Source organism: Poecile atricapillus, chromosome 17 (assembly GCF_030490865.1).
Source record: "Poecile atricapillus isolate bPoeAtr1 chromosome 17, bPoeAtr1.hap1, whole genome shotgun sequence".
In the NCBI taxonomy this organism is placed as follows: domain Eukaryota; kingdom Metazoa; phylum Chordata; class Aves; order Passeriformes; family Paridae; genus Poecile; species Poecile atricapillus.
Window position 1 is genome coordinate 3,329,691 of NC_081265.1, and position 285,909 is coordinate 3,615,599.

The 285,909-nt window shown below is 40.7% G+C and overlaps 10 protein-coding genes and 1 non-coding gene across 28 annotated transcripts in view; 7 read left to right on the top strand and 4 right to left on the bottom strand.

Annotated features, from left to right (window-relative positions):
* Window positions 1-5,675: 5,675 nt before the first annotated feature.
* Window positions 5,676-14,386, bottom strand: PSMD12 (proteasome 26S subunit, non-ATPase 12). The gene is made up of 11 exons (XM_058852087.1): window positions 14,187-14,386; window positions 12,250-12,309; window positions 11,912-12,040; window positions 10,735-10,842; window positions 9,699-9,803; window positions 9,087-9,236; window positions 8,777-8,911; window positions 8,125-8,237; window positions 7,632-7,806; window positions 7,004-7,081; window positions 5,676-6,118 (listed from the first exon to the last, which is right to left on the bottom strand). Exons 1-11 carry the CDS (start codon window positions 14,292-14,294, stop codon window positions 5,909-5,911), a joined length of 1,371 nt encoding a protein of 456 aa, XP_058708070.1. The 5' UTR covers window positions 14,295-14,386; the 3' UTR covers window positions 5,676-5,908.
* A 4,621-nt stretch (window positions 14,387-19,007) lies between these two features.
* PITPNC1 (phosphatidylinositol transfer protein cytoplasmic 1) lies at window positions 19,008-92,431 on the top strand. The gene is made up of 10 exons (XM_058852224.1): window positions 19,008-19,611; window positions 55,823-55,971; window positions 58,195-58,283; window positions 58,722-58,729; window positions 67,670-67,741; window positions 76,738-76,833; window positions 85,005-85,160; window positions 85,878-85,941; window positions 89,053-89,171; window positions 91,999-92,431. The coding sequence occupies exons 1-10, from the start codon at window positions 19,564-19,566 to the stop codon at window positions 92,002-92,004; spliced, it is 807 nt and encodes a 268-aa protein (XP_058708207.1). The 5' UTR covers window positions 19,008-19,563; the 3' UTR covers window positions 92,005-92,431.
* A 5,055-nt stretch (window positions 92,432-97,486) lies between these two features.
* NOL11 (nucleolar protein 11) lies at window positions 97,487-109,020 on the top strand. Its single transcript, XM_058852555.1, has 18 exons — window positions 97,487-97,666; window positions 99,034-99,147; window positions 99,865-99,921; window positions 100,494-100,639; window positions 100,901-100,958; window positions 101,480-101,618; window positions 102,021-102,224; window positions 102,519-102,595; window positions 103,317-103,440; window positions 104,123-104,226; window positions 104,478-104,555; window positions 105,334-105,518; window positions 105,762-105,887; window positions 106,047-106,268; window positions 106,762-106,840; window positions 107,684-107,776; window positions 108,067-108,174; window positions 108,465-109,020. Exons 1-18 carry the CDS (start codon window positions 97,529-97,531, stop codon window positions 108,576-108,578), a joined length of 2,166 nt encoding a protein of 721 aa, XP_058708538.1. The 5' UTR covers window positions 97,487-97,528; the 3' UTR covers window positions 108,579-109,020.
* Window positions 109,021-112,277: 3,257 nt separating this feature from the next.
* On the top strand, window positions 112,278-165,046 carry BPTF (bromodomain PHD finger transcription factor). Of its 12 annotated transcripts, none has more exons than XM_058852205.1 (32): window positions 112,279-113,033; window positions 124,486-125,308; window positions 131,709-131,932; window positions 132,087-132,287; window positions 132,787-132,975; window positions 135,578-135,742; window positions 135,922-136,097; window positions 137,006-137,361; window positions 137,626-137,757; window positions 138,301-138,430; window positions 139,126-139,261; window positions 139,740-139,961; window positions 140,254-142,669; window positions 142,892-143,016; window positions 143,230-143,358; window positions 143,653-143,803; window positions 144,582-144,705; window positions 146,082-146,334; window positions 146,777-146,938; window positions 147,896-148,044; window positions 148,309-148,432; window positions 149,022-149,245; window positions 150,401-150,623; window positions 150,845-151,146; window positions 152,378-152,460; window positions 154,266-154,491; window positions 154,909-155,252; window positions 158,468-158,641; window positions 159,525-159,717; window positions 160,620-160,704; window positions 162,441-162,627; window positions 164,136-165,046. In XM_058852205.1, the coding sequence occupies exons 1-32, from the start codon at window positions 112,397-112,399 to the stop codon at window positions 164,170-164,172; spliced, it is 9,102 nt and encodes a 3,033-aa protein (XP_058708188.1). In that variant the 5' UTR covers window positions 112,279-112,396; the 3' UTR covers window positions 164,173-165,046. The 12 variants fall into 12 exon arrangements, with proteins under 12 accessions (XP_058708197.1, XP_058708188.1, XP_058708189.1 ...); XM_058852206.1 differs by having other exon boundaries at window positions 148,309-148,417; XM_058852209.1 differs by having other exon boundaries at window positions 144,582-144,624.
* Window positions 165,047-167,989: 2,943 nt separating this feature from the next.
* C17H17orf58 (chromosome 17 C17orf58 homolog) lies at window positions 167,990-174,104 on the bottom strand. Its single transcript, XM_058852426.1, has 5 exons — window positions 173,963-174,104; window positions 171,513-172,142; window positions 171,328-171,408; window positions 169,623-169,814; window positions 167,990-169,073 (listed from the first exon to the last, which is right to left on the bottom strand). The coding sequence occupies exons 1-5, from the start codon at window positions 174,012-174,014 to the stop codon at window positions 168,886-168,888; spliced, it is 1,143 nt and encodes a 380-aa protein (XP_058708409.1). The 5' UTR covers window positions 174,015-174,104; the 3' UTR covers window positions 167,990-168,885.
* A 1,941-nt stretch (window positions 174,105-176,045) lies between these two features.
* TRNAR-CCG (transfer RNA arginine (anticodon CCG)) lies at window positions 176,046-176,118 on the bottom strand. Its single transcript has one exon. It is a non-coding gene; the product is annotated as a tRNA-Arg (tRNA).
* A 385-nt stretch (window positions 176,119-176,503) lies between these two features.
* Window positions 176,504-184,272, top strand: KPNA2 (karyopherin subunit alpha 2). 3 transcript variants are annotated; one of them, XM_058852644.1, is made up of 11 exons: window positions 176,504-176,720; window positions 178,829-178,944; window positions 179,042-179,179; window positions 179,587-179,675; window positions 180,469-180,737; window positions 181,863-181,957; window positions 182,043-182,306; window positions 182,930-183,163; window positions 183,245-183,427; window positions 183,536-183,685; window positions 183,790-184,272. In XM_058852644.1, exons 2-11 carry the CDS (start codon window positions 178,870-178,872, stop codon window positions 183,880-183,882), a joined length of 1,590 nt encoding a protein of 529 aa, XP_058708627.1. In that variant the 5' UTR covers window positions 176,504-176,720; window positions 178,829-178,869; the 3' UTR covers window positions 183,883-184,272. The 3 variants fall into 3 exon arrangements, with proteins under 3 accessions (XP_058708627.1, XP_058708625.1, XP_058708626.1); XM_058852642.1 differs by lacking the exon at window positions 176,504-176,720 and adding an exon at window positions 178,075-178,123; XM_058852643.1 differs by lacking the exons at window positions 176,504-176,720; window positions 179,587-179,675 and adding an exon at window positions 178,166-178,515.
* Window positions 184,273-198,555: 14,283 nt separating this feature from the next.
* On the top strand, window positions 198,556-259,019 carry SMURF2 (SMAD specific E3 ubiquitin protein ligase 2). Its single transcript, XM_058852704.1, has 19 exons — window positions 198,556-198,961; window positions 226,748-226,786; window positions 228,348-228,456; window positions 235,162-235,295; window positions 235,470-235,535; window positions 239,127-239,211; window positions 240,493-240,576; window positions 241,675-241,877; window positions 242,049-242,133; window positions 244,216-244,374; window positions 248,179-248,389; window positions 249,828-249,931; window positions 250,848-250,962; window positions 251,390-251,568; window positions 251,997-252,134; window positions 252,360-252,480; window positions 253,817-254,018; window positions 254,998-255,073; window positions 255,346-259,019. Exons 1-19 carry the CDS (start codon window positions 198,910-198,912, stop codon window positions 255,443-255,445), a joined length of 2,262 nt encoding a protein of 753 aa, XP_058708687.1. The 5' UTR covers window positions 198,556-198,909; the 3' UTR covers window positions 255,446-259,019.
* Window positions 204,333-285,909, top strand: part of PECAM1 (platelet and endothelial cell adhesion molecule 1) — a 141,326-nt gene continuing 59,749 nt past the window's right edge. The window contains exon 1 of the mRNA XM_058852714.1: window positions 204,333-204,336. The gene's annotated coding sequence lies outside the window, so the exon portion shown is untranslated. The remainder of the gene's footprint in view (window positions 204,337-285,909) is intronic.
* CEP95 (centrosomal protein 95) lies at window positions 259,134-275,808 on the bottom strand. Of its 4 annotated transcripts, XM_058852701.1 has the most exons (23): window positions 275,775-275,808; window positions 274,479-274,607; window positions 273,419-273,526; window positions 272,913-273,023; window positions 271,814-271,922; window positions 271,270-271,379; window positions 270,335-270,442; window positions 269,665-269,864; window positions 269,179-269,248; window positions 268,484-268,575; window positions 267,259-267,380; window positions 266,819-266,951; window positions 266,537-266,651; window positions 265,604-265,767; window positions 265,234-265,326; window positions 264,706-264,856; window positions 263,454-263,614; window positions 262,956-263,030; window positions 262,322-262,474; window positions 261,171-261,317; window positions 261,010-261,081; window positions 260,757-260,937; window positions 259,134-259,268 (listed from the first exon to the last, which is right to left on the bottom strand). In XM_058852701.1, the coding sequence occupies exons 1-22, from the start codon at window positions 275,794-275,796 to the stop codon at window positions 260,764-260,766; spliced, it is 2,619 nt and encodes an 872-aa protein (XP_058708684.1). In that variant the 5' UTR covers window positions 275,797-275,808; the 3' UTR covers window positions 259,134-259,268; window positions 260,757-260,763. The 4 variants fall into 4 exon arrangements, with proteins under 4 accessions (XP_058708684.1, XP_058708685.1, XP_058708683.1 ...); XM_058852702.1 differs by lacking the exon at window positions 259,134-259,268 and having other exon boundaries at window positions 259,463-260,937; window positions 268,484-268,527; XM_058852700.1 differs by lacking the exon at window positions 259,134-259,268 and having other exon boundaries at window positions 259,463-260,937.
* DDX5 (DEAD-box helicase 5) overlaps window positions 279,053-285,909 on the top strand; it is a 7,404-nt gene continuing 547 nt past the window's right edge. Inside the window, exons 1-13 of one of the 2 annotated variants that reach the window (XM_058852717.1) lie at window positions 279,053-279,202; window positions 280,624-280,789; window positions 280,937-281,033; window positions 281,122-281,255; window positions 281,379-281,444; window positions 281,886-282,027; window positions 282,105-282,265; window positions 282,426-282,598; window positions 282,788-282,898; window positions 283,091-283,152; window positions 283,231-283,290; window positions 284,541-284,765; window positions 285,295-285,909. The exon at window positions 285,295-285,909 is cut by the window's right edge and continues 547 nt beyond it. In XM_058852717.1, the coding sequence (XP_058708700.1) occupies window positions 279,195-279,202; window positions 280,624-280,789; window positions 280,937-281,033; window positions 281,122-281,255; window positions 281,379-281,444; window positions 281,886-282,027; window positions 282,105-282,265; window positions 282,426-282,598; window positions 282,788-282,898; window positions 283,091-283,152; window positions 283,231-283,290; window positions 284,541-284,765; window positions 285,295-285,680 (1,791 nt within the window). In that variant the 5' untranslated portion in view covers window positions 279,053-279,194 and the 3' untranslated portion in view covers window positions 285,681-285,909. Of the gene's footprint in view, window positions 279,227-280,623; window positions 280,790-280,936; window positions 281,034-281,121; window positions 281,256-281,378; window positions 281,445-281,885; window positions 282,028-282,104; window positions 282,266-282,425; window positions 282,599-282,787; window positions 282,899-283,090; window positions 283,153-283,230; window positions 283,291-284,540; window positions 284,766-285,294 lie in introns of both variants that reach the window. The other variant, XM_058852716.1, reaches the window with a different exon arrangement.

Genomic DNA, 285,909 nt, shown 5'->3' on the forward strand with positions numbered 1-285,909 from the left:
AATAAGATCCAGATGATTTTAGTATTGGATCTTCCTGTATAATGTATTTACATTTATATTTAAATTTACGTCTAATGCCTCATAACTCTTTGAAGAATAACCACCAGCCAAGCCTCTGATGCATTACCACTGCAAGAAAATACTTGTGCCCAAGAAGGTTTTCAATATTCATCAGTAATGCATTTATAGAGAGAGCTCCTTGCAACAATGTAAATACAGGAGGAAATAAATCTAAATAAATCCTTTGCATTTACCGCCCCATTCTTAAGGCAGTCTAATTTTTAATTCAGCTTCATAACTAGTTGGGAGTGCAGTTGTGCTGTTGCAGAGGGGAGTGTGGGTGGTCCCAGCCTCAACCCAGGAGATGCCATTTCAGGATAAAACCCTCCTGTGCTCCTGAGCTCCTGTGAAGCTTGCCATAGGCAATTTCTGCTGTTCCTGCTGCCAGCCTGACACCTTCCCTAACGCTGTGACTTGTGTTTTCTGTGGGCACTGTGCAAGAACAGGGATCAAAGAAAGCTGAAACTGTGTTTAGGATCCAACTAACTTTGTGTCATTCAGTCCAGGTTGTTGAAATGGAGTTAGTCCTTTTACTTTTGAGGCTGGCTGTCTTTGGTTCCTAGTGAACTTTATCTTACTGGTCATTTTTTTCTGTTAGAAAATGCAAAGGTTTTCTTTAAAATAAATGATAATTAGAAAAAACAGTGGAAGATAAATTATCAATGTATGCATATTTTTAGATATAAACACAAATATCCTCTGAAGTTTAATTGGGAGAAGACAAATTTAGTTGGTTTATTTTTTACATAAGCTTTTTACAAGTCCATTTGTTCTGACAGTATTTTTTTTATAATGTGCTAAGAAAAAAACTGTGGCAGTGACTGAGTTATTGGAGGATCTGTTCAGTGACAGACCCCATTCTTACCACTCTCTGTCTCTGCTGATTTAAAGTTCCAGATTGGATGGAGCAAGAGGCACAGGCTGCTCTGAAAAGGTGGCAACTCTGCCCAGTAGGAACAGCCCAGAAAGGAGCTGGGGAAGACCATGGGAACACCAATGTATAAAACACAACATGGAGATGTGCTCTTGCATCCACTGCTTTTAATGATCTTGGTACTTTAACCCTTTTAGCTTCCATATGAAGGAGGTTTTAGTCTGTTTTGTGGACTGGTCAAGAGTATTGCATAAACCCTCAGTGGAGGTGCCAGAGGCTGGACAGGGAGCCAGCAGCTCTGGGATGGGGGTGGCTGCCAAGCACTGCCCTGTTCAAGCAGAGCCTGCAAGCTTGGAACAACTCTCCTGTTTCCATGTGCTGTCCCCTCTAAGCTCTTTCAAGGTCCTTGTTAGCAGATAGAAAGATGAAGACTGTTGGCCCAAAACAAATGGGGCTCCAAGGGCTCATTAACCTTGGAAATTCTGCTCAGCGTGAGAATCATAGCAACTAGCTTAAGGGATGAGATCCCAAATCCAAAGGGCCTCAAAAAACCCAAATTTTTACTAATTTACTTCTGTGGTAATACCCCAGGAGGCAGAGAATGGCCCAGGAACTGGTTAGAGATTACCTGGGAAGAAAGGGAAGAAATAGACTTCCTGTAGCTTTCACTGACATGTTTCAATACAGTATTAAAGGATAATTTAACAAAATAAGATTATTATTATATATTGTATCTTATTATTATAAGATTATTATATTCCTACTACTCTAAGAAGAACTCAATATCTATCTATCTATAGGAGACCTCTCTCTCTCGTTGATGTGTATTACCCCAGTGGAAGCTGCAGTTTTGCTTTCCAACCTCTGCTCTCGAACACAACCCCCCAGGATGAGCTGGCAAGCCAGGCTGTCACTGAGCACTGGGCAAGGCACAGAACCAGATGTGTTGCATGCTGACTATTGCCTTGCATTTCCAGAATTCTCCAGACTTCCTAAATTCCTGGAATCCAATGGAGTTTCATAGCATGAGGAGAGCTCGCAGAGCTAGACTTCTGCCCAAAGAGACCAGGAACAAGGGGTGACACAGAGTCTGGGGGGAGAAGAAAAGCAAGAGTGGATGTTGGAAATGTAAGAAATACCAAAAGTGTAATGGGGATGCATGAGAGAGTAACAAAGACAAGGAATTCCCACTCAGCATCATGAGACTTGACAGGATTCAGATCCTCAAAAGCCTAACAGTGATATTTCTGGAGACTCATTATAATGGTTAAAATTTTAAAAAAGTCTCCAATGAATGCAGCAATATCAAACTCAATTCCACTTGTACATTTTTTAGGATTTTGAAATCTTTCAAATCTAAAAATAGCAATTTCTTACTGGACGTTTAGAAAGCCCACCCTACCAGGGACCATGTGCACAAGGAATCCCTGTGCAGAAGCCCTAACACACCCTGTCTCCCTACTCTTCAGTCAGGATTCTCTAAATGATGCTGGCTTACAGGGCTTCCCCCTATTCTGTGAAGCTAGGAGCCATGCCCTGGTCCTTGGAGAATCCAGGCTCCTTGCCAAAACCAGGAGTTTGAAAACCTGGGGCCACTCAGGGCTTCTAGGCTCCCTGCCATGAAGCAGAGATCTGAGCAGAGCACGGCAAGGTGTGGCAGAGTTGGGAACTCTCAAACCCTCACTTGCTCCAGGCCTAATGGAGACTTGGTAGCCAAAAAGCCCTGGAGTCCTGGCTCGCCCATGAGCTGCACACTTGGAATCACAACTGCAGCTTGGTTTCTACATTTTCAAAACAAAACTATTCTAATTATTTGAAACTTACACTGCTACTTTTTTCTTTCTTTTCTGCTTTCACAGGAAATTCAGAAAATCAATTTCATTCTAAGCTCACTCCCATTTCTGGGAACTGGTATTTTGTGAATACAGAAAACTCCATTTTCAATCAGCTCCACTCATCATGTCTAACCGGAATGCAGGAAAAACCATTACAATTAACATGTAAGAGTAATAAGGACATAATAGAATACATTCAGCAGGGAATTGCCTCCCTGACCCTGCAAGCCCAACATCCCAGCAGGCTTCTCGAACAGATCATTCACCCCTGAGCAACAAAACAACAGGAGGCCTTTCTCAATGGAAGTGCCAGACAGATTGCAGCAACAGGAGCAATGTTTTTATTGTCTTAGCACACTGGACCTTTATAAATTTTTGAACTCCCTCAGAAGCAGCAATCATGGGAAAGTAACAGAAGTTAAGTGGTTTGGCCTCTGCCACAAACAAGGCAGTAGTAGACCAGGGATTAGATAGCAACAGTAGTTCTTACTCTTGGTAAACAATAAAGCAAACCCTTCCTAGGCAGCCATTAATGTCTGGTTATTAGGCTGAAGAGTAGCAAGTTTTGATTTTCCAGCATGAAAATTCCCCTGGAATTCCTCCAGAGTCCTCTAATGAACGGATGATCTCAACTTTAATCTTACTTCATAATTATCCAAGGGTAACATTTCAATGTGGACTGCTTAAAGCACATATAATTTCTAGAGTAAGTAATATTCAAACTAATTCATTTCTCCTTTGATCCACAAAATGAGAGCGTTGAGAAGCAACTAGCAACAAGGGGATGTTGAGGGTACACTCAGGAGATAGAAACTACAAGGGTCAGAGTAATGTGATGGTTTGATCCCACACTGTCAAGATCAAAAGATCTTCAGTCAGTGCATTTTTTTTTAAGCTGGTATGTCTTTATGCTGACCTTTGAATTGCTCATGGAGGAGTTATATCTGACATATACCCAAACTTTAGGCTAAATAGATTATCTTCCACTTACTTGGAGTTACCCTATAGCCTAATAATTCCAGAGTTTTGTTCTAAAACTTCTATTTATTTTTGTGATATATGGGGAGGGAAACCCTGAGGAATTCTTCTGGCAACAAGTACTCAGAAGTCTCACTCTGAGGACTGGGAAAGAGTCTGCCTTGGGCAGTATGTTCCAACCCAAAACTAAGGTATTCCAAATGCAAACAAAAATCTCTGTCAGATCAAAAGACAGAGAGCTTGATCATTGTCGATCTTTGGCACAAATACAGACCATAAAAATGACCCTTCATAATCCTTTTGAACTGACTTTTGAGGAGATACCTGAGCTGTTGAAAAAGAGTTCTTCCATGTTCCTTCTAACGCTGAGAGCAAAAGGTGGTTGTGAGAGGAGAAAAAACACTTCCTCTCTCCAACAAACTCAAGCTCTAATGCAGCCAAAGGCAGCAGAGAGGGATAGAGCCTGGACAGAGAGGGAGGAGAACCCACAAGAAACCCAGAAAGAAGAGCCAGGGAGTCACTGAAACATTCCACTCTAGGATAAGAAGGCAAAGAGGGTTGGCTGGGGAAACAGGTCCAACATATCTGGTAGAAGCATCAGACGCTTAAATGCTTGGGGTTTAAGATTCCAGACCAGACTGCAACTGGAAGGAAAATGCTTATGATAAGAACAGGGAGAGGCAAGTTCCCACTTCCCCTGATGACCCATTGTTCCCCTCTCTGGTAGCTCTTGCCTCAGTTTCCAGATGATATATTGTCTTTTAATCTACTTTGTCCATTGTTCTGACAGCAGCCAGTTTTGCTCATGCTACTGAAGCCTCCCAGTAGCCAGAACATCCCATGCTCAGAAATGGTCATAACAAGATTTTGAAGAGCTTGTACAGCTGGGATTGTAGTACATTTGAGGAAGTTAGATGGTAAACATTCTGTACATTCTGAATACTTGCTCCTCTTCCTTCCCTTACTGATAGTTCAGCTGCCTTTTTGTTGTTCAAATGCAGTGAGCAGGACTGGTAAGGCTTTGAAAGTTACAAGCTTTCCAAATTACATTCCCAAGTTTCCTATCAGCTATGTCCAGAATCTGCATTTCAAATGCAAATCACTGTTTACAAACTTCCATCTTTTCCTGTCCCTTCAGACTTCTCTCACTCAAAATCCCTGCTTGCAGTTTCCCAATTCCTGTGTATTCACATGAAAAGAGCATTAGCCTGAATGAAGCTCAGTGTGCTTGTAAAGAGATGAGATTTATATATGTCTCAATACATAATTTAAAATTAGAGTCTCTACTTAATTAATTATGACTGGAATGGTTATGGCTAGCATTAAAAATCATTCCAACTCAGAGCAAATTCAAAGACATTCCATTGATTCTTACTACACTATTTGTTCTACTATTTTACTTTCTTAAAAAAACAGATTGGGGGAAAAGTCCACAGCTTCCCTCCATTACAAGGAGGTTAAAGTAAATAATAGGGCATTATCTGCTCAGAATATAACACACTCATGATGAGAAGCAGCAGCTTCCTAGTACCTGCTTAGCTAACTGATTAATTGCTGCTGTAGCCCTTACAAACTGTAACAACAGGCAAAATAAATGACTTGCACCAATCAAAGATTTAGGTACTTACATATTGATTGCTCTGGCAGTTCAGAATTAATTAACAAATTCTAACTGTATTACCAAATCATAAGAAATAGCATTATTCTTAAACATAAACATTCAGAATTTTGTTAAAAAAAATACCTTGACATAACTTTACACTACTATCATTTTAAGTTACCTCTGTAAAACCCTTGGATTTTACTATTTACAGTATATACTCTCAATCACAGCTTCAAAAGTAGTCCTGTAATGAAGTAACCACACAATTACACGTTAGACAGATAAGGGTACACATTAAAAAATAGAAATCATGAGACTATTATTATACAGGCAATACAGTTTTATTCTGTTCTTTCACCAATTGTAGCAAAAACATTTAACAACTGAATGAATAATCAAGGGAACTTAATTGTCAACAGGAATTTCAGAATTATGTTCTAAATTTTAGACCAGGGAGGCTTGACAGGGAGAAAACAAACCATATACACACTTGTAATAATAGTCTCTATTATGAAGATTTAATGCCTTCTTTAAAAGCACTGAGATTATTGAGGCACCTTACTGCAGGTTATGGATCATCTCTTCTTTGGCAATGAGATGTGTGGTTTTGTTAACTAGGGCCATGAGGGAGTTGAGCTTGTGAGACCAGTCATTGAGTATATTGTTTGGGTCCTTAGGCCTCTGGAAATTGATAATTCCTGCCAGCCTGTCTACTTTAGCAAAGATGGTTTTGTTAACTACTAGGTTAGACAAGAACTCCTCCGATTCCTGTAAAGACAAACAGCACTAAGTCAAGAAAATAGCATTTTTACCTACAAAACACAAGAATTCCTCCCAAACAGCATGAAAGCACCAGGAACAAGATTTTCTTTATACACAGGTATATACAGCTGTAACAATTTTGTACATTAAAAAAATGCAAGATACTTTAATATTACACATGCTGGCAATGCAAGGTACTAGCACAAGCTATTAAAAAAAAAAAAAAACAACAAAAACCTTTTTGTTTTCAATTGACCTATATCTGATTATCTTTCATGAAATTAAAGTTTAATATATGACCCAAATAGACTTTTACACTTTGGAGTATTTGGCTACACAGATATCAGAGGAAGTCATGTGGCAAGCAAGGCTTGGGAAAAGCCCAGTAATTACCGACCTCTGTCAAATAGGGTTATTTCTGAGTTTGTGGGAAAAGCAGATTCCATGAAAAGGGTAAAGCTTTTCATTTACTCTCAAAATACCAGGTTGTGTCATTCTACTTGGAAAGCTCTTGAAAACACAAAAGAGGGGGGGCAGGAAGACACCTCCACCCTGCGTTCCCAAAGTGCCACCACCTATGAATACAGACATTTACAGGTGAAGGACCCTCTCCTCAGTCAGTTTTCATCACTCATTGACCAGAACCTTTGAACACTGAAACACCAGACCAGAAGCTTCAGCATTTACACAAGGCCTTAAAAATAAATGAACTTCTAAGAGCAGCTTTTGCCTTTTGGGCAACGTGCATTATGAAACTGAGTTTAAGATTTAATGAATATTTTTCTAACTCCCATAAAGGCAGAAAATTAAATCAAACAAGATGCTGAATACTCACATCTCTGGCACAAACACACCCCCTTATGAAAGAACGATAAGCAAAGCAAGACTTACATCAACAGACAGATCCAGGAGTTGTGCCATTCTCTTCATTGTAATTCTGGTATAATATTTAGCCATTATTCTAATATTCTGGAATAAAAGTGTTCAGAGTAGAGGGTTATGTGCAAAAAATAATTGAAGCAGGCTGCAAAAATATAAAAGTCCATGTTAAAAGCAGATTAGGAACTGTAGTACTCTAATGGCAGTCCAGCATGAGGGACATGAGAGAGGCTGTGAACAAACAGCTCTTTTGCTGGTGGAAGGTATAAAAGTCTCTACGTGATAAATTATTAAGAAAACAAATCAGCCTATTATGAACTTAATACAAAGCAAGACTTTCAGATTTATGCTTTACTGAAACAGGAATGTTAAATCTCATTTGAGTGCAATATGATCTTTTTGCTGTCAACCATATGTATGTGTATATATGTATATATGTGTGTATGCCAAATATACAAATACAATAAAGATATACAAGCAAATAAAATCCTGAAATACAACACAACAGAAAAGACACTTGACCTGCTGCTTTCTTTATTCGCTACTTTTTTTGTCTTTGTCATTAAAATATGGCAAGAAAAAGGCATTTTTAGCTGAAGCATGGAGTAAACAGCTACTGTTTATAGACACTGATACTTACATGTTCCACAACTCTGTTCTTTAAATCTTTCCATCTTTTTTCACCTTCCTCTGTACAGCCAAAAACATCTGTTGCAGGACTGTCAAGGGATCCTTCTCTCAACTCCTTCCCATATTCTTCAACTAGGGCACTCCACCTCATCAGCTCCATGGTGGTAAATAGTTTTAGGAGGTCTCTAAATGGTTTAGTACAGTTGGATTACAATCCTGTATCAGTAAGGCCTGGTTCTATTCTTTAAATAGATCAAAGGCATAATTTTAAATGTTTTATTCTTATTACCATAAATAATGGGGGCAGCTCAAGTCAGACTGTTTTTCTAACAAAGATCTTTCTCTTAAAAGAGATATTCATTTTCACACAGAACAACCATGACATTTTTGCAGTATTCTTAATGCAGCATTAAATTCAGAGTTGCTTACAGCAGACTCAGCATAACTTGCACTGTTAGAGACACGTTTTAATCTAAGAATTGGTTATTAGAAAGGATACTCACTTATACTTGGGGATTTCTTCTAGCTTTTTGTCACTACTAATTCTGTGCACCAAATCAGACTGTTCATTGTCATAAGGTGAAAGAATAACATAAAGAACAACGCTCTTCAGTGCCTGTTTAAGAGGAAAAAGTGTGGGTTTTTTTCCCATAATTAAAGGAATTGCCAAAACCGATACAGAGCTTAGAGTTTAATATATAAAAGATTTAAGCCCAGTGTATTAAGAAGTTATGGTGAAATTGATGTTATCGTTCAGAAATGAACTGTGGTACATTTAAATTGACACGGGATAACCAAAATTGTAGTATTTTGAATACGTGAAGAAAAAGAACTTTTCACATGAAAGACATCTGTACTGCACACACAACAGCACCACTGAGACCACACTTGCACAGCTGTTTATAATCCCTACACTTGTATGAAACAGTTGAGACATTCTCAGTTTCAAAGGTAATATAATGAAGATGTTGGCTATAAACATTTTTTTGAAATCAACTCTATCATATAATCTGTTTTCAACTAACCAATTTGTTAATACACCATTTAAATTAAAAACAGACTGATGAGCTATTTCATCCACTGTACACTGATGTGGTAAGAAATGGGTATTTGTCACATGGAAATACAGACATTTCACATGGAAAGTTTTTTTACCTGTTGCCACTTTTCACTTTCAGCCTGGATACAGGGAGTGTCATAAATGGCTCTGTAGTGCTTACAGATGGAGAGGTAGGAGCCTTCATGTTGATCCAGCTGGATCATTAGGTTGTAGTATTTCAACTTTAGTTTCTGAAACAGTGTCAAAAAGTCAAATTAACACAGCTCTATGACAGGTAAATGAAATTCAGCTGAACCCCAGAAAACAGAGGGATTTAAATAAATATACTTATACCTGAAGATTGAAGTCACATTAAAATTTGGGTGGGGGGAGGGAAAAAGAGTGAGAAATCCTCCAATTACTTACTTCTGTGTTTTCTTCTTGAAAAAATTTTGTATTAATTTTTTTGCTGATAATTTGAGTCCGAATATAGTCTTTTACAGCTAGACAGAGTCTCATCTGCTCCAAGATAAATTCTACACGTTCTTTCTTTTCCATTGAACCGTAGGTTTCCACCTGAAATGAAATGATAACTACTTAATGTTGGCAAAGCTGAATCAAGTGAAGTGTGTCACTTAGTGTGACTAGTGTCACCAAGTGTGGCAGTTAACTGTGCCAGAAGAGTGGGAGGTTGTCTGGAGGGGGAACACACCAAAACAAAACAGCAGAAGGAAAGCTGGAAATGGAATAAAGGTTATACCATTTTAATTATCGCCCCCACTTACACCAAAGAATCCACCAACACTACACTCAATGCACTAGGTAGAGAATTGAAATCTACTTTCTTAGTGGAAATATTCTATGTATCCCAACCATGAGATTAACAAAAGCAGTTAAAGCTGAACTGCAGTTTCACTAATAACAGTTCATCTCATTCCAGGCATTTCTGCAAACATATCTGATTCGGTTTCTAAACAATCTCAGAACAGTCAGAATTAATTGCTATTGCTGATGCAATTGTGAGTTCCAAGGCGTTACCTGCAACTCTTGCAGAATCGAGGCAGCCTCTTTCACCTCCCCGTTCTGTTCCTTTATTGTTGCAAGTGTCTTTGTCAGGCGAGCGCGTTCGATTTCCACGTATATCTGAGGGCAGAAAGAAGAGCTTAAATATTGGAATTCTCTAAAGAGGAGTGCAAACTCTGGGAACTCCCACTGGGAAATACACTTGACGCTGTCATCATATAACTACTGAATTTGTTGTATATCCATCCACTACACCAGCACTGTCCACAATATACACTGTTGAAATACAATGCATAACTGACATGCCAAACTTTTATGACCCAAATTAATCTAAAAAATAATGTCTACACTGACCTAGGACTCTTTAAACAAATACAAAGGGATATGCACTGTGAATAAAGTATTGCATACTTTGTCTGCTAGAATGTATCAAAACAGATGGGAAGTTACACTTTAATTAACTTTAATAACACAAACCATTTGAATTATTTCACTTAATCCTAACCAGACATTAATCAACAAGACTCAATTACTAATAATTTAGACTAACAGACAGAAGTCATAACATTGACACAAATTTGCGCAATTCAGAATTATTTCTTTTTTTAAAGCAAAAGGAACGCAATGTAAGTAACTCACTTGGTATCCCCTTCTGGTTATCATAACTATATGTAATACCTTTCTAAGTGCAGGAGAAATTAAATTAAACCTGCCCATTTCCCCAACAAATTCTAATACATAACATTTTAAAAAAGGGAAAAGGAAATGGCATTTTAGAATTTTGAAATTAATTACTAACTATATTAATAACACAACCAAATACCTACACCATAGGAACATGACCAGTGTTTCAACATATGATTTAAATATGGAAAACATCTGCAGTCTTTTGGAAGGAAATAAACTAGTTGGCTTCTCAGGGTACTTTAAAAATTAGTTTTAGTCTTAGCTGCACAAGATTAAAAAACTAATGCTAAGAAACTACACTTTTAAGGAAGGCAAACGTTTTTATTCTACCTTTTAGACACTGAGTCTTAAAACAAAACCTTACTTTTCCTTCTGTGACCATACGCAACGTGTCGATTAAGCGCAGTTTGACTGGTAAGTCTGTGATTTCTTCAACGTAAGTGCAGCACTGCTGGACCATTTTAGCAACTGCCTAGTATGAAAACAGGGGAAAAACATACTGTGGTTTTAGATTTCCCTAATGAATTCAAGCTGTAACACTCAGAGGTAAGTAATAAATAGTTTCACAGCACACTGAATATACTCATTTTAGCAAAAAGCACACAAGACACATCTCCTCTCTGATTCATGAAGATGTGTACAATGATGCTACAGACTGATGCTACAAGGCAAACATTATGCTTTCCTGTCATTTTTTTCATCCCAGTTTTTCTAGTTATTGAAAATAATCCATGCTATGCAGTTCTATTCTGAAAGCAACTCCTCTTCTACCAAATCCACAGGACTCAAATGGACTGCTAGAATTTCTCTGCTTGCCCTAAGACCTGTATGGCTGAATAGACTTGTACCTTCTCTTAACTGTATGCACTACCCTCTCTCCTTAGAACAGCTGTAGATCCCTCAGTAAGGGAAGGAAGAGGGAGGATTTCTTCTTCAGTGCCAAGCACAGGTATGGGAATGTGCACTTCTGGTAACAATGCTGACAAAGATGGTAAAATTATTATTATAATACCTACTTCAAAAAAAACCCAGAATTAAACTTCTAGAAATGTCTTCCTCAAGAAGGTCCTCAAAATTCAGCTGGATTGATCCACATCCTCAGCCACAGTCTGTGCATGCCAGAGAACTAAACTGTACTCCTACTTTTACATATACTAGTAATATTCTGCACACTAAAGGATAGGTAACCTTTTCCTTCCTAAAACAATGACGCCACTTAAATTACCTGATACTCAAACTGAACACACAGAGTGTAATAAACTTCACTCTTCCTTAAATGCAAGTGTTTTATGCCAAAGAATGTCAGTTTCAAAAGCAAGCATGCAAAGCACACATTTCATATGAGCACAATAAAATGCAGTAACTCTGTTTAATATACATCTGAACATGAATAATGAATATATCTACAATACACATTGCAGAAGAGTGCAAAGATGAAACACCATCTTTACACAGAAAGTCCCTACACACATGGAGGAACCAGATACGTAGTACAGCTCCAAAATACAGTTTTAATTTTTGTTTCAAATTATTAAATTCACCTGTTTTAACTGACTTCTTCTCTTTGATAGAAGAATAATATTTTCATTAAGAGCATCCCAGTCTTTAGCTTCGTAACACATTTTCACTATGGCAACTAAGATTCGGGATGTGGAGACCATGTCAGAAGCCTGTAACAAACCAAGAGGATGTCAGAGACAGGATAAACAACCTGCAGCCTTCCAGCACAAAGGGGAAAAAATCACTGTGTCTGGTCTTACTGATTTGCTTTTTAAAGTTTTTAAAGACTGATACTCCAAGGATACTCCAAGTCCCTTCACTTTAATCCAGTGGAACGTGAGGAGTGTTATACATCCCAGCATCACCACGCACTACTCACCGTCCGTGTTTGTTTTTCCAGGGAGAGAAGGTTTTCAATGACTTCTTGCAATCTTCCTTCCTAATAAGACAAGCAGTTTAAACTGAGAGTAGCTCAAATTCCCACACAAATAAAAATACAGGCTAGTCTGTACACTGATTTTTGATTTCTTTTCCTTAAAAAAAAATGTATGCATAGCATTTATGTTAAATACACAGTTCTACACAGAGATAAAACTGGGGAGGTACTAGTTTCATTTTCGCACAACACATGCTCTAAGTTGCTTGCCTGGGGAGAGAAACCTGGCAAGTTTCAGACAGGTTTGGTGAGCTCACGTTCACTGAGCTGCATGGAAAACTCATTTCTTCTCTGGCCAAAACAGAGTTTTCAGTGAGATCAGATATGCAATTAACTACCTTGCCCAAAAAAATTCTTCTCCTATTACTTTCACCCATATTCATATCATAATTACAGTGTATTATACAAAGCATTAACTACAAGCTTTACAGGCTAAGCATGGAATTATAATAGTTCTGGTTTTGGAGGGGTTTTGAGAACCATATTTGCCTTTGTTTAGAGGAGTGTAAAATACTACAATGTCCTTTTAGTCCTAAGTCACAAATCCTAGCAAATATCTAGTAAAAAAAAAGTTCATATGGGTGAGTTTGTAACAGCCCATGGCAATGGTAGGGCTGCAAAAAACAGTTAGAAACTAGGAACAAAAAAATTGTTAGAAAATAATAACAAACCAAAGAAAATGAAGTTTGTTTCTAAAACATTCCAGCTAAAATATTTTAGACTACGTACAATGGTTTCTCAGGGATGTGCTCTTACTGCCACAGAGTTTATATGTTTTGCAGAATGAAACATGGCCATAGTGTCCATTCCTTTGCAGAGCTGTACAACATGTGTGTTTTTCACAATGAGACATGTGGATCAAGCAGAGCATTTGCAGCATGTAAAGAGTCAGATGCCATCCTACTGGGACAACAAATGACAGCAGTAACAGGGAACCTGCGGCTGCCCCATCCCTGGAAGTCCAAGGCCAATTTGGACTAGTGGAAGGTGTCCCTGCCCAAGGCAGAGGCTGTAATGAGATGAACTTAAACCTCTTCCAACCCAAACCACTCTGTGATTCTATGGTTCTGTCATTTCTGAGATCTGAGTTGCATAAGAATCTCCAAGCCACAGAAGAACTTTTTTATAAAACACCGATGCTCCATCACTATAACCCCATGTGGAACACATCCTGCGGTCACCCAGGGCGTGTGCACAGACGTTGTTTACTGAGCCGAAAGAGGCAGAGACAGCCACAGAGCCCGCCCTGGTTCCCTGGGGCTCGCATGTAACCAAGTTAAAGGATGCTCAGCGCTGTCTGTCCAACCTGAGCCGGGACCTGTGATACGAAGGCAACTCTAGCGCATAGAGCCCCGGGATGAACAAGCAACTCCGCGGTGCAAAGCCAGCAGGGAAGAGCCACGGCCCTTGTGGTGGATTGGAGCCCTCTGGTTCCCTCACCCGCGAGGCTGCGCCCCGAAATCTCGTCCCGTCTCAAAATCACACAATAGGCTGAGCTGGACAGAACGCACAAAGGTCATCGAGTCCAACTCTTGGCCTCGGTTCTGCACAGGACATCCTAAGAATCCATGTGTCTGAGAGCGTTATCCAAATATTCCATGAGCTCTGGCAGGGACGGGGCCGTGACCACTGCCTCGGAAAGCAGTTTCAGTGCTCGGCCACGAACCTCCATCCTGCCCACCCTTCCACACAGCCCTGGAACGACGGAGCCGTCCACTCCTTCCCTTCCTCAGCACGGCACGGAGAGCCCGCGACCGGACCCGTCAACACCGCATCGGGGAGCAGGATGCGGCCGCGGGTCGCTCCGCGCCGCCTCCACGCGCGGCCTAGCGCGCCATGACTCAGCCCGTCCGTCCCGCCAGGCTCCTCTCCCGCTTCACCTGCGCCAGCCGCTCGCACTCGGGCAGCCTCTGGTCCACGGTCGCGCTGTAATCCACCTCCATTTTGACGATGCGGCCATCGGCCCGCTCCGCGCCGCCCTCCGCCATGTCCGCCCGCTCCACCGCCTCAGCGCTCACCGGAACCGGCCGGGCCCGCGCGCAGGCGCGCCGGGGGCAGCCCCGCCGAAGGGCCCCGCGCCGCGGCAAACAGGCACTGCCGTGGCCACCCCCGGCAGACTCAGGACCCGCAGGGGGGAGGTGCCACCTCTGAGGGGACCCGCCCCTCTGAGGGGACCGGCGTTGCGATCCGCCCTTCTGAGGCGATCTGCCCCTCAATCCGCCCCTCTGAGGGGACAGGGGTTGCGATCCGCCCTTCTGAGGCGATCTGGGCTTCTGAGGGGGTCTGCCCCTCAATCCGCCCCTCTGAGGGGACAGGGGTTGCGATCCGCCCTTCTGAGGCGATCTGGGCTTCTGAGGGGGTCTGTCCCTCAATCCGCCCCTCTCAGAGGATCCTCTCTCAACCTGCTCCTCTGAGTTTCCCCCCTCAATCCGCCCCTCTCAGGGGACCCGGCCTGCCATCTGCCCCTGTGAATGGATCTGCCCCTCAATCCGCCCCTCTGAGCCCCAGTCTGGCTGGGGGACTCCCCGGCACCCTGGAAGGGGAGCCGTGAGTTGGTGTCAGACGTGGCGGCGACATCTCCAGTGACATCCCCCAGTGACAAATCCAGGAGTTCAGTCGCGACCCCCAGAGTGCCCCTCAGTACGGCCGCGGGGCTCGGCACAGTTGCCACAGCCCCGGTGTTGCTCGGAGCTGGAAGGTGGTGAAGCAGGAGGAGAGGGGATTTGTGTTCCACACTTGGGGACAGCCGGGCCGTGTGGCCGCAGTGGAGCACGCTGGGTTCTGTAGCTGCTGATTTCACCTTGGGGATTTCACTGTATCTCCTTCAACCTTGAGTCTTTTCATCACCTGGCATTGCTGGAGAGGTGGGGGAAAGGTAGGACATAGCATGGTTTTTAAGAGCACAAGAATCCTGATCTAGACTGCGTTGCACCATCAATGCGTTTGATAAATTGTGAGATGTTGGTGCAACGCCTCGCATGCAGGTTGCCATCATCTCCCAACACAATTTCATATGCTACAGAAGTTTCATTCACTGGGGAAGTTCAGAAAAACTCCCTCATGTGTGCAAGCAAACACCTAAAATACGGAACACCCTGAATTAGAATCACAGAATGGTTTAGGTTGGAAGGGACACTGAGATTGTCCAGTTCCAACCACCTGCCATGGGAATCTTTGGATGTTATTTAGGATTTCCAGAAAGAGGAGGTTGCCATGAAATTACATTTTGGTTTGTGTTACTTTCAGATCATATTGTACACAGACCAACATGTTAATGTGGCAAAGGGGTATTTGGTGAGATAACTGGTTTAAATCTTTTGTTGACAGAATTAAAACTGAGTTCCTACATCTGCTGCACTGGTACAAATTCAGAGTAACTCAATTAAGTGAATTCAAAGCTCCAATACTGTATTTTGCAACTGTGTCTGATACGTGCCTTCCAATAGCATAGCACAGACCATGGGTTTTGAATCACTTTCCATTTGAACATAAACTTGATTTAAAAAGTCTAATAACAGAATTTATCCATTATAGTTTTTACTTAATTTCAGTTGATTTAAGTACTGAAAATATATGCAGGTATCACACAGAGCACATCAGTTGTTCTTCCCTAACTCTGTCCATTTACAAATTTTTACAGAGCTTTTATTTTTACAATTTCATTTTTTAGCTCATGGTAATATTAGTATATTTTTACAGGTGATGGATTGGGAGTGATGGCTTCCAGGGAGGTTAAAAGTCACATGCTAGTCTAATTGAACATAGTCCCATACACAGTAATTTGGTTCAGATGAGTGAAAGAAGAAAATAAATGCCTTCTGCAATTGTTGCTGTGAAAGAAGAAAATAAATGCCTTCTGCAATTGTTGTTTTCCTTTACCTGCATGGGTACGCTGGGAAATGAGGAGGCAGCTGTTGCCTGCGATATAGAATCCGAGTGGCTAAAAAAGAAACTAAATTCTTATTCAAAAGTCCTTAGTGAAACACCCAAAGAAACAGCTTGGCTCTTACTGTCTCTTACTTTGAAGCGACACTTTGCTGACACAAGTCCATCTGGAGTTCATACTCAGCATAATTTAACATTTGGGCTTTTTCCCCCCAGGTCAGAAATGAAAAATGAGTGAAAAATGTCTCATTTTCACAACAGAGCATTGAGAGCATGTTGCAGAGGTAAGACTAAAAAATTCTGCCGATTCATGGAAATCAAAACCCAAAAGCGAGGCAGGCATGCTTGGCAGATACTGGAACACATCTCCTGGGAAGCAGTTGGGAAGTGTGCTTTGGAAAACTCTGGTCACTCCCAGTGGGGAATTTTAAGGGGTATATCCTTGGGGTCACTGCTTTCCCCGTGTGCAATCAGCACAAGACAGCTGTGGTTTGGGGTGACCAGAGAATGTTTTGCTGCAGGTATGGGAATTAGTCTTGGTTTCCATTTTAAGCAGGTTCTTTATTTGACACACTGCTTTCTGCAGATCTGCTTTTTTTAATGTACACAGAGCTGTAAGGTTTGCTTCATGTTGCAATCACATTATAAGTGATAAACCAGTTTAAGTCTTTCTCCTGGTTTTATTGAAATCAGTGTCCTTGCCTATAGTTGGGTAGCATCAAGGCCCTACGCCAAGAAGTTCAGGTTCTTTTACAATGTCTTTCAGCAACCAGAAATATTGTTCCCAGTGGAAGAAACCACGAGAAAATCTCTCAAAACTGAAGAATGTTTTACATCTGAATTTGAATTGTCTCTCTATCTGTGGGTAATACCACAGAATCACAGAACAGTTATGGTTGAGAAGACTTCTAAAATCATCAAGTCCAACTGTCAGCCAAGCACCACCACTATGTTCATTACTAAACCATGTTTCCAGATGCCACATCCAAACATTTTTTGGACACTTCTGGGGATGGTGACTCTATCACCTCCCTAAACAGCCTGTTCCAATGCTTCATGACCCTGTGAAAAAATTTTTCCAATATCCAGTCTAAACCTCCCCTGGCACTGCTTGAGGCTATTTCCTCTCATCACTTGTTCCCTGGGAGCAGAGTCTGACAACCCCCCCACCCCCCGGCTGCCCCCTCTTGTCAGGGAGTTGTGGAGAGCCAAAAGGTTCCCCCTGAGCCTCCTTTTCTCCAGGCTCCAGCTCCCTCAGCCACCCCTGGTGCTCCAGACTTCCCCAGCTCCATTCCCTTTTCCGGACATGCTCCAACATCTCAATGTCCTTCCTGCAGTGAGATATCACAAGGTACTGCCTTGGTTTTGCTATTTTGCTTGGAATTCCAGGAACATACAGTACCAACATTGTGAATTACAGCCACGGTTTCCATATTTATAAATGGCTGTGTCAGATTTGAGACAGAGGTCTCATTAAACACATTGTTCATACCTCAGTTGAAAATCCAGACTGTTAATAGAGCTCTCAGGTTTTTTTATTTCTTTGTGTAGGTGTTTTCACTTCCCTGTGAAGGCAGGGATGTGAAATATTGTGCCATTATTGCAAGGGGCTGGCAAACAGACGCTGTTGGCTCCAGGAGATGGCACTGTGTCCTCTGGGCTGAGAATTGCTCTGAAATGTACATCCAGAACCAATGAAATTCTGAGGGGCTTTTGCTCTTTCTTGTTATGAAACACACATTTCATTGTAGACCTAAATTCCTCTTTAACTGTCCCAAATACAGTATTTCAAAGCTTTTATTTTCTTGCAAATAACTGGTATGTAAGTGCAGATGTATATTTTACCATTATCTGTGTCGTGCCTTGTGTTTTGCTCTTACAGTGCTTCTCTGCAATCCAGTGACTGGCTTTAAAGCCACTGGGAACACAGGAGAAACAGCAGGATGAGCATTTTAAACATGAAATGCTGACGTTGTGTAACAGTTCAGGGTTCCCAGGTAGTTTCAGAATTAGGTTCCTTTTCCTTAAGTTAGGTTCCTAACTTAACGAGTTATGGGTAAAAAACACAACCCCCAAGCATTTTACAAAACGATTTCACTAACAAATTCCTCACTAAAGGAGTAGGGGAGACCTCCTAAAACGGTTCTGCCTTTATAGTTCAGCTAGGAAAGGAGGCTTTTTTTCACTGAACTTTCTGCGTGTCATTTGAAAGTAAAAAAACTATATGAAAAAAAGGGGTTTATTTGTGCTGCAAAACGAGCTGGCTGATAGCAGAGGGCTGACCAGAAGGGAAATGGGTGAGGCCTCCACATCCTGCGTATGTCCGCACCGAGCGCACGCTGTCCTTTCCTTTCCTTTTGTACCAAGGAGGCGGGTGCGAGCTCGGGGCTCACGGGCTCGCTGCTCCTGCACGGGGGTGTAAATGCTTTGCAAGGTGCCTTGTCGCACGTAGGGTAATAAACTTCCAAAACCCGAGAAGTCTTCACGGCAGAATTATGTGAAATCGCGAATTCTTGGGGCTCAACGCTGCCGGTGTCCCCTTGCCAGGAGGCGCCGGCGAGCGCTGCCCGGAGCCCCGCGGCCCGGCCCCGTTGAACCCGCCCGAGCGGCGGCGGCCGCTGCCCCCCCGCCGGCCCCCTCCCTCCTTCCTGCCGCCCCGCTGATGTCAGCCGAGCCCCGCCGGGGCCGCCGCCGCTGCAGCCGCTCCGCTCCCGCGGAGTCCGCCCGTGAGCACCCCCGGCCGCGGCTGCGCCGGGGAACCCGCGGCCGCCCGCCCGCCCGAGCGCCGCGCTGCCCCCCCGTACCCCCCCGAGCCCAGCGGGAGCCGCGGCGGCCGCAGCCGCGTTGCGGCGGGGAGGTGGGAGCCGCGTTTGGCAGCCGGGGAAGGCAACGTTATAAAAAGCCTTTGTCTTGGGAATCGGCATCGCATCTCTCCTGCCGCCCGACGTGCTGCCGGCGGGGGCGAAAGCCACATTTTCGGCTCGTTTGTTCTTTTCGCCGCCCCAGGCATGTCTTGACACAGCCGCGAGAGAGCCCGGCGTTTCCATGCACTTCCGACGGATGTCTTCGGCTGGGGCGAGAGCGGTGGGGGTTTGAGACTTTGTAGTGTATCTCGGTGCGAGCGTCTGTGAGATTCCCATGATCGCAGTGTGAAGGAGGAAGAACTGGGAGAAAGAAGCGGTTGTGGTGGTTTCTCTTCTCGCTGGGTCAGCCTTCCTGGATGGTTGCATTACTGTCTTGGGGACACATTGTCAAGCGCGCACAGAGAAACAGGCTTGATTATTTCCCCCCGTGTTTGGTTTCCGTCGTGATCTCTGTGCAGAAATCACCACTTTTCTCCCAGTTCGCCGGTCCGCACTGAGCAGCAGGAATATGCTCATGAAGGAGTATCGGATCTGTATGCCTCTGACAGTTGAAGAGGTAAGATCCGCGCTCGTACCGGAGAGGCTGTTCCTTACCGAGCCTTTTCTCTTGCGAGGCGAATTGAGGTTATATTTGTTTTGCTGAATATTTTTTCTTCGTGTGATGAACTTAGTCGGAGATGACTTGTTAGAGAGGAATGTTTTTATTGGAAAATATAGGAATCCTGCAGGAACTTAGGTAACTTAAGTGTATCAAAAGCATTGTGTCGTCAAAATATTGATTATAAAGATTTTCCAACCAGACTTTTCAGAGGAATTTCATGCATATTTGCAAGGGAATGCTTTGTGGTGAAATTTCTATCTGATAAAGCGTTTGTCCAAAACCGAGATTCTAAACATATTTTACTTTTGCTTAAAATACCCTCGCAGCTGAACATGGCCTGAAACTCCAGCACAGGTAGGAAAGAGAGGTGATCATTTATTAGTAAAACTTTGTTGTCGTTTAAAGAAGTGATAGAAAGTCAAACAGCTATTTGTCGGTGTTCTGAACTCTGTGTTAGGAACATTATGTTTTTATTTATCAGACATCCCACCTGCTCACTGTTTTAATTAAGATACACGGAGTACATGTGCTCTGGAGTTACTGGAGCTCATGAAGTGTTTGCGGGTGCAATTAAGTGTCCAAAGGCCTGATGGCGTTTGGAAAGGAGATGGTGCTTTATGGTTTAGGGTCCTTCAAGTACAAAAAACCTCGGTGTTGTCTTATTTGGCCATTTCTGCTGCGGATTTGGCATCGCGGAGGTGAGCGAGCCCTCTCTGAGCGCGCATTTTGCACCGAGATGCGCGCAAAGTTCCGCTGGTCCCGCGGGCGGCAGCGGAGCCGCCAGGGGGCGCCGCGCCACGGCTCCGCTCCGGTCCCGCCACAGCCCCGCCACAGCCCCGCTCCGGCCCCGCCACAGCCCCGCTCCGGTCCCGCCACAGCCCCGCTCCGGTCCCGCCACGGCCCCGCCACAGCCCCGCTCCGGTCCTGCCACAGCCCCGCTCCGGTCCCGCCACAGCCCCGCTCCGGTCCCGCCACGGCCCCGCCACAGCCCCGCTCCGGTCCCGCCACAGCCCCGCTCCGGTCCCGCCACAGCCCCGCTCCGGTCCTGCCACGGCCCCGCCACAGCCCCGCTCCGGTCCCGCCACGGCCCCGCCACAGCCCCGCTCCGGTCCCGCCACGGCCCCGCCACAGCCCCGCTCCGGTCCTGCCATGGCCCCGCCACGGCCCCGCCACAGCCCCACTCCGGTCCTGCCATGGCCCCGCCACAGCCCCGCTCCGGTCCTGCCATGGCCCCGCCACAGCCCCGCTCCGGTCATGCCACGGCCCCGACACGGATCCCCTCCGGTCTCATCACGGCCCCGCTCCGGTCATGCCACGGCCCCGCTCCTGCCCCGCCGGAGGGTCCCGACCGAGGGTCCCGGGGTGAACACCCCAATTCACTCATTAATCCGCTAATTAGTGTACACATTTGTTCTTTGGCTCCATCCAGGGCAGTGCTTTGCCGCACAGTTTTATTTTTTGCACTATGAGTGCAGAAGTCCTCGCGGCTGTGACAGAGTCGTCGCCTCAATGGTCGTTTTGTCCGTATGTTCAGATTTGGCAAATTAACAGTTCTCTAAAACTCAGAATTGGAACTGCCAAATATTTACTTCAGGCTGCTCAGGAAATTCCTTCTGCTGGGAGCAGAAGCTAAAACCAGCTATGCATATACATATATACGAAGTTTTATATACATAAATATGAAGTATATACATGAAGTTAAATAGACATGGGTTTAATTCTAGCATGTTTCCATCCAAGTTATATCATATGCTGTGATATTGGATGGCATTATTCTTTTAATACATAATTTTCTTGGTTTATTGCATTACCCTAATGTAGACAACATTTTATCCAAGCCAGTTCCTGATGTCCTTAGACTACCACACTTAGTTAATAACAGTTCATTACATCATCAGAAGGGAGCAGATCTAATTTATTTGGAAACATTATTGTTAAATAAGATTTCCAGATGCAGAAAAGTTCAAAAATCTTCCAAAACAGGAATCATTGATTCATGATGATGCAGAAGGCAATGTTGGATATCATTTGTTCTCTAGAATGTTAACAGAATTAATAAAGATACTCGATATTGTCGTTTCTCTTATGTTGAATCATCCATTATTTAATCCAAGCACTGTGACTGAGATGCCTGAATGAGGAACCTAGAACATGTCTGATGTTTAGCATCAATTTAATTATTAATTATAAAATGAACCAGGACAAAACTTTGAAATTAGCAAATACCATATTTTTCCTTACAGTATTTGCATACTAAAGATGTCCCACACTGTATTTCTTATAGTGGTCCATCTTTGTGACATTTCTTACAGTCTTAGGAAGGTGGTGTTATCTTATTTTTACCCTCAGTTGCACATTAACTACCAACACAGTGATATTTTTTGCCGTCTCTGTAGAACAAGGTGCTACATTATGCAGTCGTCAGGAGAACATCATGAAGCAATGCTCACCCTTCAAAAGCCAAGAGTATTTTGGTTCTAAGAGGCCCAAACTGCGTTCTGCAGGGTGCAAAGTCACTCTGAAGTTCAGTGGGCTTTGAGGGAAAGGCAGTTTCCACAGGAGCTGCCTGGGTTGGGATGTTGGGCTCTGATATGCAGTGGCACTCGGGTACCTGACCCACATGGACACCACTGGCAGTTAAATACCCAAGAATTTTTGAGGTCCTGTCTCAACAGGTGTGGGAAAAATGCAGTTCTTTCTTATGCAACAGCATGGATTCCCTTTTTGTGCTGTTTTTCTTACATAGACTTAATAAACTCTGTTTTTTCTGTTGTTTGGATGTTCTGCCTTTCAGTCTGTGCACTTTATACGTACATCCAAAAGCACTTCCTTGAGCAGCTTTCTGTTTTTAGCACTGCCTTGCCAGTTATCCATCCATAGAAGCCTCACAACATGAATGAGAAATAACTGTGTCCTTAATTTGTGGTGTTGTCACCAACACCAGAGTGGTTTTCATATCATTCCTGTGAAAATAATCTGGCACAGGCAGGAAGATGAAGTGTTAGCCCTGTCAGCCAAGTACCTGTATCCAATCTTCTGTAGTCAGATTTTGTGTGTAATGTGAAAAAATGTGCAGTAAATTGTTGTGTCATGTCCAGCAAGTAACTGGAAGTCGTGACCTCACATGTAAATATCTGTGCATGCAGCAGTGTAGGAGTTCGTGCTGCTCTGGCTATTATGGCCTAAATTTATCTCTAGAGAAGAGTGAAAAACTGATAGGTGTCAGTGTAACAGCAGCACTGTCTCCAGGTTTGAAGAGTTCCTGGCACTGTTGTGGATAGGAAATTCCTTCATTAGCTACTGCAGATCCTGTTCCTGAGGCGTTCTTTCCTTGATGCCCTTATTAGATAAGATACCCAAATATTTATAGGACATTTGTTTATCTACCTGTCTGCTTGAAGGCCGAATGCTTTCTTGCAAAGAAAACAACTCCTAAGAAATGCTGTTTGCTACAGACTGAACTGTTGTGGTGTATTTTGAGCCAGGATACAGGAGTTGGAGATGCATATTTGTTCCTTGTCCATAAGCACTGCTAAAGATGGGTTATTCCAAGAGTTCTTTCTGAGGTGCAGTGACACCACACTACAGTTCCTATTCAAGGCTGAGACTTTCTCAGTAAATTGAATTTTTGGCAGCTGTTTAGGTCTGTTGTGTGTGCATAGTCACAAGCTGCCTGATCAGCTTTAAAATAATTTGATAAAGGAAGCACCATGTTACCTTCTAAGAAAAATAACAACATCTGCTGTAAGAACTTTGCAAATAAGGTCAGGATGGAACTGTTGGTTGACAAACCAACATGATTGCCAATGAGAAGTAATTTTTCACCTCATTTGTGGTACTTTTGGCAAATTCAATCAGTTTGTTAATACTGAGACCTTGTAAATTAGAAAAAGCCATTTCTTTACATTAGTATATAAAGCAAGTATAACCTGTTCCAGTAATTCCATGGGATGTTACCAGCCTTCATTCCAGCTGCAGTTAATAAATGAGCCTGCTGCTTGGTTATTTTTCCCCTTGCATTTTCATGTGTTAGTTCATTCTTACAAATAGCTTGTTACATCATATGAGAGAATATTATAATAGGCTGCATTGTGAGTTTTAAATATCATCAGTTAAAAAAACACATTCCTAAGCAATTGAAAAGAGCACCAAGCAATTGAAAAGAGTGGAGATGCTAAAAAGTTCTCAGGCTTGGAGCTCATTGTAATTAGAATTCCACAATTTTTCACATGAAGAATTGCATGGATTTGTGCTTTAGAGAAGCCTTTATCTGAAATGTAAACCAAATGTGATAGGTTAGTGTGGTAATGAACACTTCTGGGAAGAGGCAAAGTATAGTGAAATTCTTGATTTGTGAAGAAAGTGATTATTCTTTAGGGAAATAAATGGAAAGACATTTTTGCTGGATCCTGTTGAAAATTGAGTTGTTAGTTAGTTGTTATAAAATGCTATGGGTGATGTGAAGCTGGGTTGTGTAAATTTGAAAGCTGAACATCAAATAAACTACAGGAGTCATAGGGTTTTTTCCTTGGAAGCAGGAATGACCATTAAGGTTTCTGTTAGTTTTGAACTGTACGTGCATGGCCAGTACCTAAAGTCCTGACAGGTTTTTCTTTCCTTTGTTCTTTATTTCAACCAAGATTATCTCTCTGCTGAGGCTGGTGGAATCACTCCCACTCTGTGTTTTAAATAAAAGCTAAGTTGGATCTGTGGGGATCACTGCTTGCATGAGGTGTGGAGGAACAGCTGTATTGTCATGAATACAAACAAGCAGAGACCTGCAAAATGTCTGTAAATGCAGATCATGTTTTTCAACAAAAAGTCTTTTCAGCATTAACAAATTCTGGTTTTAGAGGTGTTATCCTTGCTGCTTTATAAAAATATCCATTGTTTAGTTCCTGTTTCAAACATTATGACTTCTCCCAGTGTGGATTATTTATGTAAAATTATTTCAACAACATCTGTGTAAACAGTATTTGTATCCTCTGAATCTTGTGTACGTTTCTTCTTTAAAAGATTTCATGGTCTCCCATTTTGTGTACAAAGGGTACATGTTATAACGTGTTTTATTCAGACAGATTTAAAGCTCATTGAAAGCATTTGAGAAAGGGTTGTTATGCCCTGAGAGTCAGCAGGTGTTACAATATTTGGACATGACTATATGTATGTAGTACAGCAAAGCCTTTGGTAGGGTATAAAGTGTAAAATAATTTTTTTCTCATGTACAGTGATCTGCTGCAGGGCAGACTACATCTACTTAGCTTGCAAACAGATAGATTAATTAATGGTCAACTGTGCCCATCTCCTTCACTTTCCAACTATAGCCACAGAACATATTTTCAGGAACATATAAATGTATGAAACACTTGTAAAAGCAGTATGTTGGTCATAAGCAAGAGGACTATAAACAAACTTAAGCTGAAGTCATCTTATCAAATCTAATTTATTTTAATTACTTGTAAATGAAATTATAGTTTGACTATGTCATGTCCATGACCTCTGCAGAAAACGTTTATCTGGCATTTTTGAGCTGAAGTTGTCTAGCAAAAACAGAGGCATATTGTGCAATTTTAGTTTAAGCTATCAACAGCTCTAATGCATCTCACCCCAATTCATTTACAATATACTGAATTGCTGTGAAACATGAAGGACCTTTTTCTGTAGTTAATCATTCTGCCAGGAGATGCCTTCTGAGAACAGCAGCAGCCTCACCTGCCTTTTGCAGTTAATACAGTGGAGGCACTGACACGTTTGTCTGAGGGGGATTCAGAGTTAATTATTGAGCTAGAAAACCTCTTTACATCATTCTGAGCATCTTTTTACCCTCTAAAAGAATTCCTTGTATATGTCTCTTGTCAGCAAAGGCGTTGGACGTGGTCTTTGGTGGGTGGTCATGTCTACTCTCCTCACAAGGCCTTTGCTACACACAGTGTGACCTTAAATTCACCTTAAATCTTATGGCCTGGGAAGAATCATTGTAACAGGTAACACCTATGAGACAGAACACCAGAAGTTAACTCTTAGCAATGAGGAAGAATAACTATTCAATTTTCTTTTGCTGCACGGTCTAGTTGCAAGAAGGAACAGATTTTAGCATGGGAAAAATAAACACCTTGCTTTGGTTTGGCCTTCTTACATTAGTTGTAGTCAGCTGTAAAAGTACATCAGTGCAGAGCAGATGTCAAACCTTCACTGATTTCCACTGAAAATAGAAATCCAAAAATATGCAGTTTTCTCCCTTACTCCTGTTTGCACATTTCAGTATAACTCTGTGAAAGAAACAAGACAATCTTTGTTTTGCAGACTTCAGTGTAAACCATTTAAAAAACCTTTCAGTGGAAAGGATTAGATACTACCCAAGGAACACCAGACTCTGACATATACACACACACACACACATATATATACATACATACATATATATAATATATAAAATACCACACATTTGATTTGAGGATTTTGTTAGCAAAGTACAGGCCCAGTTTTGCATTTCCCATAAAAGAAAATGCAGCCTGTTGGTGGTTTAGGACATTTTCTAGCTAAAGCACTCTGCAGAGCCTTGATGCTATCAAGAACTCCATGAGCTATGTTTGTTTTTGAAGCATAATGTAGGTTTGGAAACAAAACAGGGAAAGAAAAACACAGAATGTCAATACTGGCTTTTAAAACTTAGAGTTTTCTGTTTTTTTTTTATTTTGGGATGAACTTTGTCTTGCTGAGAACATGAGGTTCTTGTAAGAGTTGATGTTAATGTTGAATGATCAGCACTTCTGAAATTCTGACAACTTCTGTTTATGTACCTAATAATGAATGTGGATGTCTATATTGGTGTCTTGAAGTTTGATAGCTCTGATATGTTAAATACATTTTCCCATAGTCCAGTCTGATTTCTTCATACTTGTAAGGTTAGAAATAATATAACTATACCAATTTTCATGTGCTTGACTGTGTACGTTATAAAAAAGTTAGGTGATTAATAACTCTTAAAGTCTATAAAGCCCTTTAGATTAGAGGAAAACAAAGATTATATACTAAGGAGGAAAGGTTACAAATTATATTTTCCTTCATAAGTATTCATTTTAGTCTGATAGGCATTTGCATTGTTAAAATCTGTTAGAGATCACGTTCTTGGGTACAAAAGGCTGCCTAGTCATATAATGGAAAACCCATAGTTTATAACAATGATTCATTCACTAAATTCTTCTGTGTGACTGGTGAGCTGACAAATGTGTTCCCCAGGCTGTTCTTATAGAAGCGAGTCAGTTATGGATGCTAAAATCCACACAGGCTTTCCATTTTGGCTGTCCAACCTAACACACAAGCAACCATTTTATACTCTGAGGATGAGGATGGATATCACACACATGAAACCCTTGAATATTCTCAGTCATTGTGGGTAAGGAATAATCCTTCGTTTCCTTATTAATGGAAAACTTACTTGGAATGTTTTTTTTTTCCCACAGAGTTATAATTCTTGTTATATTTGTCTTTATTTGGTTCATAGAGCACCTATCATGACCAGCAGTAGATTTTGTGAGACTTTATACCAAAATAAAGCAAATAATGATATTTCATGCAAATTTGCTGTGAGAGCCCTCCAGTGCAGCCTGAAGAACTCTCTGTAGGAATATTGCGCAGGTATTTAAGTGTAATTGCCAGTGTCTGCAGGCATCTAAAAAGCAAGGAGAAAGGTGCTCCCCAGGAATATTGACTGTGTTTAAAAAGGAGTGAAGAAAAGGTAATTTAGATTTCAAGTTGGATTAACAGATGGATTTACAGTCTGTAGGTGGGAAAAACCAGACTTGAACTTCACCTGTGTTTATATATAATGCTTCTAGTCTGGGCTTAGTCTTGTTTATCTCCTTCTAAGTTCATCATTTCTTTCCAATTTTGGTTATACATGATCAGCCAATTTTGAACCCTTGGATATGTATCAAAATGCTATTTTTAATTTTCTAAAGTACAATGCAGGGTGCTAAATTGTAGGAATGACATTTTAATGGCTCTTCTTGGGGAAAAAAATATGCATCTTCCATCTTTTTCTTGTTTGTGGTTAGAAAATGCTGAAGCAGTTTTGGGTTCTATTGGTTTTGTACTTTTGCAGTTCCAAAGCTGGTTTTTCTGTGCACCCTCCAAACTCCAGCACATCCATAAGTGCAAGCACATTTAATTTAAAGCACCAGGAGTCATGTGAGTACAGAACATGAATGTTTGCAGATTTAGTAAAAGACTTGTTCATATGCTGTCCAGAAAAATCATGGTCTTTATTTAGGAGATTTTATGTGTCTGTTCTAAGATTAGTCTTGCCCAAGTGATTTAGGAATATTTAGGCTCAGTGGGAATTGTTTTCTGTGGGCATGCTGAGAATGCCTTATTTTCCATTTTATCACACGAAATGTCATCTTAGGTTTAATGTGTTGACGAATTAATGACTGTGTTCAGGGTTTTTTCTGTAAAAATATTATTACAATGCATGACAAAATAATTGTGTGATAATGACACTCCAGTGTGACACACACTGTTGCTCAAGTGCTTGATTAACAATCAGCCACTGACGACAAACACAACTAATTTTTGAATATATTTTCAGGCTTTTGCTCTCATTTTATATAAAAGTTATTGAAATAACCTTTTGTGCTAGTGGCAGCATCTTGCTTGAAAGGTTCCCAAAATACAAAAGTCTACCATGAACCAAAAAATTGTCTTTACCAGAAGGATAAAGACAATGATAATTCGATTGAAGTTCTTACTCATGCCAAGCTTGAATCTCTCAGGGTCATACATAGATGTTTTTAAATAATCTTACTAATTAGGTCCATTTGAACACTGGTCCTAGTATGTATAATCTTATCTTCTGAAAGATGCTTGACAAATTTATCCAGCTACTTCTCTGATTTTGTCAGGTTTTCTTCAAAAATGCAAATTAACTGACCTCTAAATAATATTTTCATTTAATAAATTAATTGTACAATGACTTGCAATAAGCCAAATTAAGCACATTAAATACATACATGATTACAGTCTTAAATAACTTGCCTACTTCTTTTATCCTATAGACTTGATTTAAAATTGATTTAAATCATCCTTCAGTGTGGGAGTTTTTGTTTTGCTTCACTCTGTGTGAACAGAAAAACACTCAGTGGAAATTAGACCACAGTAATACCAATGTATTGTATATTGTATAATGATACAGTATATATCAGCTGTCACTGATGTCAGAGAGACCAAGATTTCACCAAATATGTGTGATAAAACACAGCATATTTTTAGAACAGAAATGTTGAGGATTTAAATTCCATTTTAATTGCATGGTGTAAATCTGAAATAATTCCATTGACCAGGAGATCCATTATAGATTTTTATCAATCTGATCAGAAGTGGACTTTAACCAATGGCTGTAAACTAAAAGAAAATGTAAGTTTCTCAAAGCTGTTGTTCTGAGCAAGAAAGAGACCGAGCCGATGTCTCTAAGTCTTTATTATTCTTGCCTAACCTAAATAACATTATCACACGTTTAGATTAAGGCTCCAGATTTGTGTCAAACCTCTGTGATGTCTGTGAGCCAACATTAAGTGAAGTTCTTGCTGTCCTCACGCCACAGATTTCTCAGTTACCTCTTTGCTCTCAGTGTTCAGTCCTGATTTTATATTTTGATTTTCTTTCTCCCGTTTTTGAGCCCTTGGTCACTCTGAAGTGAGGAAGCCTCTCCAGCCCCAGGCGTGTGGCCAGCTGGCAAAAAGCTGCTGCTCTTGCTTGGCCTGGGCTTTGCAGGGAATAAGGAACTGCACAGCAGACTGGAACAATTGATAATTCAGCTCCCTCTTGAGTACTCGGCTCGGATTGAATCCCTGTATTCCCGCAGTTACCATGGATCTTTCTCCCAGAATGAAGCTGAAGAGAGCTCCAAAATTTCTCCGATGTCTTAGAGGGTTGCTAAGTTTATTTGCATTTCTAAACTGTTTGCTACTCGGTTAAACCCAGTATTTTTGCTTCTTTTTCTTTTTTTTTTCTTTTTTCCTTTTTTCTCCTCAGGGATGATTCAGTATAAAAACATGTTTGTCTATATTAAGGGGACTCTTTTATACATTTGGGATTTTTTTCCCCATTAACTTCAGTGGAAACAGAATAAAGCCTAAATGGGGATTTTGTTGTTTTTGTTAATTTGTTCTCCACTCTTCTGCTATAGCTTATTTTCTCCACTGTCTCTGCTTTTTTTCGTGTCTGAACTTGAACTCGCTTGGAGTCAAGTGATGCTGAACTTCTAAATCTGTTCTGAGGGAGTTTAAGATGAGGCAAACAGCATTTGAGTGGAAATGTTATGTCATAGTAACAAATGCCTATGGATTAGTTCGTTTATTTCCAGGACCTCATGGGCTATACATTGCTATTTATAATTTAACTTTCTCAAGCAGCCACGACTGTGTTTATGTTGCCATGGTGTTCCTTGCCATACTTGAGGGTGGATAGTAAATGCTATAATTGAAAATAGATACTCCCACTGAATTAAGGGTAACAGGTGGTAATGTTTTTATTTAATCATGCTGAAAGCATATTACAAGTTAAATGTAGATACCTCTACTCCTGCCTCCTTGCCAAGACATTTTCAGACATGCCAGTTTGTCTTCAGTCAGTGGCCAGGACTGGAGTAAACAACATGAGTGATTTGTCTTGTGACAGGCCAGGGAATGCCAGTGGCCATCAATAAGCATCCTCCACTTCAGCAGCAAGTGTTCTTCTGCAGGAGGGAAGGAGCTGCTCTGATGCCCGGGGCAGGTCTCTGTCTCATCCTTCCCCTGGGGACTGAACTCTGGGTAAAGCTCTGATTCCTGACCAGCATCTGAGGAGCAGCAATTGCTGTTTGCTCGTGATCTCCACACCTTAGCCCTTTACCTCATCTCAACTCTTCATTTCCTTCTGTATTCCACTGAGGTTTTCCACATTTTCCAAGACACATCCTACTATCACAACTATTCAAAGCATCCCCCTCTCATGACTGTAAGAATAGCTTTTGATTAAATTTTGTCAACCCAAATAGAATCAGTTAAATGGTGTATCTATAATACATCCTACATGAATCACATAATATATAAATATATGTTTTCACATGTGAATATGTGTATGTTTTTCCATTCTTCAGAGTAAAAAGACAGAATCACACAGATAATATCCTAAATTATTCTTAACATTTAGGTGGGGGGAAAAAGGTGTTGTAGATTTTTCTTCCCAAAATATTCTAAGATGTGAAGATTAAATAATTCAAAATAATTTCACGGTCTGTGTTTACTGCAAAGAGCCAGATGCCCAGGGGTATAAAGTAACCAGGTGCAAGTGCTGCAGTCAGGATAGCGTGAGCAGTGAAGTGCAGAGTGGAGCTTGCTGCCTGAGTTCTGCACAGCAGTCTCCTGTTGAGGATTTTTGTACCATTTTTAGAAGCAGCTGTCAGACTTCAGTCTTTATTAAGTTTGGCTAATTGGGTCCTCCAATTTTTCCTATAGCTATAGGATGTAAAATGAATTTTCAGAAGCAGGAGATGTGTGCATACACAGAGTTTCCTCTTTAACTCGTTTCAGGGTTGTCTCTTGTTTCTCCATTTTCCTTTCAGATTTTACCATTTTGTAAAGCAAAGCCAAGCAAAATAGTGTTTCATGGATGGTATGTTTTGTCATATTTTGGTTTTTAAGCTGGTTTACATTGGCTGGAAATGTTCATGTTATTTAAACCAGTGTCACTTGCTTTGTACACAAGACCAAGAGTCAGAGAGCCTTAAAGCTTTGCAAGGAGGTCCTTAAGGCCTTAAGCTCCCAGCAATTGCATTCCTTTCCATGGATTGTTATACTTAACATCTTTGTTTGCAGGCCTTTTCCACAATTTTGGAAGTTAGACTTGCAAATTAAGTGAGCTACTTTAGGCCTGTGTTATAGGTAGCACTTGATTGAGTTTATTGTTACAGAAAAGCTGAGGACATTCCCTAAGGCCACTCACAAACTTCCATGTAACAGTAAGTGTGCAATAAAGCATTAGGCTTTGAAGTATTCATGCATATTTAATGGTAAGGGAAGGAGAGAACTCAGCATTGCAGCCAATCCAATCCTTTGACAAGAACAGTGAGTTAAGGAAAAAAAAATTGCGTTTGTAAGATGTTTTTGATCAAAGGAAATAAAAAAGCATTGCTGAAGGTGATTAATGTAGATTAGTAGATCGTTTTAAGGACAATGTCTTGGATTCACAGGTCTAATGGAAATTCGTCTCCAGCTTGGGTTTTTCTTGGCCTTTCTGAGTTTTCCCAGTTGAGCTGTTCCTTCACCTGGTCTTTTTGGAGATGTAGGATCTTTGCTTTGTTTTGGTGCTGGTGCTGAGTTTGGAAGTCCCAGAGTCCTTGTGTACACCTGTGCCTCGGAGCTGCCTAAATCTCATCTAAATATATATTGACCTGGGAAATAAATACCTCACTCTTCTAACCAGTGTTAGCTGCGTGGGCACAAGAGCAAGAGCCTGGAGTGAAGCTGCTGCTTCAGCAAGGTCTTCATCAGCCACAAACCAGAATGTAGTCTTGAAGTTTATGAAGGCTTTGTGACTGTTTCATTTTGTTGAGTTTATATCAGGTTATTCCACACTTTTCTTGAGCAGTTATCTATGAATATTCATTCTTAACAGTCACGATTCTCTGTGTGAAATTGTAGCATGAATTTTTATCTTGGTGTTGATGGGTGGTTCCTGATACTCCCCCCTCCTGCACCAAGTGTTCATTTCTCTGGTATCTTGCTTTTTAAATACAGGTTACTCTGAAGTGAAAATGCTCTTGGTTTAAAACATTTTTACCCATTTTGTCAGTTAAAAGAAAAGAACTGAAAAGTAAGGGAACAAGGAAGGACACAGAATGCATTTTTCAGAGAAAGGAATTTAAGTAATAAGGTTTATAGTAATAGAATTCACTTGCTCCATCAGGTGACATTTAAAAATATTTTCCATTTTTTGAAAACTGGAAATATAAGGAAAACATGTAGGAAAAGAAATAGACTTGCTGATTAAATATTTTATCATGCAATCACTGACATAAAAATAATGACAGAGCTGTTGAGATACATTTTTGCCTGTCTTATCTTGCAAATCCTTCTTTTACTTTTGGACTTTTGACACCTTCCAGTCAGGAGTTTCAAAGCAACAGGGCTTTTAGCTCTATCAACATTTCATCACCCACTGATTTATGTGTGCAAATTGTTTGCATATGTCAGATTTAAACAAAAACTGTTTTGGAGGCACAGCAAACTTTTCAAGTTGACATATAAAGTTCACCTCAGAAAGCCAGCTGAAAATTTGTTTCTTTGTGTCCTTTCTGTAGCAAATTAGTGCACTGCATCTGCATTATGATATTCTAGAAAACAGGGAAAGAAAAATTATATCATAAAAGTCTAAAGCATGTAGTGCATCAGTAGACTATTTTTTGCTATTTCACATACCTGCATATTGATGCTAGTTTAGAGCAGTTTCTTAGGCTTCAAAGATGGATTATTTCTTCATATGTTGTATTTATACTGATGGAATAAAAAGTTACTGGTTTTTTTCCTGTTAAATCTTTAGCATTTTTTCTAAACTCAAAAAATATGCAAACTCTTCTGTGAAAGGTTTCTTGACAGAAGCCAGCGTTTCAGCATATCTGTCTAATGAAGCTGCTCAGGGAATGGCTGTCATGAAAATGCAAAGACCTGTGGGTGGCATAAAGCCATTCTGACATCCTGAATATGGGATCCTTTTCAGGCAGACTCTGAACAACTCCACAAATTAATCATTACCTTAAGATAGGATAGCACTGGGATGTGCATTGCATTTTCATAAGAATGAGAAATAACTCGGCCAGGATTGAAGGCTCATGTCCTGTATTCGCTGTATTCCTGCACTGCCAATAGGGGAGGTCTGGTTTCCTCTCAGCTGACCTTCTGAGATGTTTCTCTGTAATTTCACACTGCTCAGCCCTGTGGCCCAGCTGTACCTCTCTGTTTCAGAAGCAGGAGCAGGAGCAGAGCTGTGTGACACAAGGCTAACCAGCAGGAAACTGAGAGTTCTTTGGCTCCTCTGTGTGTAGAAGACCACAGTGAAGCCTAAGTTTTCATCCCTGAACTCTTCCATCTGCAGTGCTGAGGTGACCCTGTGGTGAATTTGGGCTAAAGAATTTTAAGCTGGTGTCCCAGGTGTTCATTCCCTCTAAGGTCAAGGAGATAAAGTTACTGAGCTTTTCATGTAATCAAGAGTTGCTCTCTGAGCCTTGCAGGCTGCAAGTGATCACTGTAACTGTATCCTCTGTATTCTCCCCTTTTTTCTCTTTGTACTCTCTGTAATATGCCTCCCACTCTCTCTTTTAAATCCTTTTTGTAGGAGGTTAATTTCAAAAATGTAGCTTTCCATCCTTGTTGGGTTCAAGTTATCTTAAGCTGCTGCAACCATTGTTAATGTTTAGATGTTGAGTGGAACACTTTCAGATCCAGCCCAAATTCCTCTGGGACTTAACTGGTACCCTCTCTTTCTCCAGTGTTAAAAATTATTTGTCTATTTATTTCACTTTTTATTGCACCTTGTAGACAGTGATTTGTCCATGCAAGGACCTTCCTTAAGGGAAATTTGTTTCTTTTAGGATATGGGGGAATGTGTCCTCAGGCACATCCTGTGACTCTTGGGGATGTCCTGTGCAGGGCTAAGAGTTGGACTTGATGGTCCTGGTGGGTCCCTTCCAGCCCAGCATATTCTGTGATTCTGTGGCCTTGGCCAAATGGACTTTTGATATTAAATTGCCCATTATCCACTGGATCTGCTCTGGCTGTGTACCTGCTGACCTCTTTAAACACAAATTAACACATGACTTCTCCTCACTGAAGCTGTCTTAAATTTCACTCTGTGTTTATGCATTCAAGCTGTGGTAGTCAAACATTTTTTTTTTTTATTTTTCTTGAGTAATAGGAACCACTCTCATATGCTCTTTCTCAATTTTCTGTTCAATACATTGAATAGATGATAGCAAATGAAAATCATGTGAAAAGCAAATTACTACAACTCCTGTCCTACTTGGTGAAAGTATAGAATTATAATTTAATGCCAACACAACATACTGAATTAATTGTAAATGCAAAGATTCAATCTTTAGAATACCAACTAAGATTTTTTTTTACCATGGCTATCTGCTTTACTGCATGTAAGCACAAAACTTCAAGAGAGGATTTTTGATTACTGTTTTTTCAATTCTTATTCCTTTAAATCATCAACTCTTTGGGGACTGTTTCTTAAAGAGAATCACAGAGGTAGCAATAATGCTAATAGGATTTTAGGTGGTTTATTAATATATTTTGCAAGTAATATTTATCAGTGCACCAGTATTTGCATATTATATTAGAAGTTGTTTTGCCAAGTGCTGGTTGGCAGGATGTCATGTTCCCTGGTTTCCATTTGGAGCTGTGAACTCTTCTGATTGTTCTATCTCAGAAAGGAGTTAACATTTGCTTTATTTTAGATCCTAGCTCTTGCAGGATGAACAGCATCTAAACTAACAGGGTCTTGTGCTCCAGGAGTAATTCCGCACTTTGTCACTGCCAGGAGCAAACACAGTTCTGCTGTTCTTTCATCACCACAGCCCTGGTTCATGCCCAGCAAACACAGAATTATCCGTCTTGAAAACAGAGATAAATTTCCATGTCCGTGTTTAACTTTGATTTGTAGTTACATTTTCGCTCTAACCTCCTCCCACTGACTGTAAATCAGTAAGTGAAAAGCATGCCACGTACACAATCTGCAGTCAAGCATTTGATATGCTTGTAATTAATTGACAGCATTCCTATACATGCTGGTCAGCAAGATTAATGCCCTTCTCAGGTCCACTTCTACACAGTGAAACCACTGGGAGTTTCTCTTCCTTTGCAGTAAGAATACAAAAATATGAACTTAAGAGAGGATTCATTGAATGAAGACACACAAACTGTGTGTGACATGCAAGACAATTCTGTCCTGAGCTGCACTCTGTAGAGCTCTGCTGGCTTTAGGTAAAGTGCTTTGTCTTACTCTCCCACAAAGTACCACAAGTAATTTTTGCATATGACATTCACATTTATGTGTTCTTTAAACTGTGCTACCAGAGGACCAAATTTTGTTAGAAAATTTAAACTGTTTCCTAGGGACTTCTAATAAAATTGTAAACCTGATGATTTGCTAAATGATACATAATATGGACAAAATGGCACAAGATGAAGAATGATTTTTTCTGCTTAGTAGATAGCTAGGAGGAATGAGCCTGGCTTGGTAAGCCAGTACCTTTTTCTGTTGTGGCATTTGTTGCTTTGCTGCCTCATCTTCTTCAGCAAGTGAGTTAACAGCCAAAAATCTTCTCATGTGGCCCCTTGTTCTAGAGCTACAAAATTACATTGTCCTCTGTTGATATCTGAAATCCTGTGTTTCTCAGGAGAAAGTGTGTTTTCCTCAGAAGAAAATTAAAACATCCCATGACTACAAGTTCAGGAATCCTGGCAGCTCCAGCTGTGCTCCACATTCATTTAGGAATGACTTCAGCATTGGGACCTCTTCATTTTGCTGTTCGTGCTCTCCTGTAGTGGCTGCAGTCCTGGAATTGATGGCCCGTGGAAGCTTTTGCTGCCAGGAATGGGGGAAATATGCAAATATAATAATCTTCTGAATCATCTTGTAGAAGGCATTGCTGTAGTCTGAGGCAGAATTATAAACCATCAAAACATGCAAATCACGTTTGTGTGAGTGACATAGTGAGGGTGTCCCTGTGCTTAAGTAGGGCATTACTCAAAATAGTACTATTCCAGCTTTCCATGGGAAAGTACTTTCTGTTCAGTGAGATGTTTTCTTTCTCTACCTAGTCATCAAAAACACCATCAATCCCATTTCCAGTGAGGCAAACTTCTGTGGAATGTGACATTCATTATTTCCCTTACTTGATAAGAGCTGTAGACCTAGATTTGCACAGAATGCAATGCATACTTTTTTAAAAAAAAAAAAAAAAATCTGCTTGAAAAAGGGCTTGTTCAGAAGAACTGGGCACCAAAAATTTGATTTTCTGGCTAGATGCAAGAGAGGTAAATTCACTCTTTCTGTAGTTTTCATGCACTTTAATGCAGAGAAGGAAATAGGAGTGAGTTTGTTGGAGTCATGATATAGAGTATATGGCTGGAAATAATTCAAAGGTAACCTCCTGCTGCTCTTGCTGTGTCTGTTGAAGAAAAGAACGTTATTACAGCAGACAACAGTCAGATGAAATTTCAGAATTGATATATTACATAAATAGAATATACTGTGCACATTATAATCATGCTACCAATTTAGTGAATGTTTTTGGTGGAATTAACAAGATAAATTAAAATCTACACAGGCTATAAGCATATTATTCACCCAGCTGCCTTCCTGGACCTCCAGCCTTGTTCTTCTTTCCTCTGCATGCATGGAATTTGTGCAGGCATCAAGAGTTTCATGCCAATGTATGAGGTGGCTGTCAAACAAGATCCAGTGAACAGAGGCAATGGCATTTTTCCCCCTCAGTATCCCAAAGTGTAATTGCACACAAATATATCATTGCTTATCTGGATCTAAACAGAAGCTTTAAAACCTCATAGAGCACAGGAATGGGTGTGTCATTTTTATGTTACTTTACATGGCTTCAGCTTGTATCCTGTAAACTAAAATGTTCTGGGCCTTGCTATTTATTTTTCCAGTTTCTATGAGCTTAACCATTTAGGATGATCCACCAGTTCGGTTTGAGGCACAAAATGGGGTGTATTCATGCAAGTCCTGGTGCATGTGTCCTGATGAACATCAAATTAATAGTTTGAGTCACGGAGGTTAAAAGGAATTTCAAGTGCTGCTTTAATGAGGACAGACAGGAACATCTTTTGATACCTTGTACTGAATTTAAGCAGTTGCCTATCTGATATACTTTATAGTGGTGCCCGCTCCGCTTCCATAATTATGGGCCTGTCAGCATTTCCATTACTAACCCCTATATTATAGCTGAAAATATCACTCCAGGATGAAGTTTTGTACAAAGCCTTTCAGCTGTGAACGAAGAAGCTTTCAAAATTAATTTTGCTGCTTCTCCAATTTAAAAAATGAAGTTTTGCTGTTGCTTGTTCAACTCTGTATTAATGTCTTGTTTTCAGAAAAAAAACCCCACAGGGTCAAAATGCTGATGTTTGTTTCCTGTAGTGTGAATATAACACATTGAAAAGATAAGAACTGAAAGCTGAATGCTTTTATTTAACCACAAAAAAAAAGCGCAAGCAGGAAAAAGTACATCTGCAAGCTGCCTCTCTGAGCTCAGAGCCACCTCACTTCATTTTCACCTGTCTGCAAAGATTTCAGTAGCCTCTGTCCTTTTGCACAGGTTCCGAAACAGCAGGGAAATTACAATTTTGGATTGTAACTAAATTGTAATTTTGTATTGTTAGACTGATTTAAAAGTTGTTATTTAAGAATTCAAGGGCACTTAGAATTAGGAGGTGTCAGAATCAATATTGCCCATATAGTTTTGGTTTGCCTGCTTTTTGAATATATTTTCCTTAAAACTGGCTCCTGAAAAGGCTGGGTGAGGGTGGTGTGAACACCATGTTTTCATGATATAATTTTTTTGTCTCTTTTTCCACTAAGTTATATCTCTGAAACTGGAACCAGTGTCTATACCATGGTATTGAGTGATGTTTATCACTAAAGTGTCTGAATGTTTACTAAATATTAATCAATTTATTTTCAATATTCTTTTGTAAATGAACAAGTTCTATAATTTTGCAGATGATGAAAGTCTGTATTGAGACAATAGGTGAAAATATTCACCTTTTTTTGAGTATTTAACACTTGGAGCTTGATTTTCCAGGGTGGAATTGGAAACACAGTTCTCATAGACTTTAGCAGCTGGCAATCTGGTAAATATTTAGCATTTCTCCAAATCAGATCTCTTGTGTTGAGTGGGGTACACAGATGATGAGGAACAAGAGAATAGCAATTGCTTGTGAAAAATTTGGGATTAAGTGATTTGCTTTGTGTTACCTCCATTGCTTAAATGTCATCATTCCTCATCCTCCTGCACCACGGCCAGGCCCTCGTGCTGGTGATGCCCAGAGGATTCGCACTCATGTGGAGGCTTCACTTCATGTGACCTTGAGCTGGCACTGTTTGCCCTTCCCAGAATGTTTTTCAGCACTTCAGCAAAAGGAGCAGAAGCCCTACGTAAAATCATCCACATTAGCATGCAACTGCCTTGACTAGGGAGCAAAAGTGGTACATGATTATTTAATTGTGCCAGTGTTTAGGTACCCAAGTGTATTTAGACCCAATCAGACAGCCATCCCTTTCTGTAGCTCCTGGCTTTACTAGCTGAGTAAGGTTTCCTTAAGCTTAGCTTTTGGTTGTAATTATCTTGCAAACTTCTGAGAAAATAAAGAGCTTGACTGTCATAGAATCACAAAAGGGTTTGGGTTGGAAAGGACCTTTAAAGGTCATCTGGTCCCACCCCTTGCCATGGGCAGGGCCATCATGTGATGTGTGATCATCCGGCCTCATGTGAGCTGCTGCTCTTATCACCAGTGCTGGGACCTTGGGATGCACTGCACAGGCTGCTGCACTTGAGATAATGGAAGTAATGGATAAAACAAGCATTTCGAATGTACACAGTGCCATATGATAGAAGAGAATAAGCAATAGAAAAAAACTGTGGTAAAGAACACGAGAAACATATATCCTAAATATAGTAGGATCTGTGAGAGTGTGCAGTAAGAACAGAGTATTTTGATAATTCTTCTGGAAAGCCCTAAAAAGCTTCTTTGAGAATATGGAGCTGTATTTGCAAAGACTTACATTTAAAGGTTTATATTTAGCCAAGGGATTTTCATGCATAAGTATTTATGCAAAGACTACATGTCTGTTGAATTTCAAGTCCCTTTCCTAGCTCCCTGTAGGCATAGGAGACTTCCAAAGAAAATGAAATTCTGACATTTATTTCCAATACAATGAATCATTTTTATTTAATAGTTGCTATTATTTTTACCAGCAACTGAAACATTCTGGAGCCATTTTCATTGTGGCTTTCTGAGCCTGGAGTAGACACAGTAAAACATCTTGCAACTAGAATTCAGTGGTATTTTTACCAGCAGAAGAATCTCTAGTAATGGCAGTTGTTAGCCAGTTAATGACTGGTCCTCTGTTACTTTCTCTGTTCATACTTGAGATAAAAATCTCTTCAATGTAAGTGGTTCAATTTTGTATTACTGCAACTGATAACACAAATTTTAAATACAATTCTGTTAACAGAAAAATACCACTATGTATTTACACAATACACTGCTTATGTCAGTGTTAAAATAAATAGTTAATGTTAACATAAACTTGTGTTTTACTTAACTGGCAATGACCTGCTGCAGTATCAACATCATTGTTAGCAATATAAACAGACAGCTAGTAAATACACAACACATGCAGTAAAGTGCCTTCATTGGAATTACTGTCAGAGCAAGACTGGATTAAGTCAAACTACCAGCTGCTTTTGATATTTCAGGCCAGATTCAGCAAGACAGTGGCTGTGATCAAGTCAAATACAGATCAGCAGGACATGAGAATGGTTATTTGGATTCAGCTACAAGCTCCTTTATCTTTTGTTCAAAAAAGAGCAGTAATAAAACAGAAGTTCTAGTTAAGAAAAGCTAAGAGGGAGCTAAGGGAATAGAGACAGTCCTGAGGGCAATATTGGGTTGGTTATCTCCACCTGGATTACCTGCAAACATTGGCCTGAGTGTTGGAAACAATCTCACCCTGGGAGCACAGAGCAGTTCAGCCAAACAAGTCAGCCCACACTGAGCTCACACTGCAGTCCATGTCTGTGTTATTTTTATTATTTTCATGTTATTTCACAGGTTAATTATTTGACAGCTCTTAAAACTCATCTTCTTTCAGCATCTTTTTCCTATAACCTTCAAAACCACATCTAATCTTTCATTTCAAGAAAATTTTGGGCAGTTACACTTCTTTGAGCTTCTCACTTAGTAACTACTCCTACAAATCTTTAGGCTGGTGATGTTCTCTGAGAGGCTATCTGAGGTGAATTTCTTCTATCTTTTACTGTATTTCTCAAAGGATAAAACAGCACACTTTCGTTCATCGTTTTGAATTCTTGCAAGGGCAATTTCAATTTTAGGAATTTCATTGAAGTTTTTGTGATGTATAGAAAATTATTTTGAGGATGATACCAAGTGGTAACTGCGAATTCATTTAATGTCACTTTTTCCTTCTGATGTCATTGGAAGAAAAAATGTCGCTCAAATGGCCTTAAGGAAACATTTGGTCTATGGATGAGTGGAGAGGCAAGCGAGTCTCTGCAAATTTCCCTTTGGGATTGCATTTCTAGACTTGAGAAAGTGAATATTGTGCTTCATTGTTACCCTAAATGTGTGTCCTCGCAAAGATGGGACAGTGACACCACAGTGACGTCTGCCAGTTACTCATGTGGCAAAGGTACTAAAATGCAGAAAACCTTTTGCATCATACTGACTTCACAGGCACTTCAGCTGCAAAGATGAAAGCATTCATTTTGTAAAGGTTGAGAGTTTTGTAATATGAATGTCACCAACAGATAGAAAAGGAAGGGAGAGAAAAGGAACTGAAAATGGAATGGCAAGGAATAGTGTAGTATTACAGCCCTGCAGGACTGCCTTTAACAGTCCTTTGAGTGGAAAACCAATGCTAGTTTGATCTTCCTGTTGTAATGAAATTACTGAATTATCCTTTCATGTCCACAGATAAAAAAAGAAAAAGAGAAACTTGATCATTCATAGGCATTTATTGATATGAATGACCTTTAGCCATCCTGGCTGTCTTTGTGTCAGAGAAGTCAGTTGTTGAATAGTTGAGGCTGTCAGGGCTTGGTGGCACAGTTGAGGACTGGAATAACTATATAAATAGCAAGCCTCAAATTCAAACCCTCTGGCTGTAGAAGAGCATGTTGTGTCTCTGCAGCACACATCAGGGCTGAGAGGAAAAATGGAAGGTCTATTTTTAAGAAAAAGAGCCTTCCCAAGTTAAGGCAGCTGCATGAGAGTTTGGATCTCCAGTTTGTGAGTGACTTTCAGGGAGTCCCCTGCAGTCAGTGTGTTCTGTACCAGTCGTTTTCTAAATTTTGTTAGGAGACCACCAAGAGCCAGCAGATTCATAATGCTGCATTGTCATCCTTGTTCTGTCCATCCTATTTTTTCCTATCCTATTTTGCCCATAAAAAAAGAAATAGAGGAAGATAGAAAACTGCCATGAGAGCTGGATCTGCTAGAAATATTACTTTGGGGTGATGCACATTTGCTCCACATGGAATTTTCTGGCCTTTGTGAAGGCAGCTTCAACAGGTCATGTACGAAATACTGTATGAACCCAAGGCTGAAACTCACACTTCATTTTCTCTCTTCCACATACTGTAATTCAGGTGCTAGAATACAAATCTTTTAATTGTTCTCAGTAGCTCAGGAAGAACTGGGCAATTCCTGTCGCTTTGACATTAGAGACAGAAATTCTCCAAGTTGTGAAAGAAGAGCCTTGAACCATCACTAAAACCAATTGAGTTGGTTTTACACACAGTTTGCCCTTTTGGAAACCCTGTTTGCTTGTTGGATCTAAGCTTTTGTATTCTCTGTTGATGGTCATTATGTGTTTGTTTGTTAGGAATTATTGGAAGAATGAGAAAATAAAGCAATAATCAGTCATGCTGGCCAGACTCTGTAGTTTTAATGTTGCTAAGTGCCATGGGAAAATGACATGAAAATGCTTGTCATCCAGCAGCCCTGATTACAACCTTGAGTCTTTCCTTGCCTTAAAAGAGCTTTGTTTACAACACTAACTTCTCTTCTGTGTTTAGGCCTCACTTCAAACACCTTAAATATTTTTCAATAGTAATTAAAGGTTTTGAAATTTAAATTTAAAGAAACAAGTTGAAAAATAAAGTTTTTTTTTATTTTTTCATTTCTACCCCCTTTTTGGAATTAAATATTATTTTTAAGAACACTGTGTTATCTGTTCTATTTTATTGTATACCTGGGGTGCGTTTTCTTTTTTAAAGTAACTTCATTTCTATGTTTAATTTTTTTTGTGTGAGTTATTGGTAACCCAGATTATATCAGGTGGCTGTTCATCTAACTCAGAATCATGACAAGAGAATGGGCACACAGCAGGTTTACTATAGAAGGTAGGAGTATAGGTCAGCTAGAGTATACAGAGGATAAAGAATGTAACAGATAGTAGAATATATACATGAACCTTGTGTGCATTGATGGATCCCACTGGGAATACCAGGATTCTTCCCACATATTGCCCTACATGCCAGCATTTGTGCTCGCAGCAAGATGACCACTTGGCTCCAACAGAAGTGACACTGTGAGCTTCCCACAGAGCCAAACTGGTGGCTGCCTCTTGGTGACAATTGTGACCAGCTGAGGCAGTAAATTGCTCATTACCATCCTTTCAATCAAAGAGTAGAATTAGATGCATTATTTTTGGGGGGTTTAACTAATTGTCTGTGGCCTGAATAGAAGAAAATATTACAGAAGCACTGCTTAGCCTGGCTGTCTGTGGTGGCTTTGCTAATCCAAGACTGGGATGTAGGTGTGTGAGATGCTGAGGATCAAGGAAGGTGTAGCTGAGGTATATCCCTGCTCTGCTGTTCCACTGTGTAGCTTTAATTTGTGTGTCTGAGGTGCTGGAGGCAGTTCAGCCGTGGCAGTGAGGAATTCAGAATGCCCAGATGGTTATCTGCCTCTCAGGAGAATCCTGCAGTCCATACACAGCACAAGGCAAAACAACCTCAAAAAAAAAAAATAGAGAGAAATAGAGAATTTAGGTGTCCAGGTTGGATAATTAACCATTAACATTCCTTATGTGTATTCATTCTGTGAATGAATGTGAGAGACAGAGGAATGGAATATTCTAAAGATTAACAAGTGGCTGGAAAGTGACAGTGTGGATCCTGCAGGAAAAGTTTGCCATGAGCTCCCACTAAAGCTGTTCCCTGAACTCTTTGCTAAAATCTTTCTAGTCAAGCTCCCAGGCCCAGCATGAAATACCAGATGTTAGAGGTTTCACTGTTTTGGTAACACCTATCAGGCAGTGTGACATCCTCTCCCTCTCTTCCCACCCCAAAAGTGTTCAAATACAGGAGAGAGATTTAAAACAAATCTGAGAAACTGGCCACAAAAGCACTCAATTTGTTAGTGAGGAAATTCTTCAACAGGCATTTACCCAATCTTTGATCTGTTGGAGATATCCCTGAGTATTCCCATTAAAGCATGGCATTATCTGGTTAACAAAGCTGAGAGTTCATAAAGTTTTTAGAATAAAAAAATTTGTCATGAAAATGTTTCACAGTCACAAGCCTGTAGAAATAGTAGAAACTATCTAAACCACCGTAAAAGCAATGTTATAACTTAGAAATAATGCAGATATGTACTGCTGTAAATGTTTGACTGAACCACATGCATTTAAAAGCATGTTAGACTGAAATTAAATTACTGACCAACCTGTGAGACCTGTTTGGGCATGGACATTTTTAGTGAGTTTCATTTATGTTTTAATATTTTCTTCCATCTTTTTCCTTAATTATATCTTTTTGTGTTTCCCAAGGAATAATTTACAGGCACATGCCATATGTCAAAGAATTCTCCAAGTTTGTCCAAATTCTTTATTTTTATGAAAAGTAATAGGGAAGGTCAAGCTGTGTTGCCATGCAACAAGTTTGTGGTCTTGCTGTCTGCTCTTTCTGCATGCTATAAAAAAATCAAAAATGTAGGAGATAAAGAGCTTTCATTGGGTTGCCATTGCTGCAGCAACCACTTCCTCTCTGAGTGTGAACCAATGACAGGAGCGTTTGGGGAGGAGAAGGCCCTGGGTGGCAGGAAAGGAAGCGATGATCTCTTTGTATTTTTAGACTCTGATGAGGAGAGGTTTTTGTTCAGCTTGTGTGTGTGTGTGGTTTTAGTTTGGGGTTTTGTCAATTATTGTAGTCTACAGTAGAATGCTTTAGATTAATTCTTTTTTTCCAAACCCAGCTTTTTACAGGGTGTGTGCACTTTGAGCTGCATGTTTTCCATTTCAAACATGTGTCTTAGACAGCAGATTCCAGCCTGGAGTTCTCACATAAACGATGCTCCCACGACTGTGTCAGAGCACTGTGCTGGTCTAAGAGACCGCAGGAAGAAAAGCAGGTTCTCTATACAGAATTCTTATCTATTTTTACATTTTGTTGTTAGGGCTTTCAGCTCTATTCCCTGGTGCTACTGTACACCATGAACTCTTATACCCAAAGGATCCGTTCCAAGTGACGCAGCTGGCTCTAACTAATGAGGAAGTGGTTAACTGGAGTAGGGAGTGCAGGAAAACTGTTTATTCACTTACGTACAAAGCTCTCTGCAGTCAACAGGAGAGGCTTTCCATTGGACTCAATAGGATCTGTTCCAGCTGAAGTGGCCTTTTGGAAACTTCTTTGTACTTGGAAGTTCCCAAAAGGGCAGAACAAGAAACAAAATTCTTGTGGCGGAAAGAAAGATATTCCCGCTTAGAGGTATTGAGAAACTGATTTATCTGTTGCTGGTGGTGTACAAGCTACTTCAGAAGGTGCACAGTCCAGCACAGAACCAGGAGCTGCTCATTCCTCTACTATCCCTGCTGATCATTACTTCTGGTTTCGGTATCCAGAGGGGTAAGGCAAGGATATCTATCCCTGAAGAGTTTTTTAGTTCCCTGGTGCATGGTCAAGGCTCCATTAGTCCCACTGGATTCTCTCAGATGCTGATATCTGCACTGATAAATTGCCAGTTGTATCTTACAGCCCCTGCATAATCAGAATGTAGGTATCTCTGTATAGCTTGAGAAACTATATCCCATTTTACCCAAGCATTATCACCCTCTCTAATCTTCCTAAGTATGATGAACCCATGTTCTGTGTTGGTTCAAATCTGCAGGTTGTAGTTTCCTGCACCTCCCTCTGCACTGTTTCCAGGTTCTGTCCCAGAGGAGATGCTGTGTTTGTGTAATGTTCTAGACTTCCCTTACAGAACACTAAAGCCAGATTAGCACTGGTGGAATGCCTAATGCTGTGGCCCCATCTGGCAAAAACATCTGGAGACCATACAGCTTCACATTCCTGGATTATGATAAAACTGAATTAAGCCTATAGAGTCCCTTGTCAGGAATTCTTTGCCTTCATCCTCCCTTTAGTCTACATGTGGTATTGAAAGAATGTCTGCTCTGGAAGCTTTTCAGTCAGGAATGTGGTCCTTCCTGGAAATTTTGCTTATACTTACGTAAGAGCTTCTGTTCTGTGTAGTGCTGGAAGGCAGCAATTCTGCTCAGCTGTACATTGTCAAAGAACTTGCATCTTCAAGGTGGAGAAGTTTGAAATGAAAGATTGTGTGCTCTAACTCTAGACAAACACATGAGCACCCTGACCCCTGCAGCGTGTGCAACCCAGGTGTCAAAGCTGCTTTTTGTTCTGCAGCAAAACCCAGGTTTCCTGCCCAAGAGTTTATTTGGCTGCAGTTTTGATTTTCCATAAGTCAGTAGCAGACAAAACTATTTCTCCCCTAAACGTGCTCCCAACATTTATTACAGATTCGTGCATGTAACACAGACATAAGTACAAAAGTACTAAGTTTCTATGGTAGTGATTCATTTCAGCACAGGGGGATTTTGTCACAGATATATGGAGTAAGTACTTAAATTGAAAACGTTTGTTCTAATTAACTAAAATGGAGAAATTATATCTTCTTTCAGTACTAGTTTTGAGACTTCAGTGTATCTCAAAAATATGGGGAGGAAAGTATGTCTTCATTTCCTTCTTATGCAATTGCTCTCATGTGCTTCCTTCCATCAGATGACTTCAGATAACCTTAATATTTTCATCATCCTGATCCCTGAGTTAGATGCAGAGATGCAGGAGTGACCTCGACTATTTACAGACACTGGATTCTTTATAACATTATTTTTATCTACAGGATGCAGGAATAAAACAAGTGCATTTTAAAAATTAAATGGAAGTCGGTTTTATTTTAGAAGATCAGAAAGTAGGATGAAAATGAAATGAAAGTAGGAAAATCAAATGAAATATTCTGGACTGTGAATATATTTTTATTTCACTGTAAGTAGCAAACAAAATTTCATTTTCTTCTGAATAAAATATCAGAAGGCAGATTGGATTTGTCTTGTTCAGCTTGTTACTACTAAGTACTAAATTCTGATGCTGTTTTATTCATTGTAGATTGTGCATACTAAGAAAGTTCTCGTTTTTTCATATTTATAAGCAGAATTATATTGCCTAAAATGTGTTGTAAGGAACTTGCTTGCCAAAAAATGTAATTGCAGAATTATTCCCTGCTGTGATTCTGACAAAGTTTATGGAATCCTTTGTAGTCTCTTTGGTGCTTCTAAACTCAAAGTTTACTCAGTTTTTTTTCTGAAACCACTGAATTCTCTGCACTTGAAAGTTGATGGCATTGGTGTGAGAGATTTTTTTAAGTCATAAAAATGAGTAATTACTGAAGAAGAGTAATTAGAGAAAAGGAGCCTGAGGGGAAGGAAGATCTACTTAAACATCAGGCAAATACCATTAGCCATGCAGAAAGAGAAAATAATTTCTAAAAGCACGAATAGATGCACACGTGTTTGGTTCACTTATAGTTAAAGATAAACCTAAGTCTCAAGTCTATTTCTGCACTTCATTGAATTTTGAAATGGTCAAAGGACATATGAAACTCTGAATACTCCCGGCTTAAACCAAACTGAATTAAAATAACTAAATTTTTTAAATCCTGCACTTCACAGAAGTCAACCTCCCTGTTCAAAGGCAGCTTTGCAGCCCAGCCCTTTGACACATTCCGTGGCTGGCTGGCCACAGCACATCCCAGCTCTGGCCAGCTGGAATGTGTTTAATATGCGTGGCACACGGGTTTCTTCTCCTCCCCCCAAAAAAATCCTGTTCCTTTTAATGGAAAAACAGGTAACAGCTTCTGCTGTCAGGTTTAATAGAGCAAGCTTTTCTATCACCATCACTGGTCCATGGAGAATGTTACGTTTCACTGTGAGTGAAATAGAGTCCTGTGCCACCCCATGTGCAGGGCTCGTGCCTGCTGCTGGAAGGAGATTGGTGACAGGGATCAAGAGGAATGCCCAAGTTTTTCCATTCTGACTTCTTGGAATATCTGAAATGGAAATAGTGTTTTCCTGGAATATCAGGAAAAGAGTTTATATCACTGAAAAACCTTTAGTAACCTCTACAAAAATTCTGTTGCAGTTTTACTTCATTTACTGCATTCTAAGTTAAAATTTTAAGATATTTACTGAACAGCTCCTTGAGCTTCAGGCTTTAAATTAGCAATGACCTCATGAATGAATTGTTGCAAACAAATAAAATATGCTTTTGCCTTAGAAAAAGCTTGAATAATGTTTGATAGTTATCAAACTGATTGTGCACTGTAAGGCAGAGTGAACTGCACGTGAAAAGCAGGAAGCTGGAACCAAGGCAGGGCATGTTTGCAGACAATCAGAGCAGGGCTGGGAAGATGTGGAGAGTGGTCAGTGTGCAGCACTGACTGTTTAAGATACACAGAAAGTCTCTTTTAGCCGTTCTTTATGTGCACAGAGGATTTTTGAGACAGCCTCCGGAAATGTATCTGCATTCCTTGCAGGAAATACATGGATAAATCTACATAATAGAATATCATCGGTATTTATGTACAAAGCACATAGTGTACGTGGTTGAAAAATGTAACCAGCTGACTCACTGTAAAATATTGTTAATAAAAACTGATTCTTAAAAATTGTATGAGCTTGTACACTCCAGATAAACAGCTGGCTTTTCTCAATAGCACAGCTGGTGTAGAAGCATAAAATGACTACAATTTGAACAGGACATGAGCTATATTTGGCAAAACCATTTGCATGAAAGCTGAACATTTGCAACTTAATTTTCATTTATTTTAATTTTCATTGTACACCTATTAACCAGAGACCTGATCCTATTGGTTTCAGTAGCACTTGTTTGGTTGTAAGGCACTACGTGCCAGGGTATTGTAAACTTAGAGCAGGCTATGTTTCTTCAGCTGGAAACAGCAGAGGAGGATACTGACTTTCAACATCCAGTGTGTCATTGCTGAACTGTCATTCACGGGAATTTAGGCAGATAAAGTATCTTAAGGATGTAATTTCTTCCTTGAAAATGCAAAGCAAACATGAAAGCAATAAGAATGGCACTTCACAGCATGCAAAAGTCAACTGTTCCCACTGCAACTGTTTGTTTGTGAGGCTACAAAAGCATGTTCCCATGAATTTGGGCAACAGTAAAGAATACTGCTGATGCAAGTCAGCAGATGTGTAGTGCTTTGTGATTCACAGATGCATGCAGGAATTAGTTGAAAGAAAAATTTCAAGCTCAACTGTAAACTCTGACTGGTCAGATTCTTTCTTTATTACTGCAGGGAGTGACATTTATACCATCAAATAATTTGCATGATTTGCTGGGGCCTCAAATCACAACAGTGAATTATGCTAAGATTTAGACTTTAGGACCTAGATGTTTGGTGTTATTCCTTGATTGATCCTTTGTATAGATAAAAACAGATTTGCTTTTGAGGACAATAATTTAGAAGTACACCTTTGCTCCTGGAGCCACTTTTTGTATTTGTGCCTCAGGAGCAGCCATTTAAAATACCAGTTCATAAAAACTTCTCTGCACTTCAGATGTTTCTACATGACAGAGAATGCAGTGCAAAGGTGCCTGGTTTGCTCTAAACATCTTAGCTTAGAAACAAGAGGTCAAAGAGTGTATTAGTGCAGATCCACACTGCTGTTTGGCCAGACTAAAGGAGATTTAGGGGCAGGTCAGCAGGCTGGGAATCTGCACAGCACTGCACTGGGCTGTAAGAACCACCCCTCTTCTGCCTTCTCTGTTTACTGTTCATGCTTTCCTTGCAGAATTTCCCAAGCAGTCAAACCCAGCAGGGTTTTCACAGGATCCTAGCCCACAATGTCATTATTTTACCAGGAAAATCACTATTTTAGAAATATAAACCACTACTTTTCACACTGGTAAATTGTGCTACGTAAGAGAGACTTCCAAGTTCAAATTTATATTGAGTTTATTTTCTTCCTGCTTTCTTTCCTGCCTCTCTAGGAAAAAAGGATTATTTCAGTGGCAAGTTTTCTTACTTTGCAGTGGTTACAAGTCTGACTGATTTCTCTCCATAGCAATGTCCTGCAGGAAAACCTTGGGCTGGTGATTATCAAGAGATACCCACCTCCATTGCTTGCAAAGTTGTGGCTCTGTGCCCCAACTGAAACCAAACCAAACCAAATTCCTAATTCCAAAATCAGCCAAGGAGAAACCAATGCAAACCCACCCATATATGAAAAATCAAATACCAGCACACTGCACATTCCTCTGTTCTTGTTAAAACCAATCTAGGAATGTTAATAACAAGGCAAACAAATCACTTTGTCAGAAGCTAGAGCTTGTGTCATGGAAAAGAGTTCCTGAAATTTCTTGTTAATAGACATGAATCATCACCTGCAGGAGTCTGGGGATCAGAGGGCACAGCCTCAGTGCTCCATCAGCCGGGGACCTGAGGGTTCCACTCCCACAGCCACACGAGCCTGAGGATGCATCAGGGTTCACCCATTCCAGATGAAATGATGTCTAATAGTATTAACATGAAGGATTTATGGCTAGTGAGGGAGATAAGAGAAACCACTTCACTTTAAGTAATTATCATTAAAAATGAAAAAGAAATTACAGGTGTGTCTTGTGGTAACAGCACTGCGCTGGAATCTAGATTGAGGCTAAATTCCCTGTTCTACCACAGACATCTTTTTTAAGGTTGATGTATTAATTTATGTTTCAATTAATCAAATATAAAATAAGGTTAATGCTTTCTTTGCCTGTGTTCAGTATCTAACTGGAAGCTTTTCTTATATATAGTAGTGTAGGGCTTAGGTCTTGATCAGGACCTGAAAATAATGCCCTCAACATCAAAACAAACACAATAGGAAACCTCAGTGTATCCTCCTAAACAAAGATATTTACTTAAGCAAGTACATTTCCAAACAATTTATTCCAGAGGTAAAATATCTCTGTAACACTGCTGGGAAGAGATTGCTGGGAGTGACAGGCTGTGCATGTTTGGACAAGTAACTTACCTGGGGATCATCATGTTTGTCTCGTGGTAGTCCTTTGAGGAATTATCAGCAATTGTTTTAAATAATTCAAAACATGGAAAAGTGATGAATAATATTCCTATTAGTCTTTTTAGTAAAAAAGAAATAATATTAAGTCCTGGAACACATTCACAAGGAGCATACAGCATCTTGCAAAGACTATGACTTGAAAATAAATCAGAAATGTACCAATCAATTTTAAGATTGTTTTCTGTGAATGAGACAGCATTCTATAAATCAGAATTCCATAATAAAATTGCTACTCTTTTGCCATAATCAATGCCCTTGGTTTCAGTGTAGCTGGACAGATATAACTGATGATGAAGCTGATTCATTGTATTTCCTTGCTAGAAATAAATCTTAACTAAATTGAGGTCAATGACAAAACAACTATTGCTATCAGTGGAGGCAGGGTTGAACCTACAGAGCTACCTTTGTGCATAAGAACAGATCTGATTCATTTTAGCTGTTGCTGCTCTTCTTCTTTTTTTCTGTTTTACCTTTGCAATTTTCTGAGAACAGGACTAGAAGCCACGGGTGTGTTTTAGTGTTTTAGAACCTGTGTGAGAGAAGTACTTTCCACTGTCAAAATGCAGCTCACCAAACAATTGTTACCTTGAGCAGGCAGAAAAGGCACTCAGTGTATTCCAGACTTCAGCTCCTCTCTGTGGGAAGGAGTTTCACTACTGGCTTAGAACAAAAAATGGAACGAATTGAAATGGCAGCACCATCCCTGATGGTTTAGTCTAGTTACAGAAAAGTAAACGTAGATGAAAGTGTTCAACCATTCTTTTGAATATGAGAATTATGTAAGACAAAGCCAGTGATAAATGTTACATTTTCTGTGAGCATTCAGATAAGAACTTCAAGGAGTCGTATGAAAATTTCAGATACGAGATCATTTTGGCATAATTTCTCCTTTGAAAGAGTTTTTTATATTCCACCTGAAGTTTGAAAGTTTGTACTATAAGACTTGCATTAAATCAAAACTTGAGCAATAGGCAGTCAGGTTGAAGAAAAATTCAGACATGTTTGTACAAAAATTTCTTGTGCAACTTCTGCTGGAGATGGTGGGAGCTCTACAAATGAAAGATGAGCGGGGTGGACCCTTTTTAAATTTTTTTAAATTTTTTTCTTTTTTTTTTTTCTCCCCCTGCTTTCTGAGGAATGAAAGTGCTTCTGGTCTCACTTATTATTTCAAACAAAATCAGATTGACCATCCTTATGCTGTTGTTAGCATGAACCTTGTTTCTTGTGTGACTGAATCCCAACAGCAAACACCATCTGCCTGTTGAAGGAGAAGGCGAGTCAGCACCAAGACAAAGTCTCACTCATTAGGCTTGGGAAACATCAGAGCTACTACCAAAGCTACACAGCAATACCCTTAAAAATCTCTAATTCCACATTCTATGCATTTGTTTATTGAACTTCTTGCTTTGCTATTGAATAAATTTTCCCCTGTTAAACTGAAGAATTTACCAAGGGTTTTTCTTCAGATCTAAATTCATATCAGGTGCCATTGTGTGAAATTTTACTGAATTCCTTGGAACAGTAATGGTCTTGGAAAATTACCTTACAGCTAAGAACACAGAAATTCAGATTGTGATAGAGCAAGATAAATAGTAGTGGCACATCAGTTTACCCTTGCAGGAATAATGTGTGTCAATTACTGTTGTTAAATGACTCTTAAGTGTTATTTTTCCACAATATCCAGAGGAATTAAGAAAAAGCTGTGACTTTTTATTCAGACATTTAAATTCCAGCAAGTTCTAAAAGACACATCTTTGCCTTGGATTTTTTTCATGTAAATAGAAACATACACTTGAAAAAATGCTATTTTATCTGAAATATCAGTTGTGCACGCTCTGATTTAGTAAAGTACTATTATTATTACCATAGTACTGTAGTACTATAGTACTGTTATTTAGTAAGTTAACATTTCTACTCTCTAATGATTTTAACATTTTGTGCAGCAGATATAAAGAAATTGATAGCACAGAAAAGAGCTAAGTTAGCTGCTTTAAAGTGTATGTACAAATGTTTCCTTTGCAGAATGCAGCTGCTTTCCAGCAGAACTGCCCAGCCACTTCAGTAGATATGAAAGGTCATAGAATGGGCTGGGTTGGAAGAGACCTCAAAGCTCATCTCATTCCAACCCCTGCCGTGGGCAGGGATGTCACTCCCTGGACCAGGCTGCTCAGGGCCCCATCCAAGCTGGCTTTGAAGGTGGATATTTCTACTGGAGCAGTGTCAGATCCATAGCTATGGGAAGCCATCACCTGCAGAAGGCGAGGAGCAGTGGGGTTCCTGCAGGAGAGCTGTCCAGCAGTGGTGCCTTCTGTTCCTTTCAGCATCTTCCAAGTGGGAGGCACCGTGCTGAGCAGCCTGGGTTACCTCCTGTGAGATCGTGGGTATGATTGGAACGTGTGTGGTTTTGAGCCTCAGCAGCAGAGAATCTTCCTTTAAGCACTGACTGTGCAGCATCTGGAAAGCAGCACTGACCCTCATCTGCAGAGTGTAATGGGCACAAGGCTTAGCTCCCTTAAACTTCTGCTCAGATTCATTTAGAGTCTTTGGGATTTGATATCTTGGAAGCATTTTATGGTGGGGTAGGTCCATGAAACAACAACAACCTCTGTTAACAAAACACAGTGTTGTGAGGGTATCTCTGGTTCATGATGCTGGAGCAAATGAAGACATCAGTACAACCCCACGGTTTGCTGTCAGTGTGAAAGTACATTCATCTTGGTATTTCTGAGCCAGCATTTCCAACAGAAACTGAGGTGTTTGTATTTGACCATTAAAACTGAGAGCAAAATTGCAAAGGACTACGTGAATGTAGGATATTGATATGTGCAATTATGAAACACTTACCAGAGGTGTCCATGGCAACTAAAATTCATAACTTTATGAGATAATAAAAAAACTCAATAGAGATCATGATCAAAATATTGACTTTCTGTCAAACTATAATTCCTCTCTCTACTCCTCATCTAACCTTTTCAAAGTCCACAGGATACAAATTACTGACCTCTTCCTTTCCATTAGAATATAAGGACCTTATCACCTTTCCTCTTTTCTGCTGTCCTTATCAGTCCACAGGCAGGAAGTCTGTGCTCCCAGGTGGTCTAATTGATACATATCTAATTAAAGGCAAAGCATTTTTTCTCAACTTGTATTCAGCTTCAAAGTGTGTTACTTTGATTTAAGAATTGAAGAGCAGTTTTATGTGCCTGAAAGTTATTCTTTTTCAAAGTGTACTAATTGATCAAATCAAATGTACTACAAATTTTGCCTTCCCTGTGCACCAATACATTCATTTTTGTTAGAGAAAAAGAGAAGACAATTTGTCGTGGATCTAGTTAAAAGCTATGTGTGAGGCTCTTCAGAGCCTTTGAGATTTGGACAAAATGTTCAAATATGATGAGATAGAGAAAAAGGATTCAGTAGAGACAAAGGTAGAGAAGTGGATTAGCAAGTAAAACAATGTTAGGATTTACTCTCTTAAGATGCAGGTTCCAAATTTCTTACCTTCTTGTGGCCTGTTGCTGTAAGGGAATAAATTTGGATTATGTAGAATTGAGAAATTAATATAGGGTACCCTCCATCCTCCTATTCCTTATAATTTTGTTTGGTAAGACTGTTTTGTTGCCAGTTGCTAATAAAGTTTGTGATGGTTTGGGGTTTTTTTCTGAGCTAATTGCTCTTTTTATTTGGGCATTTAAAGTATGAGATAGGATTGCTGTTTATAATATGCAATAACCACAAGAATCTCATCGAGTTTTCTGAGGTCAGACTGTCACAATGCTTTTGTTTGCTTATGCTGAGCTGGTCCTTGGCAGCTTGTGTGGTAGCTCAGCCATTCTCTAAATTAACAGGTTGTTCTTTGTATTTGAAGGGGGATTGATGTGATTGAAGTGATTAGCATGTATATGCCTAAACAAATTGCTCTGGGGGAGAGAGGGATCCAATCAAGAAATCAGGGTTCGTCCAAAGACAGTTTGTTGCAAGAACCCCGGTGTGTTCAAGAGTGTGCAAAGAACTTGAGAATAAAACTTCGGACCAGAAAATGAGCGGAAAAGTACAATTATACTCTCAAATCTTTGTTAATGAAAGTTCAAGGATGTATTTTTGTTAGATTTCTTTGGAGGCAAAAGCCCTGATGTAGATATGAGACATAATGAGAAAAAAATCAAGTGCAACAATTTATTTTTCTGTGATAGCAAAGTTGGGCCAATCCTCAGTGTTTGGCTTCCTAAGTTACTTGGGAGTCCGTAGAAAAATTATCATTAAATACTTAAATGCATTTTAATAATGAAAATATAATTTATTGATATTAATAATTAAATATAATTATTATTATATTTGTAATTATATCATTTATAATAATTATATATTATAATCATATATACAATAATATTATTTATGTTAATAATTTATTATAATTCTAATTTAATAATGCCAAGTCACTCAAACTTCTTTTTTCAAAGAACTTGGAGTCTACATGTTTTTTTCTTAAGAGCTGGTGCTCCTGTCTCTGTGGACCAGCCACAGTTATCCCAAATCTTATTTCAGGGTTTCATTGTGTTGGCAGGGCAGAGGAATCCTGCCAGAATCCCACAGAACTTTTAGAGTTCACCTGCTGGTTAAAGTCCCTTCACATTTCAGCATGTGGAAGCACTGGATTAACTGTTTACTGATTCTTAACTGATATACTTATAAAGTCTAATAATAGAGGACTGGCCTAATTCTTCACATTGGCTTTGTATGCACAAAGGCTTTGTTATTTTTTCCACAAGTGATGCCATGGACTTCATAAGATAATGGTTTTCACCTTCAAACTACCTTTTATTTACACATAGCAGTATCTCATTGACTAAGATTGGCTTTTGAATACATGTGCAACATAAAACTAATATACTTTGTTCTTGGTTTTGCCTTGCAGTACAGAATTGGACAGCTGTACATGATCAGCAAGCACAGCCATGAGCAGAGTGACCGAGGGGAGGGTGTGGAAGTGGTGCAGAATGAACCCTATGAAGATCCCAACCATGGCAATGGGCAGCTAACAGAAAAACGTGTCTATCTCAACAGGCAAGTGCTGTAAAACAGTAAAACAGTTGCAGTACTGTTGAAGTTTTGTGGAAGGATCAGGAGGTTTTCAGGCTGCTGTGGATTTTGTTGGGAGGCCAGGATGTCTCTAGAGGATTTCACTCAAGGAGACATCCATACAGGATGTGCTGGAAACTTCTCCTCTGCCTGCCTTGCTGAGGAACACGACTTCCACCAGCACAGTCGTCTCCCTCTTTTCTTCTTCCTGGGCCCACTGCCCTAACAAACTTTACTTTGCTCTGTTTTGATCTGAACTGATATCTCTTAAAGAAATTTGAGACTGAACTTCATCTGAAGGAGGAGAAATGAGGAAATAAAGAAAAGAAAAAAAAAGCTAATGTGATCCTCATACCTGTGCTGCTGAAATATAGAGATATTATCTTTTCTTTGAGTGGACCTTGGAAGAATTCATGTGTGTCTGTGGCTGGAACTTGCTAGCAGTTCTGAGTATAATCTGTGTTTTGCTCATAAAGTTATTTTTTTCAGGACATGCTGTACTGGTGAAGATAGGTAGACAGGTAAATATGCTAAAAACAACAATAACAAAAAAAAAATGCAAAATGAGCAGATGTATGTTTTCTAGTGTCAGTGTAACCTTAGTTATATTTAGAATTGTTTACTGCCTCTTCTCTCCTACTGGAGTAATGTTTTCAGAAGCTGAAAGTCTGCATCCTTTGGTATTTATAATTTAGGCATCAGAGTAAAGTTTAGCAGGGGTAAGGCGAGCAGTCATAAAACACTGACAGAGGCTGACAAAATAAACAGAAGATCTGTTACAGGGAAGTCTGTTATGCAGGATGTAAAATGCTGCTTAAAAGTCTGTACACAAGAAAGGTTTATGTAAAGAAAAGAATCCAGTTTTGAGCAATGTCATCAAAGAGCAAAAGTCAATGAACTTGGCTTTGAATCTGTAGATAATGTACTAACGTCTGCATTTTGCCTCTGGACAAATAAAATATTTATATGTAGCCAGATCATGGTTAAATAGGCCTTAATGATCCCAAATGTATTTTCTTCAGAAATTTGCTAATATGGAAAGTTAATTTACTTTCTGCACACAGTTATCTAAACAGAACTATTTCAAACATTTACACTTGGGAAATTGAGGTTTGGAAGCATCTCCTGCAGTTCAGTACAGATTCAGTCTTGGCCTGGGTGCTCTGCTCAATGCTTTGCCAGACCAACTCTATTTGAACTGAGTCCCCCAAGTACAGGGATATTTATGGTGTCCAAGGTCTGCTGTCCTTGAAATAACTAGTTCTGCATCTTTGTTCCTGGCAGCTTCAATATTTATAACTGAAGTTATTAAGAGAGGGTTGAAAGATGAATTATAGTGATCTTGCCTTTTTAAATGTTTCTTTGTTCATCAGTTTTTGGTACCCTCTGTGACCAGAGTGCTGGAAATGAGAGCCCCAAGAGCCATGCTAAAAAAATGCTGCCACCCTTCCATAGTATTATTCAATTACCCTTTAATGATCCATTCAAATGGTGTATCTGTGTCTTTGATTTCTGATTCTGCTGCCTTTGTACCACTGCACTGGTGAGTTTTCTTGACAGGATGAGCTCTGAGCTGTAACATCAGATCCATTCATTCTCTTCACTTTTGATATTTACTTTTCCCATCAGCAAAATGAGACTAATGCTGCCTACCAGCCTCACGAGGTGTTTTGAGTGATCTGTTAATTTTAATATAAAAGCTTCCTACTCAGGAGTTGGTGTTGGTAGTGTGGGAACAGCTGCGTGCCAGGTGAGCTGAGCATGAGGGCTTCAGTGCTGGCAGAGAATATGAAGGAAGAAAGAAGAATCTGTAAGAGATAATGGATTGGGGATTGAAGTGGACCGAAATCCCACATTTCCTCCTGACCTCTTGTTAGAGAGTGCCTCCCTGTGGCTGAGCACACGGTGCCAGCGTTACCCCTTGTTTGGCCTCACCTGTTGAGTGTGGCCAAAGGTTCCAGGCCATGAATTCCCAAAATGAGCAGCCTCAGTTCAGCCCACTCGAAGCTTGCTGCTCTGGCACCCATCTGCTCCCTCTGTGAGGGGAGCACAGCTGAGGCAGAAAGGGAAAATACTCCTGAGAAATCTGGGTGTTGCTGTATTCCCCAAACACCTCACAAATAATGGGCACATTTGGAAGTATCTTTATTTCTACAATACACATAAGTCATAATATATTCTAATTTTATATTTTCTTTTTACTTTCAGCAAACTGCCTAGCTGGGCTAGAGCAGTTGTTCCCAAAATATTTTATGTTACAGAGAAGGCCTGGAATTATTATCCTTACACAATCACAGGTAAGGAATGTGGCAGAAATGGTTGCTGTTTTGTGGTTTGGGGATAGTTTAGTTTATCTTCAGAAGCTCCAAGTTAAATATTGATCTACAAGCACCAGGTCTCTTTAACATCTCCTGTTAAACTGCATGTGCTTTTTCACCTTATATTTACTGGTATCAGGAAAGGAAGATTATAGACTAAGGATAGGTAAAAACTGGAGTGTTGGACCTATGCAAATTCTTGCAAAAAAACACCAGGTGCTTGGATTCTGTCTGACTTGTGTCCTTTATTGTCCCTTAGACTTCAGTCAAATATAAATCTGCAGACTATCTGACATATCATTTTTATTGTTAATGTGTACTTACTGTAAGGATCTTGCATGATTGTTTTATTTCATGTTTCTTTTTTTTTTCTTTTCCCTCTTTCTTTTTTTTTACAAATGGACAATTGGAAATCAGAATACACAGTAAGTCTTTCTTCCTCTTTTTATTCTAAAAATAGGAAAATTATGTAAAATATAGTAGTGGAATCCAGTCTGATTCCTTCTTAATATAACTTATTCATAATACATTCAATAGTGAAACTTTATTTTAGTTATTTTTTTAAGCTATTTAAAGGGAAATTTGAATTAATTCTAAGGGGATCCTATGATTTATTTTTCTATGTCACTTCAAAATAATTTGATACGTTTTTTACTTACTGGCTGTAAGAAAGAGAAGATTCTATGAAAAAGGCTGAGGCTTTTAAGGTTCCAGTTGTTACATGGAGACATGAGAACAGATTTTATTTTATTTATTGTTTTATTAACTTATAAAATGCTCATCTCTGGTATAGTATCTGGGAAACTGTACAATCTGTAGACAAAATTAAAGATAATCTGGGCACAGTGCCCAGAAAAATCTGCTATTCCCTCTTGCAGAGCTAAGTCAAAATATAGCACATAAATCATGAGAAAAATTGTTTAAATGTGCTGGCCTCAATAATAACAATAAATTTCCAGCAGCCTTTGGAAGGTAAGGAGGGGGTGGTGAGGAGGTTCCAGGTGAAGGGACCTTTCAGAAATTCCTGCTTTGATTTAGGTTGAACTTCTGACTGCAGTCAAAACATAATGCAGATGTTTCTCTTAATTCTGCAAGTGCTCACAATGTTTGTGCAGATTTTTTAAAAGCTCATAAAGCAAAAAGAGAAAAAAAATAGTGTGATAAAAAGAAAAAAATAAAGGCATTGAAAGGCAAAGATCTGAAAGCTGGAGACCAAGAGTTGAAACTGTGATGGCCAGGTTTGAAAATCCAAAGCAACAAAATGTGTTTTTCAATATGTGCTACAAATACTTAGAATATTCATTTGATTGTCAGAGGAAACCCGAAAGTCCCAGAATGGACAGTAGTGACAAGGGACAGATTCCCAGCTGGTTTTGCCAGACTTTCAGTAGGGTCTGTCAGAGTTCACATTAATTAAGGTTTACCTTTGATAGCACATTTAGTTTCAGGCTGGGAAGTTGACATTTGCTGTGTTGCACTGATATCTCTCCATGGTAAATTTTTTCTTTAACTGAAAGTAAATTTAAGTCTTTTAATGTGATTTTTTTTTTCTTTAACTGAAGGAGACAAGTGGGGATGATGCAAAGGGTGGTGGCAGACAGAAGTATGTATCTAAATTTGAAATGCAATACATTATTAAAACCAAACAGCAGTGCTGTACTCAGAGAATCTGAATCAGGAGGTGTTCCCTGTCTGATCTGGTGAAACAACACCTGGTGCAGGCTGGAGGAAGGTACAGCTACAGAAATGTTCAAGAGCATCAGCAGAAGTGATTGCAACGTTGAAGAGACATGTAAAGAAATATTAAATCAGTCCAGAAATGTAGAAGGTAGGCAAAGCAATCACTAAGTGACAGTGTAACTGCCTAGGGGAGCTGGGGACTAATTACTCACCATGGTGCAAGGAAACAGAACTAGAAATACTGGGAGGAGATGAGGGAAACTGTACTTCAGACAAAAATCTAAAATATGTATTAATGGAGCTGATGGGCTGTGAATTTTTCTTCATGGAAAACAGAGACGGAGCCTTTGCCTCAAACTGTTGAATCTAGAACAAAAATGTTAAACATCCCACTGGGAATAATTGCTATCCTTGCCTGGAATATTTCTCTAAATTTGATCTTCTGTATTCATTAGAGAATTCTGAAAGAAAGAATAAGCCCACAGACATGGCCAAAAATATGTAAGATAGCTTGGAAAGACTTTTCTTAAAGATTATAAATTCTCTCTGAAGGGTCTGTGGGACATGGTGAGAGTCAAATCATTTCAAGGAAAACTCGTTCTAAAGGCAGACCAATAATTGGATAAATAAAGCATAATCTTATCAAGTTGTACTGCTCTGTGGTATGTTCACACCTTATTAACCTTGTAAGCTCCACTCTAAATAAAGAGAAGGACCTTAAAGGCTCAGCATGTTATTTCAGTTTGTGTTAGTGATTTGGAAGAGGATGTGAACAGCAGAGTGAACCTTACTGACAGTCTTAAGATTTTTCAGTTGTAAAATATGAGAGCTGTTGAGAAATTGCATTCAAGCCCATACTCTGGCATTCAGAAATGCAGTATGGAATAATTTCATCAGTCTGGTTCTCCTGTGAATATTATGGAATTCATAAATACAACCTTCTTAAAGACTTGAAGTTAGGACTCCCAAGAAAAAATGCTTATCAGGCGTTGAAAAATAATTTTCAGAATATTGTTCTGTGCCATGGTTGTATAAAAAGCCAAGAGCGATTGGATGCATGAAAACAGCAATGGAAATTAGACTGTGGTGATGTTAGTCCTCTGTAATCTGGATCCAGTTATGATGGCATCTGCTTTAAGCAATGGTGTTTGTTGCACAGCAACCCCCTAAATTTGACAGCAAACACCACATCTGCTACAGGGTATTGACAACCATGTTAACAGCATGTAAAACAACTGACACGATTGAGATAATGAGTTTAACAGAACTATTGCACAAATGATGCTTTTGTGGGGTGTAATTTGTGCTGTAGGGTCACATCAGGAGAGCACACCTTGTTAAAGCTGCCATACAAAAGATTTCCTCTCTCTGGAAGATGACACATGGGGACTGTCCCAAGAAGTGCTGTATCAGAGCTGGAGCTAATCCTTGAAAGCTTCCTGCTGACATTGAGAGGGAGGAGGAAGTCAAAAAATACTGTCAAAGCTGAAGCCAAAGGAAGTCATCCAGATTTCAGGATTCTATTTAGGGAATAAAATATTCCTGTAAAGTTCAAAGTTTTAGTGGTTGGGGTGTTACTTCAGAACTGAATGTGAGAAGGCATCTTCAAGTTAGACACTGGAGCTGCTTTGGTTTTGATCTTGTCATTAGAAACCTGACAAGATATCTTGCTAAAATACACATTTAGGTTTTATCTACAAATCCATTTATATTGTGATTAGGTTGATATTAAGATAATTGACCTGGGATACCATATTTAGGATGCAGCAGAAGGGGAGCCCTATAGGAGTAACTCCAGTGGATTCCACTCCATAAGCAATTCCAGGGCTTGGGTATGGTCAGGTGCCTCCTGCCCAGCTACAGCCGCTCCTGGGGAATGGCTGCTGTGGCTGCTGGCTTTGGAGGGAATTCCTTTGCTGGTTAGGGGCCTTTTTCTCTTGGAGGATGGAGACAAGATGACTTGCAGCTCTCAACAATCCCTTGTGTGCCAGCTTATCGCAGCCTTTGCAAATATGTATCTTTAGTGGAAAATATTTATGCTGTTAGCAGTGGCAAGAACAACTGAATTTTCAGGAGGCTTTGTTATTTTTATTTCTGAGCTTGCCCAGCAAGATTAGAAATAATTAACTAGAAAGCAAACTATTGCAAACCAAACTAAAAAGAATTGCATAGAACTATGTTTCTTTACCTGCATTGGGATATTGTTAGAAAATAAACAGCACAAAGCAAATATCAATTCAACCTGCTCAAGTAATAGTGGAGAGTCTGGTGAACAAAAGAGGAGCCTCAAGCAAACAAATAATCAGATCATGAATGTTTGGTGACTAAACCATGGTACAAAATCTTCATGTGATCGAAGTACACTGAAAATGAGCCAAAGTTTAGCTCTCAAGCTGGAGTAGAAAATGGTTAGGAAAATTACAAAGATAATTTAAGCAAACTCCTCTGGGTTTGAAGGTGCAGTTCAAGTGTTTACCAGGGATCAGTTCAAATAGATTTGCCACCTGACCTGAATGGCTTTGGTGTTGTTAGCAATTTCAGTTCTGGGGCGGAAATTTTAAAACAGCTGGATAATTCTTTTGTGTATAATTTATGGACAATTGTTAGTTTCACAATTATATAGACAAAACAAGCAATAAAATGGCATTGTTTGCTCTGTACAAGGAGAAGAAGCATTCCTTCAACATGCCAGTGTCCCAAATTAACTTATGACTAGAATATAAATCCAGAATATTTATGAAAAACAGTTATGGAACAGAAAGCAAGAGACAACAATTCCTTTGGTGATTTATCACAATGACATTTATTCATCTACAGCAAATGACTGATTATAATACAAAATAAAATTATGTCATCTGGTATGTGTCAAGGCCCTAAAGTAAAAGTTGCTAAATGGTCCATTACTGACCTGCTGGTTTCTGATTTTTTTTGAGAACAGGCATGGTTTGTGCTTCACTTAGCTGCTGGTTTATCCATGAAGTAAATTATCTGGAAGGAATGTTTTTATATTGTTATTTTTATAATGAGATGACAAGGAAAACAGTTGTTTCAGATAAACATTGCTGTAGAGTTCTTTCCTGTGTTCTCTTTATCTGATTACCAGCCCTTGAAATTTGGATCTAACCCCTCACTCTTCAGTGCTGAAACTTTTCTGCAGTTTGAGGATTTGAAGAGTCTGCATCAAAAATGCAGCAGAATCTGTACTGCAGGATTAGAGCCTAATGCAAAGTTACTACCAGCATCCTCCCATCTTACCCCCATAACTCAGAAAACAGGCTCACTGGTGCCTTTGTCCTGGGAAAACACAGATTTATTTCCCTTAGATGTTCTAGCAAAAGGAAGGACCTCTGTATAAGAAAAAAATAATACCTATATTCTCATTTAATAGCTTAGTCCCATTGAAACAAGTAGCTCAAACTGCTTGGGTGAATTCCCCTTTTCCAGCACTGCCTTATTCCAAGGCAATCCAGCCCCCTCTCTGATGGATGGGACTGTCATTTCCACTTGTGCACGCTGCTTTTCACTTCCTTTCGTCTTCAATAAGCAGGTTACTGTTCCCATGTATCAAAGAAAGAGATCCTAAGGGAAGGCAAAGCCAGAGATAAGAGTTTTATAGCGGTTGGAGGCAACTTGTTAGTCATCGTTCCATCTCCAGGTTATTGTATACAATACAAACAGTGGTTTTCTTTCACGGCTTGTTTATGAGAGTTTTGCTCCCATGTTTATTTTCAAGCCCTGTTTTTTGCATTGTTCTTTCCCTTTCCACTCAACAGTACTTTTGTTTGCTGTTTGCCACCTTCCTGTGCTTATCTTGCTTTCCATATTCTCCTCCCTCTTAGTGAGTCACATCTTCCAAATGCCATCGCCCTGCCCAGCCCTTTCCGTCTATTCTCTTCCAGCCCTGTCACCGTGATTGATGCTGGTTTGTGCCTGGGTGACCTGATCACACAGCAGCTCTGGAGGCTCACATGCACAGCTGTCTGGAGCAATCTGAGGGGAGCCAGTAACTCCCCATTGTCCATTTTCCAAAAAAACATTGAATATTCCACCTCCCATCACGCCACAGTCCTACATCCCCTTTGTCGCTTACAGCAAAGTTGGGACTCCATTTCTCTTTCCCAGGTTCTTGATCTTCAATAAAGAAATGCTGTTGTTATCCCCTGAGTACAAAAATAGTGCCCAAAAATTTTGAATTTAAAGGATGTGATATATGAAAGTTACCCCATGGAAAAGATCTCATTTGCTTGAACACTCACCTCATAGCAGCAGTCACTGTGTTCTTTAGGGTCCATGGAGATTGCTCTCTAAAGAATCCAGTTCCACCTGTGTTGTCAAAATAATGCATATGTGACCATATTAAAAAAATGAGCAGTCTGAGAAGTGGTGGAAGATGAGAGAGAACATTTACATGAAATGTCTGCCTTGCTGGGGGTTTATGTTAAGATTTAGGGAAATATGCTTCTGCTGCTTAAAAAAAAAAAAGTGGGATTAATTTTTACTGTACAGAAATAACTGCCAAGGATTGTGGATTAATATTCACAAGGAGCAGGAGAGGTGAAGAGCAAGGATGAGGTCTCCAGCAGGTCTTTGAACATTCTGCAGGCAGGAACCACATGGAAGATAAAACCAGCTGCACCAGTATTGATGAACTGGCATCGCTCACACAGAGCAGGTTCCAGAGGGTGAAGAAACCTCTCAGACCAATAAATTTACTGACAACTCCAGTAATTCCCACAGCCACCTCAGGCATAATTACTACACCAAAGTTAATTTCACAGCCCTCTCCATTAAATGACTGTCACACACCCGTGTGTGTTTGACTGTCTCTTTAAGACTTTGGCAAGTGTTTTGGCACACTTCGGTTCTACCCTGTTCCTGTAAGTGTTGCTTATTGCTATGGCAACGCTAATCAATCATCATGCTAAAAATAGGCCTTTCGTTTTTCAAGAGGTTATATGTAGGGAATTGCAAACGCAACTGCAGGCTGTGCTTTCCATATGCTGCTTTCATTCCCTTCATTCGAACGTGGAAATGCCCCTGCTCACAGCTGGTAATTACTGGTACACTCCTGCTATTGCACTGGGTGCTCTCTTGAGCCTTCAACCTCTCCTGGTTCTTCCAAAATTGAGGTGCCAAATATAGAAAGTTTAGGGAAAAAAGCAAAAATCCATGAATATTCTCTTTACTTATTTTTGAGTGTCACAGGTGTGCTGGGTTATAGCAGTTTTTAAAAGATTTTATAAGACATCTAAAAAATCCAGAGATGACAATACCTAAGATGCCTCCTTTGAGAGCTTTACACAAAAACACCTTATCATTGAAGACACTGTGACTGAAGATTTTGAATTATTCCGTAGAATTTAAGTTTAATTTCAAGTTAAAGATTGAATTTGCCACTATTTCATTCCCAAGAGGACCCTTGCAAGCTGTAGAGGTGGTGAAACAGAGAACTGGAAACAGTGCCCTGTTCGTTCCTGTGTGTGCTGGGGATCGATCACCTCCAGGTCAGCACTGGAAGAACACAGGCCCCAGAGGAGGCAGAGCAGAAAGGGAGTGGTGCTCAGAAGAAAATAAGAATCTCCTGAAAGGTTTATTACCTACTATTCACTCCCCAGTTTGATTCTGACTGTTGCATAACAGTTTTAATCCCCAGTTAAGTAAATACATGGCCACTTGAGGGGAAAAATCCTAACTTTTTACACGATGAATAATAGTCTTTTGAATGATGCATAAACAGTTTTCTGGTTCTGCCAGAGCTCTCTGCCAGTTAGTCAGAGTGCAGCTGATGAATCATGAGACACATTCTGTGAAATGTTCAAAAATTTGGACCCTGCTAAGTGTTCCTGTAAGGCAGCGAGACCCCCCACAGCTGCTGGAGCAGTGGTTGCCAGCCAGTTGAGTTTCTGAGAGAGATTTTTGCGGTGGAGGACTTTCTGGTGAATTTGAATTTTCATTTGGGGTAACCCATGTTACCATTTATAATCTCAAATTAGGTTGTTACTGTTCTCTCCTTCATACTAAACACAGAGAGAGGCTGCCTGTGGGTGGCTTTAGAGAAAGTGGCTCTCTAATGAGGTGGCTTGAGGTAAATGGCACCATTCTTCTAAGCTATTCTAAGGATCCTTGGTCTTTCCTTAATGCTTCTTTTTAAAATACAAGGTTAGAAGATCTCTTGTTTTAATTAGAGTTTAGATTCTGGGTCACAGGAATCAACAAGTAGACTCAAGCAGTGGCTTGCTGAGTGACACATTTCGGTGTCATGACCTGACTGACTGCTGTCAACCTCTGGACAGTGATTGAAAATAGCAGGCACTTCTTTAATACCAAGGTAGAAGGGAAATCTGGCATTTGGCTTTATTCATAATTCCCTCTGAAACTGCAGATGTGCTTCAGATCAACAGCACGAATGGGGTTTTGCCTTCCATGGCACCAGAACCTTATTTTGAGGAATCTGTCTCACTTATTTTTTCAACAAGGATTGATTCTAGGTGTGCTTATTGGTAGTGGATCTCCTGTGGTCAGAAGACAGAACAGTGACTTGTTGGGTGATACCCATTGAAGGAGGGATGTATTTGCTGCAGTCTCTGAGGAGCTGCTTCTCATTTCAATTGTTGCACTATTCCTGACCTCCTAAATGCCCTCTTCCCTTACATCACCCTCAGAAGAACTCTCTGAACGTTTTCAAGTCTGAACTTGGACCAGCAGCAGTGTGAACACTGAGGCATCCAAACATCCTCATTGTATAACCTGTATGTACAGCCCATGAAAGAGTCATTTGCCATAGGGGATTAGTGATGCATCACACAAGGAACTGGCAGTTAATGCAAGGAAAGCCTTGGTGACTAACAGGAAAGATGCTGAACTGAGAGCTGGTTAGACAGCTGCTGTATCTGCTTATCTGAAAACTTACTTTGAAAAAAGAACTGTGAAATGATAAATAAAATATATTTGAAATATTTATTATGATGGGATTATGTTGCCTACTATTACAAATTCTAGTCTTCATAAGCCAACTAAGCTAAGCAATCCTCAGAAAATAAATTTATTTTCCCATGTAAATACAGAATATTAATCTTTAGAAGAAAAACATCAGTGTATTTTTTTTTGCATTATTATCTAAAGATTTATTTGGATTTAGTATAAAGGAATTTTCACAGGAGCTCATAATCCATCTTCCTATTTCATTAATAGGAAATTATGCTAAAATTCATTTCTCACTGAAAATTAAGAAAAAGCCCTCACATATGAAAGCATTTCTCTCTGTTTGGTCAGGACCTGCATCTGGTGAAGTGTCTTTGGGTTTTTCTATATGAGGGATAGACTGGTCTATGATGAGGGATGTCGAGTTGCTCTCAAGATCTTAGTGAGCTGAATTTCTAACAAGACATTCAGGACATTCACACTCCTGGGCATAGTGAGCATGAAAACCATTGCATCTAATTATTCCAGACTCTTTATACTGATATATTTATATCTTCATTATAATTTCCATCTTTTAGATAGAATCTCTGGATACCTCCAGATTCATCAAACCTTTCAGGTTTACGTTCTGTGAACATTTATTCTTTTTCTTGAAGTAATCTGAAAAAAATAGGAAAGGTGATACCAAAAGAGATGTACTGAATATGTCAGTTGATGAAGCAAGGAATATTTCTTGTATTAAACATACTTTTCTTTTGTTGCAGTGTTCGTTTTTGCCTAAATTCTCCATTCATATAGAGACAAAATATGAGGACAACAAAGGAAGCAATGACAGTGTAAGTATGACACCTTGTGCAAAAGTTGATTTAATCCTCTTTGTTAACCACAGTCTGTGTCTGGGGCCTGGAGGTCTCTCAGATTGGGAAAAAGGCCCCATCAAACTTGTGCCTTTGACCCTCTCTGGGTGTCCTGGTCCTGAGCAGCTGCAGAGGAGTTACCTCTGAAGTACCAGGAGATGAAAGATCTGTGTACACATCTTCCTTTCTGCCTCTTCTGTTCTATTCTGTTCTTCTCTAAACACGACATAATTTACATATATGAATTTAGTCGTGATTAACATTTAAGGAAAGTAAAGAAACTGGGGTTTTTTTGGTGAGCTTGTATTCTCCTTTCTGTGTTTCACATTATTATCTCTGAACAAAGGGAGTTGAATTCCAAGGAGGTGTCAGGAAGAACAAACAGGAAACTAAACAATGGTCAGAGATGAGAGATCTCAGTAAGCAGCTTGGGGAAACAATGGCTGTGTACTTAGGTGATGCTTTTGGCAATCACTTACCTGAAGTTAAAAATTTTCAGAGTTAGAGCTTAGAGATAAGAAGACAATTAACTATGTAAAATCCTCTTTAGAGGAAGGGTGGGAGTGAGTAACCAGCAGCTGCTGGTCAGAGAGGCTCAGGAGCAGAAGGCAGGAGGTCAGTCAGACTTTGCTGTGCAGAGAGCAAAGCAGTCATACACCTTTCAAAAAAAGATAATAACTTTCAATAAAGCCCAGCGTGTAAAGATTGAGCCCTTGGGTTCATACACAAATATGTGTCTCCCTGTTTCATTTTGATATGCATTGGCTGCAGACTATGGGAAGAAGTTCCTTGTAGGCATGAAATAAAGTTTAAATGTCTGGAAATTTGATCTGTAAAACAGAGAGATCCAATGATGGGGTGTTTGACCTCATTCTTGAGAAGGAAAAAGGGCAGTCAAGCAGATTTTAAGGGGTCTGAGCACAGCCTTCCAGTGTTTTGGGGTGTCCTTCCAGCAGCTTTGGTAAGAGGAAGGTGTTCTGTTCTCCAGGTGGGAGGTACATTTCCTTCAGCCCCCTGGGGCTGCCTGTTCATGAGGCTGACAGCTGTTGCACTGCTTATGGCAGAATAATTACATGTACAAGAACAAGGTGGAATTTGGAATAATGCTTTTGGCATGCAGACACTTTCCCACTGGGAACATGACAGGGATCATCTATTAACCACCAGATACCAACCACTCATAGCTGCTGCTACTCTAAGCCAGATCAGTGAGTGAATTAAAAAGAAGTGTATTGCATTACCAGCTAGATGAACATTGTGTAATTTATGCACTTTTTAATGTTCACTTCTGCTTTTTGGCAGCACTTAAATTCAGAGCAAGCCCACACCTTTGGTTTGGGGAGGGTGCAGACTAATTTTCTGCTGCATTATAATGTCAGCAGTGAGCAGACATGATCTGGGCTGCTGTCTGACAGAGGAAGAACTGAAGCTATTTAAGCACAGTGAATTCTTTCAGTGTGTCAGCTTGTGGCTAAAATACTGTGAATCAAGCCCTGAACAGTATCCAGCCAGGGAATTCAGATGAAAGTGGCACAGAGGTGGGATATTCCAGTGATGTAAATCAAAGAAACTCTATTCTGCTTGAATCCAGCTCTTCCAATGTCATTTTTACCAGAGTGCCAGCAGGGTAATATCATATTACCTTTCTAGTGCAGCACCTGAGTCACACACTAAGCCAGTGTTTGCCTAGATTAAGAGATTTCACTGACCCCTACTTGAACTGAGAAGAAAGAGCAGCTGAATTAGAGGGTTGCACTCCAGCCCTAATTCCCCTGATTTTGTAATTCTGAGAGCTGTGCTGTTCCCTGGTGTGAACACAATAAACCAATGGAAGATCTGCATTTTTATACTCCCCTGACTTTTATCTGGGACCACAGACATGACTGGTACAGCACTGAAATGCTGGAAGGTTCCTAAATATGGAGAGGCTTCTGTTAATCCAAACACTTTGGAACTAGGAGTCAACCTCATTTCCATTACTCAATGGGCAGGCTTAAACTTCACTTAAAAACTTGCAAAATGCATTTCTCCTTTGTGTCAGATGAGTTTAGATTAAATGTCATTGTTTGTCTGGGTAGAAAACAACAGGAAGCATAGCACCCATTCCTATAGATTTCCATAGATACACTCTATTTTCCTTCATTGCAACCATCAGCCTTGTCTGATGAAGAAATAATTAATCAAAAAATACTTCTGTAAATTTTGCAGTTGTAATGCAAAATAGACTGAATGAATATTAATGTTCCAGTAATGAAAGCAATAATACAAATCTGATTTTAACTCAGCTATTTCTCAATGTATTTTTTTAAATCATACAGGTTTTTTGAAATCTTTGCACTCTGATCTATTCTTCATTTCCATACTGTCCAATAAAGGAGATATTGATTGTGAAAAGCAATGCTTAGATATAAGGACTAATTCCACTGATCCATGGAAGAAAGCAATATAAATTGTCTTAGGTTCCTGTCATTTGGTAGGCTAGGATGTTATCAGAATTATTTTATTTAACATGTTGTGTTGTCTGGTATAATTCTACCTAATTATTGCAATATATCTTGATGAAAACTTCCTACTGATTTTTCTTCCCATTTGGCATGATAGAAGATAGTGGTGATACTAGTGAAATATAGTACATGCTCTGGAACATGATTTTCCTATGTCTCAGACTTCATTATCATTTTAAGATATTTTAAATGTGCTAAAGCATTCTTGTTCCAATCTGTTAAAGTTTGCAGTTGATTTGCACAAATATAAACACTGACAGAAAGAACAATGGACAATAAATGTCTTTATTTAACCTTGTGTAGTAGTGCAGAGCCATAAATCCACTGAGCTGTGATTTCAGTGCTCAGAGCAGCTGATTTTGATGTATCCCATGTAGATGTTCCATGGCAACTCTATTCTTAGAAAAACAGAGCCAGTGTTGGATGAACATGTGAGTACATCAAATATTGTCCCTGCTACCTTGCAGCTTTACAGCTTCATTAACACTGTCAGAAACTGGACCAGTGAGTCAGGCCAGTCAGTGTTTCCTCTTGCAGATCTTTTAAATTAAAGGTCAGCTTCTTAAAGAGAAATTTTACTTTTATTTTGAATTACAAAATGGAATTTTAAAAAATTATAATGATCTGTGAGATGTAAATGACACAGGAGTCATGAAAATATTGCTTCCCTTTGTATCCTGAGCTGCTTCCATTGCTCTGGTGGCATTGGGAATGCTGGGCAGGGGACAGTGCTGGTGCCTACAGCAAACAGCTTCAGTGGGCACAGACCAGTGTAAAAGGACACAGTAATCACACCCTTCTCCCAAAGGAAAATCAGCACTTTGGGAATTTGAGTATGGATAGATAAAGTCTGTATTCTGAATATTAAAAACATAAGGGACATCTGAGACATTTCTTACAGGTAGCTACTGAATGAAATGGTAGAAATCCAGGCAGGAGGGTGGGAGTTACTCCTTTTGTGCCAATAAATTGCATGTGTGCTTTCCATTAGAAGACTCTTTTTTATTTGGACAGGTATTTTCTTTCAACAGTCCATTGACTGGTCAGTATTTGTGTCACAAATCATTAATTTAGTCAAACTATCATCTCTCACTTCTCTCCCATCTCTTTTTCTTACTATTTCAGTGTGCACTACAGACACACATTTTGGGATTTTTTCCTTTTAGTGGGGAATGCACCAACTGTGTGTTACAATCAGCTGTGTTGATTCCAGGGACCCACCATATGGCTGAGTGGCTGCTGTAATCAATGCCCAGCCATGTCACACACGGCAGCGCTGTCCCTGCGTGTCACACTCCAGTACTCAGGAAAATGTCTGCAAAGCAGCTGAAGGCACAGGAAAGGCAGAGTGGGGACAGACACTGCTCAAGCAAATCACTGAATCATAGAGATGTTCAATTTTCCTATTTGTTGCACAAGGATCATTATGTTTGACTGATTTCTGTTGATTTGTTTTGGTTTGGTTTTTAGTCACAGAATTAATTGCTGCTGATATTTGGGCAGTGATTTTTTTTTTGCCATCTGATGGTGTCTGGGGAAAGCAAAGAAAGTACAGCTTGTCAAATAATTCAAAGGTTGTCAATAATGAAAATTCACTGTATGTAAAACTTCCAGTGCCTTGCTCTTTGTAGCATAACATTTTTCTCTGGAAAACTCAGTGGCTGGATCTTGATTATGAAACTAAAGTAAAATAAATTTTAGGTATGGCAGCTAACAAGAAAATCCATTTCTAGTATGGTTGACTTCAGGGTGTTTTTTTCTCTATTTTTGTCTCCTATCTTAGTAATGTGGAACTAGGTTGTAACAAACTTGAATATAGCACATGGAAATTAAATGTAAATTCACTATTTAAGGCAACTGCCATGAAACACTGATTTCAGCTGAAAAAGGATTCAGCTGTGCCCTGGTTTAGCCTCACTGCACCACAGGATCTCATTCTGGAAACTGTCAAAAGGATTGCTGGGCATCACTCAAAATATGGCAAAGTCAAATCAAGGGACACTTTTAGGATGATTTTATTTGCACCTGGACTTTTCCTGTACAATGGCACTGAGTATCCCATAATTTGCAATGAAAAAATCATGATTTTGTGATGCTCTTCCCCCCTCTAATAAGTCTGAAAAGATAAAGGCAAACAAGTGGAAAGGTTGGTCTGAAATTCCTCCTGAGGGAAGAGCTCTCTTTGTTGAACTGCAGATCGTATGTCCCAAGCACATATGGCTATCGCTGAACATATGACAAGGCCCACACTGACAGAGTGTGAACAAGTGATATGGTTGTGCCTCTACTTTTTGATTTTTCTAAATGAACTACTGAAGTTAGTCAGTAAATCTGGCACTTGAACTAGATGTGACTTAAAAAAACTAATCCAAGTAAATATTATAGATAGTCTATTGCGGTCTTGGAAGCACAGCTACTTTGACATAATTACATAAAAATCCAGTTCTCTGTCCAAGAAAGTACAAATCTTAATGAGATATTTTATAAGAGATGGAATAATAGGGAAGTCGTGACATGGAGATCAAATGGAGCAGGGAGCAAGGCTGCAGATAAATATGTAACAGATAAATATGTGGCACACAGGGATATTCCCAGCTAGTTCAGGGAGCCAAATTTTCTTTTTTCAAAGAGAGATTCAATCTTTTCCCATAGAAAAATCGCTCCCAATTATGTGTGTACACATAAATAGTTTTATCCCATGAACAGGTTTGAAATTGATCAATTCCTGTAATCTCTGCCCAAATAAATCTCAGAAGGAAATTAGGGAATTTGGAAGTAGCCGAGGTTGGAGCATGATTTACTGAGATGTTACACACTGAACAAACTCCATGGACTGAGTTCTGAGTCGGAGTTTTCCTTCAGGCAAATGAGAGCTCCAGTGGAGCAGGTGACAGAACCTTCTCAAGGTCTGCAGCAACACCCTGGGAAGCAGCCAGTGGCTCTGGCCCTGGCAATCTGCAGAGATGAGAATTTCAAGGTGGAGAGTATATTTTGTGCATTTTTCTAATGGAAGAAAATTACTATTCTTGCAGTCCTTACCACAATTACAGCCCTGCCATGAATTAACTGTCTCTTTACAGCCTTCTGACCACAAACTCCTCGTGTTTAGGCTGGAAAAAAAGGCATTTTGTAGTAATGACAGAGCCAAACACCTTTCCAACTGAAAATCCCTTGGATGGTTCCTTTGCTCTTGAAGATGGAAAACAAACATCACAAGAGAGAATCATGTATTATGAAACAAAGCCAAGCCAGAGGCACAGATGTGACCCTTGGAGTCCTGGAGGTGCAGATGAGTGAGGAGTTTGCCAGTGTGGATGGAATCAATGCATTCAGCAGAAACTGGCATTATGCTGTTTATAGCCAGTCCAGGTTAGCTGTGGAGATTGGCCATAAAAGTTACATTTTAAATTAACTACATCTGATTAAAATTGAAGCAGCAACTTAGCCAGAAAATAGAAGGAAAAAAAAGGGAAAAAAATAGGAAAAAATGCTTGAAGAAAAGAGGATATTAAATTTTCTATCATAACCTAACCTGACTTTCTGTTCTGACTGTGGCTGCCAGAAGAAGGGAAGTCACTAGCAAAGCATGTGCCAGGACATGTCCTTGTAGGGCAGAAGGGAAACAAAGGAATGAAATCTAAATTTCATCAGGACTTATATTTCTGCAGTATCCTGTATGAGCTGTCTTTCCTGAGGTTCTGGAATCACCTGCCTGGAGGTGTTTTGTGTACTTTCGGTTTCTGGTTGGTTGATTGGTTGGTTTGGACTTGGTTGGTTGGTTGTTTTGGGGGGGTTTTGGGTCTTTTGGGGTTTTTTTTGGTTTTTTTTAGTTTTCACCAAAAGAAACCACTGACAGTCATAAAGAAGACCCAGTTGAAACCTTTCTCCCACTTTCTGTCATTCTGTGGGTGATGTAGTCTAAATCATGCTGAGTTTTCATTCCTCTTAGGAAGGGGAAGTATATAAATGTTTGTTGTAAAAAAGCTGTCATGTTACTCCTCCCAAAGTAAAACCAAAACCCATGGCAAAAAGGCCACTTCAGTCAGAATGTTGCTTTTTGTTTTCCATTTGATTGTGTATTTTAATCTCAATTAATTTCTTGGCTTCCAAATGTAAAGCCTGTCCAGTTCTTTCCAATATAATATTTAATATTCTGTCTTTCTACATCATCTTCTTAAGGATACAGATTGTTCTCACCAATCAGTTTCTGCACATTTGCAAATACAGTTGCACAGATTGGGAGCCTTATGCTTCTTTTTGTGGCCTTTAATCTTTTCCTTTAAAACTTTTAAGTTTCTTTGGTCCCTTTGATCCCAACCACAATAAACCCATCCTCCCTACAGGCTTTCAGGCAATCCAAGATTCTGTGGCTAGGAGAGGCAATAAGAGAATTAGAGCTAAAATCAGTCTTGTTCTCTAATGACTTCTTATTTTCGACTGCTGATAGAATGAGAAGATTAAATCTCTAGCTGCAAATCTTGTGAGGACAATCTGAGAAAGGGAGAAGCATAAATGATTAGACAACAAGTTCTGCTGGCAAAGGGAAGTGAGAATGTCATTCAGCAAACTTCTGGAATAAAGGAAATGGTCAGAGACAGCCTCGGCAGCAAATAAGGCATCGTTGAAATGGTTGAAAAATTCCTCCTGGTTTTGACAGATTGGCAAAGGCATCTGTCATCCCCACTTCCATCACAGAATGTTAAAGAGAGAAAAGGAATTCAGAACTATTTTCATATGAGGTGAAATATGTGGATCAAGCCTGGGACAGAGCAGGGCACATTTCTTTGGCTAAGATACTGGGTAATAACCTCCATTAAAGTCCTTGCAAATGGGCAGAGATTTGCATGTGCTTGAATTTATGGGGCTTGTACCTAAACCATGGACAGATTCAAAGCTTCAGCTGACCTAGTAATGTCCATTTAAGTGCAATTTACATTATTTTAGAGAGATTATGGTGAAATACGTCTTGTTCTGGAAATAGTTCAACTGATTTCATCAGGGGCTGCTCTATGTTTCTGAATTTGTTTAGGAAGAAAGCAAGCGAGGAAGCTCATAGAAGGCGACCTGTATTCTATACCTAAACACAGAAGTGATTTACCTCAATGTACCCAATGCAGAGAAGGAGCACTATAGGAGAAGGGCTTCCCACTTCCAATTTGTTAAAATAATCAATATAATTTTTTGCATAACAACAATTGGAGAAGGATAATAATAGAAATAAAACCAGGTTGGAGTTTCTCAGTTCTTCTGCAGTTTGGGATGCACAAACATTTTACATCCAGCTCAGTGAGCATTCAGTGCTGCCTGTTTTATTCACTACCAAGACAAGCTAAAATTGTAGAGTAAAACTTCAGCTTTTCCTGTATTTGAAAGATGATTTCCTGAGCAATGTTCTTCCTACCAGCTGGTTCCTGTGTTCACCAGAGTCCATTGCTCTTCTTGAATGCTTTAAATGGGAAGCCCCAATGCTTTCAGAAATAATGAAGTAGCATTTCTGTTACTAAAGAGTTGCTGGCATTTTGTATTTTTAACTGTTCCTCTAGAATTTAATTAAATCAAGAGAGCATTCACTGCATATATTTTTTAAAAAAAATAAATATATTTTTGCTTCCTGGAAATGTCAGCTGTAGAACATTGTGCCCCAAAGGAGAAAGCACATTGTGAGCTTATTACTGATCCTGACAGTGGATGCACAAGTTCCCTGAATTTCATGGCACTAATTCATGGTAGCTTTTAGCTTGGTGCTGTTTCCAGGTCTCAGAATCATGAGGGAAATGTATTGCAGACACAGTGTAAGTCACATGGGTCACTGAGATGCCTAAATAATTAAATTATGGACACAGGCACAGAAGGATACTGCGCTGCAGCTGCAAATGACCTGGATTTTCAAAATATCTCCATCATTTGCCTTGCATAGAACAGGAGGCTTGCTGTCCCACACGTGGTCCTAAAGGATTGAAATGTGTGTGCATGGATGGGTTGGGGAAGTTTGCAGCTCCCACTGAGGCAGTTCAACCAAAATTCTTATTCTCAGTGTAACAAGAAGTCAGACTGACTGTTCCCAGCAAACATGTGCACACTGCTGTAGTCCTTAGAGGGTGAAAACATCCTGAGTCCAGAGAGTCAGGTTTTTTACACAGTGACAGACTCTAGTACAAAGATTGGAGAGCACAATAAAACCAATCCAAATTGTTGACTTTACTGTTTGTAATCAAAGTCTCCATTCCAAAAAAATCCAAGGAAGAACAGCAGTGGGAGCAGGAAGTGCTGAACACGATGTGAATGGTAGGGTGGAGAACGTGACAGTGTTCCTGCAAAAACTCAAGTATTTTACACAAAGCTGTTCAGGCACAAGCCTAAAATACATTCTGTTACATTACAAGGCATTTAAACTGCTTGTAACGGTTATTCCAGGTGGATTTTTTGAGGGTGTTGTTCTGTAACAGCCTTGAATTTCTTTAACTCTTGCAGATTTTTGACAAAGAAGCTAAAGATCTGGAGCGAGAAGTCTGCTTTATTGATATTGCCAGCGATGAGATTCCCGAGCGCTATTACAAGGAATCAGAGGTAAGAGGCAACTTGGCTGTGAAATGAGGTGAGGAAGGGAAGGTAAGAGGCTTTAGAATAGCCTGGATAGGAATCAGAACCATTTTATTTTTGTATAAAATCTTGCTGGTCAGTAATATTTCAAGAGCATTTGGTCAGAGGAGAAGCAGACAACAGCCTCTCTGTCTAGATTGCCTGACACTTTCTTTTGCAGATGATTCTTTGAAATGCTTTCCTATTCTTATCAGAACACATCCTGTACCAGACCTTTGGTATTCAGCTGAATTAGTCCAAACTAAAAAAGGCCTTTCCTTTGCATCATGAATCTCAGTGAAGAGTTTGCAGATCTGAGCACTTTTGAACACCCCTGCTGTCCTTACTTACATCCCACCCTGATCAGTGAGTCCTGCAAAGTGCTCAAGCCCAGCAAAGGACAGATGTGCTGCAGTGACAAGGGGCTGGTACACAATTGCTTGAAGGGAACAATGACACAAGACCAAGAAGGACTGAAGCACACTGCAGACTGCAGCAGATCTGCCAAAAAGCATCAATGGCAGCAGGCAGAGTCACTGTGAAAATTCCCTCGGAAATTGCTCCCATGTATATTTGATGGAGCACATCTCTGAAGAGCGTGCTTCTTCTAGGTCAATGCAATTCACTGTTTGAAATCAGCAGCCACCATGCAAATGAAGATGAGGTCTCAATGTTTTAATCTCAGAGTTGATAAATGATGGTTCACAACAAGCAGCTAGAGAGGAATGATCAGATCTATGCTCGCATTTAATTTTGGAGATATGATTTGCCTCTGGAGCCAAGTCTATATTCATAGCTGGCAGTGAGTATGGCAGCTGTTTAACTATCTAAAACAAGACTACATAATCATTTTTAGGATAGAAAGTGAGGACTTGCCAAGGAATATATTTCTATACTATAGGAGACATGATTTTCAGACTAAAAAAGTCGAGTACTTGTTATCTTCCATTTATATAGATCCTATTTTGAATGTTATGTACGGGTCATAAACCAAAACTGAGCCTACAGTAGAATGAAAAGTAATTTTATTACTTTCCTTAGATAATGAAACCCATCTGTTTAGTACCAAAAATTATATAACACCTCATGAAACAGCTTATTGGTCCCATCATCTTATCTGAGCTCCATGGCTTCTGGCTCCATTTAGGAATGAGCTGCTAATGGAATGGGTCAGCATTTGACTGTACTTTAAAGAAATCCTGTGAGGTTTTTCATCTCAAACTCTTTGCTTCAGAAATTGTAAACACAAAGGTGAAAACCAGTTTTGCAACTTTCCTGCTCATTTTATTAGCCAAGTATTAAGCATAATTTCCCTATGATTAATCTTCTGGTACAGAAGAACAGGCTCATCTTAAAGGAGAAAAGCATTTCAGGGTCTTTGTGTTGCTATTTCAAAGACAAATCTGAAGACCTGATTCCATGCAAAATGGAATTTTATATGGGTTTAAACAACAAAAATAGCCCAGCATCTGTTGTTTTTTTTCTGTACTGATGGGTGATTTTTCTGTTGACTATCAAATTCTGTTTCAGAATTCATACAGAGCAGTAAGAACACCTTTAGTATTTAACTGTGCACATGCCATAATTGATAGTGAATTAATAATAGTTGAAAATACTGGATCTTCCAAAATTTACAAACTATGGGGTTTTTATGTTACCATATGACAAACATGAAGCCAAATTTCCATTTCTGATGTGGCCTCTTACATAATTTAGAGACTATAAAAAGATTTTTAATGTTCATCAATGTAATTTCCGTCTCTTTTCAACCAGAACAGTAATTCTATGCAAATGAGAAAGGGTTTGTGTTTCCCAAATAGCAGTTTCAGATAAACCCAGTTAGTGTAAGCTTTTGAAAGGTATTTTAGTTGCACTAATAACAACAATTTGGCTGCTTTTAGATTATGTAATCTGAACTGATACTAAGTTTAAAGATTAAAAGTGAAGTGCAATCCTCAGGATTTAACAATTAGATCCCACAGGATAAATGTTCTGACTCCCATCCAAAAAGACCAATGAGAACAATTTTAACTTCAGGCATGTCAGTAATCTCTTCATTTCAGTGGCTCTTTCACAGGCTTAAAATAAAGCAAGTTCTTTATCAGGGTCAGCGTGTTTGGCAGCTTCTAGAAATAAGCTTTAATTTTCTGTATATCCTGACGAAAGCGCATTCCTCTTCAATTAAAAATATACTTCAGATTTAACAGCAAATGTCATTATTTAGCTGTAATACTGCATACTAGAGAGTGGTTTAAATAATTAAATGCCTTCACACACTACTTCCTCTGCATGCTCTGTGCTGGGACTTCTGAGCCTGATGGTAGAAGGACAAAGCCACTGTGTCCTCCCACCTATGATCTAAAAAGTAGTTTTTCAGTTGTCCTGACATGAATCCTAAAAACAGATTCCATTTTCATTTCCATAATAGTGATTCACACAAAAAAAGACAAAATGTATAAATAATCCTTGTATGTATAATATTCCATTTGAACTGAACAGCTCATTCTCACTGGTGCTGAGAGAGAAAATGTGTTCCACGAAAATGTCCTGGCTGAAGGGAAAATGATTGAATTCAATGTAGTGCGTATTTGCTTTTCTCTCCTTCTAAATATTAACTAAAATTGAAAAGTGAAGAATCCAGTTACCTGGAGGCTTAAGGAGAGCTGTTGCTTCATTGCAGGACACTTTAAGGGAACCTCTACAAGTAATACTGAGGGATGGCTTGAACAGAATCATCCAAGTGATTTGGATTCCTTTGAGGATGAAGGGCTTATCTGGCATTGAGGATTGAAATCACCAGGCAATAGAGAATCAGAAGACAGTTTTGTGAGCTATTACAAACACAGAGTCCAGTTCTATCGTGGGGCTGAGCTGATTTCTGCCTTTGTGGAAGGCTGGAGGAGGTGAAACTGCAGCAATTCAGGTATCCCAAAGGAGGTGACCTCCCTTTAACTCGATGACCATCTACAAACTCCATTGTGAAGTAGCCACATCTTAAATACAAGGCTTTTTTAGAAGCGTGGGTCTAATCCTTTATGTTCTAATAAGTTTAAATGTGAGGTTCCAAATGGAGAAAGGTTGATTCTAGATCCCAGCTAACAAGTTTGCCTGTTTGTCTGTAAGGAGCCACAGGTGTTTCTAAACCTGGATGTACATATTGCATTGAGTACAGAATTTTGTATTTCTGTCCAGAGAATGTACCAGCCAGGTAAGAGGGCTTGTACATCTTGTGAAGTCATTTCCTTGTGACTTTAGCATCAATGAATATGTATCACGAGCTATATAGACAGATATATTTGTCTGAAACATAGAAGAGAACAAAGCTTAGCTAAGATGAGGAGGGCCTCCAGTGAATCATTCATGAAATGAAACATTTACCGTAGCTGTGAGCTACTGAGCAAAATGTTCAGTGCAAACGTATTCAAGTTCTCAGAATTGACAATGTTTCATTTCCTGTTTATAACAAAGTAACAGAGAGCTGGACAAATGGAATAAACTTTTCAGGCTGCTTTTAAGCAGATTCCATGCAGCTGCTGCAGTTTTCTTCTTCCATTGCTGGCTTTTCTCCTTTAGCACAGCTGCTCTGTGATAGGTCCTCCTTAAGCCTGTCCAAGTGCTTTCTGAGTAAGAAAACCTCTGTCACAGCACTAAATGATGGTAGCTGAAATAATCCAGCTGCCTCAGCCCCCAAGTGAGTGTGGGCACTGTGTCAGCACAGGAGTTCAGTGAAGGATATGAAAAGTATGAACATTTCCTTTCTCTTACTCGCTTGGTGTGTGAGTTTACATAAAGGCTGGCTGGATTATCAAATTTTAACACCTCAGAACTGTTCCAATATTTGCAGTTCTTAAGTATTTAGCTGGATCTTCCAGAAAATACCCTTTAATGAAAATTCTTTTAAAAGTCCTTAAAAAATTACTCCACATAAATGTCTATGGTAGCATCTTTACATCAATAAATCTTTCCCGAGCCCTGGCTATGAAAGCTGAAATCCAAAACCTAGCAACTACAGCTGATGCTGATATGCCAGATGACAGGTATTAAACTCATGATTGGTTCTGAAATTCAAGATCAAACAAAATGGTCTTCAGCATAAAGAGGGAAAAATTATTGCACTTCAAAAGCACCATGATATTGCCATAGGAGTCTGAAAAAATTAATTCAGGCATGAAAACGAAGGAAGGATGTGTTTCAGGGACATCTGGGTACTTCCAGGGAGAGAACAGGATGCGTGGCACAAGCAGGGTGCACTTTCACCTCTGGCAGCAGCTTCAGCCTGGGGACCTTTGCCCGTGCTGGAATGGCCACACAAGCAGCAAGGGGAGACAGAAGGGTGCCAAGGCTGCCAAGGTGTCCCATGCAGGCTCCCAGCACACACAGGGAGGTGCTGCCAGCTCCAGGGTGCAGTGGCAGCTTCCAATCAGGCCTGGTACCGTGACAGAGATGAGGGCAAGTGTGCCAGGCAGATTTGGAGGTTTTCTGTAAACAACAAATTCATTTTATTATTTAACTCTGAGTACAAAGTAACAGCTCAGAATTAATTGTGAAGAGGCATTGCAACAACCCAGTGCTGTTTGCTTCCTGGAAAGGGCGTTGCCATTCCGTGTCCGATGCCCGTGACGTCCGTGAGGAAAGTTAAGTAAATAAATGCTAAATGGTAAATAATAGACTCCATCAATAACCACATTGACTCGTGGTCTAAGTAATAAACCCTGGGAGAGTGCTATGTTTGAATCCATATCCCACATACAGAGGCTTTTATTTCATTGTAATTTTACATTTTATTCTCAACTAAGACCAGCTCACGGGTTATGATGTTTCTGCTCTGTTGGCAGAAGTGCTATTTTTAAATCACTCTGCACCTGGCAATAATGTATTGCAAATACAGAGTAGGTTTTGCTCCTCTAGCAAAAGGATTTGCCAGATGGGCTTTCCTAATAAATTGTGTCTGATAAAAGGACAAGAAGGTTATTTAAACAAAAAGATTTTAGCTATGCCATTACATTTAAAACAGATTGAGGATTCTGTCAGTGGATAAATCAAGGGGAAAATAGTGAATAGACACAGTATTCTTTGGATGATGCCTTCTCTAGGAAGAAAGGCCTGGGTGTCTGAAAGCAAAAATAAGGAACACACAAAATTATTTATCTAAGTAGTAAAATGAAAGTGGGGATAGAGCAAAGTTCAGCTTGCCCAGTTTCTGGTCACAGGAGGAAAAGCTTCAAGTATGTGTGCCTTGAGTGCTGCTGAGAGAAGCAGTGCTGGTACCAATATAATTTCCACTTGCTTTTAATGGGAAATTATCAGCGCTGCTTCAGAATTCCAGGTTGTAAGTCTTACTGTGGCAACTTGAACCCATGAGTTAGGCACATAAAATCATTCTTGTCCAAGTTCTCATTAATTATAGTAGGCTTTGGATCAGGCATTGAAGAGCAAAAGATGAGCAGTCCTAGTCCCACCAAAGTCCCTCTGGCATGGCTATGGCCCATAGCAGAGGCCTGGGAAAGGTGTAAAAATACAGTGGTGAATGTAGAGATTCTTCCCCTAAAGGTTTCCTTGTATGATCCATAGCACAAACAATTGCTGAGACAGAATTTGTGTATTTCTAAAACAGTCATGATGTAGTTAAACATGTAATTTTTTAGCAGCTGGGTTAAAGCCCAGGGATATTAGTTTTCCTTACAACAGTTCACCTCTGTCAAACATTTGTGTCCTTTGAGTTGCTGGCCCAGACATTGAATTCTCAAGTTGACTTTGCCCAATGTCACAGTGTGCCTTACATCTCCCTACTTGGCTCTTGTGCCAACTCTTTGAGTCTCAGCTTCCTGAGCAAGCACTCAGCAAAGTCTTTAACACCTTGATCTTTCATACAGCAGGCTGGAAATCTGTTCCTCTGAGGTCTGGCTTCCATTCATCAGTCTGTAGTTTTATAGTATCAATATGTTAATGTTTCCAGAGAGGCAGGAATTTCCCTAAGAGCTGTTTGATGTGAGTTGCCTGAGCCACCCATCCTCAGCTGGCTCTTCCCATGGAGCTCTCCAGCCAATTTGTGATTAATCCTCATGTCCTTCAAGAAAAAGGGACAGGATTAAGGGATGCACAGGTGCCATTTCTGGCTGCTGTTAAGGGAATTTGCACCTGGGAGTTGTCATGGATCAGATGCATTGCAGTTGGTGGGTGATTTGCCAAGTTCAGAGTGATTCCCACTCTGTGTCCCCTTGTCTGCTGGGTTAAACTCACCAAACCAAACCAGACCCAACCCATAAAACTGAGCCAAGCAGTGATGCACGGCAGTTTTTCATTATTTCATTTTTGGTTAGAATTTCTTGATACTTGATACCGACTCAAATTGATTACATTAAATCTCTTTGGACTGCACTGAACTTATTCCATTATAGATCTGGTTATCTCTGAAGGATTGTAAAGTACAACACTCAGAATTATTAAAGTGTGTATCTGAAATGGTGAATCAAGGCAATGGCTCCATCACACCAGCACTGTGTGTTTGTGTAAAAAATAACAGACCCTGACTTACAGGAAACTATTTTCCTTTTTAGAGATTCTTATTTCACACTGGAATATTTTGCAGGCATATTTGAAATCATATTTCCTGCAATGATTTCTTTTTTTAAGGAACATCCAACTAGAATGTTACATCTTTCTGAATACTGTGTATTCTTCCCTTTTTTCTTTTTATTGGTATTATCATTATATTGATTGCTTCAGGCAATGATCAATTATTAAACAACTCTTTCAACCAGAAAATGTGTAGATCCATCTGTGCTTGAGCTTTGTTGGGTGAGAAGATTGGCAGCAGCCTGTGACCATGAGCTGTGCTGTACAGGGGGGTGTTGCTCTGATAAATGATGATGCTGAACTGTTTTTATGGTGATTTAACATTGAAACCTTATTATACTGTGAGCTCAAAGTCTCCCCTTTGCAAAGCCTGTGTCAGCAATAAAAGCAGTGACTTTCACAGGGAGGAAAGACTATCACCTCATTAGAACTTTGCAGAGAAGCCTTAATGGCAGAGCTTCAGTTTAGGATAAAGCCAGAAGTCAAGACATAACTAAACAGTAGGAAAAATGAATGCTGGTGATACATAAGCTTCATTGAATGAAGCAAAATGAAGATCAGACTAGTTATCATTTTTTGTGTTATTTTCTCCTGATTGTCATCCATTTAATGCATAATTTAAGCACTATTTAAGTACATGTTTAACTGCTTTTTTAACAAAGGATCTTCCCAGACCTCAGCACTGGGGAAAGAACACAGCTGAGCACTGCTGGTTACTCTTCAGGATGGATTTTAGAGGCTTCACTATGAATTTTCTGAAATGACATAATTTTCAAGTTCTGACAATCAGTGCTTAACCATAAATTATTTCTATTTACAAGATATAATTAGCAGGATTGGACATAAAGGGAAATAGAATTATACCAATATGGAAAATAGCACTTTCATAGATAAAACTGTATCTTGTACAGATGAAAGTAAATTTTACAAAAATTAACTAATGCCTTTAATGGTTTTATGAAATTATATTGTAATTTCAATGTTGTAGTTCCTTTGATTTCCCAGTTCCTGAAAGAGAAGCAGAATTTGGATTACTCAGTGTTTGCTCATAACTCAGTTATAACCAGAGATGGAAAAACTGCAGGAGTTTCCTACTTAGCTTAGGATGAACAAGTTCACTTAAAACTGAAAATGGCATTGTCAGGGTCAGTGTTGAAGTGTCAAAGCTCCAACTGGACACGATTTCAGGAGACAGGCACGGGTGGAAAGTACAAGCAGTTCACACCAAGGGGCAGTGGAAAAACAGGCTCTGAAGATGCCACTTTTTTTTTTTTTTTTCCCCAAAGGCCATAAATAACCCTTGGAATGCACTGAGCTGTAATGACTTGCAATAACAGATCTTCTTAAAGCAGAAAATGTCCTGGATGATATGATTGTCAATGCATCTCCAAGAATATGCTGCCATTGATTCACTGCCAGGCTTGGATTTTAGGATATCCTAGTGTATTTTAAAAGTCAATTTCTATTACTTTTTCATGATGTTTATTAGCATGTTTTTTGTCTTATCAAAACTTTTACTTCAGCAAACTGACAAACACAACTTCCCCTCCTGAATTTTCCTGTATGTTTTCTTTGTTTTGCAGGATCCCAAATACTTCAAGTCACAGAAAACTGGGAGAGGCCAATTGAAAGAAGGCTGGAGAGAGACCCATCAGCCAATTATGTGTTCCTACAAACTTGTGACTGTGAAATTTGAAGTCTGGGGACTTCAAACCAGAGTAGAGCAATTTGTACACAAGGTCAGTGAAACAGGAGCTGTTTCTTATCCTTCACATAAGCAGAACTCAAGCACTCCCAGGAATGTGGCTACGGCTGTGGAGAAGCCTGGGAGCTCGGCCCAGTCTGCTCAGACCTCTCACAAGGTCTGAAGGAGCTGGAGCAGAGCCCAGAGCTTCACTCTGGGTACAAACGTGACAAAGCCTGGAGCTGCTCAGGCCTAAGGTTGAGAAAAACTATCAACAACATTTTCTGTGCTGTGACCAATATATGAGCTGAAGCATTTCTGAGTTTACAGGAGTCCCATATACATAGCAAGTGAGGTGAAGAATTGTTTAGGAAGAGATAGTGGGAAAGTTTTCCAATCAGTCTATGAAAAAATCAGTTGATAAATTGCATAACTACAATGTGATACAACTTTTCATAGTATTGACCTTCTACATGTTTGAAAAACAGAAGGGAAAAGAAGAGATCCAGAATGTCTAACTGGCCAAAGATTAGTGGAATCTGTATTTCCAGATATGTCACATTCCCAAATGGATTCCCGTGCTAGTCAAAGCCATGATTCAGTGTTGGCAACAGACCCACTTGCAGTGGGAAGCTGGACTAGGAGCCTTTACAGCCAGCATGGCTCTTTAGACACAAAACTGTCAGAGGGTTTTTCACTTTGAATCCTGTTGAAAGACACAGATGAGATGTTTTGTTGCTGCTGAGGCCTTTAACCCTTTCCTTGTTTGCAGGTGGTCAGAGACATCCTCCTGATCGGTCACCGGCAGGCGTTTGCCTGGGTGGATGAGTGGTATGGTGAGTGTCCTCCAGAGCCAGCCCCTTTCAAAGGGCTGCTGCAAACCCTGAGACAATTGACAGCAGGTTTCCATTTGATTTCATGGATCATCAGGTCCTAGTCTGAGTTGTTAAGGGAGGAGATGGAACCATGTTAAAGATCATCTCCTTCCACCCCCTTCCCTGGGCAGAGACACCTTGGTTGCCCCAAGCCCCATCCAGCCTGGCCTTGGACACTTCCAGGGATGCTGGATTTAGGCAGCAGGCAGAACCCAGGGATGCCTTGCCATCCCAGCATGAAGTGGACCTGCACCAGTGCAGGAGTCATCTGTATGGAGAACCTCATGCAGGTTTGAAGAAAGCTTCTTCTTAAGGCTGCCTTAACTTGCAGCCATTTCCATACTGCAGACTCCTAAGGCCTCTGATCCAACACATTGCCAGCTTTTAAAGAAAGTTTTAAACTATTGATATGGATTGTTATGATTCCAAAAAGTGTTGGGAATGCATGAGCCAGCTGTGGGAATAGGGGCACTTCCAGCAGGACAAAGCAATCTGAATGGCAAACCAGCCAATCCCATTGTCTAGAAACAGCTCACTGGGTTTGTACCTTTTACATGCATTTTCTGTAAGACAGAATAATCACAGCTGTTCTTGAAACAGGTTCTGAGACAGGCCTGTAACGTATCATGGGAATCTGGCAATGGATTTAGAATGTTCATTTAGGCCCTCCTCAAGCTTCAGGAAACACCAATTTGGGCATTTGGTGGGTGAGGAACACCTCTGTCATCAGAGCTCAGAGCCATTGTGCATTGCTCAGGAACAGTCACTGCTGCAGACACATCTCAGAGGTGTCACAGCCCTGCACTGGAATTTAACCACGGGCTCGTTGTTTGGAAATGGAGAAAAAATTGCTTTTGAAATCACAGTGTTCTTATAAATTTAATACTGCATGAAAATCTTGTGCTGTAATGGTCATAAAAATACTGAAACTGCTAAAAATACCTTTTTCTATTGGAATAGCTGTAAACTAGTAAGAGAATTTTATATCCAGTGAGAGAATTCTTCAGAGCTATTTTATTTTTTTTATTTTAGATTTGTTTCTTATTTTACCTGAAATAGAGCAATCCATTCTTTTTCCTGTACCAAGTCAGGGAAACTGGTAACTTTAAATAAAACAGCCTGACTTCATGTAAAAATTGAGCCCATAAATTTGCTCCCAGTCTACCCAAAATATCCATGGAGTGAGAGATGGAGAATGTTACTGAGGAGTGAAGTGTCAGCTGCACTTTAGCAGAGTTCCTGATAATGACGACAAATGAATAGCCATGAAGTTAAACATACCAAATAGGTTTAGCTCAAAAATGCTTCACTGTAGATTTTCCCCTCCTAAGTCTGAAATCTCCCAATCAAAAATACTCTTTCCACAAATGAAATATTGTGATACACAATTATCTTGTGGATTTTTACTGTCAGAGTGAGGCTTTTTTACTAATTAATATAGTGTATTTTTAAGAGTTTAATTATCAGCCTAAGTACAAAATCTAAAAAAAAAATGGGCTTAATAAAATAGATAAAATAATCTAGCATCAAAATTATAATTTTTAAATGTCTATTAACCTCTTTTAAAATGAAAGTTTGAGAAAGACCTGGAGATGATGATAGCTAAACTGAATCAAATAATCAGTGTAATAAACAATGTGTTATGTTAATATCTGGTTGCTGTTGCTGATCCTGTAAGTATGAATGTGTTTTGTCATTTAATTTACTAAACTGTATTTAGCCTTATTATTAAGAAATTCTATTTTCTCAGTGTTACTTACTAATAAAGAGCATGTTCTCTGCTTGGCAAAGTGCATCCCAGCATGCTACTGACACGGCTTCTGAGCTTGTTTCTCATTCCAGATAACAGTAAAAGACTGAAAGAGTACGAGTTAGGGGTATTCCATGTTTCCTTTGGATCAAAATTTTAGACTGCATTTCTTTTTACTGATGAATTATGACACTGTGCTGCCACTACAACAGCTGAAGTTGTATCTTGCCTTAAAAGCTGCCTCGTAAAATGTAGCAGGAGCCTCCCAGCACAGAACAAGGAGTGGGGTGATACAAGAATTCCAAGATTCCAGTGGCACATTGTAAACTTGAGGAAAATGGCAGCCTCGAGAGCAGATCACAGTGCATGGCCAAAGGGGCACCCATTTGCCAGCAGACTGTGCTAATAAAATACTCTTCAGTGTGTTGAGTACAAAGTTGATGGCTGTTTTTACGAGGCTCTGAAGTTACCAAAGTAAAGAACAGACCAAACTCTCACTGCTCCTGTTCTGAGTCCTCACTCCCCAGTGGATTTATGGAAAGCATGGGAATACTCAGGAGAGTCAGAGGTCACTTTTTTGGATTCTTTATGTTTTTGCTGGAGTTGTGGTTGATGACAAATCCTGTTAAAGGTGTTTACCATTGCCTGGTGTTCCACAGCACCTGACAGGCTGTGCTGGGTGGACACCCCAGCCAGGCTGGGCAGTGCTCAGTGATCCTGCTGGGGGGATCAGCCTCATTTGTGGGATATTTCTAATTTTCATCATTCATTCAATTGCTCGAGGCCACACAACCATTAACATAGTCATTATTAATTCACTAACCAGTTTAATTGTTAGTTTCTGGAATCTAGACTGGTGGGGGTCTAACACTAAGGGTTTTGCTGGTTATGAGATGTCCAATGCAAAGTTAACAAAAACTCTTTTTGCAAGTGCTGGAAAGGTAAGTAAATATTTATAATATTTCTGTATCTATCCTTTATTCCAAAGGATCTTCTAAAATCTCTTTAGAAGATCTTGGCCTTTGCCAAGGCCTGCACTTCAGTACTTCCTGCCTACCTTACATTACACAGATACTCCTAAACAATTTCCACTCCTTCCTGTTCTCTGACTCCCTTTGACTTAACCTCACACCTTCCTTGGCTGACACAACTACCTTTATGAGGCAATTTTCATAAAGCTAGTTGCTCCTTGCTTTTTAAAAAATCCTTAGTTGGCTTCTGCTGAAAGACTTTGTGTTCCTAGAACCTTCTCCTTAGGGGGAAAAAAAAAAAAGTTTGCACTGAATCAATGGAAAATGCCAACAATTTTGGACTTTTTACAGATATGACTATGGATGATGTTCGAGAATACGAGAAAAATATGCATGAAAAAACCAACATTAAAGTTTGCAACCAACATTCATCTACTGTGGATGAAATAGAGAGCCATGCCAAAGCAAGAGTATGTCAATTTTTAAAACATATTGCCCATCCTCAGCCAATACACCTGCACAGACCAGAAAAGAGCAACCAATTGTCGATCAGTCCGTGGAATTTTGGGGAGATTTTGCTTCCATAAGAACAGAATCTTTCTCCATGAAGTGCAATCCTGCCTTTGGTTTGCACTGTAACCCTGCCAGTTAAGTAAGGGAGGGTGGGGTTGGGTTCATATACAGCTCCCTGGCTTCCAGGAAAACACAACACTCAAATTTCAGCTGGATGCATAAAGAGGAAGTTAAAGAGGATTTTTACTTTCTATTCTTTGAATAGTTAAAAAATGTAGGAGTTCACAGTGGTCCAGTCAAAAAGCCAAGAACATGGGGAGTGGAAAACTTCCATGGGACTCACAAAATTCTTTGTTTCACCAGGAAAAAAAATCTAATGAGTTATTCAATCTTTTCAAGGTAACTTTAATGTCACCACCATTGATTAGATACCAACAAGGTGGGAAGTATTTTCAGAAACATGTAACAGTGGTTTGTGGAAAAGGGCAGATTTCTCTGTAGGTTCTCTGGTTCAAATTCTGGAGATTTTATAAAGTACTTCATTACCTAATTTGGGCCCCACAAGTAGAGGCCTAAAATTAGAGATTGATACTCTCTGCGTATAGAGAAGATGCAGTGGCCTTTGCTCCTGAAATGTCATTTTTCCTTTATTTCTGCTAATGGTGCTGTGGAACTCAGTGCTGGCTTTAGTCATGCTGTCATTGTGGGGCAAGGCTTGAAGGGTTTCAAGTCTTTCCTTGGCTTTTGCTCAGTGCCAGCCGTCCCCAGCCTGAGGAGATCTTGTCTGTGTAGTCCCCAGGAAGGAAATTCTTGTGGTTGTGACACAGCAGCTTCACTGACATCAAGGTTACTCCTTAGTAAAGAATGAGTTCGGATTTTGGCTCTACACTTCAGGACTTGGTTCTGAATGAAGTCTGCCACCTGTAGTCTCCATGTGGAAAAATTGTCATTGAGGTCAGAACAGAAGTTGTTATTAATGAAAAGGGAAAAGTGAATCTGAGTCTTTCTAGCTCAGTTTAAGGACTCTTTCCTTGAGTGTACAATGCAAATATCACATATCACAGCAGAAGGAAATTAAAGCAAATATAAGCTAAAAAGTAGAAGTCAATTGAAGTGTTTAATGTCTGAATTGAAAATGAAGAGTCTTGGAGGCTCCACTCAGCAAGACTTCACTTCAAAGGACAGTGCACCAAGAAACCTTCCTGTTCCCTTCATTTGTCCAAGACAGCTTTTGGTTCACATCGTACAGAATTCCTCAATCAAAATCCTTGTGATTGCAGGGGGATTTGGGACACTTCAAGTGCAGAAATGCTCACCCACTGTCACAGGGTGTGAAACAAAGTGTAAATCAGCAAAACAGGTTCAAACCTTTCTCCAACACGAGTAGGTATAGTTCCCCTGGGACCATCTGTTTATTGCCAGCACTTCTGTCAGATCTGGAACAGGAGTCGCTCTCACTCCTGATCAGTGCCAGTGTGGGCTGGAAGGGTCCCTGCAATGTGGTGCAGGAGGAGCGAAGGCAGCCGGCACCATGCACGCTTTTGTCGATTTAATGTGATGTTGGAACACAACAAAAAGCTGCTTTGACATCCAAGGTTGCACATGTGTGCAGCTGGGATGGGCTAAAAAGCATCAGTGCCCTGAAGGACAGGGATTTTTCACATGTTTGGTAATTCCCCACTGCCAGTCCTGTGCTTCAGACACTCGAATATGCGAGACTTGATTGATTAAAAAACTGCTGGTTTTGTATTTCTAGGTTTTTGAGCTTTTGTGGCTCAAAGAATCTATAAATGGTCTAATGAAATACTTCAAATTTATGAATTTAACTTGACATTCAGCAAAAATCTTAACATTGCCTTCAGTTGGCTCGGTGGGCGTCTTGCAGGCGCTGCAGGCATGGAGCAGCAGGTTCCAGGAGAGCCTTGCTGATTTTCTGCTCAATTCCCCAGTTTGTAGCAGATGTCCTTCCTTCCCTGGGGATCGCACGGGAGCTTTTGCAGGGCTGGGATGGCGCTGCCCTCTTGTGGGACACCTCTGGCACCTCAGGACACGGCCCGGGCACCCGGCTCCCCATTCCCGAGGGGCTTTCATCATCATCGCTCGTTTGCCCGGAGCTGAGAGCAGGGGATTTGCCGCTTCCCACCGGGGTTTCAGTGCAGATTCCGGATGGAAAGTTGGGAAGCACGGCTTGGAATCTTGTGGCTCTGTCAAGTGAGAGGGAATCCTTTAGGCTTTATCAGTGGAAAAGCAAAACAAGCTCGGTCCTGTGCATGAAGCCGCAGCTATAAAGTCAATGGAAGGAGAGAGAATTTTCCATCCCTTGGTAATTACAGCAGGTGAACAAACCGTGACAACCCTTTGCCCACTTGGGCTCGTAATCTAAATGAAAAATTTAAAACCCCTTTCAGTTGTATTTTGTTTGGAGTTCTGAAAAATGCTGCCTGCTGACTGTATCTAAATGTACTCTTCAGTTGCCTGTGGAATAGCTGGATTTTCCCAGCAATTACTGAGGCAGCAATCTTTATTCAGTCAGACCCAGGTAGAGGAACCATTAGTACGTGATTAATGTACTTAAAAGTTTGTTTCTTTTACATTGTGCTCATTGTGCTCCAGTCAGTGCCTTACAATGGGGAGGCATTCATGTGGAGAATCACTTAATGAGATGCATGATAAGCAATCATTCCCTGATTTAGGATTTGGATGGAAGTAGTTTAACTGAGTTAATGAAATGATTATTTGAAATTATTCTAACATGCCTTTGTCTTTCGTTCCTTCTTATTGAAGACATGACAATGGATGAAGTCCGAGAGTTTGAACGAGCCACTCAGGAAGCTACCAACAAGAAGATTGGGATTTTCCCACCGGCAATATCTATCTCTAACATTTCCATGCCTTCCTCAACCCGCAGTGCTCCATCTAGTGCTCCATCAACTCCTCTCTCCACAGATGCTCCTGATTTCCTAACAGTTCCCAAAGATCGGCCTCGGAAAAAGTCTGCTCCAGAAACTCTCACTCTTCCAGATCCATCCAAAAAAACCTTTTAAATTAACCCTGCATGTTTCCTCCTGATAAGCCATGTCTGCCACAGCAAGAGTGACATAACTCAATTGCTACAAAGGTCGTGGTGGTTTGTTGGTTGGTTTTTTTGTTTGTTTCAAATAATCTTTCCGGTGTGGAAAGATGATTCCTTTCCTCAGACCTGATCCTTAAAACCTTCTGAAAAAGTGCATGCAAGAGAAAGTAGTTTATATATTCTTAAAGTAGTGTTTCAAGCCATATGGTGCATCTTACTTACATCAATGGAACAGTCTGAGGGGATGCTATAAACGAAAACCAATCTTTCTGTAGCAGTATTCTGCCTGCAAACCCTCATCTAGGTCACAGCATTTATAATTAGGAGTAGATATTAAGTAAATCTGCCAAGGACTTCTGAGGCAAATTAGTGCCAACTAGAATGCAGGGTTAACAGAAAAAAAAACCTCCCATTTTCTTCTTTTATAACCAATTTTAAAATCTTTCCCACTCTCAGGCTTCTCCTGTGTGTTCATTAACCTGTAACTCATTGTACTTGAACACCAACAGATCCACATTTCGCTTAATATGACTCAGGATTTGGGGCCTAAAACACAAAACACAAATATTTTCAAACCTAAAATATCACTGTATCAAAGCCCCAGTTGTAATTAATTATACTGACTTTGAGGCCATTGAACTATTTCTACCTTGCACAGAATTTGTAAAAGGAACCACCTATTTCTTGTAGATAATGTATTTTACTAGCTCTCCCCTGTCCTTTTGTGAGCTCAGAGTGTTGGTGTTCATCAGTGGTGTTCTGTGACATTGAGAAAAGCAGCTGAATTGTGCCAGTTAAGAAACAAAAGCAATGAATTCTATCTTTTCCTCACTGGAAGAAGAGTGGTAGTCAGGCTGGGAGACCTTGAATGTAAAGAGAAGAAAACAGGAGGCTCCTTTTTCTTCCTTGCCTCACATCTTTGGTAAACAGAACAATCAGACAGAGCTGGGTCCAGGCACTGCCTCGTTTGGGGAAGGGGGACAAAATCAGTCACTTCAAGAAGCAGAGAAATTGTGGGTGATGTTAAGGAGCCAGAAGTGTTCTTCCTGGTCTATGTGTGAAATCACTCTTCAATCTCAGGAATTCAATTGTAGACAAGGATGTTTCCCAGAGGGAAGTGTAGACAGTGGAAGAAGGAGAAAAATAAATTGCAGGAGTGGTCTCTTCCTTCCTTCCTCTTCAAAGCATGAACTGGGTGAGACCCTTTCCCTGCTGCCCCCGCTTTGGGGCACTTTGCTCTTTTCCACACAACTGCTGTTCCGTGGCTGCTGCAGTTCCTGTCTCTTGGTGACATCAATGAGCCACTGCTAAGTCCCAGGGAATGACAGCTCCTACCTGAATCATGTTCCCAGTGGAGGGATACTCTGTGCCACCACTGATGGTTCATGGATTGAGAAATAAAGAGACTTCTCCAGATCTGAGCTGGCACTGAATATTGAACACTCAGTTTGGGGGTGCCCAAGCCTGGGCACAGTGGCTGAAATGCACTGAGCTCCTCGCCGGCTGCAGCTGCAGCACAAGTTTTATGGAATGTGTGGTGTTTAGGGGGATGTTTTGGGAGCAGAAGTAATGCCACTGCCAACCTGCACTGAAACAAGTGTTCATTTGTCTGACAGTGAAAATCCTGCAGCCAGCAAAATCCAGGAGCTCTCTGTGAGTTTGCTGTGGTCTGACTTCCTGCATTCTCCCATGTCCCATCCATGCTTGGCTTTACTTTTCTTCCCAGAGCTGGTAATTCCAAGTCACTGGTGACCTGACAGTGATGCTGTTTTGTTTAAAAAGAAGTTGCAGTAATACTGAAAACAAAACTTCCCTATGTTGGTTTATGATTTCAGCTTAACAAGGGTGCACATTATGGAATCATAGGATCACGTGTAATGTTTTTATTGTCATTATTGATTTAGTATCAAGATTGGAACATTGGCAGCAAAGGGAAAGCATTGTTTGGTTGTTTTCTCATTGCCTGACTTTGGCCTATACCAAAATAGTTCAGATTTGCTCCACCTGAAAGTCTGTTTCGATGGATTTTTAATTTGTCTAAGACAAATTTGCTCAGCTCTATTCAGTGTCCTGGTGCTCACACGTGACTGTTTCTATTCACATTTTGGAATCTGGGTTTGACACAGATTATTAGACCACAGCAGTCCCACCTTTACTGGTGTTTAACTGATTGATTTCCAACACATTGATTGTGATACGAAGTCAGTTTGGGGATAAGTCATTTGTGAAAATCATTAGCCTACCTGAACAGGACAGGTTTGAATATCTGCATGGCAGAGATGTAAGAGAGAGACAGGATCCCCCTGCTGTGCCTGATTTCAGTGTCCCCACGCTGGACTCACCCCTGGCAGGGTCAGGAGCAGCCTCTGCCTGGCGCTGCTGCCCCATCAAGGCCAGTTCAAGGATCTGTAATGTGGCCCTGCTTTGGGTAAGAATACCCCAGGTTTTCGCTGATTGTGGAAGTACCCAGGGCTGAGTTCTGCCTTGCTTTACCCAGCAGTCATCACCCATCTGGTCAATATGATCTTTAAATGCCTTTTTCTGTTTGGTTGGCTGCTATTTAGGGTAAGACAGCTTTTTTCTTAGAATATTCCCAGCAGGCACACGAAATGAAATGAGAAGGAAGGTCTGAGTATTTCAGTGTAGCACCTTGAGGAGAAAGGGTTGTTTTCAGTACTGATTTTTCCCTTTCTGTTGTATTTTCAGACACATTTATTAGGATTAAAATAGAGAGTTTTGCAGGTGTTCCTCACTTTGTTTGCAAAAATAAATGTGTGATTATGTACTGAGTACAGCCTCAGAGCATGGTGAACACAGCCATGTTCCTCTTCTCTGCCACAGTGACAAGAATTCCATGATGCAGCTCTGCTAGGACTTGGCAAGGAATTTTTTATTAAGGAGAATACAGTTCAGAGCAAAAACCGTGATGAGTTTGTGCAGGTTTCTATAAAAACCTCCAGGCTTTGCTTGTACTTTTGTGTATTTTGGATAGAACAATCACTACAAAACAACTGGCAATTCAGTGCAGCTTCAGAAGGGTCAATCTCCTAAAAAATCAAAAAGGGAGGGATCCACAAAAGCTGTGAGGAGCAGCACATTCCTGAAACGCGTACCTAATGGGATTGCTTATGAATGTAATGGTTAATTTTGTAAAGGACTGGATAAATCCTATGGAAAGAAACTATTTGACTTTGTTCTTCGGCATTTTGATTATTCTGGAAGGTGATTTTGTGACATCTAGTAGCCAATTTGCATTAATTGCTGCTGTAGAGACTTTGAAACTGAAATATTTGTTCCTTGAATTTCAGTTTGTAACAAGACCGCTATACTTTGCTAAAACTGCTTTGAAGCTTGCTGCACTATAACTTCAAAACAATGTGTTATCCTTTGAAATAAGCCAAATGTATATGCTTTTTATGAATTAGTGAGTGCAGTAAGAGAGAATTCAAGCTCTTGTCAATAGGAGATTTTCTGTTGCCATTGTTTGGACTTGGTTTTCTATGTGTAAGTTAAAATTGCTAAATAAGTCTAACAATGTTTTGCTTTAAATGAACAGCATGGTCATTGAATTATGATCTCCTGTAGTTTTGTGGTGTCACTAAAACAGGTTTTATTGGTTTATTTCATTTCTGTGATAATTCCACATGATTCTGTTATGTCCAGTAATTAATTTCTTTTATTTAGAGCACTGATGGCAACATCAGGCAATGCATCACCACCATCAAAGAAGGACCAAGTCTTGATTTGCTCTGCACATTCGATAGTGCAAGGCTCAGCAGGAGAATTTGACTGTAATTTTTCTCATATCACTTAGTTTCTGGTTTTTTCCAAGTTATTTATTATTTTTAATATTGTATTTTTCGTTGCATTTTGTTGTAAATAAACTACCAACAACTATTCTTTACAACGGTGGCTGTTTTCTCTTACTGCATCTCTTCTAGGCAGGAACCTCCTCATTAACATGTACCATTGACATTTCTAGCCCAGCTCTGCAAGTCATTTCCTCAAAATTAAATAGCACAAAGAATTAGCTTTGTGAGGAAAATTTAAAGCACTTGCAGCCTCTCCTGGGTTTTGTTGTGCCCCAGCTCTGTAAAGGTTTTACCGGAGCAGGTGCCCCATCAGTCTGGCATTAGCCCATTCACTTGTAAATGACCATTTGCTTGACAAGGAAGTTTTTCAGTGGGGAATCTAATTCTTTATGCGGGGTTTGGCAGCTCAGTGTTGTACCAAATAACTGGAAAATACTGGAAAAGAGACCACTCGAAGCCTCTCGGGCTCGTCTCCAAGTCAGTTCATTTTAGCCAACAGAAATTTCCCTTGCACCACGATTCTTTACAAGATTTTACAGAGACTTTCTCCATAGAAACGAAGCTTTCCCTGCTCCAGAGGAACGGCAGCGCTCTTTCAGGAGGGAAAAGCTTCAGAGCAGCGTGGGACAGTGCAGGGGGAACAACGAGGGGACTGGAAAGGTTTTTAATTTGAAATCGCACGGCGCAAAGGGGACAGAGCCGGCGCAGCCCCGGGGATATCGCGGCAGCCGCTGGGTCAGTGTGCCCGGCCCTGGCACCGGAGCCGGCTGGGACGATCCCCCGGTGCCGCACGGAGCGGCCGCACGGCGGGGCCGCAGCCCGAGAGGCCGAACCCAGCGGGGCTGGGTCTGAGGGCGCCTCACAGCCCGGGGAGGCTCCACCGCCATCGCCGAGTGAATGAGCGCACACGTGACCGCCTCATTAGCATACACGTGACCGTCATTAGCGGAGACGTGACCACGCTCATTGGCGTGCACGTGACCCCTCATTAGCATAACCCTGACCCCTCATTAGCATACCCTGGCCCTACCAGCCGGGCCGTGGGAATGGCGGCGGGGGCGATGGGCAGAGTGCACGAAACGCCGCGGGGACACCTGAGAGAGGGCGATCCGCACGGAGCCCCGGCTGTGCCGCTTTGTGGCGCTGTTCTGACACTACCGTTACCCGCTTTCCTTAGCCTTTACAATACTTAGAGTTTCTAACACATGCGGAACGCGGCGTGCCCGCGCAGCCTCAGCCGCAGCCCGCTGAGGAGCCGCCCTGCGCGCTCGGGGGCAGGCGAGGCCCGGCCGGGCAGGGCCGCACGACAGCAGCGCGCGCTCCCTGTCGCGACAGCGCCGGGCCCGTCCCGACCCCGGCCGGCCCCGCCCCGGGTCACGCGGGGGCGCGCGCGCCGCGCCAACACTCGCGAGAGCCGGACCTGGCCAAAATGGCGGCGCTGTGCGAGAGCTTCACGCTGCGCGGACCGGGCCCCGGCGGCGGCGGTCCCGGGCTGTGCCTGGAGCCGGGCCCGGGCCGCGACCTCGTGCTGCTCACCGAGCGCGGCCGCGCCGCCACGCTCTTCAAGGTACCGCCCGCGCGTGCTCGGGGACGGCAGCGCCGCCCCGGCATGGGGGCTGTCCCGGGCAGGGCCGGGGCCGCGCTCCTTCCCCTATTCCCTCTCTCCCGGGCCGGGGCCGTTCTCTCCTGCCCGGGCCAGGCCCCGCTGTCCCCGGCCGCCGTCCCCGGCGGGACGCGGGACAGGGAACGGCCCCGGCCTGGGAGCGGCTCCGGCCCGGCCCGGCCATGCTCTGCCCCCTGCGCTCCCCGCTGCTCCCGCTCCCTCTGCTCGGGAACACGGGGCGGCTCGGACGCTCTTTCGCGGGTTCGTCCTTTTGCTGATATTCTCTTGTCCGTTCCCCGTCCCAAAAACACTTTCCTGAAGCCACAGGTACGTTTTCCCTACAGTGCCAGGTTCTGGGCTGTCAGCTCAGTGTCAGCTGCCGTCCTGCTGGCAGCAGGAAGACTTTAGTTTACAGCACCTGAAAATGAAAGTGTGTTCTGGTCTCTGTTATTCAGTAGACCATAATAAGAAACTTTAAGGCAAGTATTTGAGTTTCTGTGTTTAGTTGACTATCACATCCATGCGGGTATGGGTTTAAAGTGACAGAGAGTAGGTTTAGGTTAGATATTGGGAAGGAATTGTTCCCTGTGAGGGTAGACAGGCCCTGGATCCCTGGCAGTGCCCAAGGCTGGGTTGGACGGGGCTTGGAGCACCCTGGGACAGTGGAAGGTGTCCCTGCCATGGCAGGGGTGGGACTTGGTGATCTAAAGTCCTTTCCAACCCGGACCATTCCATGATCTAAGTGGGTTGATGATACAACCTCCTTTGGGTTGTTTATTCCCACTGCCAGGACCATAGGTGACAACACAACCGTGTTGTAAATACACCCAGTGTACTCCAGAGTGAGGAGAGGGGTTGGGTGTGAATCACACAGAACAGTTCAGACTGCAAAATCCACATGCTCTTGATGTCAATAACTCACCTTGAAATAGGAAGAGAAAAAATACAAGTCTGTGTATGATTTCATTAGTCAGTAAAAGCAAATTACACTAGTGGTCAAAGTAGTATCTGCCTCTTTGAAAAAGCCATGCCTTGTACCTGTGCTTCATGGCATAAGCCCTTCACACTCTTACAGGTCAAAGTTATTTCTTACATGAAAAGAAATCTAATTAATAGAGAGTTCTTTCCTGTTATTCTGAAATTGTTTGTGTTAGGGGTAGAAACATGAATGCTCAAGAGGAGTTTCTGAGAATAGCAGTTTCCATATTTTAATATTCTAATTCAGGTCAGATGTGGCTGCCTCACATTTACTTTCTGTCATGAGAGAAGTCCCCAAAGTGATCTTTCATATGTTACATTTTAACTGCAGTGTCTTTGTTCTGACTCTGTAGATTTCGGATCAGAAGCCCCTGGGCTGTTGGTCGGTTAAACATGGGCAGATTCTCACCTGTCCTGTCGTGTGCAACTTTGAAACCCACGAGTACATTGCAGTTCACGATGACAAGGTGAGAGCCTTCATCCTTCTTTAGAGGGAAAAAGGATTTGGTGGGTCCTCCTGAGGGAATGTAGGTAGGAAAAAGTCAGCAGTGTGAAATTTCTGGTTGAAAGAGTGGGGAGCCCTTGGCACACTGGTGACATGAGCAGCTTCTGTGCAGAGCACTGTGATCTGGCAGCCCTTTAAACACAGGAGATCCTCAGTGCCTCATGCATACAGTCCCTAAGGATGAGTTATTTCTTCTCTCGCAGCCTGGGTGACATTTACAGCTGCATGGTCATGGTACTGGAATGGTTACAATAGTTCACATCCCCATCTTTGTTTTTCTGCTTGTTTCACAGTTAAAAGTTTCTCTGTGCATGTGTAGCATTTACTTAGATCATGCTGAGCCTTTGGCTTTTCATTGTTGTTGATGAAATGTCACTCCTGGACTTGCATTGCTTGTGAAAATCAGGCCAGCTGTATCTCACCTGTCTCCATCACGCTGATCTATTTTCATTTGGAGTTCTGATGTGTCTTTTTCTTTATTATTTCCTGTCCTTTTTTTCCAATTCAGGATTTCTGAGCTTGGTTTTTATTCCTGCTGTTTCTGCTCCCCCCTGGGGCAGTTCACACTCAGGTCACTGTGAATACTCCCTGTGTGTTTTCCTCCTGTTGTCCTTGCTGGTATTTTGAGTGCTGAGAAGTTGTGTTACCGTTTTACCTAAAAATGATGCTTCTCTTAAAGGTTTTAAGAATTTGGAAGAATGAAGACATTAACTTGGACAAAGCCTTTAAAGCAACAGTAAGTCTCCTTCATGTGTTCTCTTCAATGTGTTTTGGATCCTGGTGGAGGGAAAACGTGCTCTAATTTTCATAGTATTGGCCATATTACATTCTAGCTTAACTTGAGCTTCATGATGTTGTGGAATGTTGCAAGGAATCCACTTGCACTGACTTTATCATCAGAGTATTTCTCTTAAAGTGATTGTTATGCCAAGGCCAGCATTTCTGAGGACTTCTTAAAGATGACGAATTGTGTTCAGTTACAGATTTCATGTTCTGGTTGAGGTGTTAAACATCACTTTGTGTATTGCTGTAGAGCAGTTGTGTGACTCCTGATCCTGTCATTTTTTTTTCTGGTGTGATTCAAGAATGTGATGCTCATCAGGACATTTTCCTGGCTTTTTGTTGAGTAGTGATTAGCATTATTTGTAGCATTTCAGTAAATCAGCAACTACTAGCTCTACGTTATTAAGAATCTTAAAGGTTCATCATTCTGTTAAAAGTTTATTGGAAAAAGGTAGAATCATGAATAAAGAACTCTGTGTTTAGGGTAGTGTAGCAGAGAACAGAGATTTGGTTTTGTTCTTGCAGCTCTCAGCAGATGTGTACAGGATCCATTCCCTGCCCCACGGGGGGCCGGTGGTGCTGTTCAGGGGAGGGGGGGTTCGGACGCTGGATGTGCTCTTGGAAGCCCCTCAGCAGGAGATTGAAAACGTCATCTCAGGTGAAGTCATCAGGTAAGTGATGCCACTTTGGGATGATTCTTGCTCAGAGCAATCGACTGTGATGATGAAAGTTGTTCCCTCTTTTGAGGAGATGGGGGGAAATCAAAGACCATGATCATGGGGCTGGGTATTTTCTTACAACACATTGTCTTTAAAATCTTGGAGTTATTTATAGAGATTTCCTAAAAATTAGAAGGTGCATGAGGAACAGTGATAGGACTTCATGTATAAACCTAGAATTTGGAGGATGTTCATCCTGCTTTCTGATTTTAGGTGGAGTGGAGCTTTTATGGAAGGCCAACAACCTGTCTTAATTTTCACTACTGAGAAAGTGAGTTAAATACTTTTTATTTTAAAAACTCTCATAGCAGGAGACCTGAGTGCTTTTTTCAAAATCCATCACTGGTTTAATTTGATTTTAACAGCTTTTAGTGGAGTCATTATCCTGATTTAGTCAATACAGCAGTTAAATGGAAGCTGTGTTGCATTCAGGGCTGAGAAGTCAGGCTGTCAGAGCTGCAGAGAACAATTAATAAGATGAAGTACAGTAGACATTGTGTGACTCTTCATCACTCATTGTGAAGAACTATTGAATAGGATGTATGTTTTTAAAAAAGGAATTATACATGAATCTGTCTTTATGCAAATGTTTCTTCCTACAAATCCATTTGTTGCATCAAATAAGAATTTTCTTTATTTGCAGACTGTTCCAAATTATTCTGTACATCCTATAGAAAACACAGTTTCCTAATTTTGCACAACATCCAAAGTTAAGCAGTACTTATATCTGAATTTCTGTTATATCTTCTTTGTGTAAATTAAGTGAAAATTTCTTTTCTTTTTTTATTTTAGGATGAGGATTTTTTTGTCTATATACAGAAACCTAAGCTGAGTAGTCTACACAAATACAAGCTTGAACAACAGGAATCAGCCAAGCCACTGTGTTTCACAGCACATATAACAAACCAAACTGTCACACTTCTGTGTTTGTGTAAGTTAAATTTGTTAATGGGTTGTGATAATGAAGCAAAGAATTGTATGAAAGGACATAAAATGTTCATATTTATGAATTGCTGTTTAATATTCTTAGTTTTCTAAACTTCCTTAAACAGCTACAAGTAGTAATTAAAGATTATTGGTACTTTAATGGTTGCAAAAGCAAATTGTTCCTACCTGTGATCACTACCCTGCAGGTCTCATTACACCTTCATTGCTGTACCTTTATTTTGCTTCTTTGGATCATAATAAGTTCTTTAATTATCCTGTATTAATTCTTCTTTCAGCATTCACTGGATATTGTTGGTTTTGGATGTCCTTTTGCCATATGATATCAAACAGTTTTTTTCCACAAAAAAAAACTGTAAAAGAGTGATTATTATTTTTCTTTTGGCAGATTCTAATGACTCTGTGTACCAGGTTCTGATACCTCTGCAGCAAGATACTGAAGAAGAGGAGGAAGAAGAAATTTTGTCCAAGTCACTACTACTAAACCTTTCAGTATCTGGAGCTGTTCTGAAAGGAACATCTTTAGTTGTCCTGGACAAAGACCACGTTGCAGTGTTGGGCAGTCTGGCTGTACCTGGGAAAGAACCCAGAGGTAACTTGAAAAATCAAATTAAGATGTTGTAAAATTTCCTTGGGCAAAGCAGTAGTTGGGAAAATTGTGCTGCCCCTCTTGTCCCAGCTTCTGGTTCAAATCTCTTCACTGGTAAACCAATTTTTGTTTGAATTGAGATTGAGCCTGACTGATGTAATTCTTAATGCTAAATACTGGTTGAGCTGTTTTGAAACAGTTATTTCTGTTTCCTCCAGCTTTTGTAACTGAAAGTAGCAAAGGCAAATGTAGCACTTTTGTTGCTTTTTGGTCTCAGCTATTTCTTACTTCCCTCAGAATGCCTGACCATATGGAATACAAAATTCCAGACGTTGCAAACCTCAAAGGAGCTGCCTCTGGGGACCAGCGGCCAGGTAAAGCTCAGCCATGGGTTTGAGATCCTTGAGCCTTGTGGATTTGACAACAGGGAAAGGAGTGTTGGGCTGCAGAGCTCTGCTGCTGCTGGAAGAGCAGTAATTGCAACTTCTGCAGCAAAATTAATACTGTTGATGAGTAGTTTCTGTCAGAATATTCATTGGGAGAATGGTGATCTGTAGGAATTTCTGTGATCATTTAGTACTTTGTCACTTCTCATTATCTCATGATAATGATTATTTGGTGTGAATAAAATCACTGAACACAAAACCCAGCAGTGTCTGTTCTGTTCAGGCAGTTTGCAGTTGAAGGCCTAAATGATTCTACGAATGCCTGAAAAGTATTTCAAGCTATTCAAGAGTCAGATAGGTAAAATGACACCTAATGAATAAATGCACTAGTGAACCAGAACAGCTGACTGCTTTTGTCTTAAAATTACACAAGAGGAAACTTAAAAAATGAAATTTTCAGTGCACTTACTGCCTTGGAGCAGCCACTGTATTTTAGGACATCCCTGGAAAAAGACTCAACACATTTAATTTCTGTATTTAAAATCAGCAGTTAATGAAGATTTGCTAACAAATGTTAAACCTACCAAAAATAATTTAAAATAATGTGATCACTGACTTCCAGTTGAAGTTTACAATAAGGAGTTACACATCAGTGAAGGAACTCACTTTTCTGCTCATCTCATTAATGATACATTTTAACATTTTGCAGTTGTGGTGTTATGAGGAAAAGTTTTTTCTAATTCATGGGAAAGTGCTGACTGTAATTATGTACAAGTGTGAAACATCCTCCTTGGCAGCTGCTGTGGGAAAGCTCAAGGACAATCAAACCCCTGGTAAGTTTTTTTTCATAATTACAGTGTTAAGATCTTGTAGAATCTTCATCAAAGGAAGATGTCTGAAATTGTATAAAAATTATTTTAACACAGTCCTAGAAAATTAACTGAATCTAAACAGCTTGAAGCAACTTCACACTGTACTGTGTTCTCAGCTGTTAAATTTACTGGTTCTGGGAACACCAAAGCACGCAAACATCTGAATTTATTATGGCTCCACTTAACCTGGGTTGTTATTTAATACTGGAATTACTGAGAACACTGGAATGCTGGTGATGAATACTTGAAAACAAAGCAAAGTGCTTTTTCCTGAAAAGTATTTCCAAAGAGTTTGTAAGTGGATAGGGCAATGTCAAACTTTAGTTTGTGAACTTCAGTTTAAAATTGTACTGTCATAATGGTTTTAGTTAAACACTGCATTGGTAAAACATCGCAAATAATACTCAGGATAAGTTGTGTAATAACTTAATTATCTTGCTCCCAGAGGCAAAATGGAAAAACAGTATAAAAAAGGTCATAAAATAACCTGCTGCTGAAATAAAATAGCAACTTTCTTGGCATAAAATCACTTGCATTATAGTTTAGAAAGTATCTGTTAGCATAAGAAGTTGATGCAATATTCATACTTCAATAAATGTGCTGTAAGTGTTATGTTCATGTAGTTTCATTTGTGTGTTCCCAGATGTGTCCTCGTTTGTGAACTGGAATACCCTGGAAGATGAAGAGCTGGTGGTTTCCTTTCAGTCCCAGAAGTCTGTAGCTCTGAAAGCAGAGTCCAGAATGAATGTGAGTTAGCATCAGGGTCATTTGAGGTTGTTGTTTGTCTTGTCTCTTCCCCATGCTGCTATTTTAGGTGTTGCAGTTGAAAGAAATTTCACTTCATCTGTTTCTGATTGTTTCTAACACTGTTTCTGGGATTGGAGTTAATAATCATAGTCTGGACAGCAAGTTGACACATGGAGTGTCCGGTAATCTTGCTTGAAATCCTTAAAATATTTTGGAGCTGAATAATAACTCTGTGTTTTTCTTTACCACAGTTAAGATCAAGAAGGAGCACTGTTCCTGAAGAACAGCCTAAGACCTTATCAGTTGGGCAGCTCTTACTAAATCTCAAAGTAAGTAACCCAAATATCCTTGAGCAGTGTTTAGACACTCTCAGAATATTCCAGCTGTCTCTTAAGCTGTTACCTCTTTCCATGTCCTCTTGCACATGGCAGGTTGACCAAGCTGCCTGGAACAGGTGAAGGATGATGATATTATTATTATTATTATTATCATTATCATTATTGTGCAAGAACAGCATTTGGGTGTGATGAAATTAAGTTTTGTCATAGGAGTGTGTTTTGAGAACAATACAGGGCTTATAACACCTTAGTTCTGGAAACTTGCACAAATTTGTTCATTTTTAATGACAGTCTTTTACTCTAAGTAAGGGAGGATATTTCATCTGAACTTTGCTTAAGTTCTGATTTATGGATTTAATTTTGTTGAAGGCATTTTAGCTGTAGGAAGTCAGAGGAATTGTCAGGAATTCCACTGCAAATACAGCAATAAGCTCTTTAGTTCGTTTCTAGAACTTGCTGCAAGTGCTGTGATAGGTCACACAGGAAGGGAGATTTATCTACAGTTCACCTGTGGCTGGACACGTTGGTATTGTCACTGATGTAACAGGTTGTGAATCCATGAGCAGTTACTGCTTACCTGAGTTCAGAGTGAGGAATTTCCTCATTTGGCTCTTTCATGTTGGAGAGAAACTATCCCATCAAAACACAGAGTAGTGAGGGATTTTTGTAAACTTTTGTAACTTGAATTTCAAAATAGGTCTGCTTCTACAGGGCAGTTCTCAAACATGTGCCTTGTACTTCTGATTTGCACAGTATTTGTCTGTTCCAGGATGCTTCTACTTATGTGTTGGAAACTGAATTGAAAAAACTGATGGCAAAAGCACCGACCCCAGATCTGCAAGCCACCATTGGCTATGTGGTCACTGCCCTTACAGACAGATGTAAAAGAAATCCAAAGTACTACCCTCGAAACTTCCTGCAGGAGATCGCTGAAACCCGGGACTTGTCCTACAGGTAGTGACTCTGCATTTTTTAAAGTGTAAGGAGAAGTCTTTAAAATTAAAAAAAAGTAGAAATTAAGTTCTTTATAAGCTGCTCTTGAATTATTAGGATTTAATACCAAAGGTGCTTATTTTCTGATGAAGTTGATGTTTTGCATAAAAATCTGTCTGGGGAGGAAGATTAGTACTATTACCTTAGTGGTCAGTGCAGTTCTTAGAGTGGACTGTGCAACCTATTAATTTAATATTCTTATAGTTTATGTCCAGATTTAATGGCTGTTGCTTTGGAGAAAAAAGATATGCATCTCTTACAAATCTGCCTAGAACGGTTTCCAGATATTCCCGAAGAAGTTACTTATGTTTGCCTGAAAACATTTTTAAGGTAATTTGAAATCAGACTTTCCTTTTTTCTCTTCACCAAATTTTAGTCTATTTTTGTTTTCATAATAAGCTTCAAAAATTTTGTTATGTATGTTGATGGCATTGCTGTTTTTAAAGCTAATAATTAAAAATGCTAAATGTCTGAAATTTTCTTCCACAGCATGAGTGAAGCCCATCTTCAAAAAATAGATGTAAATCTAGATTCTGTGATCTGTTACATTGATGTTGAATCGGACGATAAAGAATTTAAGACTGAAATTGTAGAAAATGGTTTCAGTGCAGAGATGGACCAAGACATGCGTGATACCAAAATCCCAAAGGAAAACCCGTCCAGGAGCGATGGTGAATCCTGCCCTGTTGGACTTCAGAAGGCAGCATTGCTGTATCCTCTGCGTGGTGAAGGGAAGCCAGAGCATTGCATGTGCTGTGGATGTTTATATTTGGTATTGCCAAAAGGCACATCCTCTGTTATTGCTGAAAGTTTCTGGGTTCTCATAAAGGTGGTTCCTACTTAGTAGAAAAACTGTTTAAAATAGAAATAGAAACATTTAGCTTTTAGCATGTATCTACACCAATTTAAACTTAGTTTTATTACACTTCTGCAATAATTTTTCTCTGCTTAAGAGAAAAGGTATCAGTGCTTTGGATATTTGCCTGTTAAAACACATCAGGGAATTACACCATTGCAGTGGACAGAACTGTTCGAGTTAAATCTATCATGATGGTTCAATTGCTGTAGATATTTCATGATAGAGATAAGATTCAGATAGAACTTCTCTCAAAAACCTGGAGAAATATTTTCTTTAGAATTAACTCTGGTTTGTAGAAACTGGTATTTTTTTCTGCAATGTTATTCCCTTAATAGCACTGCACAGAAATGCTGTTCTCCATTCAGCTTACACTGAAACATTTCTTTTGCCTCACTTGAAAAACCTTCCAGCTCGACAAGCTATTGTAAGTATTTTAACATTAAAAAGTGTAAAAACATTTATCATTTCATGGGGAAGGGAAGAGTGGTTTTTTATGATATGGGAATTTAACCATTCTTTCAGGAGTCTTAATAACAAACTAATGCATGAAAATGAAATTAGGATGCCTAATAAGATTTCATATTAAGCAATATCACATTTTTCCACATACTTATATACATACTTATATTTTCTTGATATTTGTAGTCCTTGCTTATTTTAGAAGACGTAAGAAACTCTTTATGACTCAGCATACCTGGAAAATGTTCATATTCTGTTAGCAAGTAATAATACCTTTGCTTGACATAGATGCTTTTTAAGAAAGGAAAAAGACACGGTAATTTAGTCGATTCTGTCAGAAACAGAAATTTAGAAAATATGAGAAACAAACTGTACAATCCCAAATGTAATACAAATCTAGATCCCCTCAGTTCAGGAAAAAACCCCACCAAATTCCCCCGCTTCTCAAAATCTGAAATGCAACTTCAAGAACTGAGTGTGTATATGAGTGGTTTTCCAGTGATTTTGGAAAAACCTCGCACATCAAAACAAAGCTGATCTTAGCTCTGACACATCTCCTAGAACAGTGATTACCCCTGAATGTAATTTACACTGAATATTGCTGAGAATTTTCAAACATCCAGCTATGGGTAGTGTGAGAGAACCATAAAACTTATTTATAATGTGTAGTATACTGGCATCTATGTTGCATTCAAAAACAAAAACTAAATTTTAAAAAATCCTTACAAATATTACCATGTGCAGGACAAAACCTCTTGGTCTATTAAATGTTTGTCCTTTACAAATGTTCTGACTTTTCTACTTTTAGCTATTTCTTAGGTATTTATATTACCTATATGTGAAATGCAGTGAAAAAGTTAACACCACTCTTCCTGGAATACGCTCTCCCACAATAAATCAGGTGAGCAGTGTTTCCTTCAGTTTCTGGGGTGTGTAACTTTGTGAGTAGTTGGCAATATCTAAACTCAACTGACTTCCACATTCATTTTACAAAGTACTGTCTGTCAGTGTAACCTGTATGAAGTCAGATGTAACACTTCAACAATCAAAACTTAAATATAACTTAAGATATGCCTGAAAATATAAACCCATGCATTTTGCATTAGAAGTTAAATGTCTCAGAGTTCAGCTTTTAAAGCCAAATGTTTCCAGACTGGGAAGTTTAAGTGTACATTTCTTGTTTGTCTTCAGATCATGGATTGGATGTGCCTGTTGCTTGATGCTCAATTCACTGTCATGGTGATGCTGCCAGAAGCAAAGGAGTTGCTTTCAAACCTGCATAAGTTTGTGAGAGCCCAGGTGAGTTGCATCTTCTGGGATAATTATTTGATTTTCAATTGGATTCAGAATATAAATGTTGAGAAGGAGACAGACAACAACAAATTATATAGTGAATCAAATAATGTGTGTCCTCTGTATGCTTCGTCCTGAGCATGAATTGCAGTTGCCTGTCTCATTTAGATTTCAAAAGCTGCTTTGTTTATTTAGTTTAAATATCTTAAACTGTGCAGAACCACAGATAGTTCCACAGTATGATAATATATGAAAAGAATTAAAATGTATTTTACTATAAATGTCTCTGTTTTCAGGTACGGTTCTACTCACAACTCAACAAGATTGAAGGAAGTTTGCGGGAATTACAAAGACTGAACCACCTGAGAGAATCTCAGACTTATTCCATTGAAGTTCTGGAAATCATTTGAATTTGAAATTCATTAACACATTTATTTTGTATTGATTCCTTTTATGACGAGGATGTATTAGCACTCCATATTGGGGCTGTCAAAAGTTGTTTTCTACATAGGAGGAGCTTGGTTACTCTGTAGTTACATGGGAATTGTAAGTTTGAACCTTGTGTATTAAAATCTTTTTGACTGGATGAGAAGCTGGATGTTTGCTTATATTTTCATGTAGAATTCCATTATGTGATCATGAGAACTTCCTAAAATACTACAATTCTTGGCTAAATATGAGATGGTTGTGGCAGAAGTGCTGGGGCCATAACTTGCTGTGTTGGGCTGTGTAACTTGTAAAGAGCTGCACACACAGTTAAAAGGCTTGAGTCACTTTGGAACATGACATGTTTCAGTTGTATTTGTACACTGTCAGTACCAAATGTATGTAGAAGTCTAAAAAAAAAAACAACCCTGCAGTGGCAGCTGAATATTTATACAGAGGGACTTCTTGGAACTGGTAGTAGTTGCTTTCAATATTTTTGACAAGAAAAGCTATCTTGAATTTAAAATAAGAACATTATCAGAATCAGTTGTTTTCTGTAAGCACTTTTTTAACTACTGAACACCTCAACTTAGTTAATGTGACCTATACTGCTTGAATTCTAGCATTTCCAAGTATATCTTAGATTGGTTTTGACTCTTAGAAATACAAAGCAATGAACTAAAGTTTTATATAAACAACATTCGTTGAAGATTTTACAGTTATCTGTTGAATTATTCTTGTGATGAGGCATTCACATAAAGCTGGCTTGTTACAAGATACTTGTGGGACTATTCATCTGGAATTGGGAAAAATGGGACAAAAGCATAATGCTGGATTTCTTGGAGTCAAGTATAAGATGGATTGTTGGGGACAAGATAATCAGTATATTTTCAAAACAGCAAATACAATGTTATTTTTATTTATTTTTACTAATGATGTGATTGAATATCAGTAGAATTCAGCATATCAGTATATTGATATACTTTAGTTTTCATCATCTAAATAAAACAGCAATTGGAACTACACTGAATTACCTCAGCAAAAGTCATGTAAGCTCTTCCTTCTTACACCTGACTTCCAGTCTGCTGCTGAGCTCTAGTGTAATGTTACTCAGCAGTGCTGTGGTCTTAGAAAACTGTTTGTGGAGCTGATTTGAGAGCTGAACACCTGAATGCTCTTCCTAACACAAGTTATGAAATAGTTTGGAGTGAAGGACTGGACAAAAGCATCTCAATAATTTGAGCAAGAGCATATACTCACTCCTGCTGAATGCCATCGAGCTGTAGGTTAAGTTCTTTCCCTTATCCTTGGAGAAAGGAACCCACCCAGACAACATCTTGGAACAACTGGGCTATTCATCTTCTCCAAAGTGCCTTGTGAAAGGAGGCTTTTTCTCCATCTGTCCTAAGGATGGAAGCAGGGTAGGGCCTCCACCCAAAAATTCCTCTTCCTGCTGTATTCAATTCACTTACAAATATGCTCATTTAACTCTACCAGCAGACTCCAAATAGGAACTCCAAGTTCCAAGTCAGTATGTTCTACTCTGAGTGGAATGGACAAATTTTGGGGTTGGGGTTGATTTCTCTGTACTGAGCTGTGTCTTGGAAAGGACTAATTTATATTCTGTCCTTGAAGGTAACATACCTCCCTGTGTGCCTATTTCTCCATCTATAAAAATGAAAATTATTAAGTCCTATTCATTAAGCACTTCCACATCACCAATTGATAAGGGATGCAATTAAGAGACCAGATACTCTGGTTCACAGTTCAGAAGCACATGATTCTCAGCACCTTTCATTACCACAAATACACAAAACCCACAGTATCTTGGAGGTGATAATGCTCTGACAATGCTGCAGGCTGTATGATTGGTGCAGTAGGTACACTAGGCACCTCTGCTAGATTCTCAGTGTATAGATGGCAGAATGCACAGGTGTATTTTCCCATGACACCAGAAGGAGATAATGGAAAAATGTGTGTCTGTGTATTTGTGTATTTAAAGAGTTACCACAATCCTCTGCAACCTTGTAAGAGGTAGCAAAAATCAGCCTGACATAAGCAATCTAAAGGTAACTTGGAAAGGTTCAGAATACAAATTGAGTAGAAAGGTGTAAATGGGGTTGGGCAATGTTGGCTGCTGCTGTGTGTATCATCCTGTGCTTAGACCAGGGCTTTGAGCCTGTGCAGCTGCAACACTGAATATAAAAGAGCTGCATATAAAAAGCTAGAGCTGGAGTGCAAATTGGGCTAAACCCTGCTGCCAGTGTTGTGTGCTTGATGCTGTGGCAGGTTTGTGGGTCTAGTGAAGTGCTCAGCCTGAGCAACAAGTTAATGAACAAAAGGACTTCAAAAATTCCTATTGAAGAATACAAATTAAATGACATATTGGACATGTTGCTGCCATGTTTGTGCCATGACCAGTGTTGGGTTTTACCTTGCTCAGAAGCAGGAGATTGAAAGAACATGCAAACAGACTGATTTTCCAATGGTAAGACTTCTGTCTCTCTGAAATCCTGAAGTTGTCTTGCTCTAGCAATGAAAAGGAAAGCTGGTTGTAAGAAATAGAAGATGTTTGTGTGCCTTGGGCTGGCTTTCAGTTTGTACTGCTTTTGCTTATGACATTGATACCCTGAATTCAAGTGGTGGCATTGGAAACCCAACTGTGCAAGTGTTTCTGTTGATTTTTAGCTCTTTGTGGGTTCTAGCAAATGAGACAACCAGAGAGAATACGAAGCAGACAGAGCCCATCTCTCTCCTAGTGCTCCAGAGAGCTGTGGAAACAGAGAACAGAGAAAATGGATGGACAAAACGGTGATGCTGGGCCCATATGTGATCTGTGTTTGCTTTACACGGGGGATGGCTGTGCAAGGGTGAGCTTTAAAAGGGGTTTAACAGGTAAGGAGTCAAAGCAAGGCCAGAGATGAGTGTCAGTGGTCAGGGGAGCTGCTTGATGCCGATGGCGGAGGGAAGCCTCTCCCGAGGGGACACCCGGGGTTCTGATTTGGGCAGGGAATGAAAACCCCCGTGGGGAGCCCCTGCCCGGGGCCCGGCGCGTACCTCGCTCAGAGCTGTTCCCGACGGGCCCGTGGGCTCCCTCGAGCTCTGGGAGAGATGCTGGCCACAGGCCCAGAGACTCTGCTGTGGGGAGAGGGTGAGTCCGGGGACAAGGCCGGCTGAGGGACCGGCGGTGTCGGGACCGTGAGCTAGGGCGGGGTGGGGGGGGCGCCGGGTGCCGGCAAAGGGGAAAGAGGCAAACGGAGCATAAAGGGGCGAGGAACGGTGCCGGTCCTCGCGGCCGGTGCCGGGTTCGGATTCGGGAAGGGGTCGGTGCCGGGATCGGGTTGGGGGTCGGTGCCGGGGCAGAATCCGGAGCCACTGTCGGTGCCTGGGGTCGATGCCGGTACCGGTGTCGGATCCGGTCCGGGTTTGGTGCCGGTGTCGGGTTCGGGGGTCGCGGGGCCGCCCCGTCGCGGCGGCTCCCTCACGGCAGCGACGGGCGCGCCCCCTGGCGGCGGCGGCGGGCGCGGCGGTCACGTGAGGCGCTCGGGGCCTGGTGCCGCTTCCCCCAGTCAGCGCGGAGCGGCCGAGGCGCAGGCGGGGAACAAGATGGCGGCCGGCGGCGATCCGGAGCGGGGCGCCGGCGATTCGCGTTGAGCCGCGGCCCGCTCGGCCCGGCCCCCCCCCCCGCCCCGGCCCCGCGCCCTCCGCGGGGCGCGGAGCTTGCCCGTAGCCGCCTGTCCGGACTCCGAGCGCCCTCCCGAGCCGCCCTTCCCCTCCCTTCCCCCTCGGCCAGCGCCCAGCGATGCGGGGCCGGCGCGGCAGGCCGCCCAAGCAGCAGCAGCCGGCGGCGGCCGCCGCTCCGGCGAGCTCCCCGGCCCCGGCGGGCCCCATCGGCGGGCTGCGCTCCCGGCAGCGCGGCAGCAGCCGCGGCAGGTGGGCGGCCGCGGCCCAGGCGGAGACGGCGGGGCCCAAGCAGAAGGGAGCCGGCGCTGCCCAGGCCTCGTCGCCCGCCGCCGCCTCGCCCAGGGGGGGCGGCAAGAGGAAGGCGGGCGGCGGCGGCAGCAGCACCCCCGGTGGGGGAGGCAGCGGCGGTAAGGGCAGGGGCAGGGCCGGGGCGGCAGGAGCAGGGGGAGGAGGAGGCGCAGGAGGCAGCTGCAACAGCCAAGGCAGGGCTGCCTCGTCCAGGAGGAGCATCAGCAAAGTGGTGTACGACGATCATGAGAGCGAGGAGGAGGAGGAGGAGAGCATGGTGTCCGAGGAGGAGGAGGAGGGAGACCCCGAGGATAACCAGGACTCCGAGGAAGAAGAGGAGGAGGAGATAATGGAGGAGGAGGACGACGACGACTCTGACTACCCCGAAGAGATGGAGGATGAAGACGATGCCAGTTATTGCACTGAGAGCAGCTTCAGGAGCCACAGCACCTACAGCAGCACCCCAGGTAGTGAGTCCGTGGGCGAACTCAAACAAGTCGAGGGCACCCCACATGCTCCCTCTAGGTTGGCAAATACGGTCCGCACTCCTATGCGAGGATGTGAGGGATGCGAGGATGTGCCCGCAAGCACTCCCAGGGAGAGGGGTATGCAAATAACCACTGGCAACCCCGGGGACGCGGGGAGCATTGGAAGATGCTCACAAACGCATGCACGGAGAGGAGCAGGGAGGGCGGGCGGCACTTGCTGGAAACAAGGGGATGCTTTACAAATATTCATGGGGAACCTGGTGACCGCAGAAATGCGCGATCCACCAGGACGTGTTGCAAACAATGTCAAAAGTGTTGTGGAGCATTCACTTTAAATTCAAAAATAAGGGAAACGAGAGGCATGCCTTGCAAAGAGGTCTTTTCAATTAAATACAGGAAAGGCTGGCTTGTGCTTGCAAATACAACTTCATGTTGAAAGGAAAGGAAGCACATGTAAGTTGAAGTGGCTTAAAAAACCAAAAAAACTGTAAACACCGAGAAATTTCAGGCTCTTGAGATCAGAGCTCTAACTGGATTCAGCATCTCCTGGCTTTAAGACAAAAGTAGCTTTCCAAGGAGGGAAATGAGGTGCATTGTTCAAAATGGAGATTGCATTGTTATAGTTTGGGGAAAAGTGCACAGGGCCTCATTGCAAGGATGTAAACCTAGTTTGAGTTCAACACAAAGATTAAAAGGTGGAGGTTGAGTCAGAGGTCTTGCATTTAAATACTACGTTTATCTTAAGATATGGCAACCTTTAAAACTCATGTTGAGGTTAAAATTCGTTAAGTATTATTGTGGGGTTTTTTTTAATTCTAGTGGGAAATTTGGGAAATTTTTAAGGCCTGCATTTCTGTTTGTCCTTAATTGGTTCATTCACCAAGCTTCAAAAATTCTTTTATTTAAACTTAAGCACTTTGTATTTATTTGAACTCATTCCAGAATGGAGTTCAAGCTTAGAATATTTTTATTTTTATTTTTTTTAATCTCTGAACCAGGAGAGTAGTTCAACTTACAGGTAACCTGTTATGATTTGGGCTATAGGATGGCAGACACTGCTGTTGTTCCAGTATTTGGCCAGTTTGGAAGGGGGGAGGAACAGGTTGTTAGTGTGAATGCATTGCATCTTAATTAAAAAAAGGAATGTAGTTCCGAGTAGTTAGCTGATGACTTTTCAAAAGGGGGAAGTTCTGGCTGCTAAATATGTAATTCGTTTTTATTTTGGTGAGTTAATGATATCAGCTCCTTCTGTGACTTCAAAGTAGTACTTTAAAAAGCTCTGTATGTTTGTCTATATATTTTTTAAAACTTATATCCATATGCTCCAGAACCTAAATGAATCAAAATAAGTACATATATTACTAAATTTATTCAGAGATAATTTTTAAAATGTTAGTTTACCTGTTGCAGGAATGTCCTGCAATCAAATTGAAATTTTTTGAATAAAGATTGAGATCTGGCTTCACAGAAGGAAAAAAGGTCTAAAATACTCTCTTGACTTTAAACTCTCCATTTTCTGCTTAGTTGCGATACCTTTCATTTTTATTACATTTTTGGGAGTGCTTATGTCAGGGAAATAATATTTTTATGATTTTAACTGGCTAGGTCTGGGTAATATTTTTTACATGAGCATCCAGGTTTAAAATGAGTTCTGCAGAGAATGGGTGTATGCCATTTTTCAAATGTGCTAAGAGTTTTGGCAAATCAGAAGATAGCTCTCTCTGCATTGTTGTACAAGCATAGACAGGTTTTATGTGGTATTTAGGTATATCAGAAACCATTTTGATAATTTATGTTTATTTCTAACTTGGTCACGATGACTTCAGTTAACTTTCTTAAATGCAAGTGTAAGCACTTTTATCCTTAGGTGCTTTTGCTCTCTACTGAGTTTTTGAGAGTTAAAACGTTTGTGTTGTTATTTTGGCAAGTCACTGGTGTTTCTCATTAGTTCAGTGTTTGCCTAAAGGTCTCCCTCCCTCCTTCCCTCTCTCTTCCAGCCACGCTCTTGCCCTTTTGCAAAGAAAGTACAAACTTTTCATTCAGGCAGCTCAGTCCGTGCCTCATCCTGGGCAAACACCTGCTTTGGGAGCGTGGCTGTGCAGGGGTGGCACTGATGGAAATCTCAGCCTTGTCATAATCCAGCAAGAGATGCCGGGCATCAGAGCAGCATTAACAGGCAGGGAAAGGTTTGTCTGTCATCAGGATCTCTGTGTCTGATAGGGGACAGTGCAGAGAGGGGGTCAGAGCAGGGCAGGAGTGCAGAGTTGTGTCTCCAGTGTTCCTTCAGGGGCTGCAGAGCTGTTGGACTCTGGGTGAGCCAGAGTTGGTCCTTAGCTGTGTTTAGATACGGGGGGGAGGCGGTTATTTCATATCTTTGTCTTTGAGCCAGCAAAGTGTAACACAGTGACAGAGTTCCTGTGCTGAGCTGGAGGGCTCAAAGGAGTGTCTCCTCCCTTTGCTTGAACTGGCTCCTGACAGAATTGTGCAGGTTTTTTACCCAGAAGAGAGGATGAGCATTCCTTCTCCCCTTACCTTCCCTCAGTCAGTGCAATCTGAGTTACAACCACTTCCAGGATGTGCTCTTAGGGGCTGAAGAGTGTTTGTGAGAGCAGAGTATTGAATAATTGCCATCCCAGTCAAACTCTCCTGCCAACCAAGCTTTTACACATAAATCACATCCCACTTAGACAGGGGTATGGACTTGCTATAGTTTTTTCTAACTTACGTTGAACAATGAATTAAAAGATCACAGAGCAATGTCTCTGGCCAAGAAAGCCTCAGGTTTTACGCTCTGATGGGGAGCTTGTGATTTATCTTGAACTTAGATGTAGGAGTACTTTCTACTATAATATGATAGTAAAATTAGTATTATTATAATATAAAATGATACTCTTAAACTATTTAAAGAAGCAGAATCTTAGATAAAATGTCTTTAATATACCACTTGGTCATGGTACAGTAAAAACATACTGTGTGAATAACATTTATTTCCTTTTATTCTGCTGGATTCACTTTTGGTAGAGGAATTTTGTGTGTCTAATGTCCCTTCCCTCTCACCCTTTTGCATCCCCAGAAGGTGGAGGAACTGTTGGGACAGGTATCCTGTATATACTTGCATCACTAAACCTTTTTGCCATTCCCTGTCCACTGTAATTTCTACTTGAGGCTTGTCACTGTTGCATTATAGTTACTGTTTTTCATATGTTGCAGAATTTTGAGAGAAGGGTTTAATCAGGATGCCTAGAAGTCCTTCATTTTTTGTTTATTGATTTTTTTCTTCATCAGAAAACTAGTTTTAGGAGGAGCTATACATCTAGTTTTCAGCTGAGATCATCATCAATCTGTCAAACAAATGCACAATACTGGAGTTGGGAAGACAAAATATTTATCTTAAAATACATTAAATAATACTTCTAGTTGTATTTTGCTTGTCTGAGCATTTGTGGGGGACTGACCATTGCTTCTGTTAACACGTTACTTCACAGCGTGCTTTTATCTTCAGAGTGAAAGAATTTAGCTGAGAATCAGGTGCTGCATTTTGTGTGTCTGTAGTAATTTTTATCTGAACATGTTTTCATGCTCTTGAAGAATTGTCTAAGTGGGCACACTGAGATACGATATTAAGATATACAGCTTATTTTGTCTGCCGTGGGGGAAGATTTACCAGCCTCCCAAACATCTTACCTGGGGTACCCCCTTCTCTAAATTAAACCTGGCATGCTTTTATTTTACCATTTAGTAATCTGCCCTTGATTTGTGCTCTAGAGGGAAGGATCACTAGTTCATCATGCCAGTCTTGAAAAATGTAGGAGACGATTTGTAACAAAGAAATTGTTAGAAGGCCAAAGGAGTAAATCTGAGGCTGATCCTGCTGCATTGACTTGTAAATTGGCAGCTTGTCTGAAGAGAGCTTTGCCAGTCATCCCAGAAGCTCTGAGCAGCAAATACCTCACTCACCCCTATCAAAGTATGTGTGTTGTAAAAGGCAATGTGCTGCCGATGACTGTATTGAGCAAACTTTTTTTGTAGATCTGCAGTAAAATTCTGTAAGTGCTCACTGTGTTGCATAGAACAGGTGTAAGGTGAATAAATACGGATTTTAGTAGATTTGGGCTGGCTCTCAGGGCTCGCTAACTTCTTAAATTAGTTACAATTTATCCTGAGTGTGTCCCAAGAAATTGTCTAACTGTTCCTGAGTATCTGTACCTGTGGTTTTGTTGGTTTTTTTTTCTTTTCCTGGGTTCTATGCACAAAAGGGTTGTGCCTCTGAGTCCTTCTCAGAATGATCTCACCTGCTGCTTGTCTTGCATTTGCATTAGTTATCCAAATGATAAAATGATTCCATAGAACATGGGTGGGTTTGTATTCCTGGCTCCTGAGGGGGTGCTAATGGCCATAATGTTGGGAAATTAAATTCTCAATGTAAAATCAGTCGATAACCCTAGTTTGATTTAAAAGTGTACTGCTGACAGGTGTGCAAACTGAAAAAATAAGCAGCCAAAAGTTTTAGTTTTAAAAGGACATAAAGACCTACTTTTGTACAAGGCAAGGCAGGAGTAAAACTTTACTTAGGAACATGTTTTGAGAATTTGTATGATGTGAATGCACTCAGGATCTACTCTAATAACCATTGATTTTTTCATTTATGTTTTAACTTCCAAAGCTTTTTTGGTGCTTGGAATGCCTAATTTTTAATGTTAGTTTAGTTTTTACATTTTTATGTTTTATTTATGGTTGATTTTTAATTTTCTCCAGACTAAATAAATAAATTTGGGTTAGGTGTGATTACTGCAGAGTATTACTCAAATTGGAGCTGCACCTACAAGTAGTTACAAATGCATCTTACTCGTTTAGAATTTTTTTTCTGGAAGAGAATGTTTGACTTGTGAATATTAGAAACATGATTATCATGTTGGCATTTTTAAAAGGGAAGAAAATGTTTGTAAAAGTCAAAGCCTTTAATTTCAGCCCATCCCAAGAAAAAGATTTAGATTTTTCTATTTTGGCACTGCTTTTCATAATATATTCTTATTTTATGTTAAACTCATTCATTTTACTGCTGTTTTTTCTTTGGTGGAAGCTGAGCAAATGTTCTCCCAAGAGGTTGACTTTTAATTAAAGAACCAGTTTGGATATTGCTGTGGCAAACATGCAGCTCTATCCAGTTTCTGCATTCTGCTGTGAAAGGAAGGAAAGAACAAAAAAAAAAAAGTTCCCTTACACATTTTTATCAACTGTTTCCAGTTTTCTCAGTGATATCTAACAAAAGCTCATGTGTTGCTGAACAGTCCCATTTGAAGCATGCCTGATGCAAAGCAATAATTTGGGACAGCAAGTGTGTGTTTATTAAAACCAAACCAAAATAGGAGGGTCTCAGGGAGTTTGAGGGCAGTAAAAAGGCAAAGTTTCCAGGAGGAAGGAAAATCTAGGAGAGGGCGTCTTCTCTAAGGAGTGCTCGTGCTCCCAGGACATCATATATAACTGCCAGCTGGTCTTTATGTTGAGAAGTTTTTGCAGTGACTCACAATCTGGAAAACAAAACCAGCCCAGTTCTACTTTACTAAAGATGGACTTTCATGTAAGAGTAGTGCGGTTTGACTTGGCTTGTAGAACTCAAAGCCAAAATTTAAATCTTTTTTTTGGGGAAAATTGAAAGTCTTTTCTGGGGTCAGTTAATGGAGTGTGACTGGAGGGGGGTGGGAGTTCGTTGTGTATTTTCCCCTTCCTGTGACAGATTGCTGAAGTATCTGAAACTCCTTGGTCTCTTTTCTTTCCCCAATGCTCCTACCAAGCTTATTCTCTCCATGGCAACTGTGAGCAGGAGCTCTGAGCTGGAGAGCCCAAGTGCTGAGAAATGATGAGGAAGGGAAAGTTCTCAGAGAAGTGAAATGATACCAGTTGTGAACTTTCAAATCAGGAGAGAGTGGAACCAGTGTTTGGTTTTTAGGTGAGACCAATGCAGCCACCACTCTGTTCCTTTTTAAACAAGACAGTAGTTCTGGCAGAATATTTGTTCTATAGGGCCTCCATCACCAGTCCAGTACCTGAAACATGTTGGGCTGAAAGGCTGTGTTTGCTGGAGGGGAGGAGTGTTTAATGTCAGGGAGACAAGGCAAAACTGGATTTGTGTGATTTTTGTTAGCCTACATGTGTATGGTGATTGTATTCAGCTAAAGCTGAAGAGCATGAAAGTCATATTTAGTTGTGATATATTCTTTCTGTATTCTGGACACTGATGTTAGTAGTTTATTCAGATACTCTGCATAAACCAGCAGATGTGTTGAAGATGGTTAAAATAGTTTTAAATTCTGTATTCTCCTGTGGTAAAGAGTAGATGTAACTTTTTCTTTTCTTCTTTCAGTCTGTAAATGAAAATGAAGACAAGGTGTTTGGCTCTTTTAAACTCTTTTTAATTTCTAAATTCTGAAAGGGTCAGCATTTGAACCAAATAGGTTGAGTAGATGCAAATAAAAAAGCAATGGTTTTTGGAGTAATTTCTGGATTTGGGTGTTCAGACTGTTCCTTAACTAACTTTGTTTTATTTCAAGTATCATTAGTGTGTTTGCTTAAATATTTGTAATATAAATTATTTTAGTAGATTATCCTAAGTGTAGACTATAATTATCAGTATCTATAATTAAATGCCATGGGAATAGAATTGTTTACTCTTTAATCTTAATTACAAGCAGCTCTTCAACTATAGCATTCAAAATAGGGACAGGTAACCACTGCAGACTGCTTCAGCACTTGGGAAAAGACAACCAGTGAAGGACTTGCCATTTAGAAGAAGCTTGTGCTAGATAGAAATGCAGTACTCAGACACTCCAGGGGATCTGGATCCTCTCAATATTACAGCTGTGGCAGCAGGAGGCTATTGGCAAATCAATTCTTTTCCACCAAATAAAGCTATGGAATTTGAGTGGTGTAGAAGTGGACATTTTCTGCCTTTGTATTGCCTCAAATTCAGAGGTGAAATTTGATTCAGAGGCTTAGTTAACATGCAGAAACTATCTCAGAAGTATCTAATTTGCATTAATAAAACTTGAGTATGTTTTGGGAAACTTCAGTGTGGGTAAATTGAGAGTAGATTTCTTGAATTTACAGTAGTCAAGTGAAAATTCAGTTTCAAGCCTAGTCAGTCAGGTGGTGATGCTTAAAGGAGAAGTAACCTGCCAGTGCACCTGCTCTGCAATCCTATTGATAGTTTTATTTTAAACAAAATAATACATACTGCAATTTCTGTTTGAAACAAAAATTCCCTGTGGGGGCCCAAATTACTGACAAATGACAAGAAGTTAAAAAAAAATAGGTTGTCAAATCCTAGTATCTCTAAAATAATTTAAACTAAAGTGTTTGAAGTGGCCAGAGTTCTTTGTTGGGCTGTGGGTTTTTGGTGTTTGCCACTGAATGTCCAATTTAAGTATTGGCCCACTTGCCTCATGAAAAAGAAGATTGTCCTTGAAAGTGAAGAGCTTGAATAATTGTATATGCTTATTGTAGGAAGACATTTTTCAGCATTTAAGGGATTTTTTTATTTTTTGTGTGTGTGTTTATGAGGCACAGTTGGGTAAACATGGACTGTGATCTTCAAAAACCCTCACACAGGAGGTGGAGCTGCTCCAAAGCACGGTGAGCTGTGTGGGTACTGAATAATCAGCAGTGAAGACAGGTTATCCACCTGACCAGTAAAACACCAACATTTCAGCTCAAAAAAGAGATTTGTAGCACTTTAATATCATTATATCATATTCCATTGACCTGCACTTTTAATTTCAGTTGAACAGCCACTTGTAATGCTTCAAGATTTATGAGCACCGTGCAGAGAATGTCCATCCTTTTCACTGGAGATTGTTAGACTGTTTGGTTTGTTGATTTGGGCTTTTGAGGGTTTTTTTAAAGGTGTCTGAGTGTTTCTTGAGATCACAGTAGATGTATTGGCCAGTAATGCATTTAAGCACAAATTGATTGGAATTTCTGAATTTCCAAATCATACTTTGTGACTCTCTTCTCAACTTCAAATTCTCTTCAGCCCCAGTAAAGAGAATGTTAACAACAAATTGAAAGTGAAATTGGAAAGAAAAAAAGCCAGCATAGAAAGGTTTTAAGTACTGTGCCATCAAGTCATTCAAGAAAAATACAGTTTCTTTCTAAAATATTCTGCATCTTTGAATACTTGGCTTTTTAAGCTCTGGAAACCAGTTTATATTTAGTTGAGAATTGGTCAGAGCAGTTCAGTGTGTGAAGAGAGAAATGATTTGAGCTCTTGAGCTGTGGTGTGTGGTTTCCAGTGTGGATGGGGAGTGTTGAGGTGCACAATATTGTAATGTGCTGCAACTGTGAGGCCTAACACAAATGAAGCACACATTTTGTAATGCAGTCTGCTTTTCCTATTATCTGTTTTATCATTACTTTTGAAATTTCTGGTTTTTATACCAAAACAAACATGAAAATATATAAATTGATTTAAGTAGGAGATGGTGTGACTAATGCAGCCACAGGGTTGCATTGTGCTTGCACCAAAGTACAATTCTTTATTATACTATTATGACACATTTATATCCTGATAACACATTTCTTCTTGATCTCTAGTTGTACCTTTGTAAGAGGAAGTGTTAGAGATTAACTTTTTCAGAATGTATTAGGAATTAATTGTTTTAAAGTTGTTTTTTTTTTTATTCCCCTATTAATTTCATGTGACCAATACACAAGTGACTGAAAGTTGCACCAGTAGATGTTTTGATTATATATTAGGAAACTTTTTTTGCTGAAGGGTTGTAAAGCACTGGAACAGGCTGCTCAGGAAACTGGTGTAGGTCATCCCTCCCTGGAGGTCTTCTGAAATGTGTGGATGTGGCACTTGAGGACATGGTGGTGGGGCTGAGATGGTTGGACTTGATCTTGAAAGTGTTTCCAGCCTTAATGATTCCATGATTCCATGGTTATCTCATATGAAAGAGACATCAGCAAAACTGGTATTTGGAGTCCATTTTTTTCCAGCAGTGGTCCTTCACTCTGGTTTATCTTTGTCTTGGGGGGGATTTTTTATTAATTCAGGTAAAGCAGGGTTAACATCCTTGCCACTCTCTTTCTTGAAGGGCTGTTTTATGGCTTTACTGTGTGACAGATAAATTTTTCTGATACAGAAGGACTCCTGGGTGATAGCTCTGCTGGCTTTTGTGGTACTTGGACTCTGTGAGGGCCATCAGTGATTTCAGAATATCTGTCCTGTGGTGTTGGTGGTGTCCTGCATGGCCAGCTAGGACTGCAGTGTGGAAGGAAGCTTCAGGACCCCAAAATAGTTTATTGTGTGAGCCTGTCTTCTTTTGCTTTGGAGTTTTTTAACTAAGCCAGCTGTGTCTTATGCATATATGATTTTGGATCATGGTGATAGAAAACTTGAGTTTAATCTAGAAAACACTTGTTTTGTGACTGGCTGTGAAACTCCTTTGTCTATGTGTGTGTTTGCCATGATCAAACATTTTCCACTGATTAGTGTAGAGGCATGTTGGAAGACAGTCATAGAAGCATTCCTTCATTTTCCACAGTCAGAACTCAAACTTCACTAAACTTGGAAAGTTATTTTAATCCACAGATGAGGTTGACCTGTTACTTCTGTAATGGAAACATCTTGCAGTTCATCTTCTGTATAGTTTGAGTGTGTAATTTGTTGTATAAAATTGCATTCTTTAACATTGGAAAGGGAAAGCTGTGTCTGCCGCCTTCTTGTCATACCAGTCTAAGGGTTGACTTATTTTTCTGGCATCATTTGTTGTGCATCAAGATATTTCATAGAGGTAGCTTTTCTTTCTGGTAGCTTCTCTTTTTTTCCCTTTTCAATGCATTAATATTTTAGTGATGGTGTTTCAGGTTCAGCAGGATCTGTCTTAGCAGGTTTTCTCCCACATTAGACTTATTTTCTGTATTTCTGGGAGTATCGAAGGGGGTAGGGTAGGTTGAACAAATGCCACAGAGAACCATTTCCATTTAATGGTAACATCCAAGCTGACTGGAACTCACTTTATCTTCATTTCCTTGAACCTTTTGGGGAGGTCTGTTATATGCAGAATTTGGTTAAGAAATTATGAAAGTGAATCTTAAAATTACAGACTATTGGTTGTGTCACTCTTCAGTGTCAGAACACACAAAGTTTAATACATGTCCCATTTTAATGAAGTGTGTGTGGGAAATGGCTGCTATGAATAGCTGCAGTTTTTCTTTGGATTTTCTCTGTGCATGAAATGCATCCTGCTGACACTTGTCTATGGACAATGGATAATTTTGAAATCTAGTTGTTGACCAGAATCTTAGTATGCTTAGTAAGAGGACCTAAAACCAGTTTTCATCTCAGTTCTTGGATTAAACCTAGATGATGGCTTATGAGATTTTCTCAATTTATTTTTTTCTATAAAGGGAAATAAGTTTAATGAGTGCATCTAAAACTTTTAACTGATAGCTGAGAAATAGTTGCATGTAGCTGTTTATTTTGATAGAAGATTAAAATATTTAATCTGTCAGGTAGTGTAATTTTCAAAAACTTCCTCTTTTGTTTTTCCTTCTGCCTGGCATCAAGGATAGTGGAATTCAAGGGAAGTGTAGTATCTTATCTGAATTGGCATCTGAGACTGAATTAATTACGTTCAATGTCTTTTCTATTAGGTAGTAAAACAGCTCTTTAGATTAGTTTTTACTGGTAAACTTTGTCCTTCCATAATTTTGCCTCCTCATTCTGTGGATATGACTCCTGTTTTATTGAAGTGTGAAGGTGGTGTGGGGTAGGTTTTTGTTTGTTTGTTTTGAGAAATTGAGAATTGTTGAAATGCTTTCATAAAACATCCCATTTACCTTCTGGTTTTGGTTTGTAGGTAGTCAGGAGAAATATTCTAGTTAGAAAGCAGTGGGCAACATGCTTTAGGTTCTCTTTTGTATTTTAATTTGGTTGAAATTGATGTCCTAAGACATCTGCTTAAAATGAGCTTTCCTGGATGCCCATGCTGGATAGGAGAATAACTTGCAATCATTTAATACAAAATATCTGTTTGGAGCCTGATGTTTCAGGTTTAAATTAGTCACGCTGAATAAAAATGAGAAAAAATTATTATTTTGGCTGCAGGAAATGTCTTTCTTTTTAAGTAGTTTAAACAATTACATTCCTAGATTTAGTTTTAAAGTTTCAGTAGATGTATATTGTACAGGAAATGTACAATACTCCTGTGTGTCTAAAGCAAAACTTCAAATATCTTGTGTTTTATTTTCATACTGTTAGTTAAAGTATAAGATGATTAGCTGAGTTAACACATTTATGTAACTGTGAAGCTTGTGAAGCCTTAATTTGCATTAGTTCAGAATGTTAACACAGTGATTGATGATAGATGTTTAAACACTTGTGTTGACCTGTGAACAGCAAAATTCTTACCGTTGTTTTTTATTCCAGGTAGGAGAAGACAAAGAGCACATCGTCCTCGTTCTCCAATATTAGAAGAAAAAGATATCCCACCCTTGGAGTTTCCTAAATCCTCAGAGGACTTAATGGTGCCTAGTGAGCATATAATGAATGTTATTGCCATCTATGAGGTACTAAGGAACTTTGGCACTGTTTTGCGCCTCTCTCCTTTTCGTTTTGAGGACTTCTGTGCTGCTCTGGTAAGTCAAGAGCAGTGCACACTTATGGCAGAGATGCATATAGTGCTGTTAAAAGCAGTTTTACGTGAAGAAGACACTTCAAATACTACCTTTGGACCTGCTGACCTCAAAGATAGCGTTAATTCCACTTTGTATTTCATAGATGGAATGACGTGGCCAGAGGTTCTGCGGGTATATTGTGAGAGTGACAAGGAATACCATCATGTTCTTCCTTACCAAGAGACAGAGGACTATCCTTATGGACCAGTAGAGAATAAAATCAAAGTTCTGCAGTTCTTAGTGGATCAGTTTCTTACCACAAACATTGCACGTGAGGAGTTAATGTCAGAAGGTGTTATTCAGTATGATGATCATTGTAGGGTTTGTCACAAACTTGGGGATTTGCTTTGCTGTGAGACTTGCTCGGCCGTGTACCACTTGGAGTGCGTGAAACCCCCTCTGGAGGAGGTGCCCGAAGACGAGTGGCAGTGTGAGGTCTGTGTGGCACATAAGGTACCTGGGGTGACTGACTGTGTGGCTGAAATCCAAAAAAACAAACCATATATCCGACACGAACCTATTGGATACGACAGGCATAGGCGGAAATACTGGTTCCTGAACAGGAGAATCATCATGTAAGTTAACTAATCATTGCATAATTTCTGTACAATAATATTGTGGTTTTAATACATCATGTAAATTGCTGTTGCCATCTTAAAATTGTTCTTTCTTTAGATAAGGCTATTGCTTGTTGTTTTGTAAGGAGATTACTAAAGACCATGTAAATAATCCATATTTATCCAAAATTAATATTCTTGTAATCTATACATAAAAACAGGGTCTCAGGCTTAATATTAATGTGCTGAAAACACATGAATGTGAGGAAAAGAAAGGGAATATTAATGACAGCTCCCTAGTTTTTTTATAAGTTACTGAAGATAAGTTTGATTCTTTTTATATCAGACGGTGTGTAGGACACTACTTGTGGTCTGCAACCTGCTTAAGCAGTGTTTGGTTGCCATATTCTGGTACTAGTTTGATGCTCTGACTTTGAAGCTGAAACTTTCAGAGATGCTCAAAGGGATTCACTAGAAATGCAGAAAATGTTGCATTGAACATTGTTCTGTAGTGCTAAGAAAGTCACCATAGCAAGTCATGCCTGTCTTCGAGGGAGGTACTGTGTGTGTTTCACACAATTACCTGGTACTGGTTGGTCTCAAGATACAAATGTACCTCAGAATATTAATAGGAATCAAACCATTGCTAGTGAGGGCATTGTGCCCTGGATTTTACCTGAAAAGTTGAATCTGAAATTAATTTTTCACAGGAAAAATGGCTAAAGATCGGTTTTCTCATCAAAGACTGTTCTTATCTAATTGTTCTCATAATGGAGGAGAAATAATACTTAAGTGAAATCAGTGCTATTGTTAAATTAGGAGAAATAGAGATTTTAGCAGAGCTCTGAAAACACAGAAACACAGTTTTCCATTCAGTGTTACAGAGAAAATAAACCACAGCTGGGTACCTTAACAGAATTTCATACAAAGCAGGTTATGGTGAATGTTAAGATAGTAGCCAGCGTGTTTAAAAAGGGACTGTGAGGTCTGCTGATGGTGTTACATCTTGCAAAGAAGACACTTCTAAGGGCTCATGGTATTCCTTTAAAATGTGGGGCTGTTTCTCTAGGGTATTGTCAGCTGATGCTTTAAGTATTAATTATCTCTGCTCTGTTTCCTGTGTTCTTCTTTCATATTTGTAAAAAAAGAGTCCATGTTTGATCTTTTTTAGTTTCTCTGGGTTATAAATGTCACAGTAGTGCCAAGTAACCTTTCAAAGGATGCAGGGAATCTTTTATACTCTTCTCCTTTTTTTCCTATATATATACTCCATGTTTATACTCAGTCACATGCTCCACAGTAAGGGGTGGATCATTCAGGTGGTTCACCAGGATGCAATGGGCACCTGAAGCTGTTGATATCCCAATTATTCCATTGCTTCATACAGAATTTCCTACCTTTTGTTTTCAGAAAATGTGGTGAAATTTTGATTTTCACAAAAAGTCTCATTGTGAAGGACACAGCTGGGATTATTTTTACTCTAGCTACTTGTGCTTAAATAATTTATGGTTTCCTCTGCTTTGTTTCTGTATCTTTCCCCTCAAAGTCTTCAGGAAAAGGCTGTTCTAAAGATGGGTTTGTCTTCACTGCTCTCCTGTACTGGCAGAGGTTTGGGAATTAATATTAAAAAATCCAGATCACTCAGGAGTTGATTTTGAGATAAATGGGCAGACTTTGTTTCCTCCCTCTATGTAGGCAGATAGATAATTATTTTTAACCAAACTTGATCTGTGAAACAATGTTTTTTCCCAGTGAAGTGGAGTATTTGATGTTCAGAAGGTTTTGATACAGGCAACACTTCAACATGTTTCAAATGAAAATGAATCATGCAGGTGCTTTGTGAGCCTTTGAAATCTGCACATGTGAGAGTTGTTTCTTTCTAGCACATTGGTAGTAATTTTAACTGCATTTAGAAGAGACATCTTCAAAAGCTAAATATATTGAGTTTTTTAAAAAACAATATTTTGCATTCCTTTCAGGTGTTCTGTGGGCAAATTATTTCATAAGGGGGCAAAAGTACTACACAACTTAATTCCAGGGAAATGTAACTTTAATAACTCACATAGATAGTAAACTCTGTAATTCCAGTTTTCAAATTCAGTGAACATTCTGTATTGCAAACACACCTTTTGCATTTATTTATTTATGCCTGATATCTTGGATGACTGAAGGGTAACTTAAGGGATAACTGCCAAATGTTAAAACCTGAGATCTGTGAAATTATATCATCATATCAACTTTATTAAAATGAATAGAATGTATTCTCCAATGCCATATGATCATATTTATCAGAGGAAACTAATAGATCTAAAAATAATCTGCACAAATACTGATTTGAAATCCTGCCCAGGAGGATTAGAGAACTGAAATCCTAAATTCTTGATGGTTTTGTTTCTCTAAAGGGTTTTTAGGGCTTTTTACTTCTTCTCCCCTCTCCCCCTTTAAATGTCATAAATCCAACCTACTGCTGGTTTCCATACCTTTTAAATGGTTTTGTAGACTTGTTTCCTAATACTTTTGTTTCCATCACTTGCCTTTTTTAAGCCAAACATTGTGGGTTTGTTTCTCTTTTCCACATCTTCTGTTCTGCAAAGATGGAAAAGTGGACACTGAAGTAATCTCCTCATGAGCAAATATCAACAAGATTAAAACAAAAAACAGGCCAAGAGCAAATTAATTCCTGACATTTTTGTTTCAAGCTGTTTACAAATTAAGGATGATGCCTCTGGGTCAATTGCATTTGTTTTACTTGTGAAGATTATTTCTGCAAGTTATTAACTCAGGAAATTTGGGACTTTGACTTGCATTGTCTTTGTAAACTACTGCAGTGTTTTAACAAGTTTATCTTTATAGAAATATCGAGATGCTTTGGATTTATCTATTATGTGTAGAAGATAATAAAATGCTGTTTGGCTTTCATTTTGATAGCAGAAATAGGACACACATTGTTATTCCTGAGTTGTATGGATCTTCCTCGACAGTCAAAAGCAGTTTCAGCTCTTTTTTCTGCAAGATTTGTCATGCTGTTTATGTTCTTAGGGGGTTCTCCTCTGTTTTCTCCAGTTAATTAACAAGGGTTTGGGTCTTAATTTGAATAGATTGCTTTAAACAATTTCCTGAATTCTTCAGTTTCCAACTGTATCATCATGGAATTCAGGAATCTGCTACTACTAATACTAAATATTTTGCTATCACCTTACTTGAAAGTTTTGAGTATCTTCTATGTTGCTTTTATCAGTCTTTAAACTTGTCTCTGCAGCCTGCCAGTGAATAGTTCCTGGCAGCCAAGGAAGCTGAAAGAGGTAGGAAATGCTCATGTGATTCTTTTCTCCCTCCTTGGCCTCACATATTGTGTATGACTCAGCTGAGTCCCCTGGAGTCTTTGCAGACCTGTCCAGCACCAGGCTGGCAAATCTGTCTGGACTGTCCGAGAAAACCATTGGGATCTGCTCCTTGTGCAGCCTTGCATCTTTCCATCTTTTTATGACAGCCCCCCTGATTTCTTCAGGGGGTAAAAGTCATGTCTCTTTATTAAACACAAAAAGATTTTCAGGGAAAGTTAGCTGGAATTATATAATTGTTAATTTAAGTCTTATCTAAGTTGGCCAAAATGGATTGCATGGAATGATTTCTGCTGTGCATGCCAAGTCTTCCCCTGGCACACATCTGAATCTTGGAAAGAAGTCTGGCCAGAGATGAGTTTGGTGTAAGCACGCAGACCAACAAATTTGTGCCGTTTCACATTGTGGTTTTTCAAGTGAAAACTCTTTAATTCCTGAAATTCTCTTGCTAAGGTTGTGATAGTCTTCAATTCAAAACAAACTTTATGCTCAAACCCTGACATAAATGAAGTAGAAGGCTATTAAAATATTCTTGGATAATCTCATTGTCTTTTTCTAGAATATTATCTGAGCAGTTCTTTAATGGGCAGGACTCAAATCACACATGGAAGGATTAGCTCCAGGTGCTTTCTGCAGAATACTCTCGGTGGTCTGATGTCTCAGCTCTGCACACTGAGCCTCGGGGTTTACTGGCCTGCAATACAGCAAACCTTTACTGGTGCTGGAGACATTTTCTTGAATTGTCCAGGGAAACTGAAAACAGCAGTTAATTGCTTTTCAGTTCAATGGAACCTTGCAAACCTAGAATAAAAAGCGCTGATGGGGAGGGAAAAGCCAGATGCTGCTTGAGATGTTCAGGTGACACACATACCCTGGCTGCATTAGTGCAGCTGGAGCAGTCTCAGGTTTGCTGAATGGGAGGGAGAAACATGAAAATAAGAAAACACTTGGATAATTACCATCAAAATAGAAGCAACATGTACAAGCTGCTTGTCTGACAGATGAATGCAGGCACAGCCTTTCCTCATGGAGAGATGAGAATGTATTGTCAGACTTGATCTCAAAGGTCTTTTCCAGCCAAAGTGACTCTCTGATTCTGTATGAAGCATTTATATTGTTGCATATCTAGGTCATATAAGAGGATGTATAAATGGCATTATCTCTCTAGCAAATAATCCTGTATCAGTTACAAGAGAGGGGCTCAGAATGAAAGGTTCAAGTTCCCTTTTTGGTCAGTTAAGAAATGGAGTAATAACAGCATCATATTCTACAGTCATGTTTGTCAGGAGCACAGCAGCCTTACAACTGCTGCTCTGCTGGGGTCTTGCACTTGCCATTTCCCTTGGATGCTTGCCAGGGAAAGCTCAGAAGGCACCCATTCTCTGTTCTTTTTAGCTAAGCATTTTATTTCATCCTTTTATTTCCTCTCACTGTGTAAAACTTTATTCTTGCATTCTCTTCTCCCCTTCCCTCTTGGTTTTTGGGTATTTGCCTTTATCTTACTCTTCTGTGGCTCTTGTTCACCACAAGTAATGAAAGTGCTGTCATCCCTATTGTTGTTAGTAAATAACTCTTGGTTTAGAGGAAACATGGTTTAAACAGTAATTTTCCTTTAGCATGGAACTTTACAGGCCTAGAATATTCCATAGAGCCAAATGATTGTCAGTGTTCAGCTATTAAATTTTGGTGTGCTGTGTGTGACAGTCTTCCTGAAATCAGCTGTTTTCTGAGAAAACTTGTCAAACTTAACAAGTTGGTGTGGTTAAAACTAATGGAATGTGGGCAGTTTAAAGGAATAAATGGTAAAGCAGAATTAGTTGCTTTTCATGAGCAAAGGCCTTTATGAAAGAGATGCAAGTTTCTTTGCCATACACCAGGTTTTATCATCAAAACCAAAAGTCTGTTTTGTAATAATGGTTGTGACAAGTTAGTAGTTGAATTTTGTGTAATATTGCCGTTATTAACTTCACAACTACCTTATTTCAATTGTGTTCTGTTTGAGTTGCAAATATTAATTGTTTCACAAGTACAGGGTGGGAGGCAGTAGATCAGCAGTGATCAAGTTGCCTTAAGGTTGTTTGTCTTTCTGAATCCCTGAGGCCAATTTGTGCCATTTTTAATGTATAATCCATGGGAAAGGAACCAGTAGAGAGGAACCTGCAACAAACCCCACAAGGGCAAACCTTTGAGATTTACAGTCAGCTTCCCATTGCTGTGAGAACTCTGGCTTAGGGTTCTCAGTGAGCCATGAGCCTGCAGTGCTGGGGTGCAAGTGCAGCAGTAATTTAGTTTCTTCACCCAGGTAAAGGCCAGGCTGGGCAATCAGTGGCACCCACATGGTGTGGGGAGCACTGGGATGTGCTGTGGAAATGCCAGCCTGGGTCTGGCTGCTGCTGCTCCACAGGATGGATCAATCCAAGCTGAAATCCAGCAGCTGCAGAAGCGCTTGGAGCATTCTCCCTGTGCTCTGCAGCCTCCAGGAGATCCTGTTACCTGGGATATTGATGGAGCTCCCTTGGGTCCATGGCCCTGCTGAGGTGCTGTTGGCACCAGTAAATCTGGCCTCATGGGGTCGTGGAGTACTGCAGATTAAAAATGTGGAAATCCCTTGATGTTTTCAAAGGGGTTGTATTATGACTCATCCCTTACTGGTGGATGCTGTAGGATGCCAATATAAAATATTTTATGAATGTGACATTCTATACTTTGAATTTTCTGTGTTTTTTTCTGAATACACTATCAGAAACTACCATTATGGTTTCTGGACTAAATTACTGGTTACAGAAATAGTAAATACAATGAGAATGCACCTTGTTGTCAAATTGGACAAACCAGTTTTAAGGAGACTTCAAAGCTTTCCTGAGGAAGTTGTCATGAGAACTGAGGGGATGAAGAAAGGGAAGGAAACAAGAAAGGAATATTGATATTAATAAACTGGGTGCATATGAGCAATGTGATTTGTTTATTCACACTCAGGTATTGACATTTTTGTAGTGCTCTGCAGAAAGCAGGCTGATAGCAAGTTTTGTCATTTATCCAGATATTTTAAAATCAATATTTTTTAAATACTGCTACAGAGAGGAAGATTCAGAAAGTGAGAAGGATAAGAAAATCTGGTACTACAGCACAAAGATCCAGCTGGCAGAGTTAATTGAATGCCTGGACAAGGATTACTGGGAAGCTGACCTATGCAAAACCCTGGACGAGATGCGTGAAGAAGTTCATCGGCACATGGATGTGACAGAAGACCTTACAAACAAAGCAAGGGGCAACAACAAGTCTTTCCTTTCTGCAGCAAATGGTAGGAATATTTTGTGTAATGGGGATAGATGCTGCACTTTGAATCAAATCTAGTTTATCTTACATCAGAAGCAGGATTAATGTCATGTTATTTGTGCTCCGTGGCTCTGTAGGTGGTTTGTTGTTTTGGGCTGACAGCATGCTTTATATTGTAGATGAAATTTTGGACATTATCAGAGCAAGAAAAGGAGAAATAGTGGAAGATAAAAACACAGGAGATGAGGAAGCAGAAAAGGCCAAAAGTGATGGTGATAATGACCAGACAGATGCTGAGAGAGACAAGGAAGAATCTGGAGACCAGGATAAAATTGAGGAAACACAAAGTGAGCAAGATGTGGAAAAAGAGAAAACAGAAGGTAAAGAAACTGACTGTGCTTTAACAGCTTAATTTAAGTGAAGTGAACCCCACATTTCTTTAAGTGTTAATGCGATACTTTCTTTGTATGATTCTCCAAGATCTTTCTGTAATAGCTGATATTTGTCAATTCCTTTGTGCTTGTATGTTGGAGTTGTTCTTGTTAAGTAATTTCACCAATTTTCCTACTTCCGTACAGCTGGCTCCTAGATACCCTGCCTTGAGGTACAGGTGGCGCTTACAGGTTGTGATCAACATGTTTTGTAGTAAGCCACATGACATAATTTTTAACTTTTTCCTACTCACAGTTGGTTTGTTCTTTGATTCTGAGACAATACTATCTCACAGCAAAAAAAAAAAAGGAAAGGAAAAAGCTTGCTATTTTCTAGCATTATCAAACAAACAAAGCTGCTGAAGTTGCTTTCTATGGATGATGCCAAATGACATCCTAAGGCATAATAAAGAACATCCCTAAAGTTTTGTTGTGCGTTTTACTATAGAGGCAACAGTCGTTGGGGATAAAAGTAACTCTGTGACCTCAAGCACTGATGACAACACCACAAATCCTTCTGCAGGAGAGAATAGTTGCTCTGAAGGGAAGGACGCAGTGGGGTGTCAGTCAGAAACCCTTGATAGCAACAACGTGGCAGAGAAGAAGGTGGCATCAGAGCTCCCTCTGGAACTCTCAGGTACAGAAGGCACTGTCACCAATGCCTCTGTAATTTGGGGAATCTGTTTTTCTCTCTGATTTGTCCACTAAAACCATTCCCAGTGTATATCACTCATGCTGTTTGCTTGCAGTGCCATCCTTTACTGCTACGTTGTCATTATTAACATTTCAAAGTTAATTTTCTTGCAACTAGTGCTTGAAATTTGTGGTCCTCCATGACATTAGCATTTGTTTTCATGCCTTCCAAAGATGACTATGGCTAAGCTTTTAATTTTCTATTTTCTGTTTATTTTATTTTTCCATAGTGATCCATAATGATTGTTAGCATCCTCTCAAAGTTTATTTCAAATCTAATTTGCTGCTGGCTTGTTTATTATTTTAACCTCTCATTTACTGTGTAAATCACTAACAAAGCGTTTTCATTCACATTTATAAACCATTGCACTGAAATGTCAAGATTAAAATTGTCATGCTGGAAGTTTTAAACAGATCTCAGAATTATAAGCACAAGCATTATTGTATCTTAACATGTTTTGTTCTGCCATGTCATTGACTCAAAGGTAATAATATATACTATTTTAAACCAGACAATCTTACTTTTGCTTTAGCAATAAGTGGGAGTTGATTAGGTGTAACATAAACTGAGTGTACTATTCTAGAATTACTTTATATTACATTTAGAATTATATTCTGTTACAGGATTTACTACATAACCAAATGTTGCTCTAAACAGCTGATCACCATTAAGATGATCAGGATTTTATTCTCAGTTCTTAAAAATCTAAACGTGTGATGTGAACATATTCAGTGTGTTATGTTTTAAAAACGGGTAGCAAACATTTTCTCTCCTACAGAAATTGTTCTCCATGCAGGCACAGTCTGCAGCTTTTCAACTTATGAAAGTCAATGCATCCCAACTTTGTAATAAACTTTCTGAACAGGAGGACAAAATGAAAGCTAAGATTAATCTGTAATCTGCAAGCCTCATAATACACTTTTTAAGTATAGAAAATGTCCTCATGTATGAGACAAAACCCGTGTATTTTAGATAAGTGAACAAATATTTTTGCCAGTTCTCCTATTTTTTATTCCCTTTTAAAGTTAAAATAACTGTAAAGGTTTAATGGAAAAGATACATATCCTGTGATTTTATTTCAGACACCTTTATGGGTTTGTATTTTATTTTAAAGATTCACTTATATATTTATTATTATTTATTATACTTTCACAAGCACTTTTCTCCTACCAAAGCTTCTACGTGAGTTGTAAATTAGTGGGCTCTTTTTTTGTAGGAAAGTATGCGTAGAGAGGGTTTTTCTTCGTGTCTAGTTCACTATAATCACAGTGATGTTTGTGTTCTTACTATGAAATATCAGTTTGATACTCTCAGAGAGAGAGAGAGAGATACTGAACCAGAATCAGTGAGGCAGTTACTCCCAAAAGAGAGGGGGAAATATGAGTAAAAAGCAGAGGTAGATGAGAATGTCTGTTAAATGCAATTTGGATATTAATGTTCAGTAAGAGTCCGGTTTGGGGGCTTCCACTCTCCTCCAAACAGCAGCCATGGAAACAAGTCCATTTTTCCTCATAATAAAAAGGGAAATGGATCAAGCAGTGGTGGTTTGTCACCCATTTGGCACAGTCAGAAGTCAAGATGCATTCAGGTTAGGGATCCTCTAAGAATTCCAGAATATTTACCTGATCCATCCTTCTGCTAGGAGTGAGTATTTCACAAAAACCAGGTTTCATTCTGTCACTTTTCTTAACAACACCAGAATCCCTGATGCTTTGGAAGAATTCTAGAAACAGACAGATCTTGTAGATTTTAAGCAGCTGAGCTGTCTCCCTTTGGCACTAAGCCCAGAAGACAATGCTGGGTTTGCTGTTTTGAGGGACTGGGGCTTGTTCCTACTGGGAGGTCAGAGGGATTCATTTCAAGGTAGCTGCAATTCAGCGATACTTAGTCAAAAATTCCTAGTGGGGCAGCACAACAGGTGGGGTGACAACAAAGTCCTCAGCTGCCAAGACACAATAATGAGGACAGCTGAGGACCAGGAACCCATCTGAAGCCACATCAAGACCCATCAGATCAGAAAGGGGCTGATGTTTTAAGTGGGTTGATATTTAGAGCAGTGCCAATGGAGCTGAAATCTGGGATTCCTGAGAATTAAGGTGTTGAGGAAGAGACAATCAAAGACCCAATGGAAAACAAGAGAAACTGAAAGGTGTACACTCTCAGGAACAGCTAAAGCACAAGAAAGTTAAAAGAGAGAAAATCAGATGCTTCAGGAAGACCAAATTTTATGAATTCTAAGTACAGAATGGTCTCAGGGTTATCGGTGTGTGCATCTATAGAAAGAAAATTGTCTCAGATGAGTTACAAATATATTTTAAACACAGGTATGAATTTCAGTTCTTCAGAGGTGTAGAAGTTGAAACTCCTTGAAACAGAACAAAAAATACTTTCATGGATATCGTGTTCTGAAGGGAATTAATATTTTATATGTGTTTCCCCCAGTCCAGCAAATCATGTTCATCTGCCTTTTTCTGATGAAAACTTTAAGAAGTTGCATTGATCCAATTCAAAAGAAAAAACTAAAACTGAAGTTGTTCTTTTGTAGAAGAAACTGGTCAGATGATCCCCAGCAGTGGCTCTGCTGCACCTCCACAGGCAGATGTTGAGAACAGCAGTGGCAGCGAGCTGGGCTCTGGCCAGAACGATTCCATTAAAACTCTTGATGATGCTGAAAATGCAGAGAAGGGATCCCAGGCTTCAGAGGACATAGGTAATAATAATAATAATGATGATGATATTAATAATAAGGATGATAAGGATAAAGACGTCTCCAACTTCCAATTTATGCCTCTTTTCACTAAACTTTCTGTTCTGTTAGTAACTTTTGTACATCAGTAGAAAACTTCCAATTCTTAAGTTTGTTTTAAAAGCCTTTTTATTCCTGGGCAGGAGAGAAATCCAATGGTGACAGAAGTGATTCTCCAGGTGCAGGGAAGGGCACGCCAGGCTCGACGCGGATGCTCACCAGATTGAGAAATCCAGATAGCAAACTGAGCCAGATGAAAAGTCAGCAGGTTGCTGCTGCAGCAAATGAAGCAAATAAGTTATATAAAGAAACCAGAGAGGTTTGTGCACATCTTTCCAATATCTTGGAAAACTTAAAGAACTATAAAAAAATGGTCTATAAAAATGGTAATTTCTTTAAATGGTACTAAACTTTACTTAAAAGTTTTTAAAAGTTATTTTTTTCAGGTAATGGAGGTTCTTTAAAGAAAAGGCAGTAATAATAAATTAGCAAATGGTGAAATTGTATATCACAGGAACCTCTTTTTCCCCTTCTCCTTTGCTCTTGCTCTCTTGGGTGCTCTCTACAAAGTGATATGACAGTGACTCAGTGCACTGATATAACTGTTTTCTATGACTGGGTTGTTTGTTGTTTTGATTCTGGTTTCTTTAAGTAGCCTGGTTTATCCAGGAAGGAACTGTTTGACTGTTGGGACTTTTTTGCAGTTGTCTCCATACTATTTGGTATATTAATTTTATTTTTGTTCACTGATTTTCCTTGTAAGTTAAAGTTTAGTGCATTTATTCACAAACAAATTAATTTAGTCGAGTGATGTTAGTGGAAGCCGTGTTTTCAAAGTGCAGGATATTTGTTTGCTAAGCTGCATGTCTGAATTCTGTAACGAGATGTTCACAGAGAGCTTACCTGAGTTTAGTGAAACTGCTTTCCCAAAGCTCTCTCCCTCCATAGGCACAATCAGAGCAGCAAAACAGGTTCCTGTTTGGTCTGAGGAGTCTAGATGGTAATTTTTTAATGTTAAAGTTGATCTGGAAATATCCTAACTCTGTAAACAGGCAGTGATGAAGTACATATGTTGGTGTATTATATAAACAGTTGTTTGCTTCTGCAAACTGGTACAGAGTATTTTTATTCTTTTATAGATAGACTTCAAGCCTAAATCATAAATAAGTAAATAGAACGAGTTATTTTACAAATTCACTGAAAAGTTTCCAATATTTCTTTCTTAAGGTTCTGGTGGTCAACTCTCAAGGTGAAGTGTCCCGAGTGAACACCAAGAAGGACATTGTGATTAAGGGAAATATCAACAACTATTTCAAACTGGGGCAGGAGGGGAAGTACCGTGTTTATCACAATCAATATGCCACCAATTCCTTCGCTTTGAACAAGCACCAGCACAGGGAGGACCACGACAAGAGGCGACATCTCTCACATAAATTCTGCCTGACTCCAGCTGGAGAGTTCAAGTGGAATGGGTCTGTACATGGCTCTAAAGTTCTCACCATATCTACCCTGAGGCTGACCATTATTCAGCTAGAAAACAATATCCCAGCATCGTTCCTTCACCCTAATTGGGCTTCCCACAGGTAAATGAATAAATGGAAATACTTATTCTTGTGTTTTACTTTGTGGTTTTGCTAGCAGTGTTACTTTGTTTTTTCAAATCTGTGATCTCCAAGCACTGTGCTTCACTATAATAAAACATCATCTGTGTTTATGATGGAGGCTAAAAGGTTTGTGTATTTGAGTATTACTACAGGAGTCTTTATCCTACCATTAAATCTTTTTAAAATGGCAAGCTATATTACTGCGTGTATATGTTTCAGATCATTCTCTTTTTTCCAATTTAGGTCTAACTGGATTAAGGCTGTTCAGATGTGCAGCAAACCCAGAGAATTTGCACTAGCACTGGCTATATTGGAGTGTGCAATCAAACCAGTTGTCATGCTTCCCATCTGGCGGGAATCCTTGGGGCATACGAGGTAGAATTAATAAATATTAAAGTATTGTTGAATATGAGAATTTTACTTTGGTTTGCAATTGCTAGTCCCTGTAAGCCTGTAAGAATTATGTTTAAATTGAGATAGTCATTCAGCACTTGAAGTGTATTTTCTCAAACAGAAACACTGAAAAACCATGACAATATTTTTTTATAGTGTCATTGCTCCTGCATTTGTTTTATCTGAGCCATGGTCTCAAAACTGCTAAAACTCTGGGAGAGTAGAAGAGCAAATTTCAACACTCTCAGTTCAGTGGAGTCTGGGGTTTTTTGTCTCTCATTTTGTCATAGGAACAGAAAACGGATGTGTCTGCTCTTCGACACAATTGCATCCAGCTGTGTTTGCCTCACTGAAATAGCAAAAAAAGTGATGTTCCTGTTACAAGTAATACCTAAAACCTGATAGTGGGCATTCCTCTTAACTTCAGATGTTTAAACTTATTCAGAGGAATATTATGTGCTGTTGACTTCTTATATTTACTTGCAAGATCCTGTACTTAAATGCACTTAAATCTGTATGGATTAGATTACGCAGAATGACAGCGATAGAAAGAGAAGAAAAGGAGAAAGTGAAAAAAAAAGAGAGAAAACAAGAAGAAGAAGAAACAATGCAGCAAGCTACATGGGTGAAATACACATTTCCTGTCAAACACCAGGTGAGGGTTTCTATTGTGGGAAGAGCAAAGGAAATGCAGAAACTGCTGATTTCTGACTTTTTCTGCTTTCATTTAAGCTTACAGTGTTCATGTCCTTGTGTTACTCCTACGTGGAAGTAGGAACCATGGCCATGTATTGAAACACATGATCTTGGTCTGAACTGAATTTGATCTGTGTCATGCTCTTATTGACACTGCCTGAGTGACAGATACTGGTCTGCAAATGCAGCCTTTCCTAGTGGAAGGTTCTAGGGGATTATTGGAATCTTGTCCCACTCCCTCTCCCCAAAACATCCAGCCTTAGGAAGGTTGTATAATATGATGGGAACTACCGTAGAAACCTCTTTATATCCTCCTACAGTAGATATTAACTACTTCTCTTGGAGTAGTTCTTTGCTCTACTCTTGTTATAACAAGCATGCAGGTTGATTCAAAAACTCCTATAATCTTTCAGCTTTTAGGTTAATACAGTTACATTAAAAAATGAGGCTTCTAGATATTACTGTGATAGATCAATTTAATTATCAGCAGATATATCTTCAGTTTTAGTACATTATTTCACAAATATACTTCAACTTGCTTGGAAAAGTGTACAAATGTGGAGTTTTTTTAAATTATTGTTGGGTTTCTAAATGTAAACATTAATAATGCAGCAAACAGCATCATTAATATTACTTTTTAAAAAATATTTACAGGTTTGGAAGCAAAAAGGAGAGGAATATAGAGTAACAGGATATGGCGGTTGGAGCTGGATTAGTAAAACCCATGTCCACAGGTTTATGCCCAAACTACCAGGAAATACTAATGCAAATTACAGAAAATTACTATCAAGTAAGTCTGCATTGCTTACACTTTTTTTAATTGCTAATTTTTAATTGATATTTCTTAAGGAGACTTTAGGAGTAATGTTCCAGCAAAGCTTTTGTGGATATAGGGTAATCTTGGTCAGTGTAGCCTGTTCAGTTGTCACAGATATTTTGTAGCTACATTAAATTGTTTCAATTTTGTTGTGTGTAATATTTGTGCATCTTTGTATAGCCCTATTTAAATTAAAGATAGATAAAAGTTATATAGAGCATCAAAACCAAAAAATAACATTTTAAATATTGAAATTAAATATTGAGGGGGTGTACATATATATATATTTTTTCAATAGTGCACTGTTTAATCTATGGTGTTAGCACTGGATGCTTAATTCTCTTTCTGAATTTCACTACTGGTGTGCAAATGAGGTAAACTAACATACATTCAAATGTGTCAAAGTACGAAAGATATTTTGGATAATTGAAATAATTTAATTTGTTAACAGCAAAGAGTGAAGATGAAAAATGCAACTTGGATAAACGAAAAGGTGCACCTAAGGTAAAAACAGAGAAAGACAGAGCAAAGGATTCTCGAGATCTGCAAGCAAAAGACAAAGCAGATGTTTCAGAAACCTTGGAGAAAGTAGAAGTAAAAGAAGAAAAGCTGCATGAAGACAAATTGGAAGTTGACACGATTTCTGAAAACTCAGATCATGCAAAAAATACAGGTGATAATCTTTTGTTATTGTGAAACTCCCATTATTGCATGAGTAAAAGCACAGAACCTCAGAAATAACTAGTGAAAACCTGTGTAACAGGTTTTGTCAAGACATCTAAAATGTCTCAGTTAAATGATTGCGTGTTATCCATTGTAGTAGTGTCTGAAGCTTTTGTTCCTTTTTTAATTGAAATCTATTAATATGCTAAAAGGTCCATTTATTTCTTAGTACTTAATGTAAAAATATAATTTGTATTCATTGTTGGGGAGCTCACTGACTCAGAGTTACTTCTTCTTCACAGTGGAAAAAGACATCGATGGTGAAAATGATAAAGTCATCAAGGAAGAACCTATGGATGTGGATGATGTGAAAATTGAATCCTCCATAAAAGATGAGGAAAGTCATTGTAAGCGGGATATAATCAATGTCAGTGAGGGATTTCATTTAAGGACTTGCTACAAAAGGAAAGTAAAATCATCAAAATTAGATGGACTTCTGGAGCGGCGAATAAAGCAGTTTACACTGGAAGAAAAACAGCGTCTAGAAAAGATTAAGCTGGAGGCTGGTGCTAAAACTGGGGGCATTCAATCTGTGAGCCCCCAGAAAAACACAGATGAGCTCCAAACGAGGAAAGGAAAAGAAGGAAGCCAGTTTGACTCTTCCTCCCAAGATCAAAGCTACATTTCAGGCAAGACCCAAGCCAAAGATATGGAGCAGGACTGTTTGCCCATCAGCAGTATCTCCTGTACCAAAACTGGGGATGAAGATGGACCTTCTTTGCCTTTGTCAAACAGGCTCTCAAAAGAGGGGCAGCTGCTGGATGAAGACTTCCCTCAATCCTCTGAAGGAGACAGCTTTGTTCAGAATGATGGCAGAGAAAACAACCCTGAACCTTCGACTGCTGATAAGTGTCAAGGACAAGAGGCTCTTGGAGACTCTGAGAGCTCTTTAGTGGATGGCTTGAAACAAACCAGTGCAGAAGGCCGAATCAAATGGGATGTTTCAGAAATAAATGAAAAACCCTTGAAACAAAAGCTACCTATTACCAGAGTGTCTCAGCGAGAGCTTGAAAACTTAGGGCCAGTGGTACCTGAAAGCAGCTGTAGAAGAGATGCTGTGGCCACTCTTGAAAAACCAGACTCAGAAGGGAATTCTGATCAGCAAAGCAAAGATGCAGAAAACAATTGTATGATAAAAAGCCATATGGAAACCATGTCCTCTCAAGAAAGTGAAATGGAGGAAGACATTTCTCCTGTAAAGACTGAAAGTAAATCTGAAAAGATTATATTTCACCAAAAATCAGCTAATAAAGATCTAGAATCATTTAAAACGGGGCTGATTTCTGAAAGAAACCTTGAAAGTCAATCTCTGGAGCACATGGATGGGGAAGATGATAATGAGGATTTACTGAGCTCTAAACTAACAGAGGCTAATGGTCAAAAGAAAGGTCAGGAACTGAAAGTGGAGACAGGTACCATGAACAAATATCTTGATCAGACAAATGTAAATACTGTTACTGACAAAAAGAATAATAAAGATGAAGAAACTGAGACAGAAAAAGAAAAATCATCATTTCAAATGAATGGGAAAGACAGTGACATTAAAGTATTATCAAATGATGGCTGCTTAGTGAAAAATACCTGTGAAGCAAAGGCAGGAGGTGATATCGAACCAAAAGTTAATAATTTTAATAAATCCATTCCAGAACATGAAATAAAACCATTGACTTTTAAGGAATCTTCAGTAAAACCATTCATGAATGGTGACATCATGGGAGAGGACACAAAGGATAAAAATAATGTGGACTCAAAGTCACGACTGCAGAGTTCACCTGAGTCTGAGTCTGGAGAGAGTCTTCAGGCAGTAGATGAAGTTTCCAAGTATGTGCAGAAAACTGAAGAAAATCAGCTTTCTCCTGCGAGATCTGCCAGTGTTGGCTCTGCTTCCCCGCCAACACAGCCTGTCTGTAAAGAAAATAACCTGAACAGTGAAACAGAATCTATGGAAACTGAAGCAATTGAGGAGAAGAAAGTTGCTCCATCGCCTGTAACCTCATGTGAGGAATCCAGCTTGAGCAGTCACTTTGCTGACCAGAATGGGGTACAGACGTATAAAATGGAAAATATTAATGGAGAAAGTAAAATAAAAACTGTTATTACTGAAGTGACTACCACAACCTCAACTGTGTCCACAGAGTCCAAAACGGTGTTCAAGGTTGCAGAGTCTGGAGCTGCCAGCGATGAGAAAACCACAGTTGTTTCCTCCACAGAAAACTGTGCCATCTCTACTGTCACCACTACCACCACTGTGACCAAGCTCACCACTCCAGCCACAGACACTAACTCTGATGTCATCTCTGTCCAGGAGCACAGTAAAACAGTGGTTACAACAACAGTCACCGATTCACTGACCACCCCAGAAGGCACATTGGTGACTTCCATGACTGTCAGCAAAGAATATTCCACAAAAGACAAAGTGAAGTTAATGAAATTTGCAAGACCCAAAAAAACTCGTTCTGGAACTGCCTTACCATCTTATAGGAAATTTGTTACGAAAAGCAGTAAGAAAAGCATATTTGTTTTACCCAATGATGACTTAAAAAAGCTGGCCAGGAGAGGAGGGATCAGAGAGGTTCCTTATTTCAATTACAATGCAAAGCCTGCCTTGGATATCTGGCCATATCCATCCCCAAGACCAACTTTTGGGATCACTTGGAGGTACATATTTCACATTTTTGAGAAAAAGTCTAGAATGTGATGAAATTAATTGATTTTTTAAAATACAAGTGATACACGTTTATTCCCAAATATGCAGATTTTGCTATTTGTTATTCAGTTTTCTATATTGTTCAGTAAAAGTAGAATGGAAAACCTTTGTCCTGTTGGTTTGGTTGGACATTTTAAGTTTATTTTAAAATACAATTTATATTCTGTCATTAGGTACCGACTCCAAACAGTCAAATCATTGGCTGGAGTGAGCCTGATGCTGAGGTTATTGTGGGCATGTCTCAAATGGGATGATATGGCAGCAAAAGCTCCACCTGGGGGAGGAACCACAAGAACAGGTATTGTTATTTTAAATTTCTGGTTTTCTTTGCAAAAGCTGTTGCTGTAAATTCTGAGTACTACACTCCCTCAAACCATTTCTATAAGGGCTTGCTGTCAGCTGTGGCATTTGAATTTTGTTTGTTGTTTCTTTGCCTTGACTATATTGGGTTGATTGGAGATTTAGCTTTATTTGTGTCTGTTATTAATGTACTGGGACTCATTTGTTGCAGAAACAACTGAAACTGAAATTACAACAACGGAAATAATCAAGCGGAGAGATGTTGGTCCGTATGGGATACGGTCAGAGTACTGTATAAGAAAAATCATATGTCCCATTGGTGTACCAGAGGCTCCAAAAGGTTGGTTTGTTTGTTTGTTTAGAGATTTTCCCCCCTCCCTGTAATCTAGAGAAATTAAGGTAACTGGATCTTTATGCTAATTCTGCCCATCAAGGGAGCAAATGGAGGTTGCCAAGAGCAATTAATTTACCTACCAGGAAACAAATGCTGCATTTAACAAATGGACATGATTTATCTGAAGCTGAAGGGCCTCCCTGTTTGTAAAATGGGACAAAACATTACTAAATCTTGGTTTACACTTCAATTTCGTTTTACAGCATAGCTTAATGTGTGTGTTTTGACTGTTCTCTAAAGAAACTCCAACACCCCAGAGGAAGGGACTGCGATCAAGTGCCCTCAGGCCGAAAAGGCCAGAAACCCCCAAGCAAACAGGCCCTGTTATAATGGAAACTTGGGTAGCAGAGGAGGAGTTGGAGCTGTGGGAGATCAGGGCATTTGCTGAAAGGTAAAGTGAGCTTTTAAAGAAGGTAGTCTTCATTTGTGTGATTGTTAAATAAAAGTTCCCCTAGAGAACACAAACATGGTCACTATGATCACTAGAAACACATCTGTATTGTATTTTTACTGGGCCTTTTAATACTGATAGTCAAGCTTAAAGTTACAAAGCTAAATTATTTGATGGTACCAAAATTAAGGTATACAGATATTTCAGATGTGTTAGAACTAATATTATATCAATTTTTCCATGCTTATGATCTAACCACTGTTAAATGCTAAAAGGTTATTACTGTAATGCATGGGAAGGCTGTAGGCTGTTTTTGGCATGACTTTGTACAGTATTTGTTAAATACTTTTATAATCCGAAGAAAATGACTGTGTACAAGTAAATTGAGCCTGAGAATACTCAAGTCATAAGATGCATATTTTCAGTATCATGTGCTTACAGTTGGAACAACGTTTTTGAGTCTCTTGGAAAGAATAATTTTAAATGTATGTTATTACATGGGTTCCTTGCAGTCTCAGATGTAATTATAAATTCCAGTTTTGATTAATTGTTTCCTGTAAGATGTTGCAGTAGTTTAGCATCAGGATATTTCAGTGATATTGCATGCAACTTCAGTAGTTTATTTTGAAATGTTTTTAAAGCCATGATCAGTTTTTCAGTGATCTTCTGTCTTGATGGTTGGTCTTATGAGAGCAGTTATACTGGATAAAACAAAATGCAGTTTGGTGGTTGGATTTTATGTGGTGGTGTAACTTACTTTTGGTTGTGTCTTTGGCAGGGTGGAGAAGGAAAAGGCACAGGCAGTTGAACAACAGGCTAAGGTTAGTGAACAGAAGAAGGCAGAGGAGTTCAAGGCCCAATTGGAGGCTCAGCTAAAACACCAACGTTTGGCTGCCCAGCAGGTGGGGAGCTGTTGGTCGTCCCAGCAGTCAGCAACTGCCCTGCTCACCACATGCATCACAGCCTGGGAAATGAAGTTATCCCTTGCTTATACCATTTCTCAAACAGTTCCAACTGCAGATTAAGCCATCAAACAATGCTGCTGCCACTGTATACATTTGTTATTTTGAAACAGGGTTAAAGCAAAGGTTTGTTCTGGATTGCCTGGTTTTCCCCCATGTCATTTGTAACACTTTAGAAAGGTTTAGTTTGTTTCCATTTTAAAGAAGGCTGGGAAGCACCCGTCTCCAGGTAAGATTCTCAGTGTTCTGTGTGTGATGGAAAGCTGTCTTGGAATACAGCTGACTTGGGAATACAACTGCATTTCATGCTTCACTCAAATTGAATCTTTTGATTTTATTCTATCTTAAGTTATCTGAGTTAAGCCCACTGATAATTTTATTTAAATACATGTAGATATGTATTTGTATTTATATTTAAATGTATGTAATTAAAATTAGGAAACCCGATGCCATGGTTGTATTTTACATGCATTATTAAGAACTGTGTGTTTTCTCAACTTACTCCTTTTTCATTTCATCTTCCCTGACAAAAACCCATTAGTAGTGAACAAGTGCTTCTGATTTGTGGGCACTACTGCAATATAGTGCTGGAATTTAAATTAGATAAATACAGAGATAATTCCAGTAACATGGGAAAAAAATTTAAGATTAGTTGACATTTTAGAAGAGCCTGCTGATATATCCCTTCACTAAGGGACTCTCTAGATTAAATATGCTTTTTCAACAGTTACAGCACAGAAGTTCACTGGGTAAGGTAAGGGATTTTGAACCTAATTTTTTCAAGCAGGCTGCAAACTGGATTTACATTTAAAAGAATATTTTTAAAAATTGCATTCTGAATGGTGAAATAGAATGATACAATCTGGTTTTTCTGTATTTGGCAGGATCTCAGTGCAGGAAGCTCTAAATTTAGGAATGCTAATAGTAAACTCTGTTAATGATGATGTACCAATTACTGACATAGATGCATGCACATGGTCAAAACCAAATATAGATGAATATTTTTTGAAGTTTTTTTAATCTTTATGATTAATCTGAGACAAATTAATATGTTGGGGAGGTTTTTTTAAAGTGAAGCATGCAGTGAAATTAGCATAAGCCAAGGATTTTCAAGTTGCTATAAGGGAAAATTTCTAGCTGTGTATTCTAAGCAGATCCGTAGTTCTGGAGGTCAAGGAGCCTATTCTTGAATCCCCTACAGTTTGAACTAAAATCCTGCCAGAGGCCTTTATTTCTCAATACTGGGTAGAGACAATGTTTATGTTGTAAAATCTGAAAATACTAATTATCTCTATATTCCATTTTTTTCTAAATAGAAGCGGCTGGAACAGCAGAAGCAGATCCCTGCAGGAGGTGTGGTCCCTGCAGCCACCACAGCCAGCAGCACTGCAACCACAGTCTCCACACCACAGAAAGTGGTGGTGGGCCCTCTGACAGGCCCCGTCCCCACCGGAACCAAAGTTGTGCTCACCACTAAAGTGGGGTCTCCAGCTACAGTAACATTCCAACAGAACAAGAATTTCCATCAAACTTTTGCTACTTGGGTTAAACAAGGCCAGTCTTCAACAGGTAAGGAATTATTCATCGTGGAAGGAACGTTGCTAGAGGTCATCCTGTGTATGCATCACATCCCATATACACATCACATCTTCTCCAGATATGCAGCATTATTACATTTCTGGTTATCTTTGCCTTTAACTCTTGCTATGCCAGAAGGACATTTCTGAGATTATACCTGTCTAGTGTGTCCTTGTTCTGACTTGCTAGAAAGTCTCATTTCTGCCCTGTCTCATTAATTACTGGCAGTTTTCATACTAGTAATCATTCATTAAAGCATTCTATGGTATAACATACTGTTTCCAGAAAAGAACCTTTAGCAAAGAAAGCATGACACATTAAAAAAAAAAAAAGTAAAAGTAATCCTGTAGTTTGCTGTTTCATACTTGAAAAACAGTCATTTCATTGACTAATTATTCTGCTCTAAACCTGCCTGTTCTGTGTGCCTCAATAGCCACTAGCACAGCTGCCACCTCAGCCACAACTATTGCCAGCACAGGGCAGACCTTCCAGCTCTCAGGCAGCCCAGTAACGATGGCAGGGAAAGTGATAACTAAGCTGCCACTCCCTGCAAACAGCAAGATTGTTGCCGTCAATGTGCCATCAACTCAAGGAGGTAGGGCAAGGGGAACTGAATAAAAACTGTATTCCAGCTTGCTGCTTAATTCTCCTTTGACACTATTTTCCCAGTGAAGTAAACTGTGACGTGAAGGGGGAAAAAATATTTTATATATATAAATAAATACAAGTTTCTACAGCTTGTTCCCCCTGTGTTGCATATTTGTGTCTGTAAGGGGAAAAGTGCAAGTTTTTTGACTATAAATTATTCTGCATTTCCTAGCACAAAATTAGGAGCTTTATTTTGAACAATGTGGAATGAAGCATGCTTTTTTTTTGGTTATCTAAATCAACAAAGCAACTTTCTTCACAAAAATATTAATGCCTACAGCTGCTCTTCACTGATGAGCAGGAGTTTGGCTTCAGACTAAGATTAGCATTTTTGATTCTTGCCTCAAGAAGAGGACTTAATGTTTTGAGATTTGTGAATGTATATTGAACAGAAAAGCTCAATTCTCTGTCTCCATGATATTTAGCATTGAGCAAATCACAAAGGCTGCAGATTTTGTATTGAAATTTCTTAGGTGACAGGAGAAGCATTGCCCATTTTCTTCAGCACTACAGTGTTGTAGGTGAAAGGTGTTTAAACTGCTCTCCTACATTTGAAATCAATCAGATTATAGCTTTTAATGTTTGTATAACACTAATTTGTGGCACTCTGTCAATGCAAGGACTTCTTTGCAGTTACCATCTAACTGATCTTTGTGAAGATTCACACTTTCCTTAATCTTTTCTAAAATACCTGTTTCTTAACTTAAAATGTAGTTGGACTATTGACAAAGTATAATGCTGCTTCTTTTTACAATATGACAAAGACTTTCCCAAGAAGTGTTGAAAGGCTCAAAGGTGTTCTAGAAATCTGGAGACTTGAGTTCTAAATGCCACCCTGGAGTTGCATTTACTTCTTTTGCTGGCCATTATGTCATTAATGAATTCTCAATTTTTCTTTAATTAGGTGTGGTTCAAGTTCAGCAAAAGGTATTGGGTATCATTCCATCAACTACAGGTGCAAGTCAAACCTTTACTTCATTCCAGCCAAGGACAGCAACTGTAACCATTAGGCCAAACACCACAGGGACATTAGGAACAACAAGCACTTCACAAGTAAGATGTTTTTCTGGTTATTTACTTCAAAAAAATGTGGATGCATAGACCTTAAGTTATTGGTGGATATTGAAAGTTCTGGCTAATCACTTTTCAATGTTTTTGGTTCGTCTCAGCAATGATGTGTATGGATCCTTTATTCTTAAGAGGTACAAGAGTTCCCTCCAGCTGGGAAAATTAAAACACATGTGGAAAAACATTCAGGGCACGTTCCAGGGGCTTTTTCCTCAAGTTTACAGGTGGTCTCCTCTTTGGTGTGCACAGGTAGTGCAGGGGACACCACTGCGCCCCGGGATGACAGTGATTCGGACACCACTGCAGCAGTCCACCCTTGGCAAGACCATCATTCGAACACCTGTAGTGGTGCAACAAGGTATTCTGCCAGCCAGTAGGTTCACTTTAATATTTAAATACCTAGTGTGAAGTCCATGGTTTGTTTCTTCATGAATTCCTTGTTGTGTCGTTGTGTCCCAATGCAAAAATCCCTTGTTTTGATGCTTGACTAATGCCTTTTTCAGCTTTTGGATATGTTTTTTGGAGACTTTTTCAATTTTATTCATCATTGACAGTGGGAAATGTAGTACTTAATTTTAAGTCCATTCATGGGGGGGGGGAGTGGGGGGGGGGGAGGAAGAACTAACACTAAAAAAAAGCTTAATAACAACTGAAAAACCCTAAAAACATATAGAGTAATTTTGCATTGAGAAAACCCTTTTTTGTATGTTTTTTTCTTAAAGAGAAGCTCAGTGTTTGAAGTACTCCATATCCATACAACCTTAGTTAAAATGGGAAATATTTTGCAGACATTTTTCAATCACACAAATGGTTTGTAAAGAAAATTTATGTGCAAACTGCAGTGTTTGTTTTGCCTATCTGATTACCATCACACCCCATTGCAATTTGTGACTTGGAGGTTTGCTGTGTTTATGGGTAAAAAGCTGAAAATGTATTTCTTAACTCAAATTTTTCTCTCACAGGTCAGACACAGCAAGTGGTGACTCAGATAATTAGGGGTCAACCTGTGTCAACAGCAGTTTCTAGTACCAGCACAGCTTCTTCCAGCACTGGGCAGAAAACCATCACGAGTTCTGCAACAGCCCCTCAACAAGTTCAGCCACAGACCCCAGCACCACCCCCTCGCCCTCAGCAGGGCCAGGTGAAGCTGACAATGGCCCAGCTCACCCAGCTCACACAAGGACAGGTAAAGCACTGGACAGCCCTGGGTGTGGAAACATGCTAACACCCATCCAGCCTTTACATTTCAGCAGGGTAGTGCCTCTGCCCTTAAAGTTATGTGTCTGGCTTCATTTAGGATGAACATTGGCATAATTACAGACTGAAAGCGGCTTAATCAGTAAATAAATATAATAAAGAGTAAATACAAAGTAAATAGTTTTAATAGCAAAGTTTTAACTCTTGCTTCCTGTTGTATTTCCCAGTAAGGTAACTGGCATCAGGAGTGTTCAGCAGCATGGAAAAAAAAATCTTTAATAGCAGTAAGGGACATCATTATTCTGTATGGCCTGTTTCATAGACATTCAGATCATAATTTTCATTACTTGTCTTCTGATTTGATGTGAAGATTTAGTTTTCATTCATGCTATCCAGAATCTCAGAGGAAAAGTTGCAGTATCTGTGAGCAGAGGAGGAGAAAGTTCTTACAACTTCTGCTCAGATCATGAAGGTCTGTTGGCAAAAAATAAGTTGTGAGTCAATTTTTGGGTAAAAATACATTTCTGTGAATTACCACAATATCTGTTCATCAAAGTATAAATAACCTATATAAATGATTGCAATGTTCAGACTGCAGGTTGTAAGATAAGGTTTTTTGTAGGTGGAACAAGACTTGGAGTTTAAGCTGAAGGGGAGGGTAGGTTTAGATTTGATACTGGGGGGAAGTTCTTCCCTGTGAGGGTGGTAAGGCCCTGGCACAGGGTGCCCAGAGAAGCTGTGGCTGCCCAGTCCCTGGAAGTGTCTGAGGCCAGGTTGAATGGGGCTTGGAGCACACTGGGATAGTGGAAGGTGTGGGTGGAGCTGGGTGAGCTTTAAGGTCCCTCCCAACCTAAACCATTCTGGGATTCTATGAGTTTCCACACCAAAGACTCAGAGTTTTTATGTTCTGTTCTGTGGGTTCACAAAATGTGTAACTCCAGCCCAGTCATCTGTTGGCAATAGAATTGTTGAAAGTGTCCTTGAGTATTTCATGATCTCAGATGGTAGTAATGGATTTTAGGAGTATGGTATGTGGTAAAAATATTGAATTCTGAAATCCACAGCCCTAACTGTTCTGATTTTCAGCAAAGTCTGTCTAAGAATTATATCACTAATACATGAATATTAACTTTTTCTTTTTTAGGGTGGCAGTCAAGGCTTAACTGTGGTAATTCAGGGACAAGGTCAAACTACTGGTCAGTTACAATTAATCCCTCAGGGTGTGACTGTAATACCTGGTCCAGGACAGCAGCTTATGCAAGCAGCTATGCCAAATGGTACAATTCAGAGATTTCTGTTCACCCCACTACCAGCAGCTGCTACTACAGCTAGCACAACTACAACCACCGTTTCTACTTCAACCTCGGGTAAGCATTGTTCTGTTCAGTAGAAAAGCAGCTTCAATTTCATTTGCATGGGAGTATTTATGCAGCTGGAGGTTGTCTGTTACTGCAGTAAATTTGTTGGAAGTGTATTGCAGAGTTGAGTTCCTGCATAGAGCTTTGCAGTAGTTCCAGAGGGTTTGGATTATCAAGGCTCATAGCCGTGCCATTTGCAATTAACAGACTGCTCGTTTGTGTGTTCACAGCTGCAGGGGAAGCGAAGCCGGCTCTGCAGGTGCCACCAGCACCGGCCGTGCCCGCGGGACAGGGCCAGCCCGGTTCGGCCGCGGCACAGCCCGCGGGGGCTCAGCCCCAGGGCGCTCAGCCCGAGGCCCCGAGCCAGCCCGAGGCTCCCGCTGACTCCGCGGCCCCCAGCGAAGCTCAGCCCTCCAAATCTCCGGCTCAGTCTCCAGCCCAGGCTCCGGGGCTCTCTCCAGCGCCAGGCCCGATGCAGCCGCTGCCCGCGGGCCTGCCCGCAGGCCAGGCCCAGGCTCAGCATCCAGCTCAGGTGCAAATTCCAGCCCAACAACCCAGTCCAGTGTGGCCCCACGTTCCCATACAAATTCCAGCTCACCTGCAGCAACCGCAGCCTCAGGTTCAGACCTCGGGCTCAACCCTTGCAAGCACTCAAAGTTTAAATCAGGTTCCTGTCCAATGCCCAGCTCATCCTCAGCTGCAACTTCAGCAGCCTCCAACAAGTGTAATTGCAGTGCCTCAGCTCCAGCAGCAAGTGGAAGTCCTTTCTCAGCAGCAGCCTCTTACTGTGGCTCAGATACGAGCCCAGCAGGGCAGCGTGCCCCAGATCAAGCTTCAGTTCCCTCTTGAGGTCCAGCACAGTAGCCCAGCGCAGGCTCAGCAGATTGCCAGTGTGGTGACAGTGCAAGCAGCTAGTGTGCAGGAGCAGCTGCACAGAGTTCAGCAGATCAGGGAGCAGCAGCAGAAGAAGCAGCAGCAACAGATAGAAATTAAACATGAGCACACCCTTCAGGCTTCTAATCAAAGTGAAATTATCCAGAAACAGGTAAAGTTAACAGAAGGAAATTAACGCTTAATGAATGAAAGATATCTAATTTGATGCCTGTTCTTGTTAACAGTGTTAATACATTTGATAGGCCTTTAATTTGACTCTTTCAAAGATGGTGCAGGATTGCTATTGGCAATTTAATGACATGTTCCAAGTTAATTCAGCACATCAAGTCACTTGTACCATGTTTGCATTCTTCTGTCACCTTGATTCAGCTTACCATTAGCTGCTGGGACAAGCCCATCTCTATTCTCAATTCAGGAAAGATAGGTTAGTGCTAGGAGAGCTGATGGACAGAACACACATGGAGTACTTTCAAAACCGAGGTTCCAAAGAGGTATCTGAAATGTGATGCTGTTGGATGGCTGCAGGGCTTAAAATACATATAATGGACTCTTAACCACTCTTAAAATAAAACAACCAATCACTGAGGAAATACAGTCAATTTACATTTAGTTCCTGGGTTCAAATTTGACATAATAAAATATTCTACTCTGGGGGGTGGTGATGGTGGTCTTTTTCAATGTCTTTTTCAATTTTCAAATAATTGGCTTACACAAGCACTTCTCCCCTGATAAAAATCAAAAAATCAGCTTTATTTTGTCACTCAGTGAAATAAGTGACTAAGTTAGGAAATGTCCTGGTTCTCCCCATAATACTGTGAAATACTGGCTAAGTTTTCATCTTTTATTTTGGATTCTGTATCATCCTACAGGTGGTTATGAAGCAGAATGCTGTCATAGAACATTTGAAACAGAAGAAGACACTGACTCCAGCTGAGAGGGAAGAAAATCAGAGGTGAATGTGCATCACAGTGCATCTGTAGATGTCAAATTTTTCATTTATTACATCTTTTAATGGTATCATAATGAAATGCTGGCATGTAAAAACTTGTTTAAGAAGTGTTGCTATTTAAAATTGGTTTGAGTAGCACTTAAAAGTAACTTTCATAATGATATTTATTTAATCTTATATAATCTCAATTTTATTTTGATAATACGTTTTTTAAGTAATGTTACATACTGTGTTTGAAGCTGGCCAGTTTTTAAGCTCAAGTAAAGGAGCATAGAATGGAGAATTAATGCTTCTGCTGCAAAAAAGCGCCTGGGTTTTGTTTGTCCTTTATCATGGCCATGTGTTTCCATTCTTGTCCCTGCACATCCCACTCTACAGAAGGAGCTGAAGAGTTGGAAGACAGATTGACAAACTGAGAGATTTTATGCTTGAAGCTGCTAAACAGAAATTTGGAGTGTTTGTCATTTGTCTTGGAATTATTTTGACTCCTTTTCACACATGCAATTGCTCCAATTAGATAATCACAAGTGTGTGTCAGATCCTAAGAAAAAGAAGAGTATGTTCTATAAAATTTTGATCATCAAATCACAGGCTCAGTTGATTACAACACTATCCCTGGGTGCCACTCCTTTACTGTTCACAGTTGCATAAAGAAAAAGATGTATTGGATATGCTCTTCATTTTGTGGTGTCAGACAGCCAAATAGGTGTTTCGACTGACAAAAGTCCAATTTGAGAGAAAGATGAAAAAAATAGTTCTAACTAGCTTGGTTCATGGTGCAGCTGCTTTTCCATCTCACTGATTTATTCTTCTTCAAAAATATGATATGGGGATCTTTAGTCTGAAAAAAACAGGCTAAACCAAGTGTATACAGTGCAGGTATACAGAGCAAACTAAACAAAATTGTATGGCCTGACAAATATTTATCTACATATTCTATTTGTCATCAAAATCCGCCTGTCTATCAAAGGACAAAATGTCTGATACCACAGAGTTGCCAGCAGCTGCTTGTCCTGGCCATTGCTATTCTGCTGTTTCCTCTCAGCTCAATGGGAGTTGTTTTTTATGGTCACTCTGGCAACGAGAAGCATTTGGTTTTCTAATGGTTTTAGAAAAGAATGGAGAAAGGAAAAGTAAATTCAGAAGAACCAAAATGCATTCATTTTCTAATTGAAATATAAAGCAAAATAAATAAAAGGTGCAAAATAAGTGAGCAGGAAAATAGATTTGTAGTTGAAGGCACAACAAGCAGACAAAAACTAATCTTGAGCTCTCATTAGTGGAGAAATTGGGAACCGTTTACAGTGAATTCTATACAGTGGAAAGTGTTTGTCTGTCCTTATGCCAAAACACAAAATCTTGGTAGTATTTAATGGTCACTGGAGCATAGAAGTATCTGGTTTTGAAGAAGTTACAGGCTTCCAGCTCACTTTTATCCTACATCAGAATAAAAATCCACCTCTTTCGAACAAATTGTGGAAACTGAATTGAGCGAAAATCTCTCTCATCCTACTAAAGCCAAAGCTTTGTTGGGAGTCGGATGGGGGAGGGGGAGGAACAATTAGTACTCAGATCATTTAAGTGAAATTGGGACTGGCCCTCTTGAGCCTAACAAGGGACTTGATCTCTCCCAGCAGTGCTCTAGTAAGTAACCAGGAGTGGAAGCACTGGGTGTTGCTAAATTTACCTTGTACATCTTAGAAAATACAATAATGAGCTTGCAGCGAGTGGAGAATTGATTCTGCATTCTCAACTGGGAATAAACAAGCAGCTCAGCACAATGTCCTTTTCCTTTATTCCTTCCCCAGAATGATTGTGTGCAACCAAGTGATGAAATATATTCTGGATAAGATAGACAAAGAAGAAAAACAGGCAGCTAAGAAACGGAAGCGAGAAGAGAGCGTGGAGCAGAAGCGGAGCAAACAGAACGCGACCAAGCTCTCAGCTCTGCTTTTCAAGCATAAAGAGCAGCTGAAAGCTGAAATACTGAAAAAAAGAGCACTTCTAGACAAAGATCTACAGATTGAAGTGCAGGTAAGGACAGAATCTCAAAGGCTAATTTAGTGTTAAGCTGGGGAGAACATTTCTATGTTAATCTTTGTTTGTTCAGTGTGATTTTAAGGAAATTTACAGGAAGAAGCTGTGGCTGTGGATTTCTGCAAAGCTACTCATATGACCTTTGAGGGCTTCTTGGTTTTCTTCTGGACTAAAATTACCTTCTTTCATGAAACAGCTTCTGATAAATTACAGCCAGTGGGCCATTGTAGCCCAAGAGTGTCATCCCTTAATATTATGTGAATTGTAGGTTCAGAACATGAAAATAATGCATATTTAAATGGATATAATTGTTTTCTTGTGGTTAAGTTTGGGGATTTTTGCCTAGATTTTAACCCTGTCTTGCAATTACCATATGAAGTGCTTTCCTCTATTTATTCATTTAATACACTTCAGGAGGAGCTAAAGAAAGATTTGGCTAAAATTAAGAAAGAAAAAGAAAGAGCCCAAGCAGCAGCTGCAGCAGCAGCAGCTGCAGCCGCCGCAGCCGCCGCCGCTGCCCCACCACCGCCGCCACCAGTGCCACCAGCACCGCCACAGCTGCCAGCAGCCAGTGTCACCTCCTCCTCCTCCACCACTGTCCCCGTGCCAGTCTCCTCCCAGAAGAGGAAACGAGAGGAGGAGAAAGATTCCTCGGCTTCCAAGTCCAAGAAAAAGAAAATGATTTCTACTACCTCAAAGGAAACGAAGAAGGACACAAAGCTTTACTGCATCTGTAAAACGCCTTACGACGAGTCCAAGTGAGTAGCAATGCCACAGCCCCTCCTGCATGTCCTTAGCTTTAGGTTTAGTGTCAGCTCTTAGCGCCAGGTAGTGCTAGAAGTGGAGCTAGTGGCAGGTTATTACAGGGATCACTGAGGTATAGAGAATCAAGTCTCTGTTTTCCACTAGCAGTTAGAAATATTAACATACTTGATTGATACTGTTACTGTGCGTGGTTTATATTTTACTCGTTTGCATGTCTCCATTGTGTGACCTTCCTGTCTCACATGCACATACTCTTTTCTTTTTTTCCCTCCGCTCTGTTACTCTTTCTTTTGCTGTTTTGCCTCTGCCTCAGAAGCAAGTGACAATTTGGTTTGAGCAATTTCTTGTGAAGAAGTAGCTGATGTTCTTCAGAAATAGTTTCGGTACTGTCTTCCGGTAAATGACTTTTTTTTGTGAGGCAGTACCCAGTAAAGCGGGCTCTGAGTCACTGGACTGCAGTTCACTTTGGACAATGTTTCAGGGAGAAATGGTTTCTCTACATTATTATTTGCATGCCAGGGTTGATCAAAATGAATATTTAAGCATTTGACAAAGTGAAAACTGCAGTTCTCTGTAGTTTGATTCTGACTGTGAATGAGGAAAAGTATTTACGCTCAGTACAGTGTTTGTGAAGAAATGGTGTAAGTGCTGGAGTGGAGAATCCAGTGGATTCCAGGGGACAGTGCTACGTGTGCCTGCTTAAGCTAGAGGTGACTAAGAGCAGTAGCTAGTAATGGTTAACATCTGAGAGTGTAGAGACGTATGTATGATAAATTTGACTTCAGACCAATTCCAAGAAAGTGACAATACCCAAAAGTATGAACCGGTACCACTTGATGGTACTTTAAGGGCTGCTAACAGGGAAACCATAGATCTGGAGTGGTGCAATCACTCCATGGGTCATGGTTCTTCATTACAAGTTTAGGGCCAGGACTAAGGGACCTCTTGAGGTTCCTTCAAGCCTTCTTTGGGTTTTAATTATGTCTTTTAACAAAGTTGAGATATTTGAGGTTTTTTTCACCTCGGTTTTGAGTAGCTTTGACTATTGTACTATGACTTCAGTGTGGGAAATGGGGCTGCTCCCTTGACTGCCAGTGCTGCAGGAAGAGCAGAATAATGCTCTGGCTGTTATGTCACTGTCACCTCTGAGGGGTGTCCCCAGCCTCACTTAACTTTGTGTTTGTGTCAAGTTTTCTGTCACCCAGTGTACTTAGGAGGAACCTGTTCTCTGGTTGTGATACCAGAGGTCTGTGTGTTACTGCATCTGGACTTAGTGAGTGAGCAAAGGGATTTGTTTGTCAGAAAATGTGTTGACTCAAGTGGTCATAGAGAGAATTTTGGTGACTTGAATTGAGAACTGTGCTTCAGTGCACTGAATAAAACTTCAAGAAAATGAAACGTTAATTACTCTGTAGTATCTTTAGCGGTATGATGGAGCTCTGCTGTTTGCTTTTAGTGAATTTTAAATTTGATGTTCCTACAAATGATGTCTGAACTGTTGAAGTACATAATCCTTTTGTTGTATGGAAAGGAATTAGTCGAGTTTTAAAACAGCTTTCTGAGAATCTTTTTGGTAATTTTTTCATATATATGTAGGCATTGGATCGTTCTCTTTGTGCTGGTGCCTCTTCTCTACTTCAGAAAAGATAGGTGTGCTACTTGAAAAGCCAAGTTGTGGTATTTTATGAATACCCTGTGTATTTTTTTTGATTTAGTAAAATCTTGTAAGTTGTTTAGTGCTGTGTATTTTATTGCAAATCTCTTACGTTTAGTTCTCATTCATGATACTCCAGGATTATAGGGATTTGTTGGTACTGTTTTCTTGGGTGGTCAGCAAGGATATCTTTTTAAGATTCCTATTTAGACTCCAATTTATTTGTTAAATCATAATGTGGCACCTGCTCCACATTCCAGTGGCAAGGTTTAGCATCTCCACCTGGATGCAAATGTGCTCCCACATCACCAGGAGCAGACACAGCCCCTCTTGGGAAGGGGCACACAGGCTGAGTTGCTGATCATTGTCAGAATCTATGTCTAGCCATTCTTTATGGAAACTGGGTGGTGTGATATTTATTTTAGGATTTGCCTGACTGAAAAACAAGAGAAAAGGCAGGGTCTGAGTGACCAGGATGTGTGCAGAGGCCCAGGAAATCAAAGGTGCTTCCTGTGGAACATGGGATAGCTACTGCCCTGTTGGTGCTGTGGCATCCCCAGGGTGTTGCCTGCAGGCTGGCAGGGTGGCAGGAGTCGCTACAGCTGCACCTGGCAGAGGTTTGGGGTCTCCAAAATCCAGGAGGATGGAGGTTCTGAGTCAGCTTGCTTTTGCTTAGGCAGAGAGAATGGATGTGAGCGTCGCCCATCTGGTTGTCACTGGTCATAGGTGTGTTCTGAGAGATCCATACACGAGTTACAAACATCCTGGCATAATATTTTACACTGTTGTCACATCATTCTGTGCAAGGTCCCATCCCCATGACTCTGTCCCTGGTTCCCTTCACTTTGTGTCATACCATACCTGGTTCTGTCACACAGCTGTGTCTGAGAGGAGACATTAGTCACTCAAATTCCACTTTGTTACAGTTTTAAGTAGTTCATTATCAGTTTTTCAGTGTACACCCCACCCCCCCCAAAAAAAACAAAACACCAAGATTTAAAATTTACAATCATACCCTGGCCCCATTTTCTTTCGTATCATTTTACACCAAGACGTACCTACACACTGCTTATTGCATGTTCTTGTAGTGTACTCGTAACTCCTAGTTGGTGTTTGCGCTTTGCTTTTGTTTTTTAAATTAACTGAGACCTACATTTTCAAACCTTAAGGAAATATTTCAGTGGCTTTTGAGCTGCAATTTTGAAAATGTAAACCTTTTCCTTTGGCCTTGTCTTTTTGTGCCTTTGACAGTTTTTCACACACACATTGAAGACAGTAGATTTTTAGCCCATAGCTTTGTCAAGGTCTGGTTACAAATTTTTATGTACATATTAATACCTGTGCATTTTGATGAATTTTCAAATTAAAATTGACACAAGTGACCTTACTGCCAGTCTAGCTGCTGCATGAGATGTTAGTTTGTAAGAATAGGGAGCAGGGAAGCTGAGACAGAAAGTAGCCCAGCATCAAGTGCATCAGAGAGAAATGCAGGGAAAAGTGCCATGCCATTTGAAATGACAATTACATTGTCATTTTCATTGTGAACACTTTTAGGTTCTATATTGGCTGTGATCTTTGTACTAACTGGTATCATGGAGAATGTGTTGGCATCACAGAAAAGGAGGCTAAGAAAATGGATGTGTACATCTGTAATGAGTGTAAACGGGCACAAGAGGGCAGCAGTGAGGAGTTGTACTGTATCTGCAGAACACCTTATGATGAGTCGCAGTGAGTTCGGATAAGAACTTCTTATTCCATGTCTAGGTAGCAAAACTGCTCTGACTGTGCTTTCCTGTTCCTTGCAAAGAGTAAAAAACGAGTTATTCTGCATATATTGTATTCATTCGTAGTACAAATTGCTTTCCAGTAATTGTCTCTCCCTCCCAAATGTTTCTGTTCAGTAAATGTTTAGGAAAAGTGAAGTTCCTCAGGGTGGTCAAAATGTATTGTGGTTTTTATTTTTAACAACAAACTACTAAAACACCATGAAGTTTAAATTGGGATTTATTTTCTTTTTTTATTTTCTTTAACAGAGGATGGTTAGAAAGACTAAAAGACAAATGCTGTATTTAGATTTTTTTTGTGCTTTAATCTGATCTTGCTGGAGAACATAATTTTAGTATGGGTGTATATGGTTGGTATGTGATTATATATGTGTGAATTATATACATCTTTTATTGTAAGGCTTTGTGTCATAGAATACTCGTCTGTATACACTTACAAGACTGAAGCTTCCGTATGAAAAGTGCTTGTATGGAGTGAAACAAGCCCTAGTTGTAGTCCAGTTTGTGCAAAATGCATCTTGAATTGGTTTGGATAATGGCTGGGTGAGACTTCTGGCTTTATACTGTTCCTTTCATCTCTAAAGCAGAGGAATTATTTTTGAAATCTTTGTTGCTTGAAAGTATAAAATTTAGGAACATGTTTTGACATAGTCTGTAAATACAAAAGCAGTTGGAGTAGAATTTGTCACTCTGAAATCTGACATTACCTCTTGTCTTTAATCTTGCCAAGTATCTGCTTGTGTGCAGGGGGTGGCAGGTTAATGTGTTTTAATGCAACCTGGATTTGAAATAGATTAAACCACTGACATTTGGTTTGGCTCTTGCAGATTTTACATTGGCTGTGACCGATGTCAGAACTGGTACCACGGGCGCTGCGTGGGCATCCTGCAGAGCGAGGCAGATCTCATTGATGAGTACGTGTGTCCCCAGTGCCAGTCCACAGAGGATGCCATGACTGTGCTCAGTCCACTCACAGATAAAGACTATGAAGGGTTGAGGAGGGTCCTGCGCTCCTTGCAGGTGAGGACAAGGGTGGCAGCACCAGGGGATGTGGCAGACCCAGTGGGTGTGGGAGGAAAGGGTGATTTCTCCTCATTAGCTCTGAGGCTAGAGGGAACAGCAAAGCTGTGCCACTGTGTCAGCTGAAAACTTGCTTGGCATTATTGTGCTGAGGAGTATTTACAATAATTAGTAAATCACTCTCCCTGAACGGGTGAAACTAAACAGTCCCTTCAGTAAAAGGCTTTTAAAGGAAGCAGATTTAGAATCCCAAAAGGGATTTAGAGCCCAGCTGCACAGGGTATGGAAGGTGCAGTGTTCTGTTCTCAGATCAGTTTTCTGTGGGTTGTGATCCACACTTCCTTACTTTGAGTGTTACCACATTTCAGGAGTGTTCTCTCAGGGGATCATTATCAGCATGTAAATGATTGCATCCTGATAATAAGAATCATGTACACTGTCTGATATTTCTGGTTTGTCTGTCACTCCCAAATAGGCTTTTTCTGCTACAACTATAAAGAATTTTTAAGAATTCTGGTAAAATTATGATAACAGAAATCCTGTAAGTAATATTTTGCATTGTCCTGTATTTTGCATACATTTATAAAAGCATATTAATTTCAGGGTACTTGAAAGCACTCTCAGTAAATTCATTCCATACTTTTCCATGTGGCCTGTTCAGCACAGTATCCTGTTATGTCTGAATTTCAGTTTCCTGTTTTGAAGCCTAACTGCTGGGTCACTGACATTTAAAACTTTACCCAGTGATCAGATGAGAACTGGTTCCTTTTTATGTAATGCTGCACTTCTTCCTGAAATTCAACTCCAGACCCCAACAGATAAAAGGATGAAAGTATTTACCTATTAGTAGTGTCTAATTTAACTTAATTTTATGTTTTCATTCTCTCCTGTTTCCCTGCCAGGCTCACAAGATGGCATGGCCGTTCCTAGAACCAGTAGACCCCAACGATGCACCAGATTATTATGGTGTCATCAAAGAACCAATGGGTAAGTGTTGGTGAGAACAGCCTGAGTGAGAGGGTTTGGACTTTGGAATAGCAAGTTAATTTTCTACTGACCAATTCCAGCAATATTTTACAAAATACACAGATTAGGCAGGTGAAACACTGTCATTTCTCATTGATATATTCAGAAGTTCAGGAGGGTTGTTTTATCTACTTCTAGGCTGACTTCTTCACCCTAAATACTGCCAGATTTACAGGTGAATGTGGAAGTCAGTGCAGCAGTAGGATAGAATTCATGTTTTTAAATTTCTTTATTTAAAGAGGACAGTTTTTTTCCATCTTTGTAATGAGCTCCTCCTCCAAAGATTGGGATATGTACTCCAGAGGCTGAGGAGGAGGTGATGCTATGGTAGTGTGACAGGTACCTTAAGATGGAGTTCAAAATTATCTTCATCTGACTTGATCACATAGTAAATTTTGTAATTTATCTTTAAAGCTGCAGGAACAAAAAGAGTTCAGATGTTGTTAATGTGGGCAAAGTGGAAGGGAAGATGCTGCAGCTTTCCTGTGTTTTACTCTGATCATCTTCGAGCTCACCAGTTAAATCTGGATAAGCACTTGGATGTGAAACCTCCTGGGAAAATCTACCTCCTGACAGAAATAGTGTTGGGAATGTTATTCCTTTCCTTCCAGTATTGAACCAATACCTTTTCAGATCTCTAAATGAGAGCCAGTGTGTCATTTGAGCTTTCTCACCTACTCCTTACTCATCCTAGAAATAGGAAAGTTCAGTTTAGTATTTTGGCAAAATGTTGTGGTATGTTAACTGAAAATATTTTGTTTAGGAATTGTGTCCTTTCCTGTTCCAAAGTTTTGGACTGTGCTGTTATGACAATGCTGAACAATTCCTATTTCATGATAGATGGATTAAAGTTTATAAGGAAAGCTCAAATAACAGTATTATTGATACATAATATTTTGTTGAGTAAACAAAAGTGCATTTAGCCCTTTCTGACTGAAGTAGGAGGAGAGGACATTTGTAATACAAGTAAATCTGAGTAAAATACACCAGGTAATCCGGACCCATCTGCAGTTGTTTGCACACATTCTGACATCACTGCTATTTCAAAATAAGCACCTTAAGGCATTTTCCAAGGGCAGATAATTGTTCTTCTGGCTAAAAGTGCCACTACACATTTACACAGCTATATTTATATTTATATTTGATGTTTTGTTCCTCTCCCTGTTTTTAATTGATATTTGCATTAAAGTAGGATGATTACTGTTCACATCACCATTTCTGTCTCCTTAATGTGTCTGCTCAGTAACAATGAGAGCTCTGACACTTTGCATGACCCTGCACTTGAAATCTTCCATCTGTGCCACGTGTAATGTGCACATGCCCATGAGAATTGATAGCTCATTCAAAGCAGGAATTAAAAGAATAATCAGGAGGTGATGGCTGTTACATGTACATGGTACCTGGATCCTTATTGTTGGACCTTCTTTTCCCTTCATTTCTTCAGAAAAAGCAGGGAGCTCCTTGCAAAGGTTTTCCCTGGTTATGGTGATTCTTGGATTTTATTGAATTTACCTGCACACAACATATTCATGCCTAAGTGTCTCTTCTGAGGGAGACTGCTGCTGTCACCAGTCACAACCAGCATTCCTGGAAAAGCCTCTAACCTGGATAATGCTTTGTTTCCCACAGGCTTGACAGTGTAGATTTCTGTTTAGGATGAAAGTCTCTCATTTAAATAATCTTTGGTTTCTTTAAAGACCTTGCTACCATGGAAGAAAGAATCTTGAAACGCTACTACAAAAAGGTCACGGAGTTTGTGGCAGACATGACCAAAATTTTTGATAACTGCCGTTACTACAATCCAAGTGACTCCCCTTTTTACCAGTGTGCAGAAGTTCTCGAGTCTTTCTTTGTACAGAAACTAAAAGGATTTAAGGCAAGCAGGTAAGCTGGAGTGTTCCTAACCACAGGTGTTTTGTTGGCCCCTGAAATCTCCTATCTAAGATTAATCTTGCATTCGCACAGGGATTTGCCGCTCTGTGTGATTTCCCGGAAAATTTTGTCAAAATTAAGGCTTAAATATGATTTTGTGAAGGTTACTTTGGAATGTTTTTTCAGAAGGAGTTGTTAAAAATTTGGGTGGTATCATAAATGTGCAAGATTTGAGTGATTCTTCAACTCTTTGCTGCAGAAAATTTATTATTTATTTCTGATCAAGACAAATACTGTGTCTGAGTTGTGCTGATGCTCTGCTCTGCAGTAAATACTTCTCATGCTAATAACAGACAATCCTGCTGTGAAGCTTATAAGCCAGTGAAAGAAATTAAAATATTTCAGTGTTACTCCTTCTCTCATCTTTTTATAATTTACTTTCTTTGAAATAGGGAAGTAAGGTTTAAAGTAGAGTATGGAAAATGAAATATAATTCAAAATTGACCTTTCAAAATTAAACTTTTATATTTATTTTTTTTCTGAGGAAGGGCTGATGTAAAATGTTTCCCTTAGGTAGACATTCCTGAAAGAGAATATGCATTTTCCTTTCCAGTTCAATACTGTCATAATGATTTTTGTCAGGTAGTTTTCAACCCATGTTTGTGTCACTGCCATTAGCTGGGTCCCCAGCACTCCCTGTGCTTGCACACTGATTTCATTGCTGCATCTTATTTGTTATTGTTTTTCATTTATACCATCCGTCTTCTTTCTTTTCTTGCAGATTGTGATATCTTTAGTCTGAACTTTTTAACTGGAATCAGAACTGGATGTTGGGGTCACTTTCTTTTATTGTACAATCCAATTACATTAAACTGCCCTAAAAATCCAGATCATTTGTCTAAAACATAAATGTTTTTGTTGCCAGCGGTCATACTGCTGAACATAACTGTATTAACAAAAAATTGTTCCGATCCTCAAATACTGTATTGAGAAAAATGAAAATTTCATCGTGGAAACCTTGTATTTTATTGTTTTAGTTTAAGTCACTAATAAAACTGTGAATGTCAAAGAGGAGTTTTGCTGAACTCTGCTTAGCAAAAATGTCATTTTAACATGCCTGTTCAGTTTTTTTTCTCTTAAGTTAATCCAAAGACTTATTGAATAAATTTAAGAAAAGTTGACCTTATTATAATAATTCACAACTAAAAATGTCTTTTTGATTTCCTTTTGAGGGACTACTATTATGTTAAATATGTGAGTAAAACTGATTTCAGGCATTTTGGAATATCCCAGTGACACACTGCATTTTACAAGTACTGAAATAATTGTATTCTGGAGGAGAAAACGAGTTTAAAATTCAGAGCAAGAACTATTATTTCTTCTGAAGGGTAAAAAAAAATAAATGAAAGCAACATGGTGGTAATTCCCTCATTGTGATTTATTTTTGGCAACACCTTGCAGCAACTGTGTTCTCCAAACTAAAAGGTGCTTAATTCTTCACTTTCTTCTGTATTCTGCAGGTCCCATAACAACAAACTGCAGTCTACAGCTTCTTAGAGTTCAGCGTGTTAACCAAACACACGAGCAAGGATCTGGTTGTCTGACAATTTTTAATTAAGGAACCAGATGTTTTTAGTCAGGTTATCCTGACAAGACTTGATGTAAACTGCGTTTTTATTGGTCACAACAAGTCAAATTATATTCTTGGCTTATTTTGTCCAAAGGACAAAGAAATAAAAATCAGCAGCACCACTTTCTTGTCAAGATCAAATTGTTGTACTATTGTGGCAGAAGCAGGAAAACTTTGTTTTGTTGAAGGAGAGAGAGAAAGAGAGCAAGAAAAAAGATACAGTAAATGGGGTCACGTTTAACTCCATGGAAATGCCACGTCTGTTCTTCAGTGAAGAAGCTGGTTTAAAGTCCACACAGAAAACTTTGACTGTATTTATTTATTGTTGCAAAAAAGACGCTTTTTTATTGCTGCCCTCATTTGTCAGCTAATTATTTTTTCTTATAAAATCCAGCCCCGGTTCCATGTAATCCATTCTGTATCTTAACATGATTCCTGTAGGTAAAAGTACAAGAAGACCTCTAGATGTCTTTTCTTTCTATGAAAGGAGCTGCTATGTACACATGTGCACACACACAGGACTGGGAATCAACAAGGAGTTTATCATTCATGGTAGATAAAAACAAGCTTGCATAAAAGTTGGGCTGAGTGGTCATGGACTACAGACTCTGTTGCCTTGAATATAACAAACAGTACAATTTGTCATTTACTCTGCACCAGACTGAACTGAGTAAAATCTATTTGAAGGTATCTTGTTTGTAAACATTTGTCAGATTCTAATTTTTTTTTCTTTTGTATTAAAATTCAAAATATGGATGTATATGAAACAAAATAAATGGAGATCATTGTTCTCCCCACAGCCGTAGGTGTGTTTGAGTGTGCGCTGCCACGTGTGTGAGACACTTTGGGGATCTGTGCAGGAGTGTAGGGATTGCAAGGAACAGGGGTGGGAATGGCCAGGGAGCAGGACCCGACCGCGTTCCAGCCCTGGTATCCCGACACAACATTCCCACAGTGGTGCCAAAAGGACTGCTGTAGCTGTGACAGGGCAGGAGGTGTTTGTGAGGTGTCCCTGCCCACCGGAGCTCGGTGATCTTTGCCAAGTGCACTGGCAATGTGGAGTACCACCTGTAATTGTATCCCTGGGAGGCTCCTGGGCTGCCTTCGTGTTTCCTGTGGGAGCAGCGCTGCCCTGAGGGATGAACTGGAGCCCGAGAAGATGCAAGTTGCAGATGAGGAGGCTTTTCTTTCGCTGTGTGTGACTGACTTGCTCTGGTACCTGTCTGTAGTTCCCAGCCCTGGTTTCTCTGCAGCTCCTCACCCACCTGACCAGCTTTTGCACTAACTCACAGTCAACTTCTGTTCTACAATGGTCTGGGATTTACCTGATTTATGGATAAGCTCCTTTTGGGTTTAACCTCACACCTTGCTATGCAAGAACCTCCTCCGTTATTTTTCTTAAAAAAGATGTTGCTACTGACCACCCTTTCTTACACTTCCAGCTCAGGTGTTCAGGTTCTTCTGGGGGGATTTTATCTACTAAAAACCCATGTGTTTTTGTACATACAAATGTTGTCATTTAACCTATCTGTGAAAATTACTAATTGTTCAGTGTGGAAACAATAATCCATTTATGCTTCTGAAAGTCAAAGAAGAGTAGTTGCATTTAGGTTATGTTGTCCTTTGACGTTTTAAAAAAATGCTGCATATTGTAAGCATTGTGTTTTAATGGGACAAGAAAAGAAATCTCACCTTTAACAGCACTGGGACATATCCTGCATCTCATCCCAACTTCTCAGCATTTCTGTACTATTTATTCATACCTAAATCCATATTGACATGATTTAAACCTTTCCTACCTGTAGGCAATAGATTGCTGTTTTTAACAAATTGTGGCAAACTGAAGAGTACTTTTTTGTACCTTATAGGACACATCATCCTAGACAAATAAAGTAATGTGTTTGACATGGATTCAGTGGTGTTTCTAATGAAACATTGATAATGTTATTGGATATAGGTCTTGGCTTTGCCAAATCATATGTAACTGTGAATCAGGTTGATTAGGGAAATAATCTGTACATGCAATTGAGTGCTGCTGATTATTCACCCAAGCCAAACCATTCTGTGATTCCATGAGAGCCTGTTTCAGTGTGTTCAGTTGCCATTGGGCAGGTCAGGCTACTTCTCTGGATTTAGTAGTGGTGATGTTTTATAGTTAAATGGTGTTACAGAAAATAAATCACTTGTAATTAATCCCCACCTGCCATCAAGCATAAAGTTCATAAGGTTTGTGATCTCTGCTCAATCCTTGTCCTCTTTGTATTTTATAAATTACTGCAAAAGTTGTTTTGAAATGGTCATATGTTGAAAGATAATGGTATGTGAGCTGTGCCAGCTTGATTTTCCTTTTCTCTCTCCTCAATTTTGAAGCAGTTATCCTCAATTTAGTTCATGCAGAAGTTAATGAAGATTTAAAGTACAGTAAGAAGTTTGGTTTACCCAAAAGGCTCAAATAAACCCCTGGACAGATGGGATGAGAACAGTTACTCTTTATACCCAGATTTCTGTGAGATGGTGGCAGAATTTTCCATACTTATCCTGCTGGAAAGGAAATTACTGACTGTGAGGTACCAAAATTACCATGACAGCTGTTGAATGTGAGTACCATCCAGTTCCCAGTGTGGTTATTGCTGGGAGGGTTTTGGAATAGAAAGTGCAAGACTGGAAATCCTCAATCAAGCAATTGTTTTTCAGGAGGTGTGTTTAGTATGTGATGAGCCTGGTTACAACAGCCCTGCTCCTGCTCCAGCCCAGTCTCAGTGCAGCTGTGGCAGACAGGGATTTGTTGCTCAGCTACTGTGGGAACATTTTAAGGAGGGACTTTCCAATCAAGAAGGGAAAGGTAAGAGGACTTAGTAACAGAGGAAAAGAACATGGGATAAATGACTTTTCAGGCTCCCAGAGCAACATCTGTATCTCCCAGTGTTTTGTGTCAGTTACAGACACTGAGCTCAGGATTGGGATGTCCTTAGCACTGGTGTCCTGTGCTTATCTCTTCCCAGACATGGTGGGTTTGTCCCCACACTTCCCTGGCTTGGAGCAGGATAGCTCTGGGCAGGGTATGCCTGGAGGAGTTGCTGCTTAGTCTCTGGACTTCCCCTGAAAATAGAAACAAAGAAACTCGAGATATACATGTAACCCTTCCTCCTTCTGTCCCTCCCAGTCACTCCAGAGCTTTGATACTTTGCCAGAACAGTCCTTCTGCCAAATCAAAACCCCCTCTGATTTTCTCAGGAAAATTCCATCAATCCATGCTGTTCTCCGTGCAGTCTTTCACATACCAAAAGCGAGACATGGCATTTTTTAGGTAGATTCATGCTATGAGTAAATTTCTGTACTCCAGTGAGAGCCTTTTGGGTGCCAAATACGGGATGTTTGCTCTTGGTATTGGCTCCATATCAAGAAATACTTGATGCAGCATAGCCCGTCCCATCCCCTGCTCCATGGCTTTCCAGTGGCACTAAATGAAGCTGCAGACGTGTGTGACAAGTACAGTGTGTCAGAACTACCTCCTTGCAAAAAAGAAAATGCATCTCTAGAAGCCACTGCTTCCTGCAGCAGGTCACATCACATCACTGTGTACATGGGGTTTTAAGCTGTATTGCATTTTTTACATTTCTTGATATAAATATGTATCAAATCCTCAGGCAGGTTGTTGCACAAGGAGATGCCGTTGTGCAGTATCATTACATAAGCTTTTTGGGTCTTCCAGAACCCAGAAGACAGTGAAAGCAGAACCTCATGAGCATTTTATTAGTTTCTTTTACAGACTTATTATCTGTGAATACTGACCGGGAACAACAAACATCTCAATTTCACCACATTAAAGGTATTAAAATACTGTATTTTTGATTTAAAAAGTAACTTTACTCTTGTGCAAGTACAAGCTTGGCAATATTTCTCCTGGGGAATGGCATTCAGCACAGCTCTGGGATGAAGTGCCCAGCCACACCCACTGTATGCAGCCCATGCTCATTTTGCATTCCCTGCGCTGTCACTTGTAAATGCAACTGGCCATTTGTGTTTTGCAGTTCTTGATTTGCTTTCAGTCAGTGTGTTCATATACTCAAATTATTACACTCTATTCTGTATGCTTTGTGTGAACATCCAGCTCTGCTGGAATAATGGTGTCATTTTCAAAAATACCATGGACATGGTTGAGGAGGCAAAAATAATACAAATGGTACTTAGTGGTGTTGGTTTCTCTGAAATCAAATGCATGTGATACTTTAGGCAGAACTGTGAAAGCACAGTGAACATCCTGTGTAGATAAAGTTGTGGTATCATATAATCTGTTCAAGGTAAAGGGTTCAAAGTGCAGTTTTTGTCTATTGAGGATGAAGCTGCCAGAATTTTGCATTACACTTACTACAGATTATTTGGGGCACACTGCAGCAGGGGAAGCAACAATAACCTGTGGCTCTGAAAGCAGCTGGAGCAAATTCAGGGCCAGTTAACATTCCCTAGACTGACTTCTGTGCTGAACCTCACCAAGGGTGCCTGCTCGAGGCACCCAGTGTTCGCTAAAGCACAAAAGCAGGTGTTGGATTGCGGTTCCAGACGGGAGCACTGCCCACAGCCAGGTGTGTTCTGGGGGTGGATCCCGCTGCTCCCACATCCTGGACGGAGCCCTCAGAGCCTTATGGACACTTGGAGCGCGCTGCCCTCACCCTGAGATCCCTTTTCCTGTTGAATCTCCTCACGTAGCTGCTGCTGCTCCCGACCCAGCCGTCCCCTGGCCGTAGCCGCCCGCCCAGGGCCGGCAGCAGCTCGGCGGGCACCTGCCGGCGCTTGTGGTAGATGTGCCCCATCACGATGTACCTGCTGCCTGCAACAACAAAAACAAAACAAACAGGGCTGCTGAGCCACAGGGAATGAATGGGAGGTCACTCTGAGGGCACCAGGGTTGGGAACAGATGTGAAGTTGTGCCTGTGGAAACATCCTGAGCATGGGGCTTCCACAGCAGCACCCTGAGCTCCGCTGGCACCTGGAGGTGGTGCTGGCATGAAACAATGATTTACTGTCTGGGGAAATGCTGGTATTTGATAAACTTGCACTTAAAAGGAAAACTGAATGACTTACAAAGACACCAGCTTAAGCTCTTGCTTGTATTGTTTTAGGAATCCTGAAAACTTGCCATCATTTTGGAACTGGACAGAACTAAGAAAGGGCTACGCTGGTACCTGACTTCCTCATGCAGTTGGTTCTCTTATGAAAGTTTTCAGAAACTTGGATGGAAAAAAGGCCACAACTTTGAGTAAATACTTTTCTTCCAAATTTTCCCAACAACCCAGGCTAAGCCTATTAAAGTAAGGCAGACTAAGATTGCAGTGCATGCAGAGGAATAGCAGAATGGATTTAGCTGGAATGATTTACCAAGTTTAAAGTCTGGGCATGGTTTACTGCAGTTTAAAGTATCCACAACCAGGATGTGAACTCGGAAGAAGGCGGCGTCTGGAGTGACATAGAGGCGACTCATCTTGTACAGTCCATCACTGTCTACCAAGAGGGTAATCCACTGGACTCCATTCCCCAGGCTTTCCAGGTTATAAACAATTCCATTCACTGCTGTTTTAAGGGAGAGGGAAAAATAGGATCAGATTTTAGATCGTGGCAATTTTCAGGGTATGTGTGAAGGCTGTCATTTAAAATGCTGTAAAGGAAGTGTCAGCAGGAATCCTTTGGCTCAGGAGTGGGCAGTAGGAATTGCTTCAAATAATCACATTTGGTGAAGTCATTGCCTGAAGTTTTGTTGCTTTGCAAACCTTCTGTTTTACTGGTTTGAGATATTTTTTAGTGAAGAAAGCAATGATTTAGTACCATTTTCTATCCTGATATATAAAAAGTGGGCATATTTACCTAATAAAGTAAAATTTTCAAATTTAAAACTTCCCAATGAAGTACAAAGCCAAGCTGGTTATGAAACACTTTGGCTTTTGAAATAAAAGGCCCTTGTCATACCAAGACACAACAGCACCAAGTAGATTGTGTTGGGAACTCAATCACTTCATGCTGTTCTCCCAGTTTCTGGCTCTGGCAAGCGCTGAGCTGAGTGCAGGGATGGGAAAACAGCACCATGTTAGTGGGGCTACTGCACCTGGTGTTACACCTGCCTCAGGGTGAGAACTCTGAGTCAGTCATTTAATTCTTTTATCTGCACTGTAAATGTAAAAACAGAAAAAGCGCTCTGATCACTGCCATGGAACATTGGCTCATCTGTTGCTCAGACTTTTTCCTACCTGTTCTTTCAATTTAGGAGCAGAGCTGTTCATTAAGGGCTAAAACACACAGAAGTCAGGTTGCTGTGAAGCCCACATTGGACAGGAATGTGTGAGAGTGGTAAAAACCAAAGCAGGACAGCATTTGTAGAAGGCACTTCCTGACTTCTCCATTTAGAGAAAACAGATGTCTCTTAACGTGTTTATGTTCTACAAATGGAAACATCTGTTACCACTGGGTTTGTATTTTCTTTATCTCTTAAAATACTGTGAGAAAAAATTGGTATCTGTTTCACAACTCTGTAAGCACAAGGCAGGATTTCAGTCAGAAAATGCTTGTCTTTAAGCAGTCTGTACAATAATACCAGGCTGCTTCGTGCCACCTTTAGTTACATCAATGTGAACACAAGGACTGAAGACACTGAATTCAAAGGAACTTCAAGAAGAATCCTCTCTAGAGACAGGATCACAGTCTTATTTCTGTTTGGTTCACCATTTTATTTTCATTTCAAACTTGAATCCCCCAAATCAAACTTGCTCTAAATAGGAAGAGATAAATAACCCAGCTGCAGTGTTTAATCTGAGAGTATCTAAAACAACTGGTCTTTTCAGTTCCATTGACCAGTCCCAAGGACACTGTTCCTCCAGGGGAAACAGAAGAAAGGACAGTACTAGCCCAAGGTGTAGGGAAAAGGCAATGTGTGTTTATGAAGAGCTGTGTTGGGTCCCTTTCAAATACGTGGTAATTATTTCACATACTTTCTTATATCTTAATCACCGTATTTCAAGAGTAGAAGTGCAGTATCAGTGACAAGTGGACAGAAAGTGCTCTGTCCCTGTGAGTTGAGGGAGACACCACCTACCAAACTCGCTGGCACAGAAAGCCTCCACTTCATCCCGCTCCTTCCTGCACTCTGTCAGACACATCTTCTCCTTGTCACCATCTACAACAGGAGCACAGCCTGAGGGACAGCAACGGGCCCTTTGGGGATCTCTCAGCCCATTGTGCCCGCCGCCTTTGGGAAGCTCTGGGCAGCCTGTCCCTTACCTTTCCTCAGCACGCCCAGGTACATCGAGCCGGGCGCCCAGCGGTTGGTGACCCAGGAAGGTTTGGGGATGCTCGTGAAGGGATCGGGGTGTTTGTGGGGGATTGCCTTCCCCGCTCGGTTGAGGCGGTGCAGCGTGTTAGGATCGTTTGACACCACTGCTGCAGAGTCTGGAGAAGGGTGAGCTCGCAGCAGGGCCGTCACCTTTGTGTGGGCGGGCTCGGTGCGCAGGCCGCGGGCCCACACGCTGTTGGCAGCCTGGGCCCGCCGCCGCTCCGTGTGGGGCCTGTTGGCCTGGCCGGCGTCCCTCGGGCCGGGAGCAGCGCCCTGGGCCGGGCTGCCCAGGACCAGGAGCCCTCCGTGCTGCCCGAGGTGCTTCCTCAGCCCTGTGCTGTTTTCCAGGGAAGGCTCCGCGCGTTTCTTCTTGTCGGAGGCGAGGGAGGGGATTCTCGGGGGCTTTGGCCGCTGCGGGTGGGCGGGAGGCATTCCCTGGAGCCGGCCTGCCCTGGGATTCCCGCTGGCACTGCCCGTGCCCTGCGCTGGAGCTTTCACCTCAACAGCAGCAGCTGCTGCTGAGCTAAAAACGTCTTTGCTGAGAGCCTGGCCGGGTTTCTCAGCATAGGGCAGGGATCCTACAGGCGAAAAAAAAAAAAAAAAAAAAAAAAAAAAAAAAAAAAGAGAGAGAGAAAACCGGTGTTTTAAGTCTTTTATTCCAAGTGCTTTAGAATGGGAATATTTGAGGCTCTAATCCATAAGTTAGGTCTTCAACAATAAGGCAAAAAAAATAATAAATAGCTCACTAGATGAAGCACAGTAAAGCTCCTCATTCCTCTACTCAGATATTGAACTTCCAGTACAGGGAATGCAGCTGTGTGAGCAAAACAGGAGATTTGCATTTTTACTTTATTATTGTTGCAAATTAAAAACAAACCCTTTTCTCAAACCTCTGAATCTCTAGGGAACATCTGAAAAAACAAGATTTCACGTTGCCATTTGGGATGCTTGTTTAAAAGACCATGACAGCAGAACTATTTGGTTTTCCCATCAATGGGATGCCTGTTGACAGTGTCATCCAAACTCTTCAGCAGCTTTGGAAAGGTCTTTATCCACAGTTTTGGATCTATGACTTGAGCATATAGTAGCAGTAATTAGGCTAGTGCTGCTGAGTAACAATTATTTCAAGGCTTTGCTTAATTTAAGAGAGCAAGGGTTGAGAAAGAGAAGAAGTGAAAAGTGAAGGAAAAAAATAATGGCACTGTTCACACAAGCTGGGCAGTCACCGACACTTTCATTTATACCTTCACTTTGACCTCTTGAACCTCACAAAGCAAAATGACCAAAATGTTTAGCCTGGCAGGAGAGAAATTTCCCCTGGCAGTCCATTTTCCTTTTCCTTTAGCCCTTCCCTGCATGTGTGGAGTGAGCCAGCAGAGTTTTCACACAGCTCACCCACACACAGCCTCTGTCTGCTGTTCACGGCCGTGGTTATTCTGTGTAGGAGGCTGATCCCAGCTCCTTGTGTGAAAAGAGAGATTTGACATACACAGATGAACAATATCCTGGTTTATCTCCTATAACTGACTCAACTGCTGACCTTGCCACTTCTCCCCCTGTGCTCTCACCAGCTGCTGTCATGGGAAAGATTCTCTGATATTTGGGCTGGCCACATGTAAAGTCAAAAGAATGTCCATGGAGAGAGGGGTGGAAGAAGTCCAAGCTGCTGAAAGCAGCAGGCAAGGGGGGTTTGGAGATGGTTCAGTGTGGAGCTGTGCCCTCTTGAACAGGTGTCTCAGACTTGGGTGTGTAAATAAACTCTTCTAGCACTTTATCACGCCTTCTCAGTCACGGATTGTATCAATAAATAGTTCATTTTTCTCTACTCAATCTGTTCAGGACCTTGAGGTTCTTCCTCCTGTACCAGCATATTCCTGTCTAGTTGTTGCAACCTAAGAAATATTACTGTAACATAACCAAATCCCAGTGGAACAGATGTAAATGCTATTTCTGTTCTGTCAGTGAGGCACTAAAACCCAAATAAATCCACTCAGAACAGCTTGCTGCAGGCACACAGGGCACACTGAACATATTAAAATCAGTCAGACACCTGGAGTTACAGGTGAAGAAGGCTAAAAGAGAAAGGTCACATAAAAATTATAAAAATCCCATGTGCAGAGCAAATCCAACTTCACCTGCCACTGGTGGCTGGCAGGACAGAGCAACAGCTCCCTGCCTGCTTCTGCCAGGTGCCTTTAATTCTTCTCAATGCTGGCAAATAAAATATTGCAATTTACATTCCCATCCCACAAAGACGTTGAAATGTTTCTTTTTTGAGCCCTTATTTGCTGAAAAGGCTGGGGGGCTGCTCGGGCAAGGGTTTGTAGGAATGTCTTCAGCCTCCCCTGATTCCCAAGGCAGACATGCCCCAGCCCCGCTCCGAAGGTAGCAGACTTACCAGAAGATGATCTAATGACAAAACAGAGGAGCCAGAACACTTGAGTTGTCATTTTGAAGTAAAGATTTTCCAGACTCAAAATGAACTGGAGTCTTTTATGCCCTTCCCCTGATTCATGCTAATGAGAGGCAGCCTGAGGGGAAACGGGAATCACTCGCTGGACAACCCACTGGAGCAAGACCAAGCTGCTGCCTCCACCAGCCCTGCCTGGGAGGAATGTGCTCCTTCCCATCGGGAACAACCCCCTGGCTGCATCACCTGTGTCCTGGCAATAACACACCCACACACGGTTTTGGCAGCAGATTTTTATTTGGGGGACAGTCTTGCCCTTCTATGGCACTTTGTAGGGGAAAAATCATAGGGAACAAGCCTGGTTTTCCTGGCAATGGAGAATTGTGTTCTGGAAGGGAACTGGGAGATTCTGGAACACACCAGAACCCTGGGATGCAGGGTCTGGAAAGGATGTGCATGACAATGGAACATAAATGGAGATTTCTGGCCACCTTCAGTGATACAGCTTCTAATCTCCTCTTTCAGTTTCAGGAACCAGTTTCAGTGATTCTTTTCAGACTGAAAAATGCAGTAGTGACTGTCCAGTCCAAGGGAAAGCTCTGCTGATCCCACACAGCTTTATTTTTAAATCTCTCTTAGCCATCATGAAGAACTCTGCAAATTTTCACAGACCAAGCCAACCCTGATTTGGATTACTGAATTAAGAAGGCTTATTTCTAAGTGACCTTATTGCTACACAAGATTTCCATCGTGACAGTTTAACTCACCAGCTGCTGCCGGGTGCTGTGGAAGCTGTTCTTGACTTTAAGGGACAATCATCAACTTAAAAACTCCATAAAGGCACTGAAAGGCTCCTGAAACCCACTCCTGACAGAAAATCTAACCTTCAGCAATGCCTGTGGCATGGGATTCAGTGTTGCTTAGTTTAACCAGTTTGTTTTGTCCTGCCTGAATTAAGCATTTAAATAGATTCCCAAAAGCTCAGGGCTTTGTCTCCAGCAGCGATGGGTGAAGATACATTGACATACAAATGACATTTCACCACATCTGTTAATCAAGGAGTTAAATTTCTACTGCAGCACTAACTAATCCTTGTTTTCCTCTTTTGTTTGAAATTTTATTTTAATTCCAGAACTATCCCAAGATATCTATTACAGGAATAGGAATGTAACTGAGGACGAGGGAGAGGAGGGCTCCTACACTGCTTTGGTGACCAGCAGGTACCTGCAGCAAGCAGGAAAAGCTGGAGTGTGAGTGCTTGGATGGATGGATGGATGGATGGATGGATGGATGGATGGATGGATGGATGGATGGATGATGGATGATGGATGGATGGATGGATGGATGGATGGATGGATGGATGGATGATGGATGGATGATGGATGGATGGATGGATGGATGATGGATGATGGATGGATGGATGGATGGATGGATGGATGGATGGATGATGGATGGATGGATGGATGGATGGATGGATGGATGGATGGATGATGGATGATGGATGGATGATGGATGGATGATGGAGGATGGATGGATGGATGGATGGATGGATGGATGGATGCTTGGATGCACATGTGAGTATCCCACAGACTTGTATTCCAAGGATTCTTCTGTTGAATTAGATGGTGGTCCAATTTAACCCTCATTCATGTATGGCTGTGTCTGCACTGTTTCCCCAGACTTTACCTGGACAGAATCTCCATGAACAGCACAGTAGTGGTGCTTGGAGTATTCCCAGCATTCCAGCAGCCCTGGGATGCTCAAGCAGCGGAGATGGAAAAGCTTTCTCAGTGGACCTGGGCAAAACAGGGACCGACAGTGCCGTAGCCACCTCCGGGGTGTTCCCGGCTGTGGCTCTCCCCAAGATCCCGGGAGGAGAGCAGGACCCACTCGCATGATCTCCGCGTGAAGGGCAGAGAGGGGGGCGACCCCAGGCCGGATGCGATGCCGGGCGAGCGATGGGGCTCGGAGGCCAGGCCCGGGGCGGCTGCGGGTAAAAGAGTCGGGGGTCCCGGATGGGGGGGTGGCCTTGCGGAGCCACCCGCGGCAACGCCACAAAATAAGCAGGGCGCGACCCAGATGGGACTCGAACCCACAATCCCCAGCTCCGGAGGCTGATGCCTTATCCATTAGGCCACTGGGTCACCCAGCAGAGCTTGCGCGCGCCGCCTAGTAAGAGCTCCGCCCGGCCGGTACCGGCTCCGCCCCCCGCGGGCCGTCACGTTCTCCCTGCTCGCGGCGGGCAGGCCCCGCCCGTCCCTCCTCGCACTCCATTGGTCGAGATGCCCCCAGGCCCCGCTCCTCAGCGCGTGCCCGCGGCCCCGCCCGCGCCTCAGAGCGGGTTCCCGCCCTCGGCGCGAGCGTGTCCCTGTCAGACCCGCGCGCGGCCGCTTGAGGGGACCTGCCCGGGGCCGCCGCACTGTCCCGGGGATCGCCCGCCCTCCTCTGCCCCATTACCTCACCCACAGCTTGGCCGCTGTCCTGCCCCAACTGCCCAGTCTCCCTCTACCTCTCTGTCGCTTAACTCTGCTGGTAAGAGCTTTCGGAGCTGTCACCTCCCTCACAGACCACACCGCCTACAGCAGCTCGCGCACACCCCCTCGGGGATCTCAGGCACTGCCAGCCCTCTCCCTGCCGTCAACACCCATCCCTGCGCCCCGATTTCACTGCTCCAGACCATGCACTGCCAGCGATTCATGGCCCAGTGGAATTGCTTCGTGCCAACCCTCCGATCCTTCAGGAGCAGGTGTTTTACCTCTACTTCTGCTTTAGAACTGCCTTTTTTTTCTGTATACTACTGTTAAGCTTCCGTTTGTTAGTAATGTGCTTTCTCTTCTCTTGGCTTCCCTGCTCTTGTTTTTGTGGGTGTTTTTGACAAAGCTCAGCACAGTACAAAGTAAGGCCCAAAACCAGCAATATGAGATGTCACTGGTAATTCCTCCTCCTCAGCAAACATCCTCCACACTTATGTGCACCTACAGATTGGTGTAAGTGGTTTAGTGTGATGGCTTAGCACACAGACATATCAATGTGCATACCTGACACTTCTCTGTGTTGTACCTTTATAGGTATCTGGATATGTCAGAGTTGCTGTCAGAGTTGTGTTTTCCCTACAGTTATATGGTTTGACTTATATCTCCTGTGAAAGTCAGTGTTCTTTTGTATTCCATCCCACATGAGCAGGCCAAACCCATTGGAAACAATCCCATCCCTTTTCAGGCCATGCCACAGGGGGAGGAATCCTTTTCTTTTGTTATTCTGTATGATTTAGTTTTCTGCCCCGATGGCTGTAGAACTGCTTTCAACTGCAATCTCATATTCCCTTTTCTTTGCATTTCCGTGCACCACATTTCTAGGACACAATAAGTGAGGCACAGAGCCATTGAATCATGGAATCACAAAATGGTTTGGGTTGGAAGGGACCTTAAAGCTGATCCATTTCCACTCCCTGCCACAGGCAGAGACACCTTCCACTGTCCCAGGTTGCTTGGAGCCCCATCCAGCCTGCCCTTGGACAATTCCAGGGATGGGGCAGCCACAGCTTCTCTGGGAACCTATTCCAGGGCCTCACCACCCTTCCACTAAAGAATTTTTTCCCAATATCCCATCTAAACACATTCTCTTTCGGTTTGAAGCCATTTCCCCTCATCCTATCACTACACGCTCTTGTCCCAGGGGAAGCCTGCGGTGCCCTACTAATTACTGAGGCAGAATCTGTGCTCTGCATGAGGGAATGGGTGTTTCTGCCCCAAATCGCTCAGAGCGACACCGCGCCATGGATACAATTCCCTCATTCCAATCCCCCTCTCTCGTCCCGGGATATCACCGCGCCCGGCCCCGTGCACTACAGCTCCCGGCGTGCCCCGCGCGGGTAATGCCAGCAAGCCTCTATGGGGCGGCGCGGAGCACGCCGGGAGCTGTAGTACCGGGCCTTGTGAGTACGTCACGTCCGACTGGCTCTTCCGGGAGGGTGTTTCCCGTCATCGTGAGCGGGGGCTGCTTTCAAACCGGCCAATCAGGAGGCTGCTTTGGCTCGAACGGGCCAATGGCAGGGCGCGGTCGCGGGAAATTTAAATGCCGCGTGGGGCAGCCGTGGGCAGTGGCAGCGTGTGGCAGCAGCGGAGCGACCGGCGGTGTTCCCCGGCCGAGGTGCGGGGATGGGACCGGGAGCTGGGTCTGGGGCGGTGGGGACGCGGCCCCTGCGCTGCCCTTTTGGAAAGGGCTATGCTCTGCCTGCAGTCCCTGCTGGGGCCTCTCTCCGGAGCCTCCCGCGTCTCCGCTGGCTGCACTGGGGCTGACAGGGTTGGTGTAGCCTAGCGCGGGTTGTCGCTCCGGAGGGGCTGTGGCCGAAGCGAAGCCAGTTCTTGTGCAGTGGGTCACTCTAGGGGTGGCTGAGGTGCAGGGGTTTTCTTCGTTACCCCTATAGCCGTTGTTATGTGCCGCTGGCTGTACCCGCCCTGGGGAACCTTCCCAGTGCGAGAGCTCGCTGTTTTCGTCCAAAGAGGTCGGGGTGGGGCTGAGTGGGATCCTGTGCAGCACAGGTATGTGACAGTGAAAACAGTATTTAAAAGCGTGTGTGTGTGTTGTCTGTAGAAAGGAGAATCTATCTTGCTCTTGAAAATAATAACAGATAGTATTTGGTTAAAAGCGTTTTAAAATTGTGTGACTGTGTCTTCTGCTTTTGATTCTAGAGCTTGTTGTAACAGTTAACTGTTTAAAGAGACAGCTGTTGATCAAGTCAGATGTTGTTGTAGTATTAATACAAGCAAGTGCCTCTCATTCTTGAGTGTGGATCCAATTTTTAAAATTTAACTTTTGTGGAGTAAACTTGCTGTTTCTTTGCTCTGTTTTCAGGCTTGTTTTTATCTGTCCCGCTCAAAAATCTAACAAGCAAGATGTCTACTAATGAGAATGCCAATACACCATCAGCTCGATTGAACAGATTCAAGAACAAAGGAAAGGACAGCACAGTGAGTGCTCTGGTCCAATTAGTACTTTAGCCAGCTATTGCCTCTTTAAATCTAAGTTTTGAAAGCCAAAAACTTACTCTGAGTGTTTATCCTCCAGGAAATGAGAAGGCGGCGCATTGAAGTCAATGTGGAGCTGAGAAAAGCTAAGAAAGATGATCAGATGCTTAAAAGAAGAAATGTGAGCACTTTACCAGATGATGCTACTTCTCCCCTTCAGGAAAATAGAGGCAACCAGGTAAGTGGGCACTCAGAACAGACATGTTTGGAGGGCCTTACAGTCCTGTAGCCAGGCCAGCATGAATCCCTCCTCCAAGACAGGACAGCACTACTACATCTGCATTAGCAGCTCAGGCCTGTGTTTTCACCTCTAATGGACACCACTCTTACACACAACTGGCTGCAGCTACATTTTAAATCTAGTGTAACTGATATGAAGCACTTAACTTATTGGTTAAAAAAACTTTCAGCAATTGAGATAATTATAGGTGAAGCTGATGAGGTTTTGAAATATCACATGGTGGTGGCACTAAGGGAAGCGGCTGTAAATTGGGGTCTATCCATGGTATTGTGTAAGAGCTCTTTGTGGTCAGGAATACATGTGACTCTCCCACTGAAGCACTCATGTAATATTTTTTTGTACAGGTTTTGTCACACTGGTCAGTTGAAGAAATAGTCAAAGGAGTTAATAGTAATAATATGGAGCTTCAGCTACAGGCTACTCAAGCTGCCAGGTAAGCAGTTTACAGGATACCAACTCAGGTCTGCAAGCCAATAACGAGGCAAGGTGAGAGAATTGATTTATGAGCCTAAATGGCTGCTTATGTCTTTCTTATCAGGCAGGATTTCAACAACCACCATCATACATACAATGTTGAGGTACCCATAACTTAGGCATAATTTATAGAAACCATGTGGCTTTTAAGTATTTAAAGTGCCTGAATATTTTAGTAGGAAGAAGTAATTTGCCCTAGTGCAAATTTAACAGTAGTCACCTTATATTCGAAGGAGTAATTATAGTTAACTCTTTGTTATAGCAAAGTAAGGTACCTTTTAAACTGCGTTAACACTTAGGTCTGATATGTATGAGTGTGGTGATCCACCTTAGAATAATGTGAACAGAAAGATGACTGGGGTTTGAACTCCCACAAGTTTTTCTCTTTCCAAATCTAAAGCATCCTTTAATATGCTTGCATATTGCTGCAGTGCTGCTTCTGGCAGTTATTAACCTCTCTCTGCTGAGAAGCCTCTAGCAGTTCAGATGTGTTATGACTCCTGCAGGTCTGCTTTACTTCAGAGTCTGAACAGAACCTCTCACATAGTGAAGACATGCCAAACCCACTGTTAACAGAGGCCTAGGAAGCCCGTGTTAACTTGTCTGCATTTCTCTTTCATGCTATATTGTGTTGCCTTTTCTGAATGCTAAAACAATGCTAAACTTTTTTTATATGGTGCTTTTAAGACTTGAATTTGTTGTTCAGATGTCTGCAGGCAAAAATAATGGTTCCTGTTTGCCTTGCTCCTTAGGAAACTCCTCTCAAGAGAGAAGCAACCCCCAATAGACAACATAATTCGGGCTGGTTTGATCCCGAAGTTTGTCTCGTTCCTGGGCAGAGCAGACTGCAGTCCCATCCAGTTTGAATCTGCCTGGGCACTCACCAACATCGCCTCTGGCACATCAGAGCAAACCAGGGCAGTGGTGGAAGGAGGAGCAATTCCAGCCTTCATTTCCCTGCTGGCCTCTCCACACACTCACATCAGTGAGCAGGCTGTGTGGGCCTTGGGGAATATTGCAGGTATGTCCATGGGCTGCACAGCTCTAGTTCAGACCTGTGTCCTTGTCTGAGGTGGGAGGACATCACTCCTGCTGTGTCATGCCCTGTGCTGAGCTGCTTGGGAGCTCTGCCCCAATGGCTTTCCAGTTATGACATGCCCTGCATTGCAGAGCAAGCTGCAGGAAACCCTTTGTCTTTAGACCTCTTGCAATGCCTGGCACAACCTGTGGGTTGTATTGTGGGCACTGCTTCCGGATTTCAGCTCAGGTTTGATGGCTCTCTAACCATGCTACAACACAAACCTTTTTCAGACATCTCAGTTTTTTTGTGACTCAGCAATGAGCTCTGCTCTGCGTGTTGACTAAAAGGGGGAAGGCAGGAGGGAAGCAGTGACTCAAATAATTGTGTATGTGATGGTCAATATTCCTTGCTTTAAAACAGCTGCTTGCTGATAAGTATAGTGGTACACTGAAGCTTCTCAAGCTTCTCTCAGGATTACTTGATATGCCAGTGTTGGATCCAGTCTTTAAAGAGTGGTCAAAATAAATAATATAGTTGTTAACTTGCTACAAGTTAAATATTGTACCTGCTGTATTAGAGTTTCCAATGGCCATGCCTTACAGAACAGTGAATCTTCACACAGAAAATTGTTTCAAAGCCTTTTTTATTGGGGTTTTCCTCAAAGTTTGTCCTTAGAGTTTTAAACTCAAATATAATAAATATTATAAATATAATATTTGTTATATCTTGCAATAGGATTCTCAGTCAATCATTCAGCTGATGATTACAATGCATTTCAAGTCCCATATTGTGGGGAAAGCTCTGTTCTAGTGTGGGGTTTAGATTTGTTTCAAAAGAAACACATAAAACCCTGCATGGTTATGAGCTCTTATGAAAAGCTGTATAGAAAACATACTACATTACCTCTTCTTCCAAGAAAAAAGGTGAAGCTCAGGGGCTTGACTGAACATGCTTGTCATGTGACTTAACCATGGCAGTAGTCCTTTTGTCCTCCTGTTTCTTCTTAATTTATCCAGCCCTTCTTAAGGAGTAGAGGAATTAATCCTCTTAACACACAGTGGTTCTGTGTACATGTGTCCCTTTCTTTCTGGTTGTCACCTGGCTTTTTTTCTTGTTTTTTTCCAGGGGATGGTTCTGCCTACAGAGACCTGGTTATTAAATATGGTGCAATCGAGCCACTGCTGAGTCTCCTGGCTGTTCCTGACCTCTCTTCCCTGGCTGTAAGTGTCCAGAGAGATTCAAGTTACAATTACTGAGTTAGAACCTAGCTAAGCTATTGGTAACCATTTATTTCCACCATTGCAGTCTGGATATTTACGCAATGTTACATGGACCCTCTCAAACCTGTGTCGCAATAAGAATCCTGCACCTCCCATAGATGCCATCCAGCAGATCCTTCCAACCCTTGTCCGGCTCCTGCACCACGATGACCCTGAAGTGTTGGCAGACACATGCTGGGCAATTTCCTACCTCACAGACGGTTCCAATGACAGGATAGAAGTTGTTGTGAAAACTGGATTGGTGCCACAGCTTGTGAGACTCCTAGGATACAGTGAACTGCCAATAATGGTAAGTGGTTGGATGTTGCAGGCTGCTGTTGCTTGATTTGAATCATGGCTAGAACTGCAGTTAGGTAGGAGTAGTCCATGGAACTGAATGGCTCTTTTCATACATGAGTCAGGTGCCTGTTCTAATTTTTGTGGAGTGAGACATCAGTTTCTCTCCTGCCTGGGTGCTGTGCCACACGAGACAGACTGCTGCTGGTAATGACTAACAAGCTGCTTTATATAATCATTGTATTTACCTTACAGGCCAGCACAACAGTCAACATTCACTAAAGCTTGCCTTTAAATTGCTGTTGCAGAGCCAAATTCTAGGGACAGTGTTCACAAGTGTGAACACTATAATTAGAGCATAATAAAACTGCATTAGTGTTTAGCAGGTAGTTTCCCTAAGCTCTGTCATGGGTGGTTGTTTGCAGACTGGCCTTGAAAGGTGTGCAGTCTCTGTATGCAGACATTAGCATCTGCCTGTGGAATGCTAACGAGGAGCCCAAACCCCATTGTACATAGCAGGTCATGCTGTTAACTGGGAAGGTTAGAGTGGATGGCCATCAAGTATAGCTGTGTTTGCTATAATCTAATCAGGTTTTGAACAACTTTCCTAGAGTATTCTATTCATCTTTGTTTCAGACTCCTTCACTAAGAGCCATAGGAAATATTGTCACTGGTACTGATGAGCAAACACAGATTGTTATTGACTCGGGAGCACTGGCTGTCTTTCCAAGTCTCCTTTCTCATCATAAAAACAACATTCAGAAAGAAGCAGCCTGGACAATGTCCAACATCACTGCTGGGCGTCAGGATCAGATCCAGCGAGTTGTAGACCACGGTCTTGTGCCTTATCTCATTGGTATTCTGAGGAAGGTAAACAAAGTCTATATTTACTATGCTGAGCCTTTTCCTATTACTATTCTGTGTTCAAACACTCTGCTTTTACCTTCACAGGGGGATTTCAAATCTCAGAAGGAAGCTGTGTGGGCTGTGACAAACTATACGAGTGGTGGAACAATTGACCAGATTGTGTACCTTGTTCAGGCTGGTGTTCTTGAACCCCTACTGAATCTTCTCTCAACTAAAGACAGCAAAACTGTACTTGTTATTCTGGATGCAGTTTCCAACATTTTCTTGGTATGTGGATGCAGTATACTTGATTATTGTCTGTGTTGTTGCTAATGGCTCTCCAGTAGCTGCTGCCATATATCTTTCCTGAGGTTATTCCATGCTTTTCTGTTGCAGGCTGCTGAGAAGATTAATGAGACTGAAAAGCTTTGCCTCATGATTGAAGAGTGTGGGGGTCTAGACAGAATTGAAGCTCTCCAGTCACATGAAAATGAACAAGTGTACAGAGCCTCATCCACCATTATTGAGAAATATTTCTCAGCAGAAGTAAGTGGCTTCAGGGGGTCTTTTCTACTTTTTTCTATTCCAGCACTGACTACTAGATTCAAATGCTACTGCTATTTCAACATTCTTCTTTTCTTTCCTTCTAGGAGGAGGAAGACCAAAATGTTGTACCAGACTCAACTGCTGACAGCTACACTTTCCAAATCCAGGACAGTACCCCAAATTCTTTTAACTTCTAGATCTTGCACATACTGCAACCACCTACAAGTGGTTTAGCAGGCACAAATGACTGCCACCTCTTTGTCTTAATGGAGTTCCTCTTGCCTTTACTGGTTTTTGTGTCCTGTAGCACTTTGTCCAACTGAAACATACTTGAACAGTTCAAATTCATATGTCTGTGAATTTCTAAATGTAAACCTCATTCTTTGAGATACACTTGTAAATACTTCCTGTTTCTGTCCTTGTCTGGGGGAAGAATGCACGTGAGTAACTTGGGCCTCTCACAAAGCATTGAGCCACTGCTCTGCAGGCTCCCCCATAACCTCTTACCTTCTACGTGGCCTGTTGCAGTAATAAATAAATACTGAACAGGCTTTTAAGGGAAGACTTACTTGAAGCTCAATAAAGTGTTATCAGTACATCAAGTTGAACTGTGTCAACTTGCTCTCTTAAAAGCTGACTGATGGGGTAAGTAAACTTAGTTAAAAAATAGATAATGGCATGAAACAGGTCTAAACCATGAGAGACCCAGTGCTGAAGAGGTGGATTTAAAACAGCTTGGTCACCCCAAGCTCTGGTTTCTGCATACAGCAGCCTTCTGTTACAGGACCAAGGAACTTCCTATAGAAATCTGATTCATCTTACCCTGTGCATAACTGAGCTAAACTAGCTTCAGCCTCTTGGAGAAATATTTAAAGAATATTAGTGCTACTTAACTGTAAGTAATAGTTTGGAGGAGAGGTAAGTACAGTAGTTAACCAGTTCTAAAGGTACCTGAACATGTATAGGATTAGAGCATAGGAAATGCTTTGAAGCAGTTGCCTGCCTTAGCAAAAATTAAGGCTTTGTCCTGGAATCTGCAGTCCCTTTATTTCTAAAGTCATTACTTACAGGAACCCATTTTATCCCTCAAAGGGGTTGTGCAGGGTGGGGTTTGGAGGAGAAAGAGTATTGAGTGGAGAGAAAGAACTGTAGTTCTGTTTTCCAGCCTTTTGGAAAAACTTGGATTGAGCTATTTAACTTAAACCTCCCAGGAGTCAAATGTGCTGGAATAACTATATTGTCTCAGCTCACTGAGTGTCTCTAGCTCTAATGATGGTACAGGAGGGGTCAGAATTCAGGACTAATGTTTCATAAACATGACTTAATTGGACCACAGCATGTCACTTTTATTAATAAAAGGTAGGGGGAGAAATTCTGATATGTAGGCAATTCTCCCAGAGTTCCTATTGGCTTTGTTTCCACTCTTATGGGTGGAGGGGAATAAAAAACTCAAGGCAGTACAAAACAAATAACCCCTTTATTATTCTGCTAGGTGAATCTGATAGAATAATCTGCTTTTGTCTCCTGTATTAGTCAACTTTTGTGTGCTTCCAAGTTTATTTTAAAGTGCAGATGCGTAGAAAAGTGGATTTGGGTGTAACTCTTTGGCAATCCATGGAAGATCAGGTGTGCTTCATGAAGAATTCACTCTTGTGTGCTGCTAACAAAGATCTCTTTAAATGGGCTATTGCTAATGTAGATGATGTCACTCTTGCTTTTATTAGTGTGGGGTAGGTCTGCTGCTCCCAATCCCACACTTGCTGGCAAATGGTTCCTTCACTGAGTGGAGTCCGGTGATGACATCCATCCTGGGACCTCTCTGGAGTTTGGGTATTGCTGGTTTGTGATAAAGTTACAAAGGGCAGCGATAATTTGTCTGTATCTATAGTCCTACACGTTATACATCTTGTTAGCAACAATACTGTTTTGTGCAGAGCAATGTCTGTGAGTCACTGCCATAATGATTGTCCTGCTGGGCTATTGAAGCTGTGGGAGTTCCTGCATCCAGCTCAGAACCTGGTCCTGGTGACACATTGCTGTCACTGATGTATCAGCAGGGGTTGCAGATTTTACCTGTCATGAAGGAGACTAGGCTTGTAAAAAACACAAATCACACCATTCTGAACTGATTTATGATGACCTTCCTACTTTGGCCTGTCCCAATTTAACTGTTTAACTCCAAAAAAGCTGTGGCATGTACTAAGCCTTTCTTTGGGTGTCTCTGAGAGACTGAACTGTACCTGTGATCTGTTCCCAGCCCTGCCTGCCCCTGGACCGAAGGGTGAGGCTGCAGGTGGCACCCAGGGCCTGTGGAAGCAGCTGTGGGCAGTGCCAAAAGCAGAACAATGTCACCACAGCTCCCCTGGGCCCAGTCTGGTACTGTAAACCTGTGCACAGGGGAAAGGACAACCTGCCTTGCAATGCTGGAGCCTTTACTTTTCTGAGGGGGAAAAGTAACCAAACAGGGCTTTTATGCACCTGTAGTGAAGCCTCCTGTGTCCTTTGCTCTGTTGTCAAACCTCCACCCTTGACCTAAAAGCATCAGTTAGAAAATCACGATTTTCTGTGTGACCATAGTGAATGGAAAGAATTAACCTCTATAAAGGCAATTATTCAAAGCCAGCTTTAATGAAGGAGTCGTTCCTTCCCCAGATTTGCTGTCTGGTGGTCCGTAGGGGCAGAGCCGTGCTGCCCGGGCTCAGAATCCCGGGTTTTGTACCGCTGTAGAGCAGCGCAGGGGCCGGCAGAGGGCGGTGCCGGAGGTGGGATAATCCCACCGGCTACACTTAGCTGGGATCTGCTCCATTTTCCCGATAAAACACCAAGCTACAGCTTTGGGGAACTCTGTGTGGTCACACAGAACATCTGTGTGCTAACTCGCAAGTGTTTAGCCAGGTTAAATATCGAATTTAAGATGCAACCTTTCAGAAGCCCCTTTAAAATTAAAGTACTGTTACTTCAAATCACAACTCCTTTAATTGCTCTTCAACATATGCAAGTAACTTGTCTTTTGTGTCTCTGTAAATAGTAAATTTAATAATTAGTAAATAGCAGAACACTTGTTCAATAGTATTATCCTTATTTCTTTTTTTCTGTATTACTTGTTTCAGTTTTATGCAATATATTGAGTTAATAATAGAATGCTGCAAAATCTTCAGATGTCTGACAGCTCAGTGGCTTAATAATTAACTTTCTGGGGCCTGAGACTTTGTTTTGATCCAAGAAAAATGTGTTCAGCCTATCCATCAGTGAGCCCTGTTGGCAGCATGTATTTCCACAAGCAACAATCTACAATGATTATGAGTAAGTGACTGGGGTGAGTCACTCCTTATTCTAAGAAAATGCAAACTATTTCTGAGGTTAGGATCACAGTCACCCATGAGACTGCGTCTCTAGCTTTGAAAAAGTGGTAGGAGCAAAAAGCAAGAAGCGAATTGTTATTGCTCCTGGTTTTTAGTTTGTTTGGTTTGGTTTTGGCAGGGGGGATTTTTTTATTTTTTTTTTTAATGCATGGCCCAGTCAGATTTAAGAGCTTGTCCTCTTTATTTGTCAAATGCCTCATTCAGGACAAGGGCTGGAATCAATGTCTGGTGGCCTGTGTGTCAGTCTGCCAACTCCTCTATGGAGAGCAACAATAACAGACCCCTGCTGACATCAACTGGCTTGGAATGCAGTTGTTGCTAATGCTATTTTATCTGTGGAGTGATGGCAAGATTGCAGTCTGAGATCTCAGCAAACGTAACTGCCTCTGAAATTCTGATGGCAGCAGATGCTCTCTGGCTGATTGTTCCATTTGCTGTTCCCTGGTGTGCCAGGCTCTGGAAGGAGAGCTGGGACTTTGCAGTCCTGCAGTTCAGTAGTGTGTCTCTTCACTTTCCCCTGCAGAAAAAACTGCTTAAACTGTGGGAAAGTTAGAAATGGTTAAATTGGTAGAAATCTATTTTTTCTTTTCCTGTGAATTAGACTGAAATACTCTCTTAAGCAAAGCTGCTTCCTGCTACTCTATCCAGAATGATTTAAATTGCACAGAACCACAGTGGTGTATCAGCAGCAAGAAGCAGCTGTAGTTCTTCAGGAAAAGGAATTCACTACCCAATAATATTTCACAGATCTCTTCTGTTTCTAAATCTATTTTACAGCAGAGCAAACTGAGACACGAGAAAGTTATCCACAGACATTCAGAAAGTTGCTGGCAGAATTCACCTGGAGCCTGGGAATCCTGATGTCTGTCCCTGTAGTTAACCCATGGCACCTCTGGTCACAGTTATCCTTTTGCTGAATATAGGATTATCCCAGGAGTATTGAATCTCTGTTGTGATAAGGTATGATGTAGATTCAAGTACAGGTCTAAACTTTAGAAAGTGTGAAAATTAGGGAAGAGGTACTGTTAGTCAAAACAGAAGCAATTAATGAAGGTTAATTGTGTTTAGTTATATTTGACCCATGGAGGAAAATGCTAGGACTTTCACTTAAAATCTAACAGGAAACACATTAACCCTTTGGCCTTCAGAGGGATGTTAGGAAAAAAGACTAAGAGGGAATTAGGGGACCCCCTCCTTAGGCTGGGAGGGGTGCACCCCCTGAAACTGGAAATTTCATGAAAATCCATTCACAAGAACACTCCTGCTCCAAGTGTGCAGTTGTCTGTTGCGTTTGTAAAACACTTCCTTCTCACTGATCCAGGGAATGGCACTGACACGAGGCGGGCAGAGACTCAGCCTGTGGAGAGCTGAGGGAGAATTGATTTGCTGTGAGTTTCGTAGCACTTCCTATGGATTAAGGGTCACTGGATTCCAGTCCTGTTCCTGACTGCAGAGCACTGTCTGTCTCAGACTGGCTCCAGGAAATGGACGCTCTTCCGCAGAAGCCAGAAGATTTCGTGGAAGGGCCGTGGCCCCTTTCCAGGTTGCAGTTCACCCACTGCCCTGGGGACTGTCATTAGTGGGAGGGAAGTGGAGATTTAAAGGGATGAGGAGGGGAGAGAAAAAAGAAAGTAGAATGGAGAAAAATCCTGTTAATTCTTACCAAGCACAACTTGCTTGACCACATTAAAATGTTGTGCTGATCAAATGAATAAAACAATGAGCCAGCTCCAGAAGTGATGTGTAAATCACATATCAGGAACAGAGTTTCAATTGACTGGCACACTGAAAGCAAAATCAATGGCACTGCCTTCACTGTGGGGGAGTTTGGATCACAACTATGAGTTCAACAAAAGAGGCAGTGTAATGAGGAATCATTCTCCTTTATTTAATTTCTTTCTCAATTTGCATTGCAATGTGAAATGAAAATCATGGGGTCATCTTTTGAAGGCCTGATTTATTTATTTTTGTATATCTGTATAAATCATAGGGTCGTACATACCTTTATATATTTATATATATATGAAATAGTGGAAAGCTGCCTAATTTTTTCTCTGTAACAGATTGCTTTGTGTGTAGCTTCACAGTGGTAAAATAGCTGTACCACCAGGAGTATTAATAATGCTCTGTGGGCATATGGAAGATCGGAGGTACAAAGTTATCAGAAAATCTTCAGTAATCTCCAAAGCATATTTCCACCATCCCAATCACTTCATTTTTACACACTATATGAAACAGATGTAAAAATAGCTCTTTCATCAGTGGCTTGCTACACATATTTGGGCTGTAGAGGCTCAGTTCTGTTCGAAGCAATACTGTGAAATCATGTGTAGAATGTGCTGTTAATCAGAAGCAGCAATTTAATGTTACGTATCCATCTCTCCTCCTGCCTCCAGCTCCCCTTCCCAATTCTGAGCAGGAAACGACACTTGGATGGAGCTCAGCACACTGACTTTCTGGATAGACTCTCTAGGAATGAGGAGGGACTTGAATTCTCTCCATATGTCATTTCCTTTCCCCTAATGGCTAAAAAAACCCCATTGCTGCAGTTCATATAACTTAGAGAGAACATTACCAATCTAGGGAAATAAGGGCAGGGGGATGGGAGAAGCAGGACAGCCACATTCCACTTCTGAAGAACTGCTTTGCAAACTTGATTTGAATAGAGCAGGAATTTTTCTGTGTACAAGAACTGTTTTACGTAGTTCCTTAAACTGAAGCTATTACCCCATCTGTAGTTAAGTGTATATCAACACCTGCAGTCTGGGGCCAGACAGGGATTAGGGAAGGAAAATGTAAGCAGAGGGGGAGTGGTAAAAACTCTGCAAGATGTAAACTAACTCAGAAAGGAAAAACAGAGGGGATTGAGGGAAACTGACAATGGAGACATAATTTTTAATAGACACAATTTTAATAGTAAGTGATCCTAGAAATTACTTAAGAAAAGTCATATTAGCCCACTCCTGTAGCTTTCATCCAAACTGTCTTTAAAAAATTTTCTGTTCAGTACAACTAAGAGCATATGCAGATAGCCTACCCTGCTGCAGAATAGAAAATTGGATCTGCTGTATTGCACAGTGGATTTGCAGCTGTCAACAAAATTCAGTGTGCTGTAGCTACAAACAAAAAAAAAAACCAAAAAACCCAGGAATAAACATGACATAAAAAACCCCAACAAAAACCATTTTAACTAAAAGGTAAGCTTACTTCCTCATAGCCAGCCCATTCTGTATTAGACAAAAATTGGAACATAATGTCTTTCTAGCAACATAATCCAAATGTTTTTTAAGTTTGTAGCAACCAAAATGTGCAGTGCTTTGCAGGACAAATGAGAGATGACATTTGCTCAAAAAATCCTGAATTTTGCAGTCAGTGAATGAGAACATGTGCACAAAAGGGCTGGATGTGTCTGTTTGCAGGGTGATTATATCTGACTGAAGAGCCAAGCCCTCCCATCTTTCATTAGACACATTGCCTAATTAGACATGTTGCCCCTGAATTCTAGTGCTAAAAAGAAAAGGAGAAAACCATCTTTCCTCCAGTTCTATTTTAAAGGGTTTCAAGAGTAGAATAAAGGAATGATTCAAGACATATGGTGACAGATTTTGCTTTAGGTTACTTTTAGCGCTTCACTAGACCCACTAACCTACTTAAATACCTGTGCTGTTCTTATCTGGCATAAAACCTTGCTTTGTAACTTTTAAAATGAAATATTTTAGAGGTATTTTTAGAGATAACTGTATCTTAAATCCTCTCAAATTGATTTCACAGTGGACTTCAGGGTGATTCTGTTAAAAGAAAGCACAAAAGAAGCCAGTACAGCCTGTGGATAGGTTAGGTATTTCTGCAGTTCAGAAGGTTTTAAGAATAGGATTTCTTTTTAAAAAGAGGGATTGTTAGGTTATTGAACCTGCAAATGCTTTTGTGTCATGACTGAGCTAATTTATGGATTTAGTCTTCACATACCATGTTTATAAATGTCTCCAGACTTCAAGTAAGACAAAGCAGAGTTTTGCCAAAGCTGGACAGCCCAGGCTCCTTTCAGCAATTCCCAGAACTGTGAGTAGATGTGGTTTGCACAGCCTGAGACACCTAATCTGACTCTTAGTGCCTGCTTCCCTATGGCAGAAAATAATCATCCCATGGGGTTAAGGCTTTGTGAGCTATTTTTGGGTTTGAACCTTGCACATTCAGCTACCTGTAGGACTGCACAATATTGGTATAACTTGATGCATTTCCTGGAATTAATCTTGTCTCTAGAATGGAGCTCTTTGGAAGTGAGTGAGACACATGGAAAAACTTCCACTTGCTTGAAGAAACAGAGATAATCAGAACTATGAGGTGGGGGCTGTTTTAAGTGGCTTACACTGTCCCAAGATGCTCTCCTTGCCAACATGAGAGGAGTCTGCTGCCAGTCTCTTGCCCTTCTGTAGCTGCCTTTGTGTCTAACAGCCATAGTCCCTGCAACAGGTTAGAATGGGATAACTTGCTCCTCTTAAACCTCTTCATAAGCTCTGACACGTGGAATTCTGTACAGCTTGGAACGTTAATATCTGGATATTTGGATAAGTCATGATGGCAAGTAAGAAGTGGCTAATTAGGCCAAGTTATTAAGGCTTATCAGACAATGTTGCAGGGCTTTTGGAGAGCCAGGAAAGCTTCTGTGCTTGCCGTGGCTGCATGGCTGGAAGATTCATCACAGAACATTTGTTACTTCTTCCAAAGCATTAAGCAGAGGTTGTGGTGCAAGCTGGGTGTTACCTGGACAGACCAAGGATGACTTAACAAGGCAACCACCTGCCAGTGCATCACTGCTGATCACCAGTGGCTGAGGGTGAGTTTGTAGCAGCAGGGCTGAGTCAGCTCCTGGCATCCCTGGCAGTGGCACTCTGCTCTCAGCATCACTGCCATAATTACAACTCAGAGATTTGCAATATAGGAGATTGTACAGCTCACCTTTTGAGATGACAAGGTAATTATCTCAAATTGTTGCTGAGTTACAGGGAATACAAAACATTGGAGAAGGTTTGATATTCCTTTAGTGGCTAAATAATGTGGCTTGGTCAAGACAGTGCTGTATATCAACTCTTTAAATACTTAATTGAGCTGAGATTCTTCCTCAAAACACTTCATTTGTCTGAGCTCTGGGACAATACACACTGTGTCAGGTTAAATCAGATACTATCTGCAGACAGATGTTGCAGCACAATAGCAAACTAAGTTCTTGATGCATGTCACTCAGAGGAGACTGCTTCCAACTTCCAACTTGTCTTGTTCTGTTAGGTCTTCTAGGAACCTGGTTTGTATCAGCCAGGGAAATCTAAAGATGGGATTCTACAGTTGCCTCATTCACAACACAACACAAGAAAGATGCACAGAGCAGTTGCACAAGGGAATGTAGTTTTTCAGGAAACCTCTGTAATTTTGGTTGGAATATTTAGGATGTAGCTCTCAAAGCACTTGACAAAGCCAGTTGTCCAGGAGTCTGGAGAAGAAATTGTGTTATTGATTGTGTCCTATGCCAAAATAAGTAGAAATCATGGAAGAATATTAAAGGAAATTTAATAGATTAAAGGTCTTATTTTAATAAATTAAATTTATTAAATTTTAATAAATTAAAGGTCTTCAGACCTTTTTTTGGCCCAAGACTTTGGAGGCTGATTTTGTACATCAAGTCAACAGTCTCATTAATTTTGAATCAAGACAAGTCAGGGAATGTATTTTAAGCCTAAGACATCACTGTGCTTGAAGACTGAAGCTGGGCTCTGCCCTGTGTGCTAGGCTCTTAAAATTCTGTGCAGCACCTGCCCCTGGGTTCTGAGCTGTGAGACACATGCTGCAGAAGAGAACAGGGGTGACATGAGCTGGACAAGGGGCTGGGCTGGCACATGAGTGTCACCTCCAGCCTTTTGCCCAGGCATGGTTTGCATGGTTTTTCATGACAGACTTACCCCTCTCAGAAAGTGGATTTCAGGCTCTGTCTAGAAGTAAAATGCAACACATCTATTTATTCCATGTTCAATGCCTGTGTCTAAAATCTCCCTTTTCTTCTTTTGCTAAAGTCACGTTAGGATAGTGCTGTCCTGCAGGACATGATGAGGAAATAACGTGGCTAGAGAACTGCATGGAATATCTGTGCATCAGTTACTAATCTGTTCTGGATGGATGGGCTTAGAAGTTATCTTAGTGACTAACCACTGGAAAATCCTGTGATATGGAAGCTCATGCATTTTTTTTGTAGCCACAGCTGCAGTCATTTCCCTTCAGAGACACATCATTTCCCCAAGACACATCCTGTCTCAGAGGGCCACGGTGTCTCTGCTCCAAGCTGCTGTCCCCTTTCGCAGTAGCCAGTGCATGGGTGGAGATTTCCTTCCTAGTTTCTTCTCCTGAAAAGCTTCATCTCCAGCTCCAGCTTGAGAAATGGATTGATTCTTGACCTCTTGCATAAACATTGTCTCTGCATGCCAAAGGGAGCCTTAGTGAGAACCAGAGCCCCTGTCTAGACATGTTTCTTCATCCCAGAGCTCTGATAGGTTTGTCCTCCACTGCTGGGTTAACTCTCTTTGTCTCAGAGCAGCAACAGAGACAGGGTAAAACCAGATATTTAAGCATGTGCATCTCAATGCTTTAATGTAGTTTGTTCCATTCAGCAGCAACACAAATAATCCTCCAGTCTGATAATCTTCATTATCTGCAGAGGGAAAAAAGGAATCTTGTACAAAGTGAAATTTTCTGTTCCTCATCTTCATTCCTGAAATGCAGAAGCGTTTTCTACATGACTGCAGTAGGGTTTGCTCCTTTAGCACAGAAGAGCAGCAGGGAAGGTAACAGAAAGCCTCATGGAGGACAGAATTCTATTCAGGAACAGGACAAAAAATGTGATGGATCTGCAATGAATTCAGGAAGTACTTTAGCTACAGTAAGAAGTTATGATTGGCATAGGGAAGGTTTAGAAGAAAAACCTGTGCCAAAGAGGCAGACCAGGAGAACAATGCCCTTTGCAAGTAAAGGTGTTGATGAATGCTGTGAAAGGGTATGAGTTAATCAGGCAAATTAATAAAGAGACAGAGAAAACTGCTGGTAGGAACATTCATCATTCTTCACAATTTCATTTTTCTAAATTTTTTTTCCCACATTAACAGAGCTTTACAAAAAAAAACCAAAAAACACCAAAACCAATGTGATAAGAAAGGGAACAGACTTTCATAAATATTTAAAATGCATCTCTTTCTATATTAAATTAAACTTTATAAATTTAAAAAAAATTTGGGGTTGCCTAGGTGTAATCTGCTATCTAAAGGTGTAAACTTTATCTCTCAGAACTACACCATTAGATGGCAAAACAGGCATTTAGCTTTATCAGCTGCACATACAATGGAAATACATCACAGAGAAAGAAGAAATGAAGGTGTAATTCTCTACTGATCAACTCATCTTTAGCTCCATGATCTCTAGGGGTGGTGTCTATAATTCAACCATGTCAGGCTCTGGGAAATTTACTAAATGATGACTAGTAGAAGTAAATACAACCTAGATAATTTAAAATATCTTTATTTTTAAAAATCGTCTCAGGAAAACAGTTTTAACTTTTTGACTCACAAAACCATCATAATAAGGGAAGAGCTCTCTTGCTTTCTTGATATCATTACAGAAGCTGGGGAAGAATGTGATATAATACCAGCCAGCTCTCATTACTGCTGAAAGAATGTGCTGTGATTAAACCTATATACAGAAAGAAATTCAGTGTAATTCTTAAATGTTGATTTGTTTTGAACACATTCCACATGCCAGAGAATGAGTTTCCAGTATACTCTTACCATTTCTAAAGATGGGGAGGACCTCACCTCTGAAAAATTAACTACAACCATCCTCCTCTGAAAATGAACACCACTTGGTTAAAGATGTTTATACACATCTCCCAGTGTCCAGAACCACTAAATCCTTTGAGATCTATCTGTGAAAGCAAAACTTTCTCCTTCTTCCTCTTGGTAAATTCAAGAAATCAAAGCCCTTTTTTGTGCAGCCATGGAACAGAAGCAAATTTTATATTTCTAAGTACTTCTTCAAAAATTTCACTCATATGACACTAATCCCAGTGATGTGATATCATAATGATACCAGCTATTACATTATTTTCTCCTTGTCAACAACCCTGTTCGTGTCCTAAAGATACCTGACCTTGCCCCTTCTCTACATATTTCCACCAATCCTTTAGAGAGTGGCTCAGCTGTGAAGCTCCGACTGAAGAAGGCTGGACTGAATTCCCAAGTCCAGCGGCAAGGCTGTCATCCAAAATGATCTGCAGGGTGATGCAAGGCACTCCTGTCCCTGTGGATCCCAGTGAGCTCATCTTGAAAGGATGTGTTGTTCAGTGATAACAGCCTGCAGTGGAGTATGGGGCTCTTGTCAGCAGCTCTGATGATATTTGCTTGTCCCTCTCACAGGATCAGCCCTGCACAGATCCTGAGATCATCTCTCCTGAGATGGAACTGCATGAAGACACAATTTACTGCAAACTCTTGGCTTCTGAAACTGAAAGCAGGACCATCGAGACATCAGTTCTGTTAATCTGAGAATACTTTGAGCACTTGGGGGATAGTGGTGGCTCAAGAACCTCTGGATCATAACATTCTGGTGGGATTCCTTGGTTGGGAAAGCAGCACTTTCAACCATCAGGGACTGTCAGCATCTTTGGTCCCCTACACTGCTGAAGTTCCTGGTGCTCTGCCAGGCTTTCCTTCATCTGCTGCTTGCAGATCTTGCACTGGTCCCTCATGGAGCTGATCAGCTTAAATCCTGCCTGACAATTTTACTCAGTGAAGGGGAACAGTGAGTGAAAAATCCTCATTTCCCAACGGAATTGGGAGATAGGACACAAACACCTGTGGGACACCTAAGGCACAGCCCTTGTGCCCCTGGGAAAAGAGCGAAGGGAGGGAGCAGCACTTGGCATCTGGTGCCTCTGTGTCTGAGGGCAGCCTGACCCAGGTCATCCTCCCCACCTTAGGCACGAGAGCACCTGATCCTGACCTAACTGGGACCCAGCCCTGCCAGGCTGATGGGAGCTGGAGCCCCTCTTTCCCCCGCTATTAAACACACACTTGCTCTATAGGTCTGCCCCATGTGTCACTGATGTATTTGGGATGTACTTGTAAAAGTGCTCAAGTAATTTTGGTTTAAAAATTAAGTAAATAAAATCATTATGGCACATATTAAAGAAAAATGCACAGCAGTAGCAGACAGTACATTTCATATGCTGACCCAAATGCACAGACTGTCAGTTAATGCTCTAACACCTGCAATATATCAGTGTTTTCACTGAAAGGTGAGCAGCATATCCAAAAATCTTAGAAAAACATATATAGTTCAGCAAGTTGCTTTCTGAAAAGCAGTTTGAAACCAAGCATGCTTCATGACCTTTAAAAAACACTTTTAATGAAAGCATTAAAATGTTCATATAACTACTGAACAATGAAATACTGTATTTAATCCCAATGGGTTTTTTAAAATATTGGCATTTCAATTAATGTCTGACACACTAGTTATCCATTAGAAAAGGATCATGTAGAAAGAATTCTATGTTTAATATAACATTAAACACTTCTGTCAAATTATATCAGAATTATTGAATGTTGGGTCCAAAGCGCACTGCAAGACCCCAGAAATGAATAACCATCATGTTAGGAAATAATCTAGAAATATGTTAAGTATGTGAAAAGTAGTTTTATATTTTTGTTTTTCTTTTCAGTTTAGCAGTGGCCAGGTAATGTTGCAATATTTGCAAACCATCAGTCATTTGCTTTATATATTTGGTTTGAGAAAAAGAATAATGACCTTTGTGAATTTGTAACAATTGGAACTTTAATAGTATGACTTTCAATTACAAATGTTGATTTTTTTCTTTTAATGCAGTAATCAGGACATCTGGAATGTCTTTGGGGTGTGTATGAATTTTCCTGATCATTACAAAGTAACTTTTAACTATTTCAGTTCAATACAAAGCCATAAATCAATAGATACATTGTATCCATATTTTGTACTAAATGCTGTTTAGACTTTGTTTCAAATTCTCTTGTTTTGAAGTGAAGCACTGAACCAATGCTTTTTCTTCTGCTCTGCCTGTGCTGGGAAGGAGGCTGGTGTCTAACATTTGCTAATTTTGTGTTAAACAGTGATGGCACAGGGGACAGGCACAGCCATCTCCACCTGGAGGAACCCACGTACAGTGTAGGAGTCACATTTTATGGAAGGAAAGCTTTGAGAATCACATTGCACTTCCAAGGCCTTCAGTGGAAAAAAAAAAATCAGTTGCATGCCCCAGGTTTGAATTAATGAGGCCCAAGCTCTGAGCTCTGTCAGGATGGGACCACTCCAGACTTGCTTACAGCTCAGCTCCATGCAACTGCAGAACCTGCTGGGCTGTGCAGAAGCCACATGATGAACCCAGTGAAGAACAGGTCATCTTCTCATCCCATGCTGGGGTCCTGATCCATAGCTGGATCTCATCTCTGACTACCCACGTGATAATAGTTCACAGGTTACCTCAGCAGGAAGAAGCCAGAGCAGTGACATGACCGAACGAGCAAAGTATTAGTAAGGTTGTTAATAAGAGTACGTGTGTGATGTATTAGCTCAGACTTTTAAAGTAACCTTGACTGTGGCAACCTTTGTAGCTTTTCTGGGGGGTTTTCTCATCCTTGAGGCCCCTCTGACCCTGCAGAAAGCTGCCCATGACTTTGATGGAGCTCCCTTCATGAGAAATGTGTTGCAGAGCTGGGAAAACTCTGGAAAGGGTCACCTTTCCCACAGGGTGGGAATTAAATTAGGCCGCATGGCGTAGATGCAAAGCTTTTTTTTTTTATTATTATTTTAATTATTAGTCTGTGAATGGCAGTTCACAGAACCCAACTGCTGATTTCTACACAGTGCAGATAAGAACCAAATTGGTCCAAAGTTTAATGGTTTCCAGGGCTGGTCGGTCACACCCTGTCCATGGGGAATACTGTCCTGGATCAGCAGCACTCCTGCGTGCAACCACACATTTCAGCCTGGCTCTGAATTCTCCTGCCATGTCTTTTCCCATTTGCACCCTCGATTTTCCCATCCTAACTCTCCACACAACTTCTCTGTCATCCTCTCCTCTCTACCTTGGCCATTCACCCACGTTCTTACTGATCTCCAGTTCTCCTCAGGCCATGGCCATTGCCCTCATCGTTCAGAATGCCCAGATTCTCTCAGGACAGGGCCATTCCCCCCATCCTTCCCGATCCCCAGCTCTCCCGAGACACGGCCATTCCAATCCTTCCCGATCCCCAGCTCTCCCGAGACATGGCCATTCCAATCCTTCCCGATCCCCAGCTCTCCCGAGACATGGCCATTCACCCCGGCCTCCCCGGCCCGGAGCGCCCCGGCCGCCACCTGACGCCGCGTCCCCTCAGGCTCCCGGGCCGACCCGAGGCGGGGCGCGGGGGGCGGGCAGGGCCTCCCCGGGGCAGGAGGGAGGGACGGAGGGAGAGGAGAGGAGAGGAAACGAGAGGAGAGGAACCGAAGAGAGGAACCGAGCAGAGCCGAGCCCAGCCCGCCGCCAGACCGTCCGTGCGTGCGGCTCCGTGCCGGCTTTGTTGTGCTCGGGCTCGGGCCCGGGCCCGGGGGCGGGGAAGCGGAGGGAAGCGGGGAAGGCTCCGCTCCTCCTCCGCGGCCCCGGCCCCGCTCATGGCGACGCTGGGCACATCCGGGCCTCTCCTCCTTCTCCTCCTCCTCCTCCGGCGGCCGCCGCTGCCCTGAGCGCCCGGCCCGGCTCCATTCGCGCCTCCCCCGAGCCCTTGGCGGAGCAGCGGCGGGGGAGCCCCGGCCGGGGCCATGTCCAACCCGGGGGCCCGGCGGAACGGGCCCGTCAAGCTGCGGCTGACAGGTGAGGCTGGGCCGGGGGCGCGGGGCTCGCCGGGCGGGGGGCGGGAGCGGCTCCTCCGGGTGTCGTTGAGATTGAACCTGGGGCTGGAGCGGCCCCTCAGGCCTCGCAGGGAAGGGGAGGGCGAGGTTTCCCTCCCCTCGGTTCCCCTCGGCCCCCGGCTCGGCGTGTCCGGGCTCTGCCGCCTGCCCGGCCCGGGCCCCTCAGCCGCCTGGGCGAACTTCAGCCACCGCACCCCAACTTTGATGTTTATTTTCCCTTCGTCTTCTCGGTGTAAACTCGAAAGAAACTGTCACGCTCTTTGTTTTGATATCTTTGTTTGTTTCTTCTTGTTGTTTCGTTGGGGTTTTTAAGCGATTTCTTCAGCTAGGACTGTTGAGCTCTGGAGAGGCTCCCCAGGGCAGTGGTCACAGCCCCAAGGCTGCCAGAGCTCAGGAAGTCTTTGGACACCATTCTCAGGGACAGGGAGGGATTTTGGGGTGTCCTGTGCGGGGCCAAGAATTGGACTCGATCATCCTGGTGGGTCCCTTCCAACTCCGCATATTCCATGATTCTATGATTGTTCAGAGTTCTAGGGTGAAGTGCCTTGTGCTGCCCTCCTCCAGAAGACCACTTGACCTCTGATATTTTAAAATACCATAAAAACGTTCACCTGCATGCTGGGAAGGAAAAGAATTTGGTCTTAAATACTTAAAACTATGCCCTTTCCATATAAAATCCCAGGTAAATAGGTTTAGAGGAAAAAAATATTGAAAATTCTGCTGAAGCTTTCTTTGAAAAAATACAGGACACTTGGAACTAGCTTTTTTCTTTAAAGTAAAGTCCTGCAGCACATAAATGATACTGTGTGTCCTGTAGCATCAGTACAGGAAGGTAAACGGTTAGAAAAGAACAGCTTTACACTGTAAATACTCATCTCAACATATATATAAGCAGCTTGAGAAGTAAATATTTTTTAAAATGTTAAAAGAGTTCTTATACTTTAGGTGCATGAGAAATATCTCCAGTTTAATGCCTAATAAAGAGAGGTGCTTTCATACTGATTTTTCCAATCAGTACAATATACTGATGTTATTTTTACAGAAAAAGTAAAATGTATCTGCTTATGTTTTACTCTGGAAATACTCGGACTAGTTTTGTATTGTAGTTTTCATGGAGATTTGTGGGTATCTCTATATTACACTTGGAAATAAAACTCCCAAAATGAGCATAGCTGGGACTGCTGCATGGAACAGTGCTGCCTTGTTTTTACCGAGTGTTTTGTAGCTTTCTCTTCAGGTTATTGCTGTATTGATGCAGTGCTTTAATGCTTTCTTTCCCTGAGCAGTGAATGCTCACACTTGCCTATCTTTGAAACATTAAAAATGGTCAGTAGCCTTATTTAAAAGTATGGAAAATACTGTCTAGGGAGTTGTCTTTCTCAACTCTGTATTCTGTGTTCAAATTTGTTTCATATTTTATTTTTATTGAGGATTAAGCATATAATGAAACTGTGCCTGTGACAGTGTCAGTGTGTTGAGGGGAGTGTGATTGTGACCAGAACCAGGCTGTGGTTTTACACACTGTGATCAGCCCCCAAATGAAGCAGGTACAACTCTAAGAAATGCTTCTGTTTTTTGGTTTTTTGTCATATTGTATTTTAGGAAGGGAATGTGCAGAGCATGGGATGAAGGCAAAATTGTCATTTTAGGGCTGTTCCAGGGCTAGCAGCTCTGGCAGGCACTGAGTACCAGTTCTGTTATTGGAAACTTATAGGAAACATTGGCCTGTTTCTGCAGTTGAAAAGCTTGAGGTATTTTCTGCTTTAGCTAATGGGCAGTTGTTTCACTTAAGGTCATTTGTTGTAAGGAAGCTCTACATGTTTAAGGAGAACAATGAATCTTATTAATTCAGCTAACATGTTGTCAGTTCTTGCCTAAGAATACTTTTAAGTGTTCTGTGTGGTTTTGATTGGAAAAGCAGTTTGAGGGCTCTTGAGTTCTGAAACTGCTTGGAATTAAAAGAATCTGTATATCCAGTGTTTTTAAAAGTTTATTCTCAAACTGACAAATGCTATTTAATCTTAATTTTCTTTGGCTCTATGAAACTAGCAGTCTTCTGTTTTGGCTTGAATGTTTCTGGGATTAATTCTGCAATCATTGTTCAACACTTATCTTTTCTGTTCATTATCTCTAAATTAGATGGTATAGATTAAAAAAAAATTGATTTCAAGAACTGGATTCAATTAGCAGTTTTTCAGGACATAAACATTAAAGGTTTAGATGGAAAACATTGTTTTGACTGACTGGATAAATGACAGGGTAATGTTTGATGTGAGTCCAAGAACTGATCTGGAGCTAGTGCCCAACTTCTCAGTCCATCTTGAGGAGCCAAATAAAATATTTAACCTAGGCCTCATTTTGCAAAAAGGTTGACTCTTTGTTGGGACCTTAAGAAAGTTCTGAGAAATGTTTGGCATACCTTTACACTAAGTGTTTAACAGTTTATTTAGGTCTGGGTTCCACAACAGAGACAAACCACAGCGGTGGCATACCTCTAGTAAGTTTTTATTTAGTTTACAGTGCATCTGTGTTATATGTTTCTTATAAAAGGTTATTCTTTTGCTCCAAGGTGTAGCTATTTGTTTTAAATACCACTTGAGTCTTTAGTGATATGTATGTTGATACAATTCACATAATCTTGGGCTAAAAAATGTCTGGATAATTGTTAAAATCTACGTGCCATGGCTTCTCTTGATATTTCTAGCAGGAAGCGTAAATCCTTGTTTCTGATTAAAATATAGGCAGTGTAATTTAAATTAGCTGAAGTCTAGGACTGCACTGGTCTTCTGCAATATTTATCTTAGCAGCTTGTAATAATGTCCAAGGAAGTGTAAGGAAAATTTCTTTGACTCTCAAAGTTTAACACCATTTGATCTGGTCCTATCCTGAGTACATCCGAGTTCTACAAAAGCTGCAAGTGCAGTCATCCCCCTCCATTCCTAGTGTGATTTTTCTCAGTGATGTGTTGAATATGCAGATTTGTAAATACACTGCACTGTCAATCAGAACACGCTATGATTTCTTCCACCCCTGTGTTGAATTGTGTTGTTCTTTCATTCTTCAGAAAACTGAGAAGTGACCATTGTTTTCAGTAAATATTTTATGTCCTAATATGTGAATTGTCTAGTGTCAAAATAGCTACATTTGGCTTCTTTCACTTAGGAGATCAATGACAGCTCTCTGAAGCCCACAAGGCTGTTTTGATCAAGGAGTCACTTTCTAAAATCAGTTTGAAGTCTACAAAACTCTGTGAGCACTAGAATATACTGAGTAAAGGTTCAGTGCAGAAGTTTATTTAGTTCATGTGTTGCAGGTAGTGTTTGTCTCAGAATTGTTAACAAGTAAAGATACTTCCATAGCCACCAAGTACAGTTACATTGGGCTGGAAAAAGTGGTAATAAATATCCCACGGATAAAACTGGAATGAGCTGGAAGGGTTTTGCTGGTGCAGAATCAAACGTAGGCCTGAAGAGTTGTTAGATTTGTTTTTCCTCCTTACTGCTTCCAGCTTTCCTGCAGGGTTTGGTGATTAGGGAAATAAAAGCACTGGGTGTTGTGTTGTGGAAAAGGGATCAGCATCTCATGTGCTCTCTTCTCTCTTGCTGCTTTACTGTCTGTTTAGCCCTCACAGTGCAAAGGTGGGACTGTACTGTGAAGTTACAGTGTTGAAGGAGAAAGTGCTGCTGTTTTACCAGACCATAGAAACTCTGGTTGTAATGCTAATAATATTTCTTGTGAAACATACTTAATATTTAGAAAAAGCTGGGCTATTCCTGAGCTTTGTAAAACAATGTGGAATGTTCAAACCTCTTTTTTGCAGTGGATAAATCTAAGTGTTAAATAAATCCAGTTGAAGACAGTGGTTTACCTGAAGCCTAAATTTTCCATCAGTGGTGGTGGAAGCAGGACTGAAGTTTATGGATAGCAGAGCCTCACTGTGGGACATCTGATTAATCAATTGATAAAGTAGCTCCCTATATTTTTGTGTAGCAAGGCAGTGGTTTTATAGTTGACTGAAACTATAGTGCCATTTTAGGTCAGTTTAAAATCTGAGTGCTGTTTCTTTTTTCTCTTTGTAGTCCCTGGCTTCACTTTTTGGGCCCTCCCTTGTGTTGACTCCAGCAAGTGTGTAGCTATGGGATGAGCTGAAAGCTAATCCTACCAGGAAAAAAAAAATGCTTATTTGTGTTGAAGAAGAGAGATGCAGAGAAGCTGCAAAGGGGGCAGGACTGCCTCTCCTACCAGCAGCCTGTAGTTAGATAGGCTTTGGTCAACAATAAAACAATGGGGTTCCTTCATGTAAGGTATATTTGACTTAAGTACTAGTTTTTGTAAGCCATGTGTCATTAAGAAATCCGAATCAATAAATTACATAGTAGGTGGATTAAACTGGTGCAGTCATAACAAAGTCAATAGACATGTGTAATCAGATGTACAGGGACTGATGGCTGCTTGGCCCTCAATATTTTCATCAAAGTACGAAGTGTGTGTGTAAATATATGCTTTCTTCTATACACAGTATATAGTTATAGATATTTATATACATATAAATCAGTTGTGGATCATACAGATGCCAAAGAATTGTAATAAACAACTGAGCAGCTGTATGGAGCAGTTTCAGCTGTTTGTTTCTATGAGTTAAAGTTTTATTCATCTGGGTGTAAAATTAGATAACTGTGTTCAAGGGTACATAATGGGGTGTCATGGCAAGGAAAACAAAGACCAGGAAGGATTTGGGGGAGGAAGTTGTAGTAGGAAAAGTTATATGGGGGCTTCAATTAAAAGATTGAAATTCAGTTAAAGAAAACCCCACTATTCACCTGTGGCTGTACAATCAGGAGAGCATCACATAGAAGAAAGAAGGGGATTTACATGTGTAGGTAACATATGGGGCATGTGTGGGAGACATACGGGAAATCTGCAGGCAGTCCTAATGGTAATGTTTAAAAAAAATTAAAGCTATCGCTGGGAAAAAAATAAAAGAAATCCTGGGGGTGGAATGTTAGCAAGTAATGTTTAGAATTGTAGTTTTCAGTGAAGTTTAAAGAGTTTACACTGTTCCGTAATGTCTGTCTGCATAGCTGAACAAAGCTGAGAAACTCATCTAGTGGTGACAAATTATATTCTGTTTTCTTTGTTAATCACACTGAAAAATCTGATCAGACCCCAGATGAAAACATTTTGTCTTTGTGTCTGTAAGGTGAATGGGTAGATCCCTGAGAGAAGACAGCTTTTAATGTTTTGTTCTGGTTTATCTCCTGGCCTTTGAAGTGCTTCCTTGCTTTGCCATCTTACTTAGAGTGACATCTCACCACTGGGCCAGACCTTTCTTGCAGTGTTTAAAAAAGGGTGGATGATTTCTCTGGGTGTCTTCCCTGCTCTCCTCACAACAATGATGTGAGCTGGCTTCTGACTTGGCTGAGTGGCACGAGTGCATTACTGCACAGGCTGTTATGTGCTCGCTTTAATATATAAAATGTAAATGCTCATCACATGTGCAGGGCTGAGATCATTCCAGTGACTCCTGAGAGCTGGGAAAGATTCACCTCAGTGATGTCAGTGCATGGAAAAGGAGCTGCCCTGTGTGTCTGCTGTTAGCAAAGCACCTCCTGTTTGGGGATGAGGATCAAAATCTTGAGGAACATTTGTCAGTAATATATTTGAGGAAGAAAATTGTTGACTTTTTCTTGCTGCTTCATCTTTAAGTACTTCCAATGAAAGCACAGATAAGATTGCTTGTAACCTTAAAGAAATCTTCATCTGTCGATAACAAAGCTCAGGACAAAACTGGCTAAGCATAATCATCTGAGTTTAAGGGGGAGACTGATACAGGATAGAGAATAGACATGCTCAAGATCATAAAAAGGATAAACCAAGTGAAGCTGGGATTTAGATCCACTATCTTTTGACTTTCTGCCCATGAACATTGTTTCTTTTGAGCTTAAATCCATAGAAATGATGGCTCTGTTTTGGGCCTTCTGAGACTATGCAGTTGGGGTGATTTGTGTTCAGTTATCTCTCATAGATATGCCATATTTGTGTTGCACTATCAGCTGTATTTTAGCATCCTACAGACTCTTGGGAATTGCTTTTTTTCCACTTCAAAATACTTTTGCTATTGCTCAGGCAGATCAGACCAGGAGGGCTGATATCCCCAGAAGTGAGTAACAGGTATTGCTTTTGATTAAATGTTACTCACACTTTCAAATTCTGAAAATGAAAGAAAAAGTAGCAGTATGTGAGTTTCTGTGGCTGTATCCTGTTGGTAATTTTGTGGAACGACTCTTGGCCAGTGCTTATTTAACCCAAGTTACAAGGTTTGTTTTCTTGGAGGAAGAGAGAGTCACTCCATGGCTGTGGGATTGTCAGTGGAGCAGCTTCAATGTTTCCTTTCTGTAACCAATTCATTTGACTTGTTTCAAATATGCAGAGAATGTCCAGGCTGTGTAATTTACAGGTCACAGTAAAACTGTGTAACCAGATTGTGCCATTCGTGCTTAAATCAGTGTGTGTGGTGCCATCTTGCCACAAACATCAGTGACAATGCCATAGTAAAGCTTTCCAACCCACAGCATCAGTTTTTGAGATGTACATGTCCCTCTGCTCCATCCTGTGCTTTCAGATGGAGTGGGCTGAGGAATACATCCACATTAAGGTTCATCTCTTGTCATCCCCCTTTTTCTCTGGGGGTAGAGGACTGTGGTGAATTGATGTGTAAATGAGTGGTGGCTTCAGGCAGGTTCACAGAGCCACAGGCTCTTGGTGGCATTTTCATTCTGCCTTCACCCAGATTTGAACATTACTGATGGAGTTAAATGGAGTAATAACTAATTATATCTGTCATGATGCTTCTTTTTAACATGCTTAACCATTTGATTTGGAGTTTATATATAGATGCATACATAAATTCAATTATAGATGCAGTTGTGCTTGTATTTAATTGGAGGTGGAATCTGTGTTGGTAATACTTAGAGGCATTTTCTGAACTTGGGTCAACTTGAAGATTTTTTCCTGAGACAGATAAAGTCCAGGCTGTACATGTCTAAAATGATAGGTAAAGCTCCTGCTTTGTGCATGTTGTAGGACATGAGGAAAGTAGATGGAGTGTACTTACTAATTTGTTGTTTCATTTTAGTAAAAGGCAATCTAGTAAATGCAGGTATTTTTTATGCAAAAAGTGTAAAATGTACTAAAATTAATTTTATTACTGGTAAGGGCAGAAAGATGTGTCTGTGTTAGATATTTATGGACATGGCTGGTTAAAAAAAAATTAAAATAAAAATCCTTAAGCATGCAAAGGAATTTAACATGTCTGAATAAAATTCATAGAATTGCATTCATGCTTAAATGCCTGGGATTAGAAATTCATGGCATTAATTGTACCAAGCATAATTGTACCAATACTCAAGGACTGAGGTATCCTTATGAAAAATACTCCTTCAATTCAACTCTTAACAGAAAATGTTCACCTTATTCTGAAATTATTTATTTATAGTATCTATAAATATTTCTTTTCAGAGAAGAAGTTCTTCCCATTATTTTCCCTGGTGGATTATAAAATAGTTTATAGCTCTGTATAGGAGACTGTGTGCAGGATTAGATGAGTAATAGCATTGTGCTTAGTTGTAGTAATATTTAGGTGTTGTCTTTTTTGTTTAGCAGCAAAGTTCTTCTGTCTTAATTTATAAAGGGTGGCATCAGGTGTGATATAAGAAACTTCATAGGATACAGCTGGTGGTGTCATTCAGAGGCAAAAGGGGACATTTGTAAGAGGTGAAACAGGACAGAGTGGGGTACAGTTGTTCAAGAGCTGACACAGGGACTGTAAGTTTCCCAGGGTTTGTGTCACTTTATAGTGGAAGCAGAAAACAAATTTGAGTTCCTGTGCTTGGGCAAAAATGTGAAGAAATGTACATGTCATGTTGCTGAGTTCAGCACTGAGCCAGGCTGCAATGGTTCAATGATTGCACTGTCAGTGTGGAAATCTGAAGATACTGAAGATTTCTCTTTATCCTGAAAATGCAAATATATATATTTTAAAGGACACAAAATACCCATTGCTAAATACTTCATTTAAATAGATGTGAGCAACCTCATCCTCACATCTTCTGGAGAGCACTTGCTCAGCAGTACCAAGTATGAAATGAAAAATTATTGCTTTCTTTAAGCCTGAGTGCACAGTGTATGACACAAATTGCCCAGTCTTAAAGAAGGGCATAATGCATGATAAAGCAGAAATTTTCTAGGTCTTTTATTTAGAGGATTGTAGTAGAAAGTTCAAAAATGTTTCATACAGTTCTTGCAGAAGGTTCTTGTTAATTGAAGCTTGTGAACAATGATAAAAAATTTTGTGCCATTTTTCATAATTTCCAGTGGGTTGTGTATGTGGCATTTCTAAATGTCTAACTAGCAATTCTGGATGCTTGGTAAAGTGCAGAGTGTTGGTGAACTGAATCTTCAAATGTATATATGTGAGATATCTATATATAGATATATCACACAGTTATAATAAACTCTTGGTCAAGGATGTTGGAATGGAGAAAAACTGCTGTTGTCCTCTGTTCAAGTTTATTAATGCTGCTGCACAGGGGAAGTGCCCCTGGTTTCTTAGAGAAGCAAAGGCTGTCTGTAAATTCCAGGTGCTATGCAATAATTCCCATTTGCCTTAAATAGTTGGATATCAGCTTTTTGTTTAAAAGTTAAAGGGCTTAAATCTTTGTGATTGTACTGATGTGAGGGGGGAAAGATTTATCTTGAAGTTTTGCTGTCATGTACCACTGTGGCCCTTTTGTGAACATCCTTCATATCTGGGATTTCTTCTTAAGAACTGGGTTGAAAGATGATTTAAAATGTTGGCTTCTGCTTTCTTCTGCAGCAGGAAAAGAGAAGGTCTTTAAGGAAAAAATGACTTAGAGTAATTTTCAGTAGTACGTGCGTTGTGCCTGGCTTTTCATAAAATATTTGTGTTGTCTTCTCTCCCTTCCTCAAGCAGTTCCCACAGATCACAGTGTTCTCTCAGTAGCTGTTATGAGGGGGGTAAAAGGAGGTTAAAAGTTCTGTAGTCCCATCTACAAGGATTGACAGTAAAGTTCTTGGTTCCTCTCCCTAACAGCAATTCTGCCTGGGGGGAGAGCCTATATATTTATATTTGTCTGTGTCTCACTTGCTTCTGTGGCCAGGGGATCATGAAGAAATTTCTGTTCATTTGTGAGATGTGAATGTGGCATAGTGAATACGTGCCTCGGATTTCCTCATTACAATATTTATCATTTTTCCTGAAAGTTTCTTTCCTCTGGTGAATTGTTCATCCTGTAGAATCAGTCAGCTATTTCCTGTGTATCAGCATAATGTAACTTCATCTACACTGGACAGGACTTTGGACCAATTCAAAAACTATATTTTTCATAAGTTTACTGAAATTTAGTAACCTCACTCTCCACATTTCATCAGTTCTTTGCAGTGTGGTCCATGCCTGGAGATGCACTTGTCCTGCTCCCACCCTGTGTCACTTCAGGGGAGTGACAGTAAATGCACAGGAAAATTGTCCCTGGTCACCCTGACCCTTGGATTGCTCCTTTGTCCTTCATCCCTCAGAGGACTGGGAGCTCTGGGGCTTGCACTTGCTTCTTCTTTGTATCATTTGAACATGGAATTGCTTTGTCTGTCTGAACATCTTGGCCTTTTACTTGCCATCAGTGGAATTTATAACTCTGGCTGAACTTGGAATACTGAGCTGGAGCTAATAATGCCAGCTCCAGTTAGCGCTTCCATTATCAGACACTGCTCAGTGCTGTTAGCAGCCGGCTAACACAGACATTTTTCATGCTGAGGAGCTAAATCAGACCAAATTTATTTTGGGAAGATTCTGCTAAACTTCAACTAGTTTCAAAAAGGATTAAAAATACATTGCACATCATCTAGAAATGCTTTGTTCTTGTGAATCCTTTATTCTGGGGCAGAAGCGCTGTCAAACAGGGACATGGCAGGTGTGGCTGTATCAGCCAGGTAAAGCTTGGTGCAGGTTTAGTGAGGAGCTGAGCTCTGCCTCTTAATGCTGAACTTGGTGAGCTCCTGGTGTGAAGTCAGGCACTCCATGGAATACACAGGGCACAAAAGCTGCATGAGAGTGGAGAAGGGACTGACCTGGAACAAGGAGCTGTCTGGGAAACAGGTGGAGTCTGATTTTGGCAGGACGAGGCACTGGTTGGTACCTGGACTCTGGTGCTGCAGCACTGAACTTTTGTGACCCAGGGTCACAGAGGCAGCCCAGAGTCTCCTGTTCCAGACCTTGCCTTTGTAACCAGGGAATGCTGTTGCTGCACATGTGATGTTCTGTTGGTGATCTGTTTTATTGTGAAGAAGGGGTTATCTACAACAGAGGGGCTTTATGAAAACTCAAGATGCATAACATGCAAAGAATGTGAGTGGTTACAGTTGGAAAGAGGCCAGAAGTTTAAAAACAAACAGGAAAAAAACACCCACCCCAAAATTTCTCCCATCTGTTCCTTTGCTCCACATGTTCATCACCTTGATACTATATTGAAGAAATAGGGAATTGAGGGCTGGCTTCTGAGTGGCCATGATTCAGAACATAATTCTAAAAAGGCTTGCAGATAAGATCAGGGTTACTCCTTATGTGTAGAACAAAAGGAATTCTTCAGCTTTTAGCTAACCTGAGAAGTGTTTTTTAAAAGACCTTTGGTTCTAAGAATATCTTGGTCACTTCATTAATGCTAATATTTTCTTGCTTTAAAAGGGTGAGAAAACTTGCTGTTAATTATAATTGAATTATGTAGTTTTTAAGTTTCCGTGGCTCATTTACACGCCATATTTTCACAAAGGTTCTGGAATTACAATTAATGCAACTCCAGAAGTGACAAGTTTTCTGAGAAGTGTTATCTGCTGTTGATGAGTTCATTGCATGAAAGATTTTGGCTTCTTTAGTTAGTCAATGTTAATATGTTAAATATCAAGCAAACAGAGAAAGCTACAAGCTATGACAATCATCATTTGTACACTGTGATAGATCTTGCATTCTTTGTTAATATTTCTCTAGAGAAGAGGACAGTCCTTTCATTTTAGTTTGTCCCCACTAGATTTGCACCAGAGCATCTTCCAGTGTCAGGGGGTTGATTTAGTACATCCTGCTCTGTTTACACTGAGTTGCTTGTGTTGTGAAACAACTTTGATCTTCACTCTCTGCGTGTATGAAACACACACAAAGGAGACTGTAAAAGAATTTGACCAGAAATTACCTGTACTGGGTAGGTGTATCTCCAGCAAGAGACAGCCAGATGTGCAATTTGAAGTTTCTTGTAGAGGTCTGTGTAGACAGAGTGGGAAGTTTTGGGTGCATTCAGATGAATGGTTAATTTTTATTTTTTTTTTTAGAGAATGAAAAATGAATGAACTGAAACAATGTGAAACTGCAAGGTTTCATTTTAAGTAAACTTAATATTGTCTAACTATGAAGAAAAATGAGGTTTTCAGACTGTTTTCATGTTTTACAGTTATTTGTTGATGCATAACAGTGCTTCTCTTTTCTCCCAATGTTTGACACTAGGCTGAAACAAGTCCTCTCCTATGGGACTTCTTTTCCAAAAACTGCTCATTTTCACACTTCTTTGAGCTTTGGACAATTATAAAGTTATTAAATGCATGATTTTGTTCAGCTGATCCCCTTTATCATGATTTAAGGTCAGTGTCTTGTCTGCTTTCCAGAAAGATGTTCAAGATCTGTTTCATTTTTAGATATACAGTACATGCATCACTTTCTGCTAAAATAAATATCTATTTATCAACTTAATAGAAGAATAGTTAAATTTGAGAGTTTAGGTGGGTCTTTGTTGTTCTAAGATCATTAAATCTCTAAAAAATAGAGTATCATTTCCATCAGATGTGGTGTTAACTGCATTTCATAAAATTACCTTTTTCCAGCAAGTTGTTTTGTTATTTGCACACATATGCACGTTTAGTGGTTTGTTTTTATTCTAAGGGCATGCTCTCTTCATTGTATTTGGCTAGGATTTGGGTTTTTTTTACATTTTACTTGAAGTATTTACAATATAGTTATTTTTGTTATAGTGAACCATTTTATTGTTTCAGAAGTGGATGAATCATATATTCTGGGTTATTTTTTCCTGACAAATATTTTTCTTTAATGGTTCCTCAGGGCTAGCTTAAGTTGTACAGATGAATAATACTTGAAATACAGTATCTGATTCATCATTTCAAATGTTACAATGAAAAACCTTGTGAAACTATATATATCTATATATACACACATCATACACACACATACAGATCTTTTGACTTGCAAGAACATCAGCTTTCCATGGGCCTGTGTAGCTGTTGCAAGGCACTGAAGTAATTCTGCTTCTTGAGTCTGTGGTTAGCTCTTACTTCACTCCATTTCCTAAAATCCCAAGATTTTGTTCTCTTTCCCAGGTTTCTCTCCTCTGCCCCAGCTGGAAGAACACGTGCTGTGTTCCCTTTGCAAGGGTAGGGTGTTTGCAGTGGAGTGTTGGATGGATTTTATCAGGAGGGAGAGGGTCAGAGGGGATCCTCTGCTACTCTACGAGGCAAATACAATGAAATTTAATTTTGGTAACAGGTATAGCAGAAGGTAACCACAAGGTGGTGTGGAACCTGCTCATGATAAATGGTCTTTGCATGTTGAATCACAGTTTCTGTCTGGCCTTTCAAATCAGTCCCAAGTGGAAGAGTCCAGGTGTGTTTCCTTGACTGCTCAGCATGAATTCAGCAGCCAGATTTGAATGATAGAGATGAGTAAGTGGTTCCACAGCCCCCTGAGAACGCAAGTGAGCAGTGTCAATACTCCATATTTTTTGTTAGCTGAGTGTGCATTCTCATATTTTTCTTTATTATACTGAGGTTTAAAACATTTAGAAGAGTAAGAGTATCAAAAGGGCATCTAATATGTGGGCATGTCTTTCTGTGTGTGAAACCTGTAAAAAGCAGGCCTGATTTTTAATGCATTTGTGTAACTGATTTATGTAACTTGGAATGTAAAGTATTAAGTTCTGGTAGATTTTGTTTAGGTATAAAAATATCATACATAAGTTGTTTTTTCATACATTTCCCAGATTCACTATGGGGAGGTTAAAAAAAAGTCAACAAAACACCAAACCACAAAAAAAAACCCTAAACAACAAAACCCACCCAACTCTCCCCGTATTTTCTCTGTTGCTGCTACCTGAGTTTCTGTCTGCACAAATATTTATAAGCTGCAAGTAATGCACTTTCTTTTGCATGCACAATGCTCTGGGGAAAATGAGGAAATGTTTTAGTATGTGTAAGGGGTTTAATACTTTGTTTTGCTCTGATTTATCTTTCAAAGAGCTGTGGAGGCCTGCCTAAAAAACTAGAATACACTCCCTGTGAGCTTATGTTACCTTTGTTTAAAACAGTCAAACCTCTACTGCTGGAACTCCAAAATTCATGGCCAGAATGACTAGAACAGTAAAAATTACTTCAAAAAAATGTGGTTATTGGATAAACTGATATGAGCCCAGCTGCTGAGAATAAATTGATTTTGCTGTTGCTTTAAATCTGTGATGTGTTGGTATTTTGGCAGAGTAAGAAAAACAAGGATATTAGAAAGTAATTTACTGCCCTGGGATTAGTGAGGAGTGTTGTATTTCTGTGACTGGGGCAGGACGGGCTGGTGGAGATGTGTCTGATAAACAGGACGAGGTCTAGTCTGACAGCTGGCAACAATAGCTTTTGCTCAAAGTCAGGTGTACTAAATTAGCAAATCTATTACAAGGCTACAGGAGAAATCTCACAGAAGACAAGCCTTGTAGGCAGAAGTGCTGCCAAATGGGAAATGATTCATCGTCTCTGAATGGGATGAGCACTGAGCAGAAGCAGTTTAAACCTCAGACTGCTTTGGCTCATAAACCACCAAATATGCGATTAACACTTTATCTTCTCCAATCCCGTGGTTTTTATTGTCTCCTGAAGAACAATCTGTATTTAGCAGCAATATCTGTGAGACTCGTTTGTTTCTTCTAATCTCTGTTTTGTAAGTTTGAATGTGTTTAGGTATTTTTTTGATTTTTAGCTAAATGACAAAATGTGTGTGCACCCTAAATAACATTCCTGTCCTGTGACCCTTCAGCAGCAGCACCTTTTAGTGAGGATAGTTACATCCAGGAGTGCAGGCACAACTCCCTGAACTGACTTGGTGTACTTTATTTGTTTATATTTAGTGAAAATACATGATTAGCTGAAGACGTAGTTCAATGTAGAATGCTGGTTCCAAGGAATTTTGATTTTTAGTGTTTTAAAAACTTGCATCACTGTAACATTAACAGTGCCATTCATAATCTACAATGCTGAAAGATGAGCAGGAAACATATCTGTGAATTCTTAAATTTAGTTAATGCAGAAAGGATGTACAGTTTACAAAGTTGGATGGAGCAATGTAAAAGGGAAAAAGCCTATGCCCTCTTTGTCTCCATATAACTGATCAGAGTTTTAATATATCTCTGGTCTTATTTTAGTATAAATTATCATATTGGCTCTAAGATACATAAATGATAGAGAAACTAAAGGAATTAGGTCATTGGAAGGTGTTCAGTATTAAATAATTGAGATGTCAGAAGGCAGTTGTGAGAGGAAACAACATTGTACTTGGAAAGTAAATACATTTGTTCAGCAAATAATTATATTTGGGTGCCCTGGGATAGCACTCAATTAGCAGTTGAGATGTCCAAAGAGTAGTGTGTCTAGGAAATGCATGTAAAGATTCCTCTAGAAAACTGGGTCTGCTCTTACCTTGCTTGTACAGCCATGTAAGAAATGGTAAAAATCAGAAATTACTCGCTATAACATTTTGTGAGCAGAACTGCAAAAGGTTAAGGATTCCTAGAGTAAAAGGCTGCAAGGAAATTAGGGTTGTCTATTTCTGTGTCCCCTCAAAATCCTCATCATGTCCACTCAGACTGTTTGAAGTTCATAACTGGTGTTTGAGGTCCATGAAAATACTTGGATGCTCCTTGCACTTGGAAGCTGTTCTGCCTTCTGTAATGAAATGTTCTTGAACTTGTTGGGAATATTGTCCTGGTTTTTTATCCATTTGCTGTACTGCTAGGAGTGTTGATAATACAGTGTTACTTTTTGCATTCATTTAATCACCTTACTTACACATCTTTTTCCAGTCTCAGCTCCTCCCTGTTATCTTTCTTAATCTTCACTCTACCCTGCTTAATATCTTCTACTCTGTGTTCTTCTTTCTCAAAAAAAATCTTGTATTTTTACTTCTTGAGCATTGCATCTTCCCAAAAGATTTCTGAAGTTGTAGTTTAAATTGCATGGCAGTGGTTTTTAGGCAAGATCCTTTATTTCCATGTATCAGTGAGCTATTTCATTTAAACCTCTTAGTGTTCTGTTTCTTTAAATTCCCTTTTATATTATTTCTTACAATACTATATAAATTGTACTGATTTGACTAAATAATTTAAGCAACTTGTGTAAAGCCAAAGTAAAACAAAACCACGGCTTTATTGTAAATTGCTTTACTTCAATTGAAATAAATAAGATCGCTCATTCAGTTTTGATAGAGAGCTCATCTCTCTTCAACAGCAGCAGATTTTTAAGCTGTTTGGATTTTTTCTGTAGGACACATGTTTAAACAGAGAAACCAAACGGAATCTGTCCATATTAAAGGACTGCAATAACTGAATCAGTTTATAAATGGTATAGGCTAATGGTGCAATAATCTCTTGGAGATGAGGCTTCATGGGTGTGTGATGGGGGATAAGACTGGACTGAGGTACATGAAAATTTTAATGATGTTTGAATGGTGACATTGTCTTGGTTTTCCATCTGTGCTGCCTTTAAGCAGCTGGAGTTTTCCTGGCTTAGATGATGTATTTCTGCATGTACAGACAGAATTCCATCATCAGAGGCATGACCAGCTAAAGGTGTGTGTGTATAGTCCACACACCTTCCTGCTGACCCTGTTTGATTTTTGACAGAAGCCAAACTGTCAATTTCCAGAGAGAGAGGGGCAACTTTCCAGAGCTGAGAGCTTTTCACTAGAACCAGTTCTCAAAAAAAAGTGAATATAGGGTTATTGTGCTTGAATATTTCAACTGCACTAAATAAGAAAAAAACAGGATCCACATATTATCAAGGAGACAGAATGTCTGGGGTTGTGGATATTGATGATAATGCAGGAGGATATAAGAGTATATTACTCATCTGTATTGCCCCATATAATATCATGTCAGTACATCAGGTGTAGTAATAAAACAAAATTGTGCTGAACTAGGGGTTTAGATTAAGGGCAGATGCTTAATTAATGATTTTTGCTAGTGATAGTATCAAAATCATGACCCTCTTGAACTCTTTAACATTGTTATACTTATTAGAGGATTATTTTTTATAAATAATTAAATATATATTTGAAATGCCAGAATTCTTTTTTTCACCCTAATAAAAGTTGTTTCCTTTTCTCATGAGTTAGGAACTATTTCTTAAAAAGCATCTGACAATCCTTTTGGTAGTACTGATAAAATCAATATGTACAGCATTTTGCTGGAGTGGCATGGGAATTACTTGTGAAGGGTAAATTATGTCTGTGCTTTTTTTTGGTTTTTTTTCCTGGTTCTTTTCCTTTCTCCTCTTCCCAGAAAAGCCCCAGCAGTTGTGGTGTTCCCCAAGGATGGTGTCTGCAGCAGAGACAGAGTTTTGAGACTTCCTGTTTAAATCACACGTGTGGCCATGTCCTGACAGCGCTGGCAGCAGAGCCTGGAACGCTGCTGGGATCCACAATCCCTGACAGGCAGGAGTCTGACTTAGCTGCAGGTGCCTCTTGTCTGAGCCATTTTAAAATTCAGGGCAATTTTGTCCGGTTGGTAATTAGATCATGAATTTCTTTTGTTGTTGCCTCTACTACAGCTCATTCAGAGGGTGGAGAGTTTTACTGCAGTGAAACAAATCCAAGGGCTCTGCTTCTTGCTGGCGTGTTTGTCAGAGGTGCATGAAATACATCAGGCAGAGCTATCATTTATTTCTCCTGATAGATTTTCCCCCCTGCTCCTGTTCCTATCAAAACAAGCTGAGAAATAGATGGGTGAATTTCCATGCTACTTTTTCTATTTACCCATCAGAGGAAAGATCCTGTGCTCCCTTAAGTATTTTACAAGTTGATAATTTTGGATTAATTGCTTCTGTTTTGGTTAAAAATTAACTGCTGGGATTGTAAAGAATTCTTTAAGGACTGAGGTAAGTTTTTTAGCACAACTTTAAGAGATTGAGATGAGTGACCCCCTTTTCTTTGCCTGAGCTCTTAAAAACTATTTTATTCCAGTATTTCTTGGATAATTGAATTAGAGTTTACTTCACTCACCCTTGCATATAAAAACCACCTCTGCAGTTTGAGATTAGCTAATCTTGGTAATGTTACTCTAAAGTTGTTTTTTTTATGGACTATTTTTTTAATATTGAGGGAGAGTAAGAAATAATCGAGACTGTTACAGCAAATATGACAGCAAAGCTGCAGGATTCTTTAATCTTTTTAGTGCATTTCTGTTTCCCACCCTGATATTGTTTACTGGAATACAATTTTCTACTTGTCACCAATATGAGAAACAGAAGGAATAACTTTGAAATTGGTCTGAAAATTGATCTTCGCTGACTTTTTCCTTTGAAGTATTCTAATGGCTGTTAATTTAAAACTGTGTTGTTCCCCTCACCCAAGGTGACAGCACAGTTTTGAGTCTCTGTAAGTAGTGTCTGTCCAACAGCTCCACAGTACAGTAGTGGTTGGATTTTCAGATGTTGAAAAATGGGTGAGATGGGATGGTTAGGCCATTTTGGAGGAGGGTGGAGAAGAGAAATGGAATTTATGGTGTATGAAAGTTATGCATTAGAAACATCCTGGCTGGTCTGAGAGGCTCCATCCATACTAAACCAGGAAATGCAGATATTCCCAATAGCCTTTGTTTTCTTAAAGTTTCCCATGTGTTACTTCTCCTTTCTTACTGACCTGTGGCTGAAGCCCTAATTTACACAGAGGCCTGATAAGCATGATTTATTTTGTATTATTCAGCTTTAATTTACACATTTGGTATATAGCTAAAAAAAAAAAAAGAGAACCAAACCCAATTTTTTTTATATCTACTTACTTAACTTGAATTAGCATGAATCTCCACGAGAGAGACTTGTAAACCCTCCTGGTAGAGTTTGCAGTGCCTGGGGAGGGCTGCTATCTTCATTGCAAAAGTGGCAGCATAATTTCTTTCCTTTACCTCTTGAGAGGCATATCAAATAAACTGGACACATGAATAGGGTGGGTGACGTGTGTGGCAGCGAGCCCATCGCTGAATGAATCTAGGAAACATGAATGCATGAGCTGCTCAAAGGAAGAATTCAATGGTCTGGGGGGGGTTTTGTGTTTTGTTTTACTTTTGGCTTGGAGTGGAGTAAGGGAGGAGAAGTGGAAAAGGAAGCCTTTTGTTTACAGTGAAACAATGCTGTGAAGTAGACATCGTGATGTAAAAACAGGAGTCTAAACATGGCAAATCTGGGCAGGCTCCATCTGGCCGTGGCCACGACTCACTCAGCCGTCCCCTGCACAGACTGCTGGAGTCTGGAGTCGCTGTCGTGTCGTCCTTCCCTTACGGGAATTTAAAATAGCCTTGGAGACTCTCTCCCAGAATTTTATTATTGCATGAGATGAATGATTTATTGGCTTAACTGTTTCTATCCGGTGATGCATTGCATCTTTGTTCTCTCTCATAAATGTGTGATGTTTTCATTTGGAATTTTAAACTCCACGAGTTACACTGTGTGCAAGTTATATGGGTCTGGAATTCTAAATCTAGTCACAGCACAGCCTATTCTTGTGGAGAACTTAATTTGTTGAACAGATAATGCACTGGTTTTGTGTTAGCTTCTGGCATCTTTTGCAGTAGTTTAAATTATATTTGATTATTAGGGCATTTGTCACTTCTGGTTATGCATATTGCAGGTTATTGTTTGTTTAGTCCCACAGGAAAAAATCTGATTTGTTGAGACACAGGTTTCTAACTGACAATGCTTATAATGTATGTGATCCTTGGAAATGGGTTTCACTTTACATATAGTATATTAAGGATTTAGCATCTGGCTTGTGTAGAAGCTGAGCTTACAGAAATGTGTTTATGGGAAAATTTAGAATTGTAACAATTAGTAAAGGAAATTCCTTTTAAAAGTGCTTTTCTAGTACTATGTTTATACTAATGCATATTTTAATCGAGTTTATTTTAAAGCTGTCTACCTTGTGTTTGGACATCAGTCTATCAGTGATGCTTTTATATGTCATTTAGAATATTTTTCTGCAACCTAACATATTAGTATTAAATAGCACTTTAAAAATCCATTAGTACTTTTGAATTGTTCTAATGCCTATTCTTAGTAACTGACAAAATTGGTACATGATTCTAAGTTTGCATTCAATTTAAATGAGGTTTATAAGTCTCTAAGAGAATTGGAAATTAATTTCCTACCAGTATAAGCTGTAGATGTGCTGTGAGGCAGCTGTGCCTGTTGAAGATGTCACTGTCCTTTCCCAGTTGCCTGGGTTCCTATTGGGAGAAGAAGGGATTGTGTGATGCAGCTCCTAATTCACATCAGGAAAAAATACCCAGGTGCAGTGGTTCCAGAGCGGCTCCAGAGCGGCTCTAGAGCGGGGAACAGTTCCAGAATGGTTCTGGAGCAGGGAACTGTTCCAGAGCGGGGAACAGCTCTAGAACGGTTCTAGAGCGGGGAACGGTTCTAGGTCGATCTAGAACGGTTCTAGGTCGATCTAGAACGGTTCTAGAGCAGTCTAGAACGGTTCTAGGTCAGCTCTAGAACGGTTCTAGAGCAGTCTAGAACGGTTCTAGGTCAGGTCTAGAACGGTTCTAGGTCAGGTCTAGAACGGTTCTAGGTCGATCTAGAACGGTTCTAGGTCAGCTCTAGAACGGTTCTAGAGCAGTCTAGAACGGTTCTAGGTAGATCTAGAACGGTTCTAGAGCAGTCTAGAACGGTTCTAGGTCAGCTCTAGAACGGTTCTAGAGCAGTCTAGAACGGTTCTAGGTCAGCTCTAGAACGGTTCTAGAGCGGGGAACTGTTCTGGAGCGGTTCCGGAGCCAGGGAACGGTTCCAGAGCCAGGGAACGGTTCCAGAGCCGGGGAATGGTTCCTGCAGCTGCCTGTGCTCTCCTGATGTCCAGGCCATCAGTGCAGGCTGAGGCCAAAGGTTCTGGTGCAGAAAACTGGGGGGAAAAAAAATGAAAGAAAACCAAACCAAAACAACCCAAGTCTGGAAGGGATGGTGTTTGGGGTGTACCTGGCTGCTTGCCCTGCAGCTCTTCCTGCTGCAGAGCCAGGGATCCAGGGATGGGGGAGCGGGATTGCCTTGGATCTCATCGAGCAGAGCGTGTCTGAAATCAGCATCAGCCTGTGCAGCGTCCTTGGGTGAACTGGGCTTCCATGTGCTGGCATATGGCACCTGCAGCTCCATGTGCTGCCTCCCTGGGCCCGGGACAGGTGGAGTTTGGAGTCTTAATTTGGGTGATGTTGATACAATGAAGTACTGGGGAAAATAACAATCCTACAGTTCTGTGTGTGTGTACATGTACTGACTCTAGGTTAGAACTGTTCTGAATTTCTGCTGCTTTGTGAGACCCTGAAGGAGCAGCTGTCCATAAGTAAAACAGAGCAGCCTGGAAGTAATTGTGTGTGTACTTGTAAGAGAAGTGCTTTTTTGTGTTTTAGTACTGCATTTCTGAGTGTGCTTTGGGAAATGGAAAAGCTGAATGTTTAAGAGGATTGTATCTCTAAAAATCCAAAGGGTGTTAGCTGGTTATGTTGGAATACTGATGGCAAAATCTGCTTTTTAACTTTATTTTATTTTTAATAAAATAAATTTCTGGAGCTGCAAAACAGGCAGGAGGAAAAATTATATGTCTGCATTAAAATTAAAACATTGGGGGTGCATTTTGTTTTATGGAGTGAACTTCTCCAGCACAACTGCAGGAAGGGCAACCTGGCTGATCCTCTGCTCTGCAGCCATGTGCTTCTGCCACTTCCTTTGCCACAGGTTTGCAGATGGCGTGACTGCAGGATAAGTCTGTGCAGCTCTAGGAGCCAACAGTGAACTAATCCGTCTCCCCAGAAGGTTCATTTTCTGTTAAGCCAGTTCAGCTTCCTGCCCTACCTTGTATCGCTGTGCTGGCTGGACCTGCTTTGAGGGAGGAACAGCTGCAGCCCCCTGTACTGTGGGGTGCAACATGAAACCTTCCAGCGTGCTCCGATCACCCATCCTGCTCAGAATAATGGTCAGCTGCTGTGTTCTGACCCATTTCATGCTGCAAGACCTTGACTCCAAACCCCTTTGTACCTGTAAAATACAGTATTTGCTAGGTTTACCTGCCTTTGTGTGCCCCTTCTTGACAGCAATCAATGGCAATCTTCAAAAATGCAGGAATTTCATTAAGTGACAGTAAACTCTTAGTTTTACGGTCATGTTCTGTCACATTTTGTTCATCTGCAGAGAAAGCACCTTTCAAAGGAAATGGAACCTTAAGAAAAAAATTCCTTGGAGAGATTAACTGTAAAATAAAACTTCATGTGAATAGTTGGGGTAAACAATTTTATTTCAAAATCTTAATTAAGGAGGTTATTACCTCAACAGCTGTATTTGCAAAATCCATACGGTGTTATTTACAGCTCTTTGTTCAATAAACAGTTGAAGACCTCCTGTTTTATATTTTCCCATGTGGGAATTCAGGCAGGTCCAAGGAGGGAATGCAAGCAGGAAAATATAAGTTTCTTGTGAGTGTGCCAACAATGGAAGAAACCAGCAGGAATCTGTTTAAAAATGTTTAAAGCATTGAGCCATCCTGCTGGAACCTGTGCGTGGTGTGCTGCCTGTCACAAATGACTTTTCTGAAAGAAACAAGTGCATTTGCAAAGAGTTTTGTACAATGTGGAGAAAAGTACATCATGTCAGCTTTAGGTTCAAACACCCGAGCAATTTCTGGGTCCCAGGGGCAGCCGTGAAGGCGAGGAGGGGCGTGAGTGTGGCTTCATTTGCCTTCCTCTCTCTCCCTCCCCCAAGCAGGCTCATTCCAATCAGCAGTGTAATTGGAATGCAACCACAGTCTGGAGGAGGAAGGGGAATTTTTGGCAAGGAGAGGGAGAGCAGTTGGGAGCTTTATTCAGATTAAAGCATAGACGACCATTCATTATCAGTACAACACACATTAGCAACAGCATAGCATTGTGTTTCTACAGCTGGGACTTATTTTGGTGATTGTATTGCCCTGCGTAGAACATGCAAACAACTGGGATCTGATCACAAAACCCAACGCTAATGGCTTTCAGTAAAAGATGGTGTTTCTGTAGGGGTAGAAAGACTTGTCTTCAAAATGAGCCATTGTGGTAAAAATTGATAGGCAGCCTGTCGCTCTCCTGTGTGTTACATATGTTCTTGAACAAGCGCTTTTTCTGAGAGAAAAACCCTTGGGGAAAGAGAAAACCAACAGGAATGATAATGTGAAAACTGTTGGTTGGATTCAGAAGGCTGAACTTGTTCTTCTGTGGTGATGACACGTGGAAAGCCAGAAGATTACAAAACATAATCTTAGCTTTGGACCAAGTGCTTTCCTCCCCATAACCTCAGGGCTGTCTGTTGACACAGTGTGGGTTCTTCTGGATGGCTGGCATGGGATGGAGGGGCTTTTACTGAGCCATGTATATAGACTTAAATGTGTTGATTGTGTTTCCTTCTGCAGTTGGTGTGCTCAGTTCCATGGACATTCATGATTATTTTTATTTTCTTACCTGTCTTCCTTGATCTTTCTTTGATAGTATTGGTGTGTCTCAAATATACACATTTAAAAACTACTTAAAGAAAATGTCTTAAGCAATATTATTGTTAACATAGGAATTAAAAAATATGTATTTGTGAAATGATCATCTACAGCTGTAGCCCTGAGGTGTTTGTACCTCATGCTGCTGGGTATAAACACATTTAAACCTTGTCATTTGTCATAAATCAAGAAGTGATACAGTGTACAAACTGACAGTGTACAAACATGCAGGTAATGTAACACTAAAACCTACTTGTGAAGTAAAGTAGTGGTGATCCTGTTTTTCACAAGTGAATGTGGTGAACAAATTAGCTACAAACAGTTTGATATTGGCTGGAAATACCCATGAGGGTTGAATACACAGCCCTTAAATGTCCGGGTTCCTTGAATTCGCATAACACTTTCTTTCCTTCTAATGTTGCTTCCTCAGCACTCATTCTGGTGTTACCCAGCCTTTGGAGGTGAATAGATCATTGAAGACTCTAAGCTCATGTCTGAGAGATGGTGATTCTGTGAAATCTCATAGAACTTCATCCTTTTTAACTTGTTTTCATCACAAGTTTCCTATGCTGGAGCTCCCTTTCCACTTCATAGGCTTCATATTCTTCCTCCCTCTAACTGTGGAGACCTGATGTTACTGATATACTTATTATTCTGAAATAAACATACTTTTTAATACTTCTAAAACAGTGGTAATATATAACATAGAATACCTTCCCTAACAACAGCTTGATGTCATTGAAGGTTTGATTTTTCTGTAAAAATGGTTCCAAAGTAAGCAGCAGTTGTAACAAGAGTTTTTCAGTAACTAGCAAAAAGAATAAACAGAGTTCAGAAAATGAGAGGAAAATATTTATCTTTCTATAAAATTGACCTTTTCAACAGCCATAGTTCCATTCAATTTTTATGTGAGTTCAACCAAACATTCACCCCCTCTATAACTGCATGTAAATTTTAATAGCTAATACATAGATTGCAGGGGTTTGGGGATACTAACTATTTTGCATTTGCTTATAATAGTTAAATTATTTTTCAGTAAACCCTTCTTTGTCAGCCACAGGAGTAATAAATCAGAAAAAGGAAATTGGCAAATGTGATTCACTTAATTCCTATTTTTGAATATTTGTGGACTGTGTAGCAAAGCTGTCATAGAAGGAGACTGGGTAGCTTATGACATTATGCTCTTTTCATGTTTCTGTGAGCAGACCTGAGTAGCATATGTTAGAATGAGATCATAAAGCATGATAAAAAAAAATTTAATGTATGTATGCTATGTAAAATTGATGTGCTGTTTGTCTTGGCACATATATATTGGAATATTAATGTTCTCTTCTGTAGACTACCCAGGAAGTCTGTAATAAACAGAAACATAGCTATCCATTGACTCACTGATACTCTGTCATGAATACTTTATCTACACGTGTGCTAGAAGCCATTAATGTCATTTGATGATGCACTTATGGTACAACACACCCCCTTCTTTTTTTTTCAGTATATCCAGGTCAGAATATCCAGTCGTTGGTTTGCATTCGAGTTCCAGTGCAAGTTTAAATAGCTTAAACTTTTTGTTTCAAAATAATTGTAACAAAAAGTGCCTTAAAACAAGCACATCCTAATAATAAATAACCTTTTGCAGTGCCCTTGTACCTCAGGAGGATCCATTAGTGGTGGGGCTGTGTAGGTCTGATAACAATGAGCGTTGGGTCCAGGATCATCAGCACTTTAACTTGGCTTTGTTAAGGGAAAGAAATCTCCCTCTAGTTCTTTCTGATTTTTGAGTCTTTAGCTTAAATTGAACCTGGGATAGAGGACTCAAAGATAATTAAGTCCCGTGAGTTTTGTGAGAATCATTGCCTGGATAAAGAGGAGACCCTGGCAGTGACCTGAAGTGAGAGGAAAAAGCTGCAGCAGATCCTGCGCTGCCGGACCACGGGAGAGCCTGCGTGGGAGAGGGTCTGTCTGAATGCCCAGTGGGAAAAACCTCAGCCACAGCCTTCAGTCAACCGTGAAACATAAATCCATAGGAAACCAAACTTCCTTAGCTTTTATTCTCAAGGAACTATTAATCAGCTGGTTATCAGAATATTCAGAACAGGTTTTAATACATTGTTGAAACTGTTAGAAAAGTGGAGCATAAACTCTGGTACTTTTCCCACCAGTGGGAAAAGTTTTGTCCAAAAAAAGTCCTGAGATAGATGAGAGCTGTGTGTGTGGAAGAAGGTTGTTTTACTTTGAGTTGAGCTGATGCTCCTGGGAGCTGGGCTTTTTCACCTGGAAATACCTGGCAGAGAGGGTGTTGTTAGTGGAAGCTTTCTCAGCATCTCTCCTGTTTTGTTAACCTGACAAAGCCAGAGCGGGTTGACATCTGACTTGCCTTAAATGTGGTTACTAGAGAGGGAAAAGTTGAGCCAAAAATATTAGTTTGTTCACTCATGGCTAATTGTTGGGGAAGCAGTTATTAGTCTGTGTGCTCTGCGTGTGCCCAGTCTTATAAAAATGAGATTTCAGTTAAATTGCATTGGCAGGCTTGCTTTATTTTTGAAAAGAAGTGTTTGTAATTAAAGTTACAATTTCTCTCACAAGAATAGTTGAACCTCTTTTATCTTGGACATTATACAGTTTCAGGAGCACCCTGTGTGGCTGTGCTGTAGATGAATTTTGACTTAACTATTGGATTTTAAGCCCTCAGCTTGACTTGACACTTCCCATTACTAGTAATGGGTAAAACTGTGACAATAATTGTATCTCTTTTTAGGTACTTTAAAATGTTGCCATCTGTATAAGCATCTATTTTACTTGAAGCTTTTCACCACTGGATGAAAGGTGGCTGGTGAGCAATAACCTATTGCAGTTCTTGGGCAGACAATGTCTGTTATGTTATCACTCATCTGGGGATATTCTTGATGTAATAAAACCTTCAGGAGCTGCAAAAGCAGTTTTCTATTACCTCTTTTTTTTTTCAAATGCCTTTAGGTTGTTCTCAATGTTCTGGATAGAGTACACTAGATTGTTGGGCACATGGAAGCCTTTAGTAACTGTGGATTTTTATTACACCATCCAAAGAACTTTATTTGATTTGTGGAGCAGCAATGTGACAGTCTCTTTCCTATAAGTACTTGAATGCTGGGTATCAGAAATACCTGAAACATTTGACTCTTTATTAGTGTTTTATTACTGCTGACTGTTCAGATTGAAATTATTGGGTGAAAATCCCTTAAATAGAGCTCTTCTTTAGGACTACTAGCATGTCTTTGAATGGACAGAAATTATAATTATTACTTTTATCATCTTTAGAAAACCCCAGCAGCTACCAGCGTGGAGCCAGGGTAACAGTGTTGTTAGCAGCCCCTTGTATCAAACTACTGTGCTGAAATTTTCCTGGGAACTTTTATGTCCCTTTTCTATGGAATAGGTGGGTGTGAGAGGGTTGTTCTGTGACTCCCTGTAGCCACTGATAGGCATTTCCTTGAGTTTTATGGGGGACCAGAACTCCTCAGACCGGAGCAGAGTTGTGGCCAGATTTTACAATGCTGAATTCCAGTGGAAAGCAGCTTCATTAAAATCAGCATCTTTATGAATGTAAAAATTGGGAAAACACGAATTCCATTATTTAGACTGTCCAGGATGGGTGCTTCTCTGCACTGGCTGTGGAGATCTCGGTGGGAGTGCTCGTGGATTGCCTCTGCTTGCTTTAATTCAGGCAGAAATTGGGGATCAGGAGCCCTGCAGGATCAGTGGGAGGGTATTCTGGAGGGGAAAGGATAACCAATGGTGTTTGGTTTTAGGTGGTGCCTTCGGGATGTGATTATTGGATGCACTTTTCTCTCTTTGCATTTCCTGGCAGTAATAAATATTGGCGATCTCATAGGAAAAATATCCAAGGGAATCATATAGTGAGGAATCTCCTGCAGCATCAGGTTCCAACCAACTCTTCCCACTCTCCCCCTTCTTTTTTTTTTTTTTTTTTTATTACTAGCTGTGGGAATTCATGCTTTTTCTCAATCCCCAAGAATCCTTTTGTATTATCAGTAAATATTTTAATGTTTCACAGGGGAATCTAATATTTCCTGCTTACTAAACCTGTGATAATAGATAAGCATAGTAGTTGAGCAGTGGTGCAGTTTGTGAAGAGAAGTCTTCATTGTGTACCTTGGCACCTTTATATGAAATTTGTCCCTTTTGACCTTTTATTTATTTATTTGTTTATTTCAGTTTATTCTCATAGGAGATTGTTTTCCCCTGGGTATTTTTAGTTGACAAATGCAAATGTTCCTTCCTTTTAATTTAAACAAACAAACAAAAAAAGCCTGAAACAATTATCAGCTGCTACAAATAAAAGATATCTTTGGAACCATCAAAACTCTGGCTTTAGAAGTTAGTGTGCTCCACCCAAATGCTTTTCAGGTAAAACCTTTTATTTATTACCATGTAGGATAACAGAAAAGCCTTGGCTGCCTAATGTTCTAATTTTTTATGATCAAGGAAGCTTTTGCTGGGCTGTAGAACTGCGCATAAGCCCCTGCTTGTGTTCCAGCACTAATTATGGTGAACTAGCCAGGAGTGCTCCAGGTCCCTCTCTAGTGAACTCACAGTTGGCAAAACAGTTGAGGGGGAAATAAAAAGGGTGAAACTATTGCCTGAGGAAACCACCACCATCCCACTTCCACTGTAATCTGCCTACAAATTGCTAAAAAATGGCATTTCCAGCTCAGCTTTCAGGAATTAATCTGCACAACAATATAAGTGATGAAGGAGCACAGTTCATTCATCTTCGTTTTATTTTAAGCAGGATTTTCTGAATTACTGGGCAGGTAAAATAACTTTTATTTTAAAGTTGGCAATCAGTAACTTAATTTTGTATTTCTGTTTTTCTTGCAGTACTGTGTGCAAAAAACTTGGTGAAAAAGGATTTTTTCCGTAAGTAGCTGTTTTGGTTTTATACATTTATTTATAGATGGAATAAATATTGTGCAAGTTCTATAGTCCAATGTTTGCATATGATCATTATATTAAGATATTTGCAGTAATGGGGGCGAAGGCTTTGATCTTTTATTTCAAGGCTTCTGTTTTTGTCTTAGGTGACACTCATCACAGAATCATAATAATAATTAGAACACTGACACACTCTCTCTGTTTTTATGGGAGTGGGAAATAAATTTACCCATTCAGTCAAATTACATGTTTTTCAAATTCAGTGTCATATATTTATTAAGTTGTTTTTCACACAAGAACTTTTTGTGAAGCAAACAGATGTGCTTCTTCATTAGTAATAACCACCTTATAACAGCGACATACTCTGAAATTATATTTTAATTAATTTAAATAATGTTTTGAAAGAAGTGCTAAGAAGTAGATGAAGGAGCCAGAAAGGAATGCCATTGTCTGTGTCCTGCATGCACAGATGCCATCTGGGAGCAGGAGAAATTCAGAAGAGCAACCTGAACTTTGGAAAGAAATTGAAGAGGCAATGATCCAGAATTATACTGTGATTTGAGATACTTCTAAAACATTTCTTATATCCGAATTTCTGTATTGATTGCAAGTTCTTGGGTGTTTAACAGTTTGATCATGCTTGAAAAACCCACTCAGGATCTGCAGTGTGTGATGCTGAAGCACAGATGTCCCAAGGTTCCCACTCTTTTGTCCCCACGTGCTTTCTGTGACACTTGTTCCGAGCCCTCTGCTGCCTGACCAGCTCTGGCTGAGTCACCTGAGGAAGTGCAGCTGGGACAAAATTGCACCTCAGCAAATGTGATGAATGTTTCCCCACCTTGGTTCCTCCAGCTGACTCACAGCACTCGAGGAGGGGAGGAATGAATGAGTGTGAGAGGAAAAGAGGAGGACTTGGGGCATCGGTGGTGGGACCATCCCTTGGTGTCAGTTCAGCAGGAGGTGCTGATCGTGGGCTGCTCTGCTCCTGCTGCTTTTCCACCCCTGGATCTGGAGTTGAGCACCATCTTTACACTGATTTTTGGTGTTCAGATGAACCTGTGCTCAGTGTTTCTGAGGTACTGAGCTGGCAGCAAATGGAGCACAAAGCCAGCAGTACACCAAGCGGAAGGAAAGGAAGAATAACCTATTATAGGCAATTCTCTGTTACACCAATATCAGTCAAAATAATAATTGTGATTGAACTTAAACATAAAAAGAATGTAACTCTGTTTTCTCTGCCTTTGGCCTCTTTGTGTACTGAGAATTTACTCAAACCTGAATTAGGAGGATTAAGGTGTTTAGATTTTTTTTCCCAATGTGTTTGACTTACACAACATTTTCTTAGCCCGTATCAGTGAAATAAATTCCTAATTTACCCATTTCCTGTGCTTAACACATCATGTTATTCCCATTCATTAAGTAGGGGTCTCATTTGTGAATAAAAGGCAAATCTTCAAATGAAGGATGAAGTAACTGAACAATGATAAGGGATTTCAAAGCATCCTGATCACTTAGAAGGTTTTTTTTTTTCTTTTCCTCCTCTTAGGACTTCCTGATCCCTTTGCTAAGGTTGTGGTGGATGGATCTGGCCAGTGCCATTCTACAGATACTGTGAAGAATACACTTGATCCCAAATGGAATCAGCATTATGACCTGTAGGTGGTAACAGTGGTAACCAAAGGTTTGAAGTGAAGTCCTCTAAATTACACAGACAATGTCAGATGTTCATTATCCTGTCCTATGTATGGCTTGGAAAGTATCCTGGAGTTTATTAGTTTGAGTGAAAAGTACATGTAGCAAAATTCCACTTTCTCATTTACCTCAAAATTTAAACACTGCACTTGTTTTTCTTGTGCTGATGTCTGCAGCATGCTTACATGGACTTACAGCATTGTTTTATTGTGTTATTTTCATGTTAACACTTGTGTAAAATGAAGCCAGTAATTGACAATATTTTCCTCAAACTGCTCTTCTCTTGATGCAATTTTTGTCTGTTGTGGTGCTACAGTATATTTTTCTCTGTGTGCTTTTTGTTTAATTTTCTCTTCTTTCTGTCATTTTCTGTCCCAAATGTTGTTCTCACTGAATTATTATTATCACCACTTGAGCACCTTTTGGTGCTTTTGAACAGTAGAATCGGTATGGCACATATATGTCATGGTTTTCCTCTCTTCCTAAAGCATAGAATATTTCTGTATAATATAAGTTATTAAAGCTTTGATTTTTATGTAGGTCTCTGTGCATGCTTTATTTTCCTTGTCTTTTATTCTTTATCTTTTTCCTTGGGATGAAAGATGAGGAAGAGAAATGAACTGTTTTGCATCATTGTATTCTCCTGTTCTGATCTCTGACGTTTCCCCCATGGCTCCATTCCCTGTCCTATATTATTAGAAACTGTTTGAGCATATTTATGTTAACCTTGGCCATCACCAAACCTGCAGCAAATCTGGTGTTGCTACACAGACAATTTCTTGTCCCTCTTTTTTCCAGTGAGGGAAAGCAACTTGATGAGTCTCACAGCAGAATATGGAAGGCCTGGTTTAAAGTCATGTATCTACTCCTTATTTGAATATCCAAGAGTAAATATGTGAAGTAATTGTTCATAATGTGTTAGTGCAGGGTACAGAACATTTTCTTCACTGCTTAACAAAGTATTGTGGCAGTTTAGTGAAATAATAATAATATTATAGTTTTATTATCCAAACCCAGTTCAAGCTTAGATTCTGCATGTGAGACTGTAATTTGTATTCACTAGAGAAACGGATACAAAGCAAGTTTTAAGCTCATGTATAGCAACAGCTCGCTTTTCTATTCAAAGTATTTTAAGATCATTTGTTTTTTTAATGGTACTAAATCTATTAAAATATTGATTTGTACAGAATGGAGGTTTCAGACCTTTGCCTTTCCATGTCCTCTCCAAGGATCAGAGTAGAGCTAAGGAGAAATCCCTGAAATCGAGCACAGACTTTGATTATTTTTTAGTTAGATGGGTCTGTTAATGGGCATTAATGCACAGCTTTCCAGGGATAGAAGGTGGAAAGTGCTGCCAGCATGGCTGAGTGCAAATCCTTCTGTAACTGTACCAAATTCTTTGTGGAAGTCACTGGTTCCCTGTGACTGTCCCAGTTCTGGCCAGTTTGAAGTGCTGTGGAACAGTGGAGTTGTCTGGAGTGGCTGTAAAGGATTCTCTGGGCTGATGATTTGATTCCCTTCTGGAGAAAAGGAGCAAAGGACATGGGAAATGAGGGATGATGCTGATATGCAGCAAGAGTAATGGAAAAACACTGTAAAATCTTTAGAAAAAATTCCTTTCTGGTTATAACTTTTAAGAAAGGATAATGAGTAGGTATTTTTAGGTTGTTTTATAGAACAAGCCATGGTTGTATCTGGATACTGTATTGTCTTTCCAAGGCTGTGATTGCAATCCACAACATATTACGAAAAGCAGAGAGAAAAAGGGGGGTTCTGGCAGAATGTTTTGCTTGATCAGATTTGAAGCATCTCTTGCTGGATTGTCCAAAGGAATTTAGACCTTTGGGAAAAGATTTTTTGTGGATGGTGGTTTGGTTTTTTCTTGTTCGGAGAAGAAGTTCCCTTAATAGATTTTGTTGAATTAGTGTATTATTTTCAATATAAAATCTTGTCCTCTAGTGAAAACTTTCTTTGATTCTGGCTGTTGAATTCTCTGATGACAGAAGTATATCCAGTATTTCTAATTCAAAGTAAAATTTCATGTTATGTCAGGCCTTGTTATTAGAAAAGAATCCTTTCTCTCTCCAGATTTTCTTCATAATAATTTAACTCCTTTAACAGTCTCACCTGTTATTCCTTACTCTAGGGAAATGTATTTCTATTTATAAACATCAGTCACATTATCTTCACTTCCTATTTAAAACAGCAGTAAAAGATTAAATCTTTTTGTTACAACAACTCACTACCTGGCTATTATTATAAGGTAATTTTTTACTTTATAATATACTCAATGTCAGGTCTCAGCTTTTCATCTGCACCAGATATTAAGATAATTTTTTCATGTATCATATGATGGCAGATGCAAATGGCACAGTCAGATGGAGCTGTTATAATGTATTTATGCAGTAATGTCTGAATTAAGTTGCTAATTCCAAGAGAATTTTGTGATTTGCTAACCTGATTCAGCATAAGTAGATGTTCTGTTATATAAGAATTTCAGAAGGACTTTTGCAGTGTTATAAAGAGCGAAAAGGGGTTGGTTTCTGCCTTATGTTGTTCTTAGTTCAGATCTTAGTGTGAAAAGGAAGTGGTTGAATTAGCTGCTTGATTCTTCAGCCTAGATGGGTGTGTGTGTAGAGAGGGGGAATCTGGGAGACTTTCCAGAAATAAATTGCCAAATAGTTGCTGTCTGGATGTAGTTTAATGTCAGTAAAATACCATGCTTGCCCTGGATGTATTCCCCTTCCTTATTTTCAGTCTTGTTTGTGTTTTCCCTATTGTTCAGGCCTTTCCCCAGAGCTTTTGAATAACCAGACTCGACACATTTACAGACTTCTTGCACTCACAGCTAAACTACCTAAACCAGCAGTTCAGGAACTTAAATCCCTTTTTTCTCTTCCTTCCTCTTTTTTCCCTCCTGTGGTAGCCTGAGCTCTCCTACATTGCCTGTCCAGTCTGCCCCAGCCTCCCCCAGAGCCCTTAAGGCACAGCAGGTCACATCACCTCCTTCTCTCTGAAAGGTGTTTGCAGTGTGATCTCCACCAAAACCTGCTTCTGGTCCCAGCTTTAGTCTGTGCCCTTCAAATCCTCTCCCCCAGGGTCCCACGTGGACTCTTCTCCTTTGTGATCTCTCTCTAATGGAACCTCACTCAACTCCCACAAATAACTCCTCCTCCTCTTCCCAAAATCTCCTCTCTGCAGGTTCTGGTGCTCTTTGGTGCCTTCCCATCCTCAGGCTGCTGCACTGCCCTGGCAGAATCACTTTTCTCCCCCAGTCCTCTGACTCTATTTTGTGTAGTTCATGCTAAGGATCCTGGATTTTTCTCAGGGAGAGAAGGCAGCAGCTCTGCCTAGTGCTGCTTTAGACAATCCTATCCTAGATTAGCTCCTAAAGAGCCATCAAACAGCTCTGTGCAGCTGCTTTTCCTTCTCCACGTGGTGCTTGAGGCTCGTTGGATGAAGCTGATGATGCCCTTTGCAGCAGCCAGTGAGTACCACATGTCCCTGCTCCGTTCCTGCCTCATTCCTGCCTCAGCCACAGCCCCTGGCAGGTCCTGCTCACCCTCCCAGAGGCTCAAATACCCTTCAGATGCTGCAGAGATGAGCAGTGTCAGGAAGGAAGTGAATGAAGATGGGAGAGAAAAAATTGGGGTGCTATTTTTCATTCTGTCTCCTCACACTTCTCCCCAGTCTGGAAGTAGCTGGTAGCTCAAAGCAGAACAATGAGATTATATTAGAAAAAAAGTCAGAAATGGGAAAATGGAGAAACAAACCAAGTAATTCATCCAGGTCATAAAAACAGTCTGTGTGACAGCATGGATTAGAAATAGAGAATTCCTGGCTTCCAAACCTGAGTTCATACCTCGTGATGCTGCATTTTTCTCTCCTTCTGGAGGGAGTATGTCTGGCTTGTGATCAGGAAGAGGTGTGTTTTTTCAGGAATATTTTTTTCCACTTTCTTCATTCTACATTTCTCCAGTGAGGTGAACTCTTCAGGGAAAGTGTACGTAATACCATGGGGATGAAAAGTCACTCGATACCAAACCTTCCCCAGTGGTAGACAAAATAATGATTGTCCCCGTGTTTTAAATTTTTATTTAAATAATTTAGAGGTTTCTAGTAAGGCATGAATTTGATTTTTTTTTTTCGTAGAAGTGCTAAGAGTAAGGAAATTAAAATTTCTGAATATGCAGTACTTAACCAGAGCCCTAATTTTAAAGGTTTACAGAATATGTAAGTCAACAAAATGTCTATGCAATTGAATTTCTATGTTTCCACTTTATTAATACTAATCCCATTATCACTGTTGAAGTACTGAAGCTGTGGAATAGATATTGCTGATAGGATAGAGGAAAAAAATAAATACAAGCTCCAAGAACTTTAATTATGAGGAGGGAGAGAGAGTCATCCAACAAACTGGGGGGGGGTTGTGGTTTTTTGTTTCTGGTTTGGTTTGTTGCACTTTATTTTTTGGAACATTCCTTTTTAATAAAAAGTAAAATTCCTAGCTCAGGCTTTTATGTTGGAACTTTATTGCCAGATGATGTAAAACAAATGTAACTTATCCACCAAATGAATTGGAAATGTCAGCTTGTCCTACTGTCACTCTCTAAATACAACCATGGGTTTTTATGCCTGAAATGATGCAGAAATGTAGATGAAACATTTTGCTGTAAAGCCAACTAGACATTACTTAACTATTTATTTTCTTCCTTTATTAAAAAAATAGACATTTTTATTTGGAAAAATGCAGCTTGTCTTGCTTATTTCCTTTAAAAGTGTGAACCAGCCCAGGTTTTTGGGTGCAAAAATCAAGAGTAGATTGTAGTGGAATGTGGAGTCCTCACCTGTTGGTGTGGATGGTGAATGTTCCTCCCAACCCTGAGAACCTCACCCTGAAACATGACAGGAATTCTTGGAAACTGTGTTGTGTATTCAGCTGTTCTACATATTATTCAAACTGTTCTGTTATGAAATTGTGTTTAACCATATATCTTTGACTTTTTTAAAGCAACAAGGAAAACTGGAAAATTCAAGACAGGTCATGATAAGTCTTTATTTTTAAGTGCACCTAAATTGTTCTCATAAGAATTTATTTTAAGTACATAAAGCTTTGTAGACTGCAACTATGCACGTGATTACCCATCTTCATCTCGTTTCTTTCTGCAAAATTGGCATTGTCAAGGTTGTAAGGCCAAAAATCTGACCTATGTCGTACAATCAGTTTACTATTAAAAAACTTGGGGGCTTTTTTATGTGAAGTTTGTGTTTTGTTTGGGTTTGTTTGTTCTTGTTTTTGTGTAAATGTGCAGTGGTTACTTTAAATCATGAGGCTTTTCTGTCTTCTACTTCTTGGGTCAGTTGCTGTCTGCAGGTGGGAAAAATAAGTTGTAAAAGTTCTGCTTTTTGGAAAAGGAAAAATGGAAGAAGTGCTAACCTGATCACAGCTGTAATTTTAAGCCATGCCAGTTAGTTCAATTATTTGGTTTGCCAGCCTTGACAGTATCATTTCTATCTTTATGAAAATATTAAGATGTTTAAAAGCCAATAAAGTCACGGTCAATGAGGAGATGTATTTAGACATTGGTTGATCAGTTTTCATTCAAAAACAAACAAAAAGGAAGCACTTGGAACTAAACTAAGGCCAGAATTTGTGGTCTGGGAAGAGAGAACTACAAGCAGTTCTTGGGATCTAAGCCATAGTTACAAATTCGTTTCCCTCAACTTGAAACAGCCATAATAATTGTGTATTGGCAATCACCGGTTTATCTTGAGTGTTTTGAAATTGTGCTCTGAAAGTTTTGAAAACAAAAACGAGCTCACAAAGTAATTGCCTCTGAAGAACAAAGCTTCAAATGAAAAAAGCAGAAGTAAAACAGCTTACAGTGTCCGGGTTTCCCCAAGGCAGTGAACACAGATCCAGGTTTTGCCGAGCATGTCTGTGGGAATGCCGCGAGGAGAGTCCCGGAGTGAGCAGGGGCAGGAGGGGAACGTGGCACATCCCACGTGTGGACTGCTTGTCATGGCTGTAGTGTGTAATGTATGTCTGGGACATACATTACTGAGGGTAAATCAGCCTCCTGGGGCTCCTGGGGCTCGGGTAACTGCAGCTGTGTGATGGCTTGGCCTGACAGTCCTGGGTGCTGGGCAGCACCTGCAGAGGGTCCCTGCATTCCTGGTGCTTGGAGGAGCAGCCCCAAAGAGCTCCCGGCTCCTGTCCGGCATTGGGGCCGCTGTCCCTGCTCCCGCTGCCCCCAGACTGGAACTGCTGGGATGCCACGAGCATTGTTCCCCCTTGGGACAGGCTGGGCTGGGGCATGGGGCTGAGCATGTTTGTGGCTGCTTGGAGAGCTGTGGTGCAGGGCCAGCCCACAGCCTGCCCGTGTTGCTGTTTGAACAGATTTGGGTTGGTTCACGTGAATGCCTCCTTCCAGAATCAGGCTTTTAGAGCAGTTTGTATTCAAGTGAGCTCCTCCATGAGACATGCTTCCATTGAAGTACAATGCACATCTTACCTGCAGATGACTTGCTCTCTCTTGCCATTACAGTGTGTGTTAAATTTTTAATGTAGCAGTTGATGATCTTTTTTCCCCCAAGGTGATTTCTGACGCATCGTCAAAGTGTTCAGTAAGTGCCACTGACAGTATTGTTTGTTCCACGTTTTTCAGATATATTGGGAAGTCGGATTCAATAACAATCAGCGTGTGGAATCACAAGAAAATTCATAAAAAGCAGGGAGCTGGTTTTCTGGGTTGTGTTAGACTTCTTTCAAACGCAATCAACCGCCTTAAAGACACTGGTTGTAAGTAAGCTGAGGACTAATTTCTTCTCTTTCAGCCCAAGCTTGCATGCACAGGCTTTTGAAGAATGACAGTTAATTGGTTTTTTTAAAGCTTGTATGTACCAGGTGGTTTAGTAGTTTGTGATGGCATTTTGTTTTGTTGTATGATTTACACTTTGTGCCCTCATTTTGTAGATCAGAGGTTGGATCTGTGCAAGCTTGGGCCAAATGACAACGATACTGTTAGAGGACAGATAGTAGGTGAGTAAAGGTTTTTATCTTTTAGTTCTCTTTTTATCTTTAGTTTCTGTAGTAGCTATAGAAATCCTCTTTTAGCTGTCAGTTTTCTATATTGAATTCTCCTGTCTACTGCCAGAGCCATTTGGACCTCAGGCTAGAATTATGTGGGTAGAGAATTTAAAAAAACCCCAAAGAAAACCCCAAACCAAAATACTGTAATAAATGTTGGGGCAAATAAGACCGTAGATAATAAAAAAAGTTCAGAAAGTTTTTAATTTCACTGTGAAGAATGGTGGCAGTTTGAATGTGAACTCTCTGAAAAACTGACTACAAAATTCTTGGCCATTGAGAGCTTCAGCAAGGCTCTGCTTCCTTTAGGTTTTGGGGAAAACCTAAAAAGCATTTTGCTTACAAGCAAGTAAAATTGCTGTCTGGGATGACTTGGTCAATTAATTTTGTGTTTTCATGGCTTATTAACAAGTCTGTCACCAATCTCAGTAACTGTGCTTTGTTATTCTGTGAATTCGTGAACTTAAAAAAAATTCAGAATTAATAAGAAGCTGGCAAATTGAAAAGCAAGTATCCTCAAAACTTCATAAACACTCTCTTTTTGGTGCATTCTCAGTTCTTTGTGAAGGTTGTATTTCTAATAGGTTGTGTAAATCAAAAGTTGGTCAGGATAAGGAAGTTCTTAATTTATACGGCAAGATGTTAATGAAAATATTTGGACATGAGGGAAAGAAAAGTGAATTGCTATGCTCAGTTTTATGTTCAATTCCTAGTTGAAATTGTATCCAAACAGCACTGAAATATCAGCAAATAAGAAGTGTGTTTGTTTGCCCTCCCTCAGAGTGCTCTGTTGAATAACACCTGTGACTTTACCTCTCTGTGTTGCTTTAACTGTCTGTCTCCATCTGATCTGAGAGTGCTTGCATTAAGATCAGGGTGTGGTGGCACAGGAGAGTCAAATGATGGTAGAAATTGTCAGTACATTGCCAACTCTTCAGGCTGTTCTTGATTAAATTTTCTCTACATAAGCTTGCATAGAAGAGTAAAGGATGAATCAGTCACTTCTCTGGGGTGTGTTTTGTTGTGGGTTTGGTTTGCTTGCTGGCTTTGCTTCAGTGTGCTGGTCCCCTGAGCATCCCAGTGTGTGTGCAGCTCTGTTTGTGGGTGCCTTTGGAGAGCAGGCTGGGCTGGGTGCACAGGAGAGCAGGTTCAGGGTGTGCTGGGAGCAGGGAGCTCCATTCTGCTCACACCACAGAGCAGGGACTGTGCTCTCATGCTGCCCTCCAGAGTATGAACTCACATCCTGGGCAGCATCACTGGGGAATGCTGCCATTTGTTACAGGGGAAAAAAAACCAACACAAAAACCACTCCCCAAAGCAAAAAGGTCGGGGAGGCTTGTGGCAAATCCACTGCAGTGTGCAATGACAAAGAGAGAACTGCTCAGGGAGAAGTCAGAACTAGTCAGCAGTGTGGCACAGCCCGGGCTGCCAGGCTGGCTCTAGCTGATGTGCCCATGAGAAGTGCCAGAGCAGCACTGGCTCCCCTGGGATGCTGCTGGGACTGCCCTTGAACACCAGAAACTGCTGGACTGTGCACTGAACCTACAAAAATACACCTTGTCATGTTACAGCAGAGACCCAGAGCAAATCTGTGTGTTCTGTTTTCTGTTGGTATCATCAGAAAGGTCAGTTTACTTAGTCATGGTTCTGTTTTAATTTAATGCATCCTTGGTAAGATTCCAGAGACTCCTGTCTTTTTTATTTAAGTTGTCATTATTAATCTTCTTATATTTTAATCTTTCTTTGCTAATGAAACTTTATTGAGTGGATGAATGAGCCTGAGTAAAACCAGGTAATTCCACTACAGCAGTTAGTCGAGAAATCTGGATTAAAAATAAGTAAAAACACAGAATAAATTATAAATATAATCACAGTTCTTCCAATTATAAACTCTTAAATTAAGAGACCACACAAGATTGGAAACTGATTTTAAAATGTAATTGATGCCTTCAGCAGGTGATAATCTTGCAAACCAAGTATACAGTGGGTATGCCTTGGTACAGGAATCAAGGGGATCTTTACCTTAAATCCTTGGGTTGTCTTCAAAGAGAGGAAGAAAAGGAAGCATTTTCAGCAGTGGATACAGGAGCACCTGAATTGTGACTCAATCTTGCAGCTCTTCTGTGCCACCACTTTATTTCTGATGTGGCAGTGCAGAAAAAAATGAGCCTTTACTTATTACAAAATGAAGCCATGCACAAATTTTTGTCCTCACGTAGGCAAAGAGGAGGTAATTGCCTTTGTTTATGTTAATTTCTGTCCTAATTTCTGTCCCTGTGTTTTGCTTGCCAAACCTTGCCTACCTGCAGTGGTGTGAATTTGTAGAGCGTGGGGTTGTGACAGGATAAATACATCATGTGAGATCTTGTTTTGGTTGAATTTAAAGGTGTCTTTCCCTCTAAAGTTGTTTTGTAATTTAGTGTTCATGGAAGATTAGGGGATAATATGGATTAGGAATGCAGCAGGTATTCCAGGGCTCCCTGGTCTGTTGAGTTCTAAGGTTCAAAACATGTTGTTGTCAAAAATTTGGGTTCTCAGGCAAAATCTGATAGTTCTGCTCCAACTTTTTAAACTTTCTGATCTTTACAAAATTTTGGTTGCATCCAGGTTAAGGTCTGTAAGATCATTTCACTGCATATAAATAGGACTTGAGGACAGTTGTACAGAGGTACATTAATGCCACCTCAATAAATGTGGGCCACAGCACGTATTTAGCTTTTAAAGCAATTGTTTTATTGTTAAAGGCATAACAAAACATCAAAAAACACCCCAGCCCTACAGGAACACAAGTGTCATAAATTATCAGATTGGACACTTGCAAACTGTGATATTGGGAACAAAAGCAGCCTAAAAAAAATCTTTGTTTTCATAATTGCAGTACAAAAGCTTTAGGCATAAATACCCATTACAGTGAATCATGTTAAAAAAAAAAAAAAAGTTAAATTGAAAGTGAAGCAGATTTGGTGAGGGCAAGCAAGGGCTGTTCAGGGTGTTTTGTGTGAGTTGCATTTGACTTCTTACCACTGGTGTTAGAAAGTAGCCAATAAACCAAATCTGAAGTGCTTCTAGCAGTTAAATTTTGCCTGGTTTTGTGTTTGTGTGCCTGTGTGTGTTGAAACCCATGGGAACACAAAATATGTGAGAAAAAGTCAAAACCAGGGAGGAATTCCTTGTTTTAGCTCTTCCTCTTCAGAGTTCTCCTGTTGGCCCTGTCCCAGCCGTGAGGGAGGTGGCACCCCACTGCCACCAGCTGAGTGTCACAGTCCATCTCCACACACAAAATCAATTGAAGTTTCATGGTTCACTTTCTTTTCTGCCTTAACTTGCACTCAGATTCTGTAAACTAACTTTTGGAGTAAGATGGAGAGAATTCTATGTATGAAAACAAAGTTCCTGTGCAATCATCTTTGATTTGTGAGAAGGAAAAAGTATCCTGAACACGTCTCAGCTTAGTCCTCCAAGCTGTACCAATTCTCTTTCAAATGTAACCATAATTTGCAATCAGATGCCACATCTTTAATCATTCTTTTATTATCCTAATAGTCAGTCTTCAGTCCAGAGACCGAATAGGCACAGGAGGACAAGTTGTGGATTGCAGTCGGTTATTCGATAACGATTTACCAGACGGGTAAGCTGACATCATTGTGATGTAAACACAAATACAGCTCATACAACAGACTTCTGCAATAGTGAGAAGTCAAGTGTGCAAATAAATTATTTTAAATCTTGCACTCAGAGTTCTGCAGTTCTGCATTCAGAACAGGAGCTGAGCCAGCTGGGGTATGCAGAGCAGTTGATAGTTCAGCTGTTGTATTATCTGCACTTGGAAAAGGGGTGGTGACATGTGTAAAGAAATGCTTTGAGAAATAACTTGTCCAAGAGAACACGTATTTCAGATTAAATCACAGCCAGCAAAGTGCTTTATGCATGCAGTAGTTTTGTAGCAAGGAAGTGACCACAGGGCCTGGCTGCCCTTCTGCAGCACTATCCAGAGGTGTAGATCCACCATGATAAACATGGATCACTTCTTCTTCATGCACCTCTTAGTGAAGAAAACATGACTGGAAAAGGTAATGCAGCCCAAGTTCTTGCTGGATTTACCTTCCAAAGGCAGGGTTTAGGATTCTGGTTTGTCCCTGTGAGAGTTAATGACATCATTATCACCTAGAACAGTTTTGCAAACACAGGAAAACACTCTGGTTTAGGTTCTGGTGCTGTCAGCAACTTCTCCAGAGCAAACACAGACCTTCTAAATGTGATTCTTGGCAGGTAAAGACAGGAGAAAATGAGTTTTCAGAGGATGAATTTTGAAATGCAAATCATCATCCTAGTCTGTAACAGCATTCTTTTGTTAATTTGGAGTCCAGATAAGTCAAAAACATTCTTGAAAATGCTTCTAAATTTTCACTTCAGAATGTTCCTTGCATAAATATTGCTCACTTAATTGTGTAACTGCAAAATTCGCTGTACAGCCTCGTGTATTTCAGAGTGCAAATTTAATAACAATTCAAAAGTCACATTTTTTGAAGCTGACTTTTTAATGAATGCAAGTAATGCATGAAGATGCTATGAAAGCATTTGTTAGAGTCAGTGGTCAAAAGAAGTTAAATGCATTATTAAACATGTTTCCAAGAAGTTCCTTTATGTGGCTATTTGGATTTAATTAGAATTCAAGCTGTTATTGAATATGAAGGTGTGATATTGTTAATGATGTGCCTGGTTCCAAGGGAAGAATATGTTAAACCATTTCTGAGTTCAACTTTCAGTTGTTTCCTGTCACCTCGTTCAGCTAACATGATTCATAGCAGTGTAAGTCTTCCTGAGCTGGGCATTTCTGTTGGAAACGTTTTGTGCCCTGGTTTCCTGGAAATACCACTCAGTGCCTTATCTCTGCCTGTCTGAACTGCAGGTGGGAGGAGCGCAGGACTGCTTCTGGAAGGATCCAGTATTTAAACCACATCACACGGACAACTCAGTGGGAGCGACCGACACGGTGAGGAATTCCCTGCGAGCCTGTGGGTAGGATGGAGTTGGATTATTGAGCAGTTCCAAGTGGCTCTCACAGGGGGATTGGATTGCTCATTCTTCTGCTCAGTCACTCTTCACAAGCTGAATGCTTTCCTTCTTTAGCATCCTTCTCCTTCAGTCTGACTGATATTTAACTCAAATGATCATTCTGACTACTTTTTTTCTGCCCTTGTAGTAACAACTTTGTAGAGCTCTACAAATACAGACATTACATTTTGCAGACATCTTAAGGGGTGAAGAAGTGAGACCATGAGCAGCTGTCAGACATTGCTCTGTGACTGTAACCCAGAACAGTTACAGCTGATTGCTGCAGAGTGACTGGAAATCATTGTGATCACCTGTTCTGATCTCTGTAGATGTGTGTTGTGAAGCTGTTCCTCAAGCCACTTTTGCTGTTGCCTGTGTTGCAGGCAGTGTCACTGCATTTTTTTCAGACTCCTGCAGATTGTCTGTGCCCACAGATGTTCTCTTCCATTTTCAATATCATTCTGGTTTCTGCATGGATGTATTTGATTTTAAGTAATCTGGACTGTTAACACTGTCAGCTCTGATACATATTTGTAGTTTTAGAGAGAAAGGACTGAACAGCTTTTTATTTTCCTATTTCTGTTTTCCTGGTGTGTTGAAATACGCATTCTAAGCTCTAGACACAGTAGAAAAACAAATGCAAAATGTATCATTTGTGTAGGGGATTTCTTGTGACCTTGTCAATCCTCCTTGAACCAATTTAAAATCCTTTTGAAAGCAGCATTAAGTATAAAATCACACTGGTCAATGTTGCTCTCATGAACTTTTGTTCTTGCTTAGCCCTTTTTCACTATCCTTGCCTAATAGCCTTCCTTAAAAGTTAGAAGGAATATCAAGGCCTGATCACTTCCTCAGCCACACTTGAAGGCAAAGTGTGAAGGTTTGGAGGTCAGGAGGTTACTGGTTCCCCTGGTGAGCACAGAACAAGAGCTTCCTGCTCCAGTCGAGGTGTCCTGCTGGGCAGGTCACTGAGGTGTCCCCAGGTGTGTTGTGTGGCCCATGTCCATCAGCACTGAGGTTTCCCTGCTGTCCCCAGGCCAGCATCCGAGTACTCGAGCCCGGGCAGGCCCCTGAGCTGCCTGGTGGATGAGAACACTCCGATCAGCGGCACCAACGGCGCGTCCTGCGGGCAGGCGGCGGATCCGCGGCTGGCCGAGAGGAGGGTCCGCTCCCAGAGGCACAGGAACTACATGAGCAGAACACACCTGCACACTCCTCCTGACCTACCTGAAGGATATGGTATGGAAATCAAGGGGGTTTATTTGTGGGGTCTCAAGAAACCGGGAAAATGGGTTGTGTCTTCTCGTGTGAAAGATACTTTTCATTCCTTAGTTGAAGGATGTCCGTCTTTGTGAGTCTTCATGCTGCATTTTTTGTTCTTACATTTATTAATTTGTCTTGATTTCACAGAGCAAAGGACAACTCAGCAAGGTCAGGTCTATTTTCTGCATACTCAAACTGGTGTGAGCACGTGGCACGATCCAAGAGTTCCTAGGTAAGAAATGATGGAAGAAGTGCCCTTAATATTTCAGATCAAAATCATTTAAGCAGTGCTCTCCTCCAAGTCATCTCTGGCTAATATTTCTGAATCTTGGCCCCTCTTATTTTAACACTCTGTTAAAATAGTCTGTCTTCCCCAGTTCTTCAAGTTAGTATTGTTATGAAAAAATAGAAAACCAGGAAATAAATTACAGTAGTGTTTTGGAAACAGGTACAGTTCAGTGATTCTAGATTTCACATATGAATTAGAGCCAAGTCCAGATTTTAGTATTCTGCAACATAATGAAACAAACAGTAGAATCTGAACACTTCCAAAAGAAGTTCCATCAAGATACTTCAGTGAAAACTGGGTTGGACTGAAAAAGTCAAACTGCTTTTTCTGTTGTAATTACCTCAACACTTGGGAGAAAACAAGTCCTAAGTCTTTTAAATTCCGTGTCCTTATTTACACAATATCCATGTACATACCATTCATGAACGTACATGTGATTTTTGCTGATGTGTTTGAAAGAAAAGGATGATAGTGGAAATTATTGGTAGTTTCTGATTGTCCTTTAAATAACCAAGAAATCCTGTTGTAAATGATAATAAATCCTGTTGTAAACACTTGCCTCCTAAAGTCCACAAATGGTGGTGTGAGATTTGTGTGGTTTGAAATTGGCAGCCTGTGCTGGTGTTTGTGAGAACCAGAGGAACTCTGTCAGTTGCTGCTGGTGTTCCTGTGTTCCTTCTCATGGAAATGGGTGTCCCAGGAAGGATAAAATGCCTCAAGACCACACTACATTTTTCTTTGGGTTATTCTTTTGTTACTGTTTTTGTGTTAGAAGCTCATACCTTTCTTTGATGCAGCTTTGATGCTCTGCCTGCAGAGCTGAGGCTGCAGTTGTGTAGGAAGTCAGTGACTTGTGTATTATGCAAAACCAGACTCTAAAAGAAAAATAATATGAAGATCTAATCCTTAAGTTTGGGGTGTGATAGTTCTGTGTACAGTCTAAGTCAGCACTGCCCTGAGGTGTGGCAGCACAAACAGCAGGAGTGTCTCTGAGAACAAGAATTGTTTGCATGAGGATAAGATTTATGTCATTTCTAAGAGATATTGTATTTTGAGGCTAATAGCCATAGTCATGTAGCCAGCAAAAGTAATCCCAGCAGTACAGCAGCAGTGTGTTCGTGGGGAATAGCAGCAGAAGTTCAGTCTCAGACCTTCATGTTTCCTTTAGTGGCTCCTCACGTTTTGGGAATCCCTGCAGACTGCATCTTTTAAGGCATTCTGTCCCTTGGCTCTTTCCTCCCTCAGCTCCCATGATTTTGGAAGAGCTGAACACCTTTGGGAGGAGATGCACTGGAAAGTGTGAGGGGTCTGAGGTATCAGTTACATCCATGAGTAATCAGTGTACACTTTAGGAGACCGGCATTTGTTTTCAGTGAGGCTCTGGAATGAATTTACATCTTCCTAATTTCAGCAGAATTTTTCTTGAGACCTATTGAGCCACCTCTGCATTGCTCAGGGCAAAGCTGAGTCATTGTTCATCTAATCCTTGATTTGGAATAGTTTGTTAGAAAGCTGTTTGCTTCCCACAAGCTCATGGGGTTCTGGGGCAAAACAGCCAGTGCCATACACATCCCATGTGTAATTCTTCATGGAAAGTATAACTCTTCAGAAATACAGTTTTGTTTTGTATGAGTTTCTAAAGTGTGATTCACAGCTCCTTACGTGACTAATGTTGTTTTAAAAAATGTTTTCTGTCAGAATTGGTGCAGAACCGCAATTCCATTTTGACAAATATGGCAATGGTCTTTATTTTTGTTTGAAGCCTTTATTAATTTAACAGCTGAAGTTAGTTTGTAAAAATGAGGGTTATTTGATAAGAACTTTTTCCCCACGGCATGTGTTCTGGGGTGTGTGTTTTTGCTGTGGTGGGCTTGTACCTTGGGAGTAGAGATTCCAGCTGAACAGATCAAGTTTCTGAAACAATACATTTTCTCAGACTTCATGGAATTGTTCTGTTACATTTACGCTTGTTTGGCTCGGAGGCCAATTGCTGAGGTATTTTTCATTTTATATTTGTTTTCACAGGGATCTTAGCAACATCAATTGTGAAGAGCTTGGTCCACTGCCTCCTGGATGGGAGATCCGAAATACAGCAACAGGCAGGGTTTATTTTGTTGACCATAACAACAGGACGACGCAGTTCACGGACCCGCGGCTCTCTGCAAACCTACACTTGGTCCTAAAGTGAGTCTGGAGCCTCTGGCAGTGTGGAGGGAAGGCAGCGACTCCGAGGGGTCCTGGCTTCGGGTCAGGATGCACTCTGCCATTCCAGGAGGCTTTAGGGAGTAGTTCTTGGGCACACACCACCAGCCTACTCTGCAAACATGAGTTCTGCTGCTCTTGAAAAAAGCCTGCAGGAGCATTTAGGCAGGAATGTGGCTGTTGTGATGCACAGGGGCAGGGAAGCAAGTGCTGTCTAGTGGGAAAGATTGGCCCATAGATTTTTTTTTTCCCTAACAGCAAGAGAGACACTTTGTTTTCCTTATACTTTGTTTACTTTATACTTTATTCTATTTTCAATTATGAAGAGCTTGTTTTAAAATAAGAAGTTGCAAATGAGCCAGTGCTGTAAAATACTGATGAGTTAGGAAAGGGTGCACAAGTGCCCAGCTATTCTCCTGGAGTAAAGGAGAAATAACTCAGCTCCTGCCTTCAGTTTCAGAGTGGGACTAGTTGATGTGTTCTCAAAATAAGGCCCCAGTAACATAACTCAGATTTTTTACAAAAAGGGTAAAATAAGAACTGTGTTTTTTCTGCCTTAGTGTTTTGATATCTTAATTTCATCTCACAATTTTAAAAAGAGAAGGGGAAACTCAAAAGAATTCTGACTCGTGTTTTATTCCCTAGGCACTCATTACGCACTGGGGATTTTCTACTAAAAATGGAAACCAAAAAGCAAACAAATATTTCTTTTTTCTCTCTTAATTTTTTTCTCTCAGATGGCTTGTCTGAGGTACTTGGGAGTTTGATTCTATTGTTTCTCCTGCTAGCACCTTTTAATACTCTTGGGAAACACCTGTAAAGCTTTGAGTAGGTGTTAAGTGGACTAAACAATGAAGAGTTGGTTAGATGGGAAGCCAGGCAGCCCTGGGTGAGGAGTCAGTAGGAGGAATAGTTGTAAGGAAGTGAATCATTGGGAAGAAAAGCTGAAGGAAAGCATAATGGGAACAAGCACCGAAAAGACAAAGCTGAGGAATGGAAAGTCATATCCAGGAGTCAACATGTCTTTTATGTATTACACAAAAGCTGTCTAGCCTCTACCCAATATACATTTGAACCTCACACCCTAAGAGGGAGAGGAGCCTAAATATTGAAAAGAACATATTTTGTTTAGAGAAATCATTGGTTTGATGTGTGTATGTTATAGGACTTTAGCAAGTTACCATCATCCAGACACTTTGGGTGCTTTTTTTTTTCTTTTTTTTTTTAGTTTTAAACAAATCACATTTTAGCTGAATTGAAGTTGGTGGTTTGAAAATAAAATGATCTTGAAAAAAAATCAGCAATGAAAGGAACATGTTCATATTTGAAACACAGAAAAGTTCCTTAAATTCATTCAGATTTAGAAATTTTTACTTCAAGAATAACTTCAGACTCTCTTAGCTACAGCAGTGCAATTCTGAAACTGTAGAAAACTCAATGAACTGGGATGTATTTGACAAACTGGTCTTCTCAGGTGGGTTTATTTTGAAATGGCAGAAGGGGCACAGTAGCCAGTTCTACATGGATTGTGGAGGACAGATAACAGAGCTACCTTTGTTAGCTGGAAAATCCAATTTGACTTTTAATTTCCAGAATCACAGAACCATTTAGCATTTATTTGAACTTAGAGTTCTCCTACAGTGTACTGAAGTTTTTCATTTGTCCATCTGTCTTTCATTAGGAAAGGATTTCAGAAACTCACCAAATAGTGTCATCAGCAAAGTCTGCTGCCTGATAAATCATTTTTGGTGTTTATTCTTTTATTACACCAAACCGGATGTGTGGAAGTTTCCCCTGCCTTGAGCCCACCTCCTTATTTGTTCTTTAAAAAACAAACAAAAAAATGTAGTTTGCCTTAGGCCTGTCATTTTGTAAACTATCTAAGAAATAAGTTTAGACTTTGTGTGGGATGGGTGTGATAGATTTTTAGGTTCAAAGGCATGAGAAAAAGTTTACTCTCAATGACACTGACTTTTCTATTGAGCCGAGTAAAGCCATTTATTCTTCCAGTTATGACATTGTAAGTTATGAAAATAATCAGACTTGTTACCCAGTTCTGTTCTAAGACATTGACCAAGAGCTTGTGATAATTTTGATAAGCTATGGCACCTGAAAATTATTTAGTTGTATCCTTAAAGCACTGTATGGAATCAAGCATAGGCACTCAGCTGTGAAAACAAACTGAGAAATGAGATTTAATGACTTTAAGCACTGCAGATTGTTTAGCTAATACTGCACTGATTATTTTTAGTCTCATCTGAAAGATGGCATTTTATTTTTCTCCTCCTAGTACTTCCTTATTTTGGGATGTACTAGGAGGAGAAAAGCAATGGTTTCATTTAATGCTAAGTTCATGCTCACTTCAGAGATTGCATTTCCTTAAAGAATGACCCTGTTTAGCTTTGTGCTTGGGGGAACTGCGACTTTTTACCCTTAAAGGTGGTTTGGAGTTACATACACTTTAGTATGTAAATATGGTTCTAAATATGCTAATTTAATATATAAATATGGCCTTCTCTGGTAGTCCTGTACAAGGAATATTTTCACGTAGTCTTCCTTATGGAATTAGAAATTTCAGAAGATAGGAAAAGGATTTTGCTTTAATTTGTGTATCAAGTAAATACAGTTTCAATGAGTTCATATTTAAAACTAATCAGAAGTGAAAATTACCATGCACATGGCACAAATGACATAGAGCCACATTCTGGAACCACAGCCTGTGTCTGTCTAAATTACTATAATGATTTGTATTTTTCTGGGTGTCCCTGTGGAAAAGTCTGGAGGTGAATTTTGGTTGGCTAGGAGAGTTTTCTACTAGGCCTTGTCCAAAACAGACAATTGGCTGAAATTATAAGACACATTAAAATTGTTTGGTTGCATCTAATATATTTTGATCTTTGATATTTAAAAAAAAACAAACTAGCTTTCCACTGGAAAATGTTCTGAATTGTAATGTTTCTTATGTATCCAGTAAATGTAGGATATTCTCATGTGCTCCACAGAGAGATGATATTCTTAGGCTTTAAAAATACAATTTTTATCCTGTGTTGCTTGGGAATGCCATACTAAAAAGCTATAAAAATATCCACTCACTGTGTACAAGAAATGACACAGAGAGAACATCTCTGCAACATGATCCATTTACTTTTCCTAGTAAGAAGTCAGATTTACAAAATCTCTTAGAATTGCTAGTAAAAATACTTGTTTATCTGTGCCAATTAGTTCCATGTGAACTCCCACATTCCTGTGGTCCAGACTAGGCCAGGTACAAGGGACAAGGTCCTTGCCAAGCTGCCAGTACAAACATCTTTTTGTAAGCTTACTCTTTTCCAGACAAGCCATTTAAAACAGACTATGGTATTGACTGTAGATTAGAGGCAGAGTGTTTGGCAGATCCCTGAATTTTAAAATGGAGGAAGGGAAAACACGCAAAGGAAATATGGAAATGGTCTCTGAGAAATTCAGTGTCAGCAGCTTAGTAGTAAAATTGTATGGATAATACCTTATTGTATGTGCTGTAACCTTTTGCATACTTTGTAGAGTAGCACTAATAGAAATAACAAGCCCTAAAAACAACTGATAGTTGCCAAGAAAGACAGACCCATATGTCTTTGGTCAGGAAAAGAATCGCTCTGAATTTATTCTTTACTGGCCCCAGACGTTTTCAGCATAATCACAGTAATAATCACAGTAAATTGAAAGCAGTTTAGGTAGAAAGGCTGAACGTTTAAGAAGAGAGCAGGGGATGGATGAATGGGTCTCTGAGGCAGCTGTGTGTGTTTGCAGCCGGCAGAACCAGCTCAAGGACCAGCAGCACCAGCAGCAGCAGCAGGTGGTGTCCCTGTGCCAGCTCCCGGACGAGGCCGAGTGCCTGACGGTGCCGCGCTACAAGCGGGACCTGGTGCAGAAGCTCAAGATCCTGCGGCAGGAGCTGTCCCAGCAGCAGCCTCAGGCTGGCCACTGTCGGATCGAGGTCTCCAGGGAGGAGATTTTTGAGGTAACTTGAGATTTTGACCTGTTTCTTAACAGGGGTGGAAGGGGAGGGGGTTATTCACTTAGATGGAACCTCAAAGGCTGCAGTTAAAACTGGGATTTTACCGTGGTGAAGAGGAAGCATTCCAGGGGGATACCGAGACAGACATGTAATTGAAGTAGATGCATTTACTCTGTAGAGATGAACTAAATCAAGGAAAACTTTCTCTGTGGCTGGAGGTGTGCAGCCTGTGTCAGAGACTGGAGAAGGAAGCACTTCATATATCTGTAGATCCTGTCTCACTTATTCCTTGTATTTGAGGAGCTGATGACTTTTAGAGGGGATGTTACAAATGCAACTCTAGACCATTATTAGTGATCTTTGATACAGTGTAACTTAAGTATTGCAGAATAGGATTCCTCTTCAGAGTTTGGATTTCTTATCATCGATCTAAATTCTCTCTCCAGAATCAGACCGATTTTACAAACTGTCTGGGCTTCTGAATGGCCAGAGATGCCCACATCTCTGCATTCTGTTTTGGGACATGATTCAGCAAAATCATTCTGTTGACTTGACTAAACACAGTTATAATTCATTGGCCTTTTCTGGAGAACAGTTTGTCCTTTTGAGGACTTTCACCCATCCCACCCATCCCTGTTGCATTTTTACCCCACCCACAAATTTGATCGCCCCACTGTGTTGTCACAGTTTTTCCCAGCCAAGAGAGATTTGTGTTGGTCTTCCCTTTGGAGAGTCAGATCAGTTTGTAATCAGCTGAAAGAGGAAGGGAGGGAAGGCTACAGGATTATTGTGTTCTTGTCCAGTGCAGTGTGTTGGGTCCCCACACACTCACCTGCCTCTAATGTCCTGTAGAGACAAAGCTTGGGGATGATACTGGACATAAATAAAACCCAGACTTTGTTTTTTTCTCTAATTCCTTAAGCATTTGTTCTGCCTTTCAGCTTGCTTTCTATGTTTCCTTGGTGAACTCTTACTGACAAAGGAATAATCCTGTGGATTTACTGGGATGGCGTTGCTGATACCATTCTTAAGGTGCTTCTTGAAGGCTGGCATGTGTGTTTTACCCAGAGTACAATCTCCACTGCTGGCTTTTCAGGCTGCAAAAGCCACGAGCCATTATGGAAAACAAAAGGAGTTTACTGACACAATTTTTTTATAACTTATATGAGAATGAGGGAGAATGTTCTGGTCACTGTTCACCCCTGGAAATTTAATGGGAGGTGGTTCCTTCTCATCTTCTCATCATTTTATTTGACAGGTGTTATATTTGGAGAAAACAATCTGTGATCTGAGAAACTGATGAAAATCTGGAAGTATAATGTCTGCTTTAAGAGTGTTCCCTTTGGACTCGGGGTCTGGGGCTCCCTTCATCTCCAATACACAGCAGCAGCTTTTACTCTGTAAACAGCAGTTAATAAAAGGAAGTGTTGTGTGTTTACAGGAATCCTACAGGCAAGTCATGAAGATGAGGCCAAAGGACCTGTGGAAACGATTAATGATAAAATTTCGTGGGGAGGAAGGCCTTGATTATGGAGGTGTTGCCAGGTAAACAGTGGCTCCTGTGTCTCTTCCCTGTACCCAACCCTGCCAACCACTCCTGTGCTTTGAATCCTGAACCAGCCCAGTGTCAGCCCGGCTTCTTTTACATGATTCTTATTTATATTTATTTCTGTAGCAGATTAAATGTTAGAATAATATATGGCTTTAGGTGGTATTTTAAAAGAAAAGCTGTATCAAAAAAGAACTCATTTATTGGAAATAAAACGCAAGTTACACATCATATCAAACATCTGTCATATGTGAGAGGTTTTGGTATCTATTGAAATTGACATATTTTTCTTTGGTTAGTGAAGTTTGAGTAGCTGAGAATATATACCATTAAATACTTGGCTTTATGGCATAGTTCTAAACAAAAAATATGCTTCATTGCAAAATGTCACTGCTGTTTGAAGTGACAGACTTCAGTCTGTCAATAGGCTGAGGTTATTTTTCCCTTATAAAAAATTGACATGCCCAATTCTCAGACCATTATTTACTGATTTGTGAACACATAATTAAAACTTGAACTAAATATATCCATTAACTTAAAGATGGTTTATTTCAAAAACTTTGATTCCAGTATCTTTATATTCAAGTGAATACATAATCACTTGACTCTTGTCTTAGTGTGTAATGGATGTAGGAGAATCACAGTCAGAAACTCTCTTGGAAATAAGTAACCTGAAGAAAAATCTTGGAAAGATTTGGAAAATCTTGGAAATCCAGCAGCTGTCAGGTGTTGTGTGGTTACTGAGCTAGTAAAAATAATTCTGGTTTCACCCATTTCTCAGCAGGTTCAGAGATAACTTTCTTCACATTTATGTTTAATAGTAATATTTAAAAAATCAGATTATTTTGAAAAGATTCTCAGGGTAGGAATACATTTGTCTATGACGTACCAATAAATGATTTTATTTTCTAGGGAGTGGCTGTACTTGTTGTCCCATGAAATGCTGAATCCATACTATGGGCTCTTCCAGTATTCCCGAGATGATATCTACACCCTGCAAATCAACCCTGACTCCGCTGTCAACCCGGTAGGGCTGGTGCCGTGTGCTGATTTACAGATCAGTGTTTTCTGACCAGAAATCAAACACACACCTTGGGGGGGTCCAACACTCACAAGCCAAATGCTTAAAATTGGTGCTGCTGGACACTGAATTTGTACAATTATATGATAGTTTCTTTTTGTTCTTTGATCAAAGAAACGTCTCAAATGTGTTCTTAATTTTCTGTCAAATGTCAATTTATATTTCCTTTGGGAGAAATTCCATTTCTGTTGGTTATTACTTGTAAGACTCCTGAACTTGAAGTCAAGTGCTCTGTGTGCCGTGCATGAAAACAAAACCTCAGCATAGGGTTTGGGCTTGGGGTTTTCTTCTTTTCTGGGTGTTGAAATTTTGTCTCATGCTCAGCAGTGGGGGTCTTATTTAGCTGAATGGCTTTGTCTCTGCTCTGTTCCAGGAACACTTGTCCTATTTCCACTTTGTGGGCCGGATCATGGGGATGGCTGTGTTCCATGGGCACTACATTGACGGGGGCTTCACATTGCCTTTCTACAAGCAGTTGCTTGGGAAGCCAATTACTTTGGATGACATGGAATTGGTTGACCCTGATCTCCATAACAGCTTAGTTTGGATACTGTATGTACTCTGTAGGGTACCTCAGGATGTTAGAATGCTGTTTCTGTTATGTCATAATGGTGCTAAATCCTGGAAATAAGGTGTATTTTGATCTCCTGCTCAGGCAGAATTAAGAATTATCTTTCTTGCACCGTTCAGCTTCTTTAAGGCTAAAAATGCTCAAGCTACTCAAATTTGGGGGGGGAGGCTTGTGGAGTTCATATTAATTTATTAATTTTACCTATTGTTAACAATAACAGGTTATTAAAATATAACATTGAAACTTTGATAAAGGTTTTAAAATGTAACATAGTAAAACTGTATGTTCACCTTCTGCTTCCAGGCAGGACTTTGAAATGCCATTGAAAAATGAAACTGTGCTTCTGTCAGATAGAATATATTTGCAGAATATGTTTTCCCTCAGTCATTTGCTGCTTTCTTTGCACCAGTGAGAACGACATCACCGGGGTCCTGGACCACACGTTCTGTGTGGAACACAACGCCTACGGGGAGATCATTCAGCACGAGCTGAAACCCAATGGCAAAAGCATCCCCGTAACAGAGGAGAACAAAAAGGAATATGTCAGGTACATCAGCAGCTTTTTCCAGGGTTCTTTTTCTATTTCCTAAGGTGGGAGGGAACCATTACTCTTTGAAATAATTGTCAGTGTCGTGCTGTTGGGTTTTGCTGCGGGGTTGTGCAGTGCTCTGGTGTAATCCTGTCAGTGGGGCCGTGTTTTAGAGCTGGATAAATTGCAGGTGTATTGTATTTGAGTACATCCTCCACAAACCCAATTTGCACTTGCTTGCAGACTTTATGTGAACTGGCGGTTTTTACGAGGAATTGAAGCTCAATTCCTGGCGCTCCAGAAGGGATTTAATGAAGTAATCCCACAACATCTGCTGAAGACATTCGATGAGAAGGAGTTAGAGGTCAGTGCACCAGTGTTGTGTTGTGTCGTCAAGTGTAACCTCGGAGCCGCAGGAACGCGGGGCTGTGTCCCGGCAATCCCGGTGTGCTCTGACCTGGGAGAGGGGCAGGGCGAGGGCTGAGCAGCTCAGGGCACACCGAGCCTGTGTGTGCCTCCCATGAGAGCTGTGGCAGTGTTCCTGGAGGTGACAGCCCACAGCAACTGCACAAGTGGCTGCAGCCCCTCTCCTTTAGCTCAAACCCCTCTGAGCCTTCTGCAGACCTGCAGCGACCTTGGGCTGTGTCCCTGCTCCAGCAGAGTCCTGGTGCAGAGTTCCCACAGGGCAGTTTCCTCATGTGAAATTCAGTGCTGCCAGAACAGTGTCACTCCCTCCCAGCCCTTGGTGCACTGCCCTGACTGGTGTCAGGCACCTGGGGTTTGGCAGAGCTCGGTTTTGCCAGACTCCATTGGCCCCATAAATCCCACAGAAGGAAAGGTGCTGTCACAAATGAGTGTGCTACAGAATGTCAGGATCAGCATCCAAACTATATCCTCTGGAGCCAAATCCATAGATCCCAAGCTTGCTTGAAACTGAAATGTAATTGCTGAGGGGAGGGGTTTGCCATGTAAAATGGCCACAGGTAAATTATTCACTTGTGCTTCTGATCCCTGGGCTGGAACGTGGTGATTGCTCCTCCTTTATCCTGAATATTCTCAGTCCCAGCAGTGAGCCAGCCATGCTGCAAACCCAGCTGTAGAATTTTGCAGCTGTAGAATAAGAAAGGGGAAGGTCCAGTGTTCTTAGTCATGAAAACATTTTCAGAATTATGATGACATCCCCACTGAGTTTAACCCAATCCATTGTGGATCTCCCTTCAGGAGCACTGAAGGCTCAGTGCCAGGAAAGGCTGCTCTGTCTTTTGTGTGTTATCACAGGAATAAGATTCCTTTTGTGGGTCCAGAGCTGGACCAGCCAAACTACACCCTGGGCCATGCTCCTGAAAGAAATACTGAGGTCAAATCTGAATTATTCCTGCACTGTCATGCAGGGCTGGAATCTGTGCTTCTGTTTAACTGACAGGTCAAGGCCCTTTTGTCTGAGCTTAAAATGGTTGTTTGGGTTCTTTTTAATTTGAATTAAGACCATTTGAAAAATGGTTTGTGTACAGAGGTAAAATTTAAAAACCAAGAAAGATATATTTCTGGATTTCTTAATATGAGGGAAAAGGTAAAATTTGCCTTTGGTATAAAATCTGTCCGTTTTTCACAATCATTTCTTCATAATTCATCTGGCTCCAAACCTATTTCTATAGTGATCAATGATGAAATAATATAATAAATTTATTTTAAATTTACAGCTCATTATTTGTGGACTGGGAAAAATTGATGTTAATGACTGGAAGGCAAATACCAGGTTAAAACACTGTACCCCGGACAGCAACATCGTGAAATGGTTCTGGAAAGCTGTGGAGCTCTTCGATGAGGAGAGGAGGGCGCGGCTGCTCCAGTTCGTGACCGGCTCCTCTCGGGTGCCTCTGCAGGGCTTCAAGGCACTGCAAGGTAACAGCGCGGGTGTCTGTGCTGGGAGCGGGCATCAGCTGGAAATGAGCCTGAGAGCTTCACTGTGACTTCTAAACAACGATTTTAATGGTCTGATTACAATCACAGATAGTTCTTTTTTGTGTGTTCCGTACCTTCTTATGCAGGTGCAAATGGCTCTTTTGTTTCAGTTCTGCACTTCCTCCTCGGGCAGGAGGTTCTGATCAGCTCAGATCTTAGAGGGGTTCCAGAAGCCAGGGTTTTAATTCCTAACTTTTACAAGCCCTCATCAGTTGCACAGCTCTGGTGTTCCTTTAGACTGAAATGCACTAACACAGCTCAAACTCTGATGCTTATTTAACAGCAGAGTCCCCATGAGAAACATTGACCCCCTGAATTGTATTTTTAATGGCTGCTCAGACCAGGATTCCAGTTTTGCTCATGTTGGGACATTTGTAACCTCTTTGTCCTTTGTGGCGTCTTCAGTGCACACCAAGTCTTAAAGACAGCTGTGCTGCAGTGTTTTTTCCTTAGCAGAGACATTAAGGGGATTTCTAGTAGTCTGATTAATTTAATAAAATTATAAGGAATTGACATTGTGACTCAGTGGGATTTCAGTGGAACTGGCCGCTGTTCAAGACCAGTTATAAAACAGGGATAGGTACAGCTGTTTGTTATATAGAAGGGGCGAGAGAAGATAAATTAAAACCTGTTAGGATTATGCAGTACACTGTGTGAAAAAGGTGATTTATTCTTCCTTATCAGTGCCTTTTTCCTTATTTTTCCATGGTTTAAATAACTGCAGGGCTCTCTGGGTGGGCAAGGAGAAGGAGTCTGTCCCACAGCCATTGGGACTTTGCAGTTTTTTCCTGCTTGTTTATGCTTTTGTATTTCTTGGTGCAGAGCTTCTCTTTGTATTTTAGTTGCTCTCTTGTTGCAGTGCAACAAAGACATTTCATGTTATTTCACACAGTAGTAGAGATCTCCTCTGGATTTTCAGGTGCTGCCGGCCCACGACTCTTCACAATACACCAGATTGATGCCAGCACTAATAATTTGCCGAAAGCTCATACCTGGTAAGACTTTTTCAGTTCTCTGTTGTGATCCTTAGCTTAAAGACCAATCTGCTGCCAGAGTGTTTGGAGCAAGTCTTATTTATTTTGTCTTTTATGACATAATCAAAGCTATCCCTTAGGGAGCAGCAGTGGTGTGAAAACTGGAGATGGGTTTTGTTTAATGGAGCTGCGTGGCCTCCTTAAGCCTTGCTGGCACCATTTGCAGCTCAGTGAGGTGTGACAAACCTGGCAGTGATGGTTGGAGAGCTGAAACCTCTCTGTTTCCCTCCCAGCTTCAACAGGATCGACATTCCCGCGTACGAGAGCTACGAGAAGCTCTACGAGAAGCTGCTCACAGCCATCGAGGAGACCTGTGGCTTTGCTGTGGAATGACCCTCCCAGCCTCTCCCAGACTCTATTTATACTCCTGTCAGCCAGAAAGCCCTTCCTTCCCTCAGCCGAGACTCAAGAAATGCTTGAAATACAGGAAACTTTCCCTTTTCTACACTAGGACACTGGGAGGGAAAGGACAACTTTTGGATTTTTTTTTTTTAATTTTTTAAATTTTTTATTTCAAGAAAATAGGTTCTGTGGTTCCTGCCATAGGATCATTCAGCTGCTATTAAAAACTAATATCTTGAACATACAGAATGCTGACTTTTCCTACATTTCAACAGTTAAGCAGTATTCTATACTTAAAGACTACTACTATTTTTGTAAGAGGTAATCTATTATATTTGCCTACCTGATTTCTATTCTCAGATACCAAGACACAACTTCAGCAGTCGGTACAAGTCACGTTTCAGCCTGTTTTAAATGTATGATACTGAACAGCATCTATACCTGCTATTTTTGGAAAAAAAATATTTTGGATTATTCTAACTTGGCATAAAATTGGCTGAAAGAATCATTAATCTTTTTAATGAAAGCCACTTACATGTTAACTGCATTTTCTTATAGTAAACCATTATATTCTGCAATGTAAATTCCAGGTAAATGTTGCCACAGGGGCTTTTTTTATATTTTTCAAGCAGGAATTCCGAATACGACGTTTTGGGGTCCTATTTATATCATTTGTCAGATTCCTCCAGCAGAATTTCTAGCGAGTGACACAGACTGTATTTGGTACAGTCCTTGTGTTTACACATGGAATAACCTTTTCTTAATGAACAGTAGATGTTTTGTTGTTTTTTTTTTAAACAGCATTTTTCTAACAAGTCTGTCAAGAGTATTTTTTGTTGCTTTTGACCTTAAATTGAAACACTGCATTTTTCAGCTGTTGAAGCACTGATGGGCTTTGCCAGCAGAAGCCTGTCAGCAGTTTGTTCCTGAATCCATCCTGTCCAGTCAACCAAAGTTTGTTTGAATGCAGCCAAATCATATTCTATATTTGTTGATGCTAAAGATTTATCAGGTAAAACATGTTGTAATCTTTGTCCAGCTGCTCATGACACGTGGGTTTAAGTTACAACTAAGGAAAAATGGTGTATTGACTGAAATATGTGTAATGTGCTTTGGAAATAAGGTTGTAAGAGCACATAATTTATTGATTGTAGGGATGGAAGTAAGTATATATATGATTTATAGCATGGGTTGATCTCTTCAAAGGGGAATAAAATGCACTACCAGTAGAGGGAACTGAACTTTGACGTTAGTTTGGAAATTCTCAGTTGAGATCTGTCTGATCTGCTCGTGGTGTGTGGATAAATCAGGCTGCTTCAGAGACAGTGCCATTCTCCTCTCAGCCATGAGAATATTTGGAATAAGTAGCAGGTTTTTTCCAATCAGTGTTGTGGTTTTGTAACTTAGGTTACAATTAATCATCAAATCTGCACTATTTTTTCACTGCCAATGAGAAGAAAGTCAAAGGTATTGAAAATGCTAAAGGGATGGGATGTAACCAGCTGTTCCATGTTTGCAGTGTAAGTCACAGTGAAGCAGCTCATTTGCTGTCTGTTCTGTGGAGCTTGAACTAAGTTTTGCTCTGCCAAGTCTGACTGCCACAGTGAGTAAACTACTACTGGATGTTGTGTGTTAGAATAGCGGGCAAGGGACTACTTTTATAGAATTGTGGTGAGAATCTGGTGAGCCAAATCCACATGTTGGTTTATTTTTTTTGTACAGCTGTTGCTGGCACGTTTGTTCCAAGAGACTCGCTTCCCTTTCTGGGCTGGCTGCAGGATGAGGCAAGTTAGGGATGTAAACAGAAAGCCAAGAGACTTGCTGGGACAGCCAGGTTTGAAATACATCAGAGCCTTTTTATTTCAGTGGACTCTTGCACTCCTGGTGAAGGGCTGGTACTTTTGCATCCATGCTGGGCTCCCCAGTTCAGGGCCTTCAGGTCACTCTGTCACCATGCGAAGCTGCCCTGTGCCTGTGCAGCTCTGGGGGAGCACAGCAGGTTCCTGCCCACAATTTGTCACTCAAAGTGCTGCCTGTGGCTGGGGCCACAGCTCCAGCCCCACCCAAAACCTCTGCTCAGCCCCTGCCAGCTCTGAGTGGTGTGAGTGACTGTTGCAGGGGTTTTACAGACAGGTTCTTGTGACTGTTCACATATGAGTGTCATAGAACTCATAGAAGTGTGTTTTTTAGGTTTTTTTTTTATCCCCTGTCCTTGCCCAGGCTGTGGCCACAGCCTCCCTGGTCATGGAACATGGCAAATTTAAAATCTGGCTGGTGCATTTGTTGAATGCATAGTTTTGGTTACCTTACTGTCATAAAAGCATCTTTGGGGAGGGAGGAGATGAGCTCTGCAGAAAAGAGACCCAAGATCAGCTGATAATTACATTCATTTTCACAGCAGCCTTAGCAGTACATCTGTTTTTCTACCAAACATTTTGGTATGGCATTGAGAATTTTTTTTAAATTGCCACAGATATTGTAAATTTAATATATTAAAGGCAAAACTAGACAAATCTGCATTGAACTTTCCATAGCTGACAGATGAGGAGGAATATACCAAGTATTTTGAGTGCCTTTCTACCTTCATAAAGACTGAGAGCTTTAACTAAAGCACCTCATCACCCAGTCAGATGTTTATCTGAAAGTGGTAAAGGGTTGATTCCTTTCCAAAATTTTGTTTCAAGAACATGTCAGCTACTTTCCCCTCAAAAAGGTGCTAAGCCTAATATTGCATTTTAACCTTGGACTTTCACCCCATGATTAATGTGAATATTTATTTCAATGTGTCCCTCTTACTGGGTTTTACTTTATCCAGTCTTTAGTTGTTTTAGAGAGATGTCACATCATGGTTTTATGCTGTTGCTTTTCATTATGAATGTTTAATTATGAACAGTGACTTTTGTAGATTTCAAATATACAGTTCACAGTTGAGTTTCAGAGGATTTAATTTCTCGGTGTAAAGAGTTTAGTAATGGTGCTTTGTACAGTATGTATTCTAATTTTTTTTTTTGCACATAGGTTCAGTTTCCCTAAACTGATTTATTTGTACCAAATTTTTGTGTTGTACTAAAGTCCAGAGCACACAAGCTGTTTTGAAATTCCTGTTCTACAACACTACATCTGTACTGAACTCCTGGTGCGTTTAAAAGGCTGCATTGATGGAAGTACAAGCTTTGCTCCTGTCACAGCACCATCCTCCAGCTCGATGTAGCATCTTTTTAAACAGCACCACACAGTTAGCAGGTGCCATTGTTGTACTTTACACTATGTAGTAGGTTCCTGGCTCTACACATCCTCAGAACCTTGTCTGTAGTTGTAATTAGTTTATACATGTGTAATTACTCCTCCACAAACTGACAGTTCTTAGTTTATCATTTCCATTGTATTTATTACAGAGTGTTTTAGCATTGCTATCATTGTATTTTCACCCAGCTGTTACATGAGCTTTAACAAAAAAAAAAATCTGTATAAAATGGTTTTTAAGTACTTAATGTATGTACCCATGCAGAAGTTGAGCAATAAATTGTATGCTGTTTGCACTGTCACAGCATCAATGGTTTTAAAAGTTTTAAGTTTTTCTTAATTAAATCTTTAAAATGTAACCATGTCATTGTTAAGTAACTCAACTTTGTTTCAGGAGAAAAATACTTGAAACTTGATGACTTTCTACATGCTGTTACCTACAGTGAGGAGTGTGCTGAATGTTCTAGTCAAACACAGCAGGTCTTACTTCTGGCTCTCAGGTACTGGCATGTCTTGGCAAGGATTTTATCTCAGCATTCGTGAGCAGATGTCTCCTCTCAACAGCAGCACACTTGAGGGAAATAAAGGCAAATTTGGTAAAGACTCACTAAATTTCATCAACTTTGCTGGTAAATACTGTCCCTTAAAGGCTTCAAGTTAGCAATTCCCTGAAATTAGCAATTACAGCAATTCCTTGAAAAGATTTAGAGAGGTCAGGGTTTTGTGGAAAGGTTTTGGTGTGTTTTTGGGTCTGTCTTTTTGCAGTGAGGTATCTCATGCTGTGACAGCTGGCTGCTTTGTTTAATCTGTAAAAGAAGCTCCTTCAGAGCTGTTTTTTTTTTTGTTTAAGCTCTTCTTTCAGTGCATGAGTGTGACTTCTCTGTGTGTTGTCAGTTCCATCAGAGACACCCCCTCATGGCAACCTTTAAATATTGTATGTACAGTGCAATTAAATCCAGTATTTCTTCATCACTTCTCACACAGCAATTTTAAACAAGAACTCTTCTACTACCAAGACAAACTAATTAAGGAGTTGCACTTTTGTCAGGCAGAGGAGACTGTATCAGTAATGGACTTCATTAGTAGCAGCTTAGTTTTATGTAATTGTTCTCAGTTTAAGTCCTCATCCCTCAGTGCTGGCACCTCCACAGTGTTTGGCTGGTGAACCCTGGATTTCCTGCCAGGCACAGCTCTGTTTATTGCACTGCAAGATGCTACAATAGGTACAGTGCCTGCTGCCAGCTCCTGGAAGCAGACCTTACACCCTAAAGAAAGGTAAAAGCTGACTGGTGAAATAGTTAATCATTCATTAATTCTGGTTCTGTCAGTGCCTAATTTAGCTGCACCTGGAAGATTAAGAATGCTGTCCACAGCTCTTTCCCAGGGATCACCTGTTGCAGAAGCTCATCATCTATAGCTTTAGAAGAAGAAGCTGTATTGTCTTCTGTTTCAAATTACTTTTCCCAGTGCACATAGCATAGAAAGAGTATTTTATATGCCTTTACATTTTATCAAGCCAGCAATACCAACACTGCAAACACCAATGAGGGAGTCATTGTCCCTTGCTTAATGTATTTAAATTCCCAGTTATTTGTGTCAGGCTTATTGCAGGCATTCTCTAACTTGGCCTTTCACAGGAAACCCAAACCTCTGCTGTTCTTTGAAAGATCATCTTGTGCTTTGTAAGCTTTCCAATCCATGATTTCTGACTAATGGTGTTAGACTGGCTGAGCAGCAACAGTCCCAGCACATGGAGGAGCCTCAGCATTAAGTTGTTACACCAGGGAAAAGTCACTGAAGCACTCACTCCATCCCAGCTTCCTCTGGGTAGGGTCTGACATTACCCCAGCCTTACTAGGAAGGTAAAAAGTAGTTCAGAAACTTTATTGGTGATCATAAAAGTGCTGTGTAGATCCCAAAGCCCAGCAGCTACACCCCTGACAGGTCAAAATGACAGAACAGATACTATAGAGAGAAAACCAGCCTCACACCATCTTCCCATTATAGCAACTCTCAGACTCTGATCATCTTAGCCAGGGAGGACTGCAGTGACATTTACCCAAGTCTTAGAAGTGGCTTTGGCTGTACTGGAAAGAAGCCATCTGAAGCCTGGATCTCAGTCTGTCTGCTTCTAGCTCTTGAAAAAAGGTGTCATCATCATTGTACATAATTGCTGCTTGCAGTTGTTGTATTTCCTTTTCCATCTTTGATCTCAGTTCTCTTCTTGTTTTCTGTAGCATCTAAAGAAAATACTGACATTAGCCACAGCATGTAAAAAGAAAAGGCAATTGGAAAAAATTAAGAATACTTACTTGTGCTTGTGCTTTCTCTCTGGTTTGGATTTCTTGGAATTCTTGAGATATAGCTTCTGCTAGCATGGAAAACTAAACATAACATATGTGTGAGTTGAACTAATTAAAGAAAGACTTCTAAGTGAAAAAATATGATCTGCCTGATCCAGATGAAGCTTTACCTGATCTTTGTAGTAGTTCTCCAGAGACTCCAGCTCAAGCTGGTGCTCTCTCCGTTGCTCATCACGCTTCTCTTGAGCATAAACTCTCAGGTCCCTCAGTCTTTGCTTCTGAATTTCTAAGCCTTCTTCAAATAAGTTCTTAAATATCTGCCAGCAATTAAAAAAAGCAAAACTGAAACTTTCCCAGGAACTTGTAAGTATACATTTACATTTCTCAGCTACTTTGTCTCCTGCTGGAATGGTGCTTACTTGAAGATAGGCCATAGCCCATGAAAAAGCACAATTATGTACCTAGAAATGGTGGTGCAGATACAGCTGAGCTGGATTTGTATTACTCATTTAGCTGAAATTTTGATAGATAAAATTATTTTTCATGTCAGTTTAGTCAGATGACCCAATTGTGCAAGCCAGGGCTTTTGAGCATGCACTGTGATTTACAACCCACCCTGTACTCTGCAGTCTGACTTCAGGACCTTCATCCAGGTTTCCAGCAGCAGGAAATCCAGCCTGGACTCAGGCTTTCCATTCCTCCACAAGAACACATACCAGCTGTAGCTCACAGCTTGAGGCAAACAGTTCTCAAATCCCTACCAGTGGATTATGCAGTAAACTTCTAATCTTTTTATTTTAAAAGGTGACAACTGTGTATCTGCTCTTGCAGAGCATACTAACTCTCCTTGCTTTCCCTCACTCATATGTCCAGCCCCAATTAGATCATATCTGTCACAAAGTCCACTTTGTTTAACAAACACAACTGAATAACAAAGCTGCCTGTTTGATCAGTTCCCTTAACTGAAGATTTAGATTGTTTTCTTTGGATGGTGACTATAGGAATAACTTCTTAATCCTACTGTTTTTGAAAACTCATTTCCCCAATTTCTCATGTTACTAGCCCTGTTTTTCCACACTGATACTTCACCCTCTCTTCTCTTAGCCCCATAAATCATCCTTGTTTCACAGTGGTTTGCCCTGCATTGGATCCACATTTCCAGAGAAGGAACCATTTCATCTGTGGCCTTGACTGATCAACCACTTCATCCTGGCTCTGTGCTCTGGTCACTGCACTTGCAGCATTGAACAACCAGACCTCAGCACTGGGGTCCTGACAGGAAAGAATTCCACCCTTGCAGAGCAAGGCCCCTCATCCTCACCTTCTCCTCCCGTGTCCTTGCCCGCAGCAGCTTGGCCCGGAGCTGGACCCTGTAATCCTCGTAGTATTTCCTGGCCCGGGCCACCTGCTGCCGCTTCTCTGTCACCTTGTTCTGCGCCCATTTCTGGCGGTAAATGCGCTGCTTGATTTCTTGCTAAAGGAAGAGCAGCAGCTGTCAGACCACCAAAGTGCTAACAGATACTCCTGCAAGCAAAGCTTTGTTAATCATTGCTAATTAGGGTGCTTTAGTAAGGACCTTCCCCACACCCCAGCTTTGCAGTTATGGTTTGAAGCGTTAGTCACCACTGATGTAGCAAAGTCATGTCACGACAGAATTGAGGAGTCAGCACTGTCATAGGAGCTGCAACACAACCTCAAGTTTCACCTCCTTGCACTTTTTTAGAATTTGTTTTACCTTTTAGAGCAACAATGCAGTGTAATAATAATAATATTCCATTCCCATGACCCCAGTAGCTGCACAACAAACATTATGTGGCATTTTGAGACCACAGCTACTCAAAAACCATGAAGTTGTAATAAGAAAAAACCCACTTTCATGATCTGGAAATATGCATTCTAGATAGCTCCATGTGAAATCTCTGCATTATGTAATAAATAATCTTCAAAGAACATACCAGTCTCTTGCTGTGATCTTGATCTTTCTTAATAATTGCAGCAAGCAGTTCATGTTTCTTCAAGGCTTGTTCAACCTGGAAGTTTAAAAAAAAAAAAAAGCTAATTACTTGCATCATGCTGCAAGGACAAGCTGTCCTAAGTAGCAGGTTTAAATACTACCCCTCTGCTGTTTTGGGGTTTGGGTTGAAAGTTGCCTTGTATAAGTTAATCAACCTTTGCATCTCATAACTCATTTTTAAACTAAAAGTTCAGAACTAGCAGTGGAAACGACAAAGCGCTTTTAAAAAGCAATAGCAACCCTAGTCAGTACTCGAGAAACCAGTATAAAAGAAGGACCATAATATTCAAGTGGCTGATGAGAAGGTGAACCTATGTATATAAATCTGTACATCCCTATTTAACCAAGCTCCCAGAACATCCTTCCATGCTGTGCTTTGGGTGTGCAGGTGTCCTGTCAGGATATTTCTGCTGACATTCAGCAGGGAAGAATGACTCACTTCATTCTGGAGTTTTGGTCTAGGTCTGGCAGAAGGTGCCTTCAGGTGCACAGTTTGTGCAAGCTGCTGCTGCCACATTTTATTCAGAGTACGGGGGGAAATGTGCAGGTGGGGAAACTCCTCCAGGAGCTGCAAGAGTAGGTTATTGTCTCTTATTGTCACTGTAAGATAAAGAAAGAGGTAAGCAATAAATTCTTAGAGAATACATTTAGTTGTAAATTCATTCAGACAGTGTCAACCTAGGTCAAAAAATATTTTACACTGAACACTATATAAAATGACCATGCTGCTGTTACCATGTCAAGCTAAACCCAGCAGGACATGCCCTGCCAGTACAGCTAGCAGAGAAAGCAATCCAAATATTTTGTTTACTCTAAAGGACTGATTTTATAGTTCAGGTGTCATTTCACTAACACCACCCCATCCAACTGAGACAGGTCTCCTTTCTTCACGTGGTTCTGACCATCACTAATCAGTGATTGCTTTCTCTCTCTCTCCAGTTGCAGCAACTTAAAATAAAGCCAGCACAGCAGTGGCAATGACAGATCCAGGTCAAGTAAACAGGTACAAAATAAACTGGTTTGCAACCAGCTCATTCCCATTATATCTTTGATCTTTCTGGCAGGAAGAGATGATGGGGAGATGAAACAAAAGGGTATTTACCAGGTATATGGCCTTCAAAAACTAGAAAAAAAAATAAGGCAGCATAGCTGAGCAACATCCAGGTATGTAGGGATTTTATCCATAGGCATGCACAGTGCAGGTTACCAAAACTGAGCCTAGGATTTGCAGCTTGGCTTTCTTGGAGCATCACTTGCTCAGCAGAACCAGTGGCTCCCTTAACCCCACAGTGGCAGGGTCCTGACAGATCCTGCTCTGTGAACTGTATGTGGCTCAGCTCAAGCCACAGGCACAATTTTAAATTTGATACATGCTCAGAAAAATAACAAAAGGAGAGCTCAGACTGTACTGGAATAAGCACAGGAGTAGCAGCAATGGAAACAAGCCCTGAAAATAATCCAAGGGATTTTAAAGAAGTAGCAAATGGGTTACAATTTGATTGTGCACTGATCGTTTACATTTACTTAAAACATTATCTTCCCTAACAGAAATCCAGACATATAGAGGTCAGAAGAAGGGAAAATGCTACAGCTGACTGGTATATGTTGGACTGGTGCCTTTATTCTTGGAGTTCAACCCAGGTTTTCAAAAGATGCCAGTTTTCCACGAAGTATAGTTTTGCAGTTCTTACTTGAAGCTGCTTGCTTTGGCTTCATGATCCCTCGTTTTGGAATCGACAGGCTGTATTTGGGATACTGAGGTGTGGTTTTTCTAGAATAAACTTTCACTGGCTGAGACACTTTTGGAGGTTCTTGAAAGACATTTTCTTTGTACTTTTGTTCCTTAGGAGCAGATGTAAAACAGATGGAGAACAGGTATGAGAAGGGAAACACTGATAGAACACAGTTTGGTAATCAGAACTTAAATGTATTTCAGACTTTAGAATAAGAACTTGGACATACTGCATTGGATTCTCCAGAAGGCCAGAATTTACAAAATGCAGATCAGGGTTCAAATAAAGGTTAAATCTCATTATTGCATAACCTTAGCTCTTCTGCAGCACTTAATATTAGTAAGATACTACTTTGGTTGTACAGTGTTCTAACTATGACACTGGAAGTCAAGGAGGTTTTGTACCCAAATTGTCTGGACAGACCATCTAGACAAATTTAAAAAGAGAAAAATCAACCAAATAAAACACAAGCAGTGCATCACCTACCACTTCCTTGGCAGCTTCTCTGAGCTTGGAAAGCCTATGCTTCTCCCTCGCTTCAAAAATTCTTAATTCATTTTCATAAGCTTTAGTGACCAGCTAGAAAACAAAAATAAAATTACTTGTTAGAGGAAAAAATCAGTCCATACAGCCACCTTGTTAACTTATTTGCTGCATGGGTCAAAGTAGCTTCTTACACTTTAAACTCTTTTTTGCAAAATTTGGGGTTTAAGTCTCTTCCTCAGCAGGCTACAGATAAAACAGCATATGATTACTAAAGGAGATCAGATGTCCCCATTATGTAAAAGTGTTCTGTTTTCGTGGTTTTAGTATAACTGTTAGTAAGAATTACCACAAGGTCCAATCTAAAAACTACCTTTGCTCTTCTTGTTCTTTCATCCCTTTCTTCCTGCAGGTGGCTGCGTATTGTCTTTATCTGGCCTGTTCCACTACCACACAGTTTACGTTCCAGGTGCTGAGATGAGGGTGAGGCTGGAGAGAGGGATCGTGGCCTGCCTGGGTACCTTGGACGTGATGTGTCTGCAGGGAAAGATCATTCATTGAGTATCTAATTTGAGAAAAGAAAAGAAACCCAACAGTGAAGTGTATTGTGACTAGGCCTTCATTTCAGAACCACAGTCCTGTGAGCTTGTATTCTGTCCCTCCCCCCACCTTCTGTGGGAAGTGACAGTGGTCAAATAAGATTTTTAGGCTTCAAACACTAGCTTGAGTCTGTGGGAAAGTCAAGTACACAACTTTCTCACTCTGGCCTGGGAAATCATAAGGAGGAATCCAAACAATCTTTAAAGAAGGAAAACAACCTTTGCAGGTGTTGTTTGTCTTCTTGTTTTCTTGCAAAAACAAGGGGTCAAGGGGTGTTGTTCCTAACTGTCCAATGATGGTGACGTGTTGGTTTGATGACCAATGAAAGTTTTACCTTTTTGGACCTTGGAACTGTCTATAAAAGAAGATCCAGAAGAATAAAACAGGCTCTCTTTTGCAACTAAGCTGAGAGTCTGTCGTCACCTTGACAGTTCCTAATACAGTGCAAAAACCTTCTATACATTTTTTACTGCAGCTGTGTTTCCCTTCTATTTTTTTGCAAAGTTTTACCACTGTTTTTCAAGTGTTAAACAAAACTTGGTTACAATTCTGTTACATTTGTAGCTCAGATTTGGATCAAAGAGAAAATAGAAGTGAACTAGCTATACAAAACTTAGTAACTAACTGTAATTCAGTGTAGCAGCCTTACATGAAAAGGTTTATTTTTTATTTGTTTCCATCCTTATAGTGGCACAAGGATTGTTACCTCTCTCAGCTGTCCTTCGGCCATAGTCCATGACACTGTCACTGTGCTGGGACAGGCTGTCCTCATCTGTCAGCTCCTCTTCTCTTGTGTGCTCACCCAAAGCTCTCTTCAACATCTAAGGGATAGATATTTTTTGTGGGGGTCAGGTTCAATAGACAGTTCTAAAGTCTGAATGAACTAAAGCAAGGTGTTAATTGCAGATTTCCTTTTCATCATACTGCAGCAATATTCTTGTTCTTTCTGCTGCATTGCTCAGCTCAACAAAGAAGAGATTGCACTTACTAAATCTAGTTCATTTAGCCTGCGAGACAGATTTTCTGATGCTTCACGAAACTCTTGCTCAGACACCTTCTCCTTTGTTGTTCTGTGGGAAAGTGAATCTTCAACTGAATCTGTGGTGGAATTTTCATATTTGCTAAAGGAGAAAACAGATTTCATTTCTGTTCTAAAACCTTGATGAGCATTATCTCACCATTCCAGTTCACTTTTTGCCTAAGCACATTTTTATAGGATTAAGTAAAGCAGAATGTGTAAACATCTATAACCATATTTAAGAAAATGAGTACATATCAGGGAGAAACAGGAAATCTTTCTGTTAGAATTAATCTTTCACTGTCACACAGCCAAGGAAACAAAGACCTTATTTAAAAAGGGAGGTGGGGGCTGACTGGCCATGCAAATCAAAGTGCCAGTGTAGTTCAAGACCAAAAATCTGAACTTGCCTTGTTGTTCTAGGCTGGTGCTGAGATTCAGGTCTTGGGGTTTGTGTTACTTGTTCAGCACATAGTGAGAGCTTTTCCTCAAAAAAGGAGGTGGATGTAGAAGACTCATATACCAGAGGCACCTAGGAAAATGAGTAATTGAAGATTTTATAGATCATGTGAGTAGAGATGCCGTAACAGAACCACCCCAAACCCTGTGAGTATAGATCTATAAAAATAGTTATATTTCTAGGCTCCTGACTGCAGATAGTATGCCTTAGAGAATTAATGTTTAAAGAAATGGACTAGCAAAAATATGGAAGATCAGTTCACAGCTAAACCACCAAACCAGAACACAGTATAGGTTAAGGTAATGACTATCTCCACATTCCACCTCATCAGCCTGGGACTGATGCCAGGTAGTGGAAATAAACTGAATTTCCCTTAGTACAGACTGAGCTGCAGTTCACAGCAAGCCAAAAGAGAACACTCCTGTCCTTGTGCCATTTAGCTGCACTGGTTTAGTTCTGCCCGGTAACTTCTCTGTTCAACTGGAGTAACTTGGGCTTGGCACGGACACACTGGGAAAGGCACCAATGGAAAAATGAGTTTCAGAGACAATGTAGAAGTAAAAGCTGTTTAAACTATTGCAACAAGCAAAGTCTGTGAGTACCTCTTGTGGTTGCAGAAGGCAAAATTTTGTTTCCAGAGAAAGAAACTTCCTTTACAGACACATTTCTGTGAGCACAGATTGGTAACTGCTGATCAGTTTGTGGGTTTTGCATTATTCAGTTTTTGAAAAGCAAAGGACAATGCAAGAAAATAAAAGCAGAGAATATAATAAGGAGTTCATGGATCTTTAAAAAGAAGTAAATCTAAGTTTTATTGGCCAAAAACCCCAAAATTCTTACTAATTTAGAATGCTGATAGACTTCAGAGAAAGGACATTACTGTACTCTTGTGCTTTGTACATTTTTGATTAAAAAGCAAGATAACCAGTAACTGGTTGGTTGTGATAAATAGAACTCTGTACATTTTGGAGGAAACAACTCTAGGAAGAACTGACACGACTCACAAACTGCACATAATCCCAGTCTAACAATACTGCATCACTGACTGTATATTGGGGAAAGAAAGTCCAAAACAGGTTTGAAATAAGCCCAGAACTGTCACAAGATAACAGACAAATTAAGCAAAAATCAAAAAATATCGACTGAAATTCCAAAAATAAAGATGCAATGTATACCTTTGTCAAATTGTCCTTAGCATCATCTCCCAGCATTTCTCCCACTGCAGAAGCAGATGACAGGTAAGTGTGAGTTAATGGCAGTGTGGCTACTAATGTAGGCAACAAAGAAAAAAAGATGTGAGCCAGGGCCTGTGGATCCAGATTATTCAGAGAACAGAATGACAAAGCAACTGTGGTTACCCAGTTGTGACATTCATTTTAGTAATTTCTCCAGTCTTCAATGTTCAGTGTCATGGGAATGCTATGGAAACTAAAAAAGGTAAGCAGTGTTTCCAAGGCAACAGAGAAAATGAGTACTGAAAAAAATAGCTTCTAAACCTTTTCTACAATAGCAGTTAATGGATTTTTCTTAGAATTGAAACTGGCTTGTTTGGTCCATGTTTCTCTGCTCAGAATAAGCTCAGCCATGGGACTTATCTGCTGGAAGAGATTTCTGTGGTATAGGCCCATCTTAACGGGATTAACTAAGAAAAGAGTTGAATTGGGGACATGGATTACTTTTTTCCAGTACAGGGAACAGATTAAAAGTAACCTATTTTTGTTTCTCTGTAAAGCAGAGATAGAAATATGAACTTGTGGCTGAATTTAAAAAATGCACTAGTGATTCCAATGTTTCTTGTAGTGGCAGCAAAAATAAATGCAACATTGTAACACTTAAGAGTTACCCTATAGGATGCAAAATTTTCTCTTACCAGGGATCTTTCTTGAAAGAGGAAGACCATCAGAAATATCATCAAATTTTTGGGTAAGTGACTTTTCAATCTGAAATAAAAAGCAAGTTGTGTTCTATAAATTCACAGGACAGTGCTGACAGGAAGGTCATACAATAAATCTGTCTGCAAATGGAAATCAATGCTGATTTTATAGCTAGATAAAAATCAGTCTAATTATCTTATTTACTATAATATAAACTGTGCAGTTGCATTGATTGTGGGGACATGTATGTATATATGTATAAAATAAACACACCCCTCAAACTAAATTCCTCTCTGGACACTTAGTGAAGAACGAATCCACAATCCAAAATTCCTGGAACCAAGATAAACTCTGACACTTTCAAGAGTGTTCTTCAGGGACCAGGTACTCCCATTCTGCAAGTAAACTAGGAGATTTTCAAATGAAAGCAGGATTGGTTACTAAAAGAAAATTAAATAATCAAAGGGTAGGTTTTTCCTTACAGTAGAAATGTTCACTGCTTGACTGCAAGCCAGAGCTGCTGCCTGTCTGTCTGAGCTGTGGTAATCTCTCCATCCTGGATCCGAGGGCTGGAATGGGGGCAGCAGAGGAATTGCCTGCTGGATAGGCTCCCCCAGTTTTGTAGCACTGGCACTCAGACTCCCTTTGTGAGGTTCAGCAGCTTGCACAGACTCCATCCCTCCTGAGGAGGCAAATGTAAAGAACTTCAAGTGTTATCTGAGAAAGCAGAACACATTTTGTGCATTGTGTATACATAATAAAGGGAAGTGTGTTGATAGCTAATGTGAGCTGCCACCTTTGTTGGATTGCATAGGACAGTGCTGTAACATTTTTCAGCCTTGAGAACATGATTTTGGACGTGAGGATCTTCCACAACAACTTGTTAGTGTTTTGAACCACAAAAGAATACAAACCACAATACAAATTAAAAACAGCCTAGCTGAAGCCAAATCCTAGCTAAGCAAAAATACCCTAGATAATGAAAGTTTGCCTACTCAAAGACTAAAATGTCACATTTCTGAAAACAGTTTATTTTAAAACATGACTAAAGTGTTTCCATTCATGACTAAAGCTCTCCTCCACACCACCCTAGTTCCCTACACCCCTAAATCAAAACCAGGTGGATAAGCTGTCAGAAGAATCAATACTCACCATCTTCCCTTTCCTTTACAATCCCCCTTTCACTTTCTGAGAACTGTCTGGGCAGTGCTGCAAGAGTCTCTGGGCTTTCAGATTCTTCTACCCCCATGTCCTTTTCTCCTAGACACAGTACAGGCATTTAAAATTCTAGAAGTGGATGTTCAAAAAGATTAAATCAAGATCTATAAAGCATCTTTCTATGAACTGTTGAGACAGACGGTTTTAATGTCTGCTAATTGCTTGGTGTCACAATCCATACTAAGCTCAAAATAGGTCTGTTAAGTTCTTATTTAGAATTCCATGAAATGTTCATAATTCGTAATATTTCTTTATGCCTTTACTTGAGATGAATCATCAATAAGGATAGGAAGAATTGGAATATTCTTTTATAGAAAAGATTTTCTATAAGAAAAAAATTCATATAGAAAAATAAGAAATAAGAATTATCTCCATTTAAGTCATCTGCACATTATTTGTTTCAGAGCCATCCATGAAGTTTTGAAGAGGCACACACTCTCAACAAGTCTTCTTTAAGAATCAGCTTATTAATTTTTTTACAGTCTTAAATAATACATCTTATACTGCAACCAATGAAACAACGTGTTTGGAATTCTCCTGTTCTACTGAACAAGATGAAATGCCTGCTGGAAAGGCTCTCAGTTTTGTAGCACTGGCACCTGCAGAACTGAAGTAGAACTCAAACAACAAACCTTTATTTAAATAAGGTAGTGCAGAAGTCATGAAAAATAACACCTGGAATATTTACTTCCAGAAATTTTAACTTCAGCAAGATGCATTTGCCTATTGTGGGTTGGCTTGGAGTTTTTAAATACAGATTTAAAGCTGTACTTATCTGAAAGAAGTAACTTTTTTAAAGGAAACAAAAAAAAAAAGCCTAGAAGTCTTATTATAGAAGAGTCTTAAAATTTTTTCTCACCCAAACTCACCTTCCCCTCTCTTGGAAAATGAATAAGCAGTATCTCCAAGTTTAATTAATTCACTGGTAGATTCTGAGCCATCTGTATCACAAGTTAGAATAAAATATTCTGACTGGGACCTAAGGGGAACATAAAGCCATCAAGTATTTCCTCTCTGAGCCTCTGCTTGTTCAGCCCACGAGATGGAGCTGCCGAGGAGTCATGCAGGACATGGCCCTGCTGCCACAGAGCAAACCAGAGCAGGAGTCACAATCACAAACTGAACTCAGCTTAATGAATCAATCTTTAAAATACAGTCTTTAAAACTGATCAAAGTTTTCAAGTTGTTCCACTCCACATAAGAAGTAAACTTAAGGGAAACAAAATCAGCAACTCTTCAAGGGTAAAAGAAGTCCCAGATGTAATTTTAGCCCAACCAGAGAAGTCACCTCACATTCCTTTTGGCATATATAATTAGTAGGTGTCTATACTATAAAAAACCCACTAATTTCTCTACAGATACACATAAACAGTCAATCACTATGTGAAAACAAATATTCAGAATTGTTCTTACTTTTCAACTGATGAGAGTAGTGTATGTTGGGTAAGTTGATCAGCAGTGCTTTCCAGCTGCTCTTGAGATGCAATTTGAATTTCATCACTGGACAATACATTTATCTCAGCTGTTAATAACCAAGAAATAATTATTTTCAGGAAAACTACTTCTACCTATAAACTAACTATTTCCAGTATCATCAAAACAGTTCATGTGTACTATCAACATTGTAATGTTTTATCTAAAATGATGACATGTAATGTTCCCCCATGAGGGCAGGGGCAGGAAAGTAGGGGAGGTGGGGCAACTTTTATGGGAAATTTTGAAAAATTATACCACTCCCATACCCTTGTTCTGGTTATTAATAAACCTTTCTTCTTCCTCAAAAGAATTAAACTGTGGACTTACAGCTGGGAAAATCTGAGCCACTAACCCCCACTGGGTAACAAGAGTGGCAGTCTCAGGGAAAGGAAAAGCAGTACAAGCACTGAACATTCCTACTGTCCTCTTTCTTCTGTTCACTCTGAAACAGGGCAGAAAGGAACTCTGGCACCAAGTGCTATCCCCTTACTCACAGAGTGCAACAGCCAGTGGTGACAGCTCTTACCAGCTCTGAGATAGGAAGACCACTACTGCCTGCAGTAAGATGCCTCTGCAGGGCTGAGCAGCTTCTCTTCCCATTTTCCTCAAAATAACCCCTGCTATGGATCTACTCCCATGACCAACTTCCCAGGAAAGGCTGTCACCACCTTTATTTCCTAGTGGGTAAAAGGGACATTTGCTCATTGTTACAATTAAACCAACATTTCCCTGCTTGAATCCTAATCCTAAATTATTTGACTTATGGGTTGAAAAGCAACAAACAAAAGATGAATTGTCTAGAGTACGTTTCTGCCATAAGAATGAAGCAGAAAGATTATGTAAGTTTGGGGGGAAATTATCTATTTTCCTATTGTTTATGAAAACAAGGAATGCAAATATGCAGCTTCACCACTAAAATTTCTTTCCCCAGGGTCAGTTTTGTCTTTCTCTTCTCTCCATTGTCAAGGTTATGAGTAACAAAAAAAAACCAAATAAATCTTTGCTGCATTGGAAACACTTTGGGTTTACATCTCACCTCCAGTCTGAGAAGATGCTTCGCTGACTCCTCTAAGATACTCTAACAAACCATCAAATATTTCGAGGAGGTTTTTGATAGATTCCCTGTCTCCTTTCACAATGTTCTCACCTCAAGAGAAAGTAATGACACATATTAATAATTAGCACTTCACAGAAGAAAAATTCTCAAAAGCAGGCATTTTCTGTAGAAGAGTGCTTGGAAATTCTTGTAAAGGTGTCAGCTCAGAAGACACCTGGTCACTTATTTATGGCTATGTCACTTATTTATGGCTTAAAGTGTATTTTAAGTGTTCTAAATTTGCATCTTTTCAGTTCTAATAAGTGAAAGTTTAATGATGCAGTAACTGCTTCCACACTCACAAAATAAATATTCTGGGATATTTTCAGGGACAATTGGTATTTTATATTTTTCTTATACATAAAACTATAGCATGAAGCAGTCTATGGAGTGGCAGCGGGATTGCAAACACCAGCTGTGTTTGTCTCATTAAACCAAGCACTTACCAGTGATGTGAGACAAGCTGACCTGCAAATAATCCAATGCCAGGGAATCTATAACTGCTTGTACATTATGTGCATCATCCTCTTGGCTTCTGGGAGTAGCAATGAAATCTATTTAAAACAAATAATATATTTTAGACTATTTAAATGTCTAGCTTGTTGCAAGTACCTTAATGAAACTACTTTAACTTCTGCTTACAAGTAAATATTTTTTGAGTACCTTGGTGAAAAGCCCAACTATTATATGGTCCAACAAAATCTTTTATAAATACTGAGCACAAACTTAAAGCACCCCTTGGAAGATGTGAGGGTTTTATCAAGATTAAATTCAAGAACAGAGACTACCAAAGCATTTCTCCCCCTTCACTCCCAGCACACACACCTAGATCATCAAACTGGAACTGCAGTTTGTGTTAGGGCTGCTTCTTTCCTTGTCACACACTGATTGCACTGCAGTGTATTCTACTTAATTGAGAACAACATTATTTTTAGTTCTGCACTTACATTTAACAGGACTTCTACCTTCAATAGGTGCCAGTTACCTCAGTGCTCTTAAATTCTTCTGCAACTACTAGTCTGACACTTCCCACACATAACAGTTTCTAAACAAAGCAAATACATAATTGTGTAACCTTTAGTTAATTGCTGTCACTGAAGTCCAGTGGAGTTGGGATAAAGCAGGGTTAAATCATAGCTCAGCTCTTAGCAGGCTGTAAGTATTAAGCATTTTATGAGAGCATTCTTCAGTGTTACACTACTGTAAGATAAAATGAGCCAGTTCATAACCTTCAGAAGAATTATACCCATAGATAGCTTTCAAGGCTTAATTTGCCATATTTCTGTTGTGGCTATCCTCATAGCTGCCATTCACAGCAGTCCAAAGTTAAAGTAAAATTCACCAATATTACTTGAATCTTCTTAAAGAATGATAATCTTATATTTTTGTCTTTGGAAAGACACAAATACTTTAAATCCCTACATCTGTAAGAAGTTTCACAAGTTTCAATTTTATTTAGCTACAAAACACACGGAGAAAAAAATGAAAAACAGATTTAGCTCCTACCTGGTACTTTTTCTCCTAAAATTGACTCATAAAGATGAACAAACACGTCAGCACCGCATTCTGAGAGATGCTTTATGTGCTGGTTTATGTGACAGGTCCTTAAAAGATCATTGGCAAGATCAACCCAATCTGTTTAGAAGAAAAAACAATGTCAGAACCGAAAAACACAGAAATAAAGATGTAGTTATTTACAGTGAAAGGTAACCACTGTGTCTTTGGATCCACCAGAGGTGGTAAAACTCAGGAGGCTGACCCATCCATCCAAAATATTAAACACTGTTTAAGCGTACTGATAGCCCAGCTGGACTTGGGAGGTGAAAGGCACTGAAGTACCACAGGCTGAGCAGATAATTTTTTTTTCCATGTAATGAAAAACAAATTTGAATCTGGTCTTATAGCCAGGAAGGGCAAATGTTTGAGACCTCAAAAACCCAAGCTTTGATACCATTTATTAAAGATCAGAAATGACAAGTACCTTTATGGAAAAACACGAGCTTCTCTTACAAAACCAGTTTCTCTAATAGTCTTAGGCAATGACCTCGTTGCTAATGTAAATACTCCTCATGAAAGGTAAATTCTATTTTAATTAATTATTTAAGGATTAGAAGAATACAGAGGTAGCCCTGCCAAATGCTCTGTTGAGTACAATGAGATGTGCATTAATGTCTTATTTCCCCCAAATTTTGAGTCCTGAGTTCAAAGTGCTTTGAAGAACATATATTTTTAGTGATATTAAGAACTTCAATTTACTGGGAAAGGCATAAGTCACCTTTGGAAGGAAAAGAGTATAGAATTACTACAACAGGAACTAATTTGCACAGTTTTCAGTCTTCTGTACACAGGAGTGTTACTTTTCCCTTCCTCTACTCCTCCATCAGTTCCAGACATCACTTGCTATTAAGTTTCAGATACATGAAAGGTTAAAGTAGCATCTCCAATATTTTAGGCTGACGTCTTGGAAAACTTGAATTTCTGTTCATCTGTAACTTTATTAAGTTAAAAGTGTCGCCAGGAAAGGCACTAAGACAAAAGAGGGGAAAGGAGAGGTTAACGTAAAGAGCTTTAAAAGCTATAACGCAAGAAAACAACAGCTTTAAAGAGCTGAATAAAGTGGTACTGGTGATGCGAGCATCGGGGAGGTGATGGGGGAGGAGGAAGCTCTCAGGCTCGCCTCTCCCGGCTCTGCGGACACCAGGGCGGCCACTGCTCCAGGAGCAGGATCCCCTCCCCACCGCAAGGTCCGCAGGGCCAGGCCCCAGCGAGCTGCGGTCGGAACCCTCCGGGCCCCGGCCCTACCTGTGCCCTCAGCGCTGCCCATGGCGGCACCAACGGCTCGGGCCCGCCCCCACCATTTAAACCGCGGCCTGCGCGCCCATTGGGCAGGCGCCGCAGGAAGGGGCGGGGCCACGCGGCCGGAGAGGGCCGGTGCTGTCGGTCATGGCCGGTGTTACGGGAGCGGGGCGGGGTCGATCGCCTCTGTAACGCGATTGGGAACAGGCCTGGCTTTGGACTGGGAGTGACAACAGGGAGCAAAGAAAGAGCCCGTGCCCCAAAGCCCAGCCGCAGCAGCGGTCACGTGCCATTCCCCGCCGCTCCCCGGCCTCGTGACGGGCACCCCCGGCTCTGCCCGGCCGGTGCCGCCATCCCCCCGGTCCCGCGGGCCGAGGCCCCCGGGCAGCACGGGCCAGCCCTGAGGCGTTCCGAGCGCGGCTGCCGGCGCAAAATGGCGGCGGGGAAGGGGTGGGTTTATCTGTGAGGTTCCGCCTTCGTCACCTGAACGGGAGGCGGTTGTTGGCGTTTTCTCGGTAAAATAGGTGGGGAAAGGGCTGGCCTGGGCCGGGGGTGGAGCGGGGGAAAGTTCTAGAACTTGACCTTGCGGGTTGGGCCGGGATGTTTCCCGGCCGGATGCCCGTTACCGGGTGTTGGTGTTAATTGCCACGATACAGGTTTGACAGGGTAACCCGAAGTTATTTCTGTATAAAAGTAGAGCTAAAACCTTTATTAAAAATGAGATTTAGAAATGCAACTTACTATATTAGCTGCTAGCATACAGTTTTTTGGACAGGTTGTATGGTAAAAGTCATTATTTTCCTTTCTGAGCAACAGTATTCCATGCTCGTCAGGCATTCTGGGTTTTCCATGTTGAAAGAAAAAATGGTGCCCTTTATCATTAAAAAAAGCAGCAGAGGTCCCAATTTTGACTGTAAGAACAAAGGCAGCAATTAAACCTCAGTAGTGTGAACTCTAGCAGCCCACGGGTGTCATTTGTAGATCTAAATCCAAGTGCACGGACCACCTTAGGAACACAAAAGAGCTTTTGTTATGTGTAAGCAAACAGATCTGTGCTATCGAAACAAAACTAAATACAGAATTCAGTTTGCTACATACACAGCTCTGCAAAGCTGTGTTGATTTGTTTCCACGTATTGGCTCCTAATTAAGAGAACGGGAAAATCAGTGTTTAATTTAGGAGGCTGGAACAGAAAAATGAGGAAGTTTTTTTACAAAGGAAATTGAAAGGAGTTCCTTGCAGGCTTAACTGCATGTAGACAAGGCAGTGACTGGGTTTTTGTTCAGTCTTTTCAGTTCTTTAAAACCTTAGAAAGATTAAACAGCACAGTAACAGGAGCCATGAAATTATACATAAACAAAATCAAATTATGCTGTGTTAAGATAAATGCAATAGAACAAGAAAAGATAATTTGTTATTTTTACAGCCTTTGCAAAAATCTTTTTCAGACTCATCAGGAACAGGAAGCCTGTAGGGTCAGAAGGTGGAAAGTGTTAATAGGAATGTTTGGGGACAAAAATCTTTCACAATCCATATTAAGTAACTCTATATTGAAAAAAACCTGAGAGATTCCTCTATGAGAAACTTGCTGGGATAGTATTAACAAAACCAGTCAAGTTGGAGTGCTATTGAAAGAAAAAAATTAATTACAACAAAAAATGGTTGAGCAAGGTGGAATTCCAGATTGCTGAGGGTCAAACAGCTGTGAATGTTCATAAACAAAATAAGCATGATTTAGGTGTTACTTTTGAGCACAGTATCATGCAGACCTCTAGTCTTTGCAAACCTTGCTTTATTCTTAGCAACAATTTTAAAACATCACTAGAAAATAATACACAACAGATCAAAAACATCTTTTTACTTTCATTATGTAGATCGCTGTGGGGTCCAGATCTTAAATGCTGTGAATTTCTTGTCAATAAAGAAAAAAATGGCAAGAACAATTAGAAGTGTAGAATTGCTTTAAAGGGAGGAAAAATTACACTGCATCTTTGATATATAAAGGAGGTGACTTAGGATAAATTAATGTCCACGAAGAGTGTAAATAAACAGAAAGTTACTACCATTTCTACTAACTCATTGCTTGGCCCCTTGTTCTTATCCAGCAATATGTTGAAAATGAAAACAAATATTTTTCAGGTTGCATACACTGAAACTGTAAAACACATTGTCATGGTATCTTACAAGCTAAGGGCATAAATAGAACCAAAATGTGAAGAAATGGCCATCAAATGCAGTTATTTTTGTCCCAGAAAAGCCTTAAAGCACAGATTGCAAGAAGGTGGGAGGATATAAACGGGAAGTGTTGTTACGGCACTTCTCCTTCCTTATGCTATTTTCATTTTTACCCTCTCTGCCTGGAGCAGGTGGCTGCGGGTGTTTGTGCTTCAAACTTCAACTCTTGTGTGTGTAAAGCCTCAGGTCGCTGAACAATCACCTGGCAAAGCCGGGTGGGTGAACAGCAGTGTCCACGTGGGAAATTGAATGTTTTTATTCTGTGCCTTTTGAGCAGCTTTTCAGCGCTGCTGCACCTCAGATGACCTTTGACTCAGGTTACTGGCCTTGGTGTGGAATTCAAAAAGATAACACTGGTAACTTTACAGATCGATGTTTATAAATATTTCTGTTTACATATACGTTTATAAACTTTTTTAAAAGGCAATGGGTAACAGCATAAAAGAACTGGCCTGAGGAGGTTTGATGTTTTTCATCCAGCTCTCCAGGATCTGCACTTCCGGCTCCTTCTGAGAGCAAAAGTCACAGGTGGCACGGGGCCAATCTACCGTGAAGTATCAGTTATTAGTTAAAATGTTTGTTAGTTAAAAGCCCGGGTTTCTCTCAAGCTAATTCAGGAGGATTTTCACAAACAGATCTGTGATAACTGGAGGACTGCACTGCGGACATCAGGGTCCGGCTCTGCCCTGCAGAAAGTTACGAGGAGCTGAGCTGCGTTCTGAACACGCCGGGGGGCCGAAAGCCTACATACACGGAGGCTGGAAGAGAGAATTCTCCATTTCCATTTCCGTCCCCCTCAGGCCGGGACGCCCTCAGCGAGAACGAGGCTCCCGCCCGCAGTGGCCCCGCGCAGGCGCGGGCAGGGAGGGGTGGGGGTGGGGGGGCGCTCCCGGGGGGGGCACTTCCGGCCTCGAGCTCAAAGCCGGTCAGCCGGGCGCGCCGCGGCCACGCCCACGCGGAAGGGGGCGGGGCCTCGGGCCGGCTCGGGCCGCTTACATAACGGCGTGGGTGGGGCCTGCGCGTGCGTCACGCGCTGGCTCCCGGCAGCCCCCGCTGCCCCCTATATAATCGGCGTCCGCGCGGCCGGGCGCCCACAGTGAGCGGCCCCCGCCAGCGGCGCCGGATCTTGTGCAACCCTTCGCCACCCGCTCTAAAGTGACCGGAATCGCTTCGCCCACCGCCACCATCGCCATGCCCGGGTATTCCAGCGACAGGGATAGAGGGTGAGTCCGGGGGCACGGCCGGCGCCAGCCGCCGCCAGCGTCCGGACTCTGAGCCTGCCCGTGGGGCTCTCGGGGTTGTTTTTCAGACGTTTAAGATGGCGGCGGGGCGGGGGTTGGGCCCTGAGCCCTTCCCTTAGCGCTCTCGCCGCGAGGGCTGGCTGGGTGGAGGGTATGGGGCTTTTTTAGGCCACCGATTGTGGACGACTGTATCGGTTCCTTCGCCTCAGAGCACCCCCCGCGGGTGTGCGATCGCTGAGAACAGCGCGGGGGAATTCTAAATTTTTTAATTTTTTTTTTTTTTTTTTTTTTTTTTTCTTGTTGGGGAAAAGGCCCTCACCCCCCTGGGGACGCCCCCCCATCCCGGACGGTCCCTGCAGACCCGTTCCCCCCCGATGAGAGCGGCGGGCGGGCTGCAGGTTTGTGGGTCAGTGGGTTGGCTGTGCTGAAGCCTTGGGGAGCTCTCAGCAGGGCGGTTCCCCTCCCTCCCTTCCCCCTCCCAAGGCTCGGGCTGTGGCCAGCAGGAGCCGGCCGGCTCCGCTTTGTGTTGTGTAAGCGGATGTTAATGGCCGGCCCCGCCATGCGGCGGCTGAGGGGAATCAAAATGCCGGCTGTGCTGCTGCTGCCTTTGTTCCTCCTCCCCCCGCCCAGCCCCGGCTCTAAAATGGCAGCGGCTGGAAAATGTGGCGTAGACAGAAATGAGAGACAAAGGAAACAGCGCTGGCAGGAAGCAGCGGCCGCTCGGGAAGTGCTGTGTTGTGCCGGGAAGGATCGTTCGCTGCGCCCGCCCGGCCAAAATTGGGAAGCGATCGGGGCGGGGGAAGGAGCCCCGTGCTAGGATCCAGCGCACGGATCAGCGCGGCTCCGAGCTGCGAATCGGGGCTTTAGAGATCCTCCTCCGAAAGGAGGGACCGAACCTGGAATGCTAATAAAGCGCATGGCCTCGTAAAATATCGTTGTTAAAATAAGTATGTCTTTTGGGACATTAAAAAAAAACGGTTTACGGGAAAGTTATCCCAAGGTTTCATAACTGCCCCTGTCTGCCTTCAGTAATAGGTGTGTCACTGGGACGGGAAACCATTTTGATCACGGGGTAGTGCCAAGGTTTTAATGCCTTACTTTGCTTGTTGTAACTTGCTGTTTGATTGCATCGTATGGACATGGGAAAGACACGTTATTTTAGCTTGTGAATAAGAATTGTGGCCAGGCAGATGGCGGTATCTACAGCTTAAAGTATGGTTTTTGAAGTTCCAGTGTCCTGAAACTTCAGTAGGTAGAGTTTATACACATGAATTCTAAAGTCCACCATTGCAGGTAGGCTGCAGAGATGGTGGTGAAGTTGTTCAGGAAGAAGGCCAAAATGTTACTCTTGCATTCTATGTTATGTTCTTTTTCCCCAGGTTTGGAGCCCCTCGTTTTGGAGGAAGTAGAGGTGGACCTCTCTCTGGGAAGAAATTTGGAAACCCTGGGGAGAAACTTACAAAAAAGAAATGGAACTTGGATGAGCTGCCCAAATTTGAGAAGAACTTTTACCAAGAACATCCGGATGTAGTTAGACGTACTGCGGTATGTACTTCATCTGGCTCTAGCAAAAGTAAACAGAAAGTGCAAACATGTTGAGGGTCATGAGGCCCAGTAGGCACAGATGAGGTAACTTTATATATAACTTTGGTATCAGAGCTTATTTCCAATAATGGGTGTTTTGTTTTGCAGCAAGAAGTTGAACAGTACAGAGCGAGCAAAGAGGTCACAGTTAGGGGCCATAACTGTCCAAAACCAATTATCAACTTTTATGAAGCAAACTTCCCTGGTAAGTGAAGACCAACATATATATTGATTGTTCTTCAGACTAGGTTAGGGCAACATCTGAATCCATATGTTTAAATTTTGTCTTCAAGCAAATGTTATGGAAGTAATTCAGAGGCAGAACTTCACTGAACCAACTGCTATTCAAGCCCAAGGTTGGCCTGTTGCATTGAGTGGATTGGATATGGTTGGAGTGGCACAGACTGGATCAGGGAAAACACTCTCTGTAAGTTTTGATTATGGGCTGGAATACTGCTGGATTTCAGCAGTGACAGTATGGCCTAGCCTAGTGCAGGGTGAATACTACTGGGAAGAGATAGTAATGAGATTTTTTCTTTCTTCCAAACAGTACTTACTGCCTGCCATTGTGCATATAAATCATCAGCCATTCCTGGAGCGAGGAGATGGACCTATTGTGAGTATTCCTAGATGAAAGGGGATTTTAATTTCTAGGGAATGTGACTGTATTTAACAGTCTCAGTTGGCCATGCTTATAAGAGTGCATAGCTGTTCTCTTTATTCATAAAGTGGTTCCTTGTTGGGGTAGTTTTCTGAGCAGATTCTATAAAAAAGTCCTAATTGGATTGTCCTGAAAATAGTAAAGAACAGGTATAGTTGTTTGATTTGGGTTATATTTTGGAAATTGCTATCCCCTGGAAGCTAGTGACTTTTGGGTATCTTTCACATATCTTCCACAGTGTTCAGTGGCAGTTGAGATGCCATGTAACTTGGTTTGCTGGTTTGGCTACTTAAATCTACTTCAGTCATTCTGGCACTGAACTTTACACTCAAAATTAATGTCAGATTAGGATCTTTGAGTATGTATTGAACTTAAAGCTGGTCATCCTATTTCTAGTGTCTTGTGTTGGCACCAACCCGTGAACTGGCCCAACAAGTGCAGCAGGTAGCTGCTGAATACAGCAGAGCGTGTCGTTTGAAGTCCACATGTATTTATGGAGGTGCTCCAAAGGGACCACAAATCCGTGACCTGGAAAGAGGTATGGATCAGCCTTGGTGCATCTCTCTCTGGGGCAGTGTGGAAACAGCTTCAGCTGACGGGACTGTTTGGTTTTAGGTGTGGAAATCTGCATTGCAACGCCTGGAAGACTTATAGACTTCTTAGAAGCTGGAAAGACCAATCTCAGGAGGTGTACTTACCTTGTCCTTGATGAAGCTGACAGGATGCTTGACATGGGATTTGAACCTCAGATCAGAAAAATTGTGGATCAGATAAGAGTGAGTATAAATTGTTCATGCATTTATCACTATAGCAGATACATATAAATTAGTGCCACTACCCTTTTTAAAGCAAGGGCAGTGCAAGCCTGGGTAGTTTTGGTTGGGTATCTAACTTACACTGTTTATATTGATCTTGCATTGATCTGATCCTCTCCAGCCTGACAGGCAGACTCTGATGTGGAGTGCCACATGGCCTAAGGAAGTGAGGCAGCTGGCTGAAGATTTCTTGAAAGAATATGTGCACATCAACATCGGTGCACTGGAATTAAGTGCAAACCACAACATTCTTCAGATTGTGGATGTGTGTCATGATGTAGAGAAAGATGACAAGTAAGTAGTCCTTAGGGGCAAAACATTCTGTGTTTTCTGTCAGTTTTACTTTATGAAATTTGAAATGAATGCCTTATTTTGATGGATTTTTGACATCAGTCCGAGACAACTTAAAAAAGGCAAGAAATGAGTTTAAACTTGTACAGTAGAAATCAAGTCTAAGCTCTAACCATAATCTCTTAATAATAGGCTTATTCGTTTGATGGAAGAAATCATGAGTGAGAAGGAAAACAAAACAATCGTTTTTGTGGAAACCAAAAGGCGTTGTGATGATCTTACCAGAAAGATGAGGAGAGATGGGTGAGTAGTAGCTAGGACTTCAATGAGCAACAGTCTTGAGTGTGCTCTAAGACACTACAATTAGGAATCAAAACTGTTAAGTCACCAGCTGTCAGTTACAATTCCCAGACTGGAGTTTACCAGTAGTCCAGTCTTTGACTAATGAAGCCACCAAAGGAGTGCTCTTTAGTCAATTTAGGTCTGTGTTTTCAGGTGGCCAGCGATGGGTATTCACGGTGATAAAAGTCAGCAGGAGCGGGACTGGGTTCTAAATGGTGAGTGTTTCAGCAGTTTGTGCAAGTATCTAATTTGTGCTACTTAAGGAAAAAATTGATTCATTTTTTGTGTTGCAGAATTCAAACACGGAAAAGCACCAATCCTGATTGCTACAGATGTTGCATCCAGAGGTCTAGGTTAGTAAAACTCGTAATGGCACTTGCCCAAAGCTTTTAAAGAAAGTCTATTGCTTTCTTTAACCTCTGCATTTTTCTAAGTTTTCTTCACATAAAGGTGCAGTCTTTGTGGCAAGGCCTAGGCATGACAATCGGAGGACTCGAGGGGGATGGAGGACTAGTGGAAATGATCGGCTGGCTGCTTCCAGTCAAATAGAGAGGTGAAAGCTGAGAGCATTGTGTGCCAGTAATCTTCAAAAGGCAAAGATCATCCTTTAAACTACTACCCCATAAACTGTTCTCTCATGAAATAAGCAGTTTCATTCACAGTTCACTTTGCCCTGGTATTTCTCTTCTCTCCATGCTTTGCATGATTTGCCATGGTGCAGTACTGTTAGTTTTGTGCATACTGTCTGCTGTGATCTGTGGGTCTTTGAATTTCAGTGAGTTTTTTGAAATGTTGAAGAACATAATTTTAAACTTCAATGTTCAATGAAATTTTTTTCAACCATGAAATGGAGAGAGCAGCTTTAAAATGTACTAAGCCTTGTACAAATTGGTGAGTACTGGCACATGAAATCTGAGAATAAAAGTCCACCTCTCACTTTAACAAGTGGGGCAGGAAAGCAATGGCTTTTCAATGCCTTTGAAAGTCGAAGTTCCTCCACCTATACATAGTCGTCATGTCGAGACCTGCCAGAGAGAGACACATTCTCAAGTGAACCCTGGCTTCTTGGAAGCGCTTGCCTAGACGAGACACAGTGCATAAAAACAACTTGGTGACTTTGGGGGGACAGGTATGTTTTTCTTGCAGCTGCGGTTCAAAGGTCTTGGCAAGACGAGCAGTGTGGCCCCTTTTTTTTGAGCTTCTAATGAGTGTGTATGTGAAGGACCTTGTATGTTTTTACTCTAAGGTCCTCAAATGAGCACATGAAGAGGCTGCTGTGAGCTTTAGTGGCCCTACTGCAAGAAGCTTTCAGATGTCACTTGATGATTTGTAAAGGGGACACTTGAGTTGGGAATGACAAGCAAATGCACACTCCTTATGGTAAGGTTTTGGATCACAGGGTGGGTGATGAGAACGGGATCAGACGGAGTGTGCGTAACTTTTCTCTTCCACATTACTCTTGCAGAAATGGATGATTCTAACACTGTTCTTTGCAGCCATTATTCCCTTTAAAATACTCTTGTCTAATGTTTATCTTCGATTTGGCTGTTGTGGTGTGCAAAACTTTGTACCTCGCTTTTTGCCACACTGCAACACTTTACAGATGTGGAAGATGTGAAATTTGTCATCAATTATGACTACCCTAACTCCTCAGAGGACTATATCCACCGAATTGGACGAACTGCCCGCAGTACCAAAACAGGCACAGCATACACATTCTTTACTCCTAACAATATTAAGCAAGTAAATGACCTCATCTCTGTGCTTCGGGAGGCTAATCAAGCCATCAACCCCAAATTGCTTCAGCTGATTGAAGACAGAGGTTCAGGTAAGGGCCGTTCTTGATCTTGGTGCATTGTTTTCCTCTCAGAACAAAATGGAAACTTCAGATTCCACCTCCAAAATAAATCTGGAAGGTGGTTTAATTACCAGTTACTGTGACCTCAGAAGGTATTTATTACACAAAAGCAAAAAAAAAAACAGCACCCAAATGCTCCCAGCCTAAGTGGTGCACCTACAGCTAGGGCAGGCCAAAGAGGCACTTCTTACTTGCCCTGAAATAAAAGACTAGTGGACTCAGTTTTGTGACTTTGTCCTCCTATGGCATGGAAAGAGAGAATGGACCCCAGTGTCCTGCTGGCAAGGTAAAAGTCACTTTTTGCCTTGATGCCATGACTTGTGCTACAGAGGAGAGTGTATGACTCCTCAAAAGTGAGACAGCTTTATCTAACTGGAGTCCAGCAAGCACCTGGAAAGCTTTTATAGTAAGTTTGAATTGCTGGGACAGAAAATAAATGGTGTTAAGCTGAACTGAAGAGCCTTTATAATGCACATAACTTTATTGTCTCTTTCACTAGGTCGTTCCCGAGGTGACCGACGTGACAGATACTCTGCGGGCAAAAGGGGTGGATTTAGTAGTTTTAGAGAGAGGGAGAACTTTGAGAGAACCTATGGTGCGCTAGGCAAGAGAGACTTCGGAGCAAAAACCCAAAACGGGGCTTACAGCGCCCAGAGTTTCAGCAATGGAACTCCCTTTGGGAATGGCTTTGCAGCTGCAGGCATGCAGGCCGGCTTCAGGGCCGGCGGTAACCCCGCAGGAGCGTACCAGAACGGCTACGAGCAGCAGTACGGCAGTAACATTGCCAACATGCACAATGGCATGAACCAGCAGCAGTATGCCTACCCTGCCACTGGTGCTGCTCCTATGATAGGTTACCCCATGCCCACAAGTTATTCTCAATAACTTAGTGTATTTAAATGTCTCAGTTTTTCATAATTGCTCTTTATATTGTGTGTTATCAAAACAGGATAGTTATTTAAGAAATGGGAAATGCAGAAATGACTGCAGTGCAGCAGTAATTATGGTGCACTTTTTCGCTATTTAAGTTGAATATTTCTCTACATTCCTGAAACAATTTTTAGTTTTTTGTACTAGAAAATGCAGACAGTGTTTTCAAAGTAAATGTACAGTG

Bases quoted from the DNA above. Each gene is read 5' to 3' on its own strand.
- PSMD12 (XM_058852087.1), bottom strand. From the start codon at position 14,294: ATGGCGGAGGGCGGCGCGGAGCGGGCCGATGGCCGCATCGTCAAAATG. The intron at 12,310-14,186 runs GTGAAGCGGGAG...TTGTCTTATTAG, and splicing joins AGTGCGAGCGGCTGGCGCAG to GAAGGAAGATTGCAAGAAGT. The intron at 7,082-7,631 runs GTAAGTATCAGT...CTTTTATTCCAG, and splicing joins AGAACAGAGTTGTGGAACAT to AATATTAGAATAATGGCTAA.
- PITPNC1 (XM_058852224.1), top strand. From the start codon at position 19,564: ATGCTCATGAAGGAGTATCGGATCTGTATGCCTCTGACAGTTGAAGAG. The intron at 55,972-58,194 runs GCAAGTGCTGTA...TTTTACTTTCAG, and splicing joins AAACGTGTCTATCTCAACAG to CAAACTGCCTAGCTGGGCTA. The intron at 67,742-76,737 runs GTAAGTATGACA...TAACTCTTGCAG, and splicing joins ACAAAGGAAGCAATGACAGT to ATTTTTGACAAAGAAGCTAA.
- NOL11 (XM_058852555.1), top strand. From the start codon at position 97,529: ATGGCGGCGCTGTGCGAGAGCTTCACGCTGCGCGGACCGGGCCCCGGC. The intron at 105,519-105,761 runs GTAGTGACTCTG...ATATTCTTATAG, and splicing joins ACCCGGGACTTGTCCTACAG to TTTATGTCCAGATTTAATGG. The intron at 106,841-107,683 runs GTAAGTATTTTA...TTCTACTTTTAG, and splicing joins TTCCAGCTCGACAAGCTATT to CTATTTCTTAGGTATTTATA.
- BPTF (XM_058852205.1), top strand. From the start codon at position 112,397: ATGCGGGGCCGGCGCGGCAGGCCGCCCAAGCAGCAGCAGCCGGCGGCG. The intron at 139,962-140,253 runs GTGATAATCTTT...TCTTCTTCACAG, and splicing joins AGATCATGCAAAAAATACAG to TGGAAAAAGACATCGATGGT. The intron at 148,045-148,308 runs GTAAGATGTTTT...TGGTGTGCACAG, and splicing joins GAACAACAAGCACTTCACAA to GTAGTGCAGGGGACACCACT.
- C17H17orf58 (XM_058852426.1), bottom strand. From the start codon at position 174,014: ATGACAACTCAAGTGTTCTGGCTCCTCTGTTTTGTCATTAGATCATCT. The intron at 169,815-171,327 runs GTAGGTGGTGTC...CCCTTAAAACAG, and splicing joins TTTCTGTGCCAGCGAGTTTG to CAGTGAATGGAATTGTTTAT. The intron at 169,074-169,622 runs GTAAATCATTCC...TTGTTGTTGCAG, and splicing joins ATGCCCAGACTTTAAACTTG to GCAGCAGGTACATCGTGATG.
- KPNA2 (XM_058852644.1), top strand. From the start codon at position 178,870: ATGTCTACTAATGAGAATGCCAATACACCATCAGCTCGATTGAACAGA. The intron at 179,676-180,468 runs GTAAGCAGTTTA...CTTGCTCCTTAG, and splicing joins CAGGCTACTCAAGCTGCCAG to GAAACTCCTCTCAAGAGAGA. The intron at 183,164-183,244 runs GTAAACAAAGTC...TTACCTTCACAG, and splicing joins TCATTGGTATTCTGAGGAAG to GGGGATTTCAAATCTCAGAA.
- SMURF2 (XM_058852704.1), top strand. From the start codon at position 198,910: ATGTCCAACCCGGGGGCCCGGCGGAACGGGCCCGTCAAGCTGCGGCTG. The intron at 248,390-249,827 runs GTAACTTGAGAT...GTGTGTTTACAG, and splicing joins CCAGGGAGGAGATTTTTGAG to GAATCCTACAGGCAAGTCAT. The intron at 251,569-251,996 runs GTATGTACTCTG...TCTTTGCACCAG, and splicing joins AACAGCTTAGTTTGGATACT to TGAGAACGACATCACCGGGG.
- CEP95 (XM_058852701.1), bottom strand. From the start codon at position 275,796: ATGGGCAGCGCTGAGGGCACAG. The intron at 271,380-271,813 runs GTAAGAACAATT...TGTTCCCCTTAG, and splicing joins CTACTCTCATCAGTTGAAAA to GTCCCAGTCAGAATATTTTA. The intron at 263,031-263,453 runs GTGAGTCATTCT...TTAAACTTCCAG, and splicing joins GACCAAAACTCCAGAATGAA to GTTGAACAAGCCTTGAAGAA.